The sequence below is a fragment of the Ctenopharyngodon idella genome, chromosome 5 (assembly GCF_019924925.1).
Source record: "Ctenopharyngodon idella isolate HZGC_01 chromosome 5, HZGC01, whole genome shotgun sequence".
NCBI lineage: Eukaryota > Metazoa > Chordata > Actinopteri > Cypriniformes > Xenocyprididae > Ctenopharyngodon > Ctenopharyngodon idella.
In genome coordinates, this window is record NC_067224.1 from 36,993,319 (window position 1) to 37,281,676 (window position 288,358).

The following is a 288,358-nucleotide window of genomic DNA, read 5'->3' on the forward strand; positions in this document are numbered from 1 at the left end:
TATGCCTAAACCTAGCAAACATACCGTTACGTGTGCTGTGTAAACAACTTGGTTATTGTAGCGCTAGACTAAATGTGAGCAGGCATTTACTCATCTCACCTGCACAAAAACAGAAGCAGTATTCCTCAGAATGAATAAAAACAGTGAAATGCAAACTCAGAATATTACACAAACCTGCGATGTTAAATTACACAAATGTACTTTATGTATTTAATCTCACTTTATTAACCAACGTCTTTGCTGCTAACATTTGATGATTCAATTCAAACATACTAATACTGTAAGCAAAAATGCTTTAGTTAAACATCACAATTTGCATTTAATTTTTTTTTTCTTTCATTGCTTAAGAGTGTCGAACTTCCTTCTCCTGTGTCCTTTTCTTCTACATCCAGAATGGCAGCACGGCTAAAAGGTTTGTTTGAGCTGCGCCCCCTCTACTGTACAAGCGTGTATTTGCATTTCCTTCAGCCTGAGGCTTATTCATTTCAATTTTGGTGTGAAAGGGCCTTTACATTTGCCAAAATAGAACTTTTTTGTTATTAAAAACAAAGAAAGCCCAGTCCAGGTGAGGAAAAGTAATGTAACACATTACTTTCCATAAAACATAAGTAGCACACTTAATTCTTTTTACAGGGAGCAACGCAATACTTTTTAAAAGCAACTTTCCCCAACATTGGTCAGTACACCTGCTGATGATTTAATGCAGAACATCTGAATTGTTAAACAACACTTTTGCTGTGTGAAACAGTGAGTCAGAGGGAAATCTGGATGAGTTACAGAACAAATCACAAATTTGAGATTTGATACTCTTAGGTATGTAAATTTGTCTTATTCATATAAAGCTGAGACTACTTCCCTTTAGTCCTTTTACACATTCACTCGATTTGAGGTTTACAAAATACCACTGATTATGAATACAAGAATTTGAAACATATTACACTGATTAAATAAATAATTTAATAGCCAAACTTAAATCATCTAAAAGAAGACCTTTCCCAAACCACAAAATAACTTGGAAAAATACAGTATAAAATGAATCAAGAAGTTGTTACACCTAAAAAATAGCATCAGTTTCCAATGAAGACAAAAAAAAAAAAAAAAAAAGAATGTCTGAATTCACAATGTATTTTGTGACTAATTTGAGAAGGACAGGAAATAATTTTTGATTAACAGTTAGAACGAACAGAGAGTGCCTTAAACACTGAGGAGCTGTCAACAGCAAAAAAATAAAAATACACAGTGCAGTTCTTGCACCCCTTTTTATCAATCGAGAGATGCTACAGAATAGAAGAGGCTTTTGTGTCCATTTGACTAGGCATATTTTCCAAGCAACCTGTCTGTGACCCTTTTCACTTTGATTGTTCTTATCAGTTTCAAACATATTTGGTATGAAAGCAAAAGATTTGCACAATGGCAAAAAAGGCAAAGAAACAGTACATTTTATGAAGTCACTTCCTGAACCTGCCATCTCCTAGTTTTAGGCATCTACAATTTGTAGTCTGTACCATGTCAACCTGCATATAATACGCACAGCAATTTTAAGAACTCACAAAAGATAATAATAATAATAATAATAAAAAAAACATTTAAAAATATACAACCTCAATTGAATGCTAAATAAATACAGCAAAGTGTTAAATTCTTTTGGTTAGATTACCTCTGGTCCAATGGGAGCAACAGATACAGTTCGAGAGCTCTAATCACACAAACGTCTTGTGCAGAAAAGGGACTCCATTTACAGATGTACTACAATGACAAATGCTTGTTCTCTTTGGAGTAAAAAAAAAAAGTCAACGCAATATTTTTAAAAGGACAATTTTACACATACACAAACACTAAATCACATTAACAAACCTCCACAGACAACCAGCAGAAATATCCGACATAAAAATTACAAGTGGATGCCATGTGTATGAGATGCAGTGTATCTTAGTGTTTCACTGTTTGGTGCATTTGACGACAGCATGCTTCACTTTTTTTGATCACTTGTCGCGTGGGTTCATGTAAATCAATAGGGAATTATCGAACATGCAATTACTATGTGAAGCTCAGCGTCTCCCTGAGTTGTTGCTTGCTTGGGCTGCAACGGCCAAATCGGACTCATGCGTTGTCGTATATATAACACACACTGGCACATATATCTGTCACAAACTCGCTTTCATTTCACTCACACACTCAAATACACACACACACATTATATATATATATATATATATATATATATATATATATATATATATATATATATATATATATGGAATTTGGTACAAATATGATAGAGCTATTGACTAACACTAAATAAAAAGGCATCCGCAGTTTCCCTCACTCGCGTTCAGCCAGTTTCTGTGAGCAACCTCAATAGAAAAATGACAAAATAAACATCTTCATGTATATAGAAATGTCTCAATTCGCACAGTCTATAAAACACCCCAGAGAGACTGATGGAATCAGGGGCCTTTTTCGGTCCAGATGCACTTTGGCTTCTCTGTGTCTTCATCTTGCACAACGTGTTACACAACGTCTTTTTCACATGTCTCAGCAAACTATTGCTCACCATAGACCCACACTGATACACCACAAACTGGAATGACTAGCGTCTGATAAAAATGTCTGGGGAAAAAGTGCTTAATGTCCAATGGGTGTAAGGGATATCAGTGAATTGTGTGCAAGTGTGTCAAATGGCACTCTCGTTATGTGTGCTGTGGTTGGCCTGGAGCGCAGATTGGCTGTTCTGTTCGTTAAGGAGCGAGGTCGTCTCATCAGTGGCATCCGTAAGGGCGAGAATGTTTTCCGATGAGGGATGGTGAACGGATGATGTGCTGTTATCCACGCGGCCGTGTCCGCTGTCTGGAGACTGGGGCGAGCTGTCCAACCGAGACGCCATCAGACCGTTCTGATACTGAGAGCGTGTGATCTGGAAAACAGGAAGAGACAGAAATATTAGTTGTGAGAGCTACTTAGAATTTATTGCAGAATTTCTTGATGGATGAAAGAATAAACCATTTTAAGCCGCGTTTCCACCGCAGGAACTTTCCGCAGGAACTAGAAACTTTAGGGTGGTACTCGGTCTGTTTCGACCGCAGGAACCAGGGTCTAAAAGTTCCGGGTAAAAAATTGCCCCTCTGAAAGTACCTGCTCGCTAGGTAGTTCTTTTTCAAAGTTCCGGAACTTTCAGGGGTGGGACTTGGGAGCTGAACATGCTGATTGGTTGACTCCACGCAGTATTTTATTTCAACCATCGTTTTTTTAAAGTCTAAACTGCACATTGGGCAGTTTTTATATCAACTTTTTTATTATTATATAACTATGTTGAAATATAAACATTTAAACGGTGTCTGTGATAAAAACATACATTAAACAAATGAAGACAACAAGTTAAAGGTTAAGTGTGTACATTTTAACAGCATCTAGCGGCGAGGTTGCGAATTGCAACCAACGGCTCAGTCCACCTCTCACTCCTCCCTTTCGAAGCACATAAAGAAGCTACGGTGGCCGACACAGGACAAAGATGTATCGTTGTCTGAGACAGCAGAGAGTAGCCAGTCAAGCAATGAGGTTTCTTTACAGTTTGTCCATTTAGGGCTACTGTAGAAACATGGTGGCGCAAAATGGCGACTTACATGTAAGGGGACCCGCGGTGTAGATAGAAATGCCTCATTCTAAGGTAATAAAAACATAACGGTTCATTATGTAAGGTCTTTATCCACCACTGAAAACTTAGTTATGTATTTTATATTGCATTTCTGTCAATAGATCCTCCTAAATATTACACACTGGACCTTTAAGTAAAAATATAATCAATATTTAATATAGCAAAATGCTTTATATATTTAGCTTTTAAAGAGTTATTTTTCTAGTTGACTACCAAGTTATGGTTTAACTGGTCTCCTGAGGTAAATGTAATGTTATCTGACATTGTTTACATGCTGTTTTATTGACCTCTTTCTGTGGTTGAAACACTGATTGAGTGATTACATGAGAGATGATACATTTCAGTAAGTTCTGCTATATCTTCCACATACCTCCTGATGTTCATTCATGTTTATTTCATGCTATAACTAGTATTAAAGATGATTGGTTCACATGCTGTTTGTATTTTGCTATAAAAATGACAGAATTTGAAAGCTGAGACTTTCCTTCATATCAAAAGTAACAAAGCTTATTGCGATTTTTAAATGGTATGTGCGCTACAAATAATGTTTTGTGAAGTTTTGTTCATGCATCAACTGAAAACATCATAGACTAAAGATCTCAGTTCATCAAAATGAAGAATGATTAAAGTTGGCATAAAACGGAAGTCCCTATTGTGACGTATAGCCGAGTGAAATGGCTTCTTGAACAAGAAAAGATTTAGGGCGGAGCTTGATTTTGTCCATAGAGAATTGATTAGATGTTTGAAATGTAGTGGTTTTCTAATGGTCTATTGGCTGTAAGCAACAGGCTGTCCCCACCCTCGTGCCAGTAAACACAGCAGAGAATTACAAGGGCACATGAATTTGAAAAACATTTAATTTGAAGATCATTTAATAATAATAAATTTTATTTATAAAGCACTTTACATTTTAAAGAAAATCTCAAAGTGCTACAAAAGAGGCAATAAAAAAATAGAGCAGTTAGAGCCATTAAAAAAATAAGTAAAACAAAAAAAACATTAAATTTAATTTAAACATTAAGAAACTTTTTTAAAAAGGTATGTTTTTAGACCATTTTTAAAACCATCAGTTGTTTGTGGAGCCCTCAGACGTTCAGGGAGGGCATTCCACAGGCGAGGGGCGGCGGCACAAAAGGCTCTATCCCCAATAGTGCGAGTCTTAGTCTTAGGGGGATGTAGCCGATGCGTACTGTGGAGCGGAGAGAACGTGCTGAGATCTGTGGAGTAAGGAGTTCTTTAAGGTAAATGGGGGCATTACCATAGATGCACTGATGTGTAAGGAGGGAGACTTTATACTCGATTCTGGCGGAAATGGGAAGCCAATGTAAAGATTGAAGAATTGGTGTGATGCGTTCGTATTTCTGCACTCTCATCAGGATCCTAGCGGCACTGTTCTGTATATGCTGGAGTCTCTGGATGCTCTTGCTAGGGATCCCAATCAGAAGAGCGTTACAATAATCCAGTCTAGAGGAGACAAAGGCGTGAATGAGTTTCTCAGCATTATGTAGGGTGAGTGTGGGACGAAGTCTGGCTATATTCCTGAGGTGGTGAAAAGATGTTTTGCAGAGATGTTTAATGTGCGCCTCAAAGGTTAAATGAGGGTCAAACCTGATACCGAGATTGGTGACTAATGGTGATAGGGGAATGTCCTGGCCAGAAAATGTAATACAGGTTATGGTAGATGATCTGATCTGATGAGGGGAACCAATGAGGATGGCTTCTGTCTTTGAGCTGTTCAGCTGGAGAAAGTTATGATTCATCCACTCCTTTATCTCCTCCAGACAATCAGTGAGTGTGGGTAGAGTTGTTGACAATGATGACGACGACGATGATGATAAATAAGTGTCAGTTTTCATGTATAATTGTGTATCATCGGCGTAGCAATGGAAGAAATTCCCAAGTGACTGATGACTTTGCCGAGGGGGAGCATGTAGAGACTGAATAAGATAGGTCCAGGAACTGAGCCCTGTGGAACCCCGCAGCCAACCGCATGTAAACAGGACCTTGAGCTTCTCATGGCCACAAATTCAAATCTCTCTGTGAGGTATGACTCAAACCAGTGCAAGACGGTGTCATTAAGTCCAATAGAGTGGTGCAACCATTTGAGAAGTATACCGTGGTCAACGGTGTCGAACGCTGCATAAAGATTCAGGAGGACAAGGAGTGATGGTGAACCAGCATCAGCTGTCATTAGCAAGTCATTTGTACTTCTCACTAAGGCTGTTTCTGTGCTATGGGCGGAACGGAAGCCAGACTGAAACTTTTCAAAAATGTTGTTGTATTTGAGGTGGTCCTGAAGGTGCCTGGCAACTACTTTCTCCAAAACCTTAGAAAGAAATTGTAGGTTGGATATGGGCCTATAATTAGCAAGAATTTGAGGATCAAGGGTAGGTTTCTTCAGCAGTGGTCTGATTATAGCCGTTTTTAGGGCAGATGGTACATGACCAGTCTGAAGGGATTGGTTTATTATCATGGTGATAAGGGGACTGATGGCAGAAATATTTGCTTTCACCAGAGCTGTAGGGAAGGGGTCATGGGCACAGCTGGAGGATCTCATCCCCCTGATGGTGTCCTCAACCTCAAGTTGAGTACCTTCTGGGAAGCAGCAGAGTAGTCTCGAAATACCAGACTATAGGTCGGCAGTTGGGACAGACAAGGAGGAGGAAACAGAAATGGAGGAGCGAATTTTGGCAATTTTGGTAATAAAAAAGGTCATAAAATCGTTACATTGTTCTTCTGTAGCTCCTGTGAGTGGAGCAATTTGAGGTTTAAGGAGATGATTTATGATGGAGAAAAACTGTTTGTAATTGCCAGGACTATTTTGAATAATATTTGAATAGTACTGTGACCGTGCTTCTTTAATGGACTTCAAATAAGCTTTTCGGTGGTCCCGATAGGCCAGCTTGTGAACGATTAGTTCAGAAGTTTTAGACCGTCTTCATTTTCCGCAGGTCACTTGTGAACCAGGGAGCTGAACGGGAAAAAGTAATTGTTCTGACTTTAACGGGTGCATAAAAGTCCAAAATGCTGCTCAATGTCTTATTGTAGAATTCCACAGATTCCATGACTGATTAGATATTTGCAGAATGGAGATGTTGAAATAAATACTAAATTTATAATAAATACAAAAATATTTCATAAAAAATATGAATTGTCAATTTTGATTTCATCTAGCGTCCACACATATGTAGCTGACATCTTTACCTGTTGTAGTTTATCCATATTGTGTGCATGAAATAAACACTGGCACAGCAAAAATGTGCAATCGTAGAAGGGCTAATTAAAAACACCATTTTGGTAAATGATTTCGGCCTTCAAAAACTGTTTTGACCAAAACCAAAAGAATCTGGGCGCCGAAAGTTCAGTGCATCACTAAACCATATCTTTACCTTCACAAACTGTAGGTCCGCCAGAGCTCGGACATTGAAGTCTGGTGTGTACTGCGGCAATGGAGCGCTGCTGAGCTGTGTGTTGCTGCCGCTGATGGACTGAGGCTCAGGGTGATCCGTGTAGTTCAGAGACGCAGATCGGTTGAGTCCGCTGATGTGAGAGGGCGAGCGGAATTCTGAAACAAACGCACGGAATGTTGAAAAGATGTGATAAAGGAGGGTGAGTAAATGATGATATACAATGTTTTCAGGAGCTACAGTGCAAAAAATATAACAAATAGATTCTTTTTTAAAACAAATTAATAGTTTTATCAGCAAGGACGCATCAAAAGTGGCAAAGATTTTAGGGTCGTTCCATGTCAGATCAACCAAATTTTGAAAACTTCCCTGCTCAAATTTATGCTTTTGTTCATATTTTTTTCTGAAGAAAGACAAACATAAATAGTGATGAAACCAAAATGTTCAATGTAATGAATGTATATTGACTGAGTAATCCGCTTTTTTGTAGAGGGGGTTTTCACATGAGATTTGGAGCCAAATTATGAGGGGGTAAAAATGACTTTAAAAAGATGGCAAGATCATTATTTTATTTTTACACAGAGATTGGTAGGTCTATTAGTTAAAAATGTTTACTTTAGCAATCTTTGTTGCAATATGCCAATGGTGAAAGTTCAAAAATGGGAAAAAGCACTACTTGTATTTTATGCCAAGTTTGCATGCCTGTAACTCTAGTATTAAAAGATACCTTAATATCCTTTTATATTTTGGTTTTTAACAAACTTTTCTTTTGGTATCTTCATTTTAAAGGCCTAACATGTTTCAATCCCAGAGATATGGAGATCTTAATGCGGCTCCATGAGTAAATTAGTAAACTGTACACATTTTAAGTGGTCAAAAACCAAATGTGGGTCACTTTGCATACAGCTGATAATCCTCTTTAAAAGAAAAAAGTATCTGAACAACAAAAAAATGTTGAAACTAGAAATGTATCTCATGTTTTTCCATCAACACTACTACATAGAATATACCTTTCTGAGTGCCATAAATGTTGTTTTTCCAAAGTTTGCATGCCTGTCACTCAAATTCACAAAAAGATTCAATGATATTTCAGTATGATTTTAGATTCTGGTTCTTAAACTTTTCTTTTGAAATCTTCATTTTCAAGGCCCTGTATGGTTTAATCCCACAGATATGGGAATCTCAATGCAGCTCCATGGTCAATTTGTTGAATTTTCAAAAACCAAATGTGGTTCACTTTGCACAAAGCTGATACTTATTGCATTTAATGGGGAATGCCTGAAGAATAAACAATGTTGAAACTAGAAATGCATCTTGTTTCCCTCCATCAAAACAATTGCATACAATAATCCACTGAAATGGTCAAGGCACATTAACTTGCTCTCAAAAGTGTATTTATAAGAAACTAAAGAACCTACATTTAAATTAGTTTCAGAGATATTTGGAAGAAGGGATTTTGTTCATTTTAATAGCTTCCGAAGCTTCCAAGAGTTCAAATACACAGTATTGTAACTACTTTACCAATATCTCTGGGATTGAAGCATACAGGGCCTTAAAAATTAAGATTCCAAAAGAAAAGTTTCATAGGAACAAAAATCTAAAATTATATTATGATATCTTTAAAACTTCTTGTGTCTCATTTGTTAGCATTATAGTTAATGCATTAAGTAACACGAACTAACAATGAACAATGTATTTATGTGATACCCAGGAACTAATGTGTACTTACACTGAAAATACACAAAACCTGACCACTTAAAATAAAGTGAGGAACCTGTGTTGATACCCAGGAACTAATGTGCACTTACACTGAAAATACACAAAATTGTATTACATGAAGAATAAAAGGTGTTCCGGTCACACAATATTTCACTTATCTTTGAACAATTTTTTATATATATTTTAATAAAGGAAACCATTAAATCAAAGGCATAAAATACCCCAAACAATCAAATTAAACCAGAAATAAACATTAGGCTTTAGCGAAACAACACATGTTACTCACTTTTATTTTAAGTGGTCAGTTTGCGTGTATTTTCAGTGTAAGTACACATTAGTTTCCGGGTATCAACACAGGTTCCTCACTGTATTTTAAGTGGTCAGTTTGTGTGTATTTTCAGTGTAAGTACACATTAGTTCCCGGGTATCAACACAGGTTCCTCACTATATTTTAAGTGGTCAGTTTGTGTGTATTTTCAGTGTAAGTACACATTAGTTCCCTGGGTATCAACACAGGTTCCTCACTATATTTTAAGTGGTCAGTTTGTGTGTATTTTCAGTGTAAGTACACATTAGTTCTGGGTATCAACACATGTTCCAGACCCTTTCTGGTAACACTTTAAATAAGGTTTTATTTGTTAACTGCTTGGTATTTGCATGTTGTCTTTTACAGAATGCGAGTTGCACAATAAAATAAAATCAAACTTAGTGAATCCTGGGGAGCCATAATGTGCTAAATGAGACAACTGAATATACATTGGTGTATTCTGGTGTATTTTGCAAACATTTGTTCCATCCATAGCTTGACTATGAAATAGTTTGAATAATAAGTATCCACCCTCATACTCATATTTAAGCACATTGCGGTAGGCATGAACAATAATGCTTTACACGTGTAAAAACATAAAACTGCCACATTAAGACCTCCATACCTCTGGGATTGAACCATATAGGGCCTTAAAAATAAAGAAACCAAAAGAAAATTTTGTTAAGAACCAAAATAAAAGGATATTAATATACAGTGTCCTCCACAAATATTGGCACCCTTAGTAAATATGAGCAAAGGTGGCTGTGAAAATAAATCTGCATTGTTTATCCTTTTGATCTTTCATTAAAAAAAATTCACAAAATTCTAAACTTTCATCGAAGTAAAACAATTGAATTTGGGGGGAAACTCACATTATGAAATAACTTTTTCTCCAATACATGTTGCCCACAATTATTGGCACCCCTAGAAATTCTTATGAGTAAAATATCTCTGAAGTATATTCCCATTTATATTTACATTTTTTTAGCACACCAGGGTGACTAGGAGCATGAAATTGTCCAGCCATGACTTCCTGTTCCACAGGAATATAAACATGAGGAAACACAAAGGCCAAATTCCCTTAATCATTCATCACAATGAGAAAAACCAAAGAATATAGTTCTGATGTGCAGTAAAAGATTGTTGAGCTTCACAAAATAGAAAATGGCTGTAAGAAAAAAGCTAACGCATTGAAAATCCCCATTTCCACCATCAGGGCAATAATTAAGAAGTTCCAATCAACTAAAGATGTTACAAATCTGCCTGGAAGAGGACATGTTTCTAAATCGTCCTAATGCGCGGTGAGGAGGAGAGTTTGAGTGGCCAAAGAATCTCCAAGGATCACAGCTGGAGAATTGCAGAGATTAGTTGAGTCTTGAGTCTCAGAAAGCCTAAAAAAAATTAAAGCTGCAAGCAGCGATGAAAGGGCCCTCGCACCCAGGACCACCGCCACCCGGTGGCCTTAGGAAAACAGTGAATAGTGGGCGACATGCATGTAAGCGAGTAAATACAGGAGAATTATGGCAAAGTCATTTCGATGTGCCACACTTCCTGCTGCCAACAGGTGGCGCTTTGACTATTACTGAATATTGGCATGTAGATGTCTTCAGGCCAGGACTATTATCAAACATGTGAAGTTTGGAGCAGATCAGACACTGTATGATGTTGTAACAACTTCCTGTTTTATGGCGTTAATCACATACTTTAGCACTTAGCCAAGGGTTGCATGATGGTACTTCATGGCACATTTAAATGTGTTTCTGGGAGTGAATTACAGTGTAAAGCATGCCATTTCCTGTTTCCAGCAGGTGGCACTATGACTAACTTAATATTGGCATGTAGATGTCTTTAGGCCAGGACTCTTATCAAACATGTGAAGTTTGGGGCAGATCGGACATTGTATGCCTGAGTTACAACAGCTTCCTCTTTCATGGCGAAACATCAGACTTTGTCAGGCCGCAACGGACACTCCCTTCAGTGAAAACTCAAGATCTTCGCGATTTAACATCGCTAAGGCCTTAAGATTAGACTGACAACATATGTTGTTTATCTGGTTTAATCTCTATTAGGAGTTAATCACAGTGTAAAACATGTCATTCCCTGTTGCCCACAGGTGGCGCTATGACTGTAACTGAATATTGGCATTTAGATGTCTTCAGGACAGGACTCTTATCAAACATGTGAAGGATCTGGAGAGATTCTGTATGAAGGAATGGTCTCTGATCTCTTGTCAGGTGTTCTCCAAACTCAACAGACATTATAGAAGACGACTCAGAGCTGTTATCTTGGCAAAAGGAGGTTGCAATAATTGGGTGCCAATAATTGTGGCCAAAGTGAACTAGAGAAAAACATTTATTTCAGAATGAGCTTTTTCCCCTTTTTCAATTGTTTTACTTAAAAGAAAGTTTAGAATTTTGTGAATTTTTTAATGAAAGATCAAAAGGATAAACAATGCAGATTTATTTTCAGAGCCACCTTTGCTTATATTTACCAAGGGTGCCAATATTAGTGGAGGACACTGTATCTTTAATACTTCTTTAGTTACAGGCATCCAAACTTGGGGCAAAAAAAAACACAAAAAGTGCTTTTTCCCATTTTTTAACTGTCACTGTTGGCATATAATTAATAAAAGTAAAGAGATTTAACTAATAGACTTTAAAATAAAATACTATTTTACTGTATTTTTGATCAAATAAATTCCCAGACCCTTTAAATGGTAGTTTAGAAATAAATAAAATCACTTTGCAAGATGACAGATGTGTAAAAGTAGTGCAGCAAATATATAAGTTCATCTGAAAATAAACAATTCTGTCTTGAATGATATCACTACAATCATTTTTTTCTTTTTCACAACCAGAACCCCATTGTTTATTATGCAATAAAGATTTTCAAAAGTATTCAATATAGAGAGATGGTAAATGAAATCAGTCTTGACCAGAATTGCAGTGAATCACGTCCTAAGTAAACGTCCTGCAAGTTAGTAAGAAAATAAAAAACCGGATAGAAGCAGTTTCTCATTCAATGACACAGAGTGTTCTCATCTGCTGGCAGCTTTTTACTTGGAAAAGTGCTGAAATAATCTGCATGCACTTGTTTTTTTTTTTTTTTTTTTTTTTTTTTTTTTGTTTTTTTAAAAAACACTCTTAAAATCCAGCTGGAAAAGGTCAACAGATCATGCTTTTACCATGATAAAATACTTCCCTGCTTATTTTTTCTGTACGTATTTTTAATAGTCAAAAGACCATATAAATTTTGAGATTGGTTTGAATCAAGACAAGGTCCTATATCTTAATGTTTATCTTCCAGTCCTAAAGTCAAAAAAAGGTATCAAGTGACTATTACATACAGTGCACAGCATAAATGAGTACACCCCCTCTGAAAAAATACAAAAGATGTATTTTCTTTATGATCACTAATACAATTCATGGAAAGATAGCAAAACTAAAATGTATTAAACATATACATAATAAAAACTGAGAAATGTGTGTCATTAATATATTAATAAAATTATTATTTAATATATTAATACATTAATAAAATAAGTAAATTAGCCAATTTAGTTTAAATTAAGGATTGCAGAAATGAGTACACCCTAGATTTAATTCAACAAATACTGCTCTGACCCTTCTTGGCACGGAGTGTACAAGTTCATGACAAATTGTCACATCTGTTCTGTTTAACTCCTGGATGATGAGCTCCTTAAGTGCCCTGATCTTTAATGGGGTGTGTTGCTCAACTCGTCTCTACAGAATCCCCCACAGGCGCTCAAGAGTGTTAAGATTGAGTGCAATACATGTCCACAGGATATGCATTCACCTTGGGAGAATGCATATTCTCATTGTTATGTTTTTGGTGATGTTCCCCTTTATGTGAACTGTATCTGGATCATCGTTTCGTTGTGATCCAATAAAGAAATCAAGAGTTAGAGCATTTGGAACAAAGGTAGCCTCTTTTGTTTATCCATTGGCTCCCCCTGATGGGCATTTTTAAAACTGTTCTTTTGCGTGGAGTAACTCGCGCCAAACACATCTGATTATTTTGATCTTGGACTAATTTCATTTGGGAGAATCTATTGTAAGTAATGATGTGCCATTTTCTACAATCTATGCATGTTTCATTTAAGTTATATGCTGAAATGTCAAGTGATAGCTACATTTTAGCTTCAGTTAGCATCTGTGCGCCTATGGGATTTTGTGTGTCGATATTGCGTGATCAATATCTAGTGATCGGCTTATTGGATTATGCTGATGTTGGGCTCATTTCAATCTTGAAAATAATGTTGTCCAATTTTCCACAATCGGAGCATGTTTCACGAAGTTACAAGCAAAAACGTGAGATAAATACAGCATCTGTTTATTTTTTACATATGGGTCTTGCGGTGCTTTACCTCCAAAAACTCGCTCAAGTTTAGTCAAAGCCCAAAACAATTATACTTGTTGTATTCTACTCCGTGAGACCTTTCAAATGACATATAACACATGATTATCTGAGCTGTATGATGCTTTTGACACATTGGAGTACATAATTTTTTTTTTTTTCAAAATTATGATTTTTTTTAATTATTATTATTATTATTATTATTATTATTATTATTATTATTATTTTTCAGCAAATAACTCAGCAGTATTTAGGAGTTAATCAAATTGGCTACATTCATTGTAAAGTTCAGACTCTAAGCTTTCAAATGACACCTATTTTGTGATTATATAGCTAGGTGGCGCCCTCGGGCGGTACACTCAGTTTTAGAGTGATAACTCAGCACTTGTTAAAGGGATAGTTCACCCAAAAATGAAAATTCTGTCATCATTTACTCACCCTCTGGTTGTTCCAAACCTGTATACATTTCTTTATTCTGTTGAACACAAAGGACGATATTTTGAAGAATGTGGGAAACTGAACAGTTCTGGGGCACCATTGACTTCCATAGTATTTTTTTTTTCCTACTATGGAAGTCAATGGTGCCCCAAAGTGGCCTGGTTACAAAATATCTTCCTTTGTGTCCAGCAGAGCAAAGAAATTTATGCAGGTTTACTGAGTTTCTAATGGATATATGTAGGGTTCTGATACCTATTTTGTGTTATTCCTGTCAGTGTTTGCTTAGTAATTTGATAATGAATTTTTTCGCGGGGGGTGGTGTCCCGCCTGCGGGACACTTCGGGCTTAAGGGGTTAAATTACACAGTGGTGTGGGAATTCATGACAGCACTGATAAAGCACAACTCCCTCACACCTTCAGCACTCATACATCCCTATATAAGAGCTTTACTACCACTGAACTTTACTGTGGGAACCAGGCACTTCTCACTGTACTCCTCCTCTAGCAACACCATAACATTTTGGATGCTGTTAGATTCAAAATGATTGATTTGGTCTCATGAGACCAGAGTACTGATTCCCAGAATTTATATTTTGTAAATATGGGCTTTGGAAATGGCTAACTGACTTTATTGTGCTTTGGCTACAGTAGGTAGTTGGAGTTGGAACATTAAATTTCTAAAGAACCCTAACATGTCTTCTAAGTAATTGAGTAATTGCTGACTTTCAGAAGTTTCAGAGGTGGTGTACTCATTTATGCTGTGCACTGTAAATGCATCAGCACATTTTCCACATCTGCAATGCATTACCTGTCCCAATAGTTAAATCTCCTTTCGTTTCATAGATAAGATACTCATATGGGTATGGAATGATGTGGGTTAATTATGACTGGATGTGCATTTTAGGCGAACAAATTCTTTAAAAACCATTATTGAACACACTGGCATACAAAATTGTTCTGTGAATGATTTTAAAAAACAATATAGACGAGAACTCAAGAACTATGTCCCTATCATTCATCCAGCACAATGTGACCGTAGGCGCGACAAGTGTTTTCTGGATTCCTCTCTGGAGAAGTGTTAATTTTTTCCATTGGCAAATTCTGTCTTGTAAATAGCGAATTCGCCATAGAGCAAGTGCAACTGGCTTTTAAAGGAAATGGGAGATGACAGTCTGACTGGTTTACTGCACACACATGACTCAATAAGAGACTAGGTACAACCCTTTTGGACCATGCGGCTGGCGCGCCAACCATTTTTTCTGTCGTTAAGCTAGCAAAAGTGGATTCGGACATGCCCTAAGTGCACATGTGCCACTTCAGACCTTGTGCTTAGATCATTAAAATAGGGCCCATTATTAACAGCAGCAAAACACACTGTCGTTCAAAGTTTGGGGACAGTAAGATTTATTGTTTGTTTGTTTTGAAAGAAAGCCATTCAGCAAGGATGCATTTAATTGATCAAAAGTAACAGTAAAGACATTTTTAATGTTACTAATGATTTTTTCAACAATGATAATAATATGAAATATTTCTTTAGCAGCACATCAGCATATTAAAATGATTCCTTAAGGATCATGTGTCACTGAAGACTGGGGTAATGATGCTGAAAATTCAGCTTTGCCATCAGAGGAAACATTGTAAAATATAGTAAAACAGAAAACAGCTAATATTGTAATAATATTTTATAATATTACTGTTTTTACTGTATTTCTGATCAATTATATGCAGCCTTGGTAAGCATAAGAGACTTCTTTCAAAAACATAAAAAATCCACACTTTTGAACGGTAGTGTACATATGTTGTTGTAATGTGTGTGACTGTATTTAGGGGTTATATATATAAAACAATAAGCAGTATGAATGTAAGAAATAATACATTCAGATGTGAAGAAATACCAGACAGACGCATAAGGAGGGAGGTAAGCAGAAGTGCTGGATATCGCAGATAAAGACATGCTCCTCTCAGATATCGCCACCTACCGGCACATTCTCAGTACTGCAGCTCACAGTTAGATAGTTCACCCAAAAATTAAAATTACTTATTCACTCTCATTGTCCTGTGTGAAATAATTTCTTCTATTAAACACAAAAGAAGACATCTTGAAGAATGTCAAGCCCCAAAAAGACTGCCCCAAATTAAAGCACCATTGCAGCAGCCTACATTAAGCCTTCTGATGTCATACAAACTTTGTGTGAGAAAAAAAGACAAATTTAATTTGATATTCACTGAAAATGCACCATAGCTTCTACGTATAATTTGTGCTAGCATTTTTTTTATCATATGGACTATTTTTATGGTGCCTTTTGTGACTTGATAGAGCCTACTTTTACATTTATAGAAAAGAGCTTTTCTGCAAAGTATCTTTACATCCCACAAAAGAAATAAAGTCATGGAAAAACATGAGGGTGAGTAAATGATGACAGAATTTTCATTTTTGGGTGAACTATCCCTTTAAATGTGTTCAAATGTTAAAGGGTTAGTTCACCCAAAAATGAAAATTCTGTCATTAATTACTCACCCTCATGTCGTTCCACACCCGTAAGACCTTCATTCATCTTTGGAACACAAATTAAGATATTTTTCATAAAATCCGATGGCTCAGTGAGGCCTGCATTGCCAGCAAGACAATTAACACTTTCAATGCCCAGAAAGCTACTAAAGACATATTTAAAACAGTTCATGTGACTACAGTGGTTCAACCTTAATGTTATGAAGCGACGAGAATACTTTTTGTGTGTCAAAAAAACAAAATAACAACTTTTCAACAATATCTAGTGATGGGCGATTTCAAAACACTGCTTCTTGAAGCAGAATTTTTGCCCCTTAAATAGCACTTGTAGGTTATTTCTGCAAAAACAATCACTGTTAATCAGACTGACCCTTCCCAGTCAGTGGTTAGAGAACCCCGACATGCCGGCAGTTACCTGGGAAACGAGAGAAGAGAGAGCATCTCTTAAGAGACAGGTGACGAGGACGAGACACACTCACTGAGAGCGAGAGAGAAAGACAGAGATGGATGGAAAGTGTAAGACAGGGTTGAGGGGAGAACAGGTAGAGAGGGTAAACACAAGGTTGAAGACACATACCGTTCAAAAGATTGGGGTCAGTAAGATGTTTTTTAAGAAATCAATATTTTTATTATAGCAAGGATGCATTAAATAGATCAAAAATGACACTAAAGACATATATAATGGAACAAAAGATTGCTGTTTAACTTTCTATCCATCAAAGAATTCTGAAAAAGTTTTCTGAACTTTCACTCTTACAAAAAAAAGGGTCAACTGAGTTCTAAATAGATATTCTCAATTTTAAAGAACACTTTATGCCAAAAATGTTCTATATAAGTAAAAATGCCTTAAATGATTGCATAATACTTTTATGTTTAACTGTTATAATAATTTCATGTTATAATATATTTTTTAATCTTAAAGTTATTTCCACATTTAAATTGAATTTTAAATCCTATATTTAAAATTTCTCAGGCTTTTGAAAAGTATATCTCACAATTTTACCATTTTACTGTATTTTTTATCAAAATAATGCAGCCTTGGTGAGCATTTAAAAAAATATTTGAAAAATTGTAAAAATCCCAAACCTTTGAACGATAGCATACATGAGCACAGATAGACAAACACCAGAATGAACTCTTTTACAAATAAAGGGTTAATGGACCCAAAAATGGATATTTATTTACTCACCCTGATGACAATCCAAAATTTACTTTCTTTCTCCAGGGAAATGCAAAAGGAGATGTTAGGCAGAACCTTCATGCTGCTCTTTGTGTGAGGAAAAGACTGAGGTTTAAGTCATTAAACCATAAAAAAAAATCCTCCTCTCCATCACAGCTCTCAAATCTCATTTGCATATATTTAATTATGCACATGAAGATGCATGACATGAGGTTTGAAGGGTTAGTTCACCCAAAAATAAAATTTCGGTCATTAAGTACTCACCCTCATGTCGTCCCAAACCCGTAAGACCTTTGTTTGTCTTCGGAACACAAATGAAGATATTTTTGATGAAATCCGAAGGTATCTGATCCACACATAGGCAGCAACGACATCGCACAGTTTGAGATCCAGAAAGGCACTAAAGACATTTTTAAAACTGACAACGTGACTGCAGTGGTTCAACCTTAATATTATGAAGTGACGAGAATACTTTTTGTGAGCAAAAACAAAACAAAAATAACGACTTTATTCAACAAATTCATTATTTTTGTTTTGTTTTCACTTTATAATATTAAGGTTGAACCACTGCAGTCACGTCGCCGGTTTTAACGATGTCTTTAGTACCTCTCTGGACGTCTAAAGGTGCAATGTCGTTGCTGCCTATGTATGGATCAGATACCCTCAGATTTCATCAAAAATATCTTAATTTGTGTTCCGAAGACAAACGAAGGTCTTACGGGTTTGGGACGACGTGAGGGTGAGTACTTAATGACAGAAATTTCATTTTTGGGTAAACTAACCCTTTAACATCTATAATGCCAATCGAAACTGGTGAAATATATGTAGAAAACTGGAATATATGAAAGTGTGAATGAAATATGAGAGCTACGGCAGAGCAGATTTCCAGTGACTTCAATTTTGGTCTGTTTCTCACACAAAGCTATCATATGGCTTCAAAATTCTTATATTGTGGAAGTTTTATGATGCTTTTTCTGTCCTTTCTGAAGCTTCTCATTTACTTCTATTCTATGACAAAGAGCAGCATCCACATTCTGACTACAATCTCCTTTTGTACGCCACTGAAAAGTCATACAGGTTTGGAACGACATGAGGGTGAGTAAATGATGACAATTTTCATTTATGGGTGAACTAACCCTTCAAATGAACTAAGAGGAAGCTCTCATCCTCTAGCAGATGGCCACTAGAGGGTGATGATCTACAACTTTTTCAGAGTTCAACAAGTATAGATGGGTGGCCTGGAAAAGTCCCAGTATCCCACGTGAGATAATTATAATTATGAGTGATTAGTGGTAAAGCCGACTGTTGCTTTAAAGTATTTTCCCATCTGTTGTTGAACCCTTTAATAATGTGGTATTTACCATAATGCACACACAGACTCACAAACAAGACCACCTACTGTTCATTCACACACCAATCCGAACGGATAGTATGTAGGATATGATCTTTAAATAGACTATCCTGACATCAAGTCACTTAATATATGAAGCCACAGCTTTGAAGGGGTCAGCAACATAATATGTAGTAGTATATATGTTTGTGCATGTTGGTAAATCAAATATTAGAGGTTTAGACTTTCCAATTGACTCCTATTTTGAAGTTTTCGATGAAAAGAAAGATGATAAAAAGTCTTGGTTTGCATGTATTTGTGATGTATGTTTTTCTTTGTATGTGTTTGTCTCACCTAATGTTGGAGCGCTGAGAGCCATGACTCCATAGAAAGAGAAAGGTCCGGTCTCGAACTTCATGTTTTCATTCCCAGCCTCCACCTCCACACGGCCCTGTGCACAAAGGAAGAAAGATGATTCTGGGTGGGTTTAAAAAAAAAAAAAAAATTGTAGGTTGAAACCTACATTTCATGCATTTTTTAATTTTTTTTTTTTTAAAGAAGGCTCTTTGACTCGCCAAGTCTGCAGTTATTTGATCAAAAATACAGTAAAAATAGCAATATTGTGAAATATTATTACAATTTAAAATAACATTTTCTTATATAAATATATTTTAAAATGTAATTTATTCCTGTGATGGCAAAGTTGAATTTTCAGCATCATTACTTCAGTCTTCAGTGTCACATGATCCTTCAGAAATCATTCTAATATGCTGATTTGCTGCTCAAGAAACATTTCTTATTATCATCAATGTTGAAAACTGCTATGCTGCTAAATTTTTTTGGGGGAAACCATGATACATTTTTATCAGGATTCTTTGATGAGTAGACAGTTTAAAATAGCAGGATTTATTTGAAATAGAATGTCTTAAATATCTTTACTGTCCCTTTTGAATAATTTAATGCGTCTTTGCTGAATAAAAGCATTCATTTCTTTTAAAACAAAATTTACTGACCCTAAACTTTTGAATGGTAGTGTACATTCTGATGAAAATCCAGATTAGGTAAAAAAAAAAAAAAAAAACAGGGTCAATGAGTATGAGCTGAAGAAAAAGCTTCCATCCACATCCATTCATCATGAATATGTGCTCCACACGGCTTTAACAAAGGCCTTCTGAAGCGAAGCGATGCGTTTCTGTAAAACAAATATCCATATTTAAACAAGTTATGAAGTCAAATATCGAGCTTCCACCAGACCGCCTTCCTTATTCAAGTTACGGAGAAAGTGTAAATTGGCGTCGCGTCATCTGCAAGAGTTTTTACACTTTCTTCGTACGTTGAATACTGAAGGCGGTCTGGTGGAAGCTCGATATTTGACTTCATACCTTGTTTAAATATGGATTTTTTTTTTTTTTTTTTTTTTTTTTTTACACAAACGCATCGCTTCGCTTCAGAAGGCCTTTATTAACCCCGTGTGGAGTACACGTTTATGATGGATGGATGTGGATGGAAGCTTTTTCTTCAGTTCACACTCATTGACCCCGTTCACTGCCATTATAAAGCTTGGATGTGTCAGGATATTTATTAATATTTCTTTGATTATGCTCATCAGAAAGAAGAAAGTCATATACACCTAGGATGGCTTGAGGGTGAGTATTGAATAAAGTTAAAGTTATCAAACACTTTACAGACTTCACTGCATAAATTATAAATGAAATATAGATTAATCCTTATTAAAGCTACAATTTTCTCTGTTACCTTTGTTCTTTGATTAACATAAATGACAGACATCACAGCAATTGGTTTATTAGGCTGCTGTGACTTTAAGACCTGCCGCTGCCAAATATGTCGCGGATCTGACTTCTCTTATGAGGATACTTGACAAAACGGGCATTTTGGCATAATTGTGTGTTATTGTTTGTTCAAGCACGAAAAAGAACTTGATACTGGCGTGCGTCTTTCTGTGTACACGAGTCGTGTGTGTCACAGACACGACATTCACAGACAGTGCGTTTTCATCTTGTGGCACGTGAATGGTTGAATAAAAGCATTTGCGTGAATAAGAGCATGATCATATAATGTAACACTAGCCAAATTATCATGGAAAAAAACGTTAGACGTTCGTTAAATATTTTTAACGCGTTAAACTGAAAAAAATAATAGCATGCGTTAACGCGCTAATTTTGACAGCACTAAAATGAAGAAATATTGCTCAAAGTACAGAGTGCTCTTTTCTATAATGAGGACGGGCTGACAAGCTACAAAATTGACAACAAAAAAAAAAAAGGTACTCTAAAAAAGTAGTACAAATGACTTGTGTACTACATTTTAAGTCTTCTAAAGCTACATAATAGTTTAATGCGAGACAAAGTCAAAATAAGGTCACTACTCACTGAAAATTATGTTTTCGACTAAAACCTCTTGGTCACAGTATGTTGGCTTTATTGACTTTAAACTGTCACAAAACACAGATAATGGGTTTGAGGGTAAATAAACGATGGCAGATTTTTCATTTTCAGGTGAACTAATCCTTTAAATGAATCAGAAACATAGCCTCAAGCTTTTGTCCTTCTGACAGGTGGACATACCACAAGACTAGTTTCCCAGCCACAAGGAAAATGAGAGTATTTTCCCCCCCCCAGAAGCATCAGCACCAAGGTGGACAGACACATAAACGAACAACTAGCTTTAGACCGAGAAGACCCCAAGTGAATTAAAATGATAAGACTGAGTGAATGTGAGCTCTGGTCAAGAGGAATGTGAGAACTGTAGCACAGTAAATCCACTGAGACAACAATGATGCTCACACACACACACAAGCTCTGAGAGAGGGCGCCGAATACCACCAGTGACTGATGTCCACATAATGAGGTGCACAATACAGCATGATACACACACATACACAGTTCCCTTTGTGAGCATCAAGGGAGTGAGACTGTTTGCAGGGAGGGGACTGCAGCGGCTGCATGAATCCTGTTTTTCTGGAAATATCCGATCAATCACGTTTCACACATACTGTATGTGAACTGACCTTACAGAGAAAGACCTCCAGGACAAAAAGTAAACACGCACACAAACATCAGAAATGGAGAGAAGGGATCTTTAAATAGACCGTCCTGACTGTCATTGTGCCACTTGATATACAAATCCATGACTGCGAGGAGGGCAGCCAAAACCTGCAGAGTATATATGTGTGTATGTGTGTGTGCTGGCACAGGGAAAAGTTCACATTTGTCCATTATAAACAAACAACAAATAATCTTGCATATTCAGTTCTTACAAATACCCTTAAACACACATTTAGCTAAATGAGGACCAGCAAAAAATTCAAATGTTTTTACAAAAGCCAGTTTCTGTTTTTCAATAACCAATTTGGGAATTTTAATTAAAAAAAATAGAAATACAAAAAATGGACTTCTATCATTTTTTTTTTTTTTTTTTTTTTTTTAAATCCAGCCAAGTTTTGCATTTTAATAAATGTTAATGATAATGATAATGATAATAATAATAATAATAACCATCGATTTTCCGTCCGGGAAAAAAACTTCCCGGACGTCCCCAAAAGGAAAGTTTTGTCAGATTTAGCTAACCCTGTGGACAATTTTGCCTCGTACACACAGTGAACCTGCAATGCCAGGCAGATGGTCTGTATGAATAATGGAGGTGTTGAGAAGAGATTATATATATATATATATATATATATATATATATATATATAAACATATATAAACAAACAAACATTATGTGTGTGTGTGTGTGTGTGTGCGTGTGTGTACGTGCAGAAGGCCTCGTTAGGTTGCATCACTCAGTAACCTCTTCTTAGCGTCAGTACTGTCAATCATTCACAAACATAACGTGGGTGGCCAAGCACACAGTGTAAAATTACTATGAGTATGTTTAACAGCTCTTTGTTTGAGTAACTAACAATTGAGTGCTCATGTGCAGTGAGGACAAGCAAACATCTTCAAATATTTATGTACAGAAAACAGACAATCACAGTCTCTCTTCCTACACTGCTATAATTCTCTCCATCATGAAGCAGAGTTAAAAATAGGTATGTGCAAAACTATATATATCCAAAATCAATTAGGCAGTGGTTTGTCTGAACAATTAGCCGCTCTTGAAGATGTCCTGTATAATTATGCTGGTTTAGAGTTACTCCACCAGACATATTTCTTATACACACCGATCAGGCATAACATTATGACCACCTTCCTAATATTGTGCTGGTCCTCCTTTTGCTGCCAAAACAGCCCTGACCCACCGAGGCATGGACTCCACTAGACCCCTGAAGGTGTGCTGTGGTATCTGCACCAAGATGTTAGTGGGGTCATGGGGCCTCCATGGATTGGACTTGTTTGTTCAGCACATCCCACAGATGCTCGATTGGATTGAGATCTGGGGAATTTGGAGGCCACGTCAACACCTCAAACTCGTTGGTGTGCTCCTCAAACCATTCCTGAACCATTTTTGCTTTGTGGCAGGGCGCATTATCCTGCTGAAAGAGGCCACAGCCACCAGGGAATACCGTTTCCATGAAAGGGTGGACATGGTCTGCAACAATGGTTAGGTAGGTGGTACGTGTCAAAGTAACCCCATCCACATGGATGGCAGGACCCAAGGTGTCCCAGCAGAACATTGCCCAAAGCATCAGCCGGCTTGCCATGTGTTCCCCAGGTAAGCGATGCACACGCTGATGTAAAAGAAAACGTAATTCATCAGACCAGGCCAGCTTCTTCCATTGCTCCGTAGTCCAGTTCTGATACTCACGTGCCCACTGTTGGCGCTTTCAACGGTGGACAGGGGTCAGCATGGGCACCCTGACTGGTCTGCGGCTATGCAGCCCCATACGCAACAAACTGCGATTCACTGTGTATTCTGACACCTTTCTATCAGAACCAGCATTAACTTCTTGAACAATTTGAGCTACAGTAGCTAGCATGGGATTTTGAGACAAAACATAATCTTGTAAAGCTAAAAGCTAAACTTTAGGATTTATTTTTAATTACATTTTGTTTTTAGATTTTGAGAGAGAAACTAATGGTGTAGATGTTTTTTAAAAACAAAAGCTAAAAGCTAAACTTAAAATTTGTCTTGACTATCTAAAACCTTAAATTTAGACAATTCAAAAATAAACATCAAAAGGTTTATCTTATCTTTACATTAGCAAACATATTAAAAGAATATAAACCTTTATTTTTTATTTTATTGTGCCTTAAATTTAAGTTTTAAAAATCATTTTGAAAAGCAAAACTTTTTATTTTATTTTATTGTGGTTTATCTTGTTTTTATTTTTTAATAAAAACAAAAAAAAATTAAAGCAAAATTTAAAACAACTCCTTCCTGTCTTTATTTTCTTCATCTGTCTATCATTATTATGTTTTACTAGTTATGCCTATTTATTTTTCTTGATGTCAGGTTTCAGAGGTATCTTTTCCTTCAAGTGCAAACTGGAAAATCTACATACACTCTTTTATTCCTCACAAACTCCAAGTCCTTTCATCACATAGGCACAGAAGTGCAATGCAAGAAGTGCTGTGGATCTTTAGCACAAAGCTTGACACCTCAGAGAAAGCCGCATTAATCTTTGATGAAGGTCACTCGGCCCGCTCTCAGCTTGAGGCCCGGCTGGAGGCCGTCTTCAACTGGTGCCAGGAAAGAAAGGTCTCCATGTTGGGAAGTCTACTTGCAAGCACCTTCAATGTATTAAATAATAATTAAAATAATACAGCACATCCTGCTTCCACAAACTCATCATTGAGCCGCTTTAAATAATAAATAACAAAAGCCACACAAACAGATGCCCGACATATTTAACAGCCTCAAACTGCTGCTAGTGTGCACTTCATAATCTATTAATGAATCTCCTTCCTGCTGTGAATAATCTACACCGGTGTACTAACTTCAGACATTTTAACCGGAGAGCTTGAACTTGACAAGTTAATTCCATGACAGTTCAAGAAACAAAGTTCACACTCTCAGAAGTGTAAATGCCACAAAAGTGAAGTGCCCCTATTAGCCTTTTTCAGATATTACCTTTCATGTAGCTGTTTGTGAATGTAAAAGTTCTGCAAAGTTTCAAAGATCTTTAAAAAAAGAAAGAACCGATTCTGAACTGCCTCAAAAGAGTTTTTCCAGTCTTACTTCCTGCTGGAACCTACGTAGGCTTGTAACAAATTTGCATAATGCCAGCCTATGGTCTTCATTGGCTGCCCATGAACGTCTATTTGACCCAACACTGTAGTTGTAGCTGACCTCAAAGAGTTTGGTTTGCGTTGTCAACATGTTGAGAAGATGCTGTTTTCTGTGCTGTGAAAGCAAATCAACTTTGCATGCACTTCCAAAGGACGAGGACTCGAGCTTGAATTGATACGGTAAAACCGACACCATCGTTACTGTTCGTATCACTGTGTATACAAGTGTTGAGGAAGCCTCCAGAGCTGTATTCAGGTAATGGCAGTTTAGTTTCTGACATGGGCTGTAAGCGGTGACCAATCACAACAGACTGGACCATCTGATCAATTAGAGAAGAGTAAGCTCTTGGAAAGGAGGGGTTTAGTGAGACTGAATCCTTTATCAATCCATTTCAGACACTGTGAGAAAAGAGGTGATGTGTAATGTATATTATGAGGGGGAAAAAAAGTGTTTTTTATTCTGGATGCATGTAGGAGACCTCAAACTAAATTAGGAATCTTGAAAATAGCATGATGATATATTTTTGTGATATTCTGTGGTTTTCCCCATTTCTTTTGAGGATTATTATAGTTTTTAACATTCATTATAGAAGAAACAATGTGTGGGGTCTGAAATTCACTGAATCACTGAAAGGCTGAGGTGTGCATGTGATGTTTAACCATCATGAGCTGAATGCTCTAATGATTGTTTAGAGGCCAATACTAACAACAACAAATCCAAGAAAGACTGAGAGAATGAATGAAGGAATACGTGATGAATGATGGTACCACTGTGGGAAAAAGTACAACACTACACTTAGGAAAAAACCTGAGATGAGCTTCATCCAAGTGATAATTTAATACAGTGTAAAATCACCAAGCTAATGGATGGGAAAGCGTGTGCAGACATACATTTCGTAGTTAAACCTGCTTTATTGGTAATAACCTCCATCAAAAGCTTTTTATTGCTACTTCACTGCGGTTGTGCAACAGTTACAAAGTATTTTGGGCCAGTTCTTTATACAAAACAGTCGCAGCATATTTTTGGGATGCCTTTCTTCAGATGTTTTCTTGAGCTCATGCCAGACCAAGTCAAGAGCACAGAGGTATTTTCTCAAAACATACAGTAACTGTTTTCTACTGTAGTTTCTGTGTTTTGAATTCTTCCTGATGCAACGTTTTTCTTGAATCTTCAACTTTCATCTTTTATCTTGAGGGAAAATAAAACTGGAGCCTTGTTTACTTCTGCTATTAAGATGCGTTTTGGTTGATCGGATCACAAGCGGACTTATGACCTGTAACGCTGCCTGAATCATAATCATGCACTGTTCGCTGTTGGCCAGAGGAGAACTGGCCCCCCGAAAGAGCCTGGTTTCTCCCTAGGTTTTTTGTTTCTCTCCATTTTTAATCACCTGTTTGTCATCTGATGTCACCTGATGGAGTTTGGGTTCCTTGCTGCTGTCGCCTTTGGCTTGCATAGTTGTGGACACTTGATATTCAACAATGTTTTGACCTGCCTGCATTGACACCATTGTATGCGAACAGAACTGAGCTGGACGATGACATCATTGTTTTCTCCAGTGCTGATATATAGATAAATGAACTAATTATTGATTTTTACAACCGAATGAATCAATACTGATTTTACTTAAGCTGGACAATGACTCCATTTTCTTTAAGAGCTGCTGTGCAGCCAAAATTATTTACCAGTTATCACTGTAAAGCTGCTTTGACACAATCTGCATTGTAAAAAGTGCTATATAAATAAAGGTGACTTGACTTGACAAGTGGACGACACTAAATACAGGTGTAAACAGGGTCTAAAATGTTTTGAGCTTGTCCACTTTCGACCACTTCCAGAGGTAGTCGAAAACGCATTCGACTGGATTGCTTTCGTAGTGTAGACGCTTGTGTGGTCGAATGTGTTCGAACAGCCACAAAAGATCGCCTGCTCTCCACCTACTAACCTAATGCCGTAAACGTTATGAGAAGCACGCTAGCCAGACGGGATTCAAACTTTGTTGGCTGAAGACCCAAGTTTGGTTTGAAGACGAAAAATGTACCAAGCACAATGTTCTCTCACCATTCCTGATTTCTAACGTGCACTCAGTGTTTGCCGTGGTCTTGCGACTATCAGTGCAGAAACGAAAGCTGCTGCTCTCAGTATGTTTTTCCGCCTTCTCCGGGCACGATCATAAATTACGCAAGCTTATTTTTTCTTAAATATCTGAAAAAGCCCATACATTTACCTGCCCATAGACCCTCCCCTCAAAGAAGTGGTTGAAAGTGAACAAACGAGACAGATTAAAACACCAAGTGTAAACATGTATGTCTCCCTCATCTACTTGTGATCCGATCGACCAAAAAGCATCTTAATACCAGGTGTAAACAGAGTCTTAGACACGACTGCCCAGCAAAACAGCTTGACTGTTACAGAAGTTAGTTATCAATGATTCTGATAACTTTTTTCTCATCTACACTATTATTTAAAAGTTTGGGGTCAGTAAGGTTTCTTTTAAAGAAATTGATACTTTTATTTCAGCAAGAAAGCATTACATTTCTATTCCAATTAAATACTGTTCTTTTGAATTTTTAATTCAAAAGAACAAAGAATCCTGACTTTTGTTTGACAAACATAAAAAACAGCACAACTGTTTTCAACATTGATAATAATAGGAAATATTACTTCAGCAAATTAGCATATTAGAATGATTTATGAGGGATCATGTGACACTGAAGCCTGGAGTAATAATGCTGAAAATATAGCTTTGCATCACATTAATAAATTACACTTTAAAATATATTAAAATAGAAAACAGTTTTTATTGTAATATTTCATAATATTTACTGTATTTCTGATCAAATAAATGTAGCTTTGGTGAGCATAAGAGACTTTTTTCCAATTGAATAACATTTTAAAAAATTTTACCGGCCCCAAACTAAAACCTTCTTCAGAGGTCCTCTGAAATCATTTCTGATCAGGCCATAGCACACAACATAGATGTTCAGCTGGGCTGAAGACCTTTACAAACATCACCATATGGCCCTGATAAACTAGAGACAGGAAGTCTCACAAGTGCTGTTTTATAAGCCAGCAGTTCTGTTGAGTCAATTCTTCTACTTTAGCATGTGGCAACAGAAGGCACTGCCAACCACACGCTCATGCTGCGATCCAAAGCCTGCTGTCTTAACCTTCTTAAAACACCTTGTCTGTCTAATTGGCTTTAAAAGCCCTGCAAGCCGTGACCCTGGTAAAGATCAGCTCATTAGGCATCAGTTTGTGACGTTACCTGTAGTATGAGGATGAAGTAGTCCACGGGTTTCCCACGCAGGTAAAGGTAGTGATGTGGCGATTTCTTTTCGGTCTCGTTGAACTTGATCTCCTGGATCACATCAGGGTGTTTAAGGATACGCAGAAGAATTTTCTCTGAGATCAGAGCTGGACTGAACAAATTAACCTCTGCGGAGACACAGGCAGCAGAGACAGAAACAGACAGACAAGAGATATAAAAATTAAAGACTATTTCTCTTAATTTAAGATACAGACGGTCTTACTTTTTGAGAAACCTGTAACATTTTAAAATAAGATTAAACATGTTAGTTTGTGGCAACAATTTACAGTAAGGTTTCATTTGTTAACTACATTAGGAAACATGAAATAACAATGAAAAATACTTAATCTTAGGGTACGTTTACACAACAACGATGTACTAAAAACAGAAAAGTTTTTTCTTTGTGTTTTCCGCGTACAGATTCACCGCTCACATGGATCCGCGAAAACTTTACACTTTGTAAAGAAACACTAAGCACCTATAGACTGAACACAATACGCATGCACATGACATCGACGTTTTCACAAATTCGTGTTTTTGTAGTTTACACGGAGCTGATAATGGTACCGTTTTCAAAAACTTGCACTTTGAAATCCGTTTTCAACTATTTGCTTTTTAAGGTCCCCAAATTGTCGTTGTCATGTAAATGAATGGCAAAAACTAATAAAAATGTTTCTGTTTTTAAGTTGAAAACGGTGTCATGTAAATGGACCCTTAATGTTAATTTTAACATTTACCATTATTAAAATCAAAAGTTCTGTTAACATTATTTTATTGGACCTGAGCTAACATGAACAAACAATGAACAGTTGTATTATTATTAACTAACCTTAACAAAAATGAATGAATACTGTAATAAACGTAATGCTGATTGTTAGTTAAGGCATTAACTAACATTAACTAATGGCAGTGTTGCCAAGTCCGTGGTTTTCCTGCGGAACTGGGCTACTTTTAAACTGTTGCTGCAGGTTGTTTTTAATATCCACGGGTTGAAGCGACCCCAAATAACATGATATTTAGGACCTGGGATGCGAATTTTACCAGGGAACCCCGCCAAAAACACGGATTTTACACCCTGAAATGTGATTGGGCTAGTTTTGGGCTAGTTTTGAGAAGCATTGGGCGGGTTTTGTCGTGAAAACCTGGCAACCCTGACTAACGGGACCTTATTATGAAGTGTTACATTGTTGGTTCAATTTGTTACATTAGTTAACGTAAATCCATGCCAGCATTCAAGGCTATTTTCATTGCCAAAGAAACTGGGTAAAACATTAAAAAAACATTAAAAAAACATAAGAGGTTTAAGGTCCAATTTTAATCTAGGTTAACATTAATTCTACAGTGTTTGCATAATTATTATGCAAGTCAATATTCTGATCATATTTTTTTTCCAAGCACATTTTAACAATTCCAAACCACAATAATCTTAATAACCACTATTAATTTTGTATGTAATCATTTAAAAGTGATGTATAATTGTTAACAAGGTCTGGAAGTGAAAAAAAAACGCCTTGTATTCAGTATTCAGATGTGCAGAATTATTAAGCAGATTTTCTTTTACAGGTAAAATGTAATTATTAAATGGCCATGAGAAGGATGCAATACTATAGTAATAGGAAAATGAAGGCATGACCATTGGACAAGTAATGCTGTGCCATTGGACACGTACTGTTACAGGCAGTCTGGTGAGTGTTGTGACTGATTGTTTACCTGTTGCAAGGAAGCGGTGAGCGGCCAGCAGCAGCTGAGGAGAGATCTTGACTTTAGACTCACTCTCATGTTTGAAGGCAGAGAAGTCTCGCTTGTTCTTATTGTGTGCCACTTTCTTTCTGTTGCGGTTATCAGCTGCAAAAAATGCACAAAAGAAATTCAGATGAGCAGAACACTAAGGATTTTATAACCGAAGTCAGATGACTTAATTCCTCCTCCAAAAAAAAATTAAAAAAATAAAATTCACATTGGCACCATGAAACTCTAACATCATGAACATGATGATATGTGCTTTTTTTTTTTTTTTTTTTTAGAAAATGCTGAGTGCATGTCTCTGTCATTTCGCAAGCATACATGAAATGGTTTATGATGCAGCACATCAAGAGGAAGTAAAAAATCTGTGTTGCAAAATTTTGAGATGTGTAAATCTGGGCCTGCCAAATTTTATGTAACGGGTGGAATAAAATTTACGTGTCGGGTGTGGTGCAGGTCGGACGCACGGGCGGACTGTGGGTCCAATAGCCAAGACTGTTCCAACTCAATTCGGTGCATTTGACAGCTGCTTTTAAATGGTTCCGTGCTTATTTGTGTTCACGCTCTGTCTGAAGACCGTTAAAGGCTTACAGCACGATTTGCAGCGCTGAGCATTGTAGCCAATCACGCTGCATCTGATTGAAAGCTATAATTATATTATAAGGGAGCACGCTTTGCTCACTTTATGTGTTTAATATAGGCTATTCACAATTCAAATAAAAGTTTTAGAATATTTTTGCACTGCTACAAAGAGGACCAGCGGCCAGGCAAACACCGCTTAGTTTCAGAAGAGACAAACGTGTTTAAATGCCAAGTGAATCTGGTAAAATATTTACTAGCTTTAAGCTTACAGTTAAATAGGCCTACTAAAACATTCTTTGTTCTATTATTTTACTTGTGTTGTTTAATGCAATGTTTAATTAAATGCAGCGACATATAGAATGCCTAATGTGGGTTTATTGCTTGTGTTAGGCTATATGAGGAAATGATTTTTGTCTACCTCATGTCATGAAGGAGATTTAATGCGGGTGCGGTTTTTTATGTCGGGTCGGGTACGGGCTAAAATTAGTGTTTCTGACGGATATCGGGTCGGGTGCGCTGTTAATAACTGCGGGTGCGGGTTTATCAAACAGGACCCGTGCAGGACTCTAGTGCAAATGCTGTGTGAATTTATTTCAAGAAAAGAGCTGTAATGCTGTCTGCATAACACTAAAAACATATTCACTAGACACGGTCCACTCACTGTAGAGGTCAGACTCGTCCAGGATTTCTGATTTGATGATCTCCTCAATGACATCTTCCAGGGTGACCAATCCCAGCACCTCATAGAACGGATCTCCTTCGCCTTCATTATTAACTTTCTGAACGATCGCCAAGTGTGATTTACCTGTAGAAGATAACAATGAATCAGATCAGTTCAGAAAACTTCCAATCAATCAAATCAATCAATCAATCAAATCAATATAAAAACAACCATCTTACTTAAAATTGTAATACAAACTCAGAAAAGAGTATTTGTGTTACTCTTTCATTGAACAGCTGTTAATAAATAATGCAAATAATAACATATTCAGTCAAATAACACTCAAAGAGCTTTAGTATTAAAGCTGAAAATATATTAATAAATAAGAATCAAGCAATAATGGTTTGATAGCCCTTTGTATAAAGAGAATATTTTATTATATTACATTAATTTAATTGATTTTTAATTATATGAATTCTTTTCTGCATATACTAATGCATTTTTAACATTTAAAGTTATATTAATTATTGTGAACAGACATGAATTAACAAATAGCACAATAGTAACAATAGTATGTTTATGAGTTAAACATTAACCTGGATTAATGAATACTGTAAAAAATGTTAGTTTCTTCATTGTTTCTTCAATGCTTAGAAGCAAACCAAGTTGATTTACTCAAAGTGTCTAAAATCTATGGCTTTGATCCATTTAATGACACTAGTGTTGCAAAAAAATACACATTTCGGTTATCAGAAGATAAAGACAAACAATAAAAATACAGATTTTACATTTGATTATCGAACTCACTTAATAAAGCTTAATTCTTTAAGTTTGCATTTATATTAAATTCAGAATCAGAGACTGAGGTAAGCTACTCATATTAAGTTCACAGAGAATGTGTTATCTATGACAGAGAGAAACTGAGCAACTAACAGTATGAGAGAAATACACACAGTCCCCTATTCTTCTGAAATGTTCTATGGTAGAGTGATGGTACTGAGCGATTAGCGTTTACAATCATATAGCAATGTATTTACTTGGAATCCACACAGTAAACGCCCAAGAAACCATGACATGTTTACATACTAGTGTACGCTTTTGCTCAATTTAGTGATGGTAAATAGAAAACACAGTACTGTAGCGCTTACTGTATCTTGTTTCTTTATAACTGGTTTCATGGACAAACAGAAAGAGCTAAGGGTTCATACAGTTTGTAAGACGTCTATTGTGGCCATTCAGCACACAAAGAGCCAGGAAATCCTAAAGCGTTTGCTCATCAAAACAAAAATCCAGAAGTTATGTGTAGACATAACACCCTGCCTGATGCACTGACATAAGGAGCCAAAACAGTGAATTGCAAAACATAATTTAGCATATTATGTTACAAAATGTTTCAACTGTCTTGTCCAAAACCACAAAAACACTTCCTATCTTCTACCACAGAAGTTTTGACTGCAAATGGGTAGACCGTCAAACAATCACAGAAGCACTGCAATGTGGCATGACACGAAAAATCATGAGATTTACGTGGTATATAAAGTACAATACCATTCAAAAGTTCGGGATCACTAAATTTAGCAAAAATGCTTTAAATTGATCAAAAATGACAGGAAAGACATTTATAATGTGTCAAAAAAAAATTCCATTATTCTTTTGAATGTTGTTTTGATCAAATTATCCTGAAAAAAGACACTTTCCACACTTCATTAAGCAGCACAGCCATTTTCAACTAATAAATGTTTCTTGAGCATCCAATCATAATATTATAATGATTTCTTAGGGAGAAGTAATGGCTGCTGAAAATTCAGCTTCCTTAAAACAGATAATACATTTTCTTCATCAAAGAATCCTGAAAAAAAAAAAAAACGTATCACCAATTCCACAATAATATTAAGCAGCACAAATGAAATATATCCAAATAAAAAAGATTTTATTCTAATAATATTTCACAATATTACAGTTTTACTGTATTTTTGATCAAATAAGTGCAACCTTGGTGAGCATAAGAGACTTCTTCCAAAAATTGTGTATATATTGTGTACAATGTTATTTTAAATTGAACTAATATTTCACAAAATGACAACTGTTTTGAACAGGAACAACATAAGAATCTTATTTCAAAAACACAAAAAAACTATTCTGATCCCAAACGTCTGAACGCTAGTGTACTTACAATAATATTATTATTATTATTATTATTATTATTATTATTATTATTATTATTATTATGGTAAAAATCCAAACAACAATGGTAGTACTATAGTACATCCAAAAACATGGCAGTAGAACGGTACTTGTTTTAGTGTTTACAACATATTTCAAAGTCAAAGACGATGGTATTACTATGTTGCATATATATATATATATATATATATATATATATATATATATATATATATATATATATATATATATATATATATATATATATATATATATATATATATATAATCATTAGAGAGTTGGATTTGTAACCCGAAGGTCGCGGGTGTGAGTCTCAGTAACGGCAGGAAATGAAGGTGGGGGAATGAATGAACTGTGCTCTCTTCCACTCTCATTACCCACAACTGAGGTGCCCTTGAGCAAGGCACCTAACTCCCAATTGCTCCCTGGGCGCTGCAGCAAAAATGGCTACCCACTGCTCTGGGTGTGTGTTCACGGTGTGTGTGTGTTCAGTACTGACACTGCTGTGTGTGTACTTGGATGGGTGAAATGCAGAGCAGAAATTCCAAGTATGGGACAGCACATTTGGCTACACGTCACATCACTTTTACTTGTCACTTTCACATCTAAACAAAGCATGGTAATACCATGGTACTTTATAGTTGGCGGACTGGGAACGAAGAGTTAAATGGATAGTTCACCCAAAAATGAAAGATCTGTCATCATTTACACACCCTCAAGTTGTTCCCAACCTGTATGAATTTCTTCTGCTGAACACAAAAGAAGATATTTTGAAGAATATGTTGACGGTAGCCACTGACTTCCATAGTAGGAAAAAAATACTATGGAAGTCAATGGGGACCATCAACTGTTTGGTTACCGACATTCTTCAAAATATCTTCTTTTGTGTTCAGCAGAAGAAATCAATTCAAATAGGTTTGGAACAACTTGAGGGTCAGTAAATGATGACAGAATTTTCATTTTCTGGTGAACTATCCCTTGAAAGCTCGACTGCTTATCTTCCATCACTGTTTGTAATGTGACAGGATGTAGCTAATAAAGCCTGAGCAGCACATGCAGACTAAACAGCCTATACTTGAGTGACGCAGAAGATTCTGGAACCCTGAGTCTAGAGCAAGTGTCTTTTGCTTGAGATGAGCGTACAGTCAGTTCAGTGTGTTTTTGGAAACAGATCTCCGGCAGCAGACGTCTCAGTGGGTCTGCATTATGCTGCAGAGGAACAAATGAGAGCCAAAAATCATGATGACACAAGAGAAACTATTCACGTCCTGTACCGAGGGACATTCTGAAAAGCTTATCGTTTGTTTTGTTTTGTTTATTAAGATCCCCATTAGCCACTGAAACAACAGTAGCTATTCTTCCTGGGGTCTCCTCAATATTCATTACATGTTTTACTTATATTTTTTACACCATTCACACAACTGCACACATCATAACAGTATACAAGACATACAAGAGTTCATAGCAGCTCAATGTCAAAGAAAAACTCAAAAACAGCTCATTTTCTGGTATCATTATACACTACAATACATATTCTATAATTACAAACAAAACTAAATCATTAGGTTCAACATCAATCTTCCTAAAAATCAAAATACACAATTATCAGTAATCACTGTGTGAACAAGAAAAGTTTTAACTTCTTTTGAAAGCATTTTTTATTATTTTCCAGCAACAAAAATCCTGGTAATGAGTTCCATGCCACCATAGCACGATAAAACACTGGCCGCTGTATTTGGTGAGTTCTGCATAAAGGCAGCACACATCGCATCTCACCTGTTTGTCTAGTGCAATAATTATGTGTATCTGAAAAAAAGGACAACCCACTATAAATTATTTCTGGAGTTTTTGATACGATAATGTTTCTCATAAATGTTACTAAGAAATACTTTAGTCTAAATTTTACAGTTAACCAAGCCAAACTATCATGCATAGCAGTCACACTGGTTCTATATGGACAGCCCAAAACAATTCGGGCTGCTTTATTTTGAGCAACCTGAAGTCTGTGTAAATTATTTTCACTTGTATTTGACCAAACAACTGAGGCATAATCCAAATGAGAAAGCACTAACGACTGAACCAGTTGTTTTGTTGTCCAAAAAGGAATGAACTTCCTACAGTGTCTAATAATGGCCATACTTCTACCCATTTTTTGTAAAATTTGGTTTATTTGACTGTTCCAAGACAGCTTACTATCAACAATTACACCTAATAATTTAATTTCTTCTACTTGTTTAATCAAAATATCTCCAGATAACAAATGTAATGTGGGTGTCATTTTTAGAAAATATTTTGACCCAACTGCCATACATTTTGTCTTTTTTATATTGATGACTAATCTATTAGCACTAATCCATTGTGTAACTAAGGTCAATTCTTTATTTAAGATGTTATTAAGTTGATCTACTGTTCTTGCAGATGCATATAGTGTAATGTCATCTGCATATATTGCCATGGTGGCATGTTCCATCACCAGGGGAAAATCATTAATAAAGATAGAAAATAAAAGGGGCCCTAAGCAACTACCTTGGGGCACTCCACAACTCATCTCTTCAACCTCAGAATAACTGCCATTAAAATACACAGTGTACTCTCGGTTACTGAGATAACTCTCTATCCATTTAATAGCTGCTGGTTCAAATCCATAACAACATAATTTAAGTAATATACTATGATCTAAAACATCAAACGCCGCAATTAAATCCAACAAAACTGTACCAACCAAATTTTTGTTATCAATTTCCTGCAACCAATGATCAGTAATCTGAGTCAATGCTGTAGTCGTGGAGTGACCCATTTTATATGCATGCTGATAAATTGTATTTAACCCATTTACTGCAAAATACTCCTGTATTTGATCATATACTACTTTTTCCATAATTTTACTTATTGCAGGTAACAAACTAATTGGTCGGCCATTTTGACCTTGAAAATGGTTCTTTATTATTTTTTATTAAAAGGTATCATTTTTGCTGTCTTCCACTGTGATGGGAATACACATTTCAATAAACTTAAATTGATTATATGAGTAACAGGCAAAACAATTAAATCTGCCACCAACTTTAACAACTTAACCTCAAGGTTATCAAAACCTGAGGGTTTATCTTTACTTGCCCGTAGTAATTTTATAACGTTCTCTTCTGTTACTGTCTTAAATCTGAAATTACATATTTTAGACTTCATTATAATATTTCTTATTAGTCTATATGAAATATTCCTATCTTGTCCAAACTCCATGGCCTGTCTCAATTTTTTTATTTTGTTTTTAAAAAATTGGCCCAAGTAATTAGCAATATCATTTGGTTTAGTTAAACAAATCCCATCAGCCTCCAAACATGTTGTAAGCAATTTAGACTTCCTTCCCATTAGTTCATTTAATGTACTCCATACTTTTGCATTATCCCTCTTAGCATCTTTAATCTTTCTTTGATAATATAAACGTTTTTTAGATTTATTTAATTTTGTGACATAATTTCTTAATTTACGATATGTATTCCACTGTACAACATCATCAGATTTGATTTCTTCTATCTTAGCTTGATTCCTTTGCTTCATATATTCCTTGAGCTCTTGATCCAGCCATGGAGCCGAGACATTTCTCACAGTTCGTTTTCTGATAGGAGCGTATTTATCCATCACCTGTACTATCAAGTTGTTAAAGACGGCCACAGCCCTATCTGGATCCTGCGCTTGTGTTACCTCGGTCCAATCCATACTCCTTACTTCTGCTATAAAATCATTTTCTTTAAAGTTTTTAAAAGTCCTTTTACAAATAAATTTCTGACCTGATTTTGGTACCTTTGTTATTCTTTTAACCACAGTTAAATGATGGTCACTGCAGCCGACTGGAATAGAGACAGCCGCAGAACACAACTCAATTACATTTGTAAAAATCAAATCAATAAGAGTTGCTGAATATGCCCCATCAGCTTTCAAACTTACTCTTGTATACTCAGTAACCACCTGTGACAAATTACAAGTATTAGCAAATGAAAGTAACTTACTCCTTAAAGTACAACTTTCAGATTTCCAGTCTATATTTAAATCTCCTAAGAAAAATATTTCATTTCCTGTATCACATGCTCTATCCAACATTTCACATATTTGATCTAGGTACATTATTGTAGCATTTGGCGGTCTGTAACAGCATGCAATGAGGACCGGTCTTAAGTGTGGAATTTGTAGTTGTAACCAGATTACTTCCACTCCTATAATAGTTAGGTCCCTTCGAACTATAACTGGAATTTGGCTTTGAACATAACAAGCTACCCCTCCTCCATATAAATTTCTATCTTGCCTGTAAATATTATATCCATCTATGTTCAACACAGTGCTATTTATTGCTGAATCTAAATGTGTTTCTGATATGACTAATACCTGTAGATTATAATCCTGTATAATTTCTGAAATGTCACTTACTTTATTCCGTAAACTACAAATATTCATATGAGCAATTTTCAAACCACCTTTTTCCAACATAATATTGTTTTCAACCATCTGACACCTGGTCCTTTCCTATCATCACTCTTTTTATACTTTTAATATCACCTTGAGCTTTTACTAGAACACACACAACATGTAAACACTCACCAAACAAATTCATCCACACACTCATACACACAAACCTCTTCAACATTGTAATGAAATACATCGGCTACTGCGTCAACTGAGCCACGCCTGCTCATGACGTATTATTCTTCTAAACTAAACATCACGTGGGCTTATATTATACAAGACTAAGTTATTATTCTAAACAAATATATATTATATATATATATATAAAATGTATATGTATATATATATATGTATATGTATATAATTATATATACATTCATGTATACTAAATTAAAGTAGCTTTCTTCCACTTAACCTAACAAAAGCCTAACCTTTACTCAGAGTTTATTTCGTAGGGGTGTGGATCACTAATCCAGTGAATTCAGTTTATCAGTTTTATCATGCCTTTGCAGCTTGTCGTTATAGTTCATCAACTCTGTCCACTGTTATGCAATCCAGGTTCGATCATAGTTTTGACATACACTTCTGCCACACTGCACTCCGTTAACTTTTTTGTCTCACCTTTAAAAGTTATAATTAGCCTGGCTGGATGAATGATACCATGCCTCACCCCCGCGCTCCTCAGTTTGCTCCTGATATCGCGGAAGCTTGCTCGTTTTTTTGCCATCTCCGTCGTCAGATCCGGGAAAATCCTCAATTTCATACCTCGAACATGTAGCACACCTTCTTTCTTTGAGATTCTTAGTATCTTCTCTCTCGTTGTAAACTTTTGTAGGCGCACAATCATCGCTCTACCTGTTGTTTTCCTGTTCTGAACTACCTGTTTTCGTGGCTTAATGTAAACACCATCTACTGCCAAAACAAATACCACACAACACAATCAGTTTGCAATGTGTAGCTGCTGTCAGATCCTATAATATTGATGCTTTATCTTTCTTTATCTTAAGTTCCTTTTGCAAACTCTCTATTATATTGTGTCTTATTTACTAAACAATCTGCAGACAAATGCTCCGAACAAACATAGAATCCTCTTGTTCCTGACAAAGGTGTTGAATTTTTTGCTCTGTAGGCAGTCATATGCAAATATATTTGCCCGTGTGACATCACAGCTCCCACAATATCCAAACGAACTGTTTTTAGAACTTGGTTAAATAAATGCTTTGTTAATAATGAGGAGTTTTAAGCAATGAAACTTGCAGGATGTTTTAATGGTACAAAGACCTTCTATATGTCAAAAGATCAAGGAAAATTTGATTTCCCATGTCATGACGCCTTTATGCATTGCCTCCCATATAGAAGTCCATTGGGACACAGCTAATTGATGAGCACTTTATTGATCATAAATACTGTCTATGAACAATTGATAAGGCCAGAATCTAAATGCAAATAGCAAAGTTTAACATTAAGCTTTAGTAAACCATTATAAAGACAAGGTTTAACGTGGCTTAACTTACTAAAACAACTACATTTACTTTATAATGGTTTTCTAAAATGGGGAAATTATTAACTTTTAAATGTAGAAAAAAAAAAATGACCTGAGCCTCAACTTGGTCTCCAAATAAGAGGCAATATACAAGGTTAAATATTTTCTGAGAATACCGCGACATTGTTTCGATAAAAGTGACTCCCTTGTTCCACTCTCTGTAATGAAAAAACAATAATACATTTTCTATTGATTGGCATTTGCAGACAGAGCAAAAAAAAAAATTTACAGTAAAACCTCTTGGCAAATTTTATGAATGAATAAAATATTCATCCATTTTAAAAGTAAATTATATTAAAGTGCCCCCATTATGCTTTTTCAGATATTACCTTTCATGCAGTGTGTAATATAGCTGTTTGATGTGAATGTAAAAGGTCTGCAAAGTTTCAAAGATCAAAATGCATGTTAAATGGACTCAGGTTTGAATGTGTATACAAGTACAGAGGAAGTCGGGCTGCAAGATATTGGAAAAAAAACTGACATTGTGATATTTAGTTTTTTTGCGATATGAAAAAAAAATTGCATGTCATTGTTGCATGTTTGTGTCCGTTCAGGCACAAATAGACATGGAAGAGCGGCATTCGGCATTCACGTGCACGTGACTTTGTGAGTGTGCATGCGCGAAACAGCCGCATGTTCAGAACAGAGATCTCTTTCGCATCTTCGTGCACCCAAATGGTTTAAAATCGAATGAATGTTTAAACTGACAGGACCTAAAACACTGTCAAATGATAAACTTTAATTGTATGATGGTCAAACTTTGCAATTAATCCGAGAATCGGGTGGGTTTTGAACTGTGGTGTCTGGTCCTCACGGATTAATGATTCCTATACTTGACATCGCACATCCTGCGATGTGACTATCGCGGATGCGCACATCGCGATTTCGAGATTCAGATATAGTAATAGGTGTTTTGTTTTCGACATGCTATAAGCAGTAGACCAATTACCACAGATTGGGCCATCTGACCAATCAGAGCAGAGGAAGCTCTTGGAAAGGAGGGGTTTAGAGAGACCGAATCCTTTATCGAACTGTTTCAGACACTGAGAAATAGAGGTGATGCTGCGATGTATATTATGAGGAAAACTTCACGTGTCTGCTGTCCACAAACACAGGTTTTCCCAAAGTCAGACAAAACAATGGATAAGTATAGTTCAAGTCTTATTTAACTTCTTATAAAAATAAGAATATCCTCTGTACTTTCTTCATTTCACAAGTCAGTTTTGTCTTGCTGAGTCATCAATCCCTGCGGCTAAAACAATGCTTGTCTGTCTCTTGCTCCCTGCCTCCCTTTCTCTCTCTCGCTCTGCATCAGTGAACACACTCACCCACTGACACACTCTGTACCCTGCAATCCACCTTACCAGCTATTTCAAACATTACACCCTTCTCATTTTACTCACTGTTTCTCTCACAGCATCACCTGAAAGCCATTATGTATTCATTCATATAGAGTCACATAGCACACACCTTATCATTCTTCATTTTTACACATTTTAAAATAATATAGTCAGTATATGACATTCTTCTTAGCAAAACTGTTCAAAAGTTTCAAAAGAAATTACTACTTTTATTCAGCAAGGATGCATTATTAAACTGATCAAAAAGACATTCATAATGTTCTCAATTTTCTATTGATAAAAGAGTCCTGAAATGTTTTATTACAGTTTCCAAAATATTATACATGGATGATAATAATAATAAATGTTTTTTGAGCAGCAAATCAGCATATTAGAATGATTTCTGGAGGATCATGTGACACTGAAGACTGGAGTAATGATGCTGAAAATTCAGCTTTGATCACAGGAATAAATTGCATTTTAAAATACTAAAACAAAAACTGTTATTTTAAATTGTAATAATGTTTAACAATGTATAAACTATAACAATAATAAAAATATTATACTGCAACAATAGTAAAAATAATCAGATGGTGTGAGTATGGTGTTGATAATTTCTCAGAATTTTTGGTTAATATGTTACTTGAAATTACTTTCTTGAAAATACAGCAGCATTTTAAAGAATGTTTATAAACAACTTTGGTAATTGAAATTACAAATTAATCAACTTAAAATGAATCACATATTAACAACTAGATCAGAACGTTGGGGTTTGCATGGGCATGTTCTTGCTTGTCTAACATTTAAAGGTGAATGGAGTTGATTTAAACTTGTTGGGTCACTTTTGATTAAGTCAGTCACACCTCTAATGATGCATGAAATCAGCTGATTAAAACATGTTACAATATCATGACACTAAATCATTTTTAAAGGGTTAGTTTCCCCAAAAATGGAAATAATGTCATTTATTACTCACGTTCATGCCGTTTCACACCCGTAAGACCTTCGTTCATCTTCTGAACACAAATTGAGATATTTTTGTTTAAATCCGATGGCTCAGTGAGGCCTACATAGGGAGTAATGACATTTCCTCTCTCAAGATCCATAAAAGTACTAAAAACATATTTAAATCAGTTCATGCGAGTACAGTGGTTCAATATTAATATTATAAAGCGACGAGAATATTTTTGGTGCGCCAAAAAAAAAAAAAACCAAAATAACGAATTATTTAGTGATGGCCGATTTCAAAACACTGCTTCAGGAAGCTTCGGAGCATAATGAATCAGCGTGTCGAATCCGCAGTTCGGAGCGCCAAAGTCACATGATTTCAGCAGTTTGGCGGTTTGACACGCGATCCGAATCATGATTCGATACGCTGATTCATTACGCTCCGAAGCTTCCTGAAGCAGTGTTTTGAAATTGGCCATCACTAAATAAGTCGTTATTTTGTTTTTGTTTTTTGGCGCACCAAAAATATTCTCGTCGCTTTATAATATAAATATTGAACCACTGTACTCACATGAACTGATTTAAATATGTTTTTAGTACATTAATGGATCATGAGAGAGGAAATGTCATTGCTCCCTATGCAGACCTCACGGAGCCATCGGATTTAAACAAAAATATCTTAATTTGTGTTCCGAAGATCAACGAAGGTCTTACGGGTGTAAAACGGCACGAGGGTGAGTAATTAATGACAGAATTTTCATTTTTGGGTGAACTAACCCTTTAACCTGCAAAAAATATCTTCAATATGTTTAGAAGTCTTAATACATGTTAATCCTGAATGTTCTTACACTGAAGACTTGCAAAAAAGAAAAAGAAAAAAGTGTTCACAATGTTGTGTCCCACAGAAATTGCGTTCTGCAGAAAAAGGACATTACTGATCTCATCCAAATGAGTCATTCGGCTAATCTGAGTCATATGCAATTAAAGATGCCCATGTTTCTTTACTCAGGGGATGAGTAAATTGCATCTGTAATTGCACACGCCATCTTTAGTTGCATATGTGGTCATCTGAAGTTTCACTGAGGGTCAGTTTCTGAAACTTATCACAATTACATTACTGCAGTACCACATAAACTAAACATCTGTCTGCAGCCAGCACTGTGGATGCGTATGTGTGACTGCTAAATATCTGCATGTTTACATTTGTTTACAATTTTTAACAAAAATTATAAATAGCTGTCATTACTGCAACTTTTAACATCATTACAAAAACTCCAGAATTATTTCTGGAACAAGTACCATAATGTGAACATGAATCGCCACTTACACTAGTTTTAAATTTCATAATAGATCCAGACCAAATGGAGAGTTTGCTAAAATTATGCAAAAATCGCTATTTGCCTATTGGTTATCATTAAGTAATGTAATCTGAAAAGGAAAGTGATTTGAGAGAAAGAGCCATAGTCAATAATGATTTGATGGCAAGAAACTTTAACCACTTTTCAAATGTCATTTCAATAATGCATCTTAGATATATCTTTTTTTTTCTTAAAATATTTCTTTTAAATAAACTTTAAATAAATTGACATTAAATAAATAAATAATTCATAAATATATAAACCAGGCCACAAAGATGAATATTATTTAATTTAATATATATATTAAATAAATATATCAACAAAATGTAGCTAGAACCACTTGACTTTAAATAAATAAATAAATGAAACAAAGCAGCAGCTAAAATTTAGTTATAGCTCATATAGTTGATTTTATATATTATCTATTATTATATTATATATTATATTATATATAAACAAAATAAATAATATTCATATTTTTGGTCTGGGTTTTGTTGCAGCAGTTAGATATCTATAATAAGAAATGTCTATAATAATCCAGAAAAACCTCAAATATCTCGACAACGTTTCAGTCTTTTTTCTCAGTTCAAAAGAAACCAAATAACACTTAACTCAAAAACTGTAGTCTAACATAAATTAAATGAGTTTTTCCTAGAATATTGCATAGGCCTATTTGTGTAATTAAAGGGTTAGTTCATCCAAAAATGTCATTAGTTACTCACCCTCATGTCGTTCCAAACCCGTAAGGCTTTCGTTCATTTTTGAAACACAAATGAAGATCTTTTTGATGAAACCTGAGGGCTTTCTGTCCCTTCACTGACAGCTATGCGACTACCACTTTGAAGCTTCAAAAAGTTCATAAAGAGATGGTAAAACTAATCCATATAAATTGAGCGGTTTAGTTCAAATTTTAAGAAGAAACTCGATCGCTTTATATGATGAACAGATTGAATTTAGACTTTTATTCACATATTAACATTGATCAATTCACACATCAGTTGTGGTAAACAGAAGCTCAAGCATGTTTGCTTGACATGCAAGAGCCAATGAGGATCATTCTTGTGTTACGCAGCACGTTTGAGCTTCTGCCAAGAACCAATGAGGTTTGTTCTCACACATCAAGTATGTACGGTTGAGCTTCTGTTTATTTTCGCTGATAAATGTTTATATGTGAATAAAAGGCTAAATTATATCTGTTCAGCATATAAAGCAATGGTGTCTCTTCAGAAAACTTGGACTAAACCGCTCAATTCGTATGGATTAGTTTTATGATCTCTTTATGAACTTTTTGAAGCGTCAAAGTGGTAGTTGCGGAGACTGTCAATGGAGGGACAGAAAGCTCTTAGATTCCATCAAAAACATTTGTGTTGAAGATAAATGAAAGTCTTACAGGTGTGGAACGACATGAGGGTGAGTAAATGATGACAGAATTTTCATTTTTGGGTGAACTATCCCTTTAAAGTGTAGATAAAAAGTGAGGCTCTGATATTAGACCTAGAACCATCCAAATCATCATCTCCTTCATCAACAGAGCCTTTCCTTCTTCTTGCAATCTAAAACATGCACAAACATATAGTGTATGCTCGGTCAGCACTGCTAATCAACAAATGACATGACAGGAAGCGAAGGATAGGAAGAGAGAAGTATTTGCGACACTGTAGCCATGAACGCATGCACAGAGAAACACAGAGACCGTGATCCTACTAGAATACAAAGAGGCTTATGACATGACAATACCGTCAGAGAGCTGGCCAAATCCACTTAGCAACACTAATCACTGACCAAAACAACAAAATAAAGCACAGGTTTGACAGAAATGTGTCTTTTCCTCTTTTTCTGACTGGATTTTGATTGCACTTGCACAAATTTCTTGTGGGGTCAACCAGAAAAAAAGTCATGGTTCTTGCAAGAAATCCAATGACTAAACTCACTGTAAACTAAAAATGACTGAGGCACTTTTCAGAATCAGACATTCATTGTGGTTACTGCCCTGCTTTTGACCGTTACACATTCACACATTACACGCAATGCAAAACCGTTTTCCACAGTACCATGTGGTAAACGGCAACCCAAACACTGGGCGACAGTGGCAGAATGCCATCTTTGAGTACCGGCATGTTTAAGTGGGACAGGACAAGTGGATGAGGAAAGAAATACAATGGTTTGGGTTTGTATCATGGATAGGAAGTAGTAAGAAAAGACTTCTGCTTAAACAAGAGGAAGTGCTTCAAAACAGACAAACTTATAAGCTGAACAAACAACAGGCATAACCATCCTGGTTTTCAGTGAATGAATCTAGAAGCCAGCCATGAATATAATATATTACCTGGCCTGCCCAGTTCAAAAGCACAGTATAAAAGCATGCGTCTTGGGGCTTGACTGCCTTTCTACTCTCCAGTTAAGGGTTAGTTCACCCAAAAATGGAAATTCTGTCATTATTTACTCACCCTCATGTCGTTCCAATCCACACCCGTAAGACCTTCGTTCATCTTCAGAACACAAATTAAGATATTTTTAATGAAATCCGAGAGCTATATGATTCATCCATAGACAGCAATATAAATCAACACTTTCAAGGTCCAGAAAGGTACTAAATACATAAAAACAGTCGACGTGACTGCAGTGGTTCAACCTTAATGTTATAAAGCGACGAGAATACTTTTTGTGTGCAAAAACAAAACAAAAATAATGACTTTATTCAACAATCTCTTGTCTTCCCTGTCATTATCCTTACGCAGGTGTCGCAGTAAGCACAGTGAAGGCTTCCATGTTTATGTCCGAATGCCGGCTCAGCATTGGCAGACGCAGATCACGTGAGCAGCACAACGCATGCATGTGATGCTGACGCAGGAGCCGGCCAATAATGAGTCGGCGTTCTGACGTAGAACCTGGAAGCACTAGACGTAAACAACGTATGAGAATGACACAGAAGAGAAGATATTGTTGAATAAAGTCATTATTTTTGTTTTGGGCACAAAAAGTATTCTCGTCACTTCATAAATTTGAGGTTGAACCACTGCAGTCACATCAACAGTTTTAACGTTTTCTTTAGTACTTTTCTGGATCTAGAAAGTGGTGGTTAAATTGCTGCCTATGGACGAGTCATATACCTCTCAGATTTCATCAAAAATATCTTAATTTGTGTTCAGAAGATGAACGAAGGCCTTACAGGTGTGGAACGACATGAGGGTGAGGAATTCTCATTTTTGGGTCAACTAACCCTTTAAGGTGCATGTCTGACAGCAAATCCAAATCCTTAAGACCTTTGTTAATCTTTGGACACAAATTAAGGTATTTTTTAAGATATCTGAAAGATGTCAACTGCACAGTGAAACCAAGTTTAATTAAGAGTAAATCTAAACATTTTTTCTAGCATCTACATTAAGAAGTCATCATGTTATCAGTACTATTGCCTACCATAACCATTTAGAACAACATATTATGACTATTACTTCTACTGTATACCAAAGCAACTGAGCTATAAAATCAGTCTTATTCAATTAATGTGCAAGGAACATTAGTACAATAACTAATACTAATACTAGAGTTAAGGATTATACTAGACTACAGGCAATCAATCAGACTTTGAATAATTGTAATTAATATGCCATTTTGATTAGTTTGGCTGTTTAAATGGATGATAAAAATGGAAGTAAATACACACTTCTCCACATTTTGTACAATAAAACAATTTAAGTTCTGGATATATAGCTCAAGTCCCAAATCAAAACCTGCCAAAAGCAAACTTCAGCAAGCGGTGATAAGATAACAGGTTTTTCCTCATTATTAGTCACAGTTATTGTGATGACAACAAACACGTGTGATTAGTCAAACAGGGGCTGGTTGCATAAAATGCTTGGACTTGGTTTACAAGTCAGTCATCTAATTTTTTTCTGGTCATAACTTTTTAAAGTCAGTTACATGAAAAGGTCTAATTTGGTCTAATTTGAATCTGAAAAGTAATGTTAAATACCAGCTAAGTATTTATTGTATTGCAAGGCTTCAGGACCAAACTACAAATGTCTGCTTGTACATACCCAGAGTTCCTGTATTAACCATGGCTAATCAACTAAGATATTGATTACAATAACCTCACGGCTTGCTACTAATGACATCGTAACTATCGATAATTGGTGGATTAACTTAATTGTAGCCTTATTGGGAAACAATCCCAAGACGTTATTAGCATGAAGTCAATATGAAATGGCATTTGCAAGCCATTTCACTTCTGTAATATGAAAATGTATGAAACAAGATATATTTAATGAGAAAACTTGATTTTACTATATAGAAATGATTGGATCGTGAAAAGTTCTATAATATCAGGGTAACTATCATTAAACATTTTTTTTTGTAAGGGTTAGTTCACCCAAAAATGAAAATTGTCATTTATTACTTAACCTCATGTCGTTCCACACCCGTAAGACCTTTGTTTATCTTCGGAACACAAATTAAGATATTTTTGATAAAATCCGATGGCTCAGTGAGGCCTCCATTGCCAGCAAGATAATTAACACTTTCAGATGCCCAGAAAGCTACTAAAAACATATTTACTACAGCTCATGTGACTACAGTGGTTCAACCTTAATATTATAAAGCGACAAGAATACATTTTGTGCACCAAAAAAAACAAAATAATGACTTTTCAACAATATCTAGTGATGGGCGATTTCAAAACACTGCTTCATGAAGCTTTACGAATCTTTTGTTTCGAATCAGTGGTTCGGAGCGCCAAAGTCACGTGATTTCAGTAAACGAGGCTTCCTTACGTCATAAGTGTTTCGAAATTTCAATAGTTCAGGTGACTTTGGCAGTTTGATACGCGCTCCAAACCACTGATTCGAAACAAAAGATTCGTAAAGCTTCGAAGCTTCATGAAGCAGTGTTTTAAAATCGCCCATCACTAGATATTGTTGAAAAGTCGTTATTTAGTTTTTTTGGCGCACAAAAAGTATTCTCGTCGCTTCATAACATTAAGATAGTCCATGTGACTACAGTGGTTCAGTTTTAAATATGTTTTTACTATCTTTCTGGGCACTGAAAGTGTTAATTATCTTGCTGGCAATAGAGGCCTTACTGAGCCATCGGACTTTATCAAAAATATCTTAAAATATTTGTGTTCCGAAGATGAACGAAGGTCTTACGGGTGTGGAACGACATGAGGGTGAAGAATTAATGACTGAATTTTCATTTTTGGGTGAACTAACCCTTTAACTGAAATAAAGCTGAAATAAAATAAATGGTAAAACTTAAAATGAGTAAAATAAAATAAAATAAAATGTAAATGAAATTTAGAAATGTTGTCTTGGGAAGTAACAGAAATAAGTTTAAGCTGAAGCACTAAAATTAGTAACTTGAAATAAAAAAATACTAAAACTGTAATTGAAATAAAAAGAAATTAAAGCTAAATAGTGATATAATAAACATAAATAAAATAAAAATAACAAATGCACATTAAAAACTACTACTAAATTACTAAATATAGTTATAAAAAACTAATACAAAATGACTAAAAACGTAATAAAACTGAAAATATATAAAAAAAAAAAAGGAAAAAAAAAAAATCACAGTTATTAATAAAACCTATAATTGTATATAAATAATACTAAAAAAAAAAAAACACTGCTCTATATGACTGATGTTTGGAGGGGCAGGAAAATTCAGGAATGACATGCACTGATGATTTTATTAAGAGAGCAAACAAGGTCAATAATGATTTCATGTCGACTTCATGCGCTTCAGGAAAGCAACCTCCCAAAAAAATGTGTGTGGGAGAAAGTGAGAGAATACAAGAGAAGAAAGACTGCCAACAACTGACCTTGACAGTCAGCGGAGGAGAGAAAGGCCCGTGGGGAGAGAGGATGTGTGTTTTCCAACCTGACAGGAGCGGGACTAATTAATTAAGAATAGATAGTGACCTTTTCCACAATCTCTCCAAAAGTGACATCACTGCTGATCCACCTCCCTCCGGCTGTACTGTCCCTCGCTACACCTGATGAACCTCACTGATAGTGACAATGAGGAATGCTGCAGGAAAAACAGTGTGTGTGTAACTGACAAAAAAATTCACCAACCTTTTTTAAACTCCTCCAGCATGGAATCCAACTTGGTGTCGTGAAACACAAAGTGGACCGGATGGTTGTAGAACTTAGTGATGGTCTTCAATGTAGTGCAGTCATCTGGATCCACAAAAGCCAGGTCCTTCACAAAGAGGATGTCCACGATATTAGTCCGTTCATCCTCATAAACGGGAATGCGAGTGTATCCGCTCTCCATGATTTCCGACATGGTGTTGAAGTCCAGGACAGTGTCGCTGTTGATCATGAAGCAGTTGCTGAGTGGAGTCATGATGTCCTCCACCGTCTTAGTCCTCAACTCCAGAGCTCCCTGGATCATGTTCATCTCCTCTTTCACCAGGTCATTGTACGGCTCCGTCACCTTGAGCATCCCCACTAGCTTCTCTCTGTTGTACACGGTGCCGATCTCCTGGCCTAGCACGCAATCCAAGAGTTTGCTGATGGGGAAGGACAGCGGAAAGGTCAGAAGCATGAAGAACTTGGTGATGTGGATGGTGTTGGCACCCACCGCCAAGCCATGGCGAGAGCAGAGCGCCTGAGGAACGATCTCTCCGAAGATGACTATACCGATGGTTGACGCCACCACAGCACCAAGACCTGAGCCGATGAGATCATCCAGAAGGATGGTCAGCGTGGTATTGACGAGCACGTTTCCAAGGAGAAGTGAGCACAACAGGTAGTTTCCTTTCCTTCTTATGGGCTCAATCTTGCGTGCGTACTTCTTTTCTTTATCAGTGCCACAACTCTGCACGATTCGCAGCTCCATGGGGTCCAAAGCCATGAGCCCCAAGTTCAGACCACTGAACATACCTGAGAGCACCAGGAGGCAGGCTATCAAGATTATTTGGAGCCAAATGGGGAGCAGCGACTTCTTCTCCTCCACCACACTCAACCATCCATCATGTTCTCCAAGCGGGTACCACTTCCCATCTTGGCTGTCTCTGACGCACAGCCAATAATCACTCTTGGACTCACTTTTCCTAAGTGCTTTAATTTTTACCTTCAGCACTCCAGAGGTGCCCTGACTGCTGACATTCATACCCTCCTCGATGAAGATGTCTTTGGTGAAGGGAGAACAAGTCCTGTTGAAGTCAGAGCCTGTGTCCTCGTCCTGACCAACGAACTTAATCTGCTTCCAGGTGTCATTTCTGATCTGCAGCCCGTAGAACCTGAGGTGGATTACGCTCCCCTCGGTTACCTGTATGATCCCATCATCGGTGGTCGTGGCGGGCTTGACGCTCATCTCCAGCCGCATGCCGAGGATCCGGCTGTCGCTCCCCCAGGATTCCGCTCTATTCGTACAGACTCTACTCCAAAAGAACAGCATTAAAGTTAGCGTGTACCCTTTCCAACTGCATTCTGTCGCCATGTTTGTTTCACTCTCTGCGGAATGAGAGTTGACGTCACCTACTCATTTCACAAGACCTCGCCCCTTCATTAACATAGCGCCCGTGGAACGCCAATCAGCGTGTGGTTCGTCACCTTATAAGGAAGAACGAGCCTTCTTGGGTTTGTTAGCTTAAGGAAGACCGGTTTTCTGTACTGTTAAGGTGGAGCGGTTTGTTTTAATTTCCCAAACTTTCTGAAAAGTCTGAAAACATGAGATAAAACCGTTTATAAAACATACACAATCGTAAAATTAGCTTTTTTTGTGAAGGAAATTAATAATTGTGTAGAATAAGGACGCATTAAATTGACCAAAGCAAAAGTAATATAATTATAATGTTACAAAAGTCTCCTGTTTCAAATAAATGCTGTTATTTTGAACTTTCAGTTAATCAGAGAATCCTAAAAAAAAAAAAAATGTATCACGGTTTCCACAAAAATATTAAGCAGAACAACTGTTTTCAACACAGATAATAATATGAAATGTTTCTTGAGCATCAAATCAGCATATATTAGAATGATTTCTGAAGGATCTGTGACTATTGAGACTGAAAATTCAGCTTTGCTGTCACAGGAAAAATAGATTTAATTATCGTACATTAAAATATACGTTATGAAACCTATTGCATTTCACTATATTAACGAATGTCACAATACAAAATATTTTTATTGTACTAACAAAAGTCAGATTTACACACACAGGCCTATATGAACTTTTTATGTTAAATGGAATTATTTTTAAATGAATTTATAAATCTGATATATTATTTATGAGTGTAGTGTGTATGTATTTTATGCTTTGGAAATGTAATGCGTCTTCATGCATCAAAAAGCTATTCTGCATCTTTAGATTCCTGTTTTAATGGCGCCATCTAACGGATAGAGGTGTAACTACTGGCTTGATTATAATGGATCAACATGCTTCACCAACAGATGGAGCCATCAGACAGGCTACAAATGAACACTACTACAACACACAGGGTAAAATACTCACCTTCCATGTATGTAAACTAACCTCCTTACAGGAATCAGTTTTGATATTAACTAAGCTTTAAGTAAATGTTCATTATTCCAAATTATTTTAATTAGAGTAGATTTAGTCTGTGCATGGGATTATGTTAGACGCTCCTTTAGAGCTATGCATAAATATAGGTCAGAAAGACAAGAAAAAATTGTTTGCTATTGTATTTTATATACTTAATTAGTGAATTAATCAAAAATCAATACAATATCACATCAATGTTACAAAATCAAACAAAATAGACATGCAAATCAGACAAAATACAATGTGGTCATCATAGAAAGGCATGGACAAATGCATGTTGCTGGAATCAAATACGGACACCGTTACTGTAAACACAAGAACCTGAGGTAAAAATCTCCTTACTAAGCAAACGTTTACAACATTAATTAGAATTAAAGGCAATCTTAAGTTAAATAATAATAAAAAAGATTATAAAACAGCAAACCACCAAATGACATGTCGACATCATACTCTGAATCAAGTCGAATGCTCTTTGTAAACAATATATTTCAAAAGGTTCACAGATCTGTGTGCGTCAATAACATAAAAGTATATAATAATTTAACCTCTTACTACATTATATAGGATAAAAAGTGTGCAGACTCATCTGAGATCATTATCTAAACTAATTCATTATCAAAAAAATTTTTAATTTAAAGAGATAAAATACCTACAAGGCAATAATAAAGATGGCAGACAAGGTTTAAGCTCAAATAATGTGTACCAAGACAGTTTCAGTCTAGTAATATGCAGCACAGTTATTACACTTGATAAACCACAGCTCAATGATAAACACTTCATTAATATATGGCAAATGTAAAGAATCACACTGGCATTGAAGTCAGGATCCAGACACGTTGATAGACGAGTCATTGAAGTTGATCACTGAAGCTTACATTTCATCCCACCATTTTAATGCAGTGATTGGTCAGTTCAATTACACACTCTCCTCTTTCCAAAAGTCGCATTATTATAGTAATTTCCTTTATTAACTACAGCAGATATACTGTATTCAGAGCAATAGTTTCTAAACAGTTTCATAATCTCAATTTATTGGCTGCTTGCTTGTTGCCATCATTGCGAACGCTCTGATTGGTTGACATGACTAGGTAGGAGGACCTCCACTGTGAAGCTGACTGTTTTGGACTGGAAGATGCTGTACGTGTTGTCAAATCGCAGCACATCTGTGAAAATGAAGATAGTACAGTAAATTCATGTGCATGTTTAATGTTTATCTCAATTAATTAAAGGATTAGTTCACTTTCAAATGAAAATTACCCCAAGCTTTACTCACCCTCAAGCCATCCTAGGTGTATATGACTTTCTTCTTTCTGATGAACACAACTGGAGTTATATTAATAAATATCCTGATGCATCCAAGCTTTATAATGGCAGAGACCAATGAGTATGAAGCTGAAGAAAGTGTCTCCATCCACATCCATCCATCATAAACATACTCCACGTGGCTCCGGGAGGTTAATAAAGGCCTTCTGAAGTAAAGCGATGCGTTTGTGTAAGAAAAATATCCATATTTAACAAGTTATAAAGTAAAATATCTAGCTTCCGCCAGACCACCATTCGTATTCAAATTATGAAAAAAGCGTAACTTACACTCTTCGTAAGTTGAATACGGAAGACGGTCTGGCGGAAGCTAGATATTTTACTTTATAACTTGTTAAATATAGATATTTTTCTTACTCAAACGCATTTATTCGCTTCAGAAGGCCTTTTATTAACCCCCCAGAGCCGTGTGGAGTACGTTTATGATGGATGGATGCCCTTTTTCTGAGCTTCATACTCGTGAACCCTGTTCACTGCCATTATAAATCTTGGACGCATCAGGATATTTATTAATATAACTCAGACTGTGTTAATCAGAAAGAAGAAAGTCATATACACCTAGGATGGCTTGAGGGTGAGTAAATCTTGGGGTAATTTTCATTTGAAAGTGAACTAATCCTTTAATAGTAACCCTGTACTTACACACTCCTGGTTCTGGGCAGGTGAGGGATCCGTCCTCTGGAACCAGGTGAGCATTATAACGCTGATTTGGCACAATTTCCTTCATATCACTGGCCTTCATCCACTCTCCTATTTTCTTCTTCAAATAGACACCAAAACCTACATCGGCACCATCACAGGAGAACTGCCATCTGAGGAAGAGACCATTGAATTGAGTAGAGCATCATACACAGACTCTTGTGCTGAAAAGCTCTTCAGCTAATGCAGAGGTACCAGAGATAAGTCTATACTCACATACTCAGGGCTCGATTTGAGGTTGATAACGTTAATTGATAAGAATTTGTTTAGTTAATCATGTGTAAAAAGAAATAATTGTTTTCAATAGAGTTATCAAAAGTACAGACTTTGGTACCAATCCGTACTGAAATTTTAAAAATGTGATGCTTTGAGCAGATTTGTAAACACCTCTGATTGGCCATTGTGTTGATGTGCTCATCGGATATGTCTGTGATTGGCTACAATGATCAAAAGCTCACGGAAGTGTTTGAATTTGAAAGCGTTCTGAAAGCGGGAGCGTTTGCGAACCAGTCCGCTGATAGACGCCTGCTTTCAAGTGCTCCCGTGTGTGTCTGTGTAAGTGCTCGATGAAGAGCGTCCTTGATGACTATTTACAACGTTTTTGAAGCGTCATAGACATATCCGATGAGCGCGTGAACACACTGGCCAATCAGAGGTGTTTACGAATCCGCTCAACAGCGCTCAAAGCGTCACATTTTTAGAGTTTCAGTAGCGTCGTGGTACTGAAGTCGGTACTTTTGACAACTCTAGTTTCCAAAATAATATGCACAGTTCTTTGGATTGTAATTGTTTAATTTATATACTCTTCTAGAGCTGAACGATTAATCGCTAAAAGATCGCGTTCTCGATTTAAAAACCCCCACACGATCCTAAATCACAGTGATTCGGCTATGACTGTTAAACCTTTGACAACATACGATCACAGTGAAACACAGCGTTGGTGCTGCCACTGAGCCAGAGAGAGCAGTTGTCATGTATAAGTATGAAACAGCTTCACAGTCTTTTCACACAGTATGATTATTTCTGTTACAATAATTCAAGTACTGGGATAATAGTTCGGATATAAACACTGATGTCTACAGTATATATCAAAATTGAGTAAATCACCTTTTGAAAGTAACTTGATGCTTCAGATAAGGACTGTATTAATCACATTAGTACACCAGAAGGAGGCAACAAGTGACTTAAAGGGGACCTATTATGCAAAATTCACTTTTGGGCATAAATGTGTGTTGGCAGTGTGTGTACACAACCACCCTATAGTGATAAAAATCCAACCACTCCTTTTTTTTAATCCCCATAAATCATAAGCAGTGTCTCAGAACAAGCCGTTTCCAGATCCCTGGCAATGTGACGTCACTTTAGCCACAGGCCCCGCCCACGAATGTTGACAGACACTGCCGTTTTAACATAGAACCGCCCTGAGCAAGTTCACAGCGAGTTTACACAGTCCGCCATTGCTGCACTGACGAGAATGTCTCCCAAGCGTTTTAGGCATTCTGTAGCTGGATGGATCAATCCACATAGCTCTCTCCATTTATTCCTGAAATCTGAGCCACTGAAGAAGAGGTGGATTAATTTTGTTTTCCAAGAAAATGCTCCCTCAATTCTACCGAAATTCGCTTATGTCTGCGCAAATCATTTCACACCGGAATGCTTTGTGAACGAATATCAATACAAAGGGACAATACAAAACAGAGGTTGTGCTAAAAATGTGCTACTCAAGGATATATAAGTACAAACTGTTCGTGATCCAGCTTAAGCTGTAATTACAGTCTCCAGAGTGATACTGGATATGGCAGTAATGATAGTGAGAGCACTTTATTACAGTTCATCGGAGTTGATTTACGGATATAAAGTTTACCAGTTTATTAAGCACCACCCGAAAAAACATAAGGTCTTTATATATTTGTTTACTGTTAGTTGTAACGATTGTTTCTGTGTACTTCGCTGTGTATATTAATGATAATGCAAGGGAATGGATAATATTTTAATGCACACTTGCACTGTGTTTTATTAAGCTCTTACAGTGATTTTCTAGAGTGAAAACGGGTGCTTCTTATTAATAAGTTATAACCGTGATTAAACTAAATTTTACCTGTTCTATCTCCATACAGCATATATTCGCAGTTTCTGACATTATTGTGCATCCTAACTGAATCCTGTCACCGGAGAATGAGCTCTTGAAGCTCCGCCCTCTTAGCGCAGCAGCTCATTTGCTTTTAAAGGGCACACACTGAAACGGCACATTTTTGGTCAACCACAAAAAGTGGCAATTTTAACATGCTATTAAAAAATTATCTGTTGGGTATTTTGAGCTAAAACTTCACATACACACTTTGGGGACATCAGAGACTTATTTTACATCTTGTAAAATGGGGCATAATAGGTCCCCTTTAAAATATGTATTTGTCATTAAACCATTCATTCAAGAGATTTGTTCAAAAACGCTGATTCATCCAGTAATGAAACAAGTAGTCTTTACGAGTGAATCATTTATTCAAACTGAATTTTGAACTGAACATCTAGTAAATTAATTAATTTTGTTTAGTTTAGAATTGTGGGAGAATCGCAATCTCTATTTTAAACAAAAAATTGTGATTCTCAATTAATCCAGAAAACTGTGGGGTCAGTAAGATTTTTTAAAAGAAATTAATAGTTTTATTCAACAAGAACACATTAAATTGATCAAAAGTGACAGTAAAGACATTCATAATGTTACAAAAGATTTCTATTTTAAATAAATGAAATGATGAATCAAAGAATTCGAAAATCTATATTCCGCTAAAAATATTAAGCAGCACAACTGTTTTCAACATTGATAATAATAAGAAATGTTTCTTGAGCAGCAAATCAGCATATTAGAATGATTTCTGAAGGATCATGTGACACTGAAGACTGGAGTGAAGATTTGATATCGCAGGACTATTTGCTGTATAATTATATTATACAGTAATTTATTATAAAATATATTAAAAATAGAAAACAGTTATTTCAAATTGTAATAATATTTCAAAATATTACTGTTTTTACTGCATTTTTGATCAAATAAATGCAGCCTTAGTTGAGCATGAGAGACCTATTTCAAAAAGTGTAAACTAAATGCAAAACTAGTGCACTATTCTAGTTCAAGGTAGGTCCAATTTACAGTGGCAATTAGCACATGCATGTGCATGTTTAATCCTGCAAGCTGTTGAAAATGTTTTAATGTTTTGTCTACACCCTAACATCCAAACCCGCCCTTCCAAAGACATGTCAAAAACCCAATGTCAGTAAACCAAATGCACGTCTCATATGTAGAGAATGTTGCTGGTTAGCTAATTTTGGCCTGGTAGTCTCATAAAAAGAGTATAAAGTGCTAAAAAAGTAGGCAAAGCTTCACCGATTTCAGTAATGTCTCTTTTATGCATGATTTTCCAAAAATAAATTGTTTACTTCATCTTTAATGTCATGATCTGGTTCATGGCAAACTCCATATCTTATATCTAAGGTGTTTTTTGCTCACCTTAGTGCACAGTTTGGAGCAAGTAGTTCATATTCCACCTGATGAGATGAGCCCCGGCCAATAGTCACACACTGATCATAGTCCACTTTAATGGAGTCTCGAACATAGTAGGTTCTGGGAATCTCTGATCCGAACGTAATCTGAAAAAACACAGAAACATTTGCTTAGCATATGCTTGGTTGAGATGAGTTGGTAATAATTAATCAGAATTGAAAATGGAAAAACAAAGGAGGATGAAACTTACAGAAGCATCATGAGAGCAAAAGATAAAAGCCTCATATTTTAATGTTAGTAAAGTATTTTATGAACGATAAGGAAACAGAAAGAAAAAATAGACAGGAAAGCAGCCCAAATCAAAGTGGCTTTTAATAAGGAACAAAAATTGCCTTTACATTCACTGTTTAAGAATCATTATCCTACGTATGGGTTGAGTAGTCACTCTGAAGTTTGAGGAGAAAAATGTTGCAAGATTACAGCAGATGTTCATGTTTATCTATTTTCAAGAGCTCAAATTTCAGAAAATACAGAGTCTAGAATGTCAATGAATACAATAAACAATAAACGGCTTAACATGACAACATAAACATCAGACACTTCATAAAAAGTTAAGGTCACGTTGTCTGGAGTCACAGACCCAAATATAGATGATGGTTGAGAAAAGGTGTGTCACTCAAAATGATTCAAAATGAGTTAGATACAGAAATTTAGACACTCACAGTCACTAACAATAGTATTAAATCACTCAACATATAAATTAAATCCCAATTCACATTCTTATAGTATGCGAGATTAGTGCATCCCAAATAATGTTGAAAATACTATACCAAAGTTGCATGGATAGTATACGATTTCTATAAAAAATGTATTATAGACTTCAGTTCAAACATTTGAAGTCAGTAATTTTTTTTAAATTCATACTTTTATTCAGCAATGATGCATTAAATTGATCAAATATTAAGCACCACAACAGTTTTCAACTGCTATAATAATAGTTTCTTCAGAAAACTGAAGATGCAAACCAGCATATTAAAATGATTTCTGAAGGATCATGTGACACTGAAGACTGGAGTAATGATGCTGAAAATTCAGCTTTGCCATCACAGGAATAAATTACATTTAAAATAGAAAACAGCTGTTTTATATAATCAAATAATATTTCACAATATTTTCTATATTTTTGATCAAATAAATGCAGCCTTGGTGAGCATAAGACAATTTTATCACTATTTACTAATACTGGCATAGCATCTTTCTACAAATTCAAAAGTACATACTTGTAATGTGTCGTAGAAGTATGTGAAATGGGTTTCAGCCACAATCTTATTACTCACTCCATAAAACATCCTTGTGTTAAGATATTCCAGTGGAAGCCTGTTTTATGATTTGCGTAAGTTTCAACATGGCATTCAAACATGTCATGACCCCATCTGTGCTCATTAGTACAAACAGATCTTGTCTGTTTGCATCCCCCTTTAGTGATTTTCCCACGAAGGAAGAGCTCTGGTTTTCTTTAAGGTTGATTACAGGTTTAATAGGCAAGGAAATTGCCATTCACATTTCACACCAGTGGGAAAACAAGCACTCTAACTCTCTTTAAGACAAAACAAACAACTACAATCTTCACCTCTCTAGCATTAAACACAAAAAAGCATAAACATTTATTTGACTTGTGTGATATCACAGTCCAACAAAGACTCCAAGTACTATAGTTGATAAATATTTTGTAACTAAATAACTAAATATCAGTCCACTTTGAGTTTTCACAAAGTCTTCTGAGGTCTTTTTAGCACTTCCAATCCTGAAGGGGGCAGCAGCCTTACCTGTGTATCTACACACAGAGACAAAATGTCTCATTTAAGAACTCTGAATGTGATTCTGCTGTTTTAAAATCATGACATCAAAATTGACCATTCCCATTTTTTTTTTTTTTTTATGTAATATTGCACTGTTTTTCTAATAAATTATTTACTTATTTATTAATCTTTTTTAATTCATGTGCACTGGTAAACTTTAATAAAAATAACTTGCACTCTTTTTTGCAGCAACATCTCTTCTCTTCAGTAACTGACACAAGAGCGGGACCACAACCATCCAATCAATTCCTGATGGACAAAATCACGTCCTGTCCAACTTTTTTTTTTTTGTTTGAAAAGCTTTTTATTTCACAATAGGAAATAAAAGACTATCGCAACTTGCTTTATCGAAATATGCTGACTTTAAATCCTACGCACAGAATTATTTTTAGAAACAAAAATGTAACCCTCTGGTGGTCTTTGTTCATTTTAGACCAAAAGTTTACATTTAAAATGTTTTAATTTTTTTTTACTTTTTCAGAATGGTATGGAACATGGTTATTTTTGTGGCACTTGCTATATGAACGCACACACTTGTGATCTTGAAATGAATAGGAAAAATCTGAAAAAAGTAGTAGTCTTAGATAATGTCTAAATATATACCCAAATGCAATACCTAACAAAAGTAAGTAATTATGTCTGAAAATATAATTATAAGCAACAAGGGAATACACAGCTATATATAGAAAATCTCTCTCTCTCTCTCTCTCTCTCTCTATATATATATATATAGACATAAATGTTGCATAATTTAAAGGTGAATATTACCTACACAAGTTGTAATACTATTTCAGTTTTTCTACTTTGAAATTTCACGTTTAATAGAGTGTTACTTGCCGTTTGAAAATTGTTTCTAGACCATTTATTAAGTGTAGTACAATGAAATCCCTTCAAAATACAAAATATTAAAGAATGAATATTCTTGAAACAAAACATGGGACATTCATTTCGTTAAAATTCTTTTTTAAAAAATACAATTAACATCTTCCTGTGACCCCTAACTGAGGAATACCAGAGGGTTAAATATGTGTTATGACTGTTTGACAGGGTGCTTTTCAAGTGCCTGTCTTGCTGTCATATCAGCCCTTTGCTTGTCACATTCAGGATTTATCACAAACAGAATCATAACCACAACGCTAAGACAGGCTGAAGGGGAAGATTAGTCATGTCATGTGTTCCAAAGCTTCAACCTTGCCAACAGTAATCAGCCTATGCAATAACCAGAGAAGCAATTCAACAGGCTCTCATCCAGATTACACCACAGCATATCAGAATAAATGTTGTGCAAGAGGAAAATTAAAGATAATGTGATATAGATAAACAACCATTTGACAGGTATTCCACCCCTCTGTTGCTTTGGGACATTGACACTATTTATTAATAAGAATGCATCTATAAGGACGTTGTCAGAAGCAACAGGCTGTATTTCCTGGTATTGCTAAATTATGTGGGTATATTGGTATAAAGATAAGCAGCAAGCTCTTATAGGTTTGAATTAAATAGGTGAATATGCAAATACAGAATGTTCAACTGAGTGACAGAACTTTTAGTAGAGAGAGACCAGGTGGCTTGCAAAATTTCTGCAAGTGTTTCATAACAATAAAATGAAAAGGAAATTATCTCAAGAAGACAAACATTGATGCCTGAATACAGCACTGTTGGAGGTTATACTAGCAAACAATCTCATACATTAAATTCATTTAAAAAAAATACACTCCAAAACAACAAGCGCTGACCGTAAAAGGTTCAAATTATGAAGTATCTTTCTATGCCGCTGGATGGTCAGGAAACAGTATACCAAAATGACCTTTTTTCCACACTCTTGACAATGGCCGATGAGAAGGCTATGAAACTGTATTTTAAATTATTTCCTAAGAAAAATATATTTGGTAATTGGAATTATTAAGCTATTTTCCCTAATATATTTGCATTAGATAATGATGTCTCTTATAGCATCATAAAGAAGCCAGAGAAATTCTCCGTGATGCCAAGTGTCATAAAACTGTGATCTTGCTCTTGTTCCTTTTGGTGGTTTAACATAAAGACTTAAAAAGAAAAATAATCTTAACTCCAAATCTATTCTCTGAAACCTCTTAAAGGGTTAGTTCACTCAAAAATTTAAATTCTCTCATTAATCTTCGTTCATCTTCGGAACACAAATTAAGATATTTTTGATGAAATCCGAGAGCTATGACTCGTCCATAGACAGCAATATAAATCAACACTTTCAAGGTCCAGAAAGGTACTAAAGACATCGTCAAAACAGTCAACGTGATTGCAGTGGTTCAACCTTAATGTTATGAAGCGACGAGAATACTTTTTGTGCGCAAAAACAAAACAAAAATAACAACTTTATTCAACAATTTTTCTTCTTCCCTGTCAGTCTGTTACGCAGCTGGCGCAGTAAGCACAGTGAAGGCTTCCGTGTTTACGTCCAAACGGCAGCTCAGTTTAGGTCGAGGCTGTGTTCACGTGAGCAGCACGACGCATGCGTGATGCTGACGCAGGCCAATACTGAGCTGCCGTTTGGACGTAAACACGGATTGTTGAATAAAGTCGTTATTTTTGTTTTGTTTTTGCGCAAAAAAGTATTCTCGTCACTTGGTTGAATCACTGCAGTCACGCCGACTTTTTTAACGGAGTCTTTACTGCCTTTCTGGACCTTGAAAGTGTTGGTTATATTGCTGTCTATGGACGAGTCATATGCCTCTCAGATTTTATCAAAAATATCTTAATTTGTGTTCCGAAGATGAACGAAGGTCTTTCAGGTGTGGAACGTAATTAATGGAGTAATTAATTAGTGGAGTAATTAATGACAGAATTTTCATTTTTGGGTGAACTAACCCTTTAATATAAGTAAATTTGAGATGTTTAAGTACAGTTCAGTGTTGTTTTTTTGCTGTACAAAACACCCAGATATAAGCAGAGTAAACAACAATCAAAAATTCAATCAAACTCAGAAAATCAAGAATCCTTCTGTACTTCATTGGTGACTTCAGAGTAAAGTATCAGATAAGTATCACTCTATGGCAAATGAGAAAGTCGCCTTTGTATGGTTAGACCACAAGGTTCATCAAATGGAAACTGTTGTCTGATTCTAATTTGGGTTCCGCAACTTCCCTAATATCTTAAGTGTCTTTCTATGTAAAAAGGGAACTCAAAGAAAAAATCTGGGACAGTTGCAGCTAAACATCACCTCGTTAGCAAGTCAACGTCACTTGGCCAACATTAGCATGATATGTGGCATTTGTCATTTACCCACCCTGGTCCTACATCTGGGGTCACCATCAGGGTCGGTGAGTTTGCCCCCATAGTATGCTGGGAGCTCCTCAGGGTCGATGTATTTCTGTAACACCTCCTGCCAGTTTGCTGAGGAGACAGACACAGAAGTTTAGTCACAGCAAACTTGATGAGAAAATGGATTTGTGTGTAAACATCTGGATGACATCTGTGGATACTAAAGACCCTGATATACTCATGGCGAAATTCTTTTTCGTTCTTTGCTTAGGAGTAAATAGAAGTTTGAAATACATGACCAGCGGTATACTGTTAACAAACATCCCGACGCCACCCACGCTGCTGAGAGCAGCATTTAAATGGAGTATGTAAATATGTGCTGCATGCTCTCAATAACACAATAAACACACAACAAAAATGACAGCGGTGAGAAAACAGCAGTTAAGAAAGCATCTGATTATTGCGATGTGGATATGTTTGCATCAGTTCTGCAATTCGGCACAGTCAAGTCATGTCACGTTTATTTATATAGCACTTTATACAATGGATTTCTTTAAAGCAGAATTAAAATTTTTGTTCAAAATGACATCACACCAGTTCATTCTTTGATTTCACTTGAAGTATATCGGGGCCTAACAAAAAGCACCTTAAAGGAATATCGCTTTTTTTTTTTCCCAACCTAATGTCTAATCCCTCAATCCCTCAACCAAAGGTTTTTGGGAAACTTTCCACCTTAATACATTTAGATACAACTGAATGATAAAAGGTCAAGATGGGACTTTCTCTGAGCACAATAGCAAGATAAACAGCATAAAAAACATTAGTGTAGTAAGATGTGTTAACTTACACCCCAGTACGATGACTTTGCGGCGCGTGTCCTCACTCAAAAAATGTTTCACCAGATTGTAAGCCACAGGAAACAGTTTAGGTGCTGCAACAAAAACAGTCCAGAGATTCAGATATCAGAAGTGGTACATCGCAGTGGCACGATATGTATTGATTACTTAGGGCCATATGAAATCCATTTTATTCCATTTATTTCTATTTTTCCAAATTTCGTCTTTTCAGTTCTAATGTTTCTGGATTCCGTTTTAAGGGTTTAATTAAATTTTAATAATCAAAAAGAATGTCTAATCAATTGAATTAATAAAACTTTAATAATTTACTGTTGATTTATAATATAATATGTTACGTTTTATTTTTTCAGAAATTGTGTTGTCTGTTTAAATGGTAACACTTTACAATAAGGTTTCATTTGTTAACATTCATTAGTTAACATGAACTAAAAATGAACAATACTTCTACAGCATTTATTAATTTTAGGTAATGTAAATATCAACATTTAATACATTTTTAAGATCAAAAGTTGTATCTGTTAACATTAGTTAATGCACTGTGAACATGAACATTTTTTAACTAACATTAACAAAGGTTAAGAAATGCTGTAGAAATATATGATAACACTTTATTATACAGTGTCCTTGTTACACGTTACATGTAATTACTATAGTAATAACTGTATGCATAATTACATGAAACTAACCCTAAACCAAATCAAACCAAACCAAACCAAAACCTTAATATTACTCAGTACTTTAACTTATAATTACACTGTAACACAGTCACCTTAAAATAAATGTAACCAAATATATTGCTCATTAGTAGATCATGTTAGTTAATGCATTACATTACTAATGCTAGTAAATGAGAACTTATTGTAAAGTGTTATCATTTAAATTTTTCTGGATTCTGTGTTTTATGATTTATCACAAGTTTATTATCAAAAACGGTGGTAATCAAATAAATGCATAAAACTTTAACATTTTAATTAATATTTTGAAATGCAACAAAATTAAATGTAACAATTCCTGAACAAAGTGCTTACCAGTTTTACTGTTTAAATTAAAACATGGATGAAAGATTGTGTGATATTTCATTGAGTACAACCCTATTTTTGATTTATTCATCCAAATTTTGCCAAATTGACACAGACATTTTACCTTATTGTTCCTGTAAATTCTTTATTTTGACTGGATTCTGTCCGCGTTTTTCTGCATCACGCAAATCATAGGGCCCTACTGACTAAATAACTTGTGCCACTGTTCAATTTGTTTAACGTAATATGCGATATATGCCATTCAGATGAGTTATAAAAGTACACTGACCTTTAATGACAAATAACCTCTTGAGTCCCTCTGGATAGTTATCTTCAAACATAGTGAGAATCTATGAAAGAAAAAATAAATATGATACTATTGCAGTCTAATGTACTTGAAAGAGCCAAGCAACATATTAATAACCAAGAAACAAATAAAAAACACACCTCTCCATAAGTCTCTATAGCAGGTTTATATAAGTGCTTCATTCCCAGACCTTCACAGTCATAGACCATAGTAATGGACTCAATGTTCCTACCCAACTGGGAAGAAAGAACAAGAAAAAGACAGAAATTTAAGACATATAAAACCATGATATGAGTGATTATAACATCAAGGCCAGTTGTATAAACTGTTAAGACTGTCTTAAGAACTAGTCTTTTCAACTAGCAGTTAGCCAAGGTATAATCAGTCTTACTTTTCAGATTCAAATTAGACAAATCTATGTTTTACGTAACTGAATTAAAAGAAAAGTTATGACCAGTCTTAAAGAAAAAAATTAGATGACTAGGGCCCTGTTTACACTAGTGCGTTTTTGTTTTAAAACGCCGTTTTAAATATATTAAGTGTGCCGATTTTCAGTCAGGGCGAGTTGACGCTAGTTGCTGAAAGTCAGAGCCAGTCAGCAGAATTTCAGCAGTCAGAGCTCTATAGCTTCTGACTATGATTCTATCCAGTCAGATTATATTAAATCTGACATTTTGAGCTGGTTTTAGAAAACATCTTGTATTCATTGCCTAGCAAAGAGGCACACATTTCTGCGTGGGTTAGTCTGGTAATGTGTGATCCATGTATTATATAAAATATATAAAATATTTAATTTTAAGTGTTCTATTTTGGTTGTTTTTATTCACAATTTGGCCAAAAAATTATAATGCAATTTTTGTTGTCAAATTGCACGGAGCCCCTAAAACAGGGATGGGCAGTGTCAGTCCTGGAGGGCCTCTGTCCTGCAGAGTTTTGTGTATGGTATTTCAAAAGACTTCAATATGCGTTTCACAGAAGATAGAAAATATGTATTTGAGGGTGAGTAAACAATGACAGAATTGTCATGTTTGGGTGAACTATTCCACTTTTCACAGTCGCACACCTACCCGTTTGCTCTGTAAGTCGCACTCTTTCTGCAGAATCTCGCAGTCTCTGACTTTAGACTTGACTAAGTCCTGCTTAGACGCTGAATGCATCAGACCCTTAGGGTCTATAGGTCCGACGACATCATACCAGACCGGGCTCCCTTCACGGTCATGGCCACACATGCCACCAGACAGATACTTCTCTATTACCTTAAAAACACACACACACACACACCAGATGAAACATGAACACAGTAAAAATAAGTAAATTGTAAGATTAAACTCCTAAAGGGGACACATCATGGAAAACAGGAGAGATGTACTATGTATCAAAACATTAACACTGCAAAAATCTTTTCCCAATTTATGCACAATATTTACCGAAACTAAACTACAAATAAGGATAATTAAGAAATGCCTATGGTTATAATGAGCATGAGCAGACTAGCCAATCGTAATAGAGGTCATATGCACAGAAGTCTTAAAGGCACAGTAGCAATAACCACCTGTTTAATTCTAGGTGACAGAAAGAAAGGGAAAATGGTTGGGTAAAACTAAATTATGTCTTTTTTGATGCAAGAAACCTTGACTAATATTAAATTGACTTCAGGGGGAAAAAATGAAATGCTAGTGAAGAATATGGCCTCTTTATGACTTAATATATTAAAACACCAATTCCAAACTGCAACTTTTTATCAATGACAAACTCTTAAATAACAAAAATCTAATATTTACATTTTCAGTCTTTAAAAAACTGTAATTTCAAATGAATTGTGATGAATGAAATGAATTGTTGTTCTTTTGAACTTCATCAAAAATCCAGAAAAAAAAAAAACACTTCCACACTTTGCACATTTTTTTTTTTTAGGTAGCACAACCATTTTCTACTAATAATATTAATAAGAATAAGAAGAAATGTTTTTTGAGCAGCAAATCAGCATATTAGAATTATTTCTGAAGGATCATGTGACACTGAAGACTGGAGTAATGATGCTGAAAATTCAGCTTTGCATCACAGAATTAAATTACATTTAAAGTATATTAAAATAGAAAACAGCTATTTTAAATAATCAAATAATATTTCATAATATTTTCTATATTTTTGATCAAATAAATGCAGCCTTGGTGAGCATAAGACAATTTTATCACTATAATGATGTAATGATGCTGAAAATTCAGCTTTGATCATAGGAATAAATTAAAATGTAAAATATATTAAAATGAATGTATTATTATTATTATTATTATTATTATTAATTATATTAACATCATTAATGAATTCATATATAATAAATAATGTAAGAAATATTTTAAATTGTAATAATATTTCACTGTTTTTTAATTCCTGTTTTGACCATTTTTGATCAAATAAATGTAGCCTTGGTAAACATGAGAATCTTCTTTCAAAAATAATAATCTTACTGATCCAACACTTTGAACAGTAGTGCAAATATATGGGGAAAAAACAAACAAACTATGAAACAGATATGTAATTTAATCATAAAACAAAGGTATCTTACCTCTGGCACCTGCCACTCCGTAGTGATGGTGTCAACTTTCATGTATTTCCGAAATTCCACATGCTGCACATGAAAAACAACACATGATTAAAAGCATGTCTGTGTATTTGGCCTAAAACTGTTTGCATAATCAAATATGTCTATAGGATTCAGAACCATCAACATAGCAATGTTTGACAATGTTATCAGTTCTGCCTGAACATAATTTGCCACCATGAGTCTTTGTGTCTGAGTTACAGCTGTGCTTTGACCTGAGGTTCAATGGATACTGGTGACAGAGTTCAAAAACATCTGTAATAAAAGACCCATGAACTACACAAGCATCACTCGCACAATGGGAAAGCAAACAGCACTTTGAACACCCAACAGCACAGAAAGATCACCCATAAGCTGTGATTAGGCAGTGATGTGACTCATCGCTGCAATGCGAGCTTCTGAATAAAATCCTGAAAAGCACAATTCACCTCTGCAGAACTGCTATCTGATGATGCTGCATGAATACTTTTGTTATAATTATGGATTAAAATAAAACCTGTTAAACTGCACGGCCAGACAAAACATGTAAATCTGAAATAGAACATTGCCTATCCACCTTATTCTTAACTTAAGAGCGGACGTGGCCATTTGTAACTTGATTGTGAATGGCTTCCGGTGTCATTCACTTCCAGTTATTTTACCTGTACAAAAACAACCCATTGTGCTGCTTGATATTGCAAACTGGTATGTTTTCATATCATAAGCACCCTGGTTTGAAGAGCAAATATTTTTACCGTTTACTGTACTTTGTACTATTTCCCTATAGCGGCTAATGAATCAGAAGTCTTGCACTTTCACAGAAAAGAGCTAGTGCAATGCATCTAGTGCATTGCAAAACAAGATGGATAGTTCTCGGGTGTGTTCACACTTGGAAGGTTTGGTTTGATTAAAATGAACTCTGGTGCGATTGCTCTGTTAGTGCGGTTCATTTGAGTAAGGGTGTGTTCACACTTGTAGTACAGTTCTCTTGGTTCTTTTAGTCCGGACCAAAAAAAAAAAGAAAATAATACATTTATTTCTGGTTCGCTTAGCATTCACACTTTCATTTTTAAGACCGAACCTAAAGATCCAAAAAAACAAAAAAAAAAACTTTTGCGAAGGAACTTAACGAACTTCCAAAACAATTTTGTGTTCAAAAACAGGTATGCTTCAGCATTCTGTCCTTTTTAGGGTGTTTTTGGTTTGTTTACATGTCTTTGGTCCATGTTGCGTTCATATTTCAGTCGAACCGCACCAGAGTTCATTTGGAAGTGGACCGAGACCCACCTTTTCAGGGGTCTCGGTCCGCTTGTTTGGTGCACACCAGGGTTTGGATGGCAGCGTTCACACTTAATTAAATGAACCGCACTAACAGAGCAGTCGCACCAGAGTTAGTTTTAATTGAACCAAACCTGCCAAATGTGAACACACCCTAAGTGTAAACGCTGCCATCCAAACCCTGGTGTGCACTGATATACTTTCAAACAAACTCAGGAGCGGTTCGACTGAAATATGAACACAACACAGACCAAACACATCTAAACGAACCAAAAACAAGACCTGGGGCCCTATCATACTCCTGGCACAATGCGACGCCAGGCGCAATGCAAGTGTTTTTTGCTTTTGAGTCTGATGCAGTTATCATTTTTACGTCCAGCGCCCACGTTGTTTAAATAGCAAATGCACTCGTGCCCATTTGTTTGCCCATGGGCATGCTAGTCTGAAAACTAGGTGTGTTCAGGTGCATTGTTGGCATGTTGCTATTTTGAGGCTACCGAAAATGACTGCGCCATTGACTTTAGACCAGGTGTTTGTTGGTCAGTGGCGCAGTCATTTTCGGTAGCCTCAAAAAAAGTATTTTATTTTTTTGTTATTTAAAGGGCGCGTTAGTAATATGCGCCTATAGGCGGGTGCACAACGCACGTACACTCTGCTTGTTACACACACAGGGATGCGCAGAAGCACACAAACATTTTTAAATATTAAAAATAAAAGCATTCCTCTCTGGAGAAGCATTTAGTCTTTCCACTTGCAAATTCCACTTTGTAAATAGCAAATCTGCCATTGTGCAAGTGCAACTGGCTTTTAAAAAGAATGGGAGATGAGACTCGGATTGGTTTACACCGCGTTCCAAATTATTATGCAAGTGACATATCAGTAGGATTTCAGTACAATAAACATTCAGATTTTAGTTTTTCTAAGAAAACGTTTGTTTATTTATCCATGTCTTTTTAGATAACTGGTATCAATCTCAGACAAAATAATTTGCCAGGTCTATGGAAACCCTACTTAGAGGTTGTTTCACATTATTAAGCAAGTCACAGTTCTCATGCAATATGGGGAGGAAGAAAGATCTTTCTGAAGATGAAAAGCATGAAATGGTCCAATGTTGTGTAAAAGGCATGAAAACAACTAATATTGTGTGAAAACTGAATGGAGATTATCCAATTATTTATGAGTGATTTAGAGCACAGCAGAACTCGGTCAGATAAAGGCTTATTAATGAAAGTTCCTGTCAAAAAAATTAATTGTATTAAAAGGGCAGCTATGAAAAAAAAAAGCCAGTGTTGAGCAGCAAACAGGTATTTGAAGCTTCTGGTGTCTCTGGAGTCTCAAGAAGCTCTCCATGCAGGCTGGCAGTTGTGCGTAAAGATGCATTTTAGCCACCACTAACCAAACCTTACAAAGAGAAACATTTACAGTGGGTGTAGAAATACATTTTCAAACAGTTTTATTGCTGTGGTGTTTTTTTGCAGCATTGGATAGTGCATAGTGCATTGTATTTCAGAAGGCACTATCCTCCTTTTTATATCATAGCTGAAAATGGCCAGTTATGAACTCCACATATCTTGCAAAAGTCATTTTAATACACTCAGAGACCCTAAAGGGACCTTCCATCTCACTTCCCAATATTCCAGCCCAAATCATCACCCGCCAGCTCCCTGTCGCAGTCTTGTTGGAACGTGGTAGCCGTTCACCAACCATCCAGAAATCCATCCATTCAGACCATCCATTGTAGTACGGCATTAGTCAGTGAATAAAACTATTTAAAAATGAGTCTTCATGTATTTCTAAACCCACTGTAAATGTTTCTCTTTGTGAGCTTTGGTTTGGAGGGCCATCCTTATGCACAACTGCCAGCCTGCATGGAGAGCTTCTTGAGACTCCAGACACCAGAAGCTTCAAATACCTGTTTGCTGCTCAACAGTGGCTTTTTTTATAGCTGCCCTTTTAATACAATTAATTTTTTTGACAGGAACTTTCATTAATAAACCTTTATCTGACCAAGTTCTGCTGTGCTCTAAATCACTCACAAATCTTATGATAATTCGATAATCTCCATTCAGTTTTCACACAATATTAGTTGTTTTCATGCCTTTTGCACAACATTGCACAATTTCATGCTTTTCATCTTCAGAAAGATCTTTCTTCCTCCCCATATTGCATGAGAACTGTGACTTGCTTAATAATGTGGAACAACCTCAAGTAGGGTTTCCATAGACCTAGCAAATTATTTTGTCTGAGATTGATACCAGTTATCTAAAAAGACATGGATAAATAAACAAACAAACATTTTCTTAGAAAAACTAAAATCTGAATGTTTATTGTACTGAAATCTTACTGATATGTCACTTGCATAATAATTTGGAACGCGGTGTATTTCACGTTACGCCCAAAACACACCCATGACTCATTAAGAGACGTTGTTAAACTATCAAAAGAGGATTCGGAAATGCCCTGAGTGCACCTGCACCATGCGCTTCAGACCATGCATTTAGAATTGTTAAAATAGGGCCCTTGATGTCACAAAATGCAACCCTAAAAAGCAAAACCTGGTTCTTCTCATCATAAGAGCTATGTTGCCCAAAACAGCTTGGTACATGTTGTCTTCTTGCAGCAGATTTTCACTGTTGTGTGTAAGGTAGGAATTCCTGCTGCTGTTTTCACTCCTAAACATTTTATAAGCTGTTCAGGAGTTCTCAGCTTGTACAAATACCGCCAGACGTATGCACAAACAACCAGCGCTTTTAGCCCAGCACACAGCATTGTTTTGGATGTTCGGTAAGGTCTGTCACAAAACATACATCATAAAAGCTTTTTTGTGTTTGTTTTCGTTCGGCACGACAACGTGACCGCTAAGCATACCAGGACTAAATATATCATTTTCTTTTTGGTCCAGACCTAAAGAACCATGAGTACTACTAGAGAACTACATGAGTGAACAAAGTATAATTTTATAATAAAATTGTCTAGTTTACACCTGGTATCAAAAGCATAAAAACCCTAGATCAGGTCCGAAATGTTTTGTGATACGATTACACTACATTTGGAGGACTTCAGCTTTACCTCCTGGATATATGAGGCTTTAAAAGAAATTAACCATCCAACTTTTTATTTATTTATTTGTTTATTTATTTTTTAGCTTAATCAACAAGTAGCAGCATGACATCACGAGTAATGTACATAGTTACAAAATCAGCAATCCTCCCCTTGAAATCTGATCACAAGTGTTCCACCAGGTGTAAACGGGGCCTAATATTAGTCGGATCATATTTCATGGTGTTATTCAACATGTCGTTTGAAGCCTTTGGGTAATGTACACCAAACCCTGACGTAAAGCCTGGCATTGTGCGGGTCTGTCACACCCAAATTCATCACACTGGACGAATCCAGAGATTTACAGAAATGTTCTTCTATCAGACCAATTTGACACAGTCTGTGCCCAAAGGTTAATGAATTACACACCGCATTATTCTGGGTTGTGTAACTGTGGCAGAATTAGTGACACCAAGAGCTTGTTTATATGCTGAATTAACTTTAAATATGATGATATTCCACTACTGTTCAAAAGTTTGGGGTCAATAAGATTTTATGCTTAATTATTATAATCATTAATACATTATTTTACATATAATATTTTATAGTAATAATATAATATGTATTATATAATATATATATATATTATTTTATAATACATTATATAAATTATTACTGGCCTGAGAGAACATAAGAATCTTCAAAAACAAAATCTTACAGATCCCAAACTTTGAATAGTAGCATAAATCTCTCTCTCTCTCTCTCTCTCTCTCTATATATATATATATATATATAAAACACCATGTAGTATTAAGTTTGTGTGATACCTTGCGCAGCATGGCCTCGGCTTTCTGTAGATTGAAATTCCTGGCTGGAAAACAAGAGAGACAAGTTGTGAAAAAAGATGTAATTACTTAGTATAGAAAAGATAACAAAAGTATGCAATAATTTGCCATTTATAAGGTTTTTGTTCTTTAAGTAATTTATTACAGGAAGCTTAAACGGATAGTTCACCCAAAAATTAAAATTCTGTCATCATTTACTCACCCTCAAGTTGTTCCAAACCTGTATGAATTTATTTCTTCTGCTCAACACAAAAAGAGATATTTCAAAGAATATGGGTAACCAATCAGTTGATGGACCCCAATGACTTCCACAGTATGGAAAAAAAAATACTATGGAAGTCAATGGGGTCCGTAAACTGTTTGGTTATCGACATTCTTCAAAATATCTTCTTTTGTGTTCAGCAGAAGAAAGAAATTCATACAGGTTTGGAACAACTTGAGGGTGAGTAAATGATGACAGAATATTGATTTTTGGGTGAACTATCCATTTAAGTGTCTTGCAGGGTTTGAACCTACAAACCTTCAGTTTCCAGCCCTAATATTTAAGCACATGGCTAATACACAGGCAAAATCCAATAATAAACTGGCACAGTCACAGCATAAAGAGCATATTGTGCTAACAGACCTTGCTAAACATCATGACTCCACAAGACAAGGTGCTTTTATGTGTCTTAACTTGTCAAGATAACTTGCACATAACTGAAGCCATGTGCCCCTGAAAGTTACTATTTGGTAACAGATTAACTGTTCAGTTGAAAAGGAGAAAAGTTTGCAGACATGTGGACCCATGAGCAAACTAGGTGACCGCAGTGTGCTGACCTTCAACATATTCCCATGTAGACAGGCTTATTTTGTTGGAGGGAAACGTCTAACCTCAAACAAGTATTAAAACAAAAAAAATACAAATTACAAATTCAACCCAACCCAATTTAATTTCCACTCCCCTGTATAGTGAATGGATTAGTTTCATTGTCTTATAGTCACTCTAGTCTGTACCTGACTGGCCTAGAGACACAACTGACCCAGAATTAGTCAGACATGGAGTCATACATAAGTATTTAATACTCATAAAGAAGATTATGTGACACAGCTGACAAAAGCACTCAGTGTTTTGTGGAACGGTTATGTCAGTTGCTTTCTTATGAAGACTTTTCACGGTGGATAGAATGACTTGGTTAAAAACATCATTACTCAAACAAACTAGATTTATTATGTTGGATTGAGAAAGATTTTAGATTTTTATTATTCTTATGAGACTAAAATTTCTAAATCTATCCATCCATCTATCTATAATTCTAGCTTTTAAAACTACTAAACTAAAAATACTTTAAACTTAAAACCTTTAAACTTAGAACTTTCAAACTTAAAGCTGTTATAACTACCTTCAATCTGTCTGGCTTGGCTTTCTCAAGCCAACATCAAACTTTGTCTACAAACGTTTTTATTCTAGTTTATTTATATTTATATTTATTTATTAATCCATTAAATCAACAACAAAGGCAAACTCAGAGAAGTAGAATTTAAAATAATCACAATAACAGCAAAACAAAACAAAATAATAGAGAAATTATGTAGGCCTACAATAATTTAACAATCTTTTTCTTAACACAAAAAAAACATATCAATTATATTATTCAGTTTGATCAAACAAAATTAATTAATAGTTTAATTCATAGTATGTTTATATTTGCCTTTGTTACGATGATGTTGACTTTTTTTGTTGCTAATTTGGTTGCCAGGGTGTTCTGGGCGGTTGCTAGGTGTTTGCTTACTGGCTCATCTGGCTATCTATATGATATTCTGGTCTGTAGATACGGCTTCAATGTATGTCTATGAGATTTTTTCGCTATTTTATTGTCCATAGTGCAATAATTCTAATCCCCTGGTGGGGGGGGGTAGAAGTCCTCCTGTTCATAGCGCAAATAGTGTAGGACGAGATAAGCACCTAAATACTTGGGGTTAAGACCGTTCAAACTCATATAATTAATAGTACCACTAATTAACCTCTACAGCCGTTATGAAGTTACAAACACTACTATTCAAAAGTTTAGAGTTGGTAATATTTTTTAAAATGTTTTTGAAATAAGACTTATGCTCACCATGCCTGCATTTATTTAATCAGAAATATAATAATAACTTTAATAACTTTATTTTTATATAGCGCCTTTAAAGTAGCTTCTCAAGGCGCTTTACATAAAACAAGCAAATGAGAATACAACACACACAAAGAAAAACAAGTTATACATTATATATATATATATATATATATATATATATATACATACTTACACACATGCAAAAAAAATAAAAATCAAGACAATCAAGAAAAAGCTACCCTAAAAAAATGAGTTTTTAAATACGATTTAAAAATACTTAAATTCTGTGCATCTCTGATGTGAGGAGGAAGTGCATTCCAAAGCCTAGGAGCATAGGATGAGAAGGCCCTATCCCCTACAGAACGCAGCCGTGTCTGTGGGACTGCGAATAGACCAACTTGTGAGGAGCGTAAGCGACGCTTGGGTGTGTATAAGGTTAAAAGTGCAGACAGATACTGAGAGGCCAGACCATGCAGTGCCTTATAAGTGAGCATGAGGACTTTAAAATCAACTCGGAACCTGACCGGAAGCCAGTGCAAGGACTTGAGAATTGGTGTAATATTTCTCCTGACTCCGGTCAGGATCCTAGCAGCTGAATTTTGCACACATTGCAATTTGTTCAGTGTGCATTTAGGAACCCCAGCCAGAAGTGCGTTGCAATAGTCAATACGGGAAAACACAAAAGTATTAATAAGCCTTTCAGTCACAGAGAGCGATAACATAGAGCGAAGTCTGGCAATATTTCTGAGATGAAAGAAGGAGTTCTTTACAGTGTACTGAACATGAGAGTCAAAAGACAAACTTGAATCAAATATTACTCCTAGATTTTTTAATTTGGACTGTGATTCCAAAACAGAGCCATCTACATTTAAAAATAGTGAACCAGCTGATGAGAGGTGCCAATAAGCAAGACCTCTGTCTCATCACTACTGAGACACAAAAAGTTTTGGGACATCCATATTTTTATTTCAGAAATACAATGTGTTAAAAAAGGAAGGTCCAGATTTTGACTAGGCTTAGAGTGAATGTAAATCTGAGTATTGTCTGCATAAAAGTGATAATTAAGCCCAAGTGATCTTAAAAGCAAGCCAAGTGGAAATATGTAAATGCTAAAAAGTAAGGGGCCTAAGATTGAACCTTGAGGAACACCCATACAGACAAAGCCAGTCACAGACCGGAATCCACTCATACATACAAACTGTTGATGATCAGAAAGGTAAGAAATATTAATATTGCGAAATATTATTACAATTTAAAATTGTCCGTAAAATTAAAATTGCATATATGTGTTGTAATATGTTGTAACATTATAAATGTCTTTACTGTCTTTTTTCATCAATTTAATGCATCCTTGCTGATTTTTCAAAACAAAAATTTTTTTTAAATCTCACTGACCCCAGACTTTTGAATGGCAGTGTATGCATTTATTTAAAGGCATGAACTAGTACCTACACACTCAATCTTATAGTGCAGTGAAATTAACTCATATCACACCACTGCAGACCTGAGCGACTTGTTTCACAATTGAGTGTTTATCTTATCAACACTTGCGAGACACCACAGTCTTTATTAACGAAATGTGCATGTGTCAACACTCTTACACAGCACAAAATATTACAACTACATATATGAATAACCCCACATCCTTCAGAGGAAAAACAAGCATTGTCATGATATAATATGACAGTCTTGAGCTTCCATCATGCATTCTAGATTCTAGATGGAGTCATTTTTTCTATATGCTAATTAAACAATTACATCAGTAATTTTATGTAAAATATGTGCTGCTAGTCTCTGTCTGGTGCCTAGAAATCCCTGCAGAAGACTGGCTGCATTCAGCAGCGTTCATGAACACAAAACAGCCTTTGTCAAAACCCAAGAACAGCCTCTTTAATGCTGCCAGAGAGGGTTTAAAAGCCACTCTGGAGGGTCAAATAAAAGTTTATAAAACATTTACATTTATGCATTTAGCAGACGCTTTCATCCACAGCAACTTACAGCAGAGGAATAAAAGAGAAGATTAGGTGTGTTCACACTTGTCATGTTTGGTTCGATTAAAACGAACCCTGCTGCGATTGCTCTGTTGCTGCCATCCGAACCCTGGTGCGCACCAAACAAGCGGACCGAGACCGCTGAAAAGATTGGTCTCAGTCCGCTTCCAAACGAACTCTGGTGCGGTTCGAATGATATATGAACGCAACACGGACCAAAGACATGTAAACGAACCAAAAACAGGAAGATGAGAACCTAAAACAGGCAGAATGCTCACGCATATCGTTTTTTCTCGTCATAGTTGCAAGTTTGCCCATCACAGGCATCAGACGCACGTCTGATCGTTTGTGTGTGTGTGTGTGTGTGTGTGTGTGTGTGTGTGTGTGTGTGACGGAGGGATTCCCGCCGCTGTTTTGACTCCTTTACACATTTTATAAACTCTTCACGAGTTCCCAGCTGGCCAAAAAGCCATCGTATGCAGCCTACGCACACACAAAAAGCACATTTACCTCAGCACACAGCATTGTTTTTGGACGTTCGGTAAGTTCCGTCTCAAAATAGTCAATACGTCATAAAATCCGACCAATCAGGTTGTGAACGTATCCCTATGCCTTTAGGTTCGGTGATAAAATTAACAATCTGAACGCTAATCGGACCAGGACTAAATGTTTTTTTTTTTTTGGTTGATTGTTTGTTTTTGGTCCGGACCAAACGAACCGAATTACAAGTGTGAACGCACCCTAGGGGCCCTGTGTAGTAGAATTCAAAACCCTTGTTATTAGCGACACTGGTGGCCGTTAAGTGAACTGCAGCCAGCAACTTATTGCTCACGCTCGCACTCGTGCACACATAACATACAAGAGACTGAACGTGGTTCAAGACAACGATATACTCACAGCGAAGTTCTTTTCCGTTCTTTACTTAAAAGTACAAAGTTGAAAATACCTTTGCAGCAATATAATGTTAACGAACATCCAGTCGCCGCCCCGCTGCTAAGAGGGACGTTTAGATGAATATGTAAATATCGGAAGAGAGGCTCTAGGCCAGAGCGTAAATGTCACATCCTTTTGATTTTCCCAGGAAAAACATCCCGAGTCCTTCACATAAAAATAAGTCTACAGACTTTCACAGACATCCTAGGAAGTTGGAGGACGTCTCGTTTTTTTTTACAAGTTTTGTTACAAGCTGTTCACACATTGGCTAATGAAAATTCTTAAATATAGCCCCTTTAAATACTAAACTTAATTAACATAAATATCACTCCAATTAAATCTAGAGTAGACCGCAAACCTTTTTTTAATGTAATATGTTTCTGTTGGTAAATAAGATAGCCATAAAGATTCAAAATAATTGAACGAACAAACAAATCTGGAACATTTCTAACCAGAACAATACATGAAGGACTAATCTATAATGTATTGTGAGTTCCAGGACTATCCAGAACTCATCCTCCTCGTTCCTGAATCCAGAGATACAAGCAGTCTTGATCCGATTACACTGATTCATACTGTCTGAACATGAGTTAGTATAGGACATATCGTGTCTTTCCAGAATCCCATCAGAATTTGTTTACAAAAACCTGATTCTATTCTTAAAATAGAGATTATAGTCTAAACAAGATTCTACTAGAGTGTATCATTCCATAAGATTCTATTCTATAAAATTATACTTCATACATATAGTCATTCTGTAATATTTTATTAAATAGATGGTATGCTATATTTGTATATTATAGATATGACCATTCTATAAAATTTTATTCTATCTTTTACTATTCTATGTAATAGAATACAATTCTTATCTATAGGTTATCAGTTTAGAAGATTCTTTTTAACAGTAGTCATTATAGTTTAATAGTGTCATTCTACAAGATTTTGTATCATTCTAAAATATTTTTAGATTTCACACTATAAGATTAGATTCTATAGATCATGCGCACTCTTTTACATTAAGCTTTTTAATGCATGTTATAATATTGATATCTATGAAACAAAGACTTACAAATGTTCTCCAAAAGAGTACATGCATTTCTGTATTAAAATAGGACAGAGGGATTTCTCTCTCTCTCTCTCAACATTTAAGTACTAAAGCAGGAAATTAATATTTAACCTACTTAATTTTGCATCACAAATGTGACAGTGAAAGTAGTAGCTCACCTCTCAGCCATCGGAGCAGAAAGTGGTCACTCTGGGATGGACACTGGGGCAGAATATCCTGAACCTTTTCTCGAAACTGAAGAGTACAGATGAAGAATTATGCAATGCATCTATTATATACATGCTTTGATCTTTCATAAGAGCAAAGTCAACTATGAAGTTGCACATACATGCACATTGGTGGAAACTATCCCTTAACATCTATTCACGTGCTGACAACACTGCAAACTTGCGCAGTTACGTCAATTACACAACTCAGCAAGAGAGTGATAAACTAATAAAGCGTAAACACTTTGTACTCTTAGTAAAGTCTATTAATTCTGCATTCAAAAGAAATGAGATTCGGCTGTTTTCCTCTGCGGTGTGTGGCCTCTCTCTGGCCGGGAGAATGTTTCGTCCCGTCATCTGCACTCGGGACCACGATACTCCACAAATCCTGAGCAATTAAATCCACGACATACTGCTGATAGAAATAAAAGGAAAACAATTCACCTGTGCCAAAGCTTCGGCTTGTTTCACGCTCAGATCTCCAACTCTTCCGCTCATGTCGCCACGCGTACACCAGAATAACTGTCTAAAATTTAGCTAGAGTCAGAGACTGTGAGCACGGAATGATGTTTTTTGTCCCCTCCCACCTGTTACGCGGCCTTCGCACCGCTGGGGGCGCTGCGGGACCACTGATTCAAATTCTATAGAATTAATGCATAATCATATCGCATGTATTAATAATAATAAAATAACAACAATAATAATAATTAGTAACAATTATTATTATTATTAGTTAATATTATTATATGTGATAATTTGTTACATATATAGTAGCAGAAGAAACAAAACATTGTTTTTACATATAAAAATATATGTATTTTTATTTCACATTGAATACTCAATAAAAAAGTACAAAAGTTCTTTTCACAAAACATAATAAATAGTTCATAACATATAAAATTCATAAACCAGAAAAGAAAAATAATTTACAATTGAATATCAAATTTTATTTGATACATAATTGTCCTTTTCTATCTCTTGCTCTCTCTCATCATCAAGCGCTGTTCCATGCCTGTCTGATTTGTCTCCATGGCGTTCCTAAAACAGATGCAGCGATGAAGAAGAACACTAGAATAAGACCCTTAGCCAGAGCCTGGGAATATGGCTCACCTGCAAAAAAAAAAAAAGAATAATAATAAATTCATATTTTAAGACTTAATCAAGGATTTAGGTTCAAATGTATACATTTTCCTACATGGGAAACTTTATATTTTATTTTTAAATCACCTATTTGCAGTTTACCTAAACAGTTCTGCAGTTTGACAAATTAAAAGCACAAATATTGTATTGTACAAAAATAGTTTTAGATGAGGTACAGCATGTCACACTGCAGGACACTGCTGTTAGTGCTTCATGTTTCACATCAACTACCTACATACACCAAAACATGAGTGATAAACTAGTTCAAAAACATACAAGAACACATGATGCCATTTCAGCACTGTTTCCAACACACACAAAAATGATATAGTATATAAAGTGTTGCTAAAGTGTTACTCTTTCAACAGGACAGAGTTTTCATGATCATTTCTCTCTTGTTCTATTAGTAACCTTAAGAAATTCAGGCTCTTACCAGTGTAGTATCTTGTGAGAGGGAACGCCAGCTCAGGCCAGCACACATCGTTCCTGTCACAGTCAAACTCTGTGAAGTTAATGCTGAACCTGCAGAAGAGAAGATACTTTAATTTTTTAGTTCACAAGACTGCATGACTTGCTTGGATTTGTGAAATAATGCCATATGCATGTAACAGATTAAAACAAATAGAAATACTAGGGATGCACTGATATATATCGGCCACCATATCGGTATCGGCCGATATATGTTCATTTTTAATGTTATTGTTATCGGCCTGATAAGAAAATTTGGCCGATATATTAAAGCTGATAAATAATGGATTATTTCCTTCAGCTGAGACACTTCAGATGCGCACTGTCCGCCATTATGGTTTTGAATTGCTTGATATGATTGAAATCACTTCAGAAAGGAAAATACAGTTAAGTGCAACATGTATAAAGCAAGTCTGTCACATAGGCTACATAATATTATAATGAGTATGTTATAATTGAATTATCGGTATCAGCCAAAATGTTCATATCAGTGCATCCATAAGAAATACGACAAACAATTTCTGTAAAAATAACATTAAAAAAAACTGCAATATAATTTTCTAGGATTTATTTTATTTATATTTCAAAATAAATGTATTATTTTTATTGTACCTTTTCAAGGAAAAAAAAAACATTAAAATGTTAAAAAAAATAAATACATTTAGAAATTAAAATTGAACTGTTTCTATACAGTCAATCATCAAACTCAAATGTATTTGTGCGTTTAGGACCCACCTGGATCTAGGGGGTTGTGTACTAAGAGGACTGTCAGTAAAGGTCACAGAAGAGGTCACAGGAAAATTTTGCATTAGCTCTGGGTTTACACAGGGGTTCATCCTGCCCATATCACACTCTATAGACCATGTTGTTTCTATGAAACTGAGAATTGGAAAAAGAATGAATGCAAAGCAAAATGTTCAAAACAGCCTATGCATTCAGATATATCAAGCTCAAACATTAATAAAAAGCTGTCAAGTTTGCTATCGGGAAAGTGAGATGATAAGAACAATACAAAGGCTGAATGAAGCGGTCCTGTACCTAATCTCCACTGCTTGTATAACCATCTGAGGCACACCCTGCACCCTGCCCGTGATGACGCTCCTCACGTGGATGTGGAGGTGGGTCGGAACAGCAGAACACTCTCCAATGCTGCCCTCTGCTGGCTGACTGGAGTTCTGCGGGGATGCTGAGACGCACAAGAGCAATAACAAAGTTCGTTAATTCATTTAAAGCAGTGGTTCTCAGCCTGGGGCCGGAGCCCAATAGGGGGCATCAGCAAACTTCCAGGTTGGTCCTAATAAATCTTAAATTTACTTAAATTTGCAGTCGATATATTGGCTATTATGCATATGACGGAATATTTGGAGAATATAATACACGGTGCTGTAATTTGCCTTTTGTTCATTATGTGTTATGTAAGAGATAATGTGCAATCAGCAACAAAATAAACCTTGACAGGGTGCAACAATATTACAATAATATTAATACTGAACTGAAGTTGTCCGTTATCTTTTTTCGGTAACACTTTAGTTTAGGGTCTAGTTCTCACTATTAACTAACTATTAACTAAGACTTTTGCCTTAATAAACTCCTAATTATTGCTTATTAATAGTTAGTAAGGTAGTTGATAAGTGTAGGTATTAAGGGATGAAGAATATGGTCATACAGAATAAGGCATTAATATGTGCTTTATAAGTACTAATAAACAGCCAATATCCTACTTCATACACATGCTAATAAGCAACTAGATAATAGTGAGATTTGGACCCTAAACTAAAGTGTAACCCCTTTTTCAATGCAATTAAAAAACGCAAGATGGCGCCAGTTGCATCTGACAACAGAATCACATATAGAGAGCCATGTAATAAGCACCATTTAGTTGTTAATTTAATTATCATGCTTAATTTAAAGATGGTTATCATTCCTTTATTAATAATAGACCCTAATTTATATTTTAATCAGTAAATGTTCTGTCACATGGAATACAAATCTACTTCATATATTATAAATCATCATTTATTTGTGGATTAATTTAAACATTTATTTAGTTTCTTAAATGTTCAAGTTTCTTTTCTTTTTTTATTTCATTTTACATTTTTTAAATGTCAGCTGGTGTTTAAAAAGTAACATTAAAAACATCATTGTACTATAAAACTTTGAAAATAAAACTGGATTAGTTAAGCAGATTGCTTAATGTTTGAAAATTACTAAATTATGAATGAGGGGAACCAAGGTTAACCACTTTAAATTTAACATAACAGTTTGATATAATGCAACTTTTACTTTTGGCCGACGGACCTCAATCAAGTTAGATTTTTGGCCCTTCGTTGTAAAAAGTTTGGGCACCTCTACTCTAGAACAACTTGATATATTATACATATTAGTGATAGTTAAATGATGTAGTGCTCACTAGTAATGTTGACCCAATCCACTAGGTTGGAAAAGTTTGGTTTTCCCGTTGTGGAGACGAGTGTAGCAGTCACTAATCCAGCTAGGACAGCACGCACTGTTTCTCTGTGAAATGACATGCAAAAGAAAGACGTATGTCAAATTAAACTGTTCTATAGGAATCTACTGTATTATGTTCAAAACCCTTCGGCAGTGTTACTCACCTCACCTGGCTGCACTGTGTCATGTTCAGCAAACTCACAGGAATCATACAACCTGATGTGGAGTTGATCCCGAACAGAGCTGGTCTCAGTTCAGCAGAAGAGCACAGTCCATCTCCACCTGCAGAGGAAACCGCATAGGATCAAAGTAATATTTTTTTGTAGTCCTGTATGGATAAATATGAATATGCTACACTACCTGGCTGCCAGAGATTGATCTGGGCCCTCTGTATAACTTCTGTAGCAGAGTCCAAAATGCCACCAATCACTGGCCTCTTCACCAGGTAACCTGTCCAAATATGCATAATAAATGATTCCTGGCCAACTCTGATTTGGATCATTTTTAAACAATGTTCCTGAGCATCTGAAGGGAGTTATGGGAGTTGCTTTAACCTGGATTGCCAGAGTTTGGTTGAGAGGTTTCATTTCCATTGACAAACACTGCAGAATATCTTCTGGTCAAAGATACTAGATGGGAGGTAAGAGGTAAGATTTAAAAAAAAAAAAAAAAAAAAAAAAAAAAAACATGATAAAGTGATGCATTCCATAAGAAAAACAGGTTCAGTGAAGAGGTATGACATATTGTAAGAGTCAACAGGAAGACAATAGTTGTGACTCACCAGGTAGAGTGATGTTTGCTGTGGTCCGTTTCACAGTAATGGCAGTGAGGCCATTCTCTCTCCAGTAAAGAGTGTAACGCAAGGCTACAATGACATTATCACACCGTTGTGGCTCTAAGAAAACAATTATACAATGAAAAAGATCCATGTTACTACAATGTTTCTAAAAGAGACATTTTAGTAAACTTTTTCTGGATTATTATTTGATATGTACACTACCATTCAAACATTCTGGTTTGGTAAGGTTTGTAATGATTTTTAATGAAAGAAGTGCTTACCAAGACTGCATTTATTTGATCAGATATATAGTAAGAACAGTAATACTGTAAAATATTATTACAATTTTGAATAATTATTTTCTATTTTATTATGTTTTAAAATGTAATTTATTTCTGTGATGGCAAAGCTGAATTTTCAGCATCATTACTCCAGTCTACTCGGTGTCACGTGATCCTACAGAAATCATTCTAATATGCTAATTTGGTGCTCAAGAAACATTTCTTATTATTATCAGTTGAAAACGGTTGCTGCTGCTGCTGCTGTTAAATTTTTTTGTGGAAACAGTGATACATTTTTTCAGGATTCTTTGACAAATACAAAGTTCAAAAGAACAATATTTATTTGAAATTGAAATCTTTCGAAACATTATAAATGTCTTTACCGCTAAATAAAAGTACTAATTTCTTTTTAAAAAATCTTACTCACCCCAAACTTTTGAACGCTAGTGTATATTATTGTAATTATATTATTGTAGTTATATGTAATTATATTTAAACAAATAACTGCTGAAAACATTAATGCAACTGACCAGATATGGACTCAAGAGAGTTTGACAGAAATAATCGAAGGTCATCGGCTACTTCATCCACAACGCTGACTGTGACCACACCTGGAAAGAGTGCAAACATATGAACAGTCTCACATATACATATTTGCATGCTTACTCAGAAAGACAAGACGATCAATAGATTCATAAGCTATGTTTACATATCTGAAGCATATCATTGAGGGTAGATTCACGATTCCCACGCTCTTCCTTAAAAGCATAAAGTTGTATTCTAAAACACTGTTAAATGAGTGAAAGGAACACTGGGAAGGACATTTTCGTACTTATGCTGCCCATAATAGCACATGGAAGATGGACCTCTGATAAACCCATCTATGTCAGCATAACATAAAAAGATTTTAGATTTTCTCACATTGGAATATGTTTTATTAGATATGGAAACTTTTTAATTTAAAAAAAAATAAGATAAGAATCGTTGGTACTGATTTTATGTTTGATTCTACATATTGTATTATGTTACGCCCAGAGCCGTAAGGGGTTTTTCTTTTTTGTTGTTGTGCCCAAGCTATGCTTTGCATGTGTTTTTCTCCTTCTCTCACCTCTGGCCACATTCACACTGTACGTTTTGGGGACTGACAACCGCATTTACTTACAAGTGTGAGTCTCGAAATGTCCCGTTCACACAGCAACTTACAGTAGCATCTGGAACACTGTCTGTATGAACGTGCAACGAGAGTTAAGCCCGTATTCCGTAACTAGTAACCATAAAGACAGTGACCAACATAATATTTAAGATGGCGACGTCCATAAAACTGAAAAGTCTCATCACTTTTGATTGGACAAGAGACTAATTGAACCGCAAGTTCATCCAACAAAAGCCGAGTCTTTAAAGGGTTAGTTCACCCAAAAATGAAAATTCTGTCATTAATTACTCTCCCTCATGTCGTTCCACACCAGTAAGAACTTCGTTAATTTTTGGAACACAAATTAAGATATTTTTGATAAAATTCGATGGCTCAGTGAGGCCTGCATTGCCAGCAAGTTAATTAACACTTTCAGATGCCCAGAAAGCTACTAAAGACATATTTAAAACAGTTCATGTGACTACAGTGGTTCAACCTTAATGTTATGAAGCGACGAGAATACTTTTTGTGCGCCAAAAAAACAAAATAACGACTTTATTCAACAATATCTAGTGATGGGCGATTTCAAAACACTGCTTCATGAAGCTTTGAAGCTTTACAAATCTTTTGTTTCGAATCAGTGGTTCAGAGCGCTTATCAAACTGCCAAAGTCACGTGATTTCAGTAAACGAGGCTTCCTTACATCATAAGTGTTTCGAAATTTCAATGGTTCACCACTGGGGGGCGTGACTTTGGCAGTTTCATACAGGACTGACAACTGTATTCTGCTGCTGTGTGAAAGTGGTCTCTCTCTCTCTCCCCACAGAGCAAATGTTACCACCTGTCTTCATTAATGAGTATCCAGTTGTGATTGGATGATGGGAGGGGAGAGAGAGTATTTAGGTTCAGCTATCATCAGAGCAGTGTTGGTGGTGGCTTGACTGTGTGCCACACTTTTGAAGTCTCATCTGCAACCCCAGACTTGATGTTGTGTTAAAGCAAGTAGCTGGTGGCTCTGTGTATCTTTACCTCATTTGTTGAACTTATTGAAGTAGAGTTTCTGTCCTTTGTCTCTCTTATTACACTCTATGATTGAGACTTAAAAGATAGAAGTGGTAACTTCTATGATTATTTATTGTATGTTTTGATTCATTAAAAACGAAAAAAAAAAAAAAATTCAATCGTTTCACTCCGAGCAGAATCGATATTTTAACGTTTCTGTTCCAGCGTTCCTTCTGTATTATTAATGTTCCGAAACCGGTTTGTTTAGAAAAAATAACGGTTAATAACGTTATTTTTTATCCTTTTTGTTTGTTTGCATGTAGCCTACTTAATAATAATAATAATAATAATAATAATAATACGTACAGCATTTTATTTATTAAAAAACAAAGAGAGTATTTGCCGTCTTAGCCAATAGGCCTACAATTATCTTTTATAACAAGATTCTGTCCAAATGTAAACCTATTAAACGAAAGGAAAAACTATCAACGGGTATATAAAGTATTTTTTCAAGATATTTTAAAATGTTTGCTGCATGGTTAAAAATACCGACGCTATTCCTGAGAGGAAAAAAGATATGTCGCGTATACGCCGCATTTTATTATTACATTCAGAAATAATGTAATTTATCGGTAAATAAAATAAAATGTTTACAAATAGCCTATACATAATATATAATATAATTATAATGTTTGTAAACATAAATTATGAACAAAACTGCCCTATTTTATTTTACAACAAAACCTCTAAAGTTAATTCAGGCTATACGTCAAGCCAAAACGAATTTAAAAAAAAAAATCTTTTCTTTTTTAACGCCATTCCAGCTTCTATTGCTACATTCAAGGCGAGAAACAGGTTTATTTTTTAGAAATAAAACTAAATAAGATGCTAAACGAATTAATTTAAAGTGAATCTGAAGCCTACCTTTCTCATTCGGCACGGTTTCCATTTTCGAGACGAATGCTAAACTATTACTATTTATTATGTAAGCTTTGTACTTCACTCGCATTATCGACATCATCCTTCACATAACAGCACAGCTTCAGGCGGTGGTCACGTGTGGTAAACGGCAGATTGTTTTACAGAATTGAATTGAGCAGATTTATGTTTGGTTGATTGTATTTTATTTTAATTATTTAACAGGTTGCGATATCAAGTAAGCAATGCAAGAATTTGTGTGCGCGAGCGTGAGGCGCCGGCGCGACCACTGGAATTTTTTTTCCTTCTAAGACAGTAAACTGTACCTCGTAATTTATGGTCAAACAGGTAAAAGCAAGACATAATTCATACATTTACAAAAGACACTTAAATAACGAAAACAAGCAGAATGTCTGTTTCCTTTCCTAGATCTTTGGAGTGCGCCACAATGAACCACTTTCGTTTTGTTAATCTGTAGACCTAATTATATAGTGAAATATCGCGTAGCCTATAGGCCTAAATATTCCCTTTTATTGTATATGTGTTATGTAGGCCTATAGTTTTATTCTGTTTTCTCCGTACACAGAAGCGCTGCATGTGCGTGATCAGAACGATTACGTTTGATTTCGTTTCCATTTCTGGTTACGTTCCGGTCAAAATTTCGTTCGTTTCCGGTTTTCGTTCCTTGACCCGGTTCAGAGCCCTGTTTTGATTAATCTTCTCTGTCTTTGGTTAACTTGAAGTTTTCTAGTTTGATTATATGTTTCTTAATTGTGGGGTTAGTAGGGAGGTGGGTGCCACTTTTTCTCCTGTTGATGTTAGCTAGGGAGTTAGCCTGTTTTGCTGTACTTGTTTTCTTTACTTTTAGTTTAGGTAATTTGGTTAATGAGGAGTTAGATTGATTTATGTTTGTTGTTTTGGCAATACCCCCTTTTGAATCTGATACCCCTATTTTTCTTTTGTTTGACTTTGTAAATAAAAACTACTTCCTTTTGTGAAATATGTGGTTATTTGAGTTGTTGTGAAACAACTCTGGAGACGAGGTGGCTTCATGCTGTTGCACTCATTCACTCACTGCATTCATTCACCACCATCCATTTTGCTGTTGCATTCCTCCCCTAGACCAATCAGGAAATCGTAACAATTATGCTGTATTATGCGGTCTATGTTCTTGTGTTTGGTTGAGGAAAGCAAATAAATGATCATACTGAATATCTACCTCCCCATCCATCTTTAACATCCACCCTCAGGTCATCAGATGGTGATGGACAGGACTGCAGCCTCCTCAGACACTGAGACTCAAAGTTTTCCAAAAATGCCACTGGAGCATTGTCTGCACACTGGCCCAGTACAGAGTTCTGCTCAGAGGACAGATAAACACATGCATGAATGACTGCACTCATATAAACTGACACATTCACTAGAAATGTTATCTAACCTGTGGGATCTTGAAGTATTGGTCATCCTTAGTGAATATTGGATCCCCCTGGCGGTAGTTAATGGGAGGTACAGCAGCTGTCATCTGCGGGGCTTGGAATGATGGACTGGGCTTTGGGGAGCTGTAAAAACCCATGCAAATTTAGAAAATCACCAAAGATACACTACCGTTCAAAGCTTTGGGGTCTTTTCTACAGAAATTAATACTTTTATTCAGCAAGGATGCATTAAATTGACCAAAAGTGACAGTAAAGACATTTAAAATGTTACAAAGAATTTCTGTTTCAAATAACTTGACCCAATAATATTAGCACTTCTTCTATTTCTATTCTCTCTATTTATTTAAAAAAAAAAAACCTTGCTATGAGCACTTTGCTGGAATAACTGTGACTTGACATGGCACTTGCATACTGTTGCACTCATGTTGATTTGATTGCTTCCATTGTTCTCACTTGTAAGTCGCTTTGGAGAAAAGCGTCTGCTAAATGATTAAATGTAAATGTAAAAATAAATGCTTTTCTTTTGAACTTATTATTCATAAAAAATCCTGAAATAATAATGTATCTCAGCTTTCAAAAAATATTAAACAGAAAAACTGTTTTCAGCATTGATAAGAAATGTTTCTTGAGCAAATCAGCATATTAGAATGATTTCTGTAGGATCATGTGACACTGAAGACTGGAGTAATGATGTTGTAAAATTCAGCTTTGCCAAAGGAATAAATTACATTTTAAAATATATTAAAATAGAAAACACTTTACAATATTACTTTTTGCTGTATTTTTGATCAAATAAATACAGCCTTGGTGAGCATTTCTTACTGACCCCAAACTTTTGAACAGTAGTGTATTTTTGTTGTCTAATAATACATGGAGATATACATCTGAAACTGTACAGAAGATATTGCACTGAAAAACTTTCACTTCTTACACTGTCTGACCATTGTAGAAAAGTCCCAGAAAGGGGTTGTTGTCCAAAGGAGAGGTGACACAGAGAAAGGGGAACCAATCAGGGTCATTTTCAGAGGACTGAGCAGAGCACTGATACTCTGGAACAGGACTGAAACTTCCCCCGAAAGGTCCAGGGAGACACTGAGTCGCAAATAACCGCAGTACTTCTTGAGTGCAGTCCTAAAAGAGGAAATATACACTCATAAATACACAAGAATTTATCATGCGCCCCTTTGTTGATGTCTGCATTTCAGATAAGCTTTACAAAACATTCCCTTAGGAATGAATTGTAGATTTTGATAGCCAGCGTGATTTTTAGTAAAATGGTAAAAACAAATGGGATATTATTCTTATGAGGGCTAGAAAGAATTGTGACACTGCAATTTTTTTTCTTTAATGTGTATCAAACTACGCAGTAATAGCTGCTAAGGTAGGACGGGTTATTAAAGTCACCATGAAACCAAAATGACAATTCTTCTTTTTTTTTGCAAAATTGCAGTATTATAAATGATTTTTTTTTTTAAAAATCATATGCCCTTGTAATCTTTAATCAAAATAACTTCCACTCTCTATTGCAGTGACATCTCTTCTCTCCTGATGATGTGTTTGCTAGCGTGAGGGAGGGACAACCTGTCACTCACATGAGATCGACCAATAGCAAACCACAAACATTGAAACCATCCAAACAATTCCCCATGGACAAAATCAAGCCCCGCCCTAATTTTTTTCTTGTTCAAGAATCCGTTTCACTCAGATATACATTACAGTATGGATGAAAAGACTATCACAACTTCCATTTCATGCCGAATTTAATGTAGGGCTTAGCAAAGGGTCAACTGGATCAACAGCAGAATCCTATTGAAGCACTGATGTATTAGAGACAGATGTTCAACTGTCCACCTATCATGATCAAATATATTTACCTAATAGACTAAACTTTCTCCAAGCTTTAAGTATTACCTGGTCACAACAGCAGCGTTTGTCACACTCGCCAAGGGAAACATCACATGGGCAGCTGCCGAGAGGCTGAAACACTTGGTTGGGAATGGCTGTTTTATTTTCTGCAAGAAATCAAATATGCATTATGATATAATACAAGAAAAATTAACATATTTAATTTATCTAAGGTTCCTCGATGAAAAAGTACTATAGTGGTACCATGGTACAAATGATGGTATCAGATGGTAATGCCATGATTACATGCATTTGGCGGACGCTTTTATCTGAAGTGACTTACAGTACATTGCATTCAAGGTATACATTTGATCATTTCATGCATTCATGAATTGAACCCACGACCTTGGTATTATTAGCACTATGCTCTACTGCTTGTGATATTCCTCAAATTTACTTTTGCTAAATTAATAAATACAAACAAAAATGTTTAAGTGACAGGAATATTAAATTAACCATGGAATCTGATGGTACTCCAAGAATACCGGAATATCATAGAATAGCTGATTTGGCTTCATTTCATAATTGATGAATTTTGCAATATCGACAGTTATTGAACTAAACTGAATCAACAATGAACTGACTTGAGCTGAATCATTACACTATTGTCTTATTCAGAGCTGCTTCAGGTAACACTTTATTTCGATAGTCCTAAAGTAGACATTCTATTAATTATAAGTACCTTTGCAACTTCATGTCAACTAACTCTCATTAGAGTATCAGTAGACTGGTAAAATAAGATTAAGATTAGGGTTAAAAGAATAAGTTGATATGTACTTGCAAAGATACTTATAGTCAGTAGAATGTCTGTTGAGGGATCATCAAAAATAAATGTTAGCAGATATTAAGCAGACAGTCTACTAATACTCTAATGACTGGTAGCTGACATGTAGTTGCAAAGTTACTTATAGTTAGTAGAATGTTTAATTGTATAAAGTGCTATTTAAATAAAGGTTACTTGACTTGACTACTAAAAAACAACAATAGTAGTTCCACAATGGTACTAAAAACCACTAGGTTGTACTACAGCACTTCATATTCAGTAACATGAAAACAGACACTAACCCGAAGGAGGTTTGTTGGGGAAGATCTGGGCATAAATCTGGGTCTGTATAATGAGTGAGGCTTTGGGGGTTTCATCAGCACATGCAGACACAAGTAGAGTCTCTTGGAGGCAGAGCGGCTCCAGGCAGCAGTCCGGGACAGTTGTTTCATTCCCACACAGCTGAAGACTGCAGTTGAGACTCAGTCGCACCAGGAAGGCATTCTGATATAGTGGTATTCAACAGAAAGAATATATTGGTATTCAATAATGCAAAGTTCCAGTATGGCAGGTGTTTTGCCTCATTTTCCTCAATGTATAAATTTGAACATTGCTCTTTGAAATGAATAGCATATACACTACTGTTCAAAATTTTGGGGTCAGTGAGATTTTTATTTAAGAAATGAAATTCCAGTTCACCGCAAGAACAATAACGATAAAGAGAACTATAATAATAACTATATTAGCATCCAGTTTGTCGTCTACCGCTTTAAATGCTCAAGCTCTTTAAAGCAGGATAAATTCTGATTGGGCGTCAAAAATTGTTCTGAAAGGGATTTAACGATATCTTTTTTTAGCCGTTTTCGTTATAATTGTGGTGTGGACTTTTATATTTAGAATATAAGAATGCATTTAACTATTATTATTCATCAAAGAATACTGCAAAAAAATCATGGTTTCCACAAAAATATTAAGCAGCACAACTGTTTTCAACATTGATAATAATAAGAAATGTTTCTTGAGCAGCAAATCAGTACATTAGAATGATTTCTGAAGGATCATGTGACACCGAAGACTGGAGTAATGATTTTGAAAATTCAGCTTTGCATCACAGGAATAAATTACATTTTAATACTTTTTTTAAATAGAAAACATTCATTTTGAATTGTAATAATATTTCACAATATTACTGTTTTTACTGTATTTTTGATCAACTACATGCAGCCTTGCTAAGAATAAGAGACTTTTTTCAAAAACATCAATCAAAAAATTGGTAACACTTTTCGGTGTTTAGTAATGCATAAACTACCACAAACTAATAATGAACAATATATATTTACAGCATATATTTTTACATTTTGATTAGTTAATAAAATGTTCATGTTAGTTCAGTGCATTGACTAATGTTAACAGATATAAAATTTGATCTTAAATGTATTAGTATGAACGCTGTGGAAGAACTGTTCATTGTTAGTTCAATTTAGTTATTGTACTAATTTTTACAAACGTAACCTTTTTGTAAAGTGTTAAAAATCTTACCCACCCCAAACGTTTGAACAGTAATGTGGTGTTTTTCGGGGTAGGTGTGGGGTTCTTGTCGTCTATGGGCCTTGGGCTGTGTTTATGAAACCCTGAGGCAGAAGTTTCAACAAAATACATCATTTAGCGTGAGGAGGAATACAGTGGAAAATAGGAATATCTGGGAAACCAAGCAGTCAAAATGTATAGTTGAGCCGCTCCTTCTGGCCCCTCTCTGCTTGAGGCGATTCCCTCAATAATCACACTTCTAAACTCCTACAGCAATTTTCTGGTATGTCATTGCAGTTTGTCAAACTTGAATGTCAGGGATATTCCCATCACGTTAGTCTAGTTTTCATATGAACAATAGATATTAATGTACACATTTCAAGAAAGTCAGATCCATTTCATACTATGAGCTGAAAACAGTCATACTGTGAAATATTATTACAATTTAAAATAACAGTTTTCTGTTTATTCTAAAATTATATTTATAAAATTACATTATAAAATGTAATTTATTTCTGTGATGCAGAGCTGAATTTTCAGCATCATTACTCCAATCCATCAGATATTATTCTAATATGCTGATTTGATGCTCAAGAAAAAATGTCTTATTATTAAAGATGTTGAAAACAGTTGTGTTACTTCATTTTTTTGTGGAAACCAATGATTCTTTGATTACTATAAAGTTTTAAAGATAAGAACTGACATTATAAATATTTTTACTGTCACTTTTGATCAATTTAATGCATCTTTGCTTAATAAAAGTATTAATTCCTTAAGTTAAAAAAAAATCTTACAGACTCTTTCTTAGAAGAGCAACTTACAAGAAAGTGCCATTTCACAACGGGAAATTACCAGAAAAAGTTTTTTTGATTACTGTATGTTTGATTGCTCTATTAAACTCTAAAGCACCTGCTATGCAAGCATGTTTAATAATGTTGAAAACACCTTTTGAGGTGACCTATGTGCCTAAAGAAATACAAAGAAAAGAACATCGCCCAAAAGATTATTATTAATCCCTGGGCAAGTTCTGGAGCTCATAATATGTGTCTCCTTACAAACTATTTCCCTGATAAGGCTAAACAGAAAAACAGCGGGGGAATTTCAGTCACATGTAGGTAATCACACCCAGCTTAATGACAGGTTAACTGGAATAAAAGTTAATAATACAGATTGCATTTTCCTGTTACTTCACCAGGGACTTTACAAGTCAATTTCTTGATGTGTTGATGATTGTTAACTACTGGAAATTTTTTCCATGCTGCATAAATTTTCCATGTTGCTGATTTTGAGTAACTTCTAAACAGAATAAGGATACAGTATTTGCCCTTCTATAACCTACCTTAATGTGGCAGAATCAACTCACCTTCCCAATTAATTCATATGAAAGATTCCATTGTGTTTGATAAACTGGCATACACAATGACGATGGGATGCTGCCTGAAGAGGTTCACAATGAAAACATTTGTTGAAGTTCAAATATTACAGTATCCATGGGTAACACTTAACAATAAGTTTTCATTTGTTAACATTAGTCAATTCATTAGTTAACATGAACTAACAATGCTTCTAAATGTATTGCTGCTTGTTAATTAATGCATTAACTAATGGGAGCTCATTGTAAAGTGTTACATATGTGTGTAGGTGTTTGAATAGAAATGTTGTCTACCTGTTGCATCTGAGGATGAAACAGCACTGAGGCTGAAGGAAATGCCAGACACGTTTCCAACCAGAAATGATGATATTCTTGGACCAGATGCCAGAATAAACGCAGGCTGAAACACTGAAATAATCATACATTCATATCTTCTCTATTGATTTCAGATTTATATTACGGTTGACTTTGGAATATAAGGGTTTATTTAAATACCCTTGGAGTTATTAATGAATACATGCTTAATTTACATTATTAACATATGTTTTAATTATACATTCAAGTTTGCGCTTCTCCATGGCAACAAGATGTTTGCTAGCAGTTATCCAGCTAGCTGACTTTGTTTTTGTTATGTTCACGGATTTTCTTACTGATATTTCATATGTTCAAAGCTCACTTACCAACATTACAAATAGTTCCGTCATTTAAGAGCATAATAATTATACACAGAAAATGAAATACGACGTGAGAGTCTGAAAATCGTGTCATATTGCGCCGTTGGTACGATTAGCCCCCTTCTTCGTGTTTGCTTGACGCTACACAGAAAAGATTAGATTAGCTCATTAGCGCCGCTCACTGGCGTTTAGCGCTAGAGTGTGTGTGCTTGTGTAGCTGTCTTTGGGGAAATAATATCAGACAGAATCCCAACAGAAGCAAAATCTCCATACAGAGACACTGAATAATGTCTTTATGGACTAAAAGCCAAAAGTTGTATTTTAGAGATAGGGCTAGTCTACAATGATTGTAATTCACTTTATTTAAGGACTCAATAAAACGTTCCTCACATAAATCAGCTCACATAGGCTATGTGTTCAGTGCTGGCTACTTACAAATTATCTTGCACCATATTGATATAAAAATACAAAGAGAAAGAACATACATTCCATTATTTTTTATTAACAACATGAAGTACATTAAACATTACGTCAGAGTTTCCCAAACTGGATTTTGGAAGGAACTGTAAGGGGTTTGTGACAATGAAATCATAAAAATAAAAACAATCAAAATACACACTTAGGTTACTAAAAAAAGATTAACTATTTTATTTGTTTACCTGCATGTTGTGTGACCATTATCTGACATAAGAGAACCTGCAAATGCATTTAGATTATTGACTTAAATATTAACTTAAAATCTCAGTCAGTACTTCAATATTTTAAAACATAATATAATCTAATTACAAGTACTTAATTTTTGGAATCTGATTATGTAATCCAGATTACATGTAATCAGTTAATACAGTATGCATTTACCATGTCTATGAAGTCAGAACGTGACATAAAGAATACAGTCCCACCAATAATTGTGTTTGTCAACTCATTTATTAAATGCATCAAGATTATTAGGCTGTATCTAAATAAAACAAAGAAAGAGGAAAAAAATGTATTTGTGAATAATAAAATCACACAACTTGGCCTGATTTGATCAGGTGAAAAAGGACAGGAAGATGTTACAGGAGAAATGATCTATGTCAAAATTAGGTTATTAGCTGCCATTGACAATGCGTGTGCATGAGTGTCTGAGTGTGTGTGTGTGTGTGTCTGAGTGTGTGTGTGTGTGTGTGTGTGTGTGTGTGTGTGTGTGTGTGTGTGTTCACTCAAATAGACATATTCTTCAGAGCATGACAGCGTTTCTCCTGAAAATAAAAGCACAAAGAGCAAACAATTAGTTAAGCAAAAACTATAGAATAACACAAGACGCATCACTCGTATTGTTTTGAATGGGAGAAAGTGCAACGCGCAATATGGCGAAATAAGTCCCGCCTTCTAAATAAGAGCCAATCGCCGATTGGTAAAGTCATCGCGTCACTGCAGCGGCCGTTAGAAGCTCAGACGCGCGCATCCGAAATGAGACCCGAGACGCGCATTTAGGACTGCGCATGCGCATTAGCTTGATCCAGCCTGAAAAAATACCGTTTTTTGTCATGATTCGAACGTTTAGAAAACAAAATTTATGAGACAGTTGTTGTCAGATTTCATTGGTGATTTCAAATATAAAAATTTTAATCGAAAGCTTGGCAAACAGCTTTGGAGAATTTGATGTTTTCTCCATTCAAAGAGATGGGAGCTGCACTTGATGCCCGAGAGGCGTTTCAAAGATGGCCGCCGAGTGAAATGACTCGTCTTAAAGGGACTTTGGTTAAAGCCACCTTATAAAGAGATTGTAGACTTTCACTTGACTGTCAAATTCTATTTTTAAAACTGTTGCATTCTTATTAGAATCCTGATACTAATTTTAATTGCATTATTTGAAATAGAAATAGAAAGCTTCATGTACAAAAAGCAAAACTAAGTCCACATTGTTGGTGGTCTGTTTAAAGCTCAGTAACTTTGCCGTAGGAGGATGTTTTGGCGTGTGGTTTCATAGTTGAGTAGTTTGTGGTTTTGCATGAGTAAGACTTTAACATCCAAATTCTGATCTACTATATAAACAAAGTCATGAGTCAGACGAAAACCAGAGAAGAGAAAGTGACCTGCTGCAGGACTTATGCAATAACAATGACATGCCTGTTGTCCAGCCAGCTTTATGTCATCCAATACTATTGAAGAGAGCTGAGGAACTAAAACTACAACACTATGACTGAATATATGATAAGACTGAGATAAATTACATACACGGAATTTGGTTTCTTTGCACATCTTGAGCCTAGTGTCCAGAAACTTGATATTCTCTTTAACCCACTGCTCTTCAGTGACAGGTGGGGCGCAAAGGTGCATACCTTTCCTGGTCGTGAATCTGAAAGATAATTGATTTTTGCACATGAACAGACAATTAGAGCATTCATAAAATAGCATTTCCCATGAAATACACACTTCTGCTTTGCTTAGAAATGTGATCATAAATGGTTCCATCCTCTCCAAGGCTCCCACACATGACCCAGTATTTTGAACTGCATATAAACGTCCAGTATTTTCCTTTGATTAATACACTTACATAACAGCATCACGGGGACAGCCGTCACCTCTGACCTGCTTCCGGTAAGTGAGGAGGATTTGTTTAGGGATGGCTTTATGGCTAACAGCCAGGCAACAGTCCAATGCTAAGTCCGCTTGAGCCTCTGAGAAAGATCAAGACAAAAGAGAAATAGACATGATGAGAGACAAGAGATGGAAAGACGGAATGGAGACCACCTGTGTCTGCCTCTGGAGAAGCCTCTTACAACATCTGCATGTAAGAAAAACAACATTTACTGGTTTTGGCATTCAATTTCATGGGATAAAAGATTTATTGCACATAATTTACTGTGCCGTACATATGTAATAGCTTGCAGTAAAGCGAAACAAATGTGCAATGCACAGCTGAGATCAAGTGGGAAAAAGAACTATAGCCTAACTAAGAATAAAAGTCTCATCAAATATTTTTTTCAAGATTATGGAGAGCAAGCAGAACTTATGCTTTATCCTTAGCTTACTTTTTTAATTATATAAATATAAAATGAATATTTAAAATTTGTTACATAAATTTACAATAATTAATTATATATAATACAGTAAATATATAAATTATTAAATAATACATGATGTCTATTATGAATAATAATAATAATACAACTTATAATAATAATATTATAACTTTTATTATAAATAATACAACTGATGACATTACACCTTTTCAGTTGATTAGATTTGATCAGAAAAAATGAATGGGATTTTTTTCCTTTGATTACTAAAAACTCGAATGGTTGAGTTATGTTACACATCTGCTAACATATGTGAAAGATCAATGAAATTGAGCACATACAATGGATGAAGGAAGAAAACATGACAGATTACCTGCAGGACTGCTGTAGAGAATGAACGCCAGTGCACAGAGAATCACGCTCAGCGCAGGTATGACGGCTGAAGCCATGGCAATGGTCACAGGAGGTGCTGGAACAAGCGTTGAGTCTGTAGCTGGAAGATCTTTGTCTCTTTCCTGACACTCTCCTCTCACCTCTCCATCACTACCCTGCTTTATAGGACAATCTTAAGTTTCATTATTACATGTCATAGTCCCTCCCCGTCTTGTAATTTCAAAGCAGAGGCTGGACCAGAGGTTGTGAACTGGACAAAAGACCTTTTTTTTTTTTGATGGCCATGTTTACGACACAAAGCACCACATTATCCGTATCTGTTCCTCACTGTCTTTTTTCTTATTTCCATTCATACCCACATAAAAGCTCTCACAGACCCTCACATACTTTCTCACTCAAAAGCCAACAGACTAGCAAATGTTTCGATATGACTGAAGAAGCAGTTCAGATAAACCTGTCAAAACAGTTTGATCCTTGTCAATACAGAGCTGGGAATTCCAGTGGGTTAGATCAGGGACTTCATCTGTTAATGTTTACTCAGTGTTACAGTTAATTATTATTGGTTTGTGTGTGTGTGTGTGTGTTTCAAGTAAATCCTATGTTACAAGGGATAAAACATTACCAGAAAGATGGCAATATCTGAAATTCTTGTTCCGTGGGGACATTTTTGGTCCCCATGAGGAAAACAGCTTATAAATCATAAGCTTTTATTTCCAAAAAAGTGTTTTTTGGAAATAAAAATGCAGAAATTATGGGGTATGGTTTAGGGTTAGGGGACAGAATATACAGTTTGTACGGTATAAAAATCATTATGACTATGGAATGTCCCACATTTGTGTGTGTGTGTGTGTGTGTGTGTGTGTGTGTGTGTGTGTGTGTGTGTGTGTGATTGGAAACTTCTGTTGGGTTTATTGTAAACGTTTGAATGTCAAAGCACAACTTTATACTGTTTGATACTTTATACTGATAGATTGGCTTAATGGCTGAACATTTGGGGTTGATAACAGATGGTTATTTGATTAAATTCTTAAATGTATAGCACTAAAAAATGTAGATCAAATCCAACAGTATGATGAAATATTTCTATTCAGCATTGCCATTGTGCATTTGAATAAAACAGGCAATTCCCACAAATTCAGACTGTACACACTTTTTATATATGCCGATTATCAAGGATCTTCATCACTCTCTTAAGCATTTGACAAAATACAAAATAAGCATTTGAAAGTAACAGTATTGTGCACGAATGTCTGATATCATTACTGTTTGTAACGTGAACATGTACATCAGACATCAAACAGGTGAGAGTTTACAACATTGATAATAATAATTGTTTCTTGAGCATCAAATCAGCATGATTTCTGAAGGATCATGTGACACTGAAGACTGGAGTAATGATGCTGAAAATTCAGCTTTGCATCACAGGAATAAACATTTTAAAATATATACACATAGAAAAGGGTTATTTTAAATTGCAATAATATTTCACAATATTTCTGGGGGGGGGGGGTTTCTGTAATTTTGATTAAATAAATGACTTAAAAGACTTCCTTCAAGAACATTAAAAAAAAAAAAATCCTGACACCAAATTTTTGATTTTGAAAAGGTATATTACTGCATCTTGTCCAGAAGCACAAATTAAGGAAAATGACACTGTTAGATGAAATAATTGCAGTGGACATGAGATTTAACAAAATGAATTTATTTGAAATCATTCTTAGCAAAAATTTCCAGTCGCACAAAAAAATACAGATACAGTTGACAGGATATTTCGTGCAAATGACTCATAATCGTTACAGTAAGACAGTACAGGAAAACATAAACAACATAATACATTGCGGAAATAGCATATCAGCATTTAATCATTTACAATTTTTTTTTTTAAAAATCACTGTCGCAGTTGATGATTAAGTGTAGTCACTTCCTGCATTCAGTGTTGCTCAGTGCAGTTATAGGGTCATCGTGTTCACCTCCCATCTGTAAAGCAGGAAAACGAAACCAGGGTAAGCTTTCGTTATCGGGGGGCAGAAAAGTTTTAAAGAAGAAGAACTGCACAACTTCTGCTAAATGTCTAATTCAGCTGTGAGATATCAGAACTATGAGAGCAGAACTAAAAGCTTGAAAAGGGACGTGCAGTAGGAGTTGTCAGTACCATGGGTTCCTACTGAGAAGCTTTCTTCTTCTTCTCCAGGTGTGAGATGATTTTGGTAATCCAGGTGTTTTTCTCTGGTGGAGCGCACAATTTCTTGTCCTTTTTTGTGATGAATCTATGGGATCATAGAGAGGGAAACATGCATTTATACGATCCTAGTGTAGAATCAATAAAGCCAGCTGGGAATCAACTGATACTTACACAGTAGCAGCAATGGCACAGCCACTGTCTGCGGTTTGGTGAAAGTACGATGCAACGATCTGTATTGGAATACGAGTGTCCTTGGTGGTCAGACAGCAGTCCACAGCTGTGTCTGAAAACGCTGAGAATGAAAGGATGTCATTAGTAATGCTTGTCACTGGAAATCCCCTCTATTTTATGTGTACATGACCCCATGCAAGAACAAAACTTGGTCTGTTTCTGAGTGTTTCTGGACTTCCAGGAACTTGTTCCCACATTTACTATAACCGAATCCTTGAGAAACGCAAGCCAGCACAGTAAAAGCCAAGAATTGCTCTTTATTTATCAAAGGCTCTTAATCCTAAACTGCTCCTAATTCACAAGAATTTGGATTTGAAATGCTGCAGGATGGTTCTGAGAAGCTGCAAGTATAGTGTGCCAGGAGTTTCAATGTTTCTGTTTCAGTCTTACCTTCTATGTTGCCCCAGAGGACCGCAGTAATGACCAGGAGAGTTACTGTTGAAGTCTGCATCCTTGTCTTTGTGTTTGGTTGCTGCAAGTGCATCAGACAATTTTGCACAGGTGTGACATGCAGGTATCAGGTGCAGGTATTTATACACAAAAAAATTAGCTAACTTTCACTTTCACACCTAGACTTACCGCACCTGCTCCGCCTCCACCCCTACTCGTAAGTGCAGCAGTTTCGTTTGGCTTTATCATTCCCACATTCTTTCTTGCTTTTTTTTTTTTTTCTCTATTCCAGTAGAATTCTCTGCAGGGGTGCATGACCTAAACATTGATTTAACTGCTTGTAAACAAGACACACACACAAATCTTATTTAACTGAACCCTCTGTGATTTTATCAGGGTTGCAATGCATAATGCATTGCATAGCGATTTAGTCCTCATAACTTTCGTTTTCTCTAAACCTATTCACAATTATCTGATTTAGTTACTTTAGACTTGGGAAATGTGGCCCAAAAGTGAAACTACTAATGAAAATATTTCAGTTGCTTTTTTCTAATTTCATATTTTTTGTAATTAAAAGTTACATTATCAGCATAGCAATTTGAGTGATTTGGAAAATTAATATTAATTTTGGTCTGTTTTTCAAGTCAAGTCACCTTTATTTATATTGCGCTTTTTACAATGTAGATTGTGTCAAAGCAGCTTTACATTGATAACTGGTACATTATTTGGCTGCACAGCAGCTCTTAAAGAATAGTGTCAATGCAGGCAGATCAAAGCACTGTTGAATATCAAATGTCAAGTCAAATATTTTAAGACACTTCGCTTTTTTGCACATTTTTCACCTTGTAGATGTTAAAGTAATTTTTGTGATAGACCTTTGCCTTGGTCTAATTGCATGTCCAGTGTGTGGACAATTTTGTTTTTTTGGTTGCTCAAACTTTTCTTGATTTACACACCTGAGAATGGACTGGTTATCTTTTGGAGCGCATACAATATAATTTTTGATGCAGAAAATGAATATTATCAATATAAAAATTATATCAATAATAAATATATTAAATAGCTTTTTCATTTGACATTTTATTTTCTTATTTTACTCATTAGCCTATTTTTCTATTAAATTTTGACTCCCACACTGAAAAAAAAAAAAAAAAGATTTTTGCTGCTTGTTCAAATTGCTTAATTAAAATGAGCTAAAGCAACACAGTTGCTACATTGTGTCCTAACTTAATTCGATTGTGTTCAATCTACTTGAAGTTACTTATTCCATTTGTGTTGAGATTACATGAATGATTTGTGTTGCATTAACGGAAACTGGGCGGGGCTTGTTAGTTCCCAGCATGCTTTGCATATGGCTCAATCAAGAGAAAGTCACCCTGCGTTCCATTCGGAAGGGCTCATCCCCATACCCTAATCCCTTCAAAGGGTTTACCCTCCGGAGTGAGAGCTTCGAAGGGATGAAGGGTTTAGGCTCTTTTTTTGGAACGCACTTCTGCGTCATCTTAACGAGACAATCAAGGAGGCACCTTTGTCGCACATTTTGTACGCTGGTTGACCCCCCAAAAAACACACTCTGAACGATGAGTAGATTGTGCAAGCTGCGTCTTTTGTTTAACGTTAGTTTATTTATTTATTTATTTTTGGTTTATCACACCATATTGTGTCTATGTATTTTAAACATTTGAATGGACTGATAAAGGGAGCTGTGTATTTTTGTTGAAGTACAATGTCGTTTTGACCACAATAATGTACCAAATCTAACTCGTATAAATATTACAGTAGTATAGAAAATTACTATACATACATTTAAAGGTTAAATCGAAGTCCGAGCCTCCTGTACCCATTCTGTGATGCCAAACAACTTCCCTGTGCAAAGGATCATGGGGGCCCGAAGTGTCCATCAGTTGTACCTCACGAAATCCTTCATTCCAAAGGGCCCTTTGAAGTGGACAGTTTTGAGCACTTCGATTTGGAACGACCCTTCAATATGGCGGCTGTGATTGTTTTCACTCCGAAGTGCCCTTCGGATGGCGATATATCCCGTTTGGAACGCACCGTAAATGTTGAAATTAAGTGTTGTTTTATGTATTTTTGAGCAAGATGAGAAAAGGGAAAGACTTGATAGTGTGTAATAGTGTTTAATGTTCAATTATGTTGGAATTAGAACTATTTAAATTACAATGGGCTACCACTATGGAGAAGAGTGGAGAATTTGCCTATAGGCTGTGGGCTGATACAGCTAATTTCATAACTGTTTTGCCGAAGGAGCATTGACCCCCAGTTTCACAAACAAGGCTTAAGCTAATCCCAGACTAAAATGCATGTTTGAGCTGTTTTAACTGAAAGCAACTTGTATTGACATATCTTTAAATATGTCAGTGCTATTGTTTTGTCTCAAGATGCACACCAGTAATGTTTTTATTCAGGTGTACGTTTATATAAGCTTTAAATTGCTTATATAATCCTGGCTTAGGCTAAGCCTTGTCTGTGAAACCGGGTCTTAATGCTTAGCATTTAAAATGCTAATGTGTGCTATTGCTATAGCTAAAAGTTTGTCAGCTAGCTAGTACAGTCTTATAATTTAGTCGTGTATCAATAAAATATAGGAAATTTAATTGGATGTATGAATATATGAAATTGAATTCCTGAATCATGTCAGGGAGCCATTTAAATTCACTTTGAGTTAATTGGGTAACTTAAAATGACTTCATTCCATGATGTTGAAGTTACATGAACAAATTGATTCATTTGGAACCGATGTACAAAATTAAATCATGTAAATGCAACAAACTTTTTTTTTTTGGTGCAAATCTGACTCCTAATAGTCTCAGACTTTTTGACCCCACTGTATTTCAGTTCAGCATTCTCTTAAAATTCCTGTATTTCACAATATTCAGTTCAAACCCGTTTAGAAACTGATAGGTGAAATGAATTTTCCGAGAATCTATTATAGAATTTCTTTATAGAGCAAGAATTATAATGCACATAATCTAGCTCTTTCAAAACCTTTCTGTATATAACAAAGAGGTTTTTTAAGGGATCAAAACATGTCATTATCTTAATAATGAATAGTTTCAATGCCTTTTTGATATCGGAGAGCTTGGCAAGAATCCGAGGGTGTGTGCTTTTCCGTGAAGCACCTAACACAACGCCAGGAGCATCACTTTTGTCAAGAGACTAAGGGGAAATGTGCCCCCACAATAAAACACTGGCCTGAACTGAACTGCTAAATGAATAGGTATTTTTATTTGCGTCATTTTCAAAAGCACAGCCCCCCTCCACCTATTTCTCCATAACTAAGTTTCGTTTTTAAAATGCATAATGTTAAATTTTCCCACTCTGATTTATTGTAGCTTTCCAAAATCAACACAGTCTATGCATGTCAATAACCTGTCGTTTTCAGGTTAGAATGGAAAAAAAACTTGCTATGAAGTTTAAAACTATCATCCCAAAGTTTACAGATTTTATTCTGCACACCCCATATAAAAAAAATGCAATGGTATAGTACCATGTCATAACATTTTCCTCATATTTCTTTACAATTGTCACTACACACCACAGTATACTTCATAGGACTTCGTTTTTGCATCACAGTTTTTTGAATATTTGCACCAACAGGTCACTCCACTTACTATAGTCTATTTGGGGTTAAGCAGATTTTTTTTCATCATATCTTATTGTGTTATTTTGCAATAGTATTCTTGAATTTCATTACTGAAAGCCACAGATGTTATGGCAAGCACGTTAATTTCTGTTATTCTATCTGGAGAAGTAGACAAGTTGAATTCTTTCCAAGATATAAGATGTTCTGATTGCTTATCAGCAATCATGTACCAGCACAATCTGAATCTGAGTCCCATCTCATAGCAGGTAGGTGTGTGATCTTCCTGAAAGCAAACACACTGCCAAACATACAGTACCCAAAAATGGAAAAATGTTTCATCTATGCCTACATTGCAATGCAGGCCCGGCATAGTGAGAATCAGGAGAATTCCCGGTGGGCCACTCATGAATTGGGCCAGAAAAAATACTATAGCCTAGTAATTTATAGTAAATACTATAGTGTTTTTGAACCATACTATAGCCTAGTAAAGTACTTGAATTAATTTGTTGTGGTAATTCTATAGTTGCTGTGGTAATATAACAGCTATATATAAACAAATTACTTTACCCAATACTGTACTAAGTTTTCTACAACTATAGGGTATATTATACTACACTACAGTTTACTGTAGTAAAAACTAAAGTAGCTATAAAGTATTTATTACAGTTTATCAGTTCACCATAGTTAATACTACAGTATGCTGTAGCATTCATTAACAACGTGTTGTAAATACTACAATATATACAGTATACTACAATTTACTATAGTATGATTCGAAAACACTATAGTATTTATTATAAGCTACTATAGATTATTTTCATGTGGGCACTTCGACATAAATGTATTTTCAATGAGAGACACGTGGAAAGCGGCAAATTGCAAGCGGTGTTCGCACACCCAAAATCCCGTCGCTCTTCGTAGCGGTTATAAATCTTACAAATATTAGCCTACGCGCGCAGTAAGGCTAGTCACATGACTTCTCCATACGTCTCACACACACGCGCGCGGAAAATGCATGTTACATCATATATAATCGAAGTAAGTAACTAAAGTTTCGTTTTCTCATATCACTTGGCAGTTGACAGGGAGCGCGCATGCTCTCTCCCTCTCTCACGCGCACGGCGCGCGCATACCCAGAGAGAATCCGCATAGCCTATCTACCATGTACAGAACAGATCACAGTTCATAAATCAAAAGTTTAGGTGGTAGATTTATATATGTTCTTTCTTGTTTGTTGTTTTTTTCTGTCAAAACGGGAAACATTTTTGAATCATCCGTCATGTTTTTTAAAAACTCTGTACATTTCTGAACAAACCAATCCCCCCTTCCAAATAAAAAGACACTCCTCCACCTATAGGCCTATGTATGACATGACAAAACTTATGTTCACTAGGAGGAAAGTCCCTTTTTAAATTGAAAACACAACATGAAATTGTGCAGTATAATTTCAGGAGCAGGATCTTTCCAGTAATTCATCTGCAATGAAGCCAACATCACAAACCACAATGGTTCAGAAAAAACCCCTATATTGCTCTTATTGAGAAAGACTTGACCACATTAAAATTTTAATTATTTTATTATGTGAAAAGAAAGAGAGTGATACGAATTTAGTCTGCATGATACAAAAATATTTGGTTGCTTAGAATCAAGTCTTCCAGAGAGATAGCCTACTTGTTTTTAATGACCCTACGAGTTTGATTACACCAAAATATGAGGAAAATATTTTATATATTTTAAATGTGAAGGAAAAACAAAACACTAAACTTGGTTAGGGTATTTATCTGACAAAATTATTTACAGCTACAGGTTTTTAACGATGCAAAAAAATGCTTTGAAAGCCAAAAAGCTCACAGGAAAAGGCATATTGACTACAACATAATCAGTTATTAATATTTCATTGGTTCTCTCTTGTTTTTGTTATTTCTTTGTATGACAGCCTGGCCAAAAATATGTCTGCATTATCACAAATAAAACAATTGACTCCAAGCACAACTACGCAATATGCTTACAAATTCTTTAACAATTTTTTAATAATATTTAAATAAAGGGTGAAGATTTTTCCTAGGCCGGACATCATTTTTGGCCATTATGTCTGCACAAAATAAATATATCTTGCTGTGACTGCTGGAAACCATTACATTCCTGCTCAAACCAAAATAAGAGACTTTGGAAATAAAAAGTCATTAAGGTGTCAATGAACATTAAGACAATTTACTTCTTCTATTGAAGATTCTGTTGGTGCTTGTGGGCACAATAAACTTAAAAGGTCTCTGACCTACTTTTCTACATTGGTGCTCTAGAGCTCATCTTTAAGATTTTAAGCTGTTTGAGCAATAATTGACCTATTTAACAGTCTAAACCTGCATTAAGCAGGTCATAACTGCAATGCAGTGAAAAAAAGCCTATTGTTATTGAAATTTAGGTTAGATCTGCTTCAATTGTATACATTCTGGCAGGTGTTTTCTTTGCGATTACATTTCTTGTGTTTACATTCATCATGCCCTGAATCATTTAAGTGACTCACCTTGAAATATAATGCATCAATTGTACCTAATAATCCAAAAATAATGTATTAAGCAAAACTACTGACATTTTTTAATGCTAAACTTAGCAAAAGCGGAAACAAGATAGTTAATGTTTCCCATCTGCAACAGCCCATCTCTACCTGAAATTGCTGAAGGGGAAGCAAGTCTGGTCAAGTTGTTTCAGTCATGTGGTTTCCAGGAAACCATGGGAGCGTGCAAGCTCACTTTTTATCTCTCCTTGGTCTGGGAAGCATGTTGGCGGTGTAGTATAGGCTCTTATGACAAGAAAAGAAGATCAAACATATAAACAAACTGACAAAACCACAAATTCACATGTACATACACAGTCCACAGATATATGACTCTGGAATCTACTCCCGCTTCAAATACTGTATCTTTTGAATGATTTATAATCAAGTTATTAATCAACATTTATCCTTCTAAATATTAAATTATTTGAATGACTTCTTCAACTAATGTTAAAGCATTTATTTTCCTTTTCATCTTCAAACACTAGAGAACAATGATGAGTATTGTCTGTACCTCTTACTGTGAGAGAGAACATGTTATCAGTATGTTTTGGGGAAGTATCCTGTTCAGCCAACTTCAACCTTGAAGAAGCTATGTGTGTATGTGCGCTAGTATTTTTTGTTGCAGACCCTGTATTTGGAGAGGTGGACAAACTGGTGCCCAGAAACACATATCTGTGGTCACTTTGTGCCTAAACCATGGTCTTGGTGTCGTCCGGATAATCGTTGGAGATGTGCTTCTGCCTATCAGTCCGTGTTTATCTATTTCTTAGCCAATCAGAATCATTTAACCTGAGGTAATGACGTAGTTAGTGGACTCTGTTAGAGTATAATTGTTGTGGAAATGTGAATGTACGCAGAGCGGCCTACAAACTCCTTGTGAGACTTGAAGCTGACTTCTGCTGATGAAACTGCAAACTATTCTTCAGTAAAATTTTCTTCTTCAAACTATTTTTTTTTTTAGACTCCGGGTTTTTATTCATCATATCTGGTCTTTGGGTCTTTAACTTTAAATTCCCTATACAATATAATACACTTTAAAGGAAATGCATTTAAAGGAATAGTTCACCCAGACAGTTGACAGTAGTCATTGACTTCCATAGTATTTTTTTTCCTACTATGGATGTCAATGGCTACCATCAACTGTCTGGTTATCAACATTGTTCAAAATATCTTCTTTCGTGTTCAATAGAAGAAAGAAACTCATACAGATTTGGAACAACTTGAGGGTGAGTAAATGATGACAAAATTTTCATTTTTGGGTGAACTATCCCCTTAAAGGGCGACCTGGCGTAATGTTTTTGGTTAAATGGTAAATTGTTAATTTAAATTAAAGTAACGTATTAAAGTTTAAATTTATATTAAATGCAAATAGTTGAACTTAAGAGTGCTTTTTTTACATATATTTAGGGTTAAAGTGTACTGTCAAATGCAAGCATGTATGGTAAACCAAAATATACTTTAATTCATTTTCTACTGAAACTTACATGTCATGTATTAAAATATACTTTTAATTATACATTTGTAATTATGCAGTTGCAGTTTAGTACATTTAAAATATATTAGGTTTATAATATGTACTGAATAAGCAGTGGTGGAGATGGGGAGACCCTGTTTGGGGACCTATTTTATATTTTTTAACCATAGATGCATAAAATCCCACTATATTTATGTATTATTCGCATAGCGTTTAGAGGCTGTTATGTGGATAAACGATGGAAATCCTCTACATTTTGAACTTCACTCCACTCATTCCCCAACCAAGTCCCGTACTTCTTTGAAGCACGACAAAAGATTATTAAAACATAATGATTTAAAAAATAATTTAAAGTAAAACTTTTAATTTGACTTCATTACAATGTGCACTTTCAAAATTGTATTAAGAACACACTTTAAGTATATTTAACTGCCCTTTTGTTTAATTAATATTATATTAGCCTATCTGCAAGTACATTTTTCTAAAATGTACTTTTAAGATTTGAAGTACACTACAAGTGCACAATTCCATACAATTAAGCACACTTCTTTTTCAAAAGGGTAGTACTGTGCTACTGAATGATTTACAAATACTCCAATACATCCTTCTAAGGATACCGTGGTAATGCCAGGGTCCAAAAAACATGGCCATACCATAGTACTTCTTGCTAGTGATGTAAAAAATCCCTGCTGGGGAAAACAAAAAAAGTGAGAAACGGCCTAAATTGTCTTTGCTAGTCTCCCAGCCTAGTCAGACTATAGTCTGTTAGTTGATTTTAGAGCCAATAGCTTAAACCAGCTAAACCCTGGGCCATCGTTTGTGTGATGTCCCGAATTCAAATCTCGCTCAAACTAAATAAACACTCGGCATCAAATAACCACTGAACATTATTCCTTACTCTGGAGTGACATCATGTGGTCACTAACAAGTACTCAACTAGAAATACGGAAAAGACACTTCCTTGTCAAGGACGTTCATTGCATTTTGTATGTTTCTCGGCACACCTACATCCTGAAGTTCACTGAAACCGCCACTTCAGTAATTCAGTTCAATACATTTTCAAGATAAGTAAATAATAAAGGCTGACTAAAATAGGGCTTGATTCATCACGGGAGAAACAATTCCATCCACTGTGTAATAAATGGCATTTTTGTTTCGTTTTGTAATGGAAAGTACCCACGGATGCTGACCTGAGATCATTATTCGCGCTCCTGTCTCGCCTGTTGTGTCGGTTGTACGCGAATATTAAATCTGATCCCAGATCAACCGAAGTTTTAAAAACGCGCACGAGCTCATGATTCCATCGCTGCGCCGCGCAGTGCATTCTGGTAGTAGTTGAAAGATTCAAGATGGCGGCGAGCAGGAGACTACACAAGGTAGACGTCCAAACCTCATACTTTTTACAACGCATATAAAGAGTAACCACACACGACGACGCAGTAGGGGTTTAAACATGAAGTTTAACTCGCCGAAATTGCGATTCGATTGTTCATTGCGGCTTGATTGGCGTTGGTACGAGCGGTTCTCTCACTCGATGACTCGGCTCGCTTCGCGTTTCCAAACATGAAGGAGGAAAAGCGCCGGTGGAGGCCGCGGGACTCTAGAACAGGGTTTTGGGTTCGAGATTTGAGAGACAGTGGGTCAAAGGGCACGTTAGAGTAGAATTCAGTGTCTTAACAAGTCCTTTCATTCATTGACAGCGAGTGAATGACAGCAATATAATATATAGGAGTCTAATGTGATGAGTTCCGTCAGAACGGATTCGGTTGATTCAAACAAATCCGAATCATCTAAATACCATAAATTTAAATTAAGCGACTGTTATAAGACCTAATGGATAATTTTAACCGAATCTTGATGTTTTAAACCCACTGCAGTGACGTTAAGAGATGACTCAAAGGGACCAAACCAGCAACATGTGTCAGTTTCAAGCTAAAATCGACGCCATTTTTACATTCAACGCTTAAAATAATACAAATAATTAGGCTACTACTTAAATAAGACGTTTTAGTGGGTTTCAGGTGGTAAGCTGCAGTAACGCCCTTAATAAAAAAAAAACGAAAGTGTAACTGTCTTCACAACAAGCTTTCGCTTTATCAACTTCCGTCTAGTCTAAATCACTTCATTCCCAAAACGTGAATAACCTGTTTTTAACCACTTAGATGTGTCTGACCAATCTATTTTGTAGGTTAAACTGTCTGAATTGTCGTATATTTGAGGTTTTAGGGTATTTATGTACAGTTAATAGACTTTGTGTCACAATGATCATCTTAACCAGTTTACTTCCTTGTTAGATAAGAGAGGTTGTAAATGTCAATCATCTCTCAGTGGCAATGGTAGGAAATGGGTAATCCTCACAGGACAGTAAAAACACACTCTTTCCATAGTACCCATTTTTGAATATGTAATTGTTGATGTTTCATTTAGTACATTATGAACTTGAGACTGGGACAACTAATTGATAAATTGCAACAATTAATTGATAATGAAAATAATCAATAACTAATTTGATTATCTATTATGTCTGAGTGCTGTGCACAGAAAGCATCGCAAGTCATGTCACTTTACAGGAGTTAATAACATTTTTATAGACAACACAACTGGAATATAGCAGTTAACACAGGCGATATAGATATAGATATATAGATATATATATATAGAAAATTGGTGTTTAATCCGAATAATCGTCGATTAGTCAGAGGAATAATTGACAGATTAATTGATTTACAATGTAATAATTAGTTGCAGCCATATGTGGAAGTGAATAGACATCTCAGACAGCATTATGTTAGAGCAATAGTTTTTGGATATGATGCTGCATGGACCTTCAGACATTTATAGTGTGGTTTGTTGTTGTATTAACTTGTACTTCGGGTCAGTTATTTACAGTAAGCTGCTGAGGAAGGGGTAATTTCTCCGACTCATTAGGTCAAGACCTGGCTCAGGTTACTCTTGGCTATGGTGTCTTGACCGTAATATAGATCCATAGAAGCTGTTGGCCAATGTTGTAAACTCCACTGTTTTGCCTAATTCATTTATTTGCATTTTGTAAATACCTAATTAATGGTGATTGTGCTATAAAGAAACATATCTTTATCATAAACTAAACAATCTCAGAGTTTCTATATTTCTGCTCCACAAGTAAAAGTTGCAAAGTATCTAACACATCCTTGTTTACAACCCTTCTTTTTATCAGGAGCTTGAAGAAATCCGCAAATCTGGAATGAAAAACTTCCGTAACATTCAAGTTGATGAATCAAACATATTGACATGGCAAGGCCTCATTGTTCCAGTAAGTTTACTAAATGTTCATATTTCATCATTCTTTTATAAATTGTATTTACATGTTATTTGCATATGCATAAAGTCAAGCCTAGGAATTATGTTATAACATCGCGTTACTATTCTGATACTGTATATTTGCATGTGAAGTGTTTTATATATACTAAAACATATACCCAAACCATGGCCTGTGGGCCAAAAATGGCTGACCTTTGATGACCTTTGATTTGGCCTGTCATGCCATATCACAAGAGGGGGAGAAATATGGAGAAAAAAAACATGTCATTGAAGCATCTTAATTTCTAAAAAAAAAAAAAAAAAAATTATTTTATTTTTGCATTGAAATGTAGAGAATATAAGTGATTTTTTTTTTTTTTTTTTTTTTTTTATAAAAATTTTAATATAATATTGTTGGATATAAAGCAACATGTACTTTCGGCCAACGGCCCTCAGTCAGTTTTGTAGTAAAAAGTTTGGGCACCACTGTACTAAAACATTGCATACGTTTCAATATGGTCATTGTTGAACAGATTTCTTGTGCATTTTAGAGCTGGACTTGCATTTAGACCTGGATGAAATCCATGCTTATATAATGCAGTCATCTATATCTGATCTCATACTACACGCATTCACCCTTGCCTTCTGTTCTGTTGTCAACATCCATTTGTTTCTAATTATATACCATATAGACTAAGCTGTGCTCACCTCATTTAACCTTATTCTCCCACAGGACAACCCTCCATATGACAAAGGGGCGTTCAGGATCGAGATCATCTTCCCTGCAGAGTACCCATTCAAACCACCGAAGATCACGTTCAAAACGAAGATCTACCACCCCAACATTGACGAGAAGGGACAGGTCTGCCTGCCTGTCATAAGCGCAGAGAACTGGAAACCAGCCACCAAAACTGACCAAGGTGAGATGCGCTGCAATATTCCTGAAACTGCCACATGAGTCAGACTGCTCTCATATGGCGCTTTTCCACTGCATGGGACGGCTCGGTACGGAACGGTATGTCTCGCTTAAATAGTACTACCTCGGTGGAGGTTTCAAGCGTGCCGTACCGATACTAAATGTGACGTGTAATCATCACTACCAGCGTCATTGGATTTGAAACACAAGACACCAAACCCGTTTGTTCATGCGACTTTTTTTTTTAAACAACTTGCTTTAAACGACCACCGCACGCAACTTGAAAAAAGAAATGGCTGTATTATGGTCAGTAGACGAGGTACAGACTTGTTGGTAGGCGAGGAGTGGATCCACGGCAGTAAAGGCGGCGCAACTATAACGATCAGTCTATAATCCCACCCACTTTCAAGCGGTACTAAACTGCAGTGGAAAAGCAAACCGAAAGTAAAAGCGAGCCGAGCCGAACCGAGCCAAGTCGTTCCACGCAGTGGAAAAGCACCAATATACACTCTTGGTCTTGTCGTCATTTTATTATGTGTAAATCATGAACAAATAGAAGACTTTGTGATGTTTGTATTCACTGAACATCTGTGTATATAAAGTAGACAACACCCTTTATTTTTTTTCTTCATCTCATTGACTACCTTAACATTACATAGATTAATCTTTTTTTATTCTGGTTTGTTTTATAAAGATGAAGATTATGTAGTTTTCTCAGACTAAATTGTGACCCTGGACCACAAAACCAGTCATAAGTGTCAATTTTTTTTAAATTGAGATTTCAGACATCATCTGAAAGCTGAATAAATAAGCTTTCCATTGATGTATGGTTTGTAAGGATAGGAAAATCTGGAATCTGAGGGTGCAAAAAAATCTAAATATTGAGAAAATCGCCTTTAAATTTGTCCAAATTAAGTCCTTAGCAACGCATATTACTTAAAATAAATTTTTGAAATATTTATGGTAGAAAATTAACAAAATATAATATTATGACTGGTTTTGTGGTCCAGGGTCACAATTATAGGGATGATTTAAAGCTGAATTTATTAGTACTGAAAGAAATAAGAATGCATATTTTAATAGAAATCTTGATATACACTACCGTTGAGAAAATTTAGGGCCAGTAAGATTTTTTTTTTTTTTTTAAAGGCATGAATACTTTTATTCATTAAGAACACATTAAATTGATCAAAAGTAGCAGTAAAGACATTTATTATGTTATAAAAGTTTTCTATTTCAATTAAATGCTGTTCTTTTGAACTTTCTATTCACCAGGGAATCCTGAAAAAAAAATGTATTTCCATTTTAAAATATATTCAAATAGAAAAAATTTTAATAATATTTTACAATTTTATAGTTTTTATTGTATTTTCAAACAAATAAATGCAGCCTTGGTGAGCAGAAGAGACTTCTTTCAAAAACATTTGAGACCCCAAACTTTTCAACGGTAGTGTATATTATTGTATCGAATCTGCTGTTCTTATGTTCTGAGTTATTAGTTATTGCAGCTTTGTAAATGAAGCATATCACAAATTTCTCCAGGAACAGATGCATTCAAACAATGTTTCAACATGTCATCGTTTACAGCATTCTTGTAATGTCACACATTTCTTCAGAAAACTAGATTACTCTTGCCAAGTTGAGATCACGCAGTACTAAACTCCTAGTTTATAAAGTTTTTTAGATGGGATTTTTATGGAAGCTCATTTCCGCTATCGAATAAAATGTAAAAGATAATTGCGACTTTTTCTCTCACAAATCCGACTTTTTTTTCCTTAAAATTGCGAGTGTACATCTCACAATTTTTACTTTTTGTGAGTTATAAAGTCAGAAGTGGGGGATATAAACGTGCAATTTTTTTTTTTTTTTTTTTTTTTTTTTTTTTTTTTTACAATTGCAAGTTTGTATCTCGCAATTCTGACTTTCCTTGCAATTGTGAGTTTATATCTCACAATTATAACTTCTTTTCTCAGAATTGCATGACAAAGTTACAATTGCATGACAAAGTTACAATTGCATGTTATATTGCGAGACCTAAACTCACAATTCTGACTTTATAACACGCAATTGCAACTTTCTATAATGCAATTCTGCAGGAAAAAAAGTCAGAATTGTGAGAATGTCGCAATTAACTTTTTTTTTTTTTGTTCAGTGGCCGAAACAAGCATCTATCGATTTTAGCCAGAGTTTTGTATTGTAGTTGTATTAATTACATTAGCATACATTCAAGTTTTGTATAGTACAGTATCTCACAGAAGTGAGTACACCCCTCACATTTTTGTAAATATTTTATTATATCTTTTCATGTGACAACACTGAAGAAATGACACTTTGCTACAATGTAAAGTAGTGAGTGTACAGCTTGTATAACAGTGTAAATTTGCTGTCCCCTCAAAATAACTCAACACACAGCCATTAATGTCTAAACCGCTGGCCACAAAAGTGAGTACACCCCTAAGTGAAAATGTCCAAATTGGGCCCAATTAGCCATTTTCTCTCCCCAGTGTCATGTGACTCGTTATTGTTACAAGATCTCAGATGTGAATGGGGAGCAGGTGTGTTAAATTTGGTGTTATCGCTCTCACTCTCTCATACTGGTCACTGGAAGTTCAACATGGCACCTCATGGCAAAGAACTCTGAGGATCTGAAAAAAAGAATTGTTGCTCTACATAAAGATGGTGTAGGCTATAAGAAGATTGCCAAGACCCTGAAACTGAGCTGCAGCACGGTGACCAAGACCATACAGCGGTTTAACAGGACAGGTTCCACTCAGAACAGGCCTCGCCACGGTCGACCAAAGAAGTTGAGTGCATGTGCTCAGCATCATATCCAGAGGTTGTGTTTGGGAAATAGACGTATGAGTGTTGCAAGCATTGCTGCAGAGGCTGAAGGGGTGGGGGGTCAGCCTGTCAGTGCTCAGACCATACGCCGCACACTGCATCTAATTGGTCTGCATGGCTGTCGTCCCAGAAGGAAGCCTCTTCTAAATATGATGCACAAGAAAGCCCGCAAACAGTTTGCTGAAGACATGCAGACTAAGGACGTGGATTACTGGAACCATATACTGTGGTCTGATGAGACCAAGATAAACTTATTTGGTTCAGATGGTGTCAAGCATGTGTGGCGGCAACCAGGTGAGGAGTACAAAGCTGCTGGCACTGGGGAGCCCCAGTTCATTGAGGGAACCATGAATGAGCAGAGCATGATCCCCTCCCTTCGGAGACTGGGCCGCAGGGCAGTATTCCAACATGATAACGACCTCAAACACACCTCCAAGACGACCACTGTCTTGCTAAAGAAGCTGAGGGTAAAGGTGATGGACTGGCCAAGCATGTCTCCAGACTTAAACCCTATTGAGCATCTGTGGGGCATCCTCAAACGGAAGGTGGAGGAGCGCAAGGTCTCTAACATCCACCAGCTCCATGATGTTGTCATGGAGGAGTGGAAGAGGACTCCAGTGGTAACCTGTGAAGCTCTGGTGAACTCCATGCCCAAGAGGGTTAAGGCAGTGCTCGAAAATAATGGTGGCCACACAAAATATTGACACTTTGGGCCCAATTTGGACATTTTCACTCAGGGGTATACTCACTCAGGGGTATACTCACTGTGGCCAGCGGTTTAGACATCAATGGCTGTGTGTTGAGTTATTTTGAGGGGACGGCAAATTTACACTGTTATACAAGCTGTACACTCACTACTTTACATTGTGGCAAAGTGTCATTTCTTCAGTGTTGTCACATGAAAAGATATAATAAAATATGTACAAAAATGTGAGGGGTGTACTCACTTCTGTGAGATACTGTACATTATTCTTATGGAATAAACATGCTGGGGTTCTTATTTCCTGCATAACCAGCATTTCAGTTTTTGCCCATACCATAGATATCTGTTGGTAACAACATTTTTTTTTTTTTTTTTTTTTTTTTTTTTTTGAAACATACCATCACTTTTTGTTTTTGGGATCAATGACAATGTATCTTCTTTCCCCTTCTTTTCCAGTAATTCAGTCGCTCATTGCCCTGGTGAACGACCCACAGCCAGAACACCCTCTGAGGGCTGACCTAGCAGAAGAATACTCAAAAGACCGTAAAAAATTCTTTAAGAATGCAGAAGAGTTTACAAAGAAACACGGCGAAAAGCGGCCAGTGGACTAACAATACCAGACAAGTGTGTAGCCCCAGACCCCTCCTACTCCTCTGATCCTCTTCCCCTCGCTCTACTACCTTCCTCCCGACACCCAATTGCCATCCTCTCTCCCTCCCTCCCGCTTTCCCTCCTTCTCCTCTCCTTTCCACGTGTCACTCTAGTCGAGCTGGAGAAGTACAGCACAGCTGCTGCCTCCGTCTTGAAGCAGGACACCGTGAGGACATCCGAGTTTCTGAGTTTCTGGTGTTAGCTTGAGGCCCTTACTAACTTTTTACTATGTTGTTTATTTTTTTTCTTTCTGAAGTTTGAAAGCATCAAAATTTGGTTAGAGGATAACTTAAGAGAAAGAAGTTGGAAATTGTACAGGGCGTTTCAGTAATGAATGCTGTTTGACCCTTTTGTAATGAGAAAATGAATCATTGCATTATTACACAAAACTTTCAGAAATTACTTTTGGAAGTGACAGTTCATTTAAAACGAAGTGGATTGTAATTTATCATGTATATTATTATTATTATTATTATTATTATGTTGTTCCCTCTTCTTACATGTGTGTTTTTTGATTTACACAAAACAAAAAGGAGACATTAAGGAGGAATGGAGGTTACGCAGCTGGAGGATTTCAGGGAGGGCAAGCAATTATTTCATATAACCCTTTTTACTTTCACTGCACTTGTTGGGTCTGAGGAACAGGCTACTTTCAGCCCTTTACCAAGCCTCAAATCAGCAAAACCACTGTAAAGTCAGAAACAAAGGTGGCTTAGGAGCCGATATTGCTATGAAATACTTTTGTGTCGCAAATGAAAAAGGAAGGATGAAAACAATGCTCTTTGTGTGAGTGAACGTAATTTTCCATGATGATCACTAGTTTTAAACATCTCTCTTTTAACGTGTTTCATAGGAAATTCTTGTATATTATTGATTATTTGGGTTTAAACATGGAAATGGCCCCTAGATATACAGAGATGTACGCTACTGAAGAATATTATTCCTATTTTCTCCCAACACAGAATAAACGCAGTAGTTGACCGTGAGTTTTCTAGAACATTCTCTACATTTTCTTTAAACTATATTATTCAATCTGTCAAATTCCATCTTAAGAGTTTAACTTTATAATGCAAAATTGATGAGGTTTTGGGCTTTCTTTAGTTCAAGATATTTAAGTAATATTTGCTCTCTTGCGGTATGCCTCAAATAAGCCCCTTGCTCTCTTCTCAATGTTTTTTTTTTTTTTTTTCTTCCCCCCCTCTTCTTAAGGCTTATTTTCATGCAGACTTTAAAAACGCTCCATTTTGTGTACTGAAATAAAAGAGGAAGACCAAGCACAGGGGATACTGTTATACTCAAACATTGGCTAAATTCACTTTGTTGCTTTGGGTGTGCTAATCTACAGACTGGTCAGGGATTTCCTATTAAATTCAACCAATCAAAATGTTTTTTCTGGGATGCCCCAGTTTAAAAGAGCATTACGGAATTGTGTGATGAAATCAAATTCTAACTTAAGAGTTCAGCGATTGTTTAACCTGAATATATTAGCATTAGGAAACTATATATTTATGAAGACTACTACTTAAAGTCCGAACTGTTGCTTCAATTATAGCTTAATCTGAAATGCCATTAATGGCCTGAATTTAATATACACAGGTTATAAACATGTTAACCCTAATATGTGACAAAAGGTTGAACTCTCCAAATAAAGGCTATTTTGACCTAGTTCTGAATGAGTTTCAATAGGATGGATGCTCGGTGTACAAATACATACACATGCACATGTATTTCTTTGGTGCCATTAGCTGGTCTAAATGTTTATCTTTCGTCTAATATATTAGTGTTCATCACTAGTACAAGATGAAGTGCAAAATTAATGTGCTGTTTTTACTTTCAATGCTAAAGCATAATACTTGTTCCAAAGACATTTTTTCAAGTTTCAGAAAAAAATCCAGAGTAAACGGTACTGTGCTTTTAATTCAAGTTCATAAAAATATCATAAATACATTCATTAAAAACATTGTACCTTAAAATACCATTGATTTTTAAATATAAAATAATTGCTACATTAAAATCTTCATATAGTAAGTTACAGTAATAAATACAGATTGCTATTGGATTTTACAATCCTCTGCAATATTTGAGAGAAATTGCTGCTTAAATGAGGCAAAAGTTTTTGGATCAAAGCCAATTAAAATGGCACCTTCATATTATAAGAACTGGCCTGGAGCAGCTCTCCATTTAAAAAAAAAAAAAAAACTCCTAAAATACAATTTAAAAACAAGTCAATCTAATAGAAACTTGGGTGAAATTGGTAAATTGGAGTATTACAGTTGTTTTGGCTGTACTTTAACAGGTAGCAGCTTCAAATTTTGTTTAGTATGGGCTTTGGAAGCAGCACAAAGTAACTGAATGCTGATTTTCTGCCCAAACCAAGCATTCAGACTCTAATATATATATTTAATCCATCTTTTGAGGTATGGGTAAAGATCTTATTTCCTAATAGCAGATATATAGCAGATAAAATGCCCCAAATGTGTTTAAAAATGTTTAAAAGTCTTTAAAGGCACAGAGGTGGATCCCCTGTTGCCTGTAGTAGTGAAGCACCAAAGGGTCCCTCAAAGTATTCAGCTCATGTAGTCGGTCTGCGGACTGTGAGAAGTCATCTGGTCCTTCTCCACATCCACCCTGGTGAGGCTGACTTGGATATCCTGGATGCACCATAAGCTCTGCTGTAACTGGTCGATAGAAGTCGGTCGCTGCATCATCGGACTGCGTCATTATCAATGGGGAATTCACACCGTCATCCAGTGAAGCTTCCAGCGTGAAGCCTAAAGCACGTTTCAGGTTGGGCACAGTCATGTTCTTACCCATGGTGCTTAGGCCCAGGTATACATCAGGCCACCTGAGGAGTCATACAAAAACAGATTAGATGAATATAAAGTGAAAAACTCATTAAATGCATATTGTGTTTATACTGTGCCTGCTTATGAAGGACAAAATTGACTATACCTAGTCTCTTAATGAGTCGTGTGTTTTGGGCATAACATGCAATAAACCAATCAGAGTATCATCTTCCACTCCCTTTAAAAGCCAGGTGCACTCGCGTCATGGCGGAATTTGCGAGCGGAAAGACTGAACGCTTCTCCAGAGAGGAATCCTTTTATTTTTAATATTTAAAAATGTTTGTGTGCTTTTTTATCACGCCAAAACTTAAAGAATTACAAACGAGAACCTCCCACCCATGCTGGAGGAACTGTGGGGTAGAAAAAGCCCATCATACACATATTTTTTGGCCATGTCCAAAGGTGAATAGTTTCTGGGAGGTTGTATCATCTATTATTAATAGTATTTTCACTCTACATATACCAAAATCATTTTCTGTTCTATATTTGGGAGATATTCCAGATGAGGTTGGAAAAGATGAAAAAAAATTTATTTAAAGGGTTAGTTCACCCAAAAATGAAAATTCTGTCATTAATTACTCACCCTCATGTCGTTCCACACCCGTAAGACCTTCGTTCATCTTCGGAACACAAATTAAGATATTTTTGATAAAATCCGATGGCTCAGTGAGGCCTGCATTGCCAGCAAGATAATTTACACTTTCAAATGCCCAAAAAGCTACTAAAGGCGTATTTAAAACAGTTCATGTGACTACAGTGGTTCAACCTTAATGTTATGAAGCGATGAGAATACTTTTTGTGTGCCAAAAAAAAAAAAAAAAAACGACTTTATTGAACAATATCTAGTTATGGCCGATTTCAAAACACTGCTTCATGAAGCTTCGAAGCTTTATGAATCTTTTGTTTCGAATCAGTGTTTCAGAGTGTTTATCAAACTGCCAAAGTCACGCCCCCCAGTGGTCAACCATTGAAATTTCGAAACTTTTCGAAACACTTATGATGTAGCGAAGCCTCGTTTACTGAAATCATATGACTTTGGCAGTTTGATACACGCCTTGAGGTCTTATGGGTGTAATTAATGACAGAATTTTCATTTTTGGGTGAACTAACCCTTTAAGATTTTACTGGCAACAAGTAAAAAGGCAATAACCCGGAAATGGTACAAGGAAGACCCAACTACGAAAGAAGACTGGTTCCAAATAGTAACAGAGGATAGAGAACTGGAAAGACTCACATATGTACTTGGCAGCAAAGGCAAATATTTGAGAACAAATGGAGGAAATAAGTTCCTCTGTAATTAGTTTAGTTCAATTAGTTTAGATTAGTTTAGATAATTGTATTTGTAAGTGTAATTGTTTACTGATATAATGTACTGGTGAAATGACTTAAGGTTTATAGGCCTTTGTTATACTTTTTGTTTTGTTTTTTTCCTGTTATGTAAGGTGTTCTGTTCTCGAAAAAAAAAAAAAAAAAAAGTATGAAAAAAATGTTTGCGTGCTGCTGTGTGTGTAACAAGCAGAGTGTAAGTGCAGAGTACGCGCCTATAGGTGCATATTACTAACGCATCCTTTAAATAACAAAAAAAAAAAAAAAGTCATTTTAAGTTGCCTCAAAATAGCAACACGCCTGAACACACCTAGTTTTCAGATCAGCACAGCCATGGGCAAACAGACGGGCGCATTTGCTATTTAAACAACGTGGCGCTGGACGTGACTGCGTCGGGCCTGGCGTCACATTGCACCGGGTGTATGATAGGGCTCGTAGTGTCAAACCTGTCCTGATAACTACATAAGGATATTGAAGACAATTTTTTTTTAAATATTTTCTAAAATATTTGTGAAATCTTGAAAACCAGATGTTGATCATTTAAAATGTTGCCTCACAAACCTAATTCCGTGTCGATGAAAGACCTCAATAGAGTCAAGGGCGTCTTTTTCAACCTGCGCGTTGAACTCTCGCAGATGGGACGGGAGGAAGGTGCAAAATTTAAGACCAGGTTCTATGGGGACTCGTGTGTAGGTGATCCCAAAATCAGAGAGAACTTGAGCAAACACCTCTCGCACCTCTGAAAACAATAGGGAAAAAGTAAAATATGAAAAGGAGAATGTAACAAGGAAACTTAATACATGTATTCAACAAGGGAACATTAAAATGATTAAAAGTGACAGTAAAAGCATTTAAAATGTTACAAAAGGAGTCTAATAAATGCTGTTCTTTTGAACTTTGTATTCATCAAAGAATCCTGAAAAAAAATGTATTACAGTTTCCACAAAAATATTAAGCAGCACAACTGTTTTTAACATTGACAATAATAAGAAATGTTTCTTGAGCAGAAAATCAGCACATTATGGACTGACAGCTATTATATGGTGAAAATGGTTGTTCAAACAAACCCACTATTACCTGGCAACACGTGCACATGCTGGTGGCCGTCCATATGGTAGGGCATGTGGCCAACCAGTTCACAAAAAAGATTTACCTGGGCTCTGAGCTCCACCTCCACCTTTTAAACAACACAGGGTGAAAGAATCAGACAAACATGTTTTAAATCGTAATGCTTTGCTTGGCTCTGAAGTCTGAAACTTTAAAATGGTTTCATAGAGTATATTTAAAGAGATTATATTATGAAAAATGGGCTTATCCTTGATGTTTGCAAATAAAAAGTTTTGTTTGTAATGAAAACATACTTAAAAACTTCCTCTACAGTCGAACACCATCTATTGAAACTAAGCTTTATTAATAAAGCTGTCTAATAAAAAGGGTCAGAAAGATGTGGAAATGGTAAATGATGTAAAATTATAATATCTGCTTTGGGTGCAAACCCTCTTGACTAACATTAGTGAGCTTCAGAAAAAAAAATTAAATGATAAAAATTATGATACGACCCTTCTAAATTTTTATTTGTCTTTTTTAAGTATTTGTTGTTCTCTTTTTAATTTACCACCGATTAGGTAGATTACACAGCGGTAGATTTTCTGCATACCTGCTGCTTTAAACTTGAGTTTGAAGAGTAAATAATGTCATAACACCTCATATGATCAAGATAATACAGTTCTTTAGTGTTATACTTTGAGCAGTCTTTGACACTGCTATACAGTAGCCGTCTTTGGAGTGTTTCACCCATTTCACTTGAAACAGGCCTCTTAACAGAAGAGGCTTCTGTTTGCGCTTGATAAACAGCCCCGGCTCCGGCCCCGCAATCACGCCACACCAAGATTGGAAATTTTCGAGCTTGGGGCAAAAATGCCACCAAAATGAAAAAGAAATGCCCCCAAAATGCAATATATGTGGCAAAAAATGTCCCTGTATGAATTCTTGTTCTTAATAGGCCTTTAATGGATATAGTTAAGCACTACCACATAAGCAAGAGTGCTGTTTTTCCGAATATCAGCACGATTGCAAATGTGATAATGATTCAACAATTCAAAAAAATATTAGGTAACTTACATTTTAGACCAGTGGTCGGCAATAGGCTGCCCGTGGGCCAAAACTGTCCCGCCAGCAATAATATCTGGCCCGCGCCCGCAGCCTGATTATTTTGATAGCAGCTGGTTCTGAAATAGATCGTCTCCTGGTGCTGTCTAATATTATCACCGTCTACAACAGACGTGACTTTTTTCACAACAGCTCAAAGCTGTCTACACTGAACGCGACAAACCGACCGCTGCAAAGCACTTGGACTACGTCAGAAACAGAACGGGGAATCCGTTTACTAAGACACACTGGCTTTGCATTCACAAAACTAGGTAAGAACGCATTGTTTTCTTTCCGTTCTTCTTTGTATGCCCTATTTTCACTGTCAACTTTCCTCTTTGAACTCTTTGATAGTGCCATTTTCTCTCACCAGCTAGCTTAAATGTTAACATCAGTCTGCACACGACGTAATAGCGTACCTCCAGCACGCAAACAATAAAAAAAAAAAAAATGCAGTTTAGTACTTGAGGATGCCAAGGAATAATTCTGAGTGTAAAAGTAGGCTACGTCAAATAATTATTACAATAAGTTAGGCTCCATTGTGTAACAAGCAAATTAAAATGATACACATTTATTATTCACAATATGGAAAGAGGAAATAAAACAGTTTAAGAGCATGACTCAAACATGACATTAATGGGCTTATTCAAGTCCTCTTTTATTTTTTGAGTTATTTTTATCCATTCCGCATCTCCCACATATGTGTGTTTTAGCAAGGCGGTCTGTTTTGCAAGTTGGTGACTTGCCAGGTCACTACTCCACTTTATTAATTTATCCAGTGTAAAACCCAGACACCGCCACACAAATGTGGCTTTTTATTAATGATTGTCCTACTACATGATTTAACACAGTAACAGCTCAATACCAGTTACAAAAGACACTGTAACAGTCTGTCACAGGCAATTCTAGTTGCATTTTTCATCAATTAATTTAAATTATCCTTTGACTATGTTCTGGCCCGCCATCTAGTGGCGAAAATTTTTTTTGGCCCGATGCCAAACTTAATTGCCGACCCGTTTTAGACTATTTTTTAAAATAGAATAATGTCTGTTTTTGCTCTATTTCAGCAACAAAAATAGTTAGAATTAAATCCAATTGTGTGTCTTCAAATTTAAAAGTAACGGTACATGTATTCGGTGCATACGACGCGTCAGACGACAAATACAGTCAGTCACAGGCAATCCACACTCCAATCCAGAAGGGGCGCACTGTAATGCAACACTGTTTGCTAACCGCCACAACAGGAAAAAGTGCAAAAGAAGAAGAACAGACGATATGCATAGATATGTTTACGTGTAATCTCTCAACCAGTGTTTCAACCACGGAAAGACATCAATAAAAAAGCTTGAGAATAATATCTCACGTAGCATTGCATTTACCTCATGCAAGTCGTTTAGTGTCCACAGCATGTTAGTTCACCAGAGGGGAGTATTTCACTTAATATATGCACTATATTAACTTACATATTCATTATGTTTACTTTACCTGTTAGAAATGTCTTAATTATTTAATAAATGTTTAAATAAATTTGTTGTGAAAACAAGTTATGACAGTAACTGTAAATTATCATATTTCAAAAATGAATTGGAGTAGAAAAATAATTGAAAAATAATTTTATAATTAGATTATTTATGAAGTTAATGCAAAACTGCCTTGTGTGCAATTTACATGTTTTTTTATTTTTTTATTTGAGTGTTAATTATTATATCTAAAAATAATTTGGGCTCTGTTGTTAATTGTAACCTTTAATATTGTAGTAATGTACACAAAAGGGCTCCCTGTATGGTTTACAGCATTAGCTGAGATAGATTTTTTTTATCCTTAAGAATAAAAAAAAAAAAAAAAAAGCAATTTTATGTTTAGTTTTCTCCCCCCTGCTGTACCGAACCATGACTTCAGTACCAAGGTACGTACCGAACCGTTACACCCCTAAAAAGTATCATATCATTTTTTCCATAATTTCATTTTACAATATTTAAGCTATATCTCACAACTACGGCTGATAAAATCACACCTGCTGTCAACCATCCTGCAAGCACTTGCTGTCATTCGAACACAATGTTTTGAGATTGCTGGATAAGGATAAAGGATAAGGATAAACTTGTCTGAAGCTTCAGGAACACTCCATCATCAGAAAGCCAAGTTCTATTCACATTCATACTAATTCCTATTACATTCATTATCTAATCCCTGTTCTCTCATTTTTATTGCTCTCAATGCCTGGTCATTTCGCTGTCCAAGGTACTCGCTGAGGAGCTAAGAGAGTGATGAAGACTGAATGCTGTTTTGTTTTAGGTCGCGATTGTGATTTCGGTTGTAATTGGTCGCAATTCTGGGTAAACAGATAGAATGCGTTTATAAATAGACTATTAAGTGTGAAATATGAGATAACATTATAACAGAGATGATAAAGTAATTGCAGTTGGGCCTCCGATTTGCAAAGGCCGCCTCTGAATACAACACTACACACAGTGATGTAAACAGTGTCATGTAGATTTAAATTTACTCCCATGTGACTTTCAGTTGGACTTTATGGGTGTGTTTTCCTGTGTACCTCTGACATCTTGAGCTGACCACTCTGCAAAACTTCCCTGAAGCCCATCTTCCCATGGAAGAACCCATCCTTGTTGAGGATTGTTGAGCCCTTCAGTTCCTGAGACACTGGAAGACCCTCTGAGAGATTTGCATGGAGTCCAATGGGGATGTGATACCTGTGTGAGAGAAACAGTGTTATTTTAGCTTCACTGAGACACTATTATAGTTTTTAAGAATATTTTGAATTATTTTTTGTTTTAGCAATTTTGTGTTTTTTTTATAACTTATGTAACCTCTATGCTCTACCCCATCAGTTTTTTTTTCTTTACAAGTAGGCCTACTCTTATCTTACGCAATAGGTTTAACAGGCTCACATGTCATAAGGAAGTATGTAAAGTGTCATAGTACTCAGACTGATATCATATTTTCATATTTATCTGCTTCAAACAAACGTAGTTAGAAATCAGCTGCTGTACCTTTTGGCCAGCTCTGCCGCGTGCTTCGCTGAGACTGCATTCACCAGAAGAGAGACGTTGGAGATCGCACCAGCTCTGAAGCAATCCACAATTCCTTGATTTCTTCTCTCGCAGTAGCCAAAATCATCTCCTGTCACCACCAGCTTCACCTTGGGTTGAGGCATCTTTTCCTCGCCTTGCTGATGAAAAAGAAAAACACTAAAGTTGGAACAATATTGCTTTTTTATGACCAGTGTTGGGGAAAGTTATTTTAAAAGTAATGCATTACAATATTGCATTACTCCCTAAAAAAAGTAACTAATTGCGTTACCCTATTTCTCTCAACATGGGGACAGGAGAGCTGTCAGTCAATAAATGTGAAAACAAAGTAACTTATGTTACTTATTTGAAAAAGTAACTCAGATATTTTGTTGTAAATTGAAAAAGTAATGCGTTACATTACTAGTTACTTGAAAAAAATCTGTAATCTGATTACGTAACTCAAGTTACTTGTAATGAGTTATCCCAACACTGTTTATGACTAATACTGATTACTTTTTACAATAAGACTTTTTTTTTTCTTCATATAATAATAACAAATGGATCTTTAGACATTTAGATTATTTTCAAAATAATAATAATTGTTGATACTTGTGTATGAAATTGTTTTGCCTGATCTAAAAAGTAAAAAGACAAAAATGTATTTTCATATTTGTTTTAGGCTGTCTAATTGTAAAGACATTCATACTTGAAAATGAATTGCTGTAATGATTATTTTTATGCTAAAAAGAATTTTAATTAGTTTTATTTCTACTTTTTGACAATAATAACTAAAGGATCATTCATTTTATACATAATTATTAATTATTATTAACCTAATACATTTTATTTATGCTAATAATTTTTGATATTTATTAAAGTCTGATCTAAGATCACAAATTTATTTTCATCGTCTCACTTGAAAATTAATTGCTGTAATTTTGTACTATTTAGTTTATATTATTAAAATGTTAGGTATTTATACAACCAATGAATTAAATAAGTTCTTTAATTACCTGTTGTTTTGTGTTATTCTCATCAAACGGTGACCCAATACAGAACTGATAACAGATTAAATGTGAATGTCCGTAAAAAAATCTACAAAACCGATTATCGATCTCTAAAAAAAAGAGATTTTTTCAACATGAACACAGACAGAATTAAGCCATAGGTGAGTCATAAGATGAAAGAACGAATCATCATTCACGCAACAGGAAGCGGTTCTAGTATGAATCAACGAGTCAAAATTAATTTTTCGGAACTCCGAGACACGTCATATGTTAAAAGGCAAAACGAAACGGTCTGAGTCTCAGCTACGGGAAAGCTACTTACCAATCACCGGCTGGTGAATAAGACATCCATAGGTCTGCCGCCTTATTCACTAATTCATCTGTGTTAACACGAACAGCTGCCACTGCCTACCCATGATCACATACGGTATATAATCGCATCTACAGATCTACACAGATAACATATTGGTTATAGATGTACTCCATTTAATCTATTGATAGCCGGAATTCTAAGAGACAAACACATGTCTTATCATTTCAAAAGGACGAATTCTGTTTTGTAATATACGCCTAGCTGGCAGTAATGTAGTAATCGCTTACCCATTTTATTGCGAGGTTTTTGCCATTAGTCCTTTACAATGTATCCAACACCGCAGAGCGAATGACCGACTGAAGACATAAAATGCAATTTCCTTTTCCGGAGTTGCAGCGCCCTCTACATGATGTGAATGAAACAACGCCACATGTACAAATATATAGGCCCTTGTGGTTTAAAATCTTCCTGGTGTGTATATACATATATATATATATATATATATACAGGTGCATCTCAATAAATTAGAATGTCGTGGAAAAGTTCATTTATTTCAGTAATTCAACTCAAATTGTGGAACTCGGGTATTAAATAAATTCAGTGCACACAGACTGAAGTACTTTAAGTCTTTGGTTCTTTTAATTGTGATGATTTTGGCTCACATTTAACAAAAACCCACCAATTCACTATCTCAAAAAAATTGAATACTTCATAAGATCAATAAAAAAAGGATATTTTAAACAGAAATGTCAGGCTTCTGAAAAGTATGTTCATTTCTCTGCACTCAATACTTGGTTGGGCCTCCTTTTGCATGAATTACTGCATCAATGCGGCGTGGCATGGAGGCGATCAGCCTGTGGCACTGTTCAGGTGTAATGGAAGCCCAGGTTGCTTTGATAGCCTTCAGGTCATCTGCATTGTTGGGTCTGGTGTCTCTCATCTCCCTGTTGACAATACCCCATAGATTCTCTATGGGGTTCAGGTCAGGTGAGTTTGCTGGCCAATCAAGCACAGTAACACCATGGTCATTGAACCAGCTTTTGGCACCTTTGGCAGTGTGGGCAGGTGCCAAATCCTGCTGGAAAATGAAATCAACATCTCCATAAAGCTTATCAGCAGAAGGAAGCATGAAGTGCTCTAAAATTTCCTGGTAGATGGCTGCGTTGACTGTGGAATTCAGAAAACACAGTGGACCAACACCAGCAGATGACATGGCAGCCCAAATCATCACTGACTGTGGAAACTTCACACTGGACTTCAAGCAACATGGTTTCTGTGCCTCTCCACTTTTCCTCCAGACTCTGGGACCTTGATTTCCAAATGAAATGCAAAATTTACTTTCATCTGAAAAGAGGACTTTGGACCACTGAGCAACAGTCCAGTTCTTTTTCTCCTTAGCCCAGGTAAGACGCTTCTGGTGTTGTCTTTGGTTCAGAAGTGGCTTGGTACGTGGAATGTGACAGTTGTAGCCCATTTCCTGAAGACGTCTGTGTGTGGTGGCTCTTGATGCACTGACTCCAGCTTCAGTCCACTCCTTTTGAAGCTCTCCTAAGTTCTTAAATCGGCTTCGCATGACAATCTTCTCAAGCCTGTGGTCATTCCTTTCACTTGTACAACTTTCCTACCACACTTTTTCCTTCCAGTCAGCTTTCCATGAATATGCTTTGGCACAGCACTCTGCGAACAGCAGCTCTTTCAGCAGTGACCCTCTGTGGCTTACCCTCATTTTAGAGGGTCTTGATGATCATCTTCTGGACAACTGTCAAGTCAGCAGACTTCCCCGTGACTGCTGTTGGGATTACTGACCTAAACCCAGTATTTATACCCTGAGAATGGTAATTTAATAGAACTTTAAATTAAATATTCTAATAATTTGAGATACTGATTTTTTTATTTTGATGAGCAGCAAGCTGTAATCATCAAAATGAAAACAAAAAAGTCTGGAAATATTTTACTTTATGTCTAATAAATCTAGAATATATTTAAGTTTTACTTTTTGAATTAAATTACAGAAAAAAAAAACTTTTTCATGATATTCTAATTTATTGAGATACACCTGTGTGTATATATATATATATAAAGCATATTTGATGAAGTTTTTAATTTTTTTGATTTTTTTAAAAAAACTTTTTCTTCATGATGTAGCCAATGTATTAAAATTGAGTTTTATTTAGAACCCCATTGAATCTTTTTTCTATACAGAGAGGGAGAAAGATGCCTATACTTTTGAATTTGAATCTTAAAATTTCCCATACTCAGAGTATATATCATTTTAATATTTCACATTAACCTCTCCTTAATATTCAAATGCATCCTTGTGTTAGAAAGAATAGAGACTGAATAAAATATTATTTATTCTGAGAAATAAAGAGATAAACTTATTGCAAACATTTATATAAGTTTTTTAATTTAGATATTAATTATTAAATCTCAAACATCATGTTGTCTCTGATGCTATAGGCATACTCACCAGAGCCAGGATTTTGCTGCTCTCAATGTTATGAATGTAAACTGAATGATATCCTTGTAAACAGACTTAAGGCAGCAGGTGTGACTTTGCTTACGTGTCTATGGAGGCTTTTGGATTTTTTCCCAAGACACGTAACCTTGTGTAGAAATATATGGAAAACATCACAAAGAGAAAGAGAAAGAATGGGAGAGAGAATATCATGTTTATGATCTTTGGTTCTTGAAGTGTTTCTAATTCAGCCACCTGACATAACAGCATAACAATAACATGGCATCACTTAGATTATGTGTTAGAATAACACAAAACAGATTACTGGAAACAGTGGGAGTTAAATGACATTCAGAAAGCTGAAATGTTCCACTTAAAAAACTCTGAAACTATAGAAACATGTCTTGTTTCTCTGTTTTTTAATTCACGTCTAGCTTTTGTTACACACAAAATGCCTATGGCTCTTATAATGAAAGAAAACAAGGGACAAATATAACTAGATAGTGTACTCTGTCACAGACAACTGCCTATGATATGACTCATATCATCCATCTTTTTAGGAACAACTGAGGTGATAAAGTCAGTAAAAATAATGAATCAAATTACATCCAATGGCCAAGGAATTTAGATTCAACTGAACTCTCAGCGAAAAAAAAAAATGGTACAAAAGGCTGTCACTGGGACAGTACCCTTTAAAAAAGTTCTAAGTACAATTTAGGTACTAATATGTACCTTTGAGATACTAATATGCAAAGTTGTATCTTTGGAAAGGGTACCATCCCAGTGACAGCTTTTGTACCTTTTTTTCTGAGAGTGAAGTTTGATGTACTTGCACTTGGATCGCTGACAGGCTGAACGTCAGGAAAATAATGATTTCTGAAAACAAATAAACTGCCAGACTAATCCTTGCAAAGTAAACTTGCGCTTAATTTCAATTGACAGTGATTTCATTTTATAGGTACAAATATAGCAGTGGAACAGACCACCTTGTGGAAATTGATTCTTTAATAAGCTGTTGTGGAGACCGGGGCTAGTTGTCACATAGTTGTCACGAGTGCTATATCTCAGTTTCTCTACTATTTTGGAGGCTAAAGTCCAATTGCATAAATTCTTGATTTGTATAGTAGTGCTTATGTATGTTGGTTTCAAACAACTAGTTCAAAAGTAGTCTTAAATTAGAAAGCATGCCGCCACTGGACTCTAGTTCTCTGTGTTCTCTGGAGTGACGAATCACGCTTCTCTGTCTGGCAATCCAATGGATGAGTCTGGGTTTGGCGGTTACCAGGAGAATGGTACTTGCCTGACTGCATTGTGCCAAGTGTAAAGTTTGGTGGAGGGGGATTATGGTGTGGGGTTGTTTTTCAGGGGTTGGGCTTGGCCCCTTAGTTCCAGTGAAAGGAACTCTTAATGCTTCAGCATACCAAGACATTTTGGACAATTTCATGCTCCCAACTTTGTGGGAAAAGTTTGGGGATGGCCCCTTCGTGTTCCAACATGACTGCGCACCAGTGCACAAAGCAAGGTCCATAAAGACATGGATAAGCGAGTTTGGTGTGGAGGAACTTGACTGGCCTGCGCAGAATCCTGACCTCAACCCAATATAACACCTTTGGGATGAATGGACAAAAATTCCCATAAACACACTCCTAAACCTTGTGGAAAGCCTTTCCAGAAGAGTTGAGGCTGTTATAGCTGCAAAGGGTGGGCCAACTCCATATTAAACCCTACGGATTAAGAATGGGATGTCATTCAAGTTCATGTGCATGTAAAAGCAGGCGTCCCAAAACTTTTGGCAATATAGTGTATGTGTGTGTGTGTGTGTGTATGTACATGATTGCTTTCACATGTTTTAGAATTATTTATTAGCTAAAACTTATAGTGTGACAATATGCCTGGCTATGGGGCTAATATCTGTTAAATTAACTGTTAGTGTGTCTAACATTGGAAATGTTAATTGAATTGTAGGAAAGACTTCAAAGTAGGCTATGTGTACATAATCTGACCAAAATAGGCTAAATCCACCTTGGATTAACAACAACAACAACAAACTGATATTTAACTACATATATTTTAGCAGTTCTTTAGGGAAAAAACATTTTGCATAGGATCCTTGATATGATGCCGTTAATATAACTTACAATAGTAACTTCTAACAATTATGTGTAAATATCCATGAATCAAATACATGAATACAATTTTCGTGATATTTCTAATACTAATTAAATGTGAATTAATGATCCGTTAAGTACTGTATAATGTAACCTTCATTATTATTTTGAGACGTTGAGACGTCACATCATCCTCGACCAATCACTGATTTCCGAGTGTGCACGCGGATCACTTCCTTGTTTTCGGACTTGTCATGATGCGATTGGTTAGAAAGCGTGTCAGCGTTTGAATGGGGCTCTCCGTATCCATTTTTCTGTGATGTACATAGACACTAGCTGTAACAATGGGACCATTAAGAGTTCTATCCGTCTTTCTGGATTTCATTTTAGTATGTTTTATGTTTGTCCAATGCGGTGCCCGTGATTTGGACTCCAGCTACGTAACGTGTGGATCTCTGGTCAAACTGATGAACACACGGCACAGCGTCAGACTTCACTCGCATGATGTCAAATACGGATCAGGTATAAGTGTGGATAATCAATATGAGGATGAACTTTAACAATTTGGTTAACGTAGCCCACAGAGGATGCTTATGTTGTAGCCGACAATTTAATCTTCACTTTTAGTCTTTATTTCACTTATATTGATTATATTATTGTGTTTAGTGTAATAGCAGCTGGTGCATGCATTAGCCAGGAAGCTAATGATGACTAGTAATATTTCCCATCAGTGATCAATAAAGTACTGTATCTGCCTTTACGAAAGCCTTTTATAGACTCTCGTTCAGCTCCCAGTGGTTTTGTTTTTGTTTTCTATGATATATTATATTATATTTACCTGAAGGATGCATGTAATCATGACGACAGGTGCACAACAATATACTAAAACAAAGCTACCATGGTAATACTATGGTATTCCTTTGAGTGGCATGATTTCTTTAGTTCGAAGTGGCATGATTATTTTTTAATGTTTGTTTGCTTTTCATTTTTACATGTTATAGAATTGTACTATTAACAAAACATATCGTGTGACAACATGCCCCGGCTAATATCTGGAAAAAATGAACTGTAACTGTATCCAACGCTGGAAATGTTAATTGAAATTGAACTTTTAGCTAAGACTTCAAGTGTGTGTATGTGTACATATATATATATATATATATATATATATATATATATTTTTTTTATATTTATATGTATATAAAATGACGAGTGATATATAACTCAGTGGATCCAGATATTTTAGCAGATCTTTAGGTAAAATGTTTGTAAAATTTTCTTTATGTATCTAAAAAAAAAAAAAAGAAAAAAAAAAATGCACCGTTGAATAATAAATAAAAATAATAGAAATTATTAATAATAATAGAAATTATTAATAATAAATTGATATTTCACTCAGTGGATCCAGAAATTTTAGCAGTTCTTTAGGTAAAAATGTTTGTATAATTATCTATGTGTCTATACAGAAATTGACCAAAATAGCCCACGCTGAATAATAATGAAAAATAATATAAATTATTAATTATAAAAATTATATAAATAATAATAATAATAATCCAGGACCCTCTTGCAAAAAAAGATGATAAATAAAGAGATAAAAATAAAAATAAAGAGATTAAAAAAAAATTATTAAATTATTCTGGTTATGTAAAGGTTAAATAAAATAAATGTATATTTTACTCAGAAAAAAATTGTATAATTGATTCTTGATATGATACTGTTAATATAACTTCTGTAACTTATAATTATAACAATAACTAATTATAATATAACAAAAACATTATGAATGTAAATACATGAATAAATATTTTTGTGATATTTTATAACTATTTGTGAACTATATGTTAATATCATGTTTTTTTTTTTTTAAATGTATTATAAAAAGGTATTAGATTTTCTGAGTACTATGTAAATACAGTGGTAAATGAATATGAGCTGCAGTTGAGATGTACTGTATACAAATATCCTCAAATTGACCAAACATTGTTTACACGATACTCTGCAGGTAGTGGCCAGCAATCAGTGACAGGCGTGGATTCGGCCGATGATGCCAACAGCTACTGGCGTATCCGTGGGAAACCAGACAGCATTTGTCAGCGCGGGGTGCCCATTCGATGCGGACAGGCCATCCGAATTACACACATGAAGACTGGACGCAACCTACACTCACATCACTTTAGCTCCCCACTGTCTAACAACCAGGTAGACCCACACAATACTCTCCTAAATTAAAGGTGTAGTAAGTGATTTCTGAGAAACACTGTTGATATTTGAAATCACCAAAACAAACACCCCTATCTTGGTAGCTCCGCCCCCAAATTCATGAACACACTATGCAACACTTGCACCTCCCACATCATGAGTGAACACTGAGTGGACTGCCGATTGGCTACAAGTGTGTTTTGGTGCTCTGTCTGATCCACTTTCAACAGTGTTTCACAGAAATCGCTTACTGCACCTTTAACCTACATGTTCAGGTGGCTTGATTTGAATTATATTTCCATTATAACTGCAGAGCATAACGCAGGTTATTACAAGCTGTTTTGTGTTTGCAGGAAGTGAGTGCGTTTGGCGAAAATGGAGAAGGAGATGATTTAGACGTATGGACCGTTCAGTGCGGCGAAACATACTGGGAACGTGACGACGCGGTGCGATTTAAACACGTCGGCACTGAGGTTTTCCTCAGTGTTACCGGAGAGCAGTATGGTCATCCAATCAGAGGCCAGCGTGAGGTCCATGGAATGTCCTCACCCAATCAGCATAACTACTGGAAGGTGATGGAGGGGGTTTTTATTCAGCCCAGCAGTGATCCTGTGCACCATGATGAGCTCTGATGATGCTGCTACATTATCGTAGTGAGAACACTGTACAACTGAGAACTCCACTCACACATGCTGTGAAACCTTCTCTATATTTAGACTTTCAGTTTCTTCAAAGTTTTACATTTATTGGTCAAATTCTTATGTGTGTTGCAATTTTGTCACTTTTTCACATCTGTTTCTGAGACAAAATTCACCCACAAAATGCACATTACAGACAAAAAAAAGATTGTTTTACTAGATTTCTTATAAGTGGAATTTGTCTTTTTGTACATAAGGGAATAAAATTACATTACAAACCAGGATTTTGGGCCAAAAAAATTGTGTGTTTGTATTATTTATATTTAGGTTGGATGACAAATGGAACAAATTACAGGAATAACTTGAACTATAAAATACTGTTTTTGCGCACATGTGGAAAAGATATGAAATGACTGTTTCTGTTTTCTATATAAGTGTAATTCCCAGTAGTTGTTTTTCCCCCTCATACTGTATATGACCTAATGTACATAATTTGGTGAAAGCCTAAATAAATTTTTTGAAAACATAGGTATTTAAGTTTTTATTTCATTTAAAGCAACTAATATGGTTTAAATATCCATATAACTTAAAATTGTGAACAGATGCATCATTGTGATGCATGTGAATAATTTCTGAATCCTGTCAATTGTACAGTATTAAGCTCTTAAATTATAAATACTGCACACTGTCTAGTCTGTATTAAGGTTTATTCTGAAATTGCAACTGCAATTACCTTTCAAGGTGATGACAAGAGTGTAATTTTATTTCTGCTCATTTCTTTCTTTTTTTTTTCTAAATGAAAGATGACACACAGCATCCAAATGGGGGCAGTATTTAGCTACAGTCCTGACACGTGCTGCATGTAGATTGAGAAGAAGGGAATATCGCTATGAAACGTGAGACGGAAAGTGAGGACAACTTACATATTGGAATACAGTAAGCTCCAATAATAAAACGCTTAACTTCTTTATTACCAAATTAAAAACTACTGTTTTGAAATAATTATTTGGTTAAACGGACAGTTAATTCTTACAGTTTGCTAATAAAACGTTCAAACAACTTGCTAGCTAGCCAGTCTGATGCTGGATCTATTATTTATATAGGCTATTTATTGTTTAGGCTATATAAAAAAGTTAAGACTTTTTTTTTCCAGGTTGGTTTCAATCCCTACAAAAAATCACCATGTTTTGGTTTCATTAAAAATGAAAGACACTGAAAGCTTCTTACGCTGTTTGAGGGAGATTTTATATTAATTTATCATAGTTTTACTGTATATTCAGTAGGGCCTGCAACTGTAAATACGGAAAGTACAGGTTGTACACTTTCTAATAGCCTAAGTTGTTCCAAATTATTTAGCCTCTTTTATAATAATAGCCTATGTAATAGCCAAAAATCTCCACGGCAATATACAGACAGAAAAAGCAAGACATATTAAAAAATAATTTGAAATGTTTCAAACTAACAAATCACTGTCTGTTACTGGCAAACTCAAACACCTTTAGTTTAAGTACAACATTAAATGTGCATCTATAATTGTTATCAATAACATGCAGAATGAACAAACAGGCTTAACTATCTAAATTATCTTATTATATTTGCAGTTTTATAGGGTATTTCAACCATTATAACCTCTTCACCGACTGATGCCGTGGCTTATTCTTTACTGCCCATTTTACCGTTTGTAAATTTTAATATTTGAATTATGATTCGCCTCAGTAAGTTTTGTCATTTCAGTACCATAGTGTTTCCCATCACTGCTGTCCACATGATGTATGACCACTGATCTCTATATTATTGATCTGTGAATATGACACGCCCCCTGAATGATGTCAGGACCAAAGCTCACCCCTTTCTAGTTTAGGAAGATCTTAATACTGAGTTTAGTAATGCAAAAATACACACATAATTATCATTAAGCTGATTAGATGATTTACAATGTCCCACTTTAGTTGCATTTTAGCAGAAACTGTTTACTATGGTAAATAGCTTATTTGAAGAGACAAATACGTGAAAAGGCATATAAAACATCTGGTAACACTTAAAATAACATTAGGCTACAACGTACTATAGTAGGCCTAATTAGAAGAAATTTCATAAAACGTAGGCTATAGATTAAATATTTAAACATTTTTATTTATGTTGCTTATTTAGCCCATTTGAATTTGAACTATACCTTAAGCATTATTGTTGGTTTGTGATTTATCAATGAAAATAAATGTAAGAGTATTCAAGAATCTTTAATGTAGATAGACCTATTTTAATTAAGTTTCATAAATGTAGGCCTATATCAAGCTTAGGCTACATTTTCCTTTGAGCGGGAAAAACAGTTGCATCGGCAGCAGGTTATGGAAGACCATTTTCGCCACATAAGAAAAACATGCTAGGCCTACTTAAAAAGTAAAAATTATGACTTATGTCATAATTTCGACTTTTTAATCTCATTATTAAGATTTACCAACGCACGATATTTTCCTTGTGTGGCTGAAATGGGCTTCCATAGCAGGTTGAAATTAATCCTACTTTGTATTTTGTCTCACCAGAAGATGGCGACATAATACAACACAGGGTTTGGGTAGTTCAGCTAGTGCTAGTCAGTCACCTTCTAACCGTCGTGAAGCTTTAATGCTACTTATCAGCTAAACTGAGCTGAATCTGTATTAAAGATCCTTGTTTTTATTATCTTCCTATTATGCATGGCATGTCTATCTCTATCTGTATACACTGCACTGAATGTGACTTCATTGTCCATTCTACATTAATTGTAGCTGTTTGTCGACATATTAAAAGAGAACCTGTTAACTGGTTGTCAATATTACAGTGCTGTCATCATGTCTTGATGCAGTGCCATACTGCACCAAAGAAGCCAATAGAACCACCTGATTTAAATAGCTCAAAAACATAATTTCTCAAGCTCTCTATTGCACTATTCATAATTAAATTAATAGCTGGATTGAGTGTCCACATGGAAAATGAAAACTCACTCCTCACAGGGTCAAGTGAAGAGCTATGGGGGAAAAAAACATTGTACTCAAGAGAAGACATCGGTTACGACATAGAGGTGATCGAGGGCTGACCGTGCCAGTGACCAGGAAATTGAAGTGTCTGAGATCACAATATTACGCTAAACCACTTCTGTGGGCAGAGCGACTGGATCTGAAATTTGCCTTCAGAAAGTCACCTTGAATGAAGAATGATCCTCATGGCAATTTTAGGAATAGAAAAAGGACAAAAGATATCATTTGTCATATTAGCAGTAAATTCATGAAGTGTTTATTTCAATCATTTCACAAACACACACACACACACTCATACACACAACCTAAGTTGGGTTAAAAAAAAAAAATGGACAAACCCAGCGGTTGGGTTAAATATTTGCTGGGTAGTTTTATTTAACCCAACTATTGTTTAAAAATTACTATATGTCTGGGTTGGAAATTAAAAATCAGACACATAATTACTAAAGGCAACAATAATAATCAAAAGGTGAACATTTATTAATAAGCAATTTATTAATGTTAATTATTATTCATTAAGCTTATTAATAAACATTCATTTATTAAACATATTAATACATGTTAATTTCCAACATATTTTGGGGTAATTTTAAGCAAGCAATACAGTAAATTTTAAACAATAGTTGAGTTAAATAAAACTACCCAGCAGGTTGGGCAAACATTTAACACAACCGCTGGGTTAAAACAACCCAGTCACTGGTTTGTCCATTTTTAACCCAACTTGGGTTGTTTTTAAACCAGTATTTTTTTAATGTTGGTCTATCTATCATTATAAGGACATTCAAGGGCGTACTGGTTTTTAAACTGTACAAACCGTATATATTCTATTCCAATACACTAACCCAACCCCTAAACCTACCCATCACAGATAACTGTATGCATTTTTACATTTTTAATAAAACATTGTTTAGTATTTTTAAGCCATTTTTAATACGAGGACTCAGAAAATGCCATAAACTACGTTTACATTGTAATACCAGTGTAATACCCATGACATTACACAAATTTGTGTCCTTATAAATCCTATAAACATGCACGCACACACACACACACACACACACACACACACACACACACACACACTAATATAGCGGATAAAAAAAAAATAAAAAAGAGTGTAGATATTCAACAAGCATTTGGAGATACAAGATCAGAATAAAACTGGGAATTAATAAAATGCAATCTTAAATATTGTCAAGCAAATATAACATCTCTCATATACTGTATGTATATATCTATACATCTCATCTTACAATACCCTACAAGGTAAAATACTGTTCAATGCAGGTAAAAATTGTCATGGATAGTCTGGCATCTCTGAAAATACAATAAAATATTGTATGAATTGCTGCCATACACATTAAAAAATAAAATAAAATGACATTTAATTTCACAAGCAGGCAATATACATTTTGTTCTGCAGTTAACAGCATTGAAATGAAAAAAATAAATAAATAAATAAAAAACAATTTATTTATTTAATGCATTATTTTCTTTTATTGAAGACTGGTGGTTATGTACAAAGCAATCATAAAGAAAGGTTCGGACAGATTAGTGGCTCAGCTCATTAAACCATGCAGGAGAAGCATGTTATTTCTGGTAAATAAGGGATAGGTGTGTGTGTTTGGTGGTCTGGTCCAGTGAACTGATGCCCTTTCATTATTGCACTGCTAGCTGCAGCTCCCACAGTAGTGCAACAGGGAAAGAGTGTCAGGCAACAGACAGCAAGCACTGAAGGGAACAAGGGGTTCAAAAACATGCTCACATGAATCTCATTCTTCTATATCATATACACAAACTTTTATTTATTTAAAGGGTTTTGTTTGCTAAATAGCCAAATACATGCAAGCTATTTCAGGAGGTCTAAACAATAAAACACTCATTCAAACAGCCTTTGAAAATGCACCTGCCAGTCTCTGACCCACACAAGAAAATGCTTTCCCATCCCTTTCTTAATGACCATTTTTCAGACATCTACACAGCTTCCACATAATACTGCATACACAGACTCACTCAAGGTTAACCTATTGATTATGGGATCACGATGACATGAACTAAATTATAACAATTTGAAACCACATAGAGAGCTAGACTTTCATACAAACCAGTCGCATAATGAAATGTTGCATTTAACTTGCTTTGCATTGATTTAATGTTGAACTGCATGGTTGGTTGTCCGAGCATTTAACGTATTATAATAAAGGATATTTGGTTGATATGTTCAGCTGTCAATAGTAGGGGTATAACGGTACACAAACATGATGGTTACCTCGGTTTTAAAGTCACGGTTTGGTAGGGGTTCGGTACAGCAGGGGGGAGAAAACTAAACATAAAATTGCTTTTTTTTTTTTCCTTCTTTTTTTTTTATTAAACTGTGTTTTTCAAACAAATGTGTCTCTCTGTGTTTAATAAATTTAATTATAAATACAATTTTATTAAGGATTTAAAAAATCTATCTTAGCTAATGCTGCAAACTATATGGAGAGCCCTTGCTTACACATTACTATAATATTATAGTAAAAATTATTAAATTCAGTTGCTATTTATTTTTAGATAAAGCTGGGTTAGATCATTTTAGATAAAGGCCTAATAATCAACACTAAAAACAAACAAACATGTAAATTGCACACAAGGCAGATTTTGCATAAACTTCTAAATCTAATTATAAAGTTAATTTTCTACTCCAATTCTTTTTTGAAATATAATAATTTACACAGTGGCTGTCATAACTTGTTTTCATGACAAATGTATTTAAACACATTAAATAATCAAGACATTACTAACAGGTTAAGTAAATATAGGCTAATACAGTGCATATACAAAATGCTCCTCTCTAGAGTTCATTTCTCTAGTGAACTAACATGCTATCGACACTAATATTATTCAGTAGCTCATTTATTAATATCTTTCTGCAGTTGAAACACTGGTTGAGAGATTACATGTAAACATACCGAGGTAAAGACTAGAAGGGATACAGCTATGGCCACTGGGCATGCGCACATCAATATTGCATCATTTAATATTTATTTATTTAATTTTAATAACTGTACTTGCAGTATTGTAAGAGTAGGTTTAGGGTTGGGGTAGGTGTAGATGTTAATAAAACACAATGTAATAAGTAGCACATTTAATTTACTGTTATTTATCCTGAGATTTTGCCTCACTTCCGGCCGTAGCTGTATCCCGATCATCGTCTCTTCTTCTTCTTCTGCGCTTTTTACTGGTAGTAAAAACAGCGTTGCATTACCACACGCGCCCCCTTCTGGATTGGAGTGTGGATCGGCAGTGACTGATTGTATTCGTCGTGTGACTGCATGCACTGAACCGTGACGTCCGTACCGTGATATACATGTACCGTTACACCCCAAGTCAATAGTCCGTTTTTCACTTAGACATGTATTTCAGAAATCACATAATCTGCAAAACAGTTGGGTTGACATTAACCATTTTATTAACGTTAATAGATAGATATGGCCAATAGAGAAGCCAATGAAATGAGTATCTTTTGAAATATGAGTGTTATGTTGAATTGTTTATTTCTATTGGCCTGTGAGGTTGGGAAGGTAACAGCATGATCAGCACATACATGTTGAGGTAAAATGTGTATTATCAAAAACACAGAAAATACAGTAGAATACAAATAAAAATATTTCTTTTCAAAAAAAGCTGCTTTACAATGCACAACTAAAGAGTAGTCTGAATACTGTTGTTTAAAATTAGTCACCTTTCGACTGTGCAAAGGACAGCATGTTCTCTGACATAATGACATAATTCATATTAGACAAGGTTTAAATGTAATCATTGTTAACAGTGCATGATTCACTCAAGTGTTTGCTCTGCTAAAAGCAAGCTATCTACAACCACAACAAAATTTTTGTGGGCCATTTTGTTTTAATATTAAACAGGTGTTATTTATTGTATTTCAAATGAAATTGTTTAGAGCAGCAAAACCCCATTCTTTTTCCACAAAAAAAGATTGACTGAGAGATTGAGATCTTGTTGAGCCTTAGCATAAAATCATTGCACATTTTAATAAAAATGACAAAGGACAATGAAATTCTTGAATGTTCCTGAAATTGCAGATTACCCTTAAAGTCAAGACCCTATAAGCAATATTGCACTACTCCATAAACAGTGAAAAAAGCAGAGGCAATATTGATAGGGTCTCGCCTGCAAGATGCATTTATCATGATAATCGCACAGCACTTTAGGGAAAAGATAACACGGCTGTGCAAAACACAATATCTAGGGGTTTGAATCCCTAAATGGGGAGACTGAAAACAGTTCCTGCTCTACAACACATGATACGCAAACCTCTTTGTGACATCTGACCCTTCACATGCAGCGAGGAACAGCCTACAAACAAACTTGCCTTTATGATGCCAAATGAAATGCTGTTCATTTCAATATTCATTTTATTTAAGCAGAATTAAATTTAGTTTATTTCCTGCTAAAGAAAACATTTATTATAAGATGTTAAAAGATGCTTTCATCCTTATTAATGAAATTTAATCTTTGTGTAAAATAATTGAGACTATTTATAATCATATAGACAAAAATACATTCTCATTCTCATGCATGTACCATGTGACTTTTTTCTTTTTTTTTCTCAAACATAATTTTCAGCACATCTGGCAATTTAAATGAGCTATACTTAAAAACAAACATCTTCTCAAGACAACTAATGACCAAAACAAAAAAGCATGCCATCAATAAATTCATCAATTCTTCCAAAGACACGCTTGTGTACTGGTTCAGATTTTCAGATATGAGAAACACTGACTGGAAAGCATATTGTAGGCCCTTTGGTTATCTGCGTCCAAAAGCAGTCTTGGTGCTCTGCAATTCCACGCATACCAGCTTCTGCCTTGGAGTTAACGACATGCTCCAACAGGATGTTTTTTTTTCTCCTTTGGGAATTTCACATTGAACTCACATGCATGATCTTACTTGCCCCCCTCGGTAATAAAACACGTTAAACAATTTACCAATCAGGTTTCATACAGTGAAGTTACAGTGAAAATGTTGAATCAAGACAACAGGGCGAGAAAACGACGTCCTAAAAGATACGAACGATTAGTGTATCAGCTGACCACACTGACCAGTAGTGGTCTTTTAATAGAACGTTACGCGCTGTGAGGTAACAGTCTGTGCTATGCAAACACGCTCTATTTTGGAACTACGAATTCGTATGGCGATTCTAAATCTATATTGGTTCTGCATAAGAATATAGAACGCGCTAATAAATCTGCAAGTGAAAAAAAACTTACCACCTGAAGGTGCCCTCATATGAAGCTTGAAGCTTCAAAGCCCACTAGCTCAGAGCTGAACTGGGATCATGAGAACAGAGGAGCTGTAGGCCTCAGTATGCTATATAGTACCCTATGAGTACGCTGCGCATGCGCGTTTCTGTGTGTAGCACAACATTCCTCATACACCCAGTTCAGACCGGTGAGCCTCAAGTCTACCTTATATTGTGGAGCCGCTGTATATGCGGGTCAATGACAAATGTTCGAGATGCTAAAAAGGAGAAATCTTTTAAATGTCTAGCTTAAAACACGTGGAACAAGTTCGAAGTTCTCATGCATTTTTTAAAAAAAACGTTTATACATTTTTTTTTTTTTTACAAAACAAACAAACAAACAAACAAAAAACAATAGGCTAGATTACACTTCGTTTTTTTATAAAACAAAAAAATTAACCATCAGTTTTGAAAATACTTCTAGGTATCCACGTGAATGTACAAAACTTAATCGTTATATTCAAAAATATATAAATAAATTAATAATAATAAAATTCATGACATTTATTATTATTATTTTTAAATATCATGAATATCAAAATGTTTATTAAGACGTAGGGATATGCCTACTTCGTTTGAACAAATGCATGCAATTTTATATATATATAAAAAAGATTTTAAAAATTAACCTTGACAGTCAAGTCATGAGGGTTTACTTTAAATGGTTCCTCTCTGCGTTTCTTGTCACATGACAACAAAATGGTTCCTGCGTGTTGATTAAGAAACACTTTATAAATAGCTTATTCATAAAAAAATAGCCTAATAATAAAATATTGTGCCATGATGCAATGATGCCAATATTGCTTTTTAAAATTATTTCAGTCTTGAAGTTTTTTTTCCTCTCTATTTTATTTTATTATTATTATTATTAATGTTTTCTTTGCTATCTTAGAAGTTACGCCACCTATAGTTCCCCCCAAAAAAACATAAGAATAATATCAAAAATAATGTTCATCATGGAAGAGACTTAAGGTATTTTATATGCATTTAATATATTTTATTTAAAGATATGCATCACGCCATTGACTCGTACATGCACGATACAAAGTCTGTGTGTGTTGCGCCTGTGTATTCACACACACACACACCGAACTGCTTACCAATCATTATAGGCAACCAATAGGCTAGATGACACTTCGTTTGGCCAGATGTCCGTTCTTTTGATGAGACAACCAAAAAGTTAAACTTGCATAACCTTGCAGATACTGACCAAGAGTAAAATGTCACTATGGGCGACCTCCCCTCCTCACATTCCCTCCCTTTCCTCCCCTCTTGGAAAGGGACCTGCCCCCTACATTCCTTACAAATAGTCCCATCCCCCACCGATCTGGCTCAAACAAGAGAATCATCCCTTCCTTCTGCCTTCTGGAAGAGCTCCTTCATTATAAATAAAAATCTAAATATATATGGTCACACACCTACCAGCTCTGTTTAGTTGCTACATTACAGGGAAGTGGAAGCATTGGTGGTTACAAATACTCGCTTAATTCCCACAACATTGATTAATATACAGTATATTTAAGTTTAAGTGTAAAAACACACCAATTGCTTTAGCACCTAATTACAACAAATAGCTTAAATATCTAATATGAGTGAGATGGGGGGGAAAGATTAAACAATAAACACGCACTTTAATTGCATGAAAATGAAAAGTATTTAATTAAATCCTAAAGAATAAAAATGCATTATACAATTATTTACATTACATAATTTAAATAGACCTCAGACAAAAAATAATAATACTCATAAAAGTATTGTTCTGAAAAGAAAATAAAGAAAATTCAACACGTTGCTGTAGACTACAAAACATCCGTAGGATGCATATTTAAAAAACAAAACTGAAAAAGGACGTCATTATAAGAGGACATTATTATTGATAATATTGGCTGTGTTGTGAACGTTTCGCGCGCTAGTGGCATTTACGAATCGACAAAAACACACAAAAGGGCGTTTAGATGATTATTTACGTCCGCTCCTTCTATCCACTGCTTCTCTACACCTCACTGCCAGCAGGCCTCACACAGAAGTTCCCGAAATATGCAAAAGGTTGAGAAACTCACTTCAAAGCATTGTTGGAGTGTTACTTAATCGAACACGTGGTTTTCAATGCAAACGAAGACGACCTCAGTCGTACAAAATGTTCTTTCGAAGGAGGCGTGGTCTGTAGGCATTTTCAAATAAGTGGAAAAACCTGGTGTCACGGATATACCATAGGTCAAATACTGCAGTTCACACGTCTGGTGCATGCTCTACAACAATGCTGTTTGTGGATGAAACGTCGTGCACACATCTGGGCCTATACGTCTAGGTGGTCTAGACTCCCCTTTCCGCCAGTTGAAATACTACCCGAACGCCCTTAACCATATACCGCTTGTCCCAGCTCTGTTAGTGGGTGAGTAGGCGAAAGCCGAATGCAATGACAATACTATTGCACTGCTTGAGTAGATGGTTCAGTAGTGCAACATCGTCAAAGCAACAGACCTTAGCACAGCCGAAACGCATGGGCCACCTTTGAACAGGCCTTGAATACAACAGTGCCGAAATCATTCGTCACAGTTGCAGTTAGTCAAGTGAATTTATAAAAAATGAGTTATATACATATATATGAAGTAAATAGGAACGCTTGAAGTTCGTAAACAAGTCTTCGCTAACCACGCTTTAACAGGCACGTATTTCGCTTCTTTTTATTTTACTCGAGCACTTGCAGCATTTGTTGCCCAAACGCCATTTTCAAGTCATAATACGTCTTATAGAATCAATTCATTACACCTGTTATATCAATCATGAAATATAGACGAATACACACACGTATTAGCGAACTGAGGGTGGGAGAACTTGAAAGCTTATAGGGGAGGGGTGGTGGTTACTTTTCTTTCTTTTCCTCTTTTTTTTTTTGTCAGCCAATGCCCTTTTAATATTGCACTGCTCATCTGACTGCACAGTAGTACAACAGAAAAAGGGCCCTGGTCAACAACAGCAAAGAAACTGAACACAGGGTGTGTTATAAATAATGGTTTATGCTTAAAACTGCATTTTTCAAAATGACACATGCCCCACACAGAGCGAGTACACGAAATGACTGGGATATTTTAACAATTAAAGCAATTCATGTTTCCCATACGATTATGTCTAAGAAAAATAAAGAGCACTGGAGGGCAAAAAAATAATTATAATACATTAAAAATCTTCCAAATGAGGTATGCTGGCTGTTATTAGAGCTTAGGCTGAGGAAAACAACACACATGTAATTAAAGAAAACCAAGCAGAACGTGGCACAATCTTCAGATTAGCATTTACATTTAACAGCAATGGTTTCACATATTTTTCATACAATTTCAACAGCAAATAACGATGAACCCACTGCTTTGGAGTAGTAAGATACGAAGGAAGAGGATGAAAATAGGGCAAAGAGCACATTCCGCCATACAAGTACGAGGAACCTTCCTTTAATACGTATTATTCTTGTCCCCTTTGCCAAAGTGGCAATTTGAAACCCCCCTGGTTAGGGGACAAGGTGAGGGGGCGGGAGCTCTTTAAGGTTGTTATTTTCAATGCATACATTAGCAGTGTTTTTGGACACTTGGAGGGGAAAATTTTGAATGTTTCCTAAAATAAACATTTATATTTGGCTGAGATGTGAAGATTAATTCGAACTATACCAATTATACTTTAATCACGAGCTAAAAACACACACATTTATACACAACCTCATGCAAGCCTCCAGTACAATTTTACGCATTACTTACAGACATTACAGGATTTGCAGAAATTGGTACACACAATATTTTTTCGCCACAAGGATGGTACTGTAAACAGCCTCGTTTTCAATGCATTCAGGAATATAATATCCATAAGCACAGCATTTGAGCATTGCACAAAAAAAAAAAAAAAAAAAAAAAAATTGTAGCCTACATTTTCAATTTCTGTTTTTATAGACTTCAAACCTTAAGCTGCGATATTTCAAAAAGTGGCACATCGTGTTTCTACTTCTCTATTTTTTCTAGGATATTTTATTCCCAAAATCTATTATTTTACAGTTTTTGATCTGTGTGGAAAAACACGTGGAAAATGCAGACTAGGTTTCCCAGACCCTTTTGCAAGTTAATCATTGGCTTTCTGAGAATATGGTGAAGTTGGATGCTTTACATGGATTCCTCGGACTAAATACCCAAACCAGTTGGCTGCAACAGATCAACACTGATGACAATAGAAGAGAAAGAAAGGAGATTGTTTCCTCTGACTGACTGGACTGACTGACAAGGCTGACAGGCAAGACTTCTCAAATGCGATGCCCTCTTGATATCCTCACCAGCGCGCTCTTCACATTTCTAACTACAGCCATGTTCGGGGGCTTCTATGGCACCCCATTCGTCGTTCTCCCCACCCAAGCCGACTCAACGTTGTCGTTTTTGCCCCTGAGCTCCCGCCATTTCCACCAAATCACCCGGATGCTACTCACAAACAGAAAGAGGACCCCCTAAATTTCATGAATGGTACCTGGCCAAGGGAGGGACAATCCTTGAAAGCAGAAGACACCGACAAAAAGAGAAAAAGTTGGACCGAAGGGTTGGAAGGCGAGAAGCGCGAATTTCTTCAAATATCTTCGCATTCATCCTGCTTAACATAGTGCCATCTCGTCATGCTCGCGCATTCTTTCCCCTCATGGTCTAAAAAATCAAAACCGTAATTTATCCATGGCAAGCCAATGGCCCTCTTTGCTCAAGACTCCATCTTTGACTAGTTGACATTCAGCTCTTGCTGAAGCAAATTCCTCATTTGCATGCGTCTTCGCGATTGGCCCGTTTCTGCGCTAGTCTTTGCCGCTTGAAGAACCATTGGTTGAAGTCAAAGGCATTTAACTGTCTTGTGAAACCCCCGATAGGCTCCTTTGAGCCAAACGTCACCGTATAGTTTTAGTTTAACAATGAACACTCAAATTCTGCTCTCCATTCACAAATTTCTTCTTATGCTAGATTGAAAGACTACATGAATTGTGGTTTTAAAGTAGCAGATTGCATGAAAACGGTTATTAAATACCATGCCACATCAACAAAAACAATAATGTAACATTTTAGAAACGTTTATTATGAACTAAAATACTTAACTAGTCAAAATTCCTAAACGAATTCTAATGGAACGTTTAGAACCAATCCTATAAGAATAAAATAAGATCCTACTGCATAAACTGAAATGCTAAAATATATATACATTTTAGTTTATTCAACAGGACTTTATTTAATTCATATAGAATTTTTAAATGATTCTTATTATGATAGAAATTCCTTTAGGATTTTTATGACTTAAATGCAAGGAAGTCACATATTCATGTGCACTATTAGCATCCATAATGATGATTTCACATTTCAGTATTGAAGAGTTCTTATGTATGTTTCCCATTTGTTTTTCCAGTCAAATAAAATACTTAATTATTAATCTAATTTCAGTTCGATTAAATATAATACAGACAGTCACAATAAGTCTAAAAAAGAAAAATCAGATTCAAGTTTTCTTTGGTGAGCCTAAAGCTTTGCTGATTTCTGTAGCCTCTCATGAGACCAGAGAGAAGCAACTGTGGAATGCACTGAGAAAGCTATAGGTCTCCGGGATAGATATGGTGACCCGAGGAGAGAGAGAGAGAGGGGGGCCCCTCAGTGGAGGCCCTTTGGTTGACGCCTAGAGGAGGGCAGCGGCCTGTAAAATCCGGCATTCCTGACCAATGGAGCTTAAATAATGGCATTGTCCGGCGGAAAAGAACCGCCTCTCTCTGTCTTACTCTCCCCCGTTTACTGCGGGGACCTGATTGTGTAGCTAATCGGCAGAGAGCGTTTGATCCAAAGCAGAGCGTGAATTCAGTATGCAGCGGACGTATCAAGAGGGACACCCTCCTCTCCCTCTCCCCTTCTATAAAACACACACACACACACACACTCATACGAAAGGGCCTATATCATAGCTAAACCTTCTTAGTGCGCTGCTGTGCAAATCGCAGACAGAAGTTTAATGCACCTTTATTAAAAGATGAATGTTCATACATCCTAGGTTTAAAATAAAACTAAAAAGAACGTTCATAGAATGTTAGGAATTGCTTCTAATGGGACTAAAGGAACGTTGTATTTGCTGGTTGAATCATGGTATGATGAAAACCAACCGAAACACTTTGACCGTAAAAAAAACAAGCACGAATTTGCATACGCTTCACAATTGTCAACGAACCATTAACCCTCTTCTACGTGCTCGCACGCAGCGGTTAATATATAGCCTGTGTTCTTGTTTTGTTCGAGATGCACGTGCTGCCCTTTGTGTCCATGTGATCTCGAGACGGAATACAGAATGCCACGCGCTCAAACTTTAAAAACACAGAACACACACACAACGCGCACACACACTAGTGTAAGAGTTTACACTAGTAACCTGTTTCTACGGATTTAAGTTTATAAGCATCCTATTTATGCACCTTTAAACGAACAAGAACAAAATAGGGTGTGTAAAGAAAAACTAGACAAATAGGCAATTTTTAAAGTGTTGTTTTTATGAACTGAAGTTGGTAAGTAGTCGTTTTATTAAATCAAATCAAATTGCATATTATGATATGCGATTTAAACCACGTGCAAGGTGTTAAACCTTTTTTTAAATTGTAGTTCGTTCTGTGTAGCCTATATTTATAGATGAATAAAACATTCTTGTGCACCCAACCCAGTTAGAGGAAGAGAGAAAAATATAGCCTAATCTCCGCCTCTTTAGTGACCATGTGACGCTTCCCAAACCCTGTTGGACACGCCTACGTCCCAGCAAAAGGAGTAAACTCTCATGTGTGTTTGATAAAGGCTAATTTGCGCATACTTTTCTGTTCATTCACACACCGCTCATTATTGATGTTTTATTATCCAAACGTCTGTACAAATACATCATTCCAAGATATTTTTATAAGGACAGATTTTGGCAATTGATTTTAAATATAGCCTACACACAAATACTGCACTAAAACTGATTTCACGTACAGTTCTTTTCATTCAAACATTTGTGGAATTTCACCACGATAATAACTTCGAAATTCTCACAGTATTTTACTCTTAACAGCAGCAGTGTTAGTTTTTCTACAAACTTGAAATTTGTCATTTTAAACAAACATATTAAAAGCTAAAGCTAAATATTTGACATCAAATAAAATGTTTGTAATAAAATAATGAAAAGTTTTGATTCATCTGATGTATGTCTTTGTGGAACAACAACAGTTTAGCTGTTAATACAGAAAACAACAGATGTTTTATGACAAATCTTGTAAATCATAACAAAACTGTTTAGAGGGATAATGTGTGGAATTTATTAGTGATTACATGAAATATAAATATACGTCACCTGAATAAATCTCACAATTGGAATCAATTAATTAAGAAGTAAATATAGAAGAAAACAGAAGCTTTAAAGCATTTGTCATAGTTATAATGTATACAATTTTCAGAAATGTGTGTCAACAAATTATTATGCCTTTGTTATTATTTTATCTATTATTTATCGTAAGTAATGATAATAATAATTATAGAAAAAAAAGAAAGGTTACACTTCATTTGGTAACACTTTATTTTAGTGTCATTGTTACATGTTACATGTAGTTAATATAGTAATAAATTATGCATAATTACATGCAGCTAACCCTAAACCAAACCAAATCCTAACCCTATAGTAAGTACATGTAGTTATTTAATATTACTCAGTACTTAAATGAATAATTACACTGTAACATGGACACCTTAAAATAGTGTAACCCCTAATCCTAACCCTATAGTAAGTACATGTAGTTGCTCAATATTACTCAGTACTTAAATGAATAATTATGCTGTAACATGGACACCACCTTTTATTTTAAGGTGACGTAGTTACATTGTAATTACTCAAATAAGTACAGAGTAATATTAATTAACTACATGTACTTATTATAGAGTTAGGGTTAGGGTTTAGTTTAGGGTAAGTTACTTGTAATTATGCATAATTTACTGTTGTTATTATTATAGTAAGTGCATGTAACTTGTAACTATGTCACCTTAAAATAGTGTTACCAAAAGAAAAATTAGGTTTCAATTTATCCTTTGTTGCTGAATCACATTTTAATGTGCAAAACATCTAATGACACCATTTTAGTTATTAGAATTTAAAACAGGTTTGCATTAAAACAGCAAATATTAAACAATGAGATTAATACAGTACAGTTAATACAGAGATTAATACAATAACAGTTTATTTTCATTGAAAGCCAGCCAATGTAAGCTGAGCTGAGTTGCTTAATTCTTCTTTGCTAATAATATCAATCTTAAACATTAAGATCTGTAAAATCAAGGGACATGTTTAGTAGTTTCTGTTTTGCTGAAAGCTAGCTATGACTCAAACATCTATTTCATTTAGGTGGCTGTTGTCAGCACTGAACTTTTTTTCTCTCTCTCTCTTTCCTCTTTGATTCATACATTTCCTTCCGTTTGTTAATGTAGCATGTGGCTGCTCTCTCTTCCATCTCGTCTCTCTCTTTCTCCCCCTGGTTTCTCTCCTGCAAGGGGGCTATTGACTGGGGGCCAATTCCTATTGATGGGTATTGATGACCATGAGGGGAAGGAACTGTGAGGTTGTGAGAAGCCGGTGTGTTCCTCTCTTCACCTCGCCTGTTTTTTTTGTTTTTTCCCCCCTCTGCCTTTATTTCCACCCCCTCTCTCTCTGACTCTTCAGGCAGTCTCCATGCAGTTCCTTGCCATACCCCCACCCCCAGTCCCAGCCCCCGTCCTGTCCCGTCCCAGCCCCCCAACTCCTGCTACAATCTCTCCTAATTGCATGCATGACATTCCAGCTGGGTGGGTGGCATAGAGCCTTCTGTACACTGTAAAGTGTTATAGCAGGAACTGGAGTGTTTTTAGAGTTGAGTGACATTCAAACACAGACACATTAATGCAGGAGCATGTCATGCACTTTCATTATATCACTGTAAACTCTCATGCATGCATAACTTTCTTTAAATATTCAGTATATTTAAATATGATCAATATTGTTACAATATTTATTTTCTTCAATGTCTTCATAAATGTCTATATATTTATTATTTGTCTTATTTTTATTGATTACTTAGCACCTTGTTTTAATAATGTTTTTTATTATTGTTGTTGTTACTGTTAAATTGTATATTTTGTTCTTGTCATTACTTGTTTTGTGTATAATGCTTTGGCAATATAAACGCAATCAAAGCACTTTAAATTGAAATTGAATATTCTAAGTATTTATAGCTCTAGATAAATAAAGTCAAATCTTGTTAAATGCTTGTTTTTGTAGGTCTTTCTACTGTGGGTATTTGAAATTTAAAAGGATGAATCGATTTTGTTATTAACATTTATGCAATGCATGATTTCTCAAGCAGCATTGAAAAGTAGTCCATGTTATTGTTAATGAAAATGTTTTTATTAATCAAGGATTGTATTGTCACAAAGAAAATCCGTTATCAGTTTTATTGGGGAGCCCTTTACAATAAGGTCCCATTAGTTGACGTTACTTAATGCATTAACTAATATTGTTACAGTATTTATTAATCTTTGTTGGTTAATAATTTGTAACACTTTATTTTAGTGTCATTGTTACACGTTACATGTAGTTACTGTAGTAATAAATTATGCATAAATACATACAATTAACCAAACCCTCATCCTAACTCTAACCCTATAGTAAGTACATGTAGTTACTTAATATTACTGAGTTCTTAAATGTATAATTACACTGTAACAAAACACACCTTAAAATAGTGTAACCCCTAATCCTAACCCTATAGTAAGTACATGTAGTTACTTAATAATACTCAGTACTTAAATGTATAATTACACTGTAACAAAACACACCTTAAAATAAAGTTTAACCCCTAATCCTAAACCTATAGTAAGTACAGGTAGTTACTTAATATTACTCAGTACTTAAATGTATAATTACACTGTAACAAAAGACACCTTAAAATAAAGTGTAACCCCTAATCCTAGTTACTTAATAATATTCAGTACTTAAATGTATAATTACACTGTAGCAAAGACACCTTAAAATAGTGTAACCCCTAACCCTAACCCTATAGTAAGTACATGTAGTTACTTAATAATACTCAGTACTTAAATGTATAATTACACTAACAAAAGACACCTTAAAATAAAGTGTAACCCCTAATCCTAGTTACTTAATAATATTCAGTACTTAAATGTATAATTACACTGTAGCAAAGACACCTTAAAATAGTGTAACCCCTAACCCTAACCCTATAGTAAGTATATGTAGTTACTTAATAATATTCAGTACTTAAATGTATAATTACACTGTAGCAAAGACACCTTAAAATAGTGTAACCCCTAACCCTATCCCTATAGTAAGTACATGTAGTTACTTAATAATACTCAGTACTTAAGTGTATAATTACACTGTAACAAAAGACACCTTAAAATAAAGTGTAACCCCTAATCCTAGTTACTTAATAATACTCAGTACTTAAATGTATAATTACACTGTAACAAAAGACACCTTAAAATAAAGTGTAACCCCTAATCCTAACCCTATAGTAAGTACATGTAGTTACTTAATAATATTCAGTACTTAAATGTATAATTACACTGTAGCAAAGACACCTTAAAATAGTGTAACCCCTAACCCTATCCCTATAGTAAGTACATGTAGTTACTTAATAATACTCAGTACTTAAATGTATAATTACACTGTAACAAAGACACCTTAAAATAAAGTGTAACCCCTAACCCTAACCCTATAGTAAGTACATGTAGTTACTTAATAATATTCAGTACTTAAATGTATAATTACACTGTAACAAAAGACACCTTAAAATAAAGTGTAACCCCTAATCCTAGTTACTTAATAATATTCAGTACTTAAATGTATAATTACACTGTAGCAAAGACACCTTAAAATAGTGTAACCCCTAACCCTAACCCTATAGTAAGTATATGTAGTTACTTAATAATATTCAGTACTTAAATGTATAATTACACTGTAGCAAAGACACCTTAAAATAGTGTAACCCCTAACCCTATCCCTATAGTAAGTACATGTAGTTACTTAATAATACTCAGTACTTAAATGTATAATTACACTGTAACAAAAGACACCTTAAAATAAAGTGTAACCCCTAATCCTAGTTACTTAATAATACTCAGTACTTAAATGTATAATTACACTGTAACAAAAGACACCTTAAAATAAAGTGTAACCCCTAATCCTAACCCTATAGTAAGTACATATAGTTACTTAATAATACTCAGTACTTAAATGTATAATTACACTGTAACAAAAGACACCTTAAAATAGTGTAACCCCTAACCCTAACCCTATAGTAAGTACATGTAGTTACTTAATAATATTCAGTACTTAAATGTATAATTACACTGTAGCAAAGACACCTTAAAATAGTGTAACCCCTAACCCTAACCCTATAGTAAGTACATGTAGTTACTTAATAATACTCAGTACTTAAATGTATAATTACACTGTAACAAAGACACCTTAAAATAAAGTGTAACCCCTAACCCTAACCCTATAGTAAGTACATGTAGTTACTTAATAATATTCAGTACTTAAATGTATAATTACACTGTAGCAAAGACACCTTAAAATAGTGTAACCCCTAACTCTAACCCTATAGTAAGTACATGTAGTTACTTAATAATACTCAGTACTTAAATGTATAATTACACTGTAACAAAAGACACCTTAAAATAAAGTGTAACCCCTAATCCTAGTTACTTAATAATACTCAGTACTTAAATGTATAATTACACTGTAACAAAAGACACCTTAAAATAGTGTAACCCCTAACCCTATAGTAAGTACATGTAGTTACTTAATAATACTCAGTACTTAAATGTATAATTACACTGTAACAAAACACACCTTAAAATAAAGTTTAACCCCTAATCCTAAACCTATAGTAAGTACAGGTAGTTACTTAATATTACTCAGTACTTAAATGTATAATTACAGTGTAACAAAGACACCTTAAAATCAAGTGTAACCAATACAACTATTCATTATTAGTTCATAGTTCAGGTCCATTAAATAATAATCTTAACAGATACAACTTGATGTATTAGTATGTATTCCGATGTATGTTGAAATTAACATTAAACTAAGATAAACAAATGCTTTAGAAGTATTTTTCATTGTTCATGTTAAATAACTAACAAACGGAACCTTATTGTAAAGTGTTATTTTTATTGTTGTCATATATATATACATATTTATATTTCAGCCAGAACATGTCCATTTTAAAAACATTTACATGAAAAATATATATTTTCAGATTTATTATGACAACTTTTCCCATCTGCCTTGGGTTTGTTGCTGTCAAAAAACGAACACGCGCTCTGTGAATCAAAACGTCATGACTGTTCAATCAGCTCAGCGTTTGCTCTCGATACACACAGATGTGTGCTCTCACAGGACACTCAATCTCTCTTTTCACCAAGGTGCAGGAAATGCTTCCTTCAATGGAAATGTAAATAATAAGAAATCCAGCATTATTGCCAGATGTGCAGGCTCGGGCATCATCAACCTTCCTCTTTCCTCTAGTCAATAACCCCTCTTATGGTTTCCTCATCCCCCCCCCCCCTCCTTCTCTGTCTTGCTCGCTCTCCCCTTCTCAAAAAGGAAACTGGTGGACCCCCAGGTGACCTCTGACCCTCAGAGGTCAGCATCCACAGAATTCCCAGATGTCAGAGTTCAGAGCCACTGCTCAGGGTCTCAGGTTTCGTGCATATCCGTGTGGCGCCAGGCCACTGCTCTGCTCCGTACATACCACCCAGATCCCTCTACATACCTGCTATTCAGCCTCCAGGCTCGGTATCAGTGCTGCCTATCAGAGCGAGAATCTGCAGAATGAACAAAAGACGGCCATTTGGTGACGTCACAGAAGAGCTGATTGATCACTGTTGGATCAATAAATGTATAGATTTTTTTGGTGTTTGCTGGTTTGTTCGTTTTGTTCCTTTTGTTGCATTTTTAGTAATGATTCATTCTTCATTTGCATTCAGTGGATGGCATTTTAAAAGCTTTGAATATTTTATAGCTGTCTTATTTTCGGGTACAAAAATAAACTATAAAGCCAAAAGCAATATGTTTACTTTGATTATAAAGCATTCCCATTTGCTTTTAAATATTATAACTCATTATAGGTTCTTATTGAGGAAAAATAGCTTGTTTATTTTAATTTAATATCATAATTTCAACAATTAAAATGTTTACTCCTTCATATGTTCAAACACAGTCTCTACTGTCTAAAAATGTTTCTATAATTATTTTGACATGATCTATGACAGGCAATGTCCTTCCTTGCACTCTGCTTTTAACACCAAACACCTCATTCATCCATTTATACACTTCTTTTGCCATGTTTATAAGTCATTGAAATGTGAAATAAACATCACATTTTAAATTACTTTATACAAAAAAAAAAAAAACATGTAATGTCGAAAGACAAGTATTTGTTTGGTTTGTTTGTTAAAAAAACATTTATTAAACTTGTTCAGTTTAATATTAATTTCCCTTAGAAGTTAAGGTTCACTAATTTTATGAAGATCCTTACATTTGTTGCATTTGTTAACTTCCATTATGTGTTTTATGAACATCCACGTCAGAAGTTATTTCCTTTCTTTCTCTTTTAACAACTAAATTTATGAATGACCCCTATTGAGACATAAAACTGACGCTTCATTCATCTAAAACTATTGGGGCTCATCTTTAAAAGCGATTAAAGGTCACAGAGATGTCTGACATTCCTCAGCGTGCGCGCGCGTGTGTGTGTGTGTGTGTGCTCGCGCGCGAGCGAGCGCTGTGTGTGTGTGTTGGGAAGAGGCGTGTCTATGTAAAGTGCTCATTTGTTGTCACATCTTTGAAAACACAAGCGCGCTTTAGTTGTTCGACATCACATCGAAAAGCAATCGATTTTTTTCGTTGATTTGTGACTATTTATTAGTTCTTCTACGCGTTTTGGTTGCCGAAATGCCGTTTGGCAGAGAAATGTATGCTCTTTACGCGTTTAAACGGAAGTTTAAAAAATAAGTGTAACTGAAAAGGGAAAATCGCTTTAAATCGTTGGACAAATAATAGCAATATCGATACGATGTTTAAGCCCTTAATTAGACAAATATCTTCAGTCGTTTGTTTACTTGTCAGTCTATCCGTGACATTGCTAAATCCATTTTTAATTTACTTGTTACATCATTACAAAAACGAAAAATAATGTTTGTGCAAACGACAACAGCTCTATTTGATCGAATTACTAAATTTAGGTGTTTTGAAAATGATGAATAATCGAATGAAATACAAAATAACTACCACAGAAGAGTGTTTTTCTATTTTATTTGTTGATGGCAAATCTTTTATTTGTTAATATGTTTAAATGTTAGTATATTAGGCTATTTCAGATTTATTTGTTTTGATTGAAACGTTATTTTTATGTCCAAACATTTCAAAGCCTATTTAAATAATTACAGATTTCTTTTTAAAAGATAAACTGTTTTTAGGACTCCAAAATGAGCACAAAGTATGAGTTGCAAAGACACATTTGTTAAGGATTTAGTCATTTCTTTAATGATTCAGTCTCAAGCTATTCCTTTCTTAATTTGCTTTGATCAACAATTATATATTTGTACAAGATTACTTTACTGTAGCTTTAAACAATTTTAAAAGTTTGCTCCATGAAAAATGTAGTTTAACACATCAAGTAACTGTTATTCACCTTATAGAAAAGTATGATGATATTTTTCTTTACATATTAGTTTAATGACAATTAAAAACAAAAGTTACAATCAAAGGAAACAAAAATGCATATACAACCTGAGACCACAGGAGAACTTTTTTTAATTCCTCAAATAATATTTTCATTCTTTAGTTCTTTAGAAAACCATCTTCTGGTGGTTTAATAAAGCTAAAAACATTACACTGATATGAATGTGACATAAAGATGTTTTTAAAGCTCCAAAGAGCCATATAAACTTCTCAAAAACTCAGGAAAACATCTTAAAAAGAACAGTTATCTTTGCTGAACTTCAGGTGAAATTAAAGAGTTTATTTTCCATACACAACTTTTAATCTTCTAAAGCATCCTTAGAATATGTTTAATGTTCCCAGAGAATACAATACATTAAACTTTTAAGAAAAAACACAAATATACATGGAAAAAAAAATCTGCAATGCTTGTCATATGTCCTTTTCCATGAAAAGGAAAGTGCAGTCTTCATTTCTTTAGTGAACGAAACATACCTGATTCTTCTTAAATAAGAAATATATTAGTCAGTTCTGTAGTTCTGTGATATCTTACATTATGATATACATCCCTTAGGACAGTACAAGAACAGAAGATTTTTCATTTCTAGCTATAAAAACCTCTTAACAATGTGAGGATGAGGATGATGAAAACTCTCAGTTCGAGAAACTAATGACCTGTGAGTAATTAATCATTGCCTTTATTGAAGTGTCCCATGATGGATGGACACCAGTCAGAGTTTGTCCCACCGTGGTCTCGTGTTCCTACTGAGAAAATTGTTTGTTTTTTTTTTTAGTTTTTTTGTTTTTATCCGATCATGTATGTGGTAGAGTAAAAAAAGTCAACAAGAATTACAGCTTCATGAAAATACATGCAACAAAAACGAGCGTGTTTTCGTGTGAGGTGGTGAGTTCAGCACATAGAGGAGGTCTCTTGTTTTTCTGCATGCGTGTGATGGAGAGAGTTCCTGAACGTGTTGTTTTCTACATTTTCCCGGCCCCTCGGTGGTCCTCCATAGTGTGTGTGTGTGTGTGTGTGTGTACTTCCCTTGTGTGTTGGCGCACAGGTTTGACTTCAGACGAATTCCAGCTCTTTGAGGTCTCGCTGCACATACCTAATGCAGGAAAGGTCAGAGGGCAACAGCCCCTAGCTAAAGGCATGGCCTTGATGTGAGGACCCTATTCAAACAATAAAGGAATCCCAGGTTCCCAACTAAGACTGAGTGAAAGATGGAGGAGGGAAGCAGGGTGAGCGGGGGAGTGGAGAACACACTGTTAAAAATAAAGGTTCTTTAATGGTATCTTTAGAAGCTTTAACATCATGGAATCTTTCCAATGCTCAAGCTTCTTTATGGTGGAAGAAGGTTCTTTAGGTTTTTTAAATGCTCTTCACACTAAGAAAAACAAATGGTTCTTTTAAGAACTGTTCACTGAAAGGTTCTTTGAGGAACCAAAAATGGTTCGTTTTTGGCATCACTATATGTGAAAACTCTCTTTTGGAATCTTTAGTTTTAAGAGTGAAAGGTGACATCTGGACTATGAATATAATTGTTTATAATCTTGGAAAGATAGAAGCTCACTTTGAATTCTTGCATGTACGACACTTGAAAATATCGAAAGACTGCTTGGAAGTAAAGTCTTAATTTTCTTAATTTAATTTTAAAGCTCCATTTAAAGCTCATTCCCTTCCTTCTTCAAAATTTGTGAGAATCGTGATATTTAAAATCAGAAGTATGATTTATTGATTTATTTTGATTTATTTCATTTATCTGGCACTCGAAGAACCTAACCACAATTTATTTGTTTATTTCTGGAAAATAATCCAATTTGTTCACTATGAAAATTATTTTTTGCAGGATTTGTTATCACAACATTTTTCTTTTGTCAAATCTTAGATAATTAATATGGTTCAGATAACATAATATCTTGAGTTTCTGATGATTAAACCAATCGCCTTCATTGTATTAACTCAAAAATTTTAAGGCAACCAGGTAACTTACTTTTTTAAGTTAAACCAACAATTCTTTATTACAGTGTTGTAACACAAAATGCATTATTGGTTTTGTAAGCTATATGATTATACATTTCACTGATCAGATATTCTGCCAATATTCATCAGTTGTTCATAATAAAAACAGTAATATTCTGAAATATTATTACAATTCAAAATAGCCGTTTTCTATTTTAATATATTTTAGAATGTAATTTATTCCTGTGATGCAAAGCTGAATTTTCAGCATCATTGCTCCAGTCTTCAGTGTCACATGATCCTTCAGAAATCATTCTAATATGATGATTTGCTGCTCAAGAAACATTTATTATCAGTGTTGAACATTTCTGATTATCATCAATGTTGAAAACAATGTTGATAATTATATTGCTTAATATTTACATGGAAACAGCTGATACATTTTTTCAGGATTCTTTTGATGAATAGAAAGTTCAAACAAACAGCATTTATTTGAAACAGAAACTTTTGTAACATTATTACTGTCACTTTTGATCAATTGAATGCATCCTTGCTGAATAAAAGTATTATTTCTTAATAAAAAAAAACTTAAAATGTAATATATAAAAGACTTGTTTGCACTCTAAATAAATTACATTTTTTAGAGTCTAAACTGACCTTAATTCTTTTATATACTTACATTTTACATTTTCCAAATAAGTAAAAAGCAGTAAAACTCCAGATGCAGCTTTCCTCTTCAACCTCTTTCTCTAAGGAATTGTTTTTCCCCTTCTTCCTCTCCATCATCACACCTTGTACCACTCCTCACCTTCCTCACAGTGGAATGCCAGAATACTCCCTGCATATCTCATAGATACGTGTGAAGATGAGAGTGGAGAAGGACACTGATAAAAGAGAGGAAAAGGACAGGAGACGAGAGAAGCAAGAGCCTGACAATAATGGGCAGTTATTTGCTTGATGCTCAGTGATGATCAACTAACCTGATATCTGAAATGTTGATTAAGTGAACATGAGAGCCTACATTTTTGGATGATTATGTTGCTTCTTAATTGGTAGATAAAAATTGAAACAAACAGCATACATGAGACATTCCTGTTCAAAGACACAAACTGACTAAACAAACATGTCACGTCAAGTGTGTGTGCTCTCTTAAACATTTGAATTCTACATACATTCACACAAAGAAAAAAAAGGTAAAAAACACTTTGGTGTTTTAAGTCATATGTTATTATTATAATATTTTTTTTTATCTCTATTGGCAATAAAGCTGCTCATGTTTACTCCTCATTGATCTAAAAGTCTTATTTCAAACAGGATCCCTTCTAAGATTTTAACTTTGATTTCAATCTAGTCCTCTCAGAAAAAAAGATTCAACAGAGTTCTAAATAGAACCCTAGGGTTCTTGACTGAATTTTAAAGAACACTTTATGCCAAAAAAGGTTCTGTATGAATATATAAATTTGTTCTAGTGATAAAGTATGTTTACGAGCTGATTATTTCATCAAATTTACTTAAAGTTAAAAATGAATTAAAGCAAAATTATTATTGAATTAAATTAAAACTAAGTCCATAAAATGATGCCATGATGGGAACCCCTAAAAGATTCTATACATGTTTAACGCCTCTCAAAACCCTTTAAGGTTCTATAACCTTTTCTTCTAAGAGTGTTGAGGCTATCAGGGAAAAAATGCCAGCTGAGACTTTAAAGTTGGAATGATTTAAAAACTCATTATTGGTGGTTTCTTGATCCTTTATGTTTAAATAGATTGTAAAGATCCAGAGTAAAATTGTATTACTTTGACTTAATGAATATTTCTCCTAAAATTAATTTGGGGCAAAAAAAAAAATCATTTAGATAACTCAGATTACTTGGTCTTCGAAGAATTACATGAGAAATACTGAGAGTTCATATATAGTTCATATATATAGTGCTGTCTGAGAAACAATTGTGATATTTACCCTTAAAGCCTGACATATGAAATAGTATTCAGAAAAATCTTCTTTTATTTAATTGAACAGTTTATTGAACTTTTAGGCAAAATATTTGATATTTAAGGCATCATGCTTTTATGGCTTGTATGATATAGTGACAATATGGAGAGGTCAAAACCTGATCAAAAATATGCAATGTAATGCGGTTGCTGATATTTATATGGCCAAAAAGTAAGATGCAATTCTTATAGCTTGTAATGTAAATCAATGAGATTTTTATAACAATACTGCAGACTACATACATAAAGTGCATATAATATATCTCCCAATGTTTTAATAAGAAGATATTTAAGTGTTTATAGTTTTATGATCAAAGCTTTGTATTTTTATTGTGGCGGGTAAAACATGTACTGCAAAGCAATACAAAGATGACTGAAAGATGAACAAATATACGTTCATCAAATTAATATGATTTTTCTAAAACGTAATGTATTGATAATCAACTAAACAGACTTAAGGTTGCTTCAGTCCATCATGAAATATTACTGACTAAATAAAAGTTATTCTTATTTACTTTATAAAAATCAGCATTCACAGCAAAAAGACACTTGTACCATGACCTGAAGGTGGACTTTTTTACAATTACACTAAAAGGGATTTATTTACTAAAAAGTATAAAAAATGCTGGGTTAAAAACAACCCAAGTTGGGTTGAAAATGGACAAATCCAGCGATTGGGTTGTTTTAACTCATGAGTTGCATTTATTAAACATATTAACAAATGTTAATTTGTTAATTCAACATACGCTAAAAATTATTTTCACGATTTGTTATCACAACATTTTTTCTTTTGTCAAATCAGCTTAGATAATTAATATGGTTCAGATAACATAATAGTTTCTGTTGATTAAACCAGTCGCCTTCATTGTATTAACTCAAATTTTTCATTTTCAAAGAACTCAAAATATTAATGCAATCAGGTAACTTACTTTTTTGAGTTTAACCAACAATTCCTTTTACAGTGTACTTTGGGTTCATTTTAAGCAAGCAATACAGTGATTTTCAAACAATAGTTGAGTTAAATAAAACTAACCAGCAGGTTGGGCAAACATTTAACCCAACCTCTGGGTTAAAACAACCCAATCATTGGGTTTGTCCATTTTTATCCCAGGGTTTTTTTAGAGTGTATATTGGGTTCATTTTAAGCCAGTCATATAGTAATTTTTAAACAATAGTTGGGTTAAATAAAACTGCCCAGCACGTTGGGAAAAACATTTAACCCAACCACTGGGTTAAAATAACCCAATCACTGGTTTTGTCCATTTTTAACCCAACTTGGGTTGTTTTCAACCCAGCATTTTTATCAATCAGGGCAGAAGGCATGTGTACATTTTTTTCAGCAATCAATTTAGAAGTCTTAGAAATTCATCTATCAAATATGATGCACTTGATAGGGTTAAATAACATGTGTGAAGAGTTTAGCATGAAAGAAAGCACTCTAGTTTGTGTTGATTTGATGCTTAGGAAAAGATCAAAAATAATGACTTAGATACAAACAAGAGAGATCTTCACCATCAGCTCTGTTCCTCTGTTTGCTTGCTAGTTACAACACTGGTTAGATCAAGCGGGTGAGTCACACATCTTTACTGGCAACAGTTTTAATGGTTAAGATGCCAGACAATTCCGCCCTCTCTCAAGCTTTCATCCAACATATACAGTATTGTGATGTTTATATTGTACATTTGAAAGGCAATCCATCAAAACCTCCTTAAACTTATCTGAGAGAGAGAGAGCGAATGAGCACGAGAGAGAGAACGATAGAGAGAAGCAGCAGCAAATAAGTGCTGTTTGTTCATCCATGTCTGTAATTTCATCCATCTTAGGCCCTGTAATCATTCACTTGTCTCTCTCTTTGTCTACTGCTTTACGCCGGTCCTCCTCCTTCAACGTGCTGCATGTTCTCTGGGTCTTAAACACTGCTTTTTTCTTGCTTTAAATGTGTTTATGTGTCTGTCTATGAGTAAGAGAAGATGGAGTGTTTGAAAGAGGCAGAGAGTGCTGCTGATGAAAAGTGGCCAATCATAGAAACTATGACTCATCTCAGCCAATCAGTGTCACACAGATGCATTTACACGTAAAGCTCTTTGCAGATTGATGTTCGAGTTGCTCCTTGACCGAATATGTTCTGTTCTTGCACAATAATGGCAATAATAATTTCATCGGTTTATCTGTGTCGTCCAATGATCCGTGTGTGTGTGTGCTGTGACAGTCCAGATGAGTCAATACTGGAGGAGGCAGGCATTGTGGGTTGGATATGGGTTTAATTGATCACTCCGCTGAAGGAGACGAACTCAACTCCACCCCTCCCTCTGCCATCTGTGGGGTCGCAGACACAAGCTGATTTCAGCGTAGAAACGCACTGACTTGTCTTCCATTTTCTGTTTTCTATTTATTAAACAGCAGTACAGCATTTGACAGTTGAGTAAACTTGCCGAACCAATTGAACTGTCCTGTGATGTATTTTCTAATTGGCAGGATTTCACATGAACAGTTGCAGTCAGCGATCTGAAGTCAGATGCTGCAGCAATCTGTTTGAGGGATCAAGAGATTATTATAATGTGACACCGCCACCTAGTGGCTATGAAATGCGAGCGCATGCGTCAAAATCATAGCGGTCAAAACTGCTTACGTCCGTGAAAAAAATAAATAAAATAAAATAAAATAAAATGTCATTTATGTCTAGTACGCATATGTGACCCTTTACACAAAACCAGTCATAAGGGTCAGTTTTTGGGTCAGTTCTCTGAAAGTTGAATAAATAAGCTTTCCATTGATGTATGGTTTGTTAGGATAGGACAATATTTGGCCGAGATATAACAAATCTGGAAACTGAGGGTGCAAAAAAATTGCCTTTAAAGTTGTCCAAATGAAGTCCTTAGCAATGCATATCCACTCACAAAAATAATTTTTTGACATATTTACGGTAGGAAATGTACAAAATATCTTCATGATCTTTACTTAATATCCTAATGATTTTTGGCATAAAAGAAAAATCGATAATTTTGACCCATACTATGTATTATTGGCTATTGCTACAAATATACCGTGCAACTTATGGCTGGTTTTGTGGTCTAGGGTCACATATTATATACAATATAGATAATATACTGTACATACAACACTATTAAACCACACTGGGATATGTCAAGGCAGTACTGTTGATTATTATAATGATTTATTTGTTGTAATTTATAGAAGTTATTGATTAATTGAATGAATTAATTTATGTTGGCCAAAATAATGGTTTAATATTGTAATATTTTACCTTGTCCTTTTTTGCTGTTTCATGAATTAATTTGTGTTTTATTATTATTTTGCTATTAAAATTGGACTGAAATACCATTAAATAGCATATAGTACATTTTACCTGTGAAAACAAAAATGAGAAAAGATCCGTAGTATTTTTTTTACTACTGTGGAAGTCAATGGCGCCAACTGTTTGGTTACCAACATTCTTCAAAATATCTTCTTTTGTGTTCAGCAGAAGAAAGAAACTCATATAGGCTTGGAACGACATAAGGGTGAGTAAATGATGACAGAATTTTCATTTTTGGGTGAACTATCACTTTAATGACAACTTTTTAAAATAAAAGTCAACATCTCTTAAATTAACTGCATAATAACAAGACTGAACAAGACTTCAAGGAATGTACCTATATAGAATCTGTCATAAAAATATACCCTGAGGAATATCCACTGGAGTGGAAAAATGTGACAACTAGCAGTCTTCTGGAAGGAAGCTGACAGCAAAATTACTACAAAATGTCACAAGCTCAATTCCTTTAAAAAGAGGAGTGTGTGCAGTGCACTGCATTCGAACAACTGCGTAAAAGTGTTTTAGGATATGTCAGTCACTATGTTGTGAAGAGAGTCTCTCTGTATCAAAGAGGGGAATCATACAAGCTATTATGCAGCAGATCACTATGATTAGAATCTGCTTTTGCATGGGATGCAATTGGTGCACCGTCATGTTGAGATTACTGAGATGAGATACTGTTATGTCATGACACTCAACTGAAGAAGCAACTGAACAACTGAATTATAAATATTGACAGTTACCTTTTTATATAATAATAATACTACTAATAATAATAATTTAAAACTGAAATGCGAACGTTGCTGTGAATCTGTGAGTGAGTGATAGCATCATAACATCATGTTACAGTCTGTTTTGTGTATTGGCATGGAAACAAAAGTAGCCATATGGGCAAGTGTTTCAGTGTTCCCCCTGCTGGAGACTATGAAGAATTTTTTAATAATTCATAGCTACTGGGATGTGAATATATAAAATATGTGATTTTGCCTTAAACAAATTAGTTAAATTATCGTTTCCGTTTCTAGCGCTCAAAATGATTTTTTAAAGAATGTTGAGTATTGTTGGTTTTCTAAATAGGCTATATAAGAAAAAAATACATCGTTTACTGGCAATTTAATTTTTTGATACAGACCCATAATTTCAGATATGACAGAGGATTTTTGTAACTTATATATTTATACACATATTTAATAATAAAAAAAAAATTGTATAAATAGCCTATATAAATGTAGTAAAATGTTTCCTATAACAGTCGCGGCTTTTATTTTGACAAAACACAAACAACCCGGAAGTTAACATGCCTGAAGTAGTTGCTGTAGCATATACCGGTGTGTTATTATCTCAGTTGTTGATTTATTAAGTGTAATTTTAGCTTTAGTATTTTTATTTTTTTTAAACTTTGAAATAAGATATTTACTTTTGTTATTTCACTGTCAGGTCCCGTTGGTGTTTATGACAGATAAGTACAACCAGCAGCGATGAGGACTGTGTTTATGGTGGCTGAGAAGCCCTCTCTGGCTCAGTCCATTGCCAAAATCCTCTCTAAAGGTGAGTCTGTATGATGTTTATAAACATTAAACCTACTGCATATAATTACAGGTCCCCTAATTATAAAATGCAGAATGAATAGGTTTGATTTTCCAGTTTATTCATTAAAATAGCACCCTTAATGTCCTGTTTGGTTTGATGAGTTACATTCTTTCATTTATTAATGTTATATTTATACATTTTTACTTTTATTAAACTGAAGTACTTTTCAAGTAAGCTGGAAAAGCAGGGTGTATTTCTAAATAAATACGAATCTTAGCAGTACATTTGTTTCCTGAAAGAACGGAAAACTCAAATATTACAAGTTTTTTGTTACAAAACCATTTTATTTATTCACGTTTACAAGCATTCAGCAAAACTTAAGACATCTATATTGCGGTGTATGCGTTGTGGTGTTGTTTTTTAAGATATAAGCATTATTATTCTGTAGACTTCTTTGTGGTTGACATTCAGTTTAAATGACACAATTATAATAATTGAAAAGGAATCTAGTGCATGAATTTTTAGCCCCAGCTCTAATTCTGTCTGGATGTTGCACATATACAGGCGATGTTGACATCCTCGAATTCCAGTGCGTAAGTTGGGCATCTTGGGTTTTTTCTAAGAAATGGCATTTTGATTGCAATGGGGATGCTCTCCAGACTGAAAGAGCTGTCGATCCCCTTACAAGAATGGCTGTCCAGGCAGTTTGCTTCATAGATGATCTGTGGCACACGTTCCATGTCGATGTTCTCCCTGTTATTGGTGCAGAAGAATGTATATTCATATATTGCACATATTAGTGTCTTTCAGATTACACTGTCTGCATTTTGATGCCAATTAGGACAAATACAGGCCATCAAATTCTGAATTGTTACAAAATGTATAAGTAAGTGATTGCATGCATGCATCCATATAGTCCTGTGTAAAATGTACCTGCAGCATACTTTCCCTGTTATTGGCTATAAATCTGTATTTCAAACATCTGCTCAACTCACACGTAGCTCCATGCGGCGACGCTGCGCTCGTTGATCCTGCTGGGCATGTTGATGAGCTGTGCGTGGTACTCTTTCAGCGTGGAGGAGCAGTAGGTGTGCTCCACGCACTGGGCCGTGATCGGATTGCATTGGCTGGGGTCCAAAACCAGCAAAAAAATGCTCAAGAGTCCTAGAATCTGAGTAAGAGAATGAGAAGTAGCCATCAAACCATCAGTACCTATGCGTTTGCACCTGGCTTTTTTATTTGTGGTTTGTGTTTTAAGGATAATGGGTTCACAAACTAACAATATCATGCGTTATTTCAATCCTTCTGTTGTGGACACCTTCATAGATTGTGGTCATTCTGAAGCTAATGCCAAAGAAAACAGCCTACATTCACATATCCAGTACAGTTTATGTTAAAGAATAATTATAGCGTCACTGTGTCCCTTAGTTAAATGCATCAGTGATGAACTATGAATAAATATATTTTATTAAAATATTGTCGTGGGCCCTCGGTTATAACAATTTGAGGTTTGTGGCTTTTTTCTTTTCTTTTTTTTTTCCAAATTTATAATAAACAGATGGATTTATCCTAAAATATTAGCTAGCTTTCAGGTTTGGATCACCATTTTTGGTTTAGCTATAGACCTAAATCAGCCAGGCCACTTTTGGACAATTAAAGATTAGCGGTATTGGCCGATATTGGAGGTAGCTTGGCCAATTACAGTTAAAATGTTAGTTCTTCCTAATATTAAAATCAGAATCTACCAATAATAATATTGAATTACAAAGTAATATTGTGAAATATTATTAGAACTTAAAATAACTGTTTTCTATTTGAAGATATTTTAAAATGTAATTTATTCCTGTGATCAAAGCTGAATTTTCAGCATCATTACTCCAGTCTTCAGCTGTCACATGATCCTTCAGAAATCATTCTAATTTTCTGCACAAGAAACATTTATTATTATTATCAATGTTGAAAACAGTTGTGTACAATAGAAATAGAAAGTTCTGAAATACAATAACAGCAGGTAATAATAACTAATTCAGATAACAGCATTTATCTGCAATAGAAAGCTTTTGTAACATTATACTCTACCATTCAAAAGTTTTGGGTCAGTAAGTTTTTCTTTTTTTTTTTTGGAAAGAAATTAATACTTTTATTCAGCAAGGATGCATTAAATTGATCAAAAATGGCAGTAAAGACGTTTATAATGTTACAAAAGCTTTCAATTTCAAATAAATGCTGTTCTTTTAAACTTTATATTCATCAAAGAATCCTGATTTTTCTTTTTTACACAATCGTTTTCAGCATTGATAATAATAATAAGTGTTTCTTGATCAGCAAATCAGCATGTTATAATGATTTCTGAAGGATCATGTGACACTGAAGACTGGAGTAATAATACTGAAATTTTTTTATTATATTCATAGAAAACAGTTAATTTAAATTGTAATAATATTTTATAATATTATTGCTTTTACTGTAGTTTTGATCAAATAAATGCAGGCTTGGTAAGCAAAAGAGACTTCTTTCAAAAACATGTAAAAATTTTACCGACCCCAAACTAATGAATGTTTTGGCTGTAATCGGCTGTATCAGCTAAAAATATGTCCAAACTTAAACGATTCAATCCAAGGAATTGCAGTTTCCTAGTTCTGGGTCCTAGCTGTGAGACAAGTCTTGTGTGAATGGTGTTGGTGACTTACCTGTAGATGTTGCATGCTGTATCGCGGAGAAACGGAAAGTGAGGAGTGGAATGAGAGGCTGGAGGCTGTTGCCTGTAGGGGTAAAGATGCTGGTCCAAATGTGCCTATCTCCTCCTTTCGGGCCTATATTTATGTACCGTAGTCTCAATGGAGACCTCCAAAGGACTGTAGCGGTGGTCAAGGAGAGAGAGGACATCATCATCATGAGTTTTCAGGACATTCACAATGGACTCCATCTAGATGTTCAGCCTTGGGAACAGCATCTCATTAGCTGACGACGACCATTGACGTCATTCAGGTTTAAGTTTGGTAGAGCACTAAATAGAAAAGAATGAATGAAAAGAATGATGCATAATCAGCTCTTCGCTTTCTCATTTCACTTTGTGATTGATCGCTCAATGCCAGCACCAATTAGACTGATTCATCAATGTCCACCATAAATGTTTATGTAAGAATGCTTATGCAGTAGTCAAGCTTACATGGTCATGTTTGTTGCGCTCACAGACTTTGACTTTGGTTCTAGGCAGATGTGATGAATGATGAAGCATGTGTTGTTTTCAAAGCTAAGGATAAAAATGACCTCAAAGTACATTCAGGAAAGGGTCTCAATGCAAATATTGTGGGATCAATGGAATAAACAAAGCGTAAGGTTGTGCTTGGATAATTACTTTAATTAAAGTGCGCCTAAAGGCGTATCTTAAAGGTTAAGTGTGTAGTTTTTATAATAAAAAAAATTACTTTTATTCCAGTTGAATGTACATGTAAGCCATTGGTGCAGTTGAGTCAACAGTTGTATGAGCATTTCTTTTCATTTCCTTTCATTTATAGGTAGCTGTTCAACCCGAAAAGGCCTAAATGGAGCGTGCTCAGTCCATGAGTACACCGGAAGCTTTGTGGGCCAAAATGTGAGGTTCAAGATGACGTCCGTGTGTGGACACGTCATGAGTCTGGACTTTATCGGCAAGTGTCTTGTCTTCAGTTGGGTTGCTTTTAAAATGCAGGCAAATTCTGTAATGTGCAAGAGTCGAGACGATGCAAACTTGAGCAGCAGTGGAATATTCCCTATCCTTAATGTTTTACAGGAAAGTATAACAACTGGGATAAAGTCGATCCAGCTGAGTTGTTCAGTAAAGCTCCGACCGAGAAGAAGGAAGCCAACCCCAAACTAAATATGGTCAAATTCCTTCAGGTGACTTAACCTTTCATTACCTGACCGCTTTTGGTGTATATATTGAATAAAAATTCAGATAAACTGTGTTTAAAGACAACATAAAATCAAATTTGACGATTTTATTTTATGTTCCAAGCATGTCAAAGAAATGATTAAATTTATATATTAAATAATATATTATTTATAGAATAAAAAGTTATTATAAATGATTATCATGACATGAATCTTCCAAAATTCATTGCTTCAACAATGTTCAATTATAATTTTATTTAAATCTATGACCCCTTCTGTAATGAAGTAAAGCTTGTTTTTGAAAGAAGTATCTTCTGCTCAGCAAGGCTGCGTTTATTTAATCAAAAATACAGTAAATATTGTAATATTGTGAAATATTATTGTAATTCAAAATACTTGTTTTCGATTTTAATAAATGTAAAAATGAAATTTTAGTCCTGTGATTTCAAAGCTGAATTTTCAGCATCATTACTCCAGTCTTCAGTGTCACATTATCCTTCAGAAATCATTCTAATATGCTGATTTGCTGCTCAAGAAACATTTCTTATTATTATTAAACAGTTTTGCTGCTTATTTTTGTGGAAATTATACAATTTTAACAATTGTGGTAAGATAAAAAAAAGAGAAAAAATACTTTTATTCATAAAGGATTAATTAAATTGATCAAAAGTGACAGTAAAGACATTTATAATGTTACAGAAGGTTTCTATGTAATAAATGCTAATAAATTTAATAATTGTGGTTTATTGAACAAATAATCCTGAAAGGATTAAAGAATCCTGAAAAAAGTATCACCATTTCCACAAAAAATAAGCAGCACAACTGTTTTCAACGTTGATTTTAATAAGAAATGTTTCTTAAACAGCAAATCAGCATATTAGAATGATTTCTGAAGGATCATGTGACACTGAAGACTGGAGTAATGATGCTGAAAATTCAGCGTTGCATCACAGGAATAAATTACACTTTAAAATATATTACAATAGAAAACAGTTATTTTAATTTGTAATAATATTTCGCAATATTACTGTTTTTACTGTATTTTTGATTAAATAAATGCAGCCTTGGTGAGCATAAGAGACTTAAAAAACATTAAAAAAAAAAAAATGTTTCCAAACATTTGACAGGTTATACATTATAATATATTATATTATATTATATTATATTAACAATAGTCTAATACATTTTTAAAATAACAAAGTTGCTGTTGTTGACAGGTTGAAGCAAAAGGTTGTGACTTTGTCGTCCTGTGGTTGGATTGTGACAAAGAAGGAGAAAACATTTGTTTTGAGGTGAGTCTGAATTGACTTCTGTTATTAATCTACAGAAAGCAAAACAAATAAAGTTTGTCCATATAACTGGGGCTGAGGTGTTTGGCCTTTTTTGAGTGTGTGTTTTCTCTATTTGTGTGTGTTGTACCATCTCAGGTGTTGGATGCCATTCAGCCTGTGATGAATAAGTCTTTTGGTAGTGAGCGTACGGTGTATCGGGCCAAGTTCAGCTCCATCACAGACACAGATATCTGTAACGCCATGAATCGACTCGGAGAACCTAACAAGAACGAGGCTCTGTCCGTAGATGCTCGTCAGGAACTGGACCTCAGGATCGGCTGTGCTTTCACACGGTATGAAAGAGGTCTTTTGGTTATAGAAGACCTGCTTTGAATGTTTTTTTTTTTTTTTTTTTATACTATTCCAATACAATCTTGCTTTGTGCAGTATACACTACTGTTAAACAGTTTGGGATCTGTAAGATTTTTTAAATGTTTTAAAAAGTCACTTATGCTCACCAATGCTCATTCATCACACCTAACCATTGTCTCTGGATTTTAGTTTCCAAACCAAATACTTCCAGGGAAAATATGGGAATTTGGACTCCTCCTTGATCTCTTTTGGTCCCTGTCAGACTCCTACACTGGGGTTTTGTGTGGAACGTCATGACAAGATCCAGTCCTTCAAACCTGAAACATATTGGGTCGTACAAGCAAAGGTCAGTTCTGACCTTTACCAATTTTATCCGATTTTAGAAATTTGTATCGTATCATATCGCATTGCATACTTGCTTTTCTACATTTTCCACTTTTTTGGTGCACACAGGTTTTTAAAGGGAAGGACAGCCCACTTTTCTTGGACTGGGACCGCGTTCGAGTTTTTGACCGAGATGTTGGTCAAATGTTTGTCAACATGGCAAAGACTGCTAAGGAGGCTAAAGTATGTATTTGTATCTCAATTATTTGTATGTAATTTTCTATTTCAGTGCAAAAGCACTTCAAGTGTAGCTGCATGAGTTATTATGTGTCTTTTCTTTGCAGGTTGACTCTGTGACTAAAAAGAGAAAGCCAAGCAGAGACCTCTGGCACTGAATACAGTGGAGATGTTAAGAGTGGCCAGTTCTGCTTTGGGTGGGCTGCTTCCCTTGTGATATTAAATGTGAATTTACAAATCAAGAAGCATAAGAAATAGGGTTTCAGTGAGTGAGGAAAGAAAGACTCAGCTTTATGCAGACTGCTTAAGAATATAAATTTTGGCAAGTAATGTCTGGTCATGAAATTGAATTCAGATTATATGGTCATGAACCTTATATGGTTCACTTTTTGGCAAATAATTACTGTAATTTTATAGCATTGTAGTATTATTCACAAAGGAATAATTAGACTGAAAATAGTGAACACTCTACCATTCAAAAGTTTGGGGTCAAAGAAGTTTTTTTAAAGAAATCTCACCAAGGCTGCATTTATTTATTTTTTAATCAAAAATACATTAAAAACAGTAATATTGTGAAATATTATTACAATTTAAAGTACTGTTTTCTATTTTAATATATTTTAAATGTAATTTATTCCTAATGTGATGCAAAGCTGAATTTCCAGCATCATTACTCCAGTCTTCAGTGTCACATGATCCTTCAGAAATCATTCTAATATGACGATTTGATGCTCAAGAAACATTTCTGATTATTATCAGTGTTAAAACCATTTGTGCTGCTTAATATTTTTATGGAAACTGTGATACATTTTTTCCCAGGATTCTTTAATAAATAAAAAGTAAACAAACAAACAAAAAGTTTATTTACTTTTTATTAATTATTATTTTTATTAAAATCATATATACACTACTGTTCAAAAAACAGCATTTATCTAAAAATAAAAAAATATAATTTTATTTATTTATTTTTTGGATAAATGCTGTTTTTTTTAACAATAGTGTACAGTCAAACCAAAAATTATTCAGACATTTTTGATATATTTTTACTAGTGGGTGCAGGACACTATAGTTCATTTATGTAAGTGAGGATAGCAAAATAAAGTAAACTGTGACATATTATACCCAAAAATTCTTCATACAGTGAACTACCAGTAAAATTGATAAAAATTTGGAACCAAAGATTATTCAGACACTTTGACCTGACCAGTGTTATCTGACATAATTAAGATTAATTTGTTCTGACACAGGTTTAACTCTGAGATCTTGTCATATTTTATTACATTTTTTTTAAACTATAGTGAATAAACTGTATTAATGAATGAAATGTTCAAGGTGTCTGAATAAATTTTGGTTTGACTGTATATATGATTTTATCTGTGTATTTCTTAGGAATGGGTCCCCAGCATACCATGCAGATAGCAGAGCGTCTCTACACACAGGGTTATATCAGCTATCCTCGCACAGAGACGACACATTACCCTGAAAACTTTGACCTGAAGGGCACCCTCAAACAACAGGCCAACAGCTCCTTCTGGGGTGAAACGGTGAGCACGAACCCTTTCTTCCACCCTGATGAGATCATCTTAAGATGAACTATTTTTACACCTATTTGATGCCTTGTTTTGTGTCTGTAAACAAATATCATATATTCATATATTAAACGGAAAGATGTTATGTTGATGTTATTGTATTTTTGTAAGAAGTTTAATAGTATTATTTGTTTGTTATTTTATGTTAGTTATTATTTATATAGTGTTTAATCCTAATATGGCATTAAAAAATAATGTAAAGTGTTTAATATTGTCTTATGTAAAATGCTTATGTGTGTGTTTGTGTATGCAGGTAAAAGCTCTTCTCTCTGAGGGCATTAATAGGCCAAGGAAAGGAGCGGACGCAGGAGACCATCCGCCAATCACACCCATGAGAGCCGCCTCTGAGAGCGAGCTGGGTATGACTGTCAGACTGCATATTTTCACATTTAATGTGTTACATGTATGATATTGAAAGGTCAAGTGAAGAGAGTATGAAACACACCCAAGTCATTTTTATGATTCATATCTGGTGTTTAAGGACAAGATCCATAATCCTGTTTCTAATTATTTAATAATAAAAGAAGAGTAAATATAGATTAAAATATCTTTGTAATAAATAAACTAAAATATCAGTATATACACTAACAATAGTGTATATAATGTATTTGTCAATTAAATATATATATATATATATGTATGTATGTATGTATGTGTGTGTGTATATATATATATATATATATATATGTATGAATTTACTTGACTAATACAGTATATACACTGTTGTTCAAAAGTTTGGGGTCAGTAATTTTTTTTTTTTTTTAAGAAATTAATACTTTTTAGGATGCATTAAATTGATCAAAAGTGACAATAAAGACATTTATAATGTTACAAAGATTTATATTCCAAATAAATGCTTTTCTTTTGAACTTTCTATTCATCAAATAATACTAAAAAATGTATCACAAAAATGTCCTCTAAAATTAGAATGATTTCTGAAGGATCATGTGACACTGAAGACTGGAGTAATGATGCTGAAAATTGAACTTTGCATCACAGGAATAAATTACATTTCAAAGTATTTTAAAATAGAAAACACTTATTTTAATATTTCACAATATAACTGTTTTTAATGTATTTTTGATCAAATAAATGCAGGCTAGTTAAAAATAAGAGACTTTCAAAAACATTTAAAAAAATCTTACTGACCCCTAACTTTTTAATGGTAGCATAACTATGGCTGCGTCCAAAATCGCAGACTCTCTTGAGTAGGTACTTAATTTGAATAAGTAATTACTTCACGACTGCTAAAAAAGTACGTTCTATATAGTATGAATGTAATCTGGACGTACTGCATTCGCTATGCTTTCATTATCACGTGACCTACCAGCATCAGTTGCATCGCTATAAAAGGCCGTCTGTCTTTTTCTCTCTGCAGGCAGCGATGGCTGGCGTCTGTATGATTACATCACACGGCACTTCATAGCGACGGTCAGTCCCGACTGTAAATACCTGCAGACTACGATTTCCTTCAGCATTGCCACAGAGAGCTTCACATGCAGCGGGAAGACGCTCATCTCTGCTGGTATGTGCATCATCAGATGAACTTTATTAACTTTTACCATTTATAGAAATTATACTCTAGTGGAGAGGTGATGCTTATTAATATTTCTCTCCATCTCAGGTTACACTGAAGTGATGCCCTGGCAGGGTATTCCGCTGGAAGAGGCCTTGCCGGTGTGTGAGAGAGGAGACACATTCACAGTGGACGAGATCAAACTACTGGAGAAACAGACCAATCCACCAGACTACCTCACTGAGGCCGAGCTCATCACACTCATGGAGAAACACGGCATTGGTAAGATCCGTTTCATTAATGCTCACAACCTTAAGAGATTCTTTAGAAAGCAAGTTCACAGAAGAGAGTAAATGTAAACGGGTCATATCATACATTTTATCCCTGACATGCACTTTATTATATTAGTTTTTTACCCCCTCTTGGCCTGTTTATTGCCACTGTACACCTTTGTGTAACTTTATGTGTGCAGTTTCATTAAACACTATTTATTTATTTATTTTTTTTTAATTAATTAGTTTCAAATGCATGAAGAATTTACAGCACAATGATTTCTAAAAACTGTTTCATGCATAATTATTCATTTTATGCTATCATTTCAGGAGCTCAGGTTTTCACATCTAGGACTATTTTGACATTTCATTTTTTTTTTTTTTTGATCAATAGGCTATTTTATATGTTGATACAAGTTTTAGTGCATGAATGAATAAACATACAGTTCAAAAGTTTGGGGTCGGTAAGAATATTATTTATTTATTTTTTACATTTTTGAAAAAAAAAAAAAGTCTCTTATGCTCACCAAGGCTACATTTATTTGATCCAAACTGCAGTTAAACACTAATATTATGAAATATTATTACAGGATAAAATACAATTTTAAAACCTGAACGTTTGGTTACAGTTTGACATGTTTTAGACATTTTGCTATTTTTGGTTGGTAATTTAGTCAGATTTAAGTGGAGTAAATTAATTTGAAAAACATTTAATTGCAGACCTCTTTTTTATTTTTATTATTATTATTTTTGAAAATTGTGAAAGTTATTATTATGTGAACTGCAATAAAAATGGTTCTTTCACTAGGTACGGATGCCAGCATCCCCGTCCACATTAACAACATCTGCCAGAGGAACTATGTGACGGTTGAAAGTGGCCGCAAACTCAAACCCACCAACCTGGGGATTGTTCTGGTTCACGGTTACTATAAGATTGGTAAGGGGAAAAATTTCAACCACAAGTATTTCGTTGGTGTGTGTCAGTTTAATTAGTTGTGTAGTGTCTATGGTATGAAAGCTTGTTTCCACCACTGAAAAAAAATATAAAAGGTAATTGCGAGTTTACATTTCGCAATTCTGACTATATAACTCACAAATGCAAGTTTATATCTTGCAATCCTGAGGGAAAAAAAGTCAGAATTGTGATATAAAAAGTCACAATTACCTTTTTTATTTTTTATTCTGTGTCAGAAACAAGCTTCCATACTATGGGGTAAACTCAAGTTAGTTAAAAATTTGGCCTATTAATTGAAAGTTTGTAAGTTCAAACCCCATAAGAGGCGGTTCATGAACTATAGGCACTTTACAGAGCTGAATCTGTAATAGTTGTGCAATAAGTTATTTTGAAACAAAGCGTTGGATAAATGACTCATTTGTATATGCTTATCATTTTCCTTGTTCATCTGTGTGTGTCTTAGATGCAGATTTGGTTCTGCCCACAATCCGGAGTGCTGTGGAAAAGCAGCTCACTCTGATAGCTTTAGGAAAGGCAAACTTCCAGCAGGTCTTACAGCACACTCTGGACATCTTCAAGAGGAAGTTCCACTACTTTGTGGACTCCATTGCAGGTAACGTCACATACAGCAAACCTATGATTTAGTTACTTATCAAAATCAGAACATTCTGAGGGAAACTCAGAAAGTGTTTCCTTGAGGTTTATTCCAACTAAACCTAGTCATGAACCAGTGTTATTTTAGTAGGGATGTGCATCAGGGAGCCGCTATCAATATGCGGGGTATTGAAATTGCATCTGAATATGTGCTCGCTCTTTACCTTCGCTTTCCAATTCGCGATCATGCGTACTCTGTGTATAGGGAGCGACGGTACTGGCCACACATTTTACAAGATATGATATTTGTCACTGATGCTCAGAATCTGTTGCACACCAAATCCTCTGACATTTAGATTTAGGCTTTGGGCACATCAAAAGATTTCTATATAGTTTTTGTAATCTTTTTCAGTTTGTTATTTTAGAACATCACGTGAAGCTAAATGAAAATAAGAAATGTTGCCTTGGCAACTAGCTGAAATAAAATAATTTAAGTTAAGTCTGCTTTGTGTCGTCTTAAAATTCAGATTAAATATGCAATTTTGCTAATTGTTCACTCTTAAAACATGCTTTATATGTTTATTTAACAGGCATGGATGAACTGATGGAGGTGTCCTTCTCTCCCATTGCCGCTACTGGGAAACCACTCTCTCGCTGCGGCAAATGCCGTCGCTTCATGAAGTACATCCAGGTGTGTAAGGACTCATATTGCCCTAACAGTCTTAAAATGCTGGCTTTCTTATTCTAGAAATAACATGTAAATGCATTAAACTGATCAAAAGTAACAGTAAAGACATTTATAATATTATTTATAATATGCTCTTCTTTTGAACTTTCTGTTCATCTGAGAATCTTGGGGAAAAAAAAAACATTAGCACAGTTTGCACAAAAATGTTTTCAACACTGATAATAAATGTTTCTTGAGCAGCAAATCATCATATTAGAATGATTTCTGAAGGATCATGTGACACTGAAGACTGGAGTAATGATGCTGAAAATTCAGTTTTGCATCACAAATCAGTTATTTTAATTTGTAATAATATTTCACAATATTACTGTTGTTTTTATTTTTATTTTTTTGTTTTTTTTAATCAAATAAATGCAGCCTTGATGAGCATAAGTGACTTCTTTCAGAAACATAAAAATATCTTACCAACCCCAAACTTTTGAATAGTAGTGTATTAATTTGGCTTATATCAGAAAGCTATGAATGTACGCAATTGATGCTGTTTTATGAAGTTTTGAGTTCAGAAAAGGTACAGTTTGTTTTCATATTGCATTGAACTCTTTTAATTCAAAAGATCAAGGAAAAGTCCATTTCTTTTTGCATGACTGTTATAGTTTCATCTCTTTGTTTTGACAGTACACAGATCATAACTAGCATGTACAGACATTGTGTTTTAGCTACTTTCTTTGTCAACACTGACCTTAGTTTGAACTAATAACAGTAGGGTAAAATGGAGAAATGTTAGATATTTAACCAAACATACTTGACTCAATATGGTCCAAAGTTCATTTCTGCACACTCAAGTCAAAGGATTGCAACATTGTGTCTTGGGCTTTGATCCATGACCCTGACCCAACCCGACTGACCTGCGTTAGGATTTTGACACAGAGGCTTTGACATAGAGGGCTTTGGCCTTCTGATTACAAGCCTAAAACTTTGACCTCTCAACTACCACCACACCTTGGTTTCTAGTAACCATTGAACACTACCGTTCATATATAAGAAGTCTCCTATCCTCACTAAGGCTGCATTTATTTGATCAAAAATACAGTAAATATTGTGAAATATTATTACAATTTAAAATATTCTGTTTGAATATATTGAAAATGTAATATATTCCTGTGATAGCAAAGCTGAATTTCCAGCATCATTACTCCAGTCTTCAGTGTCACATGATCCTTCAGAAATCATTCTAATATGCTGATTTGCTGCTCAAGAAACATTTCTTATTATTATCAGTGTTAAAAACAGTTGTGCATATTTTTGTTGAAACCATGATACATTTTTTCAGGATTCTTTAAATAGAAAGTTCAAAAGAACAGCATTTATTTGAAATAGAAATGTAACATTATAAATGTCTTTATTGTCACTTTTGATCAATTTAATGCATTCTTGCTGAATAAAGTACTAGTTTCTTTAAAAAAAAAAACTAAAAAAAAACTTTTTACTGACCCCAAACCTTTTGAATGGTGTATCCAATCATAATGCACATATCCATACCCACAATGCATCAAAAATACCTTGTTTAAAAATCTGACGTCAGGTTGAGAGGTCAGTGATGTTAATTAATTACAGTGAGTAATGCAGCCAAACTTTAAGCTTTTGCATCCCAGAGCATCTACATTTACACACTAACTTTGATCCTGATTACCATCCGTATGGCCACATCGCGTAAATCACATGGTTTATTTATTTTCCGCTGTGAATAATCTGGGCTTTTAGACAGACTCTCATCTCTCTCTCGTTCTCCCCGCCTATACTTGTGCACCTGAAAATGACCTTCAGCAAGGAAGCTTTTTACCTGAATGTTCTCTTGTGTCCATCTGAATGTCATGTAACTCACAAATTATTCATCAATGTCCCTCATCATTCAAATATTACCTCAGGCTGTTGGTCTGATGTTCCTGTTAATTGGGCTGTAATGTCCACTGCTTGCATGAGTGAGGTTAATGCGGATTTTCTTGATCCAAATGTACTGAGTGAAGTCTTTACACAGTATAGAGGTCTTTGTTGTTACTTCTTCATTTTGGATTATAAATTTATAAATTCTTATAAATTTGTGGAAAATCAAGTTAGAAAAACTTAAATATATTGGTAAATTGTAAAGTTGGTAAATTCTGGACAATGCTGATAGCTAACTTGTGTTATCCACCTCTAATAATTATGAATTGTAACATGACAACATTAGTTACAAAAAAAGTAAGCTAGAAGAAAATTCTTCTTAAATATATAAAAATGTATTATTATTATTTAAATATTTTTAAATATTATTAAATATTTTTAAATATTATTATGTTTGTTCTACAACTACAAAATGTTGACTCAGATTAATCGTCACAACATTAGTCATGATGTAGTGTTAGACATGTTCTAGACTCTAAAAACTCATTTCTATTCACCCCCAGGCTAAACCCAGTCGTCTGCACTGCTCTCACTGCGACGAGACCTACAGTTTACCTCAGAACGGAGCCATTAAGCTGTACAAAGAGCTCAAGTGTCCCCTGGATGAGTTTGAGCTGGTGCTCTGGACCTCAGGGTCTCGTGGCAAAAGCTACCCTGTGTGTCCATACTGCTTCAGCAACCCTCCCTTCAGAGACATGAAGAAAGGTAGGAGAGACTAAAACGCTCTGTTTCTCAAATCAACCTGTTTTTGGGTGGTTCTTCAGTTAGGATCCTTTCAAACTATGTTTCATATATGTTAACGCATGTCCATTAATCGAGATCTGATTATGATTAATCCTTGATAAACCTTTGGATTTTTATGTAAAGTAATGGGCATAATTTTTTGTGCTATATATATATATATATATATATATTCTAAATAATCTAAATATATATATTTAGATTATTAAAGGTTTGTGGTAAGTTTTTTTTTTTTTTTTTTGACTTTTACATTTTTACAAACAAAAAATTTCTATTCATCAAAGAATTCTGAAAAACTTATCAAGGTTTCCACAAAAATATTAAGCAGCACAACTGTTTTCCACATTGATAATAATAAGAAATGTTTCTCGAGCACTAAATCAGCATATTAGAATGATTTCTGAAGGATCATGTGACACTAAAGACTGGAATAATGATGCTGAAAATTCAGCTTTGCCTCACAGGAATAAATTACATTTTTAAATAAATAGAAAATAGAAAAAGGTTATTTTAAATTTTAATCATATTTTTCATTATTACTATTTTACTGTATTTGATTTTGAATCAAATAAATGCTGCCTTGGTGAGCATAAGTATGGAAGATTGTTTATGCCATGAAATAAAAAAAGGTAATTGCGACTTTTTATCTCACAATTTTGACTTTTTTTCTCAGAATTGCGCGATATAAAGTCAGAATTGTGAGTTATAAGGTCAGAATTGTGAGTTATAAGGTTAGAATTGTGAGATATAAAGTCAGAATTGCTTTTTTATTTTTTTATTTAGTGGTGGAAACAAGCTTCCATCCATAAGAGACTTCTATTAAAAAAAATCAAAAATCCTACTGACCCCAAACTTTTGAACAGTAGTGTATTTAAAATTAATTTCTAAAATATAAAAATGTAAGCTTTTTCTAAATTTATTATAGAGGTGAATTAAAAACCTCTAGGTGGGGGAAAAGTCCGAGATAAAGAAACTCTGGCAAATGTAACCTTAACAGTTGTTGAAACAGGAACAACACACTTAAAAACAAGGAAAGAAATGTACCAGTTCTCCTAAAAGAATAGCCCTTATGTAATTTCTCTTTCTCTTTCCGTCAGGGATGGGCTGTAACGAGTGCACCCACCCTTCCTGTCAGCACTCCCTCAACTCTCTTGGGATCGGTCAGTGCGTTGAATGTGAGACGGGCGTCCTGGTCTTCGATCCCACCTCGGGCCCAAAGTGGCGCATGGCCTGCAACAAATGCAACGTGGTGGTGCATTTCTTCGAGCACGCCCATAAAGTGCAGGTGTCCCAGGACAGCTGTGATTCCTGCGAAGCCTCTCTGGTTGTAGTGGACTTCAACAAGACACGCTCGCCATTGCCCGATGGTGAGACGCAGCACACTGGCTGCGTGTTTTGTGATCCTGTGTTCCAGGATCTCGTGGAGCTGAAACATGCGACCATGCGGCATCCCATGCACCGGGCCGGAGGAGCCCGCAGAGGGAGAGGGAAGGGAAGAGGGAGGAGGCCCATGGGGAGAGGGAATCCTAAAAAGCCTAAAGATAAAATGGCAGCCCTGGCAGCTTATTTTGTATAAAATATTTTAAGTATGTCTTACAGTAGAAAATTAAATCCAGCTTAATTAGTCTCAATGTGCAAATTAAAAAGATGAAAATGGCAATAAAGTTTTAGTTTAACAGAGTCTGTGCTGGGTTTTTTTTCTCTGTGTTTTTGTGGCTTATGTCTGCTTCAGTGTTGCCAAGTCTTCGTTTACCTGTGGAATCTGGCTACTTTTAAGTTGTTGCCGTGGGTAAAAAGGTTTTCCGTGGGTTGATTTCCACCCCCGTACATATGATTTTGGTGCTCCAACACCTCCAAAACACCCCTCAGACATACAAATTCAGTGCAGAACTCAACCGCCCGATGGAGAAAATCGCATTGGGCTATTTTTGGGCTACTTTTGTTGCACAGACCTGGCAACCCTGGTCTGCTTATACATTTACAATTATTTATCTATTTATTTAGGAGACACTTTTATCCAAAACGACTTAAAATCACTATGAAATCAAATTTGACAATTCTTGTTTTTTTTTTAATGGAAAATTGCAAAAGATTTATTATATTTATTATATATAAAATTGAGAAAATGTTATTATATATGATTTATCCATGCACATCATAATTTTTAAATCAAAATAACTTCCCCTCACAGTTGCAGTGACATCTCTTCTTTGATGATGTGTTTACTGGTGCGAGGGCGGGACAACCTGTCACTCACATGAGATTGACCAATAGCAAACCACAATCATCCAACCATCCAATCAATGCATGATGGACCAAATCAAGTCCTGCCTTACATTTTTTTCTTGTTCATTTCACTTGGATATATTTCAAGCTTAAAAATGTTACAATGATTTATTTTAATAAATTATGCGTTTAATTGTTTAGAAATGTTCAGTTACATCCATGCTAGTATTGTCTCTATCAGACCACTGTCAAACTGTGCAAACACTTTTATTATGATTATATGCATTTTAACATAATATAAAGAGAAATGTTCAGAGTATATAATGAACAACATTTTACAATGTTTAACTGATCACAATTTGCAAACCATAAATCGAGAAAATGTATAAATTAAAAAATGTTTCAGTTTTATAACAAAAAGTGTTAATCAACATCATGTTTGTCAGTCAATATCATGTTTAAGAATAATATTACATGTTGAATATCCTTTTTACTCTTACATTTATAAAAAACACTACAGTACTGAGTCGTGTCATATGTTTAAGGCCAGGCATTTTAGTTTTTTTTTTTTATATTTTGAATTTACCCAATAATATCAATATTGAATAATATGTCTTTTCTTTTTCTCTCCAATGGCATTTGTCCATTTTAGTGCATCTTTGCATATACAATAAAAAAAAAAAATGAATGAAAAACGTCACTTTTACAGAAATCACCTTCCATTTCTTTCCGTATTGAGCGGCAGGCTTTGGCTTATGAATATTAATTACGTTATGTGAATGACTGGACGCTCATTGGCTGACCTATTAAAAGGAATGTATTAATATTCATAAGATAGGTCTATCCCCGCCCAGGTAGCCAACTCGATCTGACAACCAAACGGATTGACTTCATCCACTTCTGACAAGTCTATTCCGCATCTCACACGTTCATCCTTATCACTTGTATATCGCTATGTTTGCACTTCCTGTCTGTCACCGCGACTTCCGCAGATGGATTGGCTTTTGTTGTGTAGTGACTGAAAGGGCGTGCGTTCATGCACGAGCACTTCAAACCGCACTCGTCAGGAAAAGGAGTGTCGGCGCATAAAGCAACACCAACAATCCGCAAAGGTATATACAGCATGTTTATGCACGTCTATGTTCTCTTTTATGTTGTTAATTAAACTAACGAGTTGCTCTTTGTAGTTCAAGGCCCGGTTGTTTCAAATGGCGACAGTGCCTGCAGATTTTTCGTCAGCTGTCATGCTTGAGTTACACCATGAATCCTTGCAGTAATGAACTAACCAAAGTTTCATGTATGCACTGCACTGCAGTTTGAAAGAAGTTTAGTTTTGATGTGTTTGTAATATTTTTGTGAGAACGTGAAAATCTGTAGGTAATGTCTTTAGTGTACTGCATACTATCCCTCATACTATATCATGCATACTATGCACTATGCATACTATATCTGTTTGCATTTTTGCAATTGAGAAAGGGTTCCTCACCTGAACAGTAGTATATTACAGATAATATGGTATCACAATGCATCTATTTTCTTTCGTAATATTTAAATAATAATCAAGCCTTTAAAAAAAAAAAAAAAAAAAAAAATTTTTATAATTCCGACAAACAGGTAGCCCCTCCCCAAACGCATGCCATTGGTTGATGTTGACAGGGTGGCCGCCTCGATTGTTCTGATTGGCTAACATTGTCATATGTATAGATATATTAGAGAGAGAGAGAGAGAGAGAGAGAGATGCACGGATACCAATAGTCGATTATTCGGAGTGATATCTGCCGATACCGATAATGATACCGATAGTTTGGAGGTTGTGCTTTTTATACCTTCTTTTAAATTAATGATAATTTCATTATAATTAATAATTAATAATTATATTTTAATTATTATATTTAGAAAGAAATGCAAATAAAAAAATACTCAAATTAATATTAACACACATTTACTAAATTCTGAAGATTAAATTAATATTTCCTAATTTTCTGAATGTTATTAATTCATATAATTACTATTAATATTGAACATCAAACTGGTTTCTTAGCAAGTCAAAATTCAGCGCATTTTCCTGCCCTCTTTTGATTGACAGGATATATTGGCCCTGACTATCGGCTGTTTTTAAACTATCGTCCGACAGTTGGAAAATTTTCGTTTAATGGCCGATACAGATTATTGGCCGATATATCGGTGCATCTCTATAACATATATATATATATATATATATATATATATATATATATATAAATTATTAATATAACATAAATTTTATACACTATAAGTTTTGGGACGCCTGCCTTTACGTGCACATGAACTTTAATGACATCCCATTCTTAATCCGTAGGGTTTAATATGGAGTTGGCCCGCCCTTTGCAGCTATTACAGCTTCAACTCATCAGGGAATGCTTTCCACAAGGTTTAGGAGTGTGTTTATGGGAATTTTTGATCATTCCTATAGAAGCACATTTGTGAGGTCAGGCAGTGATGTTGGCGAGAAGGCCTGGCTCACAGTCTCCGCTCTAATTTATCCCAAAGGTGTTCTATCGGGTTGAGGTCAGGACTCTGTGCAGGCCAGTCAAGTTCCTCCACACCAAACTCGCTCATCCATGTCTTTATGGACCTTACTTTGTGCACTGGTGCGCAGTCATGTTGGAACAGGAAGGGGCCATCCCCAAACTGTTCCCGCAAAGTTGGGAGCATGAAATTGTCCAAAATGTCTTGGTATGCTGAAGCATTAAGAGTTCCTTTCACTGGAACTAAGGGGCCAAGCCCAACCCCTGAAAAACAACCCCACACCATAATCCCCCTCCACCAAACTTTACACTTGGCTCAATGCAGTCAGGCAAGTACCGTTCTCCTGGCAACCGCCAAACCCAGACTCATCCATCGGATTGCCAGACAGAGAAGTGTGATTAATCCCTCCAGAGAACACGTCTCCACTGCTCTAGAGTCCAGTGGCGCCGTGCTTTACACCACTGCATCCGACGCTTTGCATTGCTCTTGGTGATGTAAGGCTTGGATGCAGCTGCTCGGCCATGGAAACCCATTCCATGAAGCTCTCTACGCACTGTTCTTGAGCTAATCTGAAGGCCACACGAAGTTTGGAGGTCTGTATTGACTCTGCAGAAAGTTGTCGACTTCTGTGCACTGTGTGCCTCAGCATGCGCTGACCCCGCTCTGTGATTTTACGTGGCCTACCACTTCGTGGCTGAGTTGCTGTTGTTCCCAATTGCTTCCACTTTGTTATGATACCACTAACAGTTGACCGTGGAATATTTAGTAGTGAGGAAATTTCACAAATGGACTTATTGCACAGGTGGCAACCTATCACGGTACCACGCTTGAATTCACTGAGCTCCTGAGAGAGTCTCATTCTTTCACAAATGTTTGTAGAAGCAGTCTGCATGCCTAGGTGCACCTGTGACCATGGAAGAGATTGGAACATCTGAATTCAGTGATTTGGAGGGGTGTCCCAATACTTTTGGCAATATAGTGTGTGTGTGTGTGTGTGTGTGTGTGTGTGTGTGTGTATATATATATATATATATATATATATATAATTATATAATATAATATAATATGCTGAGAAAAATGTATATATCTATAATTTTAGAATAATCCAAAACATTTTCTATTTTATTCTGTACTATTACCTTTAGCAACATAATTGCTTTTTTGAACTGATAGAGGCAAATACATTTACAAGTAGACCGGTTCTGGTGAAGGTGGTTATGCATGAAGTTATATTGTGTTTATATAATTTTATTTGATTCATTTTTCATTTTCTGTGTAGAGTCAAACATCCAAGTCTGCTTCAGACATCTCTGACATCCTACCTGACATCCTAGAGGTTGCAAGTCCATACTCAGAATGAGTTGTACGGAGCAAGGCGATGCTGCAAAGTTTCTCAAGAGTTTTCTGGAGGAGTTTCCAAACCCACTTGGCACAGAGGACCCGCTTCCTGTTAGTCCACTTAGCCGCAAAGTCTCTCTGCAGGAGGTGAAGGGAGAGAGTCTGGATCTTGGCTTCCGCCTGCTCTTAGCCAGGTTTGTTATGTGCATAATCTGCATATCGTCTAGGTCAAGGGTTTTCATTCTATCTTTTAGATGCCATGGACACTCAAAGGTGATCAACCTTGTGTGAGGGACCCCAATCCTATTATTTAAAAGGCAGCTATAAATTTTTGTTTATAAAGATGCCATTTGTATTGTGAAACATTAATATTAGAAATATGTGTAAAATATTATTTGGAAAATATTTAGTTTATGATGTTACATTAATTTTTTTCTTTATTTTTGTAATTTACTGTTATATATTAATTATGTGAATAATTATTTATTTACTTATTTTAATATTTCAATATTTTTATTTTAATGACATTTTATTTATTAATTTTTTATATATATTTTTTTAAATTATTTTAATTTATTCATATATTTAGTTAGTTAGGTCTTATGTTTTAATTATTATTATTATTATTATTATTATTATATATATATATATATTTTTTTTTAAATTATAATTAAAATTTTCTCAACTTTTCCATGGACCCCTTAGGACTCCCTTCTGGGCCTACATTTAAAAAAAAAAAAGTATTTATTTATTTTAGTATATTTTATTTCAACACATTTGTATTATTATATATTATTTTATTTTTTTATTTTAATAAGTTTTAAAATTATTTTAATATTTTTTTTTTTTGTTAGTTATTTAGTTAGTTAGATCTTATGTTTTATTGTTTATTTTCACTCCTGAGGGTTTCCTCATTTCTCATTTTTTTTATTTGAATATTTGTTTAATAATTTTAATTATTTTAATCAATTTATTTATTTATTTAGATCTTATGTTTTATTATTCATTCATTTAATTTTACATTTTTTACATTGTTTTTCTCTAAACGTTTCCACAAACTCCCTAGCACTCCCTTGTGGCCCACTAGTTGAAAACGCCTCATGTAGGTTTTTGCAGAAGAGAGAATGATTTGCGTTTATATTTTCTGCTGGATGGCAGACTTCTCTCAGATATGAATACAGCTTCATATTTTCTAAAAACATATACAGAATTTTTCAAGGTCTGCTACTCATCAGTCCCACAAGTAGGCCTGAAATGTTGCTCCACACCTGTCCTCTTTAACCAGAAGAGAGGCGTTCTCTCATTCCTGTCATTCCTGCCTTTCTCTCCCATTTGCTCTCTCTCAGTATTTGCAGACAGTATTTGCCCCAGATCAGCATGTTGCATTATGAGCTGATTAAGAGATTTGGTGCTTTTTTACCCAGTGTACTATCAGTGGCAATCCCAGCATTAAGTGAAAGCATTGGTGCAGAAGTTTTAAAGTTTAAATTAACAATGGAGTTTTTGTTTTATCTGTTTCTGTATCCTTCTCTCTCTCTCCCCTGACGCATTTCTCAGGGCAGACTTCCTGTCTGTGGAATCACTATTGTTATACCCACTTCCTGACATTTAGACTTCATTTCCTTTTTGTTGGAAGCTGTGCCGAATGCAGATGTCTGCACAGTGCAGATTTGTCAGGTTTAACCCTTTTCGTGATATGATATAGGTCAGAGGGGCATGACGTTACCGCAGCTCTTGACAAGTAGGACAAAAGGGAGTTTCTTTTCCGACAACCTTTCTGTTATGTCATTAGATACCATCTCACGCAGCCAAATGCTTCTTTTACATAGATGTGTTGTTATGAGTGGGTGGTCAGGCCATTTGCCACTTGTTGCTCCAGCAGGCAAAGTGCTAAATCTAATCTAAAAACAGAACGAATTCACTAGTGCAAGATGTGCTTTTTACTCTGCAGTTTGTGAGAATCCTTAAGTATGATTTAGAGAAAACTGAACATATCTTAAAGTTTATTTACATTTCTAGTCAACTAAATTTGTACTTTACCTAAACATGCTCTATGTACACTACTGTCCAAATAATTCTTTTTTCAAAGAAATTAATACTTTTATTCAGCAAGAATACATTAAATTGATCAAAAGTGACAGTAAAGGCATTTATAATGTTACAAAAGATTATATTCTATTTCAAATAAATGTTCTTTTGTACATTTTATTCATCAAAAAATCCTGAAAAAAATTATGGTTTCAACAAAAATATTAAGCAGCACAACTGTTTTTAACATTGATAATGATGCTGGAAATTCAGCTTTGATCACAGAAATTAAATTATATTTTAAAATATTACAATAGGATTCTGTTACTTTAAATTGTAGTAATATTTCACAATATTACTGTTTTACTGTATTTTGATTAAATAAATGTAGCCTTGGATAAGAGACTTCTTTCAAAAACATCTGAATTATAGTATAAGTTCCTTGAGTGTGTGTGTGTGTTATTGTCACACTGTTGACATATATGAGATTTATTATAATTATTTTTTTATTTTTTTAAGAAATGCCCCATCCTGGCTGAGTGCAGCGATGTGCAATGCTGCTGTCACTGAATTGCTTAAAGATGACCTTACACTTTACTACTGCCCCAAAGATCCTGAACAGCAACCAGAGGATGAACAGGGAGTTGTTTGTGAGTGATTTACTTGATTTGATTCTTGTTCTTTTCTGTTTATGATATTTTGGGTTACTGTATTTTGTGTGTATGTCTATCGATCTATCTATCTGTCTGTCTGTCTGTCTGTCTGTCTATCTGAATAAATATTAGTCATTTACAATGAAAATTTAAAGGTGTAGTAATCAATTTATGAGAAACACTGAGAAACACACACCCCTCCCTTCATTGTTCCGCCTCCAAAATGCACGACCATGCACTGCAAGAGTAGATGCCTCTTTATTATAGATGAAGCAAAGCAAAATAAAGCTTCACAAAAAGTAAAGCAAAGATCCCAAAGATTGTCTTATTATTGGGAGATGAGAGAGTCTGTGGCTCTTACCATTGGAAAGAGAGTAACGGCTAACTTGGATCACATGCGGCTTGATAACCAATCACATTACAGCCTTGACGTCATTGAATTTCATTCAGAGATGTGCGACAGTCAATCACTGTTTGCAGATACCATAGAAATGAATGAGAAGTGAATCATACCTGTCGCGCAATTGCCCGTGACTTATCTAAAAATAGATCAATCCAAAATTAATATTTAAGAACAAACATGTTGAAGATTAGCCGATGGGCTGTCAAGTCATCAAATGGTAAGCTATTTCCTCACAAAAGCAGTTTATTCAGCATAGTGAAGCCTCTCCTCCATTGACATCCATTGGAAAAAAAGAAAAGAGAAAGGCCTCTGGTCTTCCTTCCTCTCCTTTCGGCTAAGGTTGCAGGCTTGGCTTCAAGTGGCTTTGCTCAGTCCGATCCACTTTCGACAGTTTTTCAGAAATCAATTACTGCACCGTTAATGCTCTGAGTGGCATCATCGCCCTCTAGTGCTCAAACAAAAGTAGTACATGAAAGTATGTTTTTTACATTATGTTTGAAAACTTCTCTCTCCTAGGAAAAGTTCATGCCTGTGTTGTTGACGCTTTACATTATTTCAGTCTAAATGTATGATTTCTAGGAACTCTCGTTCAAACAGTGTAGCATCATGATGAGTGTATGTGTCTTCAGTGTTGCAGTCTGAGCCACTGCAGCGCCTCTTTATAAATAAATTGAGAGAGGTGGGTGTGGCCTGGCAGAAACAGCTGCCCAATCCTGGTTCTTCCTCTTCAAGGACACACAGCTGCTCTATTCATGCCATTCGAAACACTCGCAGGAAGATGGAGGATCGTCACATGATCTTGAAAGAGTTTAACCAGCTTCTGGGATTGAAGGTGAGGCTGCCACATATTTCCTCAACTTGAATTAAGACCTGCATTGTGTAGATCAGTTAGGGGTGCATGGGTAGATATTTAACCAATATGTGCATATCATAGCATACCCAACCAATATTCATAGTTCCCTATCATATTGGATGCAAAATGCCGTATGTATATCCAAATATGCAGTATTCATTAGCTGAACAATACCGGGATAATATTGGTAGTTAAAAATCTTTCTACTTGGACTGATGGTTTGGGAGATTTAAATGAAATAAAAAGGCAAAAGTATATGGGGTCAATTTTCTTTTAATGACTTTTCTGCATGGACCAGACTGATTTCCGTTTCTCTTCTACAGGATGGTGTGGATCGAGAGTATTACGCAGTGTTTGATGGACATGGAGGGGTGGATGCTGCCACATATGCTGCCACTCACTTGCATATCATACTAAGCCGGCAGGAGGCGCTAAAAAGCGATGCTGCCGCAGCCTTCAAAAGCAGCTTCACACAAACAGATGACATGTTCAAGATCAAAGCCAAAAGAGAGGTAAGAAGAACAACCAAAAGAGACCACTAGTCAGTTGCATAGATTTTTGGATTTTAAAGTCACTGACAATTACAAAACAGATACAAAGGGGGAAAAACAAAAAAAATACATATTGCAGAATTACCATCCCATATATAAACTGGAAGAGTAATTGATTTTTTTGTTAATATAGGGGAAATAACACCATATTTAGAGGTCTAGAAGTCTGAGACCACTAGACCACATCTTTGTTTAAAATTCTTTAAAAAAAAAAATAAATGCTTGAATTTTTCTAATTTATTACAATTTTTTTAAATTATCAGCATATCAATTTGAGTGCTAAATTAAATGTAAAAAATAATATATTTTTCAGAACAGTATTATTTTAGTATCATTGAGATACTATTATAGGTCTTAGCAATATTTTGAATTAGTTTTTATTTTTATATTTTCCATTTTCATTTTACTTTTAGTTAAAGTTTTAGTAATTTTGTTGTATTTTTTTAAAAAATATGTCTGCATAGTTTTTATTAATTTTTATTTAAGTTTTAGTTATTTTTGTACATCAAACTAAATTAAAATGAGATGTTTTCTTTAACTAGCTGAAATAAAATAAGTTTAAGTTTTTTATATTTTAATTTATGTCAGTTAACGTTTAATTTAGTTTCAAGTAATGAAGTTTAATTATAACTATAACTATAATTATAACTATAAACTATAATAACCCTGTTTCAGAAGGCACTAACATGCTCAATAGCACATATTTGCTTATTTGATTAGTGACCTTGAATATCTTAAATATTTACTAAATATTGAGTCTTATTTTACATCATAATGTTTCGCATAATTTTAATGTTTACATTTTTTTTAATCCTGAAACTTTTTTTTCTTGTTTCAAAGTGCCCCAATTATGCTTTTTCGAATATTATCTTTCATGCAGTGTGCAATATAGCTGTTTGTGAATTGTAAATGTCTGCAAAGTCTCTCAAAAGAAAGAACTGATTCTGAACTGCCGAAACGAGTCGTCAGCAATTCCAGACTCATTTCCTGTTACATACTTACGTAAAAATGTGCCAGCCTGTGGTCTTCACTGGCTGCCCGTGAACAAGAACAACGTCTACTTTGACCTGCCCTCAAACACTGTAGTTGTAGCTGAGACTGGAAGAGTTTGGTTTGTGTTGTCGGCATGTCGAGAAGATGCTGTTTTCTACACTATGAAAGGCTCTCGGAAAGGAGGGTTTAGAGAGACAGAATCTTTGAACGAACCGTTTTCAGACTCTTTGAGAAATGAGGTGATGTACAATGTATATTATGAGAAAATAAAAGTGTTTTTTTAAATTGGATGCATGTCAACCTATTGTAGGAGACCTTCAACACAAAATTAGGAACATTTTAAAATAGCATAATAGGGGCACTTTAAATAAATTTAAAAACATATAGCAGATTTTAGTGTGATCTCAGACTTTTGAACCAGACTGTATGTGCACCATATAAACGAAACCTCAAAACCACTTTTAAACATGCACTTCTAAAAACCATCATTCAGTAAGCTGGTGTGTTGGCCAATGTGTTGGCTTTCTTCAAAATGTACAGTTGTTTTCCTTTAAACAGGTTTTTTTTTATCAGCATATCTGCTTCTGAAAACACAGCACAATCAGTTTCAGCAGTTAGATCGTCTTTCCCCTTATTTGTCAAGCTGGTGCATTCTGTGGAAATTCACGATGGAAAGAAATCTTTTCACACCTCTCCTACTTCTTAAGATGCAACCGTTATGTGCATCTAATGTTCCTACACTGTAATAAATACAGATAAATATAGTCCATATTCCCCCTTGTGGTTAAATACATGGTAAGAAATGGTGCAGGCTTGCTGCACGTCTCTGCCTGCCTCCACAGGTACAGATATGAGTAAGCACTTTCTGTTTCAATGACACGAACAGTAAACAAGAATTCATTTTACTGATAATAATTGACATGCACTTGATAGCTTATATGGACCAGTTAATACTACTCAGTAAAACAAGTAATGATCTATTTTTTATGAAAATGTTTAATTTTATGAAAGCCTTAAATTTTACCAAATTCATTGAATGAAATATCTTTACATAGTAAAAAATTTTAGTAGTCATTTAAATATAAATGGGTAAATAATTTTTTTGGACCCATTAAAATTATTATTATTATTATTATTATTATTATAATTATTATCATTGCATTGTGAAATTATTGACATGACAATTAAGCAATTAATACTTGTCAAAATATTTTGTTAGAATATGAATAATTTATTATTTTATTTTTTATAAATTACAAATAGTAAATTCTATTTAATTCAGTTCTTTGTTTTATTTAGTGCAGTTAATTTTGAACAAAATAATACAATTTATTGCGATGTACTTACTAATTATTATTAGCAAATTCTTTTATTTACATTTTAATGGAAAACTAAATTTATTTAATTTTAGTGCAGTTAATTTTAAACATAATTGCACAATTTAAAAAATATTAAATATAAATTATTTTTTAAACCAATAAGATATTTTTGCAATTTGAAAATATTTACATAAATTAAGCGCCTGCAGCAAAAATATATTGTTAGAACGCGAATTTATTATTATTTTATTACTTGTATAATATAAATAATTTAAATTTAATTAAAGAATTTAAATAATTAAATTCTATTACATTTTATTAAATTCATTATTTAATTTAGTGCAGTTAATTTTGAACATAATCGCACAATAAAAATGAATTGATTTATTTGCTAAATTATTTGACGTAATTAAATTTAAGTTTTAATCGATTGACAGCATTAGTATTTGTAAATAGTGGTAGTATTTGCTTTTACTAAGTTCAGTTTATGCTGATTTAAAAATACATTTGATGACAGTATTGTTTTAATATAATTAACAATTTTACTGTTACAGTAATGAGAATCATAATTATAAAAAAATAATGTGGCACACTCCCAGCAACCACAGGATGGCAAACTAATCATTCATTTGTTCATGTCGTCTTCAGCGTCTGCGCAGCGGCAGCACTGGTGTGGCCGTCTTACTGACCTCTGATCGCCTGACCGTCTCCTGGCTGGGCGACTCTCAAGCTATGCTGGTTCGACAGGGAGAACCAGTGACCCTAATGGACCCACACAAACCGGAGAGAGAGGTACGAGACACTACAAGCCACTGCTGACCAATAGAGTCAGAACCACAAGACCGTATCAGATGCTCATCTGTTCTCTGTGAGCAGCTGAAATTTGAGACAGAGGAACTGACTGCTGACCACATGCCGAATCAATATTAGCGCTGTAAGCTGCATACTTACTACTGCGACTGAATGCCAAAAGCATCAGAATGATCCTTAGAGAGTCACTGACTGACTTCAAATAAATTTTTCTGAACATATTTTGCGCGCAGTAGTTATACAAAAGGTTAAGAGATTTGAATTTAGGTAAATATAGAGGTTTTCTTTGTCCTATTTCATTATAGTATGTATCCTGAAAGTTTGTGCTTGTGCTTCTGTGCAGGATGAGAAGAAAAGGATTGAGGATCTGGGTGGATGCATCGCTTTCATGGGTTGTTGGCGGGTAAATGGTACCTACGCCGTTTCCAGAGCAATAGGTGAATGTCTCACAGCCTTAAAACAACAGCAAACCAAAAAAGCATACTTAAGGTTATTTCACACAGAATGTATTTTTCCATTCCACCCCAGACAGCAACATAGTGTCGGCCCAGATCCGGCCCACATCTGGTTTGTGTTGAACGTGTACCAGATATGGGCCGGATCTGGGCCGACACTATGTTGCTGTCTGGGACTGCACTACTACTTCATTGTTTTTCAATGTAAACACGCACTAGTTGAGCATCTTTAACAGTTGTGCTCACATCTCACATCTTTTGCAGCATCTCGCTCATGACACGGCATTCTAAAAGCACAGTGCTTAGGTTAAAAGTAGTTCAACTTTAAAAACAAAACAAACAAAAAAACACGTCTCTAGACCTTTTTTTTTTTTATTCCACTGCCCTGTGTCTCGCATTTTGAACCACAAAAAAGCATTCTGTGTGAACCGGTCCTTAAGTAGTTACAAGTATGGCTGGGCGATATATTGAATATTCGCAAGATATTTGAATAGTCAACAATGTGAATGTGAATTTCGGTGATTTTAATGTGCTTTTTATTTGGTAATTAAGTAATAAGATGGACGTTTTATTAGTGTCTCTGATTTAAATTTCACTAGCAGGAAAGGATTCATGTTTATGAATTCAAAACTCAGATTCAATAATTGCTCAAAAATGTTCATGGAAGTGGTATTTTTCATTTGCTAAAATGTGTAAATAAAAATATTGTTGATTATTATGATGCTATATTGGTGTATATAATGTAATTTTTATTTGTTCATGTAGTGAAAAACAGTGTTGGGAAACTAGATTCTTACATGCATTTAACATTTTGAATCTATTATTTAAAAAAAGTATTTAAGTAATTCAGGGAAAATACATAAATATCAGGATAAATGGTGAAAAATATTGATGTATATTTTATTTTATATTTATTTTATATTGTATTGTAAACTGTAATTTATTTCAGTGATGGCAAAGCTGAATATTTAGCATCATAACCCCAGACATTTATTATTATTATTAATATTATTAATAATGTTAAAACAGTTTCCCTCCAGGATTCTTAAATAAAAATATTTTGTAACATTATAAATGTTTTTACTGTAACTTTTGATGAATTTAATGCATCTTTGCTGAATACAAGTTTGAACTTCTTTAAGAAAAAATCTTACTGACCCCAAACTTTTGAATGGTAGTGTACTGGATACAGTATATGTAATATATAATGTATATTTTTAGCTGTATTACCCAGCTCTATTTATAGCTAAATGGATTAATTTTCTTCTATTTGTAAAGAGTGTTTAAATTTGTAGTTTTATTTATAGTAATGCAGTAGTTATTTATAGTATCTATAATATTTAATATATAATATTTATTTGACTAATATCAAGTTAGTAAAATAAATTTTTATATATTTTTTTTCTAATCCTCAAAAGGTGATTTTGATCAGAAGCCATACGTCTCAAATGAAGCTGACAGCTCATCGGTCCAGCTGAACGGGGATGAAGACTACATCCTCCTTGCCTGTGACGGCTTCTTTGACGTAGTCCGGCCTGGTGACGTCCCAGGCCTAGTTCAGGAAGCTCTGAGGGAGGGCGGAGGCTCGGGGGAGGACGTGGCCCAGAGTCTGGTGGCCCAGGCAAAAGCTGCTGGATCCAGTGATAACATCACAGTTCTTCTGGTGTTCCTGAAGGAGCCGAAGCAACTTTTGACCCATGAGACGAGCTCCAGAACAGAGGAAGGAGGAGCTATGGCTGCAGCCACTGTGGTCTGAAAGGGGCTAATGGAAAGAAATTGTACATGATAGAACTCATTAGCAGCTGATGGTCTTTTCACCATCTCGAATGAGTTGTTGAATTTGAAAAAACATACGATTGTTGAGGTCATCCAAAACGAGTCCATTCATGCATTCAAAAGAAAGCATTGAACGCCAGTAAAAAGGCGTTTCCTTGTTTTTTTTCCACAAGAATGTCTGATCCTTGGTCATTTATTAACTCTCTTTATTGCTAAGTCTGAACTTGCCTTACAAGATGTTTCCATCTTTTAACTATTTGCCTTGTTTTTACCAGCTTATATTTACATTTACTGGTGCTTAATATCTCATAAACTATGTAATACCTTTGAGACATGTGTAAAGGAAATGCGATCAGATCATTTTTGATAGTTGCGCTCCCTATTTGATACGACTGTTACAAGGAAGAGAAAACTAATGTGAAAAGTCTTAACAGATACAGTATTGCATTGCGTTTCGGACCACACTGGCTTCAATAATGAAAAAATCGCCCGTAAGGCCTTCAGTTCTGTCAGCAGATGTACTTATCCAGTGTTGTAGGTGGTTAGTATTTTTAAGACTGTTATTTATTTGAAAAAATATATATTTATGGCTGTATTGTACTGTGCAAACACGCTCTTTCATGTGCCAAAAGTGTTTTTACGAGTCTGACTTTGCCAAGATCACTCTCTGTTGCTGAACGATACTGTAGTTTTTTCGAAATGTACAGTAAACTTTTATTTATGCATATCATTTCCTTATTCGTTTTGTTGCAGTGCCTTTTTACCGTAAATATCAGTGTTAATACTGGCGTCTGCGTGTTGGTGTTGTATTATCATAGCCAGACTTTGCAAACCGCACGTCCTGCATGCTGCAGGTCGTCTCATATTACAGCCGCTCAATATTTTGAAAGCCTCGTGACGAGTAGCTGATATAGTAGCACAGTCACTATAATGTGATAAGGCCAAGAATATCGCTAACCTAATGGATATCATATGATGAAGGTGAAGACGGAGTGTTATGTTGATGTGGTGTTTTTATGGGGAAAATGTCTGGTTTGTCCCTGGTAGGTTCAGTCCTATACATTCAAGAGTGCTTGAGATTACCTTACAAAGCACGTTATTGAGTATATTTAAAGTTTTCCACAATATACAGTGGCATCCTACAGTCTGAGACCACAATGAAAATCTGGGATTTCAAACATTTACATTACAATTAAAAAATTTGAGTTTGGAAAGATTTTTTTTTTATGTTTTTGAAAGAATTATCTTGCTCACCAAGGATGCTTTTGTTTGATCAAAAATACAGTAAAAGAGTAATATTGTGAAATATTATTATAATTTAAAATAATTGTTTTCTATTTTAATATATTTTAAAATGTAATTTATTCCTATGATGCAAAGAATTTCCAGCATCATTACTCCAGTCTTCAGTGTCACATGATCCTTCAGAAATCATTCTAATATGCTGATTTATCGATTTTAAAAACAGTTGTGCTGCTTATTATTTGTGGAAACCATGATACATTTTTTTCATTTTAAAAGAACGGCATTTATATGAAATTATTGAATATTTTAATATTGTAAAATTCTTGACTGATGCTTTTGATCAATTTAATGCATCCTTGCTGAATACAAATATTATTTTTTTAAAACCATAAAATAAAAAAATCTCACACCCCAAATATGTATTAATTTTTTACTTTTTTTTTTTTTTTTTTTTTTTTTTAAGAATTTTAAATTCTCAGACTTTTGGACCTCTAAATATGGTGTTACTTCCCCAGTATTGACAAAAAAATGTATCGCTCTTCCATTTTATATACGGGATGGTAATTATGTAATATGTATTTTGTTTGTTTCCCCCTTTGTATGTTTTGTAATTGTCAGTGACTGTAAAAGCCAAAAATCTATGCACAGAATCAGCACTGAGTTCATTAATAGGAAATGGGATGTGCCATTGATGGGAATTTTAAGACATCACAGTGGTTAATTTTAGTTTTCCCCTATGTTAAATGCGCAATGCCTTATTTTTGCTCATAATGTCTTCGTTCTGTCATCATTTACTCAGCCTAATGTCGTTCCAAACCTGAATGACTTTCTTTTTTTCTGTGGCACACAAAAGAAGATATTTTGAAAAATGTTGTTTTGGACCCCATTGACTTTCATTGCATGGGCAGTTGAAACATTCTTCATAATATCTAGTCAATGATATCAGAATTTCCAAATATTCCTTATACGTTCCTGTACGTTCACAGTTGTGCCAAATGAAACTGTTCATTCAAAATGTGTTTTGCTTCTGACCTCTAATGCATTTGCTGTACTAAGTATTATTATTAATGTTGAATTTTTAAAGGGTTTGAGGACTTGAGGACTACTTGTGTTTTTGTCTAGTAGAAAGGAAAGATAAAGAAATCTTGAACGTATGCATCAGTAGATTTTGTGCTGGTGTGCAATTTTATACAGACTGTTTGCCTGCATTTTTTTTTCACAGGACATTTTGTAATTGTTGCTGTTTGTATTACTAAAAACTGAACATAGGGAACACATGGATTTGTATCAGCTCTCACAGTACATGATAAAGTGCCTTATCTCAATGTACTTTTTCCAGAATCTGCTTTTTGTACAGTCAACTTAACTGATAAACCTAAGGGATCTGACTGTTTTTGGACCTAACTTTGTCTCCTTACTACTGATGTATACAAGTAATGTTTCGTGAAGTTTTAATACCAATTCCACACTGAGTATACAGTACTACAGTGAATCATGTACCTAAACGTTCTCGCATGTTGTAATGTTAATGTCAGCGACTTATTTTATGTCTGTTAAAACATAATATTGAATGTGTGTGCTCCAGTTCTGGGAAGCATTTCTTACGCATCTTTTCATGGACTTGGAACCAATTATACAAACATTGGGCTTTAATCTTGCATAATGTGAATAAAGTACTTTTCACATCAGTTTGGTGTCTACATTTTTTTTTTTTTTTTAGCATTTCTGTGACTGCACTAGTAGTTGTCACATTTGACAGTTTTTGTTTAGCCGTCTCTGTGTGGTTAGCACAAGTAAACCAATGCTCTTTAGTTGCATGGTCTCCTTTCACAGGATCTTACACTCTCATGAGAAAACATGTCAGAGTGATTTAAGATTTGCAGATAAAGCAAATCTAGTACACAGAAAAATGTGTACAGGCATGATAGTAGTCACAACAAAATGGCTACAGAGCTAAACTGAAGTCTTAGGTGAAATATAAGTTTGTATTTATTTGCTTCATGACCAAATTCCAGCTCTCAAATCCTCTAAATATATTCTTTGAGTAGTGGTTCAACGAATCACAAAACTCCTATTACGGTTCTTGATTCAAACATATATATACTTCCCATTTATTATTTAAAGCACACTTTGCATACTTTGATACCACAGAAAAAACTACTAGCCTAACTAATAAAGCTCAAAAATTATTAAAGGCAAGTGAACAGTCAATAAAAAATAAGATAAAATACAGTAATTAAAAGCATAGGTAAATACAATATAACAGAAATAAAGTAAGGTCTAACTAGTGTATTCAGATACAGACATGTAATAATTAGGCCTAAATGTACAATAACATTGCAGTGTTCACTGTTTTTATACCGAGATTTATATATTTATATAATATTTATATATTAAAATTAAATATAGATTAATCTCTGGTAAAGTTGTGTTTTGTTGTTTGATTAACTTAAAGGGTTAGTTCACCCAAAAATGAAAATAATGTCATTAATTACTCGCACTCATGTCATTCCAAACGTGTAAGGCCTTTGCTCATCTTCAGAACACAAATGAAGATATTTTTAATGAAATCCGAGAGCTTTCTGTCCCTCCATAGAGATCCAACGCAACTACCACTTTCAAGGTCCGGAAAGGTAGTAAAGACATCATTAAAGTACTCCAAGTGACTCCAGTGGTTTAACCTCAATTTTACAAAGCCACGTGAGTGCTTTCTTTGCGCAAAAAAAACATAATTTAACACTTTATTCACAAAATAATATTATCCAAAGTATGTTCACGCAACAATGTCAGCTCTCGCGTGGTGCCCTCATGAACGCTTGTTGCAGATCAATATTTTTGTAAAGTGGTAAATTATGTTTTTTTGCGCAAACAAAGCACTTGCGGCGCTTCATAAAATTGAGGTTAAACCACTGGAGTCACATGGATTACTGTAATGATGTCTTTCCTACCTTTCTGGACCTTGAAAGTGGTAGTTGCGTTGGATCTCTACAGTCGCATCACGCAGACAGACAGCAACATGATGAACGAAGGTCTTACGGATGAGGCAACAACACGAGTGTGAGTAATTAATGACAGAATGTAAATTTTTGGGGTGAACTAACCCTTTAATGACAATTGCCCTATCCAAACACCCACACTTGCGGTCTTGGACACTTGAAAGCGCGTGCACGCGACAGGAAGTAAGTGCGCAATACTGTCACATGTCTTAAAAATGCCAAAGTGCAGTGCCCTTAATGCAAACTAAACCCACACTATCTCGAATACCACTTCGGAGCCGTATTCAAGGCTAAGTGTATCCCATCATGCATCATGATTAGGAACTCGCATGCCCTGAAATCATGAGAGGTTGAGGAAAACATTATTATATGTGTATATTACATAATATATATGTAATATATATTAATACATAATATATGTAATATATTACATATAATTTGGTAGTAAAGTGTTGCACATTTTATTGGTGCAAAGATAAGTAGGCTATGTGTGTTTTGTACAACATTTGCAACTGCTTTTAATCAGTTAGAAGCACCACAATTTTAAATTTTGTCTTCTGTTACATAGCGACTACTGAACAGACATTTAGAAGTTTATTTTAAAATGCAAAGTATTGAAAATCAAAATAAAGCTCCGTAAATACTTGCATTTTTGCAACACTATAAGGGTGTCACATTGGGTAATCAAAAGTTCTACACAGGAAATACGTCAAGTAAATAGACAAGTGTCAATGTGCAAAGACCGCAAGTGTGGGTATTTGGACAGGGCGTTAGACAGCAGCAGGTATTATAGGTTGCTGTCACTTTAAGACCGAATGCATGGATCCAGTATAATGATACACAAACTGCATCCCAATTCAAAGCCTGCATCCTTCAAAGGACTCAGACTTCAAAGACCAGCTTAGACATAATATTTCTGACTTTTCCTAGCTTTTTTAACATTAATATGAAAGTTTTAAGTAGATGTTATATAAAAATATAAAATATAGATGTTATATAAAAGTGTATATAAAAATAAACACAAGAACCTGTTGAGCGACGACCAGTTCTGGTACGTACATTTAACGCAATTCAAATGATAAACCACAAATGATTTTTGTCCTGTAAATACTTTGTTTGTACATTTTAACTTATACTGTCTGTCACCCCTTTAGCTCAAATGAACTCAATTCGTGTTACAAATAGTCTCCCCAACATGATAGATCTGTTTATATATTTCCTAATAAGTACGTTAGATTCACAATTTTGTAAAATCAGGATGACCTACATATCATAAATCCTGATTTATCAACAGATTATCCTCGTCTGACTTTGTAAATTAAGGCATCTTTAAACCTCTTGAGAACTAAAGTGTAACTTCTATCTCTATGGTAACCACTCTCCGCTCCCTGTCCACGTGATCTGCCCCGTTACTTCCTGCGGCAACACTCTCGCTCTCTACCGCTGGTGCCTGCAGTCAGTCTCACCATTGAACACGCCACGCGCAGGTTACTATCACTATATATATGTGCCAGTCAACAACGTTTGAGCCGTCTTTTTCCTTTCACTCTGACTCAGAGTCCTCGGTTTCGTTTCAACACGTCGCTTATACTGCCTCTTGCCGTGTTTATTCAACATAGGAGCTTTTTCCTGATCTTTATAATCTGCTTTGGGTAAGAAAAGCGCGTTTGTTGTCCGTGTAAAGGCAGCCCAGTTTCTCAGCAATGGCGACAGCTGCGGTATCTGCCCCTGCTGGCGGCGGCCCGAACCCCGGATCCGGTGCCGAGATGGTCCGCGGTCAGGCTTTCGATGTCGGGCCGCGCTACAGCAACCTCTCGTACATTGGAGAAGGTGCATACGGCATGGTTTGGTAAGATGCATTTATACTTGTTGTGAACATACTGTTGTTTTTCCGAGTATTGTAATTAATTTTTCTTTTGTTGCTTGGATTTGTTCATTCAATCACAGTGCCATGCACCAGCCCCACTTCTTCTCTCGTTATCATGGACGTGCTGCTTTTGCTTGAAACCAGTTGCATATACTTTTCTTTTTTTTATGCTGGACTTTTAAACATTTTCCCCTGGCTGAGTTTTAGATTTGCATTAAGTGAAAGAGACAAGTTCACACTGAGTCTGACATCTGTCAAAGCAGTTCTGATTATGCTGCTATTGGAAATTCATTATTCAATCATTTTGCATTGCAAATTTAGTTTTTAGGGTATGTTTTTTTTTCTTTTTTTTTTTCTTTCTCTCAAGCTTATTTTTTATTGTATGAGGGTTATTTTGTTGAACTATCAACTTGATGGCATTGTAATTAAATTCAGATTATGTACGTCCCACCAGATTTAGTGTCAGGATTGTGTTGCACTGATTTGCAGAAACGTGCATGTTATTTTATGTACTCGTGCGTGATCTGTGATGGAGTTCCAGTCTGTAAATAAATACAACAACATCATGCTAAGACCAGACATCAGGCATGGATTAAAACTTAATGGAAGTGTGAAGATGTGAAATTTGCGCAGTGCTTTTCCAGGAATGTCAAGGTGGCAGGGCTCTCCAGGGTGGCGTGGGCGCGGGCTCCCCAAGGTTGTGCAAAACTGGTAGGAACAAGAGGCACTTGGATGCATTTCACTGTTGGATCTGCCCACGAACAACAGTTGAAATTGATAGTCCTTGAGTTGGACCTACACCTCTAACTTTAAATGTTGGCTAGGTACACTAGAGTGGATGAGCATCATTTTTTCCAAATATAAATGTTTTGCCAGTTTCCCAAGACTTGGTGAATTTGTAAATCAATATGTATACAGCTAGATTTATACAGTGGTGTTGAAATTGTATAACAAAGGAGAATTGTTGTGGTTAAGTTTCAAGCTAGCTTTGTTACAGTTGAGAGACTGCTGGCTCAAATGTGCAGTCTGATCGCCCATCTGTTCTGGTGAGAGGAGTCCGTTGGCTAAACGAATGAGCTCATCGCTGGCAGGCCTAGTTTTGCTCTTCTCGCACGGATGAATGAATGGTTCACACCCACTCCCAACAGCTACAGACTAGAACAAGCCACCCTGGGTTGACTGTCATATGGACGTGTAGGCCTGTAACATGTTGTGCTGAACAGGCTGTAAGAGTACTGAAGCCTTAACGCAGCCTTGCTTTTGACTGATGACAACAGCCTTTGAAAAAGAGTTTGAGGAAAGAAGAATGTTGAGTAATAATAATTTAATCCAATATACGCTGTTATATTGGTGGAAAAAAAAACATGCATGTTGAGCTTGCTGTCATTTATTAAGACAAGGTGTCTTAAATGTTGTACCCTTGCAAAAAGTCGTGATGCAGAAATGGTATCATATATATATAATACTACTACTATTGTGTGTGTGTGTGTGTATACATATATGTATATGTAAACACATAAAAGTTTGGTGGGTAAGATTTGTGTTTTTGAAAGAAGTTTTTCCGCTCACCCATGCTGCATTTGTTTGAATAAAAAAAAATACAGTAAAAACAGTAATATTGTGAAGTATTAAAATTTAAAATAACCGTTTTCTATTTGAATATTTTAAAGTTTCATTTATTTCTGTGATGCAATTTAGCTGTATTTTCAGCATCATTACGCCAGTCTTCAGTGTCACATAATCCTTCAGAAATAATTGTGCACAAAAGGTTTTTTTTTTCCTTTTTTTTTTTTTTTTTTTTTTTTTTGCTGACATCTGTTTTGGAGTATCCTTATGAAGAGATGCTGATGTCTACTCAGGTATAGACCTTAGTCAGATTAGACGCCATAGGCTGTGAAGCATAGACGTACAATGGCACGCACTGTATAAAGGTCCTAGATCATGTAATTTTCAGAACTCAACTTTTAAAGGAGGCCTATAATGCCCCTTTTACAAGATGTAATATAAGTCTCTGGTGTCCCCAGAATGTGTCTGTGAAGTTTCAGCTCAAAATACCCCACAGATCATTTATTATAGCTTGTCAAATTTGCCCCTATTTGGGTGTGAGCAAAACACGGCGTTTTTGTGTGTGTCCCTTTAAACGCAAATGAGCTGCTGCTCCCGCCACCTTTCCAAAAGAGGGCGGAGCTTTAACAGCTCGTGCTGCGGTTGCTCAACAACAACAAAGCTGGAGAATCTCACGCAGCCAAAATGACAATTGTCAGTAACGGTGTTCAGCCTTACATTGTTCAAACCAGAGTCGAACACTGATGGAGAGACTCAGGAAGAAGTTACAACTTATAGAATGCAACTGGACGTTTCTGAATGGTTAGTGGATAAATTTATGTAGTTGCTGTGGAGTTGATTCAACTCATAGACTAGCATATGCCGTCATGTTAATCTTTTGTGCAAATGCAGCGTTGAATTGACCCTCGTTTGTGAAGCAGTCCGGCGTAAAATGACAGCATGGTAAGACCACTCTACTAAAAAAACTCTTCCTCTTCTCTAAAGCAACCCAAAATGGCCTCAACCCTTTTTTTGTGTGTTCCTGTGTTTATGTAAATTTCAGGGTTAGTGATGTCACTAACCTGGGAAGAAGCTTGTTGTAGTCCCTACCAGCCGTTTGTTGTAGTCCTTAAAAGCGATTTCTGTTAAAGAAAATATCTCCCTTTGCATTGAACTTTGAGCGTCGTAACTTTGCAGATGTTGTTTATGCTCAAACAGCAACGTTACACACTAACTAAAGTTAAAAAAGTGAAATCATAATCAAGGACCCCTTTAAAACTGTTTTATGGATCAGTATGGACAATCAGTATTTTGTTAAACAACAGTACAGTCCTTTGAATGCCCTGTATTCTATCCATCACAGCCTTGTTTTTATTCCTGTCAAAAATGAAATAAGGCGCTACCCTGACTAAGGGGTATAGGAGTCATAATATGCTCTGAATCCCACTGAGAGTGAATATTACCTATTAATTCCTTTTAATTCAGTTTATCAATTGTGGTGATCCCATTTTTGGCGTATTCTAGAGGTGCGGTTCACATGCTCCTTAAATGCTGCACTGCCGATTTGGGAGTTCTGGATGTTCTAATGGATTTTGCTTTGTGCATTACACTCCTGTGTCCATGAGGAAGCGTTTTGTGTGTCTGACATCCTGTCCTGTATTATGCAAAACAAGACAAGCCAGTAGTTTTGGGAAACCAGTAATGTAAGTCACAAACAATAGGCTGTTTGATCACAATCAGACGCCAATTTCCTTGAAACCTAGAATACGAAAGTTCTCAGTTGCAGGAGCATTGCAGCAGATATTCTAAACTGATGACGTCCATGATCTTGGATCTGCTTTGTATACCAGACTCATTTGTAAACACAAAACTGTTCCAGTAACTGCAACTGCGGGTCAGTTTCGTCCAATACCATCCACAAGCCTGGCGTTCGCTGAGAGGCCCCCCTGTGATGTAATAGCTGGAGAATGTGGAGTTTAGCTCTGTTGCTGAGGGAGGTTGGGGACAGGCTGGGTTTCAGTTTTAAACCAGAGAGCGAGTGAATGAGCGAAGAGAGGGCAGGAAATGGAAGGGAAGGGGTGGGCAAGTGGATTTAGGAATGGAGAGGCGAAAGGCTGCAGTCCATTTTGTTGTTCAGCTGCACTGAAGCGGTGATTCCCGTAAACGTATGTGTGTGTGTAAAGCGCTTGCGTCCATTGTATAACAGCATCTAATTACTGGAGGTGACGTCCTCTGTAGATTCACATGGCAAGTGTAATTAAGCTGTATTATCAAGATTTAAATACAGCTTTTAGTGTTTTAGGTATAAATGAACGATATGTTAAATATATTCTTGATATTGAATGCATGTTGTCACACTTGCAGAATGAGGATATCTCTTCCACTTACAAAATTAAATTGGCATAATGTTTTTGTGCCTAAATAGCTGTAACTTGCAAACATTTTGCAGATCTTCAGTGTCCATGAAAGAGTCCGTAGATGCTTTGAGACGTCTGATATTCCATAATCAATTTCAAAGCATCATCAAATCATTTGATTGTGCATGCACTAGACCATGCATTCATAAGTAATAGATACTTAGAAAAACAATAGGTAACACTTTACAATAAGGTCTCATTTGTTAGCATTAGTTCATCCATTAGTTTACAACAGCAAGCAATATATTTTTCACAAAATTTGTTCCAATAGTTCCAAAAATGATCCAATAGTCAATTCCCAATGGACAAATTCAAGTTCTGCACTTTTTTTTTTTTTCTCGTTCGAGAAGCCGTTTCAATGCCGAATTTACCTAATGTTAACAGATAATGTTTTAAACTTCTTTTTCTTTTCAGTTCAAAAAAGTATTAGTAAATGTTGATATTAGACGTAGACGTGCCGATATTCTGTAATACGATATATCACGATAATGAATATGCACAATATTGAGAGTATAAAATCCACAAATAATAAAATGCACCACTGTAAGCTGCAACAAAGAGACGCGCATATAAACAAGCCCAACGTGCACGAGAAGCACATGGCGGAACGAGTGAAGGAGATGCGCTGAATGAAAGTGCAGGTTCACTCTCTGACAGCAGAAGGCACTGATGGAACTGCAGAAATGAAGCGGTTACCCCGGAAACGCCGTAAACAAAAGCGGCTGTGCTACTGAACAGTATTTCAAATGCTTCAAACAGCCATTCAGTTTTTTGTAATCTCAATGTTGTTCATCACAGCACCAAATACTTAATACTTAAAGACTTAATAGGCTATTTATTTTCAAACTTTAACATTTTTATATTTTATTCTGGACTACAACATGCCTTATATGACTGAAAATGTTCTGATTATTTGTTATTGTTCAATAACACTTAGTGACATAAGGCTTCATTAGTAAACATGTTAATTCATTACTACCAAACTGACAATGAAAAAGCGTTTATTAATCTTAATGTTAATTTCTTAGTTAATGTTTAATAACATTACTAAAATCAAAAGTTGTAATGGACCTGGGGCCTGTACCATGATGGTAGTTAAACAAACTCAGGGTTATAGGATTAGTTTCGAGTTGACAAAACCAAACCACTCCAATCCGGCTTTGTTGGTACCATGATGCTGATCATCAACTTTCTCTGTCAACTCAGGCTTTGATTCTGAGTTTGTGGAGCGCGTGCACATGAATGCGTGACATCAGTGGTGAACAGCCAATCACATGCCTTGCAACAGAGAGAAACTCTGATTCACTTCTCGCGAGAGAGCCAGCGTGATTCAAAACTCTTCTGCTGAAGGTTAAGAGATTGAAGAAAATGAAGAATTTAAACGCATTTACACTAAAGAAAATACTTGTCCATGAAAGAGGAAAAATAAAAGAAATGATCTTGCTCTATCAGTGCAAGAGAAACTTGTGAAGTTAGTTTATATAGTTGCTTGATAATATATAGCAATAGAGACTCAAACATGCAAGGTCACATGTAGTCATTTTTAAAGAGTTAACTATTGATTCTACAGCTTATTACATATGATCTGTATATATCAATATTCATTTAAACTAAATGCTTAATAACTGCTAAACTAAAATTGCTTGTGTGTAATGGATTAATAATAATATAGATCATATAATAATTATATAAATCATAATTCTAATTATCGTTAAAGCCAGACAATTTCATCTTTTAAATATTTATTTTTACTACATAGTGACCTTTAATTTGGAGGAAGTGAAACCGGGGGTGTGACTTTATTGCGTTGGATGTGTCAGTATCACTTTGCTCACATCTGATTGGTCCAATTTCGGTTTGAGATCCCTTATCCAGAACATAACCTGCCAGGTTAGCTGTGGAGCGTAAGTTACTATGGTGATTAACACCGCTAGAAGCCAAGTCACTTTCATGGTACCTAAAACCCAGGATTGGCGCAACTTACCTGGCTAGCCAGTGAATCCGGCTTCATGGTACAGGCCCCTGAGCTAAAACTAACAATGATCAGTTGTATTTCTTAACTAACATTAACATTAACAAAAAATAATACCTTCTGTAACAAATGTAGCTATTGCTCATTCTTAATCTTAGTTAATGCATTAACTAATGTATTGTAAAGTGTTACCTGTTGTTCTTTATAATTCTTTTGCACTTTAATCTGTTTGAAAAATTTAACTTTTTAATTTTTTATATGTATTGCGTTATTGTAATATTTTTAATAATGTTCAAAGTTCTTTTTGTTATAAGAAAAAGACATCTTAAACTTTTTATACTGACACTTTTTTTTGCAACTTATTTCAATATCGTGATAATACCGTATACCGTGATAAAAGCTTCAGCAATTATCGCAACATGAAAATTTGATACTGTCACATGCCTAATTAGAAGCATTGTTTGTTGTTAACAGTCCATGTTAACTAATATTAACAAATGAAACCTTATTTGTGACTTTGTGTTACCTCTTAAACATTTCTGTTTGGTTCGATCTTAATTCCAGAGACAGTTAATGCAGGTTGTTTTTGCATTTTGCTCAAGTTCATGATTTGTTTAATGCATGTTTTGAGAAATAAATTAGCATTTTTCACCTAGATGACCATAAAATCCATATAAATTGTAAAAGCAAAATATTGCCCCTTTCAGAGGTACAAATTGTTTACTGATATCTCTTATGTTTTATGTTATTTTATGTTTATGTTCTGTTTAATTGCCTTTTAGGCTGCTTTTCAGTTCACCTGACCGTGATCAGATGCATTTATTTATTAGGGTGAGTTAAATTGATGCACATTGTTGGCTGTTGGTTCTGAAGACTGCAGAGTGTGTTCTAATCTTTTGACTTTAACTACAATATGTTTTTACTTGCCAGCTTAATTCTCAAAATTGTTGCGCCATTTATGTGGCGTGCTATTGCAGAAGTGACTCTGTGGGTAGTGGCTCTAAACCATAAGGAGGAATGCTAGTAGTCAGTCCTGCAGTTCCAGTTCCTCAGGGCATGACCCTGCCTCTGTACTTCATAGGTGCTCGGTGCTATGGTCTTAACACTGAAGTAAAAGTGAATGTATTTCTTGATTGCTTCACTTAGTATGCAGACATTTGTGGGAAGTACTGGAGCTCATAAACATGTTGTTGCTAATTGTATCAGCTGTTTTATTTGGAGTTTTGTCACCAAGTGCATGAAACCGTTTCAATAGCTATTTTGGGTTTAAACACATTTTTATTTTCCAAACATTATCTTCCGTTAGATACAGAATATAATGCTCTCAATTGTCTCAATTTCAATCTGCACTGTAAGTTCACAGCATTTTTTTTTTCTTGTATTTTCTACAAACTGCTTTCACTAATGTCATAAAAGCATCCTTCCGCTAATTAGGTGGCTTCTGTTTAAATTGTGAAATTATTGGATTCAGAAATTTGTGGTAGCACTCCAAGAATAAATGCTTTATGTATTTTCTCTTTTTTTTTTTTTTTTTTTTTTTCCTTTCACACTTTCAGTTTCCAGAAAAGAGCCCATACATGCTTTGAGACATATAATATTCCATTATTAATTTCAGATTACCAAAGCATTTCATTGTGCACGCATGCAGGCCAAACATAGTGATAGATTTTTAATACAATTATCTGGTAATACTTTACAATAAGGTCTCATTAGTTAACAGTTCATGCATTAACTGACGTCAACTAACAATGAGCAATAGGCCTACTTTTTACAGCATTTATTAATCTTTGTTAAAGGGTTAGTTCACCTAAAAATGAAAATTCTGTCATTAATTACTCACCCTCATGCTGTTCTACACCGGTAAGACCTTCGTTCATCTTTGGAACACAAATTAAGATATTTTTAATAAAATTCGATGGCTCAGTGAGGCCTGCGTTGAAAGCAAGATTATTAACACTTCAGAATGCCCAAAAAGGTACTAAGACATATTTAAAACAGTTCATGTGACTACAGTGGTTCAACCTTAATATTATAAAGCAACAAGAATACTTTTTGTGCGCCAAAAAATACAAAAATAATGACTTTATTCAACAATATCTAGAGGAGATGGGCGATTTTAAAACAATGCTTCATGAAGCTTCGAAGCTTTACGAATCTTTTCTTTTGAATCAGTGGTTCAGAGTGCGTATCAAACTGCCAAAGTCACGCCCCCAGTGGTGAACCATTGAAATTTCAAAACGCTTATGACGTAACAAAGCCTCGTTTACTGAAATCACGTGACTTTGGCGCTCTAAACCACTGATTCGAAACAAAATCATGAAGCAGTGTTTTGAAATCACCCATCACTAGATATTGTTGAATTAGTCTTTTTTTTTTTTTTTTTTTTTTGGCGCACAAAAAGTATTCTCGTTGCTTTATAACATTAAGGTTGAACCACTATAGTCACATGAACTGTAAATATATCTTTAGTACCTTTCTGGGTGTTTGAAAGTGTAAATTAACTTGCTTTCAATGCAGACCTCACAGAGCCATCAGATTTTATCAAAAATATCTTAATTTGTGTTCCGAAGATTTTCGAAGTCTTATGGGTGTGGAACAACATGAGGGTGAATAATTAATGACAGAATTTTAATTTTTGGGTGAACTAACCCTTTAATGTTAGTTAAATACAATTGTTCTTTGGTTTGGTGTAGAAATATTGTTCATTAGTTCATGTTAACTAATGTTGTTAACTCATGTTAACAAATGAAACCTTATTGTAACCTATAGGTGTTACTAATCAACTCTTAGTTCTCGGTAACACTTTATTTTACGGTGCCGTAGTTACAAGTTACTATAGTAATAACAGTACATTATGCATAATTACAAGTAACTAACCCTAAACCAAACCCTAACCCTAACTGTCTCTATGGTAAGTACATGTAGTTAATTAAAAGGACTCAGGACTTACCAAAGACTATAGAATAACACAAGATACGTCACTCGTATTGTTTTGAATGGGAGAAAGTGCAACGCGCAATATGGTGGAATAAGTCCCGCCTTCTAAATAAGAGTCATCGTGTAACTGCAGCGGTCGTTAGAAGCTCCAGTTCCTATAGACACAGTCAGACGGGCGCCTCCGAAAGGCACAAGAGACACGCATTTAGGACTGCGCATGCACGCTAGCTTGATCCAGCCTGAAAAATACAGTTTTTTTTTTTTTTGATTCGAACATTTAGAAACATAATTTATGAGACAGTTGTTGTCAGATTTCATTGGTGATCTCAAATATGAAATTTAATCGAAAGCTTGGCAAACAGCTTTGGAGAATTTGATGTTTCCCCATTCATAGAGATAAGAGCTGCACTTGAATGCCTGAGAGGCGTTTCAAAGATGGCCGCCGAGTGAAATGACTTGTCTTAAAGGGACTTTGGTACTTATTTGAGTAATTACAATGTAACTACGACACTGTAAAATAAAGTGTAACCTAGTTCTCTGGTTTGATCTTGAAAAAAAGCAGAGGCGGTTGTTGCCGTTTGTTTTTGCCTTTGGCTCAATTTTATGATTTATGATATGATTTGTCTGTTTTGAAAAATAAATTTCCATGCATCATCTCGCCTAGATAATCTTGTAATCAATACGAGTTGTAAAAGCAAGTAGTGCCCCAGATGTACATTATTTTCTGATATCTCTAATGTTTTGTTATTGTCTGTGGTTACCAGAGAAATGATAATGTTACAATTTTCAAAAACATAAATGTAGAACATGTGTAACTATTATGATGTTCCTAAATGTTACTGGTATTTATATTGTGCTTTTAGTAATATAACCACAGATAGTTCTTCTGCTTATTAGGTAATTATACTAATTCTCTTACGTTGTTTGAGGGTAAGAGTTTCCTGTAGTTGCGACTATTAAATACGTCACTCAGGTCTGGTGTAAAGGCTTATCTATCTATGGCTGTTTGCTTTAGCAGGTTGACTCACTCATTCAGAGGCATGTATCTATAGCTGTAGTAAATTAAGATCTTCTGTGCCCTCGTTGCAAATAGCACCTCTTCATTACTGTTCAAATTATGTTAATAATTACTGTAATGGCTGTTTGTCCACTTAAGCTTGAGTTCAGTAAATGCTGTCTGTTTGTGCAGGTCGAATTTCCTGTGATGAGAATTGTACGTTTCTGTTTTTCTTTGCGCATAGCTATTGTACTTGATTCATGGTCTGCCAACTTTAAAATCATCATATTATATTATATTTTTTTTTTTTTAGGGCTGCACGATTAATCAGATTTTAATTGTGATCACCTTTTCTGCTTCACTCGATTTATTCAGGCATAATCATCTGTGACAGTCAATTGTAATTGCTGAATAGATGCACTTATACAAACTTGCTACAATACGAAGTCTTTTTTTGTTGTTTTAATATAAAAACATTAACATGATTTAAATTATTGTAAGTAATACTAGGAATTTTACAGTTTTTGATTTTGAGAAGCTTCTTAAGGTTTTAATATTGTAAAAAGTATATTAAAGGTGCAGTAAGTGATTTCTGAGAAATAGGGACTTGCCGATCCTATACTCAGTATCAGTATCGGCTCTGATACGGCCATTTTTGCCGGATCGGGTATCGGTCAGGTGAGACCGATCCAAATCCGATATTGTGCGTGTACTATTCTGTTATTGTTAAGCCCCACAAAAGGCACAAAAACATTATAAAGCACCATAACGTTTTTGTGCACTATATTCCTAGTTTTCTGAAGCCATTCCATAGTTTAATGTGAGGTACAGATGAAAATTTATGCCGTTAAATTGAAGTTCACGTAAACTCTTCCCTCCGCTGCGGCTGTCAGTCATTCTCCATTCAGCATTCAAATTTTGTGTCGCGTTCGATTACGACAGTCAACACGATGAAACTCTCTCCAAGATGATTCAATGTTCCTACTATTATTGTACTTGATCTGTAGATAAAGGTATATGGTTTTGCATAAAAGGCCTTTATCTTGCTGGAGTTTATTGCTGTTTCTAAATTGTTACTTTGTCCTTTGTGTCTGTTAGATCACAACACTGGAGTAGAGAGCACTATGAATTGTTCTTCACTTGCACAGTAACTGATTTATAACTGTTGAGAGAAAAGGCTCACTAAACTGCATAGATATAATACACTATGCATATCTCTTCCCTTTGTGCTTTGAACTTTTCAATGCGAAGCGCTGCATGCTGCGACTCCATGTTGCTTCAAGCACATCATTCTGCACACGGGATGCGCATAAGCGCTTTGTGCTGCTCTGTATTGGAGCCTTTCATATTATTTTTCAAGCCTTCCCGTTTAGTTCTCTCCAGCGCTGGAAAGCTTTTCTAAAATTAACGCAGGTTCTAAAGCTCTTGCCTCATCATGACCGTTCTTTTTCCAGTGATATTCCTCCTGACTTTTTCTCATTATTTGTAATGTCTCTCAGCCATCTCTCTTTCTACAGTCTTTCTTCAAATCTCCCTCTTGCTCACTCTCTCTCCTCCCCCATCATGAGTGGACACGCCCCTACTGCTGATTGGCTACAAGTGTGTTGTGGTGGTCTGTCTGATCCACTTTCAACAGCATTTCTCAGAAATCACTTACTGCGCCTTTAATATTCATAGTAAAATCAGGAAACCGCATAGCAATGACTTCATTTGTTACGATGACATGAGCAAATTCAGTTATTTTATTATCAAATTTAAGTTTGTAACTATTGTGAGTGGCATCTCAACTATCACTGCGGTAGAATGTGTGGACCCGCATCGTCTACGCTGGGTGTAGTTGCGCCTTGTTGTTGTTTTTATTTGGTGCAGATGTAAATATTTATCTGAAGACTGGACATAGCAAAGCCCAGTGTAGAGCTTACACCCAACTTTTTTACGTCCAGCTGGTGCAACCGGCCCCAGATCCTTAACTGATGCCATAAAAGTCATTTAGACTATTGTTTGCCAATTGGTAGGGTGAGCATTGAGTCATTTCGGACAGAAAAGCACACATGACACATGAACAACTGATTTCAAGTAAAAAAAATAAGAAAAAGGTGGGGTTTTTTAATGCATTGTGGGAAATATTAAAGCCTAATCTGATTTGCACCAGGTTTGGATATTCACATAGAGTGCAACAGTACCCATCTCCTTTTTCAGCTGTGCTGGTTCTGGAAGTATTTTTTTTTTTCATTCATTTTTCCCATAGGAATTTTAAAATAGTCTTCGTTAAAGAGTTATAAGCCATGAATCAAGCCAATCCGCTTCGAGGTGAATCACAACACTACAAACTTTGATTTAAAATTAGACAAAAAATACAAAGGTCCAAGACTGTGTACTTAATGATGTTAGTGAGGGGAAAGAACTACAATCCCAAGAAGCATTGCCATAATCAAATTAAAAAATGATGGTGAAATATAAAACTACTTATTTACAAATGTTGATTATATGTATAAAAGCAATAGGCTATATTTATATGCATATATATACAAACATTTCAGTATTTTGAGGGACTCGATTATGTCATTCACAGTGCTTCATGGGAGTGGGCGGAGCTAAAGAGCTATTTTGGAGCATGTTGCTTTTTTGGACTCTTGATTGGTGTCATTTTCTGTACAGCATCGTGGGTAGTGTAGTTTTTCCACCAGGAATTCCACTGTTAAACACGATTATTTTAAAAATAAGCTGAAATAATGTGGGCTGACGGCTTCAGCAGAAGCAAATACCATGGATTAACAACCTTGTAGCTCACAGCAGGTTTGTCTTTAATGGTTTATAAGTTATTGTTTAAAATCAATTTCCTTATGGAGAAAATGAATGGAGTTTTTACTTCCGGAACCCAACTGTTGCACTCTGTTGTATGCGCAGTGAGGGATGTAGCCACATAATTACACTTTCTTTTATGCACCCTTGTGTGCGCACAAATGTACATACAAATATTTTAGTCAATGCATGTACAAGCTCACACATGCCTGCATTCTCTCACACACACACACACACACACACACACACACACACACACACACACACACACACACACGGTGTGTGGCTACTGCCTGGGCCGTGCCTCCATGCCAAACTCTGCCACAGTGCCAGTCTCCATGGCAACCCTTCTGCCAAGGACGTCAATCTGCCGTCACATGAACCAGCCTGACTGGGAGGAGTGTCAAAAGGAGCAGGCAACCGAAGGAGTGAATGAAAGCAGAGGAAAGGGAGATTTTTTTTTTGTTTTTATTTGCATGGTTGGTAATTTTTGCAGACTTTGACAAGGCATGTTAAGCATATGCCCATATAAGGGTGGAAAATAACTGCAAATCACGATGGTTAATTTATTATTAGTGGTGTTTGCTAAATTTCTAAGGCAATCTTCACTATTGGTACAACCATTCATAACCTTCTAGTAATGACTTATTAACGTTTAATTCAAAACCTTAAAGGGATAGTTCACCCAAGAATGAAAATTATCCCATGATTTTCTCACACTCAAGCCTTCCTAGGTGTATATGATCTTCTTACAGATGAACACATTCGGAGATGTATTTAAAAATATCCTGGCTCTTTATAATGGTAGTGAATGGGGGGCGCGATTTTGAAGTCCAAAAAAATGCATCCCTCCATCATAAAAATAATCCAAAGGCCTTCTAAAGCAAAGTGATGGGTTTTTGTAAGAAAAATAGCCATATTTAAAACTTAATAAACTAAAATAACTAGCTTTCGGCAGACGACTGTACGCATACTGCGCAAGTCAACTTGCGCCACAAGATTAACCCCTAATGCGATTGTATGACGCAGGATGTAGGAGTATCGTAAGCTTAGACGCCTCTTGCGGTTTAAATAAATACGGCTGGGCAACAAACTCAAGCTCCTTTTCTCTTATATCGAAATCCTCTGACATTGCTCTGTAAAATTTCTCATTTTAGACTTAATTTGTGACCGGTGTTTTGATTTGCTCAATCCTCTGCGCTTCCGTGTTCATCATTGCGTCATGTGTTGGGTCAGGGGTTACTCTTAGAGGGTACGGCCATCTGCCAGAAGCTAGATATTATAGTTAATAAAGTTTTAAATATGGATTTTTTTTCTTACAAAATCTACACCTACATCGCTTCACTTCAGAAGGCCTTTATTAATCCGCTGTAACTTGACTAGCGCAAACCTTAGTAAATCACCTTGCATGATTAATTTAAGTACTTTTCTCTCATAAATTTTGGGTCTGAAAGGAAAACTCCTACAAATGCATATGCAATAAGGTCAGTCGCAAAAATAACTGTGTCCACGCCTTTTTAGTGCTAATTTTTCACTGCGTGTCTTTAGTAAATCCTGAGGGTAATTTTTTTTAACACCAAAAGAGGGATTGCGCTGGCACAAGGTGCTAGTAAATCAAAGTGTTCTGTCAGGCACTTCATACTTTTTCATATCATGGGATCATTTTATGGATTTAGTTTTAATCAAATTTAATTCATTTTGTTTACATTTTATTAATTCAAGTATGTTTATGCACTTTTTATCACTAGAAAAAAAATTAAATAGCCTGTTAAACATTATATATTCTCCTTTTATATAGAAAGTTTTTGGCATAAAGCGTTCTTTGAAATTGAGTCAAGAACCCTAGAGTTCTATTTAGAACATCACTGAACCTGTAGCACCGTGGTAATGACTTTTGCCCTGGCAAACTACCCTCACATTTCCTTCTTCAAATGTAAAAAGCTAGTTTTGTGAAGTAAGGTCTGTTTGATCCGCTTGTTCACTCTCCAAAGTATGGTGAAACCGTTCAACCTAGTTAATGTCTTTAAGATTTTCTGGTTTATAGAATGTGAAAAGCTTCTTACTGGCACAGCTGCGAATGTGCGGGCGTTCTGGGTTAGGAACAGAAAAGACAGGATTATCCAGCCTTGTGTCCCGGCCCCATTTCGACGAGCCTTAGAAGTGCCTTCACCCTCAGAAGGTGCATTAAAATAGAAGCATCTCTTCTTTAAACGTTGGGAGATGCCTGCTAAAGGGATCTTGTGAATGCACAAATAGGCATGTAAAACATATATAATGCCATATTGCATAACACATCTAAATGGGTGCATCTTATGAAACTGAGAACCTGTCTGGGTTACATTTCACCCTAAAGCCAAATGAAAGTAATTTGTAGGGTTTGGACATTATGACTTTTTTTTTTTTAATGACAGTTAAATTAATACGTACAAACTCCCAGTTCTCATTAATGTAATGCAAATGATCTCATTACTGTAAGAAATAACTACATTAATTTAGCAAGTATTCATGCATTGTAATAGGGGCAAAATTGTGTTTTATTATTAGGGCCTGAGCACCTGTGGTGCGAGGACCCTATTGTTATTGCTCAGTCAATTATTCTTCTTCTCCGAAATGAAGACATCTATATGCCAATATTTAGTTAGTCATAGCGCCACCTGCTGGCAACAGGAAATGGCATGCTTTGCACTGTAATTCACTCCCAGAAACACATTTGTATATGCCATGAAGTACCAAACATGCTAGAAACACGTGAAATCATGCAACACTTGGCTAAGTGCTAATGTATGCGATTAACGCCACGAAACAGCAAGTTGTTGTAACTCAGGCATACAATGTTCGATCTGCTCCAAACTTTTGATAATAGTCCTGGCCTGAAGACATCTGCTTGGCAATCAAAATGACTTTGCCATATTTCTTCTCTATTTATCTGCTTAAATGAATATCGCCCACTGTTCACTGTTCAGTTTTCCTAAGGCCACCGGGTGGCGGTAAGCCCGGGTGCAAGGGCCCTTTCATCGCTGCTTGCAGCTTTAATTAATGTTGTTTTTGTGATTGTTATTTATTAATTTATCCATTTTATTTTATTTAATTTTTGTATGAAATAAAGCACATTCCTCTCAGTTCTCATTACCGTAATTAGCTGGCTATATATTAATATTGTTATTTATTTTAGTTCTCATTACCATAATGCAACTTATCCCATTCTCATGAGAAAAAAAAATATTAAATGAAGTATTTATGTATTGTAATGTTTTTTTTTTTTTTTTTTTTTTTGTACTGCCTTTAATGTCTGCTGATTTTTATTAGAATAAAATACTAATAAAAAAAATCTGGACCTGTTATAGTAATGAGAATTTGGGGTGAAAAAATCTGCTTAATTGTTATGAAAATGTCACAATGCAAAACCTTTTAATGCCATATATATTTATATAATTATTATTTATCTAACGGGCTAAATATTTATTAAATTGTTAATATTGGCTGAAATAAGCACATTCCTCACAGTTCTCATTACCGTAATGCAACTTATCTCATTCTTGTGAGAAAAAAAAAAAAACACATTAAATGAAGAATTTATGCATTAATGTTTGTTGTACTGCCTTTAACGTTTGCTGATTTCTTTTAAATAAAATACCCATTATGTTCATGAGAATTTGGGGTGAAGAAATGTGCTTGCTTAATAATCATGATGAAGTCATGATGCAAAAATTTAGTCAAAAAATTAAAAAAAAAAAAATTATTAAATTTATTTATTTATTTTTTTTAAACTTGAACCTGAAATGAGCTTTACCCAAAATCACAGTGTTCATAAGTTAAAAGTTATTCTAAAACCTTTTTTGAGTGGCTTTGCTTTGCCTTCTCACTTTGTTGACACCACACACCGAGGGTTTACACACAAGTAACACTAAAATAGGTAGTTTTTGTTGTTTTGCATCTGTGCTGATTTTCAGTCTTCGAGATGTTCTCATGCAGCAGTCATTTACTCTCAACAGTTTCCATGCAGACCCAGCTTTATTTATAGACATCTTTATTATTTGGTGGCATGACAGTATGCCATTGGAGCGTCTTTTTCCCCCTCCTCTTTCGCACCAAGGGTATCTGGCATTGTCAGAGCATTGTGTAAATTCACTACGAACGTTCAGCCTGTCGCCGCCCCCCTCCTTCACATTACCATGGCAACAGCCTGTTGCATAACTCCTAACCACAAAGTCTTGCCTGTCCGTCTCCGTGGAAACCATGCCTCTCTCCTTTTCTCTTTTTCCCTGCTGTCTTGCTATGTCTCCCCATCTCTGCTTCTCTATCTCTCTCTTTCATGGTCTTTCTTAACCTCTGCGTAATTTCTCCACTTTCTGCCCTTTTAGAGTGTGGTGTGTACAGTGCCAGCCAGATGGTTGATCTGTGAGCTTTACACTTGTCAAGATTGAAATCTGCATCAACATTAACAACAAAAAACCTCCAGACATGACACATTGAGCCATGGTGTGAAAAATGCAAGTTCAAATACAGCCGTTCCGTCATAAATTGTGACCTGCTTGACCATGTTTCTGCTGTGCAAGATAAAACAGTGCAGATGTTGCATTATCTGTGCACCTGACACAGATTTAGCATTAACAATGTGTCAGCAGTGCAGAGAGCTCAGGGAAACCATTTGAATCAGGTCATGGTTATGATGATGAGATTGCATCTTCAAGTTCTTTGCATTCATGAAGCCCATGTGTGAAGAAGAGTGACGCACATAAAGCCATAGGAACTGTTTTGAGTTTAGCTAAAGGTTAGAAGGTTATTTAACTTAAAGATCACATTACACTCTAAAAAATAATGTGTTGGCTCTACAATCAATTTTTTTGAGTTCTGACAACTTGCAGTGAATTTATGTTCAAACAACAAGCTACAATGAGTTAGAGGAACTTAATAATTTGTAGCATAAACGCAAATTAAGTTGAGTAGCCCTGGAACGAATTCATCTTACCTATTTCAGTTTAAATCAACAGCTGTCATAGCACATGCTAACCTAACTTATTTAACAGTCAGTCAATGTGTTTACCTTCATGTATCCACTCTTCAACACAATGGTAAAAAACTTCAACATTACAGAAACTCTTTCAAATGTCAAACATAACAGCATTAAACACTAACAGGTCTTTCCCTTCATTAAAAACAAATTAACACTTAATTTCAACATTAATTATCCTTATCCAGTCCTATGCAAAGCATGCTGGGAACTAGAAATCCACTGCCTAATTTCCGAAGTTATCAAGACAATTTCATTAAGTTACTACAAATTTTTTTAAAAAGCCAGTTAATGCAGAAATTTGAGTTTAAGTTACAAATGATATTAAGTTAATGTAATGATTATTTTGATTATTTAAGTTAATTTAACATTATTTTGTCAAAATAACTCAACAAAATAATGTTTGCAACTTAAAAGGCTTAATTAAAACAATAAATTAGAATTTTTTTATTTGCAACCATGCATTTATTTAAATTGTGGTAACAGGTCCCCTGAATTTAGTGTTTTTGGAAATGTTTTTAAACATTTGTTTTTTGCGAGTTCTCATGCTTAAAATATTAATATATTACTATTACTGTTATTTCTTTTGAAAACTGATTTATTTTATTTAGTTAGTTGTATTTAGTTCTTTAACGTAAAGGTCACATTAAATCTGTCTTTTTAAACTTTTTTTTTTTTTTTTAGTTTAGTTTTTTAGCGTCTTCAACTTCTCAAATACTTAAAACATTAATATCCAACATTAAAAGTATTATAATTCCTTTTGAAAACTTTATTTCGTTTTTCTTTTGTATGAAGGTCACATTATGTTTTTGCAACTTCTCAAATGCTTAAAATATGACAATGCGTCATTAGAATTAAAAATGATAAATCTAAACACAGTCTGTATCTGAATGTTTGGTTTTATTTATTTTAACTGTTGTCTTTTTTTTTTTTTTTTTTTTTTTTTTTTTTTTTATTTATATGAAGGTCACAACTGTCTTGGAAGCTTGTTCAATGTTCATGAATCATCATAAAAATATTTTGCACTTTTTTATTTATTTATTTATTATTATTTTTTTATCTGTGAATCTAAACAAAGAGTGAAATAATCATAAGCCATTTTTAATACAGGGTGTTTCAAATAGATGGACCCAATTTCATACTAATATATTTCAAAATGGCAACGTTACAATTGCACAAAAAATGACAAATGAACCTGCAGGTTCGACGTTTCCTAAATGACACACTGCCTCAACGTTGGATACGTCTCACAGGACCCCAAGAATTGGCGCTACACTCTTGGCCCCCAAGATTAATGAACTATTATGTTTTGTAACTAAAGCCGGGTTCACACTGTATGATTTTTGGCTACAAATGTTGAGAATCCTAAAAGATTCTTCTGATCCTAGGCCAAAATCTGAAGTCTTTGATCACTAGTTTGACATGTTCTTCAACAGACGATTAATGATCGTTGCGATCAAATTTTACCTCTGACGAAATTCTTGCAGTGTCACAAGTTTTGACGCACAGTGCTGCGGTGTGACTTCTCCTTAGACAACCGTCAAGTCAGAAACCAATAGGAGCACAATTAGCGAGACCACAACCAAACCACCACTTGCTCCAACACACATCGTGTTTTTATTTGTTTTTGTTTGCAAGCCACCATTTCTATCCCACATGTAAATGCAGCTCACAGTCACTGAACGTGTCACGGATTGATGATGTAAAACTCCGGACGAGTCTTCTTGCATGCATTCGTTTTTAACGCATCTTGACTGCCATAGAATCTGACATTAATGACAACTGAGATCCTTCAGTGTGACATGGCTTACAGCGGGGATCATGTTCGTACAGTCTGACAAGCAACAGTCGTAAAAGGCTATTATAAATCGTACAGTGTGCACCCGGCTTAAGAAAACAGATGCTTGATCTGATGATGTCTCCTCTTTTGCTTCTTTTCAGCTCAGCGTATGATCGTGATAATAAAGTGCGTGTGGCGATAAAGAAGATCAGCCCGTTTGAGCACCAGACGTACTGTCAACGCACACTCCGTGAGATTAAAATCCTGCTCCGCTTCAAGCATGAGAACATCATCGGCATCAATGACATCATCCGCACACCCACCATCGACCAGATGAAAGACGTGTATCCTTTTTTTTAGCCTGGAAATAAACAAAGTTCTAGGATTTTATTATTCTGTCCTATTTCTAGGTAAATAATCATACAAGTAAATTAGTGACAATGATCATGTGACTCCTTTGGTACAGACAGTCAGCTGCTCTTCCATTGAAGCTCAAGATGCTTTTTTTTCTCATGCTGGAGAACACGATTTTATGTGTATCAGTTCAAGTGTGGCCATCATTAAAGCAAAAAGAGAGATATTAAGATGTATTTAAATTCAAACTCATTCAATTTTTCAGTTCAGCTTTTTAAATATACATGTTCAGGCTGAAAATATGGCCTCTGGCACAAACTACGATCTTTTCCAACTGTGTAGGCTGAGACAATGCAAAAATCTCTAGTAAAGAGTTAATTTTAGGACCGAAATCAATAGTCAGTAGGCGTGTGGATAGTGAGAGCAGTTTTGCATGATCTAATTGCTGTGTTGTTGTAGTGTGATTAGGATCATGCCAGAGCTGCTGCTGTTGAAGGGAGTAGAAACATAAGATTTTAAAGACCACGATTTTCTTTCTTGTGCTTATGTATTTTCTACTGAAGATAATACAGAACTTATCAAAAGCCTTGTGATTTTTGTTGTTGTGGTTGTTGTTGTTGTTGTTTTAAATATCCAGGAGCTTTTAGTATGCCACAGCCTGAAATAAACAAAGATTTACTACTTATCCTTGTTGGCAGGCATGGGAATTGTGAGCTGTTTAAAGGATAAGTTCATTTCCGAATTTAAATTTCCTGATAATTTACTCACCCCCATGTCATCCAAGATGTTTATGTCTTTCTTTCTTCAGTCGAAAAGAAATTAAGGTTTTTGAGGAAAACATTCCAGGATTTTTCTCCATATAGTGGACTTCAACAGGGTTCAACAGGTTGAGGGTCCAAATGTTCAAATGGTCTAAATGTTTCAGTGCAGCTTCAAAGGGCTCTGCACGATCCCAGCCGAGGAATAAGGGTCTTGTCTATTGAAACGATTGGTCATTTCTAAAAAATAAAAATACTTTTTAACCACAAATGCTCATCTTGCACTGCTCTGCGATGCGCCACGCGTTACGTAATCATGTTGGAAAGGTCACGCGTGACCAGGGCTTGACATTAACACCCGCCAACCCGCCAAATGCGGGTAGATTTCAGCTGTGGCGGGTAAGACAGCCACTCCCACTAGCCACTTTGGCGGGTTGAATTTAATTGCAGCTTACAGCCAATGATCGTTGAAGATCGTCGTATCACAAAATTACAATTCAATTAATGTTACAATTCTTTATCGATTAACTTGCTGTTAGTGAAGGCGGGATAGGCGGAATCGCGCTGAATGACACACAACAGAAGCGCTTTCTCGCGTGTGCGATCAGTTCTCCTTGTGCCTGAATAGTCAAATACACGCACACACAGGTGTCAAAATGTCCGTCGTGTGGAGTATCTCGCGTGAATATAGTCGGTTATGGCTTAAGTGGACGTAAACAGGTGGGTAATAACTGGATATGTGTCGGTATATTACGTCCATGCATTCAGCAGCCCAATTAAATATCTGTCTGTCATTAATGTTAATCAAACAATAAAAAATGTTAAATAAATGTATACATGTTAAATAAACCTACTGTATCTGAAAAAAGTTTTTTTTATTTATTTATTTACTATTGTTTTTGTAATTTGCTTCTTTGTTCTTTTATATAGCCTAACGAAAATAACTTATTTATCATATTAGCCTATGCTCATATTGCCCACCTGTAGGCTACATACCAGCTGATATACAATGTAGTCTTGATTTGGGTGGTCAATCTGCATTTGAAAGTTTGAAAGGGTTTTAAATCTTCAAAATCAAGTAAAATGACTCAAAATCAAGTAATTTAAGAATGCCAAAGTCAACTTTAATCATATAAAATGTAATTTCCCAACAGCAAAATTGTGGCCAGTGAAAGTGCTGAGTGGCTAGTAACTTTGGAAAAACCACTATCGACAGTGGCTGGTGAGCAAAAAAAATGATGTGAAGCCCTGCGCATGACGTAGGCGAAAGTACGGATCCAGTGTCTACAAAGCGAATGTGCAAAGACTAAGTCAAACGGCCTTTACAAAAAAAGGTGAAACAATGATATCGGATGATTTTGAAGTTGGAGGAGAAGTGACCTTTCCAACCTGATTACATAATGCGTGGCGGACCGCAGAGCAGTACAAGATGAGCATTTGTGGTTAAAAAGTATATAATTTTTCATTATTATTATTATTATTATTATTATTTTTTTTTTTTTTTTTTTTTAGAAAATGACCCATCGTTTCACTAGATAAGACCCTTATTTCTCAGCTGGGATCATGTAGAGCTTTTTGAAGCTGCACTGAAACTGCAATTTGGACCTTCAACCCGTTGTACCCTGGTGAAGTCCACTATATGGAGAAAAATCCTAGAATGTTTTCCTCAAAAACCTCAATTTCTTTTCGACTGAAGAAAGAAAGACATAAACATTTTAGATGACAGGGCGGTGAGTAAATTATCAGGAAATTTTAATTCTGAAGTGAAATAATCCTTTAAGTAGTTTTGATTCTGTTCTATAAGACTGTTCCAGTTCTGCAGTGATTCCATTAACATTTGCAAATGTACTTTTGAGGAATAAATCATATATAAAAAGGTAACTTTTTAGGATTAATTAGCATATACATTACCATTCAAAAGTTTGGGATCAGTCTCTTACGCTCACCAAGGCTGTATTTATTCATTCATTCATTCATTCATTCATTTATTCATTTATTTATTTATTTATTTATTATTACTATTTAAAAGTTTTTTTTTTTTCTATTTTAACGTAATTTAAAATTAATATTTTCCAAACATTAATATACAATATAGTAAAATATAATTACAGTTTAAAATGATTTTCTATTTTAACATAATTTAAAATGTTTTACAAATATTAATATACAAAATTTTTAAATAAATTTATTCCTGTGATCAAAACAACTGAATTTTCAGCATCATTACTCCTAGTCTTCATTGTCACATGATCCTTCAGAAATCATCTAATATGCTGATTTGCTGCTCAAGAAACATTTTTTATCATTATCAATGTTGAAAACAGTTGTGCTGCTTAATATTTTTGTAAAGACTGATATGTTTTTATTTTCAGGATTCTTTGATGAAGAACAAAAGAACAATATTTATTTGAAATAGAAATCTTTTGTAACCTTATAAATGCCTTTACTGTCACTTTTCATCAATTGAATGCGTCCTTGCTCAAATCTATTAAAATTACTGACCCCAAAATTTTGAACAGTAGTGTAGATACCTGAAAGCTGAATAAAACCCCAAAAACTCTTTTGAATAACATTTAAATCATGGATTGTTAAAATCCGAATGAATGTACAAAAAGGGTTCAGAAGATTCTCACATTAAATGAAACGTGTTTCTTCAACTGGCTGCACATACTAAGATCCCCAGACTAAGTGTGTGAATGTAGCATTAACTTAAACCTTTTATCAGTTCTTATATGCAACCTTTTGTGAACCCCAAGCTTTGTGTTTGACCTTGACATTGAATAACCATAGCTACATTGTACAGGATCTGATGGAGACAGACTTATACAAGCTGTTGAAGACGCAGCACTTGAGCAATGACCACATCTGTTACTTCCTGTACCAGATCTTGCGCGGTCTAAAGTACATCCACTCGGCAAACGTTCTCCACCGAGACCTGAAGCCATCTAACCTGTTGCTCAACACTACTTGCGACCTCAAGGTGAAGCACACTGCGGTTCTATGCCATCATGCCATTTCAAACACATTTAAAGGTGAAGTGTGTCATTTCTGTGTCACCAAATGGCATTGAACATTTTTTTACAGAACGCTGCACCTGTCAGTTGTACAAAAAAGCACATAACTTCCATTTTACTAATATCATTTATATTCTATAAATGTTATAAATATGAAATTATTCCATTTCACAAAAGAGCTTGAACAAGTTGCACAGAAAGCAACAGACAAGAGGAGTGAGATCATTTTAAATAAAATTAAAAAATGTAAATTAAATTAAATAAAATGATCAAATATTTATATAATAAATGTAAATTAAATTAAATACAATTTGGATCATATATTTGTGTAAGAAATTTAGGTTTAACTCTTAACATTGGTGGTATTTTTTTCTTCAACATTTATAATTGTCATTTTAAACTGTTCTGTGGTTTCAGATATAGTCGTATAGTATGAGAAAGTAATTAACAAAGGAAAAATAGCACCCATAAACCTTTAAATCCACTGTCACCATACCATACCATCGTTGAATTAAAGTCACAGCAGGCTCCGCTTACTCGCATATGTCTGTAACTGTGTTAATGCTTATTTCATCTTAGATCTGTGATTTTGGGCTCGCCCGAGTGGCCGATCCAGACCATGACCACACCGGCTTCCTGACGGAGTATGTAGCCACACGTTGGTACCGTGCACCAGAGATTATGCTCAATTCTAAGGTGAGAAATCAGTGTTGATCTTTCAAATTTTGTTGCACTGATCATTCACACACTGATTAGTTTAGTCTGGTTAACAGTGTTATTGTCTCAAGCGTTTTTGTTTGGTTGCTCCGTGCGACTGTCAGTCAGCAGTTTGGTGTTGAGCCATTGCATTCGCAAGAAATTAATTCAGGTTTCTGGAAATGTCTGTGTATTAATGCCATGTTTATATTCTCTTTCCTATATTACTCAACGTTCAAATCTTCAGAAGACATGTAAAAACATGTTTATGCTGAATTTAAACTGTTCTTTTAGTATTGTTTATTTACTATTATAAATTTTATTAATATTTTGAGTTTGTCAGTTTTCATTTTAATTTGTTTAATTTTTAGCAATTTTATGTGTGCTTTTTTGTCATTTTTATTAGTTTTTATATTACCATTTAGGTTTATTTGTTGGTTTTATTTGTTTTAATTTTTTCCAGTTAATAAATTTTAATAGAGTTAATTTACAATTTTTTGAGTAATTAATAGTAATTTACAGTTACTTACCAAAGCAACATTTCAAAGTTTCACTGTCATCTAATGTTTATATTTTATTTTATTTCATCTATTTTAATGGCAACACTTTACAATAAGGTTTCATTTAACATTAATTAACTACATTAGTTAACATGAACTAACAATGAACACATACTTCTACAGCATATCTTAGCATAATCTTGGCATTACTGATACATTTTGAAGATATTAGCTGATGCACTGTGAACTAACATGAACTTTTTTATTAACTAACATAAACAAAGGTTAATAAAGGCTGTGAAAATAGTTTTATTGTTAGTTCATTTTAGTTAATGCATTAACTATGTTAACAAATAAGACTGTATTGTAAAGTGTTACCATTTTAATTAACAAAAATGTTTTTAATAAGTTTATTTTCAGTTTAGTTTACAATAAAAACCCTAAATTTAAGCAAATGTTTTTTCTTATAAGAATAATTCACACAGAAATTTAAATCCATGGCACCTTGATTTTAAATATGGTACTGAATGACTACTAGGGATGCACCGAAATTTAAATTATCGGCAGAGAATTGTGTTTTGGCTGAAAATATATGCCGCTCCGCCCCTCAGTTTACTGCGCGGTGCGATGCTCCGCTTAATTTTCCGCTTCATTTTCGTAGTTGATCCGTGATCCATGCGGACCAGGCCCCACGGTTCGGCACGCATGTGTTTCGCGGATTAATTGGTAAGTTCAATTCGGTACAGCGAATTTGTTCCTCTTATGCATCTTCATGTGCTTGAACAGACACATACACGCAAAATTATGTGAAAATACCAGGCACAATTTCTCAGCAAGTATTCTCATAAACACAGTCGGTTATGTCTTACGTGAACGTAGGGGTGGGCGATGTGAGCTAAAGTTCATATTACAATATTTTCCACTGTCCAGACAATATCGATATTATATCGCGATATGAGAAAAAAAATTGGAATCACATTTTAGTAGACCTTATGTATCTTAGGGGTGGGAAATTGAATCTTTAGGCACCTCACGATCAGATCCCGATTCTAGGAGTCGCGATCCGATTCCAAAAGGATTCTTGATACTTTTTTTTATTATTAACTCATTTTTTAATTATTTTTTTTAATTACATATGGAATTATAAGTAGCCTACTTTTTTAAATAATTACAAGTTAAAAATACATTAATACAACTGTATGTTAAGAATTTTATATAGGGACATATATATAAAGTTTCAAAACAAGCGAGTCGCCTAGTAAATAATAGAGGAACAACGAAACAGTACAAGCAATAAACAAAGAGTGCTTTCAGAACATTTTCCATTCAAGAACTGTGAGACCACAAACTGCAAACGTAACATCAAGCAAAGCACACGTTTCTCACAGCTCTCTCATACCCTGTGCAATGAATCCCGTGAATATAATGTGCTTCAGCTTTTCCGAGCTTCACGCTCAACTTCAGTAGGAATTAATTAAAACGCTCGCTCTGCTCCGTGCAAATAAGACACGCACCAAGCACACGCAGTGTCATCGTGCATCTGCAGTTAAAAACTAAGCTCATAATCAATCCAGAATCGTTGCATATATGCATCGTTTTTTTTTTTTTTTCTTTTCTCCCACCCCTATTATCTATATGCACGCTTGTTTGTTGCTGTTGTGTTTTTGAGTAGGTGGTTTGTGCTCTATTAATTTGGACTGTTTCAATGCTCTCTGTGTTTGATTACTAATGCCTGTGTAGTAAGGCGTTGGACACGGTAGCGGACAAAAAGCTAAACGTTCAGCTTCGACTCTGTATCGTCATTAGTAGTGTTAAAAAGAGTACAAAATTGAACAAAACAATATAAATGCAAAATTAGAATTCATGACTATTTAACGGTATCCACGGTATAGCAAAATCTAGATCATGGCGCAACATAATACCGGCAACCTAAAAATACCTGCTGCTAAGTCATTAATGTTAATCAAACAATAAAACACAGCTTTAACTAAATTAATCTATATTTATACAGTTAACACTACAAAGTTATTTTACATTTAGGCCTAATTATTACATGTCTGTACCTGAATACGCTACAGTTAGACCTTACTTTATTTGTAACTTTGTTGTACTGTATTTATCTATGTATTTAATCTTAACCCCCCACCCTATTATATAAATAATTTATTTTATTGGCTTTTTTTTTTTTTTTTTTTAAATTCAGTAACATAAAAAATATTGAATTTCATTAAAAAGTCGGTAACACTTTACAATAAGGTTCATTAGTTAACATTAGTTAAGTACATAATAGTTAACATGATCTAAATAATGAACTGCACTTTTACAGCATTTATTAATCTTTAATGTTAATTTCAACATTTACTAATACATTATTAAAATCTTGTTAACATTAGTTAATGCACTGTGAACTAACATGAACAAACAATGAACAACTGTATTTTCATTAACTAACGTTAACGAAGATTAGTAAATACAGTTACAAATGTATTGCTCATGGTTAGTTCATGTTAGTTAATACATTAACTAATGTTTAACTAATGAACCTTATTGTAAAGTGTTACCAGAAAGTCTAATATTAATACAATTATACAAAAAGAAGCCAATTTAAAATAAGAAATAATTTTTAAAAAGCATTTTTGGTTTCGGTTTTCGGCCAAGTGCATCCAGAAGTTTCTGCCCAGAATTATTTTGGTGCATCCCTAATAACTACCATATTAATTTACCATGGTACTTCCAAGATTGCCGTATCATATTACTATGATATATATACCCCCGAAAAATGCATGTTAAAAACACTTTTGTGTAAATGTTGATAGCAATCTCTTTATATCTATGTCTCTCTCAGGGTTACACTAAGTCCATTGATATATGGTCGGTTGGTTGTATTCTGGCTGAGATGCTTTCGAACAGACCCATCTTCCCTGGAAAACACTATCTGGATCAGCTGAACCACATCTTAGGTAAACAACCCTGTGGACTTTATATATTTTCAACGGCCAGTCATCATTGTCATGTCATTTTCCTGTAAGTATAGTGTTTAGCCACATGATATTTATAACTGATTGGAACTCAAAAAGCTGTAGATTTCAGGTCACATACTTCAAGAGCTGCATTGAGATGAATATGAACGCTAACAGACTGCAGTATTAAGGGCTTCCTGTGGAAGAAGAAATTAAGAATAAATATTAGTTTTTATAAAATTATTACTATTATATTTTTCTTTTTTAATTTAATAAAAATAAATAATAATAATAGTCATATTGGTGCATAATAATAACATTTTTGGTCAAATTTTATAGCCCTACAGACAAGCACAGCAAACCTTAAAAATATTGCGTTTTAAATCTCAATTTCTATCTGAAAAATTGCAATTAGTTTTTCCTCCAAATTGTGCAGCCCTAATTACGAACTTTGTTTTTCTTGTGGATTGTTGATGTTAAGGTGAGTACTTAAATCACATGGTGCATATGAAAGACAAACACTACATTGTGTAAATTAAACTCTTCTTCTAAAGATACTTTAAAATTTTTTCCTCAGTTTTCATAAAGCTGTCCATCTATAATGGAAAACATGCTTACTCGCTCTGAATAATTGATGTACATTGAGCGCTCTTCAAAAGTTCAGCATAGGCCATTCATCTCTGGGCTGAAACATGATGCATTGTGGTCCGTTTTGCATCGTAAGACTGAGATAAGCATCTGATGGTTATCGCCAAAAAGGCTTAATCATTTCCCTTTCAAGTCGAAGCACATCAGATGTCAGTTGCTTCCCTTCTCTTTATTTTTCCTTTCTCCGCCTTTTGCATGAGTTGAAAACTCAATGTTTCCTGTCAGAGATGCTGTTGATTTTGACCCTGCAGCGGGCTGATAACGGTCCATGCTGCTACGTGTGTTTGAGGGTGTGTTTTCCCATCAAACCCATAGTGATGGCTCCCGAAGAGACGATCTGTGTAGTAACACTTTCTTCCATTAACATGTGCTTCTTTGAACCCGTCTGGCCTGCATGAGCAGATGTTTCCCTGTTGATAACCCTACTTATTTCCTCATTTAGATTGCGTGTGCACATCATTAGCTTGGCACACTGGGTTATTGTTGTACCATCTTTCATTCTCTGAACACTTCTTATCTTTTCTTGCATTTGTTTAATTTGGTGTCCACAGCAACCAAAAATAGGTGTAGTTAGGTTATTAAATGTGCCATATTCTACAACTGTGTGTACAATTGTACAATTGTTTTTTTATAATTTCAAATTAAATAGGCCGCTTTTTCTTTTGTACTTCAAAGATTTCCACATGCAAATGACCTCCTTTATGATGGGCTAATCTCCATGTTGTATAGTCACACTGTCATTAATCACAGCTACTGAATAGTTATGTAAACATGAGCTGTTATATGTTAATGAGCTCATGGTTCTGATGTCAATGCTATTTCAGAATGAACCATTTTTGCAGCTTAGTTTTCATAAATGGTCTGAGTGAACTCAGTTATGTTATGTTGAATGTTAGGTTGTTTATATAGTACACTACTTAAAAAAACAAACTTTTTTTTTTTTTATTAGAGATTAATAATTTTATTCAGCAAGGATGCATTAAATTTCTCAAATTGACAGTAAGTAATATATTTCTATTTTAAATAAATGCTGTTCTTTTGAACTTTTTATTTGTCAAAGAATCCTGAAAAAAATATATTAAACAAAAATATTAGGCAGCACAACTATTTTCAACATTGATAATATTAAGAAATGTTTCTTGAGCAGCAAATCAGCATATTAGAATCATTTCTGAAGGATCATGTGACACTAAAGACTGGAGTAATGATGCTGAAAATTTAGCTTTGTCATTACAGGAATAAATTATATTTTAAAATAAATTAAGATAGAAAACATTTTTTTTTTTTTTTTTTTTTTTTTAAATTGTAATAATATTTCACTGGAACCAGTTGCCTTTGGGCATCCGCCTCGCACCTTCGATTACCCTTTTTAAATCAAAATTGAAAATGCATCTCTACTCTCTGGCATTTTAATATTATTATACTTCTGTTTATTGTCTGTTTTGTTTGGTTCTGTTCTGTTTTATTTTATTTTATGTTTCCTTACTCTGTTCAGCACTTTGGATTGCTCTGCTATGTTTAAATGTGCTTTATAAATTAAATTTACTTACACTATATTACTATTTTTACTTTTTTTTTTTTTATCAAATAAATGCAGCCTTGGTGAGCAAGACTTTCAGAAACATAAGAACCAACCCCAAACTTTTGAACAGTAGTGTATATTAAACATTTATTTCAAAAGACAAAGGATAATCTTTTAAGAGTGATGCTGTAAAGTATGAAACTTGAGAAGGTTGCCGCTGTTTTAGCTGTACAGGATGGCAAAGAATGATGCAACAAAACTACAGTTAGCACGTCTGAAAGGTATGAGTGCTTCCCCTTTTTTCTTTTGCTTTTATTCCCTTGCACTCCTTGTTTATATTTTCATAATTTCTATACTCATTTCTGCTTTATCCTCTTGATTCCTTATTGCTTTTCTCCTTATGTCCTATCCTCCCTCTAGACTCTAATCAGTTTTATTTGTCTTTTCTTTCTCCTGTAGGTATTTTGGGCTCCCCCTCTCAGGAGGACCTCAACTGCATCATCAACATTAAGGCAAGGAATTACCTGCTGTCACTTCCTCTCCGCTGCAAAGTGCCCTGGAACCGCCTGTTTCCTAACGCAGACCCTAAAGGTCAGAGTTCAACTCCACACAACTTGATAAAAGGAAACAAGTTCTTGTATTTTGAAGGCAAAGCCACCTTAAATGCCAGTATGCATACTCACAATTGACTTGCAAGTATTTTTACAACTTATATTTGAATTTCTGGTTATAACATATAAGCTTAGCAGAAGTGAACTTGGTAACATCTATTAAAAATAAGTAGCATCCACTAGGATTGCTTTTAATGAACTGGTGTGATATTTGGGTTTGAGTACTATGTATATATTTGGCTCTGTTTTCTTGTAGCGTTGGACCTGTTGGATAAGATGTTGACCTTTAACCCTCATAAGAGGATTGAGGTGGAGGAGGCACTTGCTCACCCGTACCTGGAACAGTACTATGACCCCACAGATGAGGTCAGTTCGCTACTACTTCTCTTTCTAAATTCCATAGTCTATAATTTTGATAATAGCATCTTTTGAAAAAGTATGTGGGAAAAATATTCCACTAAGATAAAACTACAGTAAGAAACAATAAGAGCAACAAAACAAACATTGCAAAAACTATTATTATTATTATTATTATTATTACTTTTTCTCAGCATCCTCTACAGACATTTTTCTACAGTCACAGGATGATGCCAATTTGCTTTTCTAACATTCTTTCTTATGAATAGAGAGAGTAAACTATAATATGGTAAAATACAGAGTTTAGTGGTCATTATACAGAAGTATTTGATCACTCAATTCTACGATTTGACCAATAAGAATCAAGCATTTTGGTGCAATTTCAATTTATAGTCAATCAGTCATCATAATGAAATAAACCCTGGCAAGGTTTATTTTGTACAGTGACCAGGAGGGGACATATTCGATTCACTTAGTTTTGTCGTGGCCGCAACATATTAACTCATGGTCACGAGATCATTTTGTTGAGGTAACGACATTCTCATGTTGTGGCCACACGATGTGAAGTCGTGGCCTCGAGATCATATGTTAAGGGAACGACGTCTATTTCTCGCGGCCACAAGTTTAATGCGTAAACAAACCTGCGTGACCATAGCAACCTGGGTTTATCAGAAATGGATAATCCTTTACTCCTTTACTCTTATCTATAGGCCTACTTACAAAACATGTAAGTAACATAATGCTAAGTAAGTAACAAATAAAAATATTTAACCAATAAAAATGAGCAAATTATGCAAATAATAAAAATAAAACGATCAGTTAATGGATTTAAAAGACTGTGAGATGGGATAGACAAAAATGTTTTCTTGTAGGCCTATATTATTTTATGTTCTTATATTTTTAACATTTATTGATGATAACAAACTCTCATTCGAATATAGGCAACATCGTGTAATACACTGATCAGGCATAACATTATGAGCACTGACAGGTGAAGTGAATAACATTGATTTTCTCTTCATCACGGCACCTGTTAGTAGATGGGATATATTAGGCAGCAAGTGAACATTTTGTTCACAGAGTATGTGTTAGAAGCAGGAAAAATGGGCAAGTGTAAGGATTTGAGCGCGTTTGACAAGGGCCAAATTGTGATGGCTGGACGACTGGGTCAGAGCATCTCCAAAACTGCAGCTCTTGTGGGGTGTTCCTGGTCTGCAGTGGTCAGTATCTATCAAAAGTGGTTCAAGGAAGGAACAGTGGTGAACCGGCGACAGGGTCAAGGCTCATTGATGCACGTGGGGAGCGAAGGCTGTCCGATCCAACAGACGAGCTACTGTAGCACAGATTGCTCAAGAAGTTAATGCTGGTTCTGATAGAAAGGTGTCAGAATACACAGTGCATCACAGTTTGTTGCGTATGGAGTTGCATAGCCGCAGACCAGTCAGGGAGCCCATGCTGACCCCTGTCCACCGCCGAAAGCACCAACAGTGGGCACATGAGCATCAGAACTGGACCACAGAGTAATGGAAGAAGGTGCCTGGTCTGATGAATCACGTTTTCTTTTACATCACGTGGATGGTCGGGTGCATGTGCCTCGCTTACCTGGAGAACATATTGCACCAGGATGCACTATGGGAAGAAGGCAAGCCGGCGGAGGCAGTGTGATGCTTTGGGCAATGTTCTTCTGGGAAACCTTGGGTCCTGCCATCCATGTGGATGTTACTTTGACACGTACCACCTACCTAAGCATTGTTGCAGACCATGTACACCCTTTTATGGAAACGGTATTCCCTGGTGGCTGTGGCCTCTTTCAGCAGGATAATGCACCCTGCCACAAAGCAAAAATGGTTCAAGATTGGTTTGAGGAGCACAACGAGTTTGAGGTGTTGACTTGGCCTCCAAATTCCCCAGATCTCAATCCAATCGAGCATCTGTGGGATGTGCTGAACAAACAAGTCCGATCCATGTAGGCCCAACCTCGCAGCTTACAGGACTTAAAGGATCTGCTGCTAACATCTTGGTGCCAGATACCACAGCACACCTTCAGGGGTCTAGTGGAGTCCATGCCTTGATGGGTCAGGGCTATTTTGGCAGCAAAAGGGGGACCAACACGATATTAGGAAGGTGGTCATAATGTTATGCCTAATCGGTGTATAATATAATAGTAAGCCTATAATATAGGTTAATATAATCGTTTCTTCATTCTGCACTTTTTTTTGTCATCTTTAATTCAAAATAAATTATTAATTGATTAATAATATCCATTTCAGATAATCCCAGGTTGCTTTGGTCACTCAGGTTTGTTTACCCGTTAAACTCGTGGCCACGAGAAAAATGTCATTTCCTCAACATATGATCTCGACTTCACATCGCGTAGCCACAACATAAGAATGTCGTTACCTCAACAAAATTGTCTTGTGGCCACGAGTTAGTATGACGTTCCCAAAAAAAATAATAAATCGTGCCACAACAAAACTGAACATGTGAACATGTCCCCTCCCGGTCACTGTAATTTTGTGATTCTGGGTGACTGACTTTAATAAAGTAAAAGATAAATGTAAAAACTTGTATTCTGCTGTCCTCTGCTTTCAAGAACTCCAGCTTCATCATGTTCTCCGCTATTGTGTATCTTAGAGTTTATGGTGATCAAAGGTTGAGTGTTTCAGACAGGAGCACTATGAAGTGCACTTTATTAGCCACATGCCCACAATAACCTTTGACTATCTATAGAGTGTCTGTTAAGATGTGATTGATGGTTTTAGCATGTGAATGCAAGATTACTGATGCTACCATGTCATGTGATCAGCACATTTTCTGTATTTTTTTTTTTTTTTTTTTTTTTTTGTGCCTTTTTTCACAACAGCAGTTTTGTTGATGCTCATTGTGTCTGTAACACCCAAAAATTACAAATTGCATTGTTGCATGAAGTTTAGCACCCGCCCTATTGCACAAACGGCTACACTGAACACTGATGAATATCATTTGCAATTTGTATGTAGGACTTCATCTACCAGCACTGAAAAACAGCTTTAGTGATTAATGTTGTACAGGTATAAGGAAAGTAATTGTGGTTAAAGCATTTTATCCCATGGTCCCATAATTTATTTATTCTTCACAGCCTGTTGCTGAGGCTCCGTTTAAGTTCGAAATGGAGCTGGATGACTTGCCCAAAGAGACTTTGAAAGAGCTGATCTTTGAAGAAACTGCACGCTTTCAAACAGCCTTCAGACCATAGCCTATCTCTCAGGTAAACTGCAGACTGAAGCCAAATGCATGGGTTAAATGGACAAAAGAATCAATCACATGGTCAAAGAAAAAGGGATGACAGTGTATTTTCCATATCTGGAAAATAAAAATGAACAAGTGCAAAGGATCCAGTCATTTTCAACTTTTTTTTTTTTTTTTTTTTTTTTTTCTAAAGAGGAATTTTCATTCTGTCCATTTCTAAACCCTTAAAATGATTCGTAGTACACATTTGAAATTTTTAAGTTTTTGTTCAACACTTTTATTACACCAATAGGACTAAATATCTTTGCACTGCGTATACACTACTGTTCTAATGTTTGGCGTCTGACTGATGTTTCTGAAAGTAGTCTCTTATGCTTACCAAGGCTGCATTTATTTGATCAAAAATGCAGTAAAAATAGTAATATTGTAAAATTTAAATAAACTGTTCTCTAATTTTTTATATTTTAAAATATAATTTATTCCTGTGACGTCAAAGCTGAATTTTCAGCATCATTACTCCAGTCTTCAGTGTCACATGATCCTTCAGAAATCATTCTAATATGTGACCCTGGACCACAAAACCAATCATAAGTCACACGGGTGTATTTGTAGCAATAGCCAACATTACATTGTATGGGTCAAAATTATCGATTTTTCTTTTATGCCAAAAATCAGGTTATTAAGTAAAGATCATGTTCCATGAAGATATTTTGTACATTTCCTACTGTAAATATATCAAATTTATTTTTGTGAGTGGATATGCATTGCTAAGGACTTCATTTAGACAACTTTAAAGGTGTTTTTCTCAGTACTTTGATTTTTTTTTTTTTTTTTTTTTTTTGCACCCTCAGATTCCAGATTTTTAAATAGTTGTATCTCAGACAAATATTGTCAAACCATATATCAATGGAAAGCTTATTTATTCAGCTTTCAGATGATGTATAAATCTCAATTTCAAAACATTGACCCTTATGACTAGTTTTGTGGTCCTGGGTCACATATGCTGATTTGCTGCTCAAGAAACATTTCTTATTATCACATCTGAAAACAGTTGTGCTACTTAATATTTTTGTGGAAACCATAATACAGGATTCTTTCATGAATAGAAAGTTCTAGAAATGTATTTGAAATAGAACTATTTTGTAACAATGTAAAAGTGTTTTGTCACTTTTGACCAATTAAATGCATCCTTGCTGAATAATAAAAAAAAAAAATTCTGACCCTAAACGTTTGAACACATTTTGTTAATATGAATTAAATAAAGAATGTGTTTGTCAGTAGCGTAAAGACATGCAGTGTTTCTGGATGATTCTCTGGAGGGAGCAGCTGTTCCTTTTACACTTCCTGGATTACAAAACAGTGCCACCAACATGAATATTATTAGAAAGCTGAAACTACTTCTTGACATGGTTATTCAGACTATTTTATTGGACTGGACTACTTGCATATTGACCCCAAACCTTTGAATACTAGAGTACCTGCTAATATGTTTTATTAACTCTGCAAAGCCTCATTATAGCTTTTTCCCAGATGGAATTTGATTTGTTTTGTTTCGACCATAACTAAACCTATTTTTTCTGTCTGTAGGTGTTGGTCTGGATTCAATCATGCTGATGCTTCTGTCTCCACACCACTGTGCGCTGTGGTCCTCTTTTGGTCTTCATCGACCATCATCATCATCGTTATCTCCTCCTTTTCCTGAACCCTAAAACTACAGACAGCCCTCTAAGTTCATCTGACCCCTTCGGACTCCTGCGCCCTCCTGCTCTCTTCACCTCCTTTACTCTTTCAATCTCATTACAATGGAAGAAAAGTGTAGAGCTTCTCTCACACTCTTCCTCTGCATCACATCCTTCTCTCTTCTTGCTTATCTGTGTGAAAGTGTGCCTGCGTGTGTTTGTGGACCCATCTCAATTCTGATTAACCCTTTTTCTCTTGGTCCTCTGATACACTTAAGTAAAAAGAAACGTCTATGATTGTGTTAGTGTTGTGCTTCTTTTTAGCCTCCTGTTAATATTTCCAACAAGCTGCTTTTCTAAGGTGTCTGTAAGCCATTTTGAAGTCCCAAGAGGTCAAACAGGGAGAGAACCAGGGCTCAGATCTCCTCTATTCTTATATATATGCAGTGGACACACATTTACCCACATTGTGCATCGCCAATCTCCTCAAAGTGCACAGAGCTCTAAATTTGCCACGGTGCCATTTTGAGGCTTTAATATATTTTCTTAAATGCAAATATGTATTTACTAATGACCCCTTAAAATTGCTTAAATATTTCTTTCATTTTTTGTATATTTTAACTTTTCCAATCCCCCTTGATGTGCCTTTAGGCAATCTTATCTTATGTAACAGTAACTTATATGGATATATCCAAAATAAAAGTTTGTTTACATAATGTGTGTGTACTGTGTATATTTACTATGTATATATAAAAACACACACGTATTAATACATGTATTTAAGAAATATTTGCATGTATACATGTATATTTATATACTTGCATTTATATATAATTTATATTATATATAAATATATTTTTATGTTTTTGTGTGTATTTATATATACATAATAAATATACACAGTACACACACATGTAAACAAACTTAATTTGGATGCGATTAATCACAATTAATAGTTTATATATATATATATATATATATATATAAACTATTAAAACACTTTTAGAACCCCTAGAAAAGAGACTAATCTGTTAAATTTGCTTAAGCACCAAAGAAAAGGCCGCTTTGAAGATGTTACGACACCACTTGTGTCCAAAAGTTGACCTAAGTCCTCACATTACCTGCAAAAAAAAGATAAGTTCTATGCAGGTGAATGTATTTCCCAAAATCCAGGTGTTTTTGAATCTAAAGATGTGTGTAGGTCCATTTAGGAACTGGACTTTATCGCTTAGCTAGGTTTAGAGGAACTTCTGTCACGGGACAAAGAACAATCTTGAGTTTTTTCAGTCATAACTGGTAAACTAATCAATGTTTGTTATAAACGTACAGTGCCTGCTCATCTGTATTCATTCATTATTTTTTTATTTTTTTGTATATTTCTTTCTCTTTTTGCTTTCCCTGTCCACCCCCAGCCGCCTTGTATCAATAAGACTGTGCCCTTGCATGACTGTTAAAAAGCTTTCTATACAAAGAAAATGGAAGTGCCACACTGCTGGGGATTCCACTTTTGGACTCTCAGGATTTTGTTATAACCTTTTGTGGTCTCATATTTCCTATATAGAGTATTACGAGTTCAAAAAGGAAAAAAAAAACTCTTTATTTTGCTTGTACATTTTGGTTGCACTTCTTTCAAAATCCAGGTTCGTTTCAGTGTTTGAAGAAAAAAATGACAATAATCGAGATTAGCTTTTTAGATGAACTAAATCAGCCAGTTCAACCAGAACGTCAGGTTTAATTCCACTTGGAAATTAGAAGTCTCTAGCCATGCAAATGCACCTTTTATTAATCCATTTCAATCATAAGATATTTTCTGCTGGTGAATGAATAATGTGGTGCGTCGGGACCCAGGCGAAATGAAAGAGAAAGAGAAAGTCTACCTGGAACTCTACGTGCTATAATAATGCATACTTTTGTGCAATTAGTGAGCGAGATAGCACTTGAACGTTTGTGGAAATGGAGCTCAGTCGACGTCTAAGATATTAAGTTATTGATACTGATGTGTGCATGGCTTATGCGAAGTGTTTCTTTCTCACATTTGCTTTCTCTTTGGTTTACTAACTCCACGTTACTTTCGCCTATATAAGTATCTGGCAAGGCGCCACCTAGTGGTGGTATCAGATGTTGGTTGATCAAGGAGAGAATGGGCTATTATCTTATATACATGCATTAGAAATAAAAAAAAAAATAAAATAAAAAAAAATGCAAAACTCTGTAAGATAGCTTCTGCCGAATCAGTGTGCAGCCTGTCTGTTTCTGTGTGCCTTTATGCATCACAAATACATTTATCGTGCAGCTTTGTTTTGTTGGGGATCAGTTGTGACTTTTTTTGCGGTATACTCTTGAAATTATATATATATATAAATTTATATATATATTTAAAAAAACAGTGAAAACCAAAAAAAATCTCAATTCTCTTTATCTAATTTTAAGTCCTATTTGTCACAGTTTTTGTGATTTTTGTGATTCGTTTGAGGAAGTATAAAGAAAAATAAATACACCTTTTATTTCTGCCCTACCTGGTTTGATCTTGTTGCATTTTGCCTTCAGTTCTTGAAAGTTTTGTGCAGAACTGTTTTTATTGTAAAAATGAATGTCTAGTGATTTATTATTAATCTTGTAAAAATTGTCTCTGTGTATTAATCTCCTTTTTGTCAGCAATGGCCAACTTTTGTTGTGAATTTCACTTACAAGCTTTGAAACCCCCAGGTTTTGGACCCTTGGATGCAATTCAGAGGGTGTCAGTAAAGTCACTGGGGAAACTTGTGATTACAAACATTTAAAAAAAAATAGATTAAAATCTTTTGAATCTATTGAAAAAAGTGGCATTATGTCTCAAAGGCTTGTTTTTACTGCTCAAAAAGACAGCCAACGTTCGTTACCGATATTGATCTCTGCATCTGCCAAGTCATGTAACCTAGAAACAGCAGAATAAAACAAATTGTATTATATTTCTGCCTCATGTCTCCTCCTTGTTATTAGTGCTAGTGTTTCATGTGTTGGACTGTATGGACCTTTTGACAGGCTGTGATGGATAGACTTGTTTTCAATGGCATCTGCTGTATAAAGCTCCTAGATCACTTATAATTTTCCACAGCTCATGTTGTCTGTTTTTTGTTTTTTTTTTTTTTTTTGTGTGTGTGTGTGTGTGTGTACTGAAATTTCTTGGAAATATATTTTTGCAGTGTTTCGGCAGCAGAAAAATCCAAAAACCCATTAAATAACAGTACAACCCACTGAAAAGATGTATGTCTATCCCTCACAGCCTCGCTAAAAATCAAAGATGCGCTACTGTGAATAAGGTCTATAGACAAATCTTAAAAGTGTAAAATGTGTTGAACATATCAGCCAGGAAAAAAGACACTGTTCATTGAAAATGTCTTCTGTAAAACAGTGGGGCATGTTGTCACACTATATGGGGTAAATTGTCACAATGGGAACCTGCAAACAGCCTTGATGTTAAAATAATCTAATATAAACAAAACAGATAAAAAAAAATGTTATCAGTTTAAAAATTAGCAAGCAAATCATTTTTGGAAACAACATATCTAGTTTTTATATAAAGGCTACATGAAAATAAATATTTCATGAAGGGGGTCCCTCACAAGGCAATCTTTATTTTTGAGGGGTTTTGTTTGTTGCATTAAGGCATCTTTACACAGACAAGTTAATGCTGCTCTGTGCCTGCTCAAAATTCTGTAAAGACACAATACAGCATAAAAGCCAGACTAAATTATGCCTTCTCTGACCCGCCTCAGCCCCTATAACAATATGCAGTTAAAACTGTTGTGTAAATGCATTTATGCCACCTCCAAGCAGCATTAAAAAGTCTGTGTAAAGACACTTAAAGGGATAGTTCACCCAAAAATGAAAATTTTGTCATCATTTACTCACCCTCAAGTTGGTCCAAACCTTGAGCAGATCTCACCCCCCATCGACTACCATAGTATTTTTTTTTTTTTTCCTACTATGGTAGTCAGTGGGGGGCGAGAACTGCTTGGTAACAAACATTCTTCCAAATATCTTCCTTTGTGTTCAGCAGAACAAAGCGATTCATACAGGTTTGGAACAACTTGAGGGTGAGTAAATGACAAAATTTCCATTTTGGAGTGAACTATCCCTTTAAATGCCACTTCAGAAGCGCTTCTGTGCCACCTTTGCAGTGCAATTTTGTGTTAGTACAGATTAGTTTGGCTTTAGTACAATGACAAATAAAAGCTAATAATTATTGGAAACAATGTATCTATTTTCTCACACATAAGCGGTATATATACATGAAAATAACCCTCACAAGGCGGTCTTTATTTTTGAGGCTTTTTTGTTGTTGTTTCATTAATTAAGGCATCTTTACACACAAATTAATGCTGCTCTGTGCCTGCTCAAAATTCTGTTAAGACACAATGCAGCATAAAAGCCCAGACTAAATTATGCCTGCTTCTGTGCCACCTTTGCAGTGTAAATTTGCCACTAATCCATATGCAAAATTATGCTAAATTTACACTGCAAAAGGTGGCACAGAAGTGCTTCTGAAGTGGCATTTAAGTGTCTTTACACAGACTATTTAATGCTGCTCGGAGGTGGCATAAATGCATTTACACAACAATTTTAACTGCATATTGTTATACTAGGGGCTGAGGCAGGTCAGAGCAGACATAATTTAGTTTGGCTTTTATGCTGCATTGCGTCTTTACACAGAATTTTGAGCAGGCACAGAGCAGCATTAACTTGTCTGTGTAAAGATGCCTTAGATCAATATAAATTTACACTGCAAAGGTGGCACAGAAGCGTTTCTGAGCTGGCATTTATGTGTCTTTACACAGAATTTTTAATGCTGCTCAGAGGTGGCATAAATGCTTGTACACCGCAATTTCAACTGTATACTTTGACACTATGGGCTGAGGTGCCAGAGCAGGCATAATTTGGTCTGGCTTTTGTGCAGCATTATATCTTTACACAGAAATTTGAGCAGGCACAGAGCTGCCTTATGTCTGCTGTTTAAAGAGGCCTTAAGTTTACACTGCAAAGGTGGCACAGAAGCGTTTCTGAGCTGGCATTTAGGTATCTTTACACAGACTTTTTAATGATGCTCAGAGTTGGCATAAATGCATTTACACAGCAATTTCAACTGTATACTTTGACACTATAAGGCCTGAGGTGGGTCAGAGCAGGCATAATTTGGTCTGGCTTTTGTGTAGCATTATATCTTTACACAGAATTTTGAGCAGGCACAGAGCAGCCTTAACTTTGTTGTGTAAAGAAGCCTTAGCTAGTTGCCCTTAATCGGTTCTTTAAGTAGTGCTGTAAACTAAAATAGTGCTATATTAAAATAATAATAATTATTATTAGTAGTAGTTCTAATATTTTATGTGTGGGATTTAACTAAGCAGAACAAACAAGTCTATCTGTTTAAGATCAGCTGTAAAGTTAAAATGCTGGAGTTAAAATATGGCAGCATTGTTCAGTTGTAGGGGAGTGACGAAATGCTCTGATTCCATTGTGTTGTCTTGGTTGGCACGGCAACAGATGTGCTCCTCTTTGCACTCTTGATTGAGTGAATAAGAAAAGGTAAAGTGCAGTGATGTAATAAAACAAGCATGAGCCTGATTGGGCTCCTGTGAGAGCCTGCCATCCCTGACAACCAGTGGCAGCGTCTGCTGCTTGATGAGAACAATTTAGACATTCAATAAAAATAAACTAGTCTCCTCGTTAACCCTCAGAGTTAGAGGAGAAACAGTGCTGTGGCTGTTCTTCTTGACAAGCACACTACAGGATAAATGCTTTCCTGTGAGAATGTGGCATGCATTATTACGTAGCCTAATAATTCATCATAAATGCTTAGATCCTTATCCAACACTAATGCACGATGGCAGGGTCTTTATTTGAACCTCCAACTGTAAGTAGGCAATTACAAATAGGGGAGACTGGGGCTAGCGGTCACATTTTACTTTGTTTTGAGGGTTCATTTCTGTTTAGACAAATCTTAAAGTCTTGACTGCAAAAAAAACGTGTTCAACATTTCAGCTAGGAAAAAGATACTGTTCATTGAAAATATCTCCTGTAAAACAGCAGGGCATGTTGTCACAATTCCTTGAAAATGTCTTCTGTAATAACAGTGGGGCATGTTGTCACACAATGGGGCAAGTTGTCAAAACCTTTTCCTAAAATATTCTAATATTCGGTTGAAAACAAATAAACATTTTTTTGTTTTTTTTTGCTTTTTTTGTTGTTGCATTAATTAGTCTAAAAAGTACTATTAAACAGGTCCCTGCTTGAAAATAAATGTCTTGCCCTAAATCATTCTTCAAGTAATGCTGTAAGCAAAAAGAGTGCTATGTAATATAGTAATTATTACTATTATTATTATTATTATTATTCATATAATCGTAATACGTTGCAGTTCAGCACCGCCACTGGACAATGGTCGTATATCTGTAATCATAATGAACATGCCTGTAGCGTTTAGAGCAATTGCAGTGTTGGTACAGTAGATGGCGACAGAGTTTAACTATTTTTTAATGATGAAGAACATTTTTTTTCATTCTCCTTAAAATTATACGTATTATTGACGCAGATGCTAAACAACAACTGCTGATGGAGAATGAGTTAGAGGCTATCGTTTATCATATATTATTATTCTTATTCGAGGAAGTTCTCCAGACCTCTACTTGTATTTCGCCAAACAGGCTTATTTAATAATAATAACAATAATTATCACTAGGGCTATATCATAATTATCGTTACAACAAATATTTCAATTATAGCTGATGACCTTATAGCTGTTGTCTAATTTAAACGCTAAAGATAGCATCAACATCCGGGCCTTCGCGTTGTTTACCTGAACCACGTGTTATATCTATAAGGACTGGAGCGCGCTGCCGTGCGAATTGGCACGTGTCTCTGCAGTGAACGCGCATTATCGAAAACAAGCGAGAATGCTGTGAGCGCGGGCTCTGTGTTTGTCTGGAGCGCGGAGCCTGCGGTGATTGGATCTGTGACGATCTGTTTTGGCAGCTGATTGGTTTGACACAAATAATTCTCACCCTGATTGGTTGCCATGTCTGCGGAAGAGAATGCCGTCATAATAAACCTATATATTCTCAAATATCTTCGAGGTAAACGTTTCAAAAGCAAACGTACGGTATCAAAACAACCAAAATGGCGAGGCGTCTTTTAAAGTTCACAATAAATTCTACCCAGCGAGTCAGTAAGTGTACAAATACAGAAATGAAATGGAGAAATTTAATGAGAACATACAGTGCTCAAGACCAGTTTTGACTCCACAAATTATCAAAAAAAAAAACCCAAACAAACTCTTATTTTAATGTTGGCTTATTCCGACACACATAAATGTAGGCTAAAAAAAAAAAAAAATCAAAATCATATAATAAAATAAATATTAGTGAGCTTAACAAAGAACTTATATAATTTATTTTATATTATTAAATTTAACCCTTTTAATTCCCATTGGCGTTTTTCTTTCTTCTCTTTTATGCATAGTGTACCTATAGCTAATGCTAATATTTGAATTTAAGTGAACCACAAAATGCTATAAACTGATTCTTTTTGAATTCATGTGATCATTTTCAATCGTTTTTGATAATTACCTACAGCGTGTGAAAAAAATACACATTTGCTGCATTCTTTAAAATTGCAACTGTACATTTACATTCTTTAAAATTCTCATGCAGCTTTCTCAAACTATGATTAATTTATTTTTTAATATTTTTTTTATTTATTTATTTTGTGGACACATTTTATAAAAGGGTCGCGTGCAAAATATTTGTGAATGAAGATATGGGACAGATGTATAAATGTAAGTGAGCGTGGAGCGCACGCTAATAGCGACCTCCGCCTCGTACGTGACCGCATCATAGTCTCATTCAAAAAAAAAAAAAAAAAAAAAAAAAATTCTGCAGAGAAGAGTGTCAGAGCGGAGGAAATATGAACAGTAGACTCTAAACAACAACAACAACAACAGCATCATCTTGGACCATCGTGACATGCGGACACCACAGCAGCGCTCCTGAATGAGAAACCCTGCAGTGGGGAGAATAACTGATCCACTTCCTGCCAAAAGGTATAACATTTGGCATGTTTTCATTTTTAAATTTGATGATATGTTCCTATGCAACCACCCAAATGTGTGAGTTGCTTTAAGAGGACTCCATCGTAAGTGCCTCAGCGAAGGTCACATTGTAGTGCTGTGTTTTTATATTCCTACAGCAAGTTAAAACACGACGCTGTCAAGCATAACAGTCTTTATTCTTAATTTTATTCTGTGAGCTGGGTAATAATTGCCTTGTGTCCGTGTGAAAAGCTTTACTGTGGGTTACCATGGCGCGGAGTTATAAAATGGGACGCAGAATGAAAACATATGACATCATCAGGACAGTGGTGGCGACGCGACAGGCTTCCTTATTTAGCAGAAGACTTCAAAATATTACACGAATTCACTCCCTCCTGTTCGCTTTTGAAACTATTGATCAGTATTGACTATCGTCGGAACACTGCGTCTGTCTGCCTGTCTGTGTCAATAGGTAAATGGGTTATTTATCTTTGAACAACGCACTGTCAGTGAATATGATGACAATGAAATTCATGTCAATGTATACCTACGGAAGTTTTACGTTATGCATTGCATCGTTGTGCACAGTTACTACTGGGTTGTTTTTTTGTGACCATCATTTATTTTAGGCAGTCTCTTCACTTATTATTTATAAGGCGTAGCAGATGCTCTCTGACGCATAAAGATGGGGCCATTTCTTTAAAGCTGTCATGCTGTGAATCCCACCCTTACACGAGTCCCAAACCATTTATTAAGCAATATTGCTCTGTAATGACTCTGTCTTGATGTGTTGACGTGAATTGCATGTTCCCCATGTGGTCTTTGTGGGTGTATTATAATAAAAAGGAACCAGTGACATTATAGGACTGAAAGTAGTTAGGGTTATAATAACTACAAATTGTGCAAGACTATTCTAAGTAATATTCAATCAATATTTCATTTTTAAAATGTAAACATTTAAATCCATTACTCTTCATTGAATTGTTATTCATTAGGAATGCAGCTCTCTATTTTGAGAGCTGGGGACATGATGCAAAAACATGAATCCGATGAAGTCATCATCTTAACCTATGTAATCGTTGTGTTGCGTTGTATTTATTTACACATCCGGGATTATTTTCGCTTCGCTGATAGCCACGCCCTCGCAGCCCAGCTATTGGATGCTTTACACGCCAGTAATGCGACGCCCCGCCCACTCACAGAGCAGCAAGTCTATCACAAACACAAAGAGTGCAACAAAGACTAGAGAAATGTACAGCCTAACCGACACACAAAACTGTCAGTTAGTCTCATTTTGAGATCTCAGACGGAATCTGCACGGAGACAAGACAATCAAAACCAAAAATAAATAAAAATATCACAAATCATACTTTAAGGGGAAAAAAAATATTCAGCTTCCCTATAGAAAATCTATGCCAAACTTCGCATTGAGATCCAGTTCAAGTGGTAAGTTGTCGAGTTTTCGGTTCATTTCAAACTAATATACTTTAATATTTGATATGTGAAAACATGGTTATTGTTTTAGAGTGCGTATTAGTAAATTTACTCGAGCTCAAAACCTTTCCTGTCTAAATCTCTCGTCTGCCATTGGAAAAAATGTGGAGCTGGATGCATGCACGCGATTTTTTTAAGTTAAATGTACGGAATAAAAACACAAATGGTAGAAAGAATGACAATTTAACGTTGGCATTTGTGTGTGCAGATATCGAGACTCAAATTTTGTCTCTGTGTCACTGCGCTTCCTGGTTTTGTCAAAGCATGAGCCTTTGTTTTGTATCCACGTTGGTCTCACGGTTTCTTTGTTGTTTGCTCTAAAGATCCTGCTGACAACAATCAATTTACACCTTTTGTAGCTGGTAGCCTATTGTTGGCACACTCAATTGCTTTTATGAACATCTTGCTTTAGTTGTTTTGTCACTTTGCGGGGAAGTAAAACAAAAGAGACAAACAGATGCGTATGCGGAAAAAGTTGCACTGAATAAGTAACTTGCTTAGATTTATAAGTGATTAGTGGCTTAACGTGACTATTCGAGCTCTTAAATGGTTGGATTTGTTATAGCTATTATTGTTTCTGGAGCCATAATGCTCATGATTAGCCTTATCCTGTCAGGTTAACACGCGCTCGTGAACCTCCTTTGTTTGTCTGCAGCTGATCTTCCTTCAGATCGATCGTCCTCTGGTTTTATTTTATAACTTCAGCGCCTTTGTTTCCATTTATTTAAGTAGCCGCATTACAAATTGAACAGTTATAAACATATTTTTCGCACATTTTACTCTGTTATAGATGTGTGTTGTTTCCAATTAACTTGTCTTGTAATTTGCGCGAGCACGTTATGCGCTTATTTTTGTTTACATTATAATTCGTGCTATTAACATGACATATATGTAATTATCTCGAGCCCTTTTCCTGCATATTTATGTGATTAACTGATTTTTAAGATAAAAAAAACAACAACAATAATATCGTAAATATTGAATATCTATAGATATAATGTTTACAGGTAAAGTTCTCATTTCCACCGAGACGCGTGCCACATCGCGCGCTGAGAGAGCTCTAGTTGTCTTCATGCACGCGCGACAGTGTTGCCATCTCCGCTTATTGTAAGCGACTTTGTTTTGTTTACGTAAAGTCGCTTGAATTATGGTACGTTTTGAGGGCTTGTTAACATAATATAGTTGCATATTTGAGATTGATACGTAGGCTACTTGGTATATTCACATCACAATGACTTATGATCGACCACTAATAGCAGCAATGTCAAATATTCCCACCTGCTGTACGAATACCATTGTATTATGTAATAATTATTAAACGCAGAAGCCCAGTTTCTCTTCGTCCTCAATTTCTGCTTTTCTCAGATTATCTGTGTGCGTGTGTGTACGATTGAGATGTATTTAACGGTCAGCTGTAATGTGTGAAACATTTAAATTAATGAGTAAAAGGATATGATTATTGAAAAGACATTTGAGCGTCAAGATTAATTTTGCATTGTTTTGGTTAGGTAAGTCAGAGTGTGTTGCTTGTTTTAGCTAGATCTGGCAACACAGGCGCCACAGGAGCAGACAGCTCGCGCGCTTTGTTGGTCGGCATGGTTGGAGCTTCCTGTGCTATTGCGGAAGTGACTGTTTTTCTTTTGCGTACAGTGTTGTTGGCCCCTCATTAGCGCATTATACAGAGTTTCCTGTTATTTTCTGATTGCCTGTGTGAACAGAATGTGAACTATGGAATGATGAATGTCAAAAAGATGCCTTTTAGAAAAGCCACATGTTAAAATCTGCCAGTGCCTTAAACCATTCATCTGCAAGTGTGAAAATACCTTTTAATTAGTATTATTCCTTATAACTTTCCCTCCCCTGCAGAAGTGGTACAGTGATACAGTGGCATGACATGGCATATAGTACCTTGATAACCATGTTCATGTACAATGGTTTTGCATGACAATCAAAGGAAGAGTTGTAGCTAAAATTATTGATGTTGAAATAAGTGCAACTTTCCACAATTAATTCACTGCTTTAGTGTTACATTGGCTCTGTAAGGGGGCAGTCTGGTCTGGTAAAGCAAGATGATTTGAATGTTATTGTGTAATGGACAATGCGTCCCACGGCGGCAATAGAGCTTAGCTTGGTCCTTTTGGTGCACAGGGCAACTAGCTGCCATTTTCGACATGCTTAAACAACTTGTCTAAATGTGAATGTTAAATATGTGGTATTCACTGGAGGGAAAATCTTTATTATTCACACTTCATCAGTTTCACAGGCTTAAGCTGTCAAGGGTGAAAAGGAAATTTTCTTTCGCTTTTATCTGATTTTAGCTGCTCATTTGCACATGGTAAATATTTTTTTGCCATTCTAGCACTAATTGTTCATGCTTAAAAGAGTTCATACTAGTTCATACAAGTTGAGCATGGCATTAGGAACACCAAGCACATGGGATTGATTCCCAGGGAATGCATTGAATTGAAAATGCATACCTTAAATGCAATGTAAGGCGCTTTGGAAAAGTATCTGCTAAATGCATGAATGTAAGTTCAACCTAAAAAACGAAAAACTTTGTCATCATTTAATGGTTACTCTTTCCATGCAATTTAATATTCTAAGTCAACATAAGTCATACAGACCATAATTTTAAGTAGTTATTCATCCACTCTTTAAGTTAACTTTTGTTGACTGCAATGGATTGTTGTGTGTAAATCAAGGTAATTTGGATCAAGTCAAATCAGTCCAATTCTTAAAAGATTAACTCGGATTCAAAAGAGGCCCTGTTTACACCTGGTATTAAGATGGGTTTTGATCGACCGGATTACAAGTTGACGAGGGAGACGCATCCCTGTTTACACCTAGTATTTTAATTCCTTTCTTTTGTCCAGTTTCATCTACTTCTGTCCTGATTTCTTCGATCTATGGGCAGGTAAATGTATGTTTTTTTTTTTTTTCTCAGATCTATCAATCTGATGGACAAAATAAGCTCACGTAATTTACAACTGAACGCGCACAGATGATGGAAAAACATACAGAGCTTTAGTTTCTACTCTGATAGCTGCAAGACCACGTTGAACGCTGTGAGTGCGTGTTAGAAATCAGGAATGGTGAGAGAACATTGTGCTTGGTATGTTTTCCGTCTTCAAACCAAACTTGGGTCTTTAGCCGACAAAGTTTAAATCCCGTCTGGCTAGTGTGTGTCCCATAATGTTTACACGATTGGTCGGGCGAAGAGTAGGCTGTATTTTGTGGCCGTTCGAACACATTCGACCACATGAGCGTCTACACTACAAAAGCAATCTGGTAGAGTTGTCAAATGTACCGACTTCGGTACCAATCGGTACTGAAATTTTAAAAATGTGATGCTTTGAGCGCTGTTGAGTGGATTCACAAACACCTCTGATTGGACATTGTGTTGACACGCTCATTGGATATGTCTGTGATTGGCTACAGTGATCAAAGTGGGAACAGGAGCGTTTGAAAGCAGGCGTCTGTCAGCAGACTGGTTCGCTCCCGTGTTTGTAAGCGGTCAGTGAAGAGCATCATTGATGACTATTTACAACATTTTTGAAGCATTCATTGAATCATTGAAGCCAATCACAGACATATCCGATGAGTGAGTCAACAAAATGGCCAATCAGTGGTGTTTACAAATCCGCTCAACAGCGCTCAAAGCATCACATTTTTAAAATTTCAGTACCGACTTGGTACCGAAGTCGGGACTTTTGACAACTCTACAATCCGGTCGAATGTGTTTTCGACTACCTCTGGAAGTGGTCTAAAGTGGACAAGCTCAAAAAGTTTTAGACCCCGTTTACACCTGTATTTAGCATTGTCCACTTGTGATCTGATCGACCAAACGCGTCTTAATACCAGGTGTAAACAGGGCCAGAATGTTTTTGTGAAGCTTACAAGTCATATGGACTATTTCTGTGGTGCTTTTGTTCTTGTCCCCATTCATCATAATTGCATGGATAAAGTAACCAGTGCAATTTCTCATTTTGTGTTCCACAGCAGAAAGACAGTCATAGGGTTTTGGAATGGCATGAATTGAGTAAATGATGAAAATCATGAGGATTTTTGGGGCCTAAAGGTCAGTTTAAGGTTACCCTATCTTTTATATCTTGGTAAAAGCTAATGAATAATGACTTTCTCCATCGCCCTTTTCTTGCCTTGTCTTTCCAGGTCGTATTTTCTCCTGTGGTGTCTGTGTGGAGCGTGCCACACATCCACTCCAGAACAACGACGGCTTTTGCTTGCATCTTCCAGTGTTTCTTCTGTCAGCAAGTTCAGCAGAGCTGCAACTCGTCTAGTGCCAGCCCAGAGGAACCCAGTGAGGAGCACCACGACTGTGAGATGGTAAAAATGACAAAGTCCAAGACCTTCCAGGCCTACCTGCCCAACTGTCACCGAACCTACAGCTGCATCCACTGCCGGGCACATCTCGCCAATCACGATGAGCTCATCTCAAAGGTCAGTGGAGACTCTAATGGACTTACAGGCAGTGTTGGGGAGTAACTAACTAAACTTAGCGATGCTACTAAATTAACTACATTATTCAGTACTTTGATCGTAGCTCAGGTTCTTTCAAAGCATTGTAGCTTTTGCAGTAACCACGGGACACTTGCGTGTTTCGAGAAGATCGATCCTCACATAAAAATATTGATGCCAAATGATTTACCTAGTACTTAATTTGAAAATAAATGAATGTGCAAAATAAACTTAGTGGGGGAAAAATGAACTGACAGCTCTCATAAATATGTATGTGTGTTTAATAAACTAGATAACATTTTCTGTTACCTCACAGCGTGCAGTAAGTCACGTCTCTGCTGTGCTTAGACTCTTATTGTGTCTCCTGACAGCACCCATAATAGGTTTACCAGCCTAACTGACGTACCGTTTTGTGTATGGTATAGTGTGACACCACAGCAGACACTTTGCATCTTGTTTGGTGGATTTAGCAGGATATGTTCGCACAGGAGGCACGTGCCACTCTACCAGATGGCTAAGCTGTTAACACTACTGCAAGAGATGATCCATTTCCCAGTATGCACAGCACCTGTCAGGATCAGTCGGACACTCTTGTAGTTCAGACACGATCTGGGAACAGGTGTTTTCTTTAACCTGTTTGATTTCTTGTTTTCCAGGCTAAAGGGATTTGAAAATTAGATTCTTCAGAATACAATTCTTCTTAAAGGGATAGTTCACCCAAAAATAAGAGTTCTGTCATCATTTACTCACCCTCAAGTTGTTCCAATCCTGTATGAAATTCTTTCTTCTGCTGAACACAAAAAGAAGATATTTTGAAAAATGTCAATAACCAAACAGTTGATGGATCCCACTGAACTCCATAGTATATTTTTTTCCATACTATGGAAGTGGTGCCCATGAACTGTTTGGTTACCCATATTCTTCAAAATATCTTCTTTTGTGTTCAACAGAAGAAAGGTTTGGAACAACCTGAGGGTGAGTAAATGATGGCAGAATTTACATTTTTGGGTGAACTATCCCTTTGACAGCTGTCTTCTTCTTAATTTTATTTTCCATAAAACATTTCTTAAGGTTGTTCTAAAGACAAAACTTTGAATCAGAATTTAAATTCTTAAAAACCCTCGTAAATAACCTCTTAAGGGTCATTCACACTGCACTGACACACCGACCAGTGCCAACAATCACCAGGTTACAGTACGTCATTTCTGAGACAATCCAAGAGAGGATAAATTCAAATTCAACATGGTCAGTTGGCAAAAACAAGTGCCGACCAACGGCAAGTCACAGCGACAGTGACGTGTAGCCAAGTATGGAATTTGTGCTCTGCATTTCACCCATCCAAGTGCACACACACAGCAGTGAGTATTGAACACACACCCGAGCAGTGGGCAGCCATTTTTGCTGTGGCGCCCAGGGAGCGATTGGGAGTTAGGTGCCTTCCTCAAGGGCACATCAGTTGAGGGTAATGAGAGTGGAAGAGAGCACTGTTCATTCACTGACCCCACCTACATTTCCTGCCGGTACTGAGACTTTCGTGTTAAAAGTCAGACTCTCTAACCATTAGGCCACAACTCCCGGTGCAGTGTGAATTGGCCTTTAACCTACAAATTGCCCTAAAGCTTGGAGGTAAGATCCCCAAAGGGAAGATTGAATGAATGAATTAATTGGGTTCTTTAATCCATTGCAATTTTGTCAAGAACCGACATACAATCAGATAATACCAAAGCGTGTCATTTTCTTCTTATGGAAAAAAGGATGTTTTTAAGAAAATATTTTTTATTGCTCTTTTGAACATTCTTATAAACTTCTTGAAATATATCTTAAAAAATTTCTTGGCTTTGGCTTCTTAAGAATTTCATGAATCCGGCCCCAGTTAAATTAGCTTTGTCATTTTTTTATAGTGAAGGATCATCATGTCAAATTCAAAATTCTCACGTACAAAAAGAAGCCACAACAGCTGCTTTATGTGTCATAAATCTGAAGCTGTTTGACGTGTCCTCTAAGTTTTCACAAGTTGCCAAGTGATCCAGCAACGTTTAATTATTTTGACCTGAGGAATGGAATGTTGTTTAACTTGTATTTCCATGACATATTTAGAGACTGTTGTTGTTGTTGTTTTAAGGTCATAGATTATGTTGATATGCAGTGGTGCAATCCTGTATTGTAGTATTGTATTAAGATTACAAACAGGTCAAGTTTAAATGTACTCCACCCAAACAAACAAAAAACAGAACACACACACACACACACACACACACATATATATATATATATATATATATATATATATATATATATATATATATATATATATATATATATACAGTAATTCCCACAGGATTTTGCGAGACTATGGGGGCTGAACCTCTTAACTTCTAGGGGCATGCTCACTTTGAGAGTTCAAAATTAAGAGCTCCAACCCATATTCAGTGTCAAATTGAACAAAGAGAAAAGTCTGTGCTTTGACTTTGAACTTTGAAGGGGACTCAACCCTCTTTTTAGTTGTGATATAGTGTCTCAGTCTACATTACATCCACACTTGTGTTATAGGAAGCCAAACAAATAGAATATAATAATTAAAATAATTGTATATTATCCCCCGGTATAATACCCCATCCCCCGGTTTCACAGACAAGGCTTAAACCTAGTCCAGACCAAAATGCATGTTTGAGCTGTTTTATCGGAAACCAACTTGCACTGACATATCTTAAAATATGTCAGAGCCATTGTTTTGTCTCAAGATACACACCAGTAATGGGTAAATAATCGAATGTCCTAACTAAACTAAGGCCTAATCCTGACTTAATCTAAGCCCTGTCTGTGAAACAAGGCCTGAATATTGTAAAACAAATGTACTCTAAAATAAATGAAAATAAATATTTAATAAATATATTATTTTACTTTATACTGCAGTAGGGAAATTACAATACTTTTGTCCTAACTTCTTCACTTGCAAGAGATAAATCTTTGAGCTTTTATTTTGACGGGAACTGCAGATGAGCTTTTATTTTGGTGGAAAACTACCGTTTTTGTGAAAACAGGTTTACAAACTCATCTCATTACAAATCTAGTGAAATGCCGCTCTGAGACACGGAAAACACCGGTTCACGAGCTGATCGTGTGAGCAAAGTACGTACTTCACTTTGAAACACGCAGCACAAACAGCCTATATACTTATTTAATTAAATCACAGTCTTTTGTGATATTAAGTAATACATTCCAAATATCGAAAATGTACTCTATGAATCCTATTACCACCAAGTTATGGCCTGGTGATACTTAATGGTGATGCATTGCAATCTGTATATAAATACACACAGAATCTAAAATAAGATCTGTGGAGAGCAGCAGTAATATCATGTCCTCTTTACATGAAGATTAATTGACTGACTTTATGCGCCCTTGCCAGTTAGACTTTCTTTTTTGGACATGAAGTTAGACCAGGGGCAAACTTCAGGACAAAGAATGTAATTTCACAGTAAGCAAAACAAAATTTATTTGAATCGACTTCAGCTCAAGCTCCAGTGCGTTCATCCTCCAGAATCTTTCAGAAAGTTTCTTTTCCTTCAGCCAGCACAAACAGATTGTTTGTGTGTCCAAATAAAAGCATTAATGCTCTTTATAGTACTTGAAAAACACCACATACTCTGGGGAGGTGTGTCGCTCTGGGTGAAAAGAGGTTTTGGTGTATGACTGCACTGGACTCGCCTGCAACTTCCTTTCTCCATCTCATCTCCTCAGCGCCAAGAATTAGCTCTAAGCTGATTATGTAATTTCAGTGAGGGTGATAGTATGGGTCCAGCACCTTTCTCCTGTAGCTACTGCAAACCTAAGAGCTCTTTTCATGGCACGCATCTTCGTTTCATTAACAAATGGACCTGCTCGGTGGCAGGTCGTATATATTATGAAGGGTACATTGTTTCTGCGCTGTTATCTGCGAGGAGATTTTAAGGGCAAGAATAGACATTACACAATGAAAAGCTCAACAGATGTTCCTTACATATTCTGACATTTAGATTGTGCCGTAAACATGGCTTTGTTAAAGATGACCCACTTTATTTCAAAATGGAGGCCTTTGTTAATGCTTGAAAGTGGAAAATGGTTGTGGCTTTTTTGTTTTAACTGTTAAAGCAGGTCAATTTGTTTATGACATACTTTCACTCTTCCAGCATGGCCACCATAGCTGAGACTTGCTGTGTTAGATATCTTTCTCACTCTTCTCGTTGTTATCTTTCATATAATGCAATCATTCTTGATATATTAATTGTGGCGAATCCCCCGTTGAAAGGATGCATATCGTCCTACTAATGCATTCTTTCATAAGAGGTGAGGTATCACGATATCTTGCATTATGCTGTCACAAACCTGCCAAGAATTGGATCAACATTAGAAAGGATTAGCAGGCATGGTGCTAGCCAACAAAAAGCAGGACTTGCATGCTGAACTATTGGATCGGCATCAAACATCACTGACGGAATGCGGACAGTATTGTGGAAAGGCTAAGCTAAGGCTTTGCTGCAGTAAGTCATCGTCAAGCACCCCTCTGGCTCACAGACAGACACCCCATCTGCTCCAGAGATGGGACATTGGGTAGTATATCACTACATCAAGATATTTATACTTAAAGCAATCTGGTCAAGCGGGGAAATCCTTACACTGTGTGCCTCCCAAAAAAGTGCCTAACAAAAATAGTCCTTGGAAGTTCTTGGAAGATGTGCACATCTAATCTCTCTGCTCCAAAACATAGTTGGCAGAATTATAATGCACCATAAGGCACTTTCCCGAAAAATGCCTCAAAACATTGGCAGCATAATTATTTTACATTCTAAGATGCCTTCTTTTGGCCAGTTTTTAAAACTGCAGTCATTTAGCAAAGCATATGTGTGTGTGTGTATATGGAAGATTGTTTCCACCACTGAATAAAAAAAAAAAAAAAAGGTATAATTGTGACACTTTATCTCGCAATTCTGTGATATAAACTCACAATTGTGAGTTATAAAGTCAGAATTTTGAGTTATAAAGTAGCAATTGCAAGTTATAAAGTCAGAATTGTATGATATAAACTCACAATTGTGAGTTATAAAGTTGAAATTGTGAGTTATAAAGTCAGAATTGCGAGTTATAAAGTCAGAATTGTGTGATATGAAATCGCAATTGTGATTATAAAATTGCAATTGTGAGTTATAAAGTCAGAATTGTGAGTTTATATCTTGCAATTCTGAAATTACAACTCACAATTCTGACTTTATTTCTCGCAATTGTAAGTTTATATAAATAATTATTTATTGCTGAATTTATTTACACTTATTTACATTTATATTATATATTTATGTACCCAAAATTCACTAATAATATTTGAAAATAGAAAATGTATACCATATATTGACATGGCTATTGGCCAATTTTGTAAGTAACACCAGGCAGAACAATTTTTCGAAAACTGGCCAAAAATCGTCCGATTAGTTGACCTGACCAAGACATTGCTCTATCATTTGTATTAAGCGATACGATGTAGAAATGAACAAATCTCATTACTGCCAAATTATGATCCCAGAATGCATTCTGCCAAATGTAGTGAAAAAGTAAAACCGAGATGACAGATGAAGCAAGAGAAATGTTGATTATAAATATTTTTCTTTTAATACTGAAATGTACATATTTACTGTTTTTAATATCTAATTAAAAATGGACTGTTTTAGTGTGCTATGTATTTTTATGCTGAGTATTGTTCGGTAGAGACATGCTACAGCTCTTCCATACAGAATTCTTTTTGTGTGAAGTGTGGAGTTGCTGCCTGTGTAGGTTTATGAAGTGGTTGGGATACTGCCCATATAGACGCCTTTATCTGCATCTGTTTGTTGATGGGTTGCAGGTTCTGATCCCTTTTCTGTAAATCTCTCCATTTCTCCTCCTCTGTATTTAAAGTGGATTACCAAACCCCTACTATCAGATGTGCCTCATAACTGCTCCTACAATCAGGTAGTGATTGAAAAGAATTAGAACAAACCCGGCATTGACTGCAGTTTGTCTCTAAGCCAGGTGCCTTTGATGGGAACAGTAAATGACCCACTTGTTCTGTTTTAACAACAGTAATCTCAGGTTACGTTAGCAGAAGAGTTTAAGGCCAGTGAGAGAGGGAGGAAAGTCAGTCAGTCGGTGCTGAGTAGATCTCTAGCCAATAGATAAATGAAGGCAGGAAAGAATGGGTGGTTTTGTTTTCAAGCCAGGTGGAAAGTTTTAGCCTCACAATCAAAATCAGCCTGCGTTGGAGGAATTGCAGACATTTTGCACAAAGACCTGAGAGATATCTGTTCTTTGATGTTCAACGGTTGTGGACCAAATGTGTGGATGATACTGGTCAAAGTTTATGATGTGAGCATGAATCAATGAATTGATGCCATAAATCTACTGACTGGTATTTGAAGTGAAGTGATAATACAATGCCACATGCTCTAAATCTCCATTGATTAGAGTGCAGTGGTTCAGAGATTTTCAAGTAGGCTTGTGTGTTGTATGAAGTAAACATTTCTGGTGCTTAATATTGTGTAGCTTCAGTGCAAACTGAAGTACATAGGCTAATTTAAGTATGCACAAATTGCTTTATCTGCAATGCATTTAATTTTTTCATTTACATGCCTACCATTCAAAAAATTGGTATCAGTAAGATTTTTTAACTGTTTTTGAGAGAAGTGTCTCTTATGCGCACCAAGGCTGCATTAATTTGAATAAAAAATACAATAAAAGCAGGAATATTGTATTATTACAGTTTAAAATAAATGTTTTCTATTTGAATATATTTTAAAATATAATTTATTCCTGTGATGCAAAGCTGAATTTTCAGCATCATTACTCCAGTCTTCAGTGTCACATGATCCTTCAGAAATCATTCTAATATGCTGATTCTGTGCTTAAGAAGCATTTCTTCTTCTTCTTCTTATTATTATTATTATCAATGTTGACATTTATTTGAAATAAAAAACATTGTAACATTGTACATCTCTTTACTACCACCTTTGATCAATTTAATGCATCTTTAAAATTCTTATAAAAAAACAAACTTTTGAATGGTAGTGTATGTTTTATGGATTATTCCCTGTCTATATTCTAAATTGGCACATGGCTTTTGTTACCATTTGATGTCTTAAAGGATTAGTTCACTTTCAAATGAAAATTATCCCAAGCTTTACTCACCCTCAAGCCATCCTAGGTGTATATGACTTTCTTCTTTCTGATGAACACAATCTGAGAAATATTAATAAATATCCTGACGCATCCGAGCTTTATAATGGCAGTGAACAGGGGTCACGAGTATGAGCAGAAAGTGCTTCCATCCACATCCATCCATCATAAACATGTACTCCACACGGCTCCGGGGGGTTAATAAAGGCCTTCTGAAGCGAATCAATGCGTTTGTGTAAAAAAAAAATATCCATATTTAACAAGATCTAAAGTAAAATATCTAGCTTCCGCTAGACTGCCTTCTGTATTCATGTACGAAGAAAGTGTAAAACTTGCAGTTCATAAAGCTTGCGCTACATCCTACGCCTTCCCTATTCAACTTACGGAAAAAGCTTAACTGACGCGACACCAGTTTACACTTTCTTCGTAACTTGAATACGAAAGCTAGATATTTTACTTCATAACTTGTTAAATATGAATATTTTTTACACAAATGCATCGCTTCGCTTCAGAAGGCCTTTATTAACCCCCTGGAGCCGTGTGGAGTACAAGTTTATGATGGATGGATGGATGTGGATGGAGACACTTTCTTCAGCTCATACTTGTGAACCCTGTTCACTGCCATTATAAAGCTCGGATGTGTCAGGATATTTATTAATATTTCAGAAGAAAGTCATATACACCTAGGATGGCTTGAGGGTGAGTAAAGCTTGGGCTAAATTTCATTTGAAAGTGAACTAATCCTTTAATATAGCTAATTGGTGAGATTGTTTTAAATTGATCTGAATAATCAATGTGACTACTAGTTAAAATGTAGGTACTACTTTGGCCAAAGGCAATCACAGTTTGACAGCTGACAATTGATTATCCCAAAGATATTTGTAAAATAAGCAGTCCCTTTACTGTTGAATTGGCTAAAGTTAGTTCTTGAATCTTTTTGTGCTCATTGACCTCTGCAGTCGCTAAAATGAGAACACCAGTACAAGTGTGCATAGCTTTGGTAGAAGGTTCTGAAAGTTTTTTGTAAATCCTGATGAAGGAAATTGTATTAACTCCTGCAAAAGCCCCCTTTTTTGTATGCAGCTTTTATGCATTAGGCCCCACGGTCCAAATCACCATTTTAAATAATTAATCTACACTTCATTGCATCTGCAGCTTAACCTAAATAGCCTTGGCCCTTGTCATGGGGGAAAAACATTTAAGTGTTCATTAATTTACCACTGGCAAATATGAGCGAGTTGTCGAATCCCAGGGATCCCTTCTGTGTGGCCTGCTGTTATGGTTACAGTAGTTGAAAACCAAGCAACACTTACCAAGATATCCTCAAGATATATCTCAAAAACCTTAAAGAAACGAGTCACTTGGAACACTTGGAAGGTCATTTCTGCTGCAAAAAAGTAACTGTAATGAATGCAGTATAAAGAGAAACTCTGAATCGGACGCTTATGTGAAACACTTTTAACAGTTACTAATGTTTCTCTTTGCTTATTTGCGCTGAATGTTTCCCAGGACTGTAGCATGCAGCTTTTGTAATGATGACAAAATAATGGAGGCAGATATGTAATTAAATCTCACTGATCTGGCTTGAATGCATTATCTTCCTTCTAAATGCACAGCTTTTGCCCCTCCTTTCATTCTCATGTGCATTATGCACATATCGCCATTGTAACCACAGCCAGATTTACTTGTCCCCTAGTGTTAAACGACACAGTTGGGGGCCTTTCATTGTGTCAATGTCCCTATAAAATTACCCGTTTGCCTTCAGCTCGAGCTGGATAGACACTCCTCTTAAAAGAGAGCAGACAGCCGCTGTGGGCTTTAACAGTCTTTATTAGGCTTGTAGCTATACTCGGGTCACCGGCAGTGGAAAAGTAAAGCCGATTCGCCCATGCCCCAGCTCCTGCGACCGAGGATGACAGCTGGTTACCAGGACTGGCCTAAATCCAACCACCTACACCAACAACAAGCATGCGCTGCATTTGTAGAAAACTCACGGATGTGCATACAAATGCGTATAGTTTGAAAATTCATGGACGTATTCTTTTTTTTGACTAAGTGCATTGGTGGTAAAACCGTTTTAAGTTTGGCCAGAAAGCTTTCCTAATCTGAAAAGCACCACACATGTTCTTGGTAATCCATATTTTTAGCTGGTGTGTCAGAGCACTCAGTGCTCCATCCATGAATATGTCTGTGAAACATTTGCACACGACTTACTACTATAATATTCAGACCGACTTTTCTCTGGTGTATTTTTTCACAGTCTCCTCAGTGTATTCTCACCATCACTGAGTGTCATTATTAGTGGTGTTTAGGCAAGTGTCACTTTAACTATTGCTCATTCTGAATGTGAAGTGTCTCGTAAAGTTGTTAAAATTCCTTTCTAAAAAAGGGATTTAAGGGAATAAAGAAGAACGGTAAAAGAAGTTCTAGGTCTAATTATAGCCTAAAGTTATGAAGTAGTCCATTTAAACTCTGTGCAAATAATATTTTAATGAAAAATATGCACACATTCACACTTGTTTTTTGTATGTCTATGTCTAATATGTCAAAAATGTAAAAAAAAAAGTCTTGTCTCGTCACATTTAGTTATGAATGACATCATTGAATGACATCTTTTTCAATTCAAAATGGAGAAATTACATTAAAAAGCTGAGTAATTTACATCACTCTATGTTACTGTGGATCGTTAAACATGTCCATCGTAAAACATATGTCAAATATTAAATGTTTAGCTGCTTATATCTTACCACACAAGCCCTCTTTCACTGTAAAAAACTAAAAGTCAATTTGGCCATTTCCAATTATTGGGGGGGCTTGTCCTCCTTAATGCCTATGGTGGTTATGGCCCTGACATTGATTCATTTCACTTAGCATTTTCAAATTAAAATCAAATAGTGTGATAATGGCTTTGGCCATCAAAAAATCTATATCAGTCGACCACTGATAATAATATACCAAATAATATTTAAAGAAAGTTTTGTTGTTCCAGACTTGTTTATATATTGTTCATTGATGCTTTAGCAGTGCTGTCTGGGTACTTGGCTGAAGTATGTTTGAACTCGTAACACTTGCTAGTCCAGGTTGTTTGGACTAAACTCTATTATCTGTGTTAATAGGGTGTGGTAGAGGCTAAACAGGTTAATGCTTTTAAAACCATCAGCAGAGAGATATAGTAGAGAGAAGAAAGTGGCCAGAGAAGAGATTAAGGAGCCAGAGATACTGACAGAGAAGAAGGAGGGACACAGACAGCTTAAAAAACATCTGACACATATGATTAGAAAAACACTTACGAGATTAGTTCAACCAAAAATGAAAGTTCTGTCATCATTTACTCATAATAATTACTGTGGAACACAAAAAGAAGATATTTTCAGTGGTATGCTGGTGATTCCAAGCAGTTACACTGAATGGGGAATGGAGAGCTTCAAGTCATAAAGGAGCCCGTTTGACTTTTAATGTTTTTGTATAAGCTTTATGTGAGGAACAAACCAAAATTTAAGTCTAATCACTGACAATCCTCCGTAGAAAGCTGTTAACAGTTGAAACCTGATCATTGAGTCATTGAGTTAAACTCAATTAAGATTTATGAACAAATCAACTGAAATAATTACACTTTATGAACAAATCATTCAGATCGGTTTAATAAACTAGATGAACCGATTCATTAAAAAGTTTAAATTTGTTCTGAAATTTGTGTTGTATGGATCACTTTTATGGTACTTTTAGGATGTTTTTTGTATTATTAATCTATTTACTTAATTTTTTTTTTTTTTTTATCTATTTATGTATTTTATTTTGTGTATTATTTTGGGACTTGACAGATTTGATTATACTGAAAAGAGTGGCTAGGACATTCTTCAAAAATTCACCTTTTGTGTTCCGCAGAAGAAAGAAAGCCATACAAGTTTGGACCAACTTGAGTAAATGATGACAGACTTTTCATTATTGGGTGAACTATCTCGTTAAACACTGAATGGAAACCCAACAGAAGCGACTCCATTCAGTGTTCAGCTTTATCTCCATTTTTTATGGTGAGGAATAAAAGCACCTCTGTTCCTTCACTCTCTGCTAGTCAGCTCAATGTGTGGAGCTTTTTATGTAGAGCGTCATAAACCCACATACACACACATTTTCTAAAGAGAAACACTGTTTCATACTTGCACACACATATGCTAAGAACCATTTATGAAATACACATGTTGGCCTGTGACCAGAGCTTGGCTGTCAGAACACAGTGTGTTTCAGGCAGACTTTCCATGAACGTCTACACACACACACACGAACACACATAAACAAACATAGAGAGAGCACCATAACACCCACACCCTCTTTTAATGCCTCTTAGTGAGTCTTTCATGGAAAACCAAGTGCGAGTCCGATGGATCTGTCAGTGTGGGAGAACTCTGATCTTAACATTATCATTCATATATAACATTATATTCTCTCTTATTTTTATATAATTTTATATTCTCTCTTATTTCTATATTTCTCTTTTTTGTCTCTCTAGTCATTCCAAGGCAGCCAGGGACGAGCCTACCTCTTTAATTCAGTGTAAGTAATTATCTCATTCACATCAACAATTTATACCATTTTTCTTGTTGTGAATTAAGACGATACACTGTTGTTTAAAAGTTTGGGATCAGTGATTTTTTTTTTTAAAGAAATTACTTTTAAAATGATCAAAAGTGACAATAAAGACATTTATAATGTTTCAAAGGATTTCTATTTTAAATAAAAGCTGTTGTTTTGAACTTTGCATCTGTTAAAAATCCACAAAAATATTAAGCAGCACAACTCATTTTCAATATTGATAATAATAGAGCAGCAAATCAGCATATTAGAATGATTTCTGAAGGATCACGTGACACTGAAGACTGGAGTAATGATGCTGAAAATTCAGCTTTGCATCACAGGAATAAATGACATTTGAAAATATATTAAAATAGAAAAGCGTTATTTTAAACTGTAATAATATTACAAAATATTTACTATATACTTGATCAAATAGATGCAGCCTTGGTGAGCATAAGAGACTTTTTTCAAAAGCATTAAAAAAATCATACTGATCCCAAACTTTTGAACTGTAGTGTATATAAGGGATAAAGTATCTGGATGTTATTGCAAAATAAACCCAGACAAAGTGCAAAGCAGAAGGGTCTTATATCACCCTGAAAGGGTTTATTTTGCGATAATGACTGGGTGACTGCACATTATCCCTTATATCTCTGTCTGAGACTCATAGAGGAATGGCTATAGCTGTTTTGCATATTACAAGAGCTGTAGGCCTAAACATAGCACTGCTATCTAATGATGCGAGTTGATGATTCATCATATTTAAGCATTGTGCTACCAGTGTGTTTATGCTAGCGCTCTGGTGTGTGTGAGATATTACGATGATAAAGTCGAGGTTGACTGTTTGTGTTAGTGAACTGTGACATTCCTTAGGCAATGCACAGACTGCACCAGTGTTACGCACTGCCATTGCAAAAATATAGAGACGGCTGTCATCACATGAGGAAGTTTCGGCTTCAAATGTAAACACAAGGAAGATTCTTTTGGTGTCCCTTGAAATATTCTGAATACTGAAATGAACTGAATAATACAATGTATGCCTATACAAACTTTATGGAAGTGTATGTGAGAATTGCATTGCATCAGAATTAGTTGGCTGAAAAATTAGATCACTCGTGTTATAAATGATCAGCACTGGAAAAGCCTGTTTATGCACGTCACATTATTTACAGATATCATACACTACTGTTCAAAATTCTGGGTCAGTAAGATTTTTTTTTTTTTTTTTCAAGAAATTAATACTTTGATTCAGCAAGTATGGATTAAATTGATCAAAAGTGACAGTAACGAAATTTATGATGTTACAAACGATTTCTATTTCAAATAAATACTGTTCTTTTGAACTTTCTATTAATCAATGAATAAAAATTAAGTAGCACAACTATTTTTGAAATTGATAATAATAAAAAATGTTTATTGAGCATCAAACCAGCATCACAGGAATAAATTGCATTTTTAAATTGTAATTTATATTAAATTAATTTATGTTAAAATTATATATATAATATATATAAAATTATTTATTTAATATTATAATATAAAATTTAATTTAATATATATATATATATATATATATATATATATATATAATATTATAATATAAATTTAATTATTTAATATATATATATATAATTGTTTTATATTAAAATATAAAACAGTTATTTTAAATTGTAGTAATATAATGCAGCCTTGGTGAACATAAGACTTCTTTCAAAAACATAAAAACAAAAATAAAATAAAAAATTTACCAACCCCAAACTTTTGAATGGTAGTAAGTTGAGATGTATTCATATGAATTTTAATCATTTATATAAATAAGTTTTGAGCTCGTTATGCATCAGATCTCTGCCCACTAATTTAAATATTTAAATAATCTTTTGCTTCTATATATATATATATATATATATATATACTCGCTTGCAGCATTACTAACATTGAGACAAGCATTAAAGACAAGCAGAACAAATTTCTGTGTAAATCATCTGTTAAACCATTCTTAAGTAAATTGCATTGAATTGAATGCTGCAGTTTGTGTGTGTATGGTCTATTTGTTCTAAAATAGCCAATGCATAGTCTATTTTAATGCCAGTGGATTTATACTAAAATAAAATCTGACAAAGTTACCCTAGCTGTATTCTTGTTTAATTTCACTCAATTCCAGCGTAGACAGTGTTTGCAGTGTTAGCAATCACATCTGCTTTAGTACTGGTTCTGACCTACTTAGTGGTCATCCAATAAAGGTTACCCACAATGACTTTCAGAAAACGGGTCAGTCACATGAATCATAATTTTGACCACTGATTACCTCTTTTCCCTCAGTGTGAATGTCGGTTGTGGTCCAGCAGAGGAGAGGGTTCTCCTAACAGGTTTACATGCTGTGGCAGACATCTACTGTGAAAATTGTAAAACCACTCTGGGCTGGAAATACGTAAGTTAACTCTCCTTCCATTACACGCAAAATTATAGACTATTATTTTAAACTCTTGGATCACAATACAAGCTGCTTTTTGTTACGACTTCCGAGGTGTTGCACTTTGCTGATATGTGCTTGTCAGAGGACATGTTCTGCAGTTGCAGTGACAGCAGTTGGCTAATCTGAGCTGTGTGGGTTTCTTTATTTTTGTCTTCTGATATCCTGTTACTTAGCTGGGATCCAGTGACCGAAATTAACATCCCCTTGCATTGGCTTCTCGCTGCTGTCCAGCACACATTTAGCTCCTATATATGTATTTATTCACAGCTCAATTATGGCCGACTTTGATGCTACAAGTGTTCATGCTGTTGTGTTTTCATATGCAGTTCTAATAGCAGACACCTAACAGATCAGTACCAATAACACTTCAAAATAACGTTCATTAATACATCCTTAAAACAAACACTACCTCATAATATAATGCCTAACAGATCTGTAATGTGCTTTTAAAATAGTTTGAAATATCATAAAAATAATACTTTTATTCAGCAAGGACACATTACATTAATCGAACGATAAAGACACTTATATAATTACATTATAAAATATATATTTTAAAATAGAAAGCAGCTATTTTAAATTAATAATATTAAGTATTAATGTTTCACAATATTAGTGCTTTTACTGTATTTCGCTTAAAAAATCGTACCAACCCCAATCTTTTGAACAGTCGTGTAAATAAATACGAAATATGGTTTAATATTGATTAATGTACATATGGATCAGTAATGAGCTATTAAAGGGATAGTTCACCCAAAAATTATAATTTTGTCATCATTTACTCACCCTCAAGAGGTTCTAGATCTGTATGAGTTTCTTTCTTCTATTGAACACAAAAGATGATACTTTAAAGAATGCTGGTAACCAAACAGTTTATGGCACCCACTGGCAAAAAATACTATGGAAGTCAATGGGTGCCATCAACTATCTGGTTACCAACATTTTTCAAAGTATCTTCTTTTGTGTTCAACAGAAGAAAGAAACTCATACAGATTTGGAACAACATGAGGGTGAGTAAATAATAATGACAAATAATTTTGGGGTGAACTATCCCTTTAAAATAAATGCAAAATGTGTTTGCCATATTATTTCAACCTATCCAAATATATCTCTGCTTTGAAAAGAATTGGTATAATGTTAAGAAGTTTTTTGTAATCTATTAATCATTTAACCTAAAAGTAATGATAAAAAGAAAGCTCAGTTTTTGTAGATGACACGTACTGAGGTCTTACCTAGCTGTTTCTCTTCCTGATTAAACAGGAGCTCTAATCATGTCTCAGGATTGGTTAAGAGGGATTTTACATCGTGACTCAGTCTTGTTAGTCTTCAGGTTTGATTACAGAGCCTTCAGATTGAAGTCACTCTGGAACACTGATCACAGACCAGTTTTTCTGAGCTCTTTTCATCATCATCTGATGAGAAACTCTCTTGAACAGCTCCTATTTCAGGCCGACTGAGTTGAAGCTGGAAGTGTAGCTTTTAGATCCTGAGGCACGATGACACAACACTGCTCTAGTGGGCCGATTTTAGTCCAGATGAGTAATGCACAGGTGTGAGAGGAGGTTCAGACAGCCTAAGGGGTTAAAAAGACTTCAGTCAAGCTGAGCAGTTTTATATAATTTCAGCATGTTTTTTTTTAATGGGGTAGTACAGAAAGCATTAAAAGGCTTCTAAATATTCTACAACTTTTTAACATTGTATTTCCCCCCTGTTTATCATTACGGATTGTCTATTTACACTAAGTGCAAATAGCGTCCCTTGTTGGCAAACGTTATTTACACTAGCGCTGCCCACCAATGACTGGTTGGGCCACTCAAGTTTTAAAAAAGATGTGCGGAATTCATTGTCTTCAGTGGCGCAGCAGTAGTAAGTAAGGCTCACAGATCTGGCTTTTAATTCAATAAAAATGAAAATAATGTTCTAAAAGTTGAAATAAACTGTGAACGAGTGTTTAATAACATTAAAAGTGTTTATTGGGTAGGGTTAGGGGAAGGTCTAGGGAGGGTTTTTATTCTCCCAATAAGGCAGCATCCATTCAATAATTGTAATAAATATAATCATTTACACTCTATGATATTATTGCATCCTGTTAATGTACAAAAATATTGAGGTGCAAATAGTATCTGCCAATATAAAGTATAAATAGCATCTAATTACTATTTACTCTTATTGCAAAGAACTGATACTTTTACATGGTGTAAATAGAATCTATCGCCACTTAATATAAATAGCATCTATCGCTATTTGCACTTAGTGTAAATAGCCGCTGCCTTATTTTTATTTTATAGTCATATTGATATATACTCAGAAAATATTTGGCAAAATTGTGTAGCCGTACAAACAAGCACAGTAAACCTGGAGCTTATTTTTTGTTTGTTTAAAAAATAGCATTTTAAATCACAATTTTTATCAGAAAAATCACAATTCGATTAGCCCCACTGTGATATCTTAAAAATGGCGGATTTTTGTAGCTTAACTTAAGTACATAGTCTGAGTGGACTAGTGAAGGAGTCTGTTGTCTTGTCAATACAAGTATATGCTTACATAGTAGATTATAAGCTTTTAACTCTTTCCCCTCCAGTGTTTTTTTTTTTCACACAAAAATTGCCCGCCAGCATAATTTTCCCAAAAGTTTCATGCCCCCCAGAATATTTTGTTGTATGAATATCTGAACGTACAACATATCAAAAATAAGAAAGAAGAGAGACTACCACCGGATTGGATTCAGAACGATAATATAAACATAGACCAAGTAGATCACTTCCATCAACACCACCAAAGCTTGCACAGTCATATACCTCTTCATGAGTTCAACATTTTATTCAGTAACGTTTGGCAGTTTTGATTTATGTGCTGTTTAATGTTTGATGACCGCGTTAGCTTACATATGCGTAAGCAATGCTTCTATCGCTTGTTTCTGCTTCTTCTTTGCTTGTTTTTGGATCCGGAGATTCTTTACTCTTTTAGAAGATGCGTAATAGCGCCCCCTACCGTATAACAGTGAAAACATGGATTGCCGGAAAATTCCGTCAATGGTGCGGAAAGAGTTAAGAGCATGAAAAATCCTGTTTTTTCATGACATTTCTACGTAGACAAAAATATTTTCTGATTTGTGAAAAACTGCTTAGTGGGGTTTTTTTTTTTTTTTTCGGTTGTAACATTTTGTCTGTTTTTGTCTGTTACAGGAGCATGCATTTGAGAGCAGTCAGAAATACAAAGAAGGCAAGTTCATCATCGAGCTGGCTCATATGATCAAAGATAATGGCTGGGAGTGACCTTCGCCTACTTCCTCTCTGCTCAGTGACCTTTGGGCTGCTCTGTTGTGGACTTTGCCGAGTGACACCACCACACGCACACGTACACAAACAAAAATAAAACGCACAGACACGCGCGAACACACACGCCAACGTCAACCATGACACATCCAGACATCTCTACTGGGTCATCACAAAACTCGAAGGCAGAGTGATGGAAAGAGTATCAAAGACATCTACGGTCACTGAAAGACTCTCTAGGACCTTTTCAGAGATGTACATGTCAACACTTTGGGATCCGAACCTTCTCCCTTCCTGTTCGACTCAGTTTCCGCCCCATTAACTGGTTTCGGTGTGCTCGGCCCTACTCATGTGTAACCGCTCTTCGTAAGCAGTATCCAGAAGACAGTCTCACTTTTTTCGTTTAACATCCTCCACTCTTTTTGCGATTGAGCGGGAGGTGTGCGTTTTAGTGTGTGTCCCTTTTTTCGACGGGAATCTCTAGTCCTTTTCTGGTTGGACTGATGTTACTGGTTAGCATTTTTCTCCTTCTCCGAGTCCGGCCCGTTCCGATTGTCTTTCCGTTCACGTTGGGGTAGCGACCGACACGATTAATATACATTATAAGAGATGGGGTTGGTTACGGGGTTAGGCTATGTAGCAGTATATTTTGGATGGGGTTGGGCGTTCGGCATTGCAGTGGCATAGCGTTTTTGTATTTATGATCTCCCTTGTGTTTTAACCATTTTATTTCCGAATCGAAATGTTTTTCTTCCTCGGATGATTTCACTGTGCAATTCGTGGGACACTCTGGTACAGCAGTAGCGTCTGACCCCTGCAGGAGCTTTAGTTGCCTCTGGTGCTTTTGGTGAGATTACACAAACACCCGTCTTTGAGTTGGCATTTGTGGCAGGTTCCATTTTTGCAACCGCACTATAGGCGAGAGAAAAACACAAGACAAGTGACAGCCGGTTGGATGCACTGGACATTAGGGGAAAACTGAAACTAGTGTCCTCCTCGGAACAATGTTTGCATTACGTTTTCATCCCCCTTCACGCCAAATGATTTTACAAAACTATTGTTGTTGATATTACAATCATGTGTATGTTCATTGCTATGTGTAATTTATGTGTTAAACCACATGTTAGGACATGCACACGCATGTTAGCTCTGTGTGTTTTACGCATTATGTTTATGGCATACTTGAATGCAGTTACTTTGTTTGCACTTTGCAGAGGCCTTGTTCATGGGTTTAGAGGCAAAAGTCTGTCCATTGTATGGCCTTTTTTCATTGATAATAATGGAATGATTGTATTAGATGCTTGGAATGGTTTGCAGGGTTGGGTGGTTGCTGGCTTGATCATCTCCCTCCAGTTTCAAACACACAAAATCTGCTGCTTTCGCTTTCTTCCGCAGGCTGGCAGACCTATTCGCCACGCTCGTAATTCGTCCGATTGGATGCGCGCATCAGAAACAGGTCTCAAATTTTACAATCGGACACCATTCAAAGTGGTGTTACGTGATTCTTTTGCTGCTAATAGAGAGAAATGCAATCCAGAGCTTTCACTTTTAAACCTTCTGCACTTTACCCGGACTGTCTGAGAGCATGCGAGCCCATGCGTTCCTTTTGTAGCTTTTCTCCACATCTTTGCCTCTAAGCAGCATGAATCTTGTGCCTCTTCAAAAGATTAAAAAAAAAATTAAAAAAAATCTCCCTCTCCTGTGTTGTGCGGCGCATGACTCCGAGAACCCAGCACATCTACTAGAAGCTCTGCGGGAACTCGAAAACGACACGAACTTGGAAACGAACCTCACAGAACCTCTATCCACTCGAAAGTCTATACCGAAGCATAATATGATCCAGTATTTTTTCATAGTTCTATGTCAAAGCTAGAGATGTTATGAAACAGTCGTTGTATTCTGCAAAGTATATAAAAGGGGGCGGGGTGGTTAGAGCGGGAGGGGGCGGAGCTTGCTTCCTGTAGAGGTAAAGAGGGGCATTTAATGTAGATTTCTATCAAGTATAAATATATATTATGAATAAATATCGAGGTTTTGTCATGCTTAAGGGCGGGTGGGACGGCGGGCAATAGTAGAACGAGTGGCGAACCCTCAGTCGGAGTTCGTCAACGATAAGGTCAGTCAGGTCACGTGACCTTCGAATCAGTCAAAGACAATGCAAACAAAATAGTTGTAGAAATATCTTACTTGAAAGATGATACAGAGTTACAGACAATTCATTGTCCCTCTCACACAGTTTTGTACATAAAGTAACATATTTAAGGTTTTATACATATTTCTACTGGGTTAGTTTCTCTACTTCCCCGACTTGAAGCACTTTTGTTCACTGTACCTCTGGCTTTATATTTGTGTGTGAATGACGACAGAGAGAGAGTGAGTTGTATGTGTGTGGATGCATGTATGCGTGTTCCCTAACTTCCCTCACTTTATTTGTAGCTGTTTTTGCTGTTGTTCACTAGTTCCTCTGTGCTGTTTCCTTTACGACACTTCTTTTGCTGTCTCACAGCGTGTTTTGATGTGTGCTTTCTTAGCTTGATGATAATGAGCTTTGTATCTTTTGTTTTTTCTTTAATATTAAAGTTGATTTTCATCTTTCGCTAGTTTCCTGTTGAGAGCCTAATAGCAGAATGTCTGCTGGTCGTGTTTTAGCATCATGGTCAGTGGTGAGCTGGATTCACCTGCCGCAATTTCACATTAGAAACATTGGCCCAGACCGTTTTACAAAAAAACAGCTTTCCTTAAGGCTTTCAGAAGCAGAACTAGATTAAAGCCAGTCACTGTCAATGTGCACCAAAAAATATGACATTGCTCAAACGAAACCTTTCAGCAGAGAGCGTTGTTTTTAACATATAATACCAATCTGGAAATCTGAATCACTTGGTCAAACCAAAAAGTGAGTTTGTGGCCTCTCTGAATACCAAGTGGGAAATTATTATTTGTTAGGTTTTTTTTTTTTTTTTTGAATTGTTATTTGTCTTTTACAGCAACATATTCATATTGGCGGTAGAAAAGACTGTTTACTTTCCTTTTTTGCTGTTTCTTTTGGTGACTGGTTTCAAACATTTCTAGAGCTGTTAATCTGAGATTTGTCATTCAAACGACATCTAGTTTAGGCTACAGTGGTATGCAAAGGAAACGATTGTATAAGTTTGCAGAGTTCTTTTCTTAGGACTGTTAAAATATAAGGTCTAAAGCATGTTGTGTTTATAATGGCTATATTAAGTCGTGCCTGGTTTTTTCTTTCTTCTTTTTTTTTCTTCTTCAATGCAAAAAAAAAAAAAGCTTTTTCTTCTTTTTACTGATTACATTGCTTTGCATTCTGTCCTAGTAAAGAAAGTCACATTTGTCTGTTTTCACTGTATTGTAAACTATCAGATATCACAATAAAGCTTAAATGGTATTGTGGCTTTGTTGGATTTTTTTTTTTTTTTTTTTTTTTTTTTATATCTTTAAATAAATCACAAGAATTCTTCAGCTGTCCTTCATAAAATGATCAAAAAGCAGTTATTTCATTACATTTTCTAGTCTTTTGCTACTTGTCTGTATCCATTGCTGTTGTAGGACTTAATTCTCCTGTTGGTCAAACTTCTTTACTAGACAGTTTTTGGTCTTCTGACACTCACCCACTGCACATGTTGGCTTATGATTCAAAAGTTGTGGCATCATGAAAGCCATGCATTGTCAGAAACTTTAGCAAATGCTTTTATCACTTTTGAATCTTCTTGGCCATTGGCATTTGACTATTGCTGACATATTTTCTATAATATTTGATATCACAAAGGTCTAGATTTATATCATAATCTATCTTGCAGGCTATTAAATTATAGAGCTTAAGTTTCATTGAACTTGGAATATTCCATCAATAGCATAAATTAAGTTTATAAATGCATTTACATGGAAGATTGTAGCCTAGGCCCCATAGTGGACGGCTTGAATGATTTTTTTGTATTATTATTTTAAAAAATAAAAAAAGTTAAGTAATTTAGTGCTGTATGCATAGTTATGTCACTTATTGTAATACTTGTACATTTTAAGGGGAAAGTTTCCATGTTAATAGATTTGTGTGTGTGTGTAATGGCATGAATTGAAGGACTGATTCTCATCAGTTCTCATAGTAACAAATGTTTTAGTGCTAGAAAACAATGGTTCTATTTTGAACCCTATGGTTTTCGACCCTTTATACCAAAAAGGTTCTACATGAGAAATGTCTTAAATGATTGCGTGCCTTCATGTTTTACAGGTTAATTTGTCTTCTAGCGATAAAGTATGTTTATGAGCTTTAATTAAAATTAAACATGAATTAAAACTATTTTAATTAAAACTAAATCCATGATGGGAACTCCAAAAGGTTATATGAAGTGGCACCTGGCAGAACCCTGGTTAGTTCACCCAAAAATGAAAAATGAAATTTCTGTCATTAAGTACTCACCCTCATGTCGTTCCCCACCCGTAAGACCTTCATTCATCTTCGTAACACAAATTAAGATATTTTTGATGAAATCCAAGAGTTTCCCCCATAGAAAGCAACGTAATTACCACATTCAAGGTCCAGAGAAGTAGTAAAGACATCATTAAAATAGTCAACGTGACTACAGTGGCTCAACCTTGATGTTATGAATACTTTTTGTGCGCAAAAACAAAACAAAAATAACTTTATTCAACAATTTCTTCTCTACCTTGTCATTCTCCTACACTGTTTACGTTCAGAGTCAGCGTTCTGAAGTAGAACCTGGAAGCGCTGAACGTAAAAAGCATAGGAGACTGACAGGGAAGAGAAGAAATTGTTGAATAACGTTATTTTTGTTTTGTTTTTGCGCACAAAAAGTATTCTCATCGCTTCATAACATCAAGGTTGAACCACTGTAGTCATGTTGACTATTTTAACAATGTCTTTACTACCTTTCTGGACCATGAATGTGGTAATTACATTGCTTTCTATGGGGGATAAAAAAAAACTCTCGGATTTCATCAAAAAGATCGTAATTTGTGTTCCGAAGATGAACGAAGGTCTTGCGTGTTTGGAACGACACAAAGGTGAGTAATTAATGACAGAAATTTCATTTTTGGGTGAACTAACCCTTTAAGGTTTTTTTCTAAGAGTGTGTGATTGTGCAGTATGAAAGTTTCATATTTTAAATATTTATTGTGATCGACCTATAGCAAAATGTATTTACTTTAAAATCTTTTCTGCTTTTATACATTTTCAGGACAAGTCGAAATTATTTTCTGTAGTAATCAACAGCATGCCTTTGATGTTGCTGAAGGTTATATTAAACCCTTTTAATATTCCTTTAAAGTCAAAGTATCTATCGGATATTAAATATGTTCTAAAACACTAAGGAAAATAAAGTATTTAATGTTTAGTCAGACCAGTAAAGTAGTTTTTATTCTCATCTTCAGTAAAGCTTTTGACCTGATTCATTGACCTGAAACATCAGTCAGTTTAGGCCTGTTTAGACCTGCAGGCTTATATAATAAGCTTGTGTGTAATGATTAAGCTTGAAATGTACAACCACTGAAGTGATTATCCTGTAATCAAGGGAATCCTCCACCACTAATATCAAACCGAAATTCTTATATGCAAACATTAGGCCCTTGAGGGTCTATATCTTTGCATTTACTTGCTGAAGCAATTTTTGTTCTTTTGCTACAGAAAAAAAAAAAAAAAAAATCGACAGATCACCTCTGAAGTGCATTCACAATGGAAAACTGAAACAGATTCAGGCCTGTGGTGAGAGCAAATCATGCAAAACCACCCAAGTACATTTTGAGCCAGTATCAGTACTAAACATTCACACAACATTTGAAAGCCAGTGTGTTTTCTGATGCAGGGTTAATATCACTATATCATATGTAAACAGAACTTCTCTCTTACTATGTGTTTTTCTCCTTTTATCTTCAAGAAACGTCTGCTTTGAAAGTTCGAGGTTGACTGAACATCAGATTTTAATGTTCGACACAATAGTATTCATGTCTACTAACTTGTATGTCAAGATAAAACATGGCATGGGTTCAATCATTTGACAATGGATCCTTTACGTCATCATGTGACTGATTCCATTTACTTCGGTCGGCCATGGAAAAAACTGGCCTGATCTGACACATTCAGTTAACAGCCGAACACAACAATCAAGTGTGTAAATATGGTCAACTGACACACTAATGAAGAGCACAGGCGTAAGAGGTCTGGAGGTCGCCTTTGTCTTATCAACGGCTGGCATGACTCCAGATTGGGGAACAAAGAACAGCGATGGCCGTTGGATAAGGTGCCTGGTTAAACCAGATAAGATGTGATTTTCTCTCCCTCGCCACTGAGGACGTTCAACCTCTCACTCCCTTTTTTGTGCTAAGAATATTCTGTGGTTTCCTAGCGACCGGCGCTTTATTGCTGTGTGGCTTAGAGGCCGTTTAAGTGTTTTTAGTTACTGACTAACAGATTTGCCAGTCTTTAAATAAAGACAGGTGAAGAGTTGCATGAATAGCTTCATCAAAACAATGGCTTAATATAGTTTGTGCTCTTGTTTTGCGGCTAAAACTAAGTAAATGTTAAGTATCCATATGCATTGAGGGTAAAGAAAGGCCTGTTTTATAGTCTTAATATATGTGTGTTTATGTTGAATTTAAATATAGGCCATTCTTTGTGTCTGTGAGAGACTTTTGTGTAGTACCATGTGTGACATGATCTCCCTGTTTCCAATTTCAGCTTTGAATGATTTATTTCCAGGACCATGTGCGAACCCACACGCACGCATTAACATGCACTCTAATGCATAATTATAATGTGTCTACGGGAAAGACGCTTTTCCTGTTGCCAGCAAACAGAGCACAATGGAGTGAGGGTGAGAAGGTGGATTTTTAAAAAAATAAAAAAATATATAGCAACTCTATAAAACATCATCAGAGATCATGATTTGATTAGTTCTAGTCTAGTGGTTGCATTAGCTACACTGGCTTATCATCGTGAAAAAGCAACCATTAGATTGTGTTGCCTTGCTACACAGGGTGCTGTTTCCATGGTAACCTTCAAAAACCAAAATAATGGCCAAATTTTTTTTTAGGTAATCCAGAAGGGACTGCGATTTTAGAGCTTCGGGGCAAAAAAACATTCATATAAGTTCATAACTGTGAAAAACTTGGCTGTCTCCATTTGTTGGAAAATTCTGGGGATATTCTGAGTTAAAACCCCTGGCTATGTATACCGAAATTTTGTCTTATCCCTAAACAAAAAAACTTGTTTATCGTAAAATCATTTAGATGATTTAAATCAGGCACATGGAGCTCAAATGACACTCATTTAGTAAAAATGTTTATTATTTGACTGCAAAATGATCTAAATCGTCATTTTAGGGTGGGACTACTTTTCTTGGCGAATTAAATTCTATAATGTAAGAGGAGTTTGCTCCATGTAAACTGTATTTTTTTGGATAGTCAGTCTACATCCTCGCTAGTAGGCCTATTCCTGGATGTATCTTGACTAACTTTGTCTGTGTAAAGTCATATTTTCATAATCTTTCATGTCATGACTATCTAAACCGGATCTCATTATATGTGCAACCCCCAGCTCATGTAAAGTCATAAAAATTTAGACAAGATACCTTATTCAGAGCAGCGCCATGTATGAAAGCGAGGCTGTGAGGGATAGACTTACCTTGTTTTCAATGGCATCTGCTAGATCACTTATAATTTTCCACAGCTCATGTTGTCTGGTCGAGTTTTTTGTCTACTGAAATTTACGGAAAGATATTTTTCCAGTGTTTCATTAGCAGAACAATCCAAAAACCTATTAAATAACAGTACAAACCACTGAAGAGATGTATGTCTATCCCTCACAGCCTCGCCTTCACTCCCGTTAAAAAATCAAGATGGCGCTGCTGTGAATAAGGTCTATAGTAGGCCTACAAGTTTTTATTTTTTAATTTATTCCTTGATTTCTCATTTCTTCTTTTACTTCTTTTACAATCATGGGCTATGTTATTGTCACTGTTTTGGGATTGACAACCGCATTTATTTAGGCCTATACTTAGCAGCGCGAACAACTATTCTTGCTCTAGCCATGAATATCACACCTGAAACCATAGTGACGGTGACTGAAGTAAATATTAAATGGCGATGTCTATAAAACTGGAAATTCAAAGTTGACACGACATGAGTCCAATCGAGGCAAGTGGTGCTCGCTGCAGAGCAAAATTAAAATCTTAATTAAATAACAACAGCTTTTATACGTGACGGGATGCGCAGCGTGCGCGCGCAGTCAGTGGTGCTGGCGGGAGCAGCTCTGGTGGAAGACAGTGACTGGATCTAAAATCTTCAGATGACAGCTCATATCTCTGTCTCTGTGAGTTAATAATATATCGACACATGAAAGCACGCAACACACATTATATAAGCGCGTGTTCAGCACAGAGTACACAAACTAGTGACACAACTAGTTGTCCAGTAGGGTTCTGTCCACACAAAAGGGCTTGGGTTAAAATGATGCGGTTGTCACTTTCGTAAACAACCAAACTGTGTGTTAACTTAATCGTATTACCGTTTCTTTTATAATTTTAAAGATTAAATATGACTTTACACCAACAAGGTAAGAAATTATAGGCTACCACGCCACTTAACACCTTTAGTTTTTAACATTTATTCAATTGTAACGCCTTGTCCAAGGTGTTTCTTAAAAATAATTGTCAACTGAACCCCTTAGACATAGCCTAAAATGCACGTTATCACTATTTCAGTTTTATTTTGATTAATTTTACAGCCCTATTTGTTTATTTCAGTGGTAGGCTATATTTGATTTAATGAATTATTCGGTTTTCATCAATGCACAAACCCCCTGCAGTTCCCTCACAAACCCCCGTTTAAAAAATCCTTCCTTACCCATTGACCACCAAAAGTTCATTCACCTAGAACATGTGGTTTCATTTCAAAAGGCCAATTTAGAAAAATTCACGTAAATGCTTTGACAAAAATACAAGGTTCACATTTCTGCCTTTAAAACTGAGTTGAAATTATTTACAGAGATAACTGACATCATATGTCACAAATCCTGTAAATGTAACTGAAGTGATATTAAACCCAGAATATAATAACAGAACCAGAAAGAGACTACATGCAGTTTTGAAAGAGCATTCAAACATGCATATTTTGATGACACAGATGCACTAAAATATCCCCTTAGATGTCCTGTGATTAGACACGTGTCTCATTGTGTATTGCTCTGACGTCACTGTTTTTTCCGCTTTTCTCACAGTTCACTAAGAGCAAAGTGAGAATAGTTTTGTTTTTATAACACTGCCTGGTTTGTGTAATGGTCTGAGGGAGGACATAGTCATATTTATTATTGACTGACAAAATGTTCCCATCACATGCTCTATTCTTTCTGATTTCCCCTATGCCCCTTACTGGAAAGGAAATTGTGATTTTTCTGGCAAAGCTCAAGCCATTGTTTATGATTATTTTTCATGTAGGGCATTACATCACCAACTTTGTTGGGTAACAAGACAGACAGAAGAAACGTATGACTAGTTCCTTTTTTCTTGGATTTTCATAGAAAAGGTTCTCAGCTGTTTCTTACAGCAATGAGATACATGGAGATGATTAGTAGATCCAAGTCTTCTGAAGAGATCTGATTGCTTTCTGTGACAAACAAACTACAGAAAGCAAGTCATACAACATGAGGGTGAGTAAATAATGACAAAATATATATTTTGGGGTATAATGTCACTTGAAGTCTCATGTTTCTCAGATTTATTTTTACTAGGAAAAGATCTCACTGCTCTCAACAATGCTTAAATTATTCTCAGATTTGCCAAGATACCAAGTCTGCAAACAAAAGTCAAAGATTTCACTATCAACTCAGATATTTAGCATTCAATTTTTCAAGACCAAATAATCTGAAATATGCAAGTCACAATTCAAGTCTCATTTGTATGTCTCCTGTACTTTTAATGAAACTAATGAGGATCACCATTAAAGGATTAGTTCACTTCAGAATTAAAATTTCCTGATAATTTACTCACCCCCATGTCATCCAAGATGTTTATGTCTTTCTTTAGGCGGAAGTACCGTTCCAGTGTCTACAAAGCGAATGTGCAAAGACTAAGTCAAACGGCCTTTACAAAAAAAAAAGAGAAAAGGTAAAACAATATTAGACGATTTTGAAGTTAGAGGAAAAAATGAGATGGAGTTTTAGCGATACTTCCGCCTACATCATGCGTGACCTTTCCAACGTGATTATGTAATGCGTGGCGCATCGCAGAGCAGTGCAAGATGAGCATTTGTGGTTAAAATGTACATAATTTAATTTTTTTTTTTTTAAATGGCCAATTGTTTCACTAGATAAGACCCTTATTCTTCATCTGGGATCATGTAGAGCCCTTTGAAGCTGCATTGAAACTGCAATTTGGACCTTCAATCCGTTGTTAGCCGTTGAAGTCCACTATATGGAGAAAAATCTTGGAATGTTTTCCTCAAAAACCATAATTTCTTTTCGACTGAAGAAAGAAAGACATAAACATCTTGGATGACATGGGGGTGAGTAAATTATCAGGAAATTTTAATTCTGAAGTGAACTAAACCTTTAAGTATTGAAAAAGGGTGTCTTGTGTTAGTGTAAGTGTGACTCATACAGGCCTGCAACTGACACAGTCAGCACACAGAGCTGAAGGTCACCGCAAAAACAATCAATGAAACATTGTCCGCCCATCAATACAGCATTGACATTGTACATATACACTCATTACACACAACAGCAAAGACTGTCACATGAACACCACAGCATTGCATCAAATGTCACATTACTGTAAACAATAGAGCTGCTTCCTGAAAACCTATAGATTGTAGGTGTTGAAACACGAGCATGTGCAGGCCTCACACGTGTCTCTCTTACCTCTGTGTTTTTCAGAAATGCCTGCAGCTAAAAAATACCCTTTAAAGGGTTAGTTCACCCAAAAATGAAATTTCTATCATTAATTACTCACCCTCATGTCGTTCCAAACCTGTAAGACTTTCGTTCATCTTCGGAACACAAATGAAGATGTTTTTTTTTTTTTTTTTTTTTAAAAGGGAGCGATTTCAGTCATCGCAACTGCCACTTTGAAGCTTTAAAAAGTTCATAAAGAGATTGTGAAACTAATCCATATGAATTGAGTTTTTTAGACCAAATTTTCTGAAGAGACAAGATCGCTTTATATGACGAACATATTTTATGCGCTTTTTATGAACTTTTTGTGTTTCGAAGATGAACTAAAGTGTTACGGGTTCGGAACGACATGAGGGTGAGTGAGTGATGTCAGAATTTTCATTTTTGGGTGAACTAACCCTTTAACTCAGGTGTGGAGTAAACATATAGCAACATACTTTTCCTTCATTTTCTTGCTATTAAGAAACAAACTACAACATATTGCATTGTTGGAATTATAAGATCAGCCTTTAAAGCAACCAATAATATGTGTTTAAGAGACACGACAAACATTTGATTTTCTCTCCATGACTTTTTCCCACTCTTAAGACACACTGATATGCTCCTCAGTTGCACTAGACACATTTTGTTTTTACCTAAATCTGGATTTTCTCATGGCATGCATCTTTCATAAGATAAATAGATATTTTGTTCACAGATAAACTTGCCTTATGGCAACTCTTTATCACAGTGGAGTGTCTTCATTGGAAATTTTATAGACTGTGGCATCAATTATATTACTGAAGTTATTTATTTATAAATGTGTTTATAGTAATATAGCTGCATTTATTAGTAAATTATGATTTATGATTTTAGGAAATTCATACTTCATATTTCTAAACACACACACACACACACACACATACATTCCCCTCATTTCATTACTTTTGTAAGTGTAGTAAACAAACAATATGTAAAAAAATCTCCTTTGTTAAACCAATGTGTACTATAGAGGGTTAACAGCTCAACTAGATTACCTGCGTTACTGGCCCTAAATCATTTACCAAAGCCATGATCATCTTTTTTATAAAGGTGGATGGAAGTAATTTTGACATCCACTGAAAAATGATAATTTACCTAGAATCCCAGACACTGACATCAAGTCCATTTTCTCACCTGAAAATATTATGAATTATGAAATCTGCATAAATGGCCACTCCAGATCCACTGGTGCTAAAACACACTTTTCTGGTAAATCATTAAATGTCACGTACCATTAATGTAAAAGAAAATGGTCCCTTCTAGACCCAAGGGATCCATAATGACATGCTTGCTTATTTACTTTTCTCCATCTTGAATGTTTTTTTCTTCCACTAGCTTTGTGCACTTCCTCAAACGTTGTGTATGTGTGTTGTCCTCATAAAACTTGCCCTCTACATCCTCTCAGATTAAGATCTTAATTAGGGCCATGTATGCCTAAACCCGAGTGTGTGCCTCTATTGAAGGGACTGTTCTTGAGGACATGTTGTGTGTGCAGTGGTTTCTACACAGATGCTAATGAATACAGATGTTCCAAATGTGCATGAAGGTCAAAAAGATGAATGGCTTTCTCACACACACACACACACACACACACACACACACACACACACACACACACACACACACACACACACACACACACACACACACACACACACACAATATACAGTCAAACCAAAAATTATTCAGACATTTTTGATATATTTTTGCTAGTGGGTGCAGGACACTATAGTTCATTTATGTAAGTGAGGAAAGCAAAATAAACTGTGACATATCCAGTAAAATTGATAAAAATTTGAAACCAAAAATTATTCAGACACTTTGACCTGACCATGTTTTGCTTAAGTGTTATCTGACATATTAAGATTCATTTTTTTCCTGACAGTTTAATTCTGAGATCGTCATATTTTATTACCATTTTTTTTTAAAAGTATATTTATGTCTGAATATATATATTACATATATGATATATATATTATATATATATTAAAAAGTTACATCTAAAGGAAATCTGGATACTCAGGACATTCATTGCTTTTATTGATGAGGGCTTATGTAACATCTAATTTGTACAAACCATATTTTCATATTTTGGATATGCATATATTCAGTGTTTTGACAGCTGAATTATCCAGATAACAACAGTAAAACAACTGAACGGTTTGTACTTCTATTCCCCAGCCTCATTTTCATTCTCTTCAAATTAAATACACCCTTACTGAGGTCCATAAAAACAGTGACACTTGCCACTAACAGCACAGTTAAAGCTGTAGATTGAGGATGTGCTTGACTGTAAGAGACAAAGTCAGAGGCAAGGAAAGCATAGAGTTTAACATTAGAAGGTTCTTCATTCACAGATCCAGTCAACCATGCCTCACTGACCCACTTCTGCAGCCGCACATCTTCACAGGAAAAACAACAATGGCAAAAACATGTGAGAAACATTTAATGCAGTGTTTCCTTCCCTCACATATGCGTGAAACTGTCTGCTCCATTACTTGTATCCTAAGGTGCATTCACATTAACAGACATTTGCAGTGACAAGGCATCCAAAAGTCATTTATTTTCAGTGAGAACTACCGATTTCTGCTGAGATGATTACAGTGATGACACGATAGGGCATGGTCAGAAAAGTTGAGCTTTATGCAAATAATAAGTGACACAGTGGGAGTGTCAGTGAGACAGACAATGCATCTTATTATTAGGTGATTTTGAAGTTAATGCCAGTTCTATTACATTAGTGAAACCAGTAGCATGAATGCTTCTCTGTTAGTGTGAAGGAGGTGGTCAGACAGACACACTCAAACTAGTACTGATGACATAATGACTTCCTCCACCATAGCAGCAGTCTGGACATTGTGTTTCTGCAGAACAACTGTGCCAGAGTATCAGGAAACCAATTATGCCAGACAGGGGACTGTTAGTTTACTAGAACAAAAAACGGGAAGTATAATACAGTACTGAGAACAGTCTCATCTTTTGTTATTGGGATTTGTTGATTAATAGAAAGACAAAGCAAAAAATACCATTCAACTGGTATCAGGCTCACAATGTAAACACATGAACTGGGCTGTCTGGTGCATACAGTTTTGAACAAAACTTAAAAACTTTTTCAAAACTACAAGCTTTAATCTGATTGATGGATTTGGATGTGAAGTTTCACCGTGAACCTTTCTGATTTTGTTTGAGACACTCAGTAGTATGGAAGTGCTTTTCTGTCTAAAAAGTTAATTGGGACTTTATATCTCACAATTTGACTTTAGATTTCACAGTTGCAAACTCACAATTAAATTTTTTGTTTTGCTTTGTTTTGTTTTGAACTAGCCTACCAAACAGCAGTGTATCCCTAAACATTACATAAAAATGGGTTGATCAAAAGTGTAGTTAGTCACTTCGCATGTCGTTCAAGCAATCTAATCAAGTGGTTCCTGGCTAGAGTTAACTGTAATCTGGAGCAATTTTTTATGATGGAAGTCTGGTTCATCTCATCTCATCCATCCATTTCTCCCAATAAGGGGGATTTTCCGAGTGCTCTTCCTGTTTTCTCTCACTCTCTTGAGTATTTATAGGATGTTCTATCTGCTGTATAACTGTTTATCTACCCTGCTCTCTTACTCTATGATTTCATTCTCACTCTTCCTCTCTGGAGTGTTTAAACAGATGAAGTGTCCAGAGCGCTTGGATCCAACTAGCTTTTAGTACCACGGCTATTCTGGGCTTTTGATGACATCATAGGGAGGCCCAGGCAACAAGCGTCACGATGTCATGACTCATAACCTGACACACACGCACACACTTTAAAACAATTAACATGACTTCATTGCCTGGCTGCTGCCCTGGCAAATAAAAGAAATATAGACACTGATTCTTTAAAGGAATACTGCCATGCAAAGGTAAAACACTGCAACTTACACTATTGAGCTTTTCACACTGCGCTTAACCCTGAGTTATCGTCGTTCTAAACACCGCTTTTAACACCGGGTAAAGGAGCGTTTCACAATTTTAATTTAGATGCAGGGTTAGCACTGCTTTTTATACTTGGGGTTATGAAACCCTGCTCTGGAGCAGGGTTAGCACCGCTTTTGTGCCAAACTTGTATCGTGTGAAATGATATTGTGTTAGAATGTTACAGCTAGATGCTTAGCAACCGACAACCAATCACGTGCCTTATATTCACGCACTTTGGGCAGACATGGAAACACCGCACGATGTATATAAACAGTCGTTTCTGCATATGATAGGAAAAATGTCAAATGGCGATGCAAAACGCAACAATTGGAGTGAAGAAGAGACCGTTTCATTCTTTATAGTTTGAAAAGTTCACTCAGAAAAGCTTGATATTACAGTCAGCAATGCGTAATACAAAGATGCGCAATGCTAGAGCCTTTATATAAACGGGTCACGTGCTGCGTTTGTCCAGTCAGTAACATTGACACTGCGAATATTCAAATAAGGACATTAATCCGGGGTTTAGGAATGTGCAATGTGAAACGGCAGCTTATGAATACCCAGGATTAACTGTTAACCCCGGGTATATTATGAGCAGTATGAAACGTGAATAAAGATAACCCAGGATTCCGTTTACCCAGGGTTTAGAATGACCCAGGGTTAACTATTTCAAGTGTGAAAAGCTCTTTTGCGTTGTTAAAATTATGACCAAAATCAAGTCTCTTTAGAGCTTTTCACACTTGAAATAGTTAACCCTGGGTTATTCTAAACCCCGGGTAAACAGAATCCTGGGTTATTTTGCATCATGTTTGCATCAACTGCTTATACTTTACCCGGGGTTAACAGTTAATCCTGGGTATTCATAAACTGACATAACGTAACATCATAAACTAACATTCTTATTTGCATATTTGTGTTGTCCGTGTCATTGATTGGATAAACGCAGCACGTGACCTGTTTACATAGGCTAGCTCTAGCATTGAGCATCCTCGTATTGCTGACTGTACTATCGAGTTTATAACGAATGGACATTTCGGACTATAAAGATAAGAATGAAACTGTCTCTTCTTCACTCAAATTGTTGTGCTTTCCGGAGCAGGGTTTCATAACCCAGAGTAAAAAGTGGTGCCAACCCCGCTTCTAAATTACAAGTGGGAAACATTCCTTTACCCGGGGTTAAAAGCGGTGTTTAGAACGACGTTAACCCGAGGTTAAGCGCAGTGTGAAAAGCTCTTTTGTGTTGTTAAAATTATGACCAAAATCAAGTCTCTTTAGGACTTTTCACACTTGAAACAGTTAACCCTGGGTCATTCTAAACCCCGGGTAACAATTAATCCTGAGTATTCATAAACTGACGTTTCACATTGTACATTCCTAAACCCTGGGTTAACGTTCTTATTTGCTTATTTGCGTTGTCAGTGTCACTGATTGGATAAAGGCAGAATATGCGACTGGTTAACATTTAAAGCTCTAGCACTGAGCGTCCTCGTATTGCTGACTGTACTATCGAGTTTATACTGAATGGATATTTCAGACTATAAAGATAAAAATGAAACTCTCTTCTTCACTCAAATTGTTGTGTTTTCTGTCAGCATTTGACTTTTTTCCTCATAAATGCTGAATTTATTGTTTATATACAATGCGCAGTGTTTCCGTGACTGTCCAAAGCAGGCAAATATGAGTAACTGTTACATAATTTGTTGCGCAGTGTGAAAAGCCCTTTTGACTATGATCTGTCCTGTGAAAGACAGATTTGGCTCAACTAGATTTAGATAAAATAAAGGCCATTTTCTGTTTCAATGATGGCGTTGTAGTTACTGCAGTTTTCCATTACAAATATGGGTTATGGTATATACTCGTAGTCACTGCATCGTATCACTGCTCAATTGCATACAGTTAAACTTTTCTCAGCTGTCACATTGTTAATGTGCCAGAAATAACCAATGTTCATTGAAAGTGAGTGACTTCTGGTTGCTTTATCAATCCAAATTGCTTCCTTTACACACACAGTACAAAAATGCTTGTATTTGTATAGAAAGAACAGAAAAGCAGTAAAAAGCACATATTCCCTAAACATTACAAATGAATAGTCACTATTTAATACCATTTGCTCCATAATGTTCATATTATCTGCATGAATCTTTTTTATATAACCCATAAGAGCTACATAATGGTGATTAGACCTGTGTGTCATTGATTTCGACCTGTATCCGAACAGGAAGTTGTCTTCCCCTATGATGTCACCACACTTTAGAAACCTACGCACTTCAGTGGGTCCAGCACTCAACATCTATTGTTACCATGGTGACAGCACCGACACATGTACTTGTTCTGTCTCACGCACAAGTATTAAATGATACAGAAATTATCTTGATTCAAGCTTACGCCCTCAAGCACAGGACTATGGTTATTGTTCAGTGAAAAAAGAGGGTCAGAAATACCTTGCGTAACTTTAATGTCGTTTGACGCCGGGTAGGTTATGGGGTTATTGAATGAGAGGGAACAGAGGGAAAGCTGGTGTTATAACTGTGCAGGGAAAGTAAAGAGATCTTTCACTCTGAGAGCAGCTGGTGGCGTCTCTCCTCTCCTCTCATCCACCCACCTAGACAAACACACACACACACACACACACACACAAGAGAGAGAGAGAGAGATGAAGGACACGGACAACACCTTCCACCGTGTCTTTTTTATTAAAGGATTAGTTCACTCAAGAATGAATGTTCTGTCATTATTAACTCACCCTCATGTTGTTCCAAACCTGACTTACTTTCTCCACTGGAGCACAAATGAATTTTTGAGGAATATCCTGGTCACTTTCTATGAATGTGAATGAGGACTGGGGCTGACAAGCTCCAAAATAACCAAAACAGAAATCGTATTATAAATGTATAGTTCTGTCATGACAACTCTCTGAGTGTTTAATGGATTTGACAATGTTGATATGTTTGGTCTTGGCTGAATAGACTACGCTGCTGCTGCAGAGCAAGGACAGGACTTGCTACTGCCAATACATTCACAACACACTACTGTGAGCAAGTAAGACATGCTGCTGCAGATCTATACAGGTGGAGCTGGGGAAGGTGGAGGGTTTCTGAAAGCACCCTTGCACTGCTACAGAAAATGCTGACCAGTATTTGAAGG

The 288,358-nt window shown here is 35.5% G+C and overlaps 13 protein-coding genes and 2 long non-coding RNA genes across 25 annotated transcripts; 7 read left to right on the plus strand and 8 right to left on the minus strand.

The window, feature by feature from the left end:
* Positions 1-934: 934 nt before the first annotated feature.
* Positions 935-50,776, minus strand: LOC127512638 (metal transporter CNNM4). Of its 3 annotated transcripts, none has more exons than XM_051893716.1 (8): positions 49,310-50,773; positions 31,408-31,551; positions 30,132-30,266; positions 28,380-28,549; positions 19,274-19,370; positions 16,825-16,887; positions 7,042-7,217; positions 935-2,914 (listed from the first exon to the last, which is right to left on the minus strand). In XM_051893716.1, exons 1-8 carry the CDS (start codon positions 50,679-50,681, stop codon positions 2,675-2,677), a joined length of 2,397 nt encoding a protein of 798 aa, XP_051749676.1. In that variant the 5' UTR covers positions 50,682-50,773; the 3' UTR covers positions 935-2,674. The 3 variants fall into 3 exon arrangements, with proteins under 3 accessions (XP_051749676.1, XP_051749677.1, XP_051749678.1); XM_051893718.1 differs by lacking the exon at positions 935-2,914 and adding an exon at positions 4,507-6,623 and having other exon boundaries at positions 49,310-50,776; XM_051893717.1 differs by lacking the exon at positions 16,825-16,887 and having other exon boundaries at positions 49,310-50,770.
* Positions 50,777-51,870: 1,094 nt separating this feature from the next.
* On the minus strand, positions 51,871-79,160 carry sec14l8 (SEC14-like lipid binding 8). Its single transcript, XM_051893719.1, has 12 exons — positions 79,020-79,160; positions 78,528-78,603; positions 72,266-72,309; positions 67,107-67,169; positions 65,608-65,796; positions 64,681-64,776; positions 64,523-64,583; positions 63,205-63,288; positions 62,383-62,489; positions 57,268-57,407; positions 53,706-53,875; positions 51,871-52,906 (listed from the first exon to the last, which is right to left on the minus strand). The coding sequence occupies exons 1-12, from the start codon at positions 79,071-79,073 to the stop codon at positions 52,797-52,799; spliced, it is 1,194 nt and encodes a 397-aa protein (XP_051749679.1). The 5' UTR covers positions 79,074-79,160; the 3' UTR covers positions 51,871-52,796.
* Positions 53,815-60,053, plus strand: LOC127512641 (uncharacterized). Its single transcript, XR_007930229.1, has 2 exons — positions 53,815-53,953; positions 59,310-60,053. It is a non-coding gene; the product is annotated as an uncharacterized LOC127512641 (long non-coding RNA).
* A 205-nt stretch (positions 79,161-79,365) lies between the features above and the next one.
* Positions 79,366-94,605, minus strand: tctn2 (tectonic family member 2). Its single transcript, XM_051892861.1, has 18 exons — positions 94,426-94,605; positions 94,040-94,153; positions 93,737-93,810; positions 91,149-91,350; positions 90,090-90,190; positions 89,110-89,309; positions 88,181-88,301; positions 87,962-88,100; positions 84,221-84,301; positions 83,413-83,526; positions 83,186-83,260; positions 82,992-83,081; positions 82,796-82,913; positions 82,594-82,697; positions 81,222-81,369; positions 80,919-81,062; positions 80,149-80,237; positions 79,366-79,685 (listed from the first exon to the last, which is right to left on the minus strand). Exons 1-18 carry the CDS (start codon positions 94,511-94,513, stop codon positions 79,570-79,572), a joined length of 2,118 nt encoding a protein of 705 aa, XP_051748821.1. The 5' UTR covers positions 94,514-94,605; the 3' UTR covers positions 79,366-79,569.
* Positions 94,606-94,901: 296 nt separating this feature from the next.
* Positions 94,902-98,034, minus strand: ccl19a.1 (chemokine (C-C motif) ligand 19a, tandem duplicate 1). Of its 2 annotated transcripts, XM_051892863.1 has the most exons (4): positions 97,798-98,034; positions 96,959-97,082; positions 96,640-96,760; positions 94,902-95,660 (listed from the first exon to the last, which is right to left on the minus strand). In XM_051892863.1, the coding sequence occupies exons 1-4, from the start codon at positions 97,871-97,873 to the stop codon at positions 95,622-95,624; spliced, it is 360 nt and encodes a 119-aa protein (XP_051748823.1). In that variant the 5' UTR covers positions 97,874-98,034; the 3' UTR covers positions 94,902-95,621. The 2 variants fall into 2 exon arrangements, with proteins under 2 accessions (XP_051748823.1, XP_051748822.1); XM_051892862.1 differs by lacking the exon at positions 94,902-95,660 and having other exon boundaries at positions 95,821-96,760.
* A 1,469-nt stretch (positions 98,035-99,503) lies between these two features.
* On the minus strand, positions 99,504-100,843 carry ccl19a.2 (chemokine (C-C motif) ligand 19a, tandem duplicate 2). The gene is made up of 4 exons (XM_051892864.1): positions 100,621-100,843; positions 100,171-100,291; positions 99,970-100,084; positions 99,504-99,794 (listed from the first exon to the last, which is right to left on the minus strand). The coding sequence occupies exons 1-3, from the start codon at positions 100,712-100,714 to the stop codon at positions 99,979-99,981; spliced, it is 321 nt and encodes a 106-aa protein (XP_051748824.1). The 5' UTR covers positions 100,715-100,843; the 3' UTR covers positions 99,504-99,794; positions 99,970-99,978.
* Positions 100,844-109,475: 8,632 nt separating this feature from the next.
* On the plus strand, positions 109,476-118,310 carry ube2l3b (ubiquitin-conjugating enzyme E2L 3b). Its single transcript, XM_051892869.1, has 4 exons — positions 109,476-109,631; positions 111,452-111,547; positions 112,268-112,454; positions 116,451-118,310. The coding sequence occupies exons 1-4, from the start codon at positions 109,605-109,607 to the stop codon at positions 116,603-116,605; spliced, it is 465 nt and encodes a 154-aa protein (XP_051748829.1). The 5' UTR covers positions 109,476-109,604; the 3' UTR covers positions 116,606-118,310.
* Positions 118,311-118,542: 232 nt separating this feature from the next.
* On the minus strand, positions 118,543-127,763 carry ydjc (YdjC chitooligosaccharide deacetylase homolog). Of its 3 annotated transcripts, none has more exons than XM_051892866.1 (6): positions 127,605-127,763; positions 125,977-126,155; positions 125,520-125,676; positions 121,895-121,994; positions 121,379-121,556; positions 118,543-119,490 (listed from the first exon to the last, which is right to left on the minus strand). In XM_051892866.1, the coding sequence occupies exons 2-6, from the start codon at positions 126,138-126,140 to the stop codon at positions 119,136-119,138; spliced, it is 954 nt and encodes a 317-aa protein (XP_051748826.1). In that variant the 5' UTR covers positions 126,141-126,155; positions 127,605-127,763; the 3' UTR covers positions 118,543-119,135. The 3 variants fall into 3 exon arrangements, with proteins under 3 accessions (XP_051748826.1, XP_051748828.1, XP_051748827.1); XM_051892868.1 differs by lacking the exon at positions 127,605-127,763 and adding an exon at positions 127,327-127,492; XM_051892867.1 differs by lacking the exon at positions 127,605-127,763 and adding an exon at positions 127,011-127,182.
* Positions 127,764-132,135: 4,372 nt separating this feature from the next.
* Positions 132,136-135,251, plus strand: sdf2l1 (stromal cell-derived factor 2-like 1). Its single transcript, XM_051895240.1, has 3 exons — positions 132,136-132,405; positions 133,889-134,085; positions 134,439-135,251. The coding sequence occupies exons 1-3, from the start codon at positions 132,228-132,230 to the stop codon at positions 134,715-134,717; spliced, it is 654 nt and encodes a 217-aa protein (XP_051751200.1). The 5' UTR covers positions 132,136-132,227; the 3' UTR covers positions 134,718-135,251.
* Positions 135,252-166,341: 31,090 nt separating this feature from the next.
* top3b (DNA topoisomerase III beta) lies at positions 166,342-182,674 on the plus strand. The gene is given in 19 exon segments (XM_051895292.1): positions 166,342-166,418; positions 166,528-166,638; positions 170,139-170,270; positions 170,393-170,499; positions 171,711-171,785; positions 171,921-172,117; positions 172,326-172,482; positions 172,590-172,703; positions 172,805-172,817; positions 172,820-172,894; positions 174,087-174,241; positions 174,540-174,645; positions 175,665-175,811; positions 175,911-176,084; positions 176,883-177,011; positions 177,493-177,642; positions 178,214-178,314; positions 180,756-180,957; positions 182,091-182,674. Coding segments are annotated over 18 exon segments (2,583 nt in total). The 5' UTR covers positions 166,342-166,418; positions 166,528-166,568; the 3' UTR covers positions 182,570-182,674.
* On the minus strand, positions 166,944-169,478 carry LOC127513497 (interleukin-17A). The gene is made up of 3 exons (XM_051895298.1): positions 169,311-169,478; positions 167,616-167,791; positions 166,944-167,373 (listed from the first exon to the last, which is right to left on the minus strand). The coding sequence occupies exons 1-3, from the start codon at positions 169,323-169,325 to the stop codon at positions 167,154-167,156; spliced, it is 411 nt and encodes a 136-aa protein (XP_051751258.1). The 5' UTR covers positions 169,326-169,478; the 3' UTR covers positions 166,944-167,153.
* A 1,503-nt stretch (positions 182,675-184,177) lies between the features above and the next one.
* Positions 184,178-199,839, plus strand: ppm1f (protein phosphatase, Mg2+/Mn2+ dependent, 1F). Its single transcript, XM_051895294.1, has 8 exons — positions 184,178-184,331; positions 187,007-187,259; positions 189,613-189,743; positions 190,779-190,981; positions 191,326-191,514; positions 194,514-194,657; positions 195,019-195,112; positions 196,549-199,839. The coding sequence occupies exons 2-8, from the start codon at positions 187,084-187,086 to the stop codon at positions 196,884-196,886; spliced, it is 1,275 nt and encodes a 424-aa protein (XP_051751254.1). The 5' UTR covers positions 184,178-184,331; positions 187,007-187,083; the 3' UTR covers positions 196,887-199,839.
* Positions 199,840-202,576: 2,737 nt separating this feature from the next.
* Positions 202,577-241,750, plus strand: mapk1 (mitogen-activated protein kinase 1). Of its 2 annotated transcripts, XM_051895297.1 has the most exons (10): positions 202,577-202,996; positions 222,637-222,819; positions 226,378-226,567; positions 227,181-227,297; positions 230,643-230,757; positions 233,387-233,518; positions 233,795-233,904; positions 237,014-237,036; positions 237,117-237,142; positions 238,711-241,750. In XM_051895297.1, the coding sequence occupies exons 1-10, from the start codon at positions 202,851-202,853 to the stop codon at positions 238,830-238,832; spliced, it is 1,164 nt and encodes a 387-aa protein (XP_051751257.1). In that variant the 5' UTR covers positions 202,577-202,850; the 3' UTR covers positions 238,833-241,750. The 2 variants fall into 2 exon arrangements, with proteins under 2 accessions (XP_051751257.1, XP_051751255.1); XM_051895295.1 differs by having other exon boundaries at positions 202,580-202,996; positions 237,014-237,142.
* A 4,837-nt stretch (positions 241,751-246,587) lies between these two features.
* Positions 246,588-273,733, plus strand: ypel1 (yippee-like 1). Of its 5 annotated transcripts, none has more exons than XM_051895302.1 (6): positions 246,588-246,876; positions 252,358-252,436; positions 252,529-252,816; positions 264,521-264,564; positions 266,905-267,013; positions 270,244-273,733. In XM_051895302.1, the coding sequence occupies exons 3-6, from the start codon at positions 252,700-252,702 to the stop codon at positions 270,331-270,333; spliced, it is 360 nt and encodes a 119-aa protein (XP_051751262.1). In that variant the 5' UTR covers positions 246,588-246,876; positions 252,358-252,436; positions 252,529-252,699; the 3' UTR covers positions 270,334-273,733. The 5 variants fall into 5 exon arrangements, with proteins under 5 accessions (XP_051751262.1, XP_051751261.1, XP_051751263.1 ...); XM_051895299.1 differs by lacking the exon at positions 246,588-246,876 and adding an exon at positions 248,054-248,310; XM_051895301.1 differs by lacking the exon at positions 252,358-252,436.
* On the minus strand, positions 271,976-274,406 carry LOC127513499 (uncharacterized). The gene is made up of 2 exons (XR_007930420.1): positions 273,190-274,406; positions 271,976-273,153 (listed from the first exon to the last, which is right to left on the minus strand). It is a non-coding gene; the product is annotated as an uncharacterized LOC127513499 (long non-coding RNA).
* Between the last annotated feature and the right edge of the window lie 13,952 nt (positions 274,407-288,358).

What these genes read in the sequence shown, in the direction of transcription:
- LOC127512638 (XM_051893716.1), bottom strand. Translation starts at nt 50,681, where the DNA reads ATGGCGACAGAATGCAGTTGGAAAGGGTACACGCTAACTTTAATGCTG. An exon ending in TCACCGCTTCCTTGCAACAG is followed by an intron (nt 28,550 to 30,131) that starts GTAAACAATCAG and finishes GTGTCTCCGCAG; the next exon opens with AGGTTAATTTGTTCAGTCCA. An exon ending in CGGACCTACAGTTTGTGAAG is followed by an intron (nt 2,915 to 7,041) that starts GTAAAGATATGG and finishes CCTGTTTTCCAG; the next exon opens with ATCACACGCTCTCAGTATCA.
- sec14l8 (XM_051893719.1), bottom strand. Translation starts at nt 79,073, where the DNA reads ATGAGCGGAAGAGTTGGAGATCTGAGCGTGAAACAAGCCGAAGCTTTG. An exon ending in CGGAGTGGCAGGTGCCAGAG is followed by an intron (nt 65,797 to 67,106) that starts GTAAGATACCTT and finishes TGTGTTTTTAAG; the next exon opens with GTAATAGAGAAGTATCTGTC. An exon ending in GCTCCAAACTGTGCACTAAG is followed by an intron (nt 53,876 to 57,267) that starts GTGAGCAAAAAA and finishes TCTCTTCCTCAG; the next exon opens with ATGGCAGTTCTCCTGTGATG.
- tctn2 (XM_051892861.1), bottom strand. Translation starts at nt 94,513, where the DNA reads ATGACACGATTTTCAGACTCTCACGTCGTATTTCATTTTCTGTGTATA. An exon ending in TTCATCCTCAGATGCAACAG is followed by an intron (nt 93,811 to 94,039) that starts GTAGACAACATT and finishes GAACCTCTTCAG; the next exon opens with GCAGCATCCCATCGTCATTG. An exon ending in ACCAAACTCTGGCAATCCAG is followed by an intron (nt 83,082 to 83,185) that starts GTTAAAGCAACT and finishes ATATTTGGACAG; the next exon opens with GTTACCTGGTGAAGAGGCCA.
- ccl19a.1 (XM_051892862.1), bottom strand. Translation starts at nt 97,873, where the DNA reads ATGGCTTCAGCCGTCATACCTGCGCTGAGCGTGATTCTCTGTGCACTG. An exon ending in TCTCTACAGCAGTCCTGCAG is followed by an intron (nt 97,083 to 97,797) that starts GTAATCTGTCAT and finishes GATCTTTCTCAG; the next exon opens with AGGCTCAAGCGGACTTAGCA. An exon ending in TGTCCCCGTGATGCTGTTAT is followed by an intron (nt 96,761 to 96,958) that starts GTAAGTGTATTA and finishes ATTATCTTTCAG; the next exon opens with ATTCACGACCAGGAAAGGTA.
- ccl19a.2 (XM_051892864.1), bottom strand. Translation starts at nt 100,714, where the DNA reads ATGCACTTGCAGCAACCAAACACAAAGACAAGGATGCAGACTTCAACA. An exon ending in CCTCTGGGGCAACATAGAAG is followed by an intron (nt 100,292 to 100,620) that starts GTAAGACTGAAA and finishes TTTCATTCTCAG; the next exon opens with CGTTTTCAGACACAGCTGTG. An exon ending in TGTGCCATTGCTGCTACTGT is followed by an intron (nt 100,085 to 100,170) that starts GTAAGTATCAGT and finishes ATGATCCCATAG; the next exon opens with ATTCATCACAAAAAAGGACA.
- ube2l3b (XM_051892869.1), top strand. Translation starts at nt 109,605, where the DNA reads ATGGCGGCGAGCAGGAGACTACACAAG. An exon ending in CGAGCAGGAGACTACACAAG is followed by an intron (nt 109,632 to 111,451) that starts GTAGACGTCCAA and finishes TCTTTTTATCAG; the next exon opens with GAGCTTGAAGAAATCCGCAA. An exon ending in AGCCACCAAAACTGACCAAG is followed by an intron (nt 112,455 to 116,450) that starts GTGAGATGCGCT and finishes CTTCTTTTCCAG; the next exon opens with TAATTCAGTCGCTCATTGCC.
- ydjc (XM_051892866.1), bottom strand. Translation starts at nt 126,140, where the DNA reads ATGCCTCAACCCAAGGTGAAGCTGGTGGTGACAGGAGATGATTTTGGC. An exon ending in GCGGCAGAGCTGGCCAAAAG is followed by an intron (nt 125,677 to 125,976) that starts GTACAGCAGCTG and finishes TCTCTCACACAG; the next exon opens with GTATCACATCCCCATTGGAC. An exon ending in TTTCATCGACACGGAATTAG is followed by an intron (nt 119,491 to 121,378) that starts GTTTGTGAGGCA and finishes ATGACTCCTCAG; the next exon opens with GTGGCCTGATGTATACCTGG.
- sdf2l1 (XM_051895240.1), top strand. Translation starts at nt 132,228, where the DNA reads ATGGGACCATTAAGAGTTCTATCCGTCTTTCTGGATTTCATTTTAGTA. An exon ending in TGATGTCAAATACGGATCAG is followed by an intron (nt 132,406 to 133,888) that starts GTATAAGTGTGG and finishes GATACTCTGCAG; the next exon opens with GTAGTGGCCAGCAATCAGTG. An exon ending in CCCCACTGTCTAACAACCAG is followed by an intron (nt 134,086 to 134,438) that starts GTAGACCCACAC and finishes TTGTGTTTGCAG; the next exon opens with GAAGTGAGTGCGTTTGGCGA.
- LOC127513497 (XM_051895298.1), bottom strand. An exon ending in GTCGCCGCATGGAGCTACGT is followed by an intron (nt 167,374 to 167,615) that starts GTGAGTTGAGCA and finishes CACCAATAACAG; the next exon opens with GGAGAACATCGACATGGAAC.
- ppm1f (XM_051895294.1), top strand. Translation starts at nt 187,084, where the DNA reads ATGAGTTGTACGGAGCAAGGCGATGCTGCAAAGTTTCTCAAGAGTTTT. An exon ending in CACACAAACCGGAGAGAGAG is followed by an intron (nt 194,658 to 195,018) that starts GTACGAGACACT and finishes GCTTCTGTGCAG; the next exon opens with GATGAGAAGAAAAGGATTGA. An exon ending in CGCCGTTTCCAGAGCAATAG is followed by an intron (nt 195,113 to 196,548) that starts GTGAATGTCTCA and finishes AATCCTCAAAAG; the next exon opens with GTGATTTTGATCAGAAGCCA.
- mapk1 (XM_051895297.1), top strand. Translation starts at nt 202,851, where the DNA reads ATGGCGACAGCTGCGGTATCTGCCCCTGCTGGCGGCGGCCCGAACCCC. An exon ending in ATCGACCAGATGAAAGACGT is followed by an intron (nt 222,820 to 226,377) that starts GTATCCTTTTTT and finishes GAATAACCATAG; the next exon opens with CTACATTGTACAGGATCTGA. An exon ending in GACCATAGCCTATCTCTCAG is followed by an intron (nt 237,143 to 238,710) that starts GTAAACTGCAGA and finishes TTCTGTCTGTAG; the next exon opens with GTGTTGGTCTGGATTCAATC.
- ypel1 (XM_051895302.1), top strand. Translation starts at nt 252,700, where the DNA reads ATGGTAAAAATGACAAAGTCCAAGACCTTCCAGGCCTACCTGCCCAAC. An exon ending in ACGATGAGCTCATCTCAAAG is followed by an intron (nt 252,817 to 264,520) that starts GTCAGTGGAGAC and finishes TTGTCTCTCTAG; the next exon opens with TCATTCCAAGGCAGCCAGGG. An exon ending in CCACTCTGGGCTGGAAATAC is followed by an intron (nt 267,014 to 270,243) that starts GTAAGTTAACTC and finishes TGTCTGTTACAG; the next exon opens with GAGCATGCATTTGAGAGCAG.